General features: G+C 37.9%; 7 protein-coding genes and 1 non-coding gene across 18 annotated transcripts; 5 read left to right on the top strand and 3 right to left on the bottom strand.

Annotated features, from left to right (window-relative positions):
* Window positions 1-8,851: 8,851 nt before the first annotated feature.
* Window positions 8,852-25,108, top strand: c19h18orf21 (chromosome 19 C18orf21 homolog). Its single transcript, XM_058754330.1, has 5 exons — window positions 8,852-9,122; window positions 12,520-12,539; window positions 12,904-13,103; window positions 24,045-24,226; window positions 24,325-25,108. Exons 1-5 carry the CDS (start codon window positions 9,049-9,051, stop codon window positions 24,470-24,472), a joined length of 624 nt encoding a protein of 207 aa, XP_058610313.1. The 5' UTR covers window positions 8,852-9,048; the 3' UTR covers window positions 24,473-25,108.
* An 822-nt stretch (window positions 25,109-25,930) lies between these two features.
* rp9 (RP9 pre-mRNA splicing factor) lies at window positions 25,931-32,875 on the top strand. Its single transcript, XM_058753583.1, has 6 exons — window positions 25,931-26,222; window positions 26,362-26,392; window positions 26,554-26,683; window positions 26,812-26,903; window positions 29,328-29,389; window positions 31,743-32,875. The coding sequence occupies exons 1-6, from the start codon at window positions 26,074-26,076 to the stop codon at window positions 31,936-31,938; spliced, it is 660 nt and encodes a 219-aa protein (XP_058609566.1). The 5' UTR covers window positions 25,931-26,073; the 3' UTR covers window positions 31,939-32,875.
* Window positions 32,876-36,415: 3,540 nt separating this feature from the next.
* Window positions 36,416-130,305, top strand: elmo1 (engulfment and cell motility 1 (ced-12 homolog, C. elegans)). Of its 6 annotated transcripts, none has more exons than XM_058753012.1 (23): window positions 36,416-36,548; window positions 74,862-74,993; window positions 75,643-75,683; window positions 79,811-79,883; window positions 79,981-80,031; window positions 81,616-81,785; window positions 85,575-85,610; window positions 88,331-88,430; window positions 89,209-89,360; window positions 89,769-89,847; window positions 91,184-91,225; window positions 91,391-91,441; window positions 91,752-91,874; window positions 92,384-92,512; window positions 95,145-95,249; window positions 96,429-96,537; window positions 108,458-108,594; window positions 119,324-119,487; window positions 120,400-120,512; window positions 125,581-125,688; window positions 125,797-125,879; window positions 128,936-129,013; window positions 129,126-130,305. In XM_058753012.1, the coding sequence occupies exons 2-23, from the start codon at window positions 74,916-74,918 to the stop codon at window positions 129,324-129,326; spliced, it is 2,223 nt and encodes a 740-aa protein (XP_058608995.1). In that variant the 5' UTR covers window positions 36,416-36,548; window positions 74,862-74,915; the 3' UTR covers window positions 129,327-130,305. The 6 variants fall into 6 exon arrangements, with proteins under 6 accessions (XP_058608995.1, XP_058608994.1, XP_058608997.1 ...); XM_058753011.1 differs by lacking the exon at window positions 36,416-36,548 and adding an exon at window positions 63,499-63,715; XM_058753014.1 differs by lacking the exons at window positions 36,416-36,548; window positions 85,575-85,610 and adding an exon at window positions 63,499-63,715.
* A 2,633-nt stretch (window positions 130,306-132,938) lies between these two features.
* Window positions 132,939-133,012, bottom strand: trnai-aau (transfer RNA isoleucine (anticodon AAU)). The gene has a single exon. It is a non-coding gene; the product is annotated as a tRNA-Ile (tRNA).
* A 2,834-nt stretch (window positions 133,013-135,846) lies between these two features.
* Window positions 135,847-152,506, bottom strand: pex1 (peroxisomal biogenesis factor 1). Its single transcript, XM_058754353.1, has 24 exons — window positions 152,016-152,506; window positions 151,750-151,890; window positions 151,402-151,485; window positions 147,060-147,174; window positions 146,289-146,968; window positions 145,437-145,556; window positions 145,227-145,350; window positions 145,045-145,145; window positions 144,874-144,965; window positions 144,605-144,737; window positions 144,003-144,099; window positions 143,727-143,897; window positions 143,479-143,633; window positions 140,933-141,119; window positions 140,698-140,858; window positions 140,394-140,528; window positions 140,216-140,280; window positions 139,986-140,128; window positions 138,871-138,974; window positions 138,604-138,780; window positions 138,013-138,243; window positions 137,656-137,850; window positions 136,360-136,490; window positions 135,847-136,224 (listed from the first exon to the last, which is right to left on the bottom strand). The coding sequence occupies exons 1-24, from the start codon at window positions 152,121-152,123 to the stop codon at window positions 136,140-136,142; spliced, it is 3,735 nt and encodes a 1,244-aa protein (XP_058610336.1). The 5' UTR covers window positions 152,124-152,506; the 3' UTR covers window positions 135,847-136,139.
* Window positions 152,507-152,884: 378 nt separating this feature from the next.
* otud6b (OTU deubiquitinase 6B) lies at window positions 152,885-155,479 on the top strand. The gene is made up of 7 exons (XM_058754354.1): window positions 152,885-153,108; window positions 153,231-153,373; window positions 153,483-153,587; window positions 153,662-153,974; window positions 154,461-154,522; window positions 154,871-154,977; window positions 155,066-155,479. Exons 1-7 carry the CDS (start codon window positions 153,039-153,041, stop codon window positions 155,148-155,150), a joined length of 885 nt encoding a protein of 294 aa, XP_058610337.1. The 5' UTR covers window positions 152,885-153,038; the 3' UTR covers window positions 155,151-155,479.
* A 736-nt stretch (window positions 155,480-156,215) lies between these two features.
* Window positions 156,216-163,122, top strand: lrrc69 (leucine rich repeat containing 69). 2 transcript variants are annotated; one of them, XM_058753861.1, is made up of 8 exons: window positions 156,216-156,434; window positions 156,634-156,760; window positions 156,842-156,914; window positions 156,988-157,183; window positions 157,261-157,332; window positions 158,066-158,167; window positions 159,998-160,177; window positions 160,574-163,122. In XM_058753861.1, the coding sequence occupies exons 1-8, from the start codon at window positions 156,240-156,242 to the stop codon at window positions 160,679-160,681; spliced, it is 1,053 nt and encodes a 350-aa protein (XP_058609844.1). In that variant the 5' UTR covers window positions 156,216-156,239; the 3' UTR covers window positions 160,682-163,122. The 2 variants fall into 2 exon arrangements, with proteins under 2 accessions (XP_058609844.1, XP_058609845.1); XM_058753862.1 differs by lacking the exons at window positions 159,998-160,177; window positions 160,574-163,122 and adding an exon at window positions 159,684-159,922.
* Window positions 163,123-182,924: 19,802 nt separating this feature from the next.
* runx1t1 (RUNX1 partner transcriptional co-repressor 1) lies at window positions 182,925-237,489 on the bottom strand. 5 transcript variants are annotated; one of them, XM_058753237.1, is made up of 11 exons: window positions 237,025-237,489; window positions 205,187-205,324; window positions 202,675-202,916; window positions 200,079-200,168; window positions 196,633-196,814; window positions 193,377-193,627; window positions 191,936-192,033; window positions 191,208-191,409; window positions 190,921-190,989; window positions 188,128-188,315; window positions 182,925-187,106 (listed from the first exon to the last, which is right to left on the bottom strand). In XM_058753237.1, exons 1-11 carry the CDS (start codon window positions 237,050-237,052, stop codon window positions 186,828-186,830), a joined length of 1,767 nt encoding a protein of 588 aa, XP_058609220.1. In that variant the 5' UTR covers window positions 237,053-237,489; the 3' UTR covers window positions 182,925-186,827. The 5 variants fall into 5 exon arrangements, with proteins under 5 accessions (XP_058609220.1, XP_058609219.1, XP_058609221.1 ...); XM_058753236.1 differs by having other exon boundaries at window positions 182,926-187,106; window positions 188,128-188,318; window positions 237,025-237,488; XM_058753238.1 differs by having other exon boundaries at window positions 182,926-187,106; window positions 188,128-188,318; window positions 191,945-192,033; window positions 237,025-237,488.
* Window positions 237,490-247,329: the final 9,840 nt, after the last annotated feature.

Raw genomic sequence — 247,329 nt, 5'->3', positions numbered from 1 at the left:
TTTGATAACACTAGAAAAAAATTATTTTTTTCTGTCAGTTTTTGCTCTTATATCATGTTAGACGCATTATTTGCTGTAATGCAATTTTGTCCTATTCCAGATAAAAGCACAGTCAGTCCTGTCATGCTGCATTCAGAATTCAGCCCATCACAATGCGCTTGACACAAAGAATTCTCTTTGAGCTACTGTCGGATTTAAATTCCAATCAAGCGACATTCCTGACAGAAAACTACTTCATTTCACAAGTTTAAATGGGCAGCACCGCTTGCCTTTCTTCAGATCTGGCAGGTCTCAGTTGGCAGAGCGGCAGCATGATCTGAATATTTACACATGGCAGCAAATACTGCATCTGAGGCTGTCTTTTCTTTCTCTGTGTGTGTTTCTATCTATATAAGTGTGTGAGGTAAAGCCAAACTTCTTCATCTGTGTTATTCATGCGTAACCTTGAGGAAGATAAAAGACCATTAATAAAGCACCAGACAGCCAGAGTGTGCATTTTACGCTTTTCTAAACTAAACACAGGAGCATCAGTGTTGACATAGTCTCACTCCGTCGCTCTGAAATGTTTGCATTTATAAAGGGGACAAAATTGCTAGTTCAGCTTGGGATAAATAAAAGTGTCTAAGATGATAAAAAGGAATTCGCTAGTTTAATACCTCATTAAAAAGTTAAAATATATTTGACATGGTTTTTCTAGTAATAGCTGCTGAAAACTCAGCTTTGCATCACAGGAATAAATTACAAATACATACATATATAAATGTTTATGTACTGTTATATTTGTAATTTATTCCTGTGATACAAAACTGAATTTTCAGCATCATTACTCCTGTCTTCAGTGTCACATGATCCTTCGGAAATCATCTTAATATGCTGATTTGCTGTTCAAGAAACATTTCTGATTATTATTATTATTATCAGTGTTGAAAACAGTTGTGCTGCTTAATATTTTTGGAAACCTTGGTAAACGTTTTCAGAGTTCTTTGACAAATAGAAGATATAACGAAGAAGAAAGTATTCATTTCTGCTATACTATATAAAAAAAGAATAAATAATTAAGAATTAAGAATAAATAAATAATACAAGAAACAAATTGAAAGTATTTTTCACTATATGAATGTTGGCCTCTTAATACAACCTTTTTAAGTTCCACATTGCAAATGAATATATCAAATCACAAAAAAATGAGTGTTAAATCACTTACCCTATTACAAGGAAGTACTTAGTGCTATTCTTTTGCACTTATCATATTCATTTTAAAAGCTATTATGTCTTTTATTCAAAAACTTACACACCATTATCAGCTCTGTGTTTTCCTTTCAGAAGAAGATGAGAAGAGCAATGATTTCACAGGCAGCCACTGTAAGATGTTGTAATGTCCCCCGAGCGTGATGCTTCCTTCCATCTCTGATGTGGACAGTGCAGCAGTTCCACTGGCTGCAACACAAGACACGAGCGGGAGTGAGAGGCAGCTCCCATGTCCTGTGTTGCAGCCCCCGGCCCAGCCACAGGTCACCTTCAGCTCTCCCGCTTCTGCTGCCTTGCTGCAAAAAAAAAGATAGAGAGGCACACGCTGAGTGTAAAGGAGAGAAAATGAGGGTGTGTATATGAGAAGGAGAGAAAGAGAGAAAGAATGCTCCCATGCCTCGAACACCACATCCATCACAAACACTGAAAATAGCCTTCCTGTTTTATCTGGTATCGGAATAGCCCTACCCCTCACGTGTGACCACGCCAGGGGAACGCAGCCACTCTGGCCCAAATTGCTTAAAGTGAGGTTAATGACATCGTAAGGCACCTTCCAGCAAAGACAGAGAATCTCTCGAGAGTCTTCCTCAGATATCGCACAAAGTCAGAGCAAAGCATTTCCATTTTTATCACAGGTATGTAAATCCCACAGGTATGAAACAGAAGGGCTGGTGACAAATTTGTAATTCAGAACATATAGATATTCAAAATGCTTTTTAAAAAGAAAAAGAAAAAAAGTACTATGTTGATGTTCTGTTTTTTAGATGTACCATAAAAGTCTCTTAAAGCACCATTTACGGTAAATGTCTTCAAATTAATAAAAACAAAAACAGTTTCTTAAATGAACAGTTCACCCACAAAATGGCATTTCTGTCATATATGTCTTACAGAAAACAGCTGGATGAACATTCTTTGATGAAAAAGAAAATGTTCAAATGAACAGCATTTGTCTGAAGCTGAAATCTTTTGTGAAATTATAAACGTCTTACTGACCCCAAACTTTTGAAAATAGTGTATAATACATAAAATAATATTTTTAAAATACATTATTACATATACAAAACATATGTAAAATATATATAACATATTATAGAATATTTAAAATATTACTGTTTTTTTTTTTCAAATTAATATAAATTAATTTGTCATATCTTTTATATAGAAAACAGCTGCATGAACATACTTATTTTCTTTTTGTGTGTGTGTGTGTGTGTGTGTGTGTTCTACTGAAAAAAAGAAAGAAATGAATATATCAAAAAATGATATATATAATGTTCTGTTTAATGACATCAGAATAAGTATAGTAACAGATCATTCGTTTTTGGGTGAACTATCCTTTTAATTCTCTCGCTTTTACATTACACATCCATAAAACTCCCTCCCATTAAGGTGAAAGACGGCAATCAGTGAAATCTCGCAGCTCCTAGTGTGAAAATGAGTCCAACCTACTTCTGAAACTGCAGGGAGATGCGCTACATGACGCTTTAGCAGTCAGTCCAAGGACGACCCAGCAAGGTGAACTGAAAGAAGAGCTGGCAGGAAAAACTTGCGTGCTGACAAAATGGTGAAATTCAGTCTGGACCCGATCAGATAATACGGATGTGTTCTGTGGAGCACGGTCTGTCACTGTAGAGGAAAAAGTCCTCTAAGATGAAAAACTAACACCCTGTCTAATGCAAAAAAAATGGTTCTTCAGTCGATCTAAGTGTGAATTATGGCACCCGGGGGAAAAGGAAATGTCAAAAAGTAGAGTTGAATTGAAATCATACTTTTGTCTCACAATAAAGCAGAGTTATTTTTAAGAAAAAAGTAGGCCATCTATTTAGGCATTTATTCCTTTGCTTACCTGAATTGCTTTTTATCAGTGCCTCAATGAAATGGATTTGAACGAGTCTTCACGGTTTGCTGAGGCAGCTGTGGGCGATTAATGAAAATTGTAATTAAAGAATTGATGTAAGTTAATGAGAACCACTTACACAGTAAAGACTGAAACATATACGTGTTCTGCCTTGTAAGTGCCTCCTTCGAAGATCACAATGGTGTACTGTACACACCAAAACAATAGCCAAATCCCACAGAGGAGGGTTTAGGACGATATCAATGTGAATGACTGTGCAGAGACGCGCTTTAAACACCCTTTCCTGTGTTATAAAGCTGACACAGAGCAGTGGGCAGTGACCTTGGGGTCAGTATGAGGGTCCATTGTGCTTGGTCCCACAACAAATGGTCCTATACAGTTCTTCCTGTGTGCACAACAATGGATGTCCAGTTTTCAATAAGCCCACTGCAATCCGCAGGCCAACAAACATCCTTCTTCTGTACCAGGCTCAGCCATCCTGCAATGTCAAGTGACAGGAACTGTACTTCAATCAGATCCATGAACAATTGGCCAGGGGAAGCGTAGAGCCGCCTGGTGAGAACTAATTCACAGGGCAGTCAAACTAGACACATTCTGTTTTAATCATAGTAAACAGGGCCTTATTAAATCAATTTGATCATGGAAACTCAATGAAACGCTGTCAAATACCACACTGCGATTTGTCTGAACTTGCTTGCTTGCTTGTATTATGAATAGTGATCAAAGTTTCACTTTAAAAAAAGTGTATTTGAAGAGAACTGAAGAGAACACTTGACTATCTCGGTAGAGGCAACCCTTAACATCTCTTTGAAAAAGAACAAACTAATTATGCTGGGCAACCTGCGACAAGACATCTCATGGTTCGAGACTGGTTGAAACCATTTTTGATGAGGTTCAATAGGTTTGCTAGATGTGGCATATACCGTACAATTAATTACCTTCCTCTGAAATGTTCTAGTGCTTTTAAAGAGTCTACTTGAGTAAGAGGAAAATAACATCAGTATCTCAGTATCATGAAACCTATTCTACCCCTCATAACACAGAGCTGCATGACTGTTACTCACTGCAGTTTTCTTTTCATTGTCACAGTAGCACTGTTGTCCCTTGAGATGCACACTAGACGTCTGAAGAAGAACTGCTATTCCTCTTTACAAACCATTTGGTTCCGAAGTCAGGGCAATAACAACATTTTGGTGAATAGTTGTGTGTGCACAATTCTTTTAAGGTGAAAACTTCTAATAGAGTTTATGTTGAGTTGATATTAAAAAAATTTAAATAAATAAAAAATGAATCGTCTCATCTCAAGATCTCAAGAAGAAGAGGTTAAAAAAATCAATGTAAACATGTTTGTTATGGTGAAAAAAAAAAAAGTTTGGCAACCCAAGTTTGAGTCCTGGTTCGTGGTCCTTTCTGATCTCACCTCACCTTTTCTCCCACTTCCTATCTGAAAAATGTTCATTACTTTAAGAGGATAAAATATTATGTTATTGTAAAAATTCATTCATTGCGTAAGTGTAGGTTACTTTACGATAAAGCATATATGTATATATATATATATATATATATATATATCAGATAGCTTGTAAGTTTACTGTAAAATTTAATATATTATTCAAAAGTATTTTTGTGTAAATTTGTAATAAAAACCCCTAAAAGAACATTACCATAAGTCACTGCTATGCATCATATTTGATTATATTAAATATTAATGCTTCTATTTTCCTATATGTTTTTGTTACACTGCATAATTTTCATGTCCTATTAAGTGTTTGTCTTGGTTTGTCTTTTTTTTGTCAGTACTGTAATCTATTTCTTCAGAAATTCATCTTGGAAGGCAACAACTAAATAAAAAGTCTATGCAATGAACGAAATGTTCTTACCACACATAGCTTTAATGCTGACTTCTATTCTTGTCCATGTTGACAGATCGCAGGATTGAATAGAGCAAGGGATTTCAATGCGGATGAAAAGTCAGGGTTTCGATAAAATGTTTACACTATATTTTCTTCATTGTCAAAAGCAAATGAGGAAGCAAAATCACCATGGAAAAATTCAACTACCTAGAGGCTTTTAAAATTATTTCTGCATGATATGACAAGTAAAACAGGGACGTATTACGGTGCCAATTCACTCCCTGCTCTCATATCCATCTGTCATTTTGCCAGAAAATGCGTGCACTTTACATCTACATTTGGGTGCAGTGACAGAACTATAAGAGGACCGCAAGTTTTAAGAGCGTGGCTCATACGGACCTCTGCACCTCCTAAGCCTTCATTCGCAGGTCTCAGCAGAATTAGAGTTGGTGTTGCATTACATATTCGTTGAGAGACTCACTCAGCTCTCTGCCTCCTACAAGCCGGTTTAGCGTTTCCAGTATGCTGACAGCACACTTCATCCCCCTCAAGATTTTGGACCTGCGAAAGGGGAAAGGCTTTATTCGCCGCTACAAGCGGGTTTCTTCACTTAAAAAGGCACGGTTGATCGAGCCAGAGCAACATTAGGGGGGCACAAACCCTCCTGCACAGAGTTTTGCAGTCGGTGACATGCAACGTTTTGAGCTCCAACAAGCAAAGTCAAGCAAGTCCCTGCCAAATGTCTGCATCATATGCAAATAACACATGTTCAAGGACAGCAGAGTAATCAAGAAATTCATAGGCTAAATAAATCCATTATGTACTATTGCAGTGATTTCTGCTTGAAAACACTGACTAATTTACAAATTGAGAAATTAAGCTAAAAAGGAACCGTTTTGCTGCAAATGAATGGAAAACAAACGTTTGCTGCAGGTTGCAGCCAAAATCTACATAAATAACAACCATGTCTACTTCCAACATGCATAAAGAATATTGAAAGAAATGGTGGTGGTGATAATAATAACAATCGGCTATTCACAAATGAAAAATAAACAGTTGTAGCAGCACAATTAAACGTTTAGTAACGCTAAGTGCGGTCTTCACCTACCTGCAGCTGGAGTTCAGTGACACGCGCTCTTCTGAAGTGAGCGCTCGCGGTCATCCACCGTCCTCCTCAAGAAGCCTCGCGTTCAACGAGGACTCGTTCTCCTCCCGGTCACGTTATATGAAGCCTCGTTCACAAGACTGTAGTCTCATATTATTTGTCAGTCAGTTGCAGAGCGCCTCTCTGCCCCCGCGCTGCTGAGAGTGAACGTGAACTGCTTTCTGCGCAGCCTTAAATATCCAATTTCATCGACGCAGCGCCGCGGGCCACCCGAGTCCGTGTGATGAAGAAGACGATGATGATGAAGATGATGATTTCCTCTCTGTAATCTGAGGGAAGCGACGCCGCAAACGGTCCAGGAGGAGTCCGTTCTCGTGTAATGTTAAATGGGTTATTTAAGTCCCTCGACAGTAAAACAATTCTCAGAAGCAATCAGTCTTGCTTCACTATTCCCAGATAGCTGAATCTTTCGCAGTTCTTTTTTTTTAAATTATTTTCTTTATTTTTGACAAATAATAATCATATTAATAATGACAATAATGACTATTACTTTATTATATTATATTATATTACAATAATTCGCCTAATTTACATTATTAGTATTAGTATTATTATACAATGATTATTATTGACATTATTAATAATAGTATTTGTCAGAATAAATGGGATCTTTAGTAAATGGTGACATTACTTGTTATAATAATTAATTATTATATAGCCTAGTTAATATAATATAATAATAATTATAATAATTAATTATTATAAGATAATATAATATATCTTGTAAGTATCTTTTGCATATTTATTGTATTGTTTGTTATTTGTTATTGATACATAAAAATAACAATAAATACAATAATATATCTAGATGTATTATATTATATTATATTATATTATAATAATTAGCCTAATTTACATTATTATTATTAGTATTATTATACAATCGTTATTATTGTCATTATTAATATTATTATTTGTCAAAATAAATGGGATCTTTAAGAAATGTTGAAATTAATTGTTATAATATAATAATTAATAATTATATAATTAACAATTATAATATAATAATTTATTATTATAAGCTAATATAATATATATTGTTACTACATAATATATCTTGTATATTTATTGTATTGTTTATTATTTGTTATTGATATATAAAAATAATAATAAATACAATATATTATATTTTCCTATATATATATATATATATATATATATATATATATTGGTAATTGTATTTTTATTATGATTTTGATGATATGGTTATGATTGTGATTATGATGACTATGATTATTATTAAAGATCTTGACCTTGATATGTTACTGTAATCTCTACGGATGGAGATTACTGTTTTTACTATCAACTGGTTTCGCAGCAAGTGTAGGCTATTTGCTCAAGCACTTAGACTACTCTAGCATTAAAGCAAAAGGCAGATAAATGAAACAAATGGCACAGCCTCTCACATGCTCACCTTGCAATAGCATAGTTATAATATATTTATGTTTAGTAGTAGCCTACATATATTTAATGATGGTCTGCACTGCATTGGAAAAATGGTGTAAAATTCTGTAGATTAACTGTCACTAAAATGATAATTACAGTATACAGAATACAGTGTAGCATTGGATAAAATAAACCTCCTCAGCAATAGTTATAGTGCAAATAAAGCACATTGTGTGCCGTTATTAGGGCTTTATTGGAGCAGTCAATCACTTATGATCACGCGTACAGTACGAGTCGTTAAAAAACTCGCACTCCCATGATTCCTCGCCAATTCCACCTTGGATACTAGCTCAACCTGAAATAGACATAAAATTACACGAGAACAGAAGGTTGTTAGTATAATTACATATGTAAATGAGTATATATAAAACTAATTTCTTCAAAATTAGTGGGGACTGCATTCTATGTTCCAGAGTTTAAGGTGAGGAAGGCTGGAAGGATAACAGATGGTCCATCAGTATATACAGCTGAGATGACAGCAATTCTAATGGCACTAGAGTGGGTTTATGAAGTTAGACCTGATAAAGTAATAATATGCTCTGATTCAATGGTAGTTCTTGGGAGTTTACAATCATTGGAAACAAATAGAACTGATATTTTAACAGAAATTGTGATCAGGATATACAGTTTACGACAGGTGGGAATAATAATTCGATTTATGTGGGTTCCAGCACACGTGGGAATTCAAGGTAATGAGGAAGCAGACAAAATAGCCAAAGAATCATTAAAAATGAAAGATCCAAATATAAACATGTCACTCAGTAGATCAGAAGGAAAACATTTTATTTTATAAGCGTGCAATAAGAAGTGGCAGACAGTTTGGGACTCATGTCATACAGGTCGGCACTAATACAAGGTCCAAAAAACTTTACTTAAGTAGAAGAAAACAAGTTATTTTCAGGACATTCAAATCTAAATGATACTTTACACATTATGGGGAAGCATAACACAGGCTTGTGTGATGTCTGTTTAATGGAGGAGGCTGTAGAACATGTTTTGAAGAAATGTAAGGCTTATAAAAAAGAAAGGAGGATTCTTAAGGAAGAATCACAAGCCGAAGGGTGCCTGGAATTCACTATAACAAGTTTATTAAATGATGGTCCAAATTCAGGAAAACAAATAAATGCAATCATGAGATTTATTAAGAATAGTGGGTTATATAATAGGATATAGAAGTATTCATTCTTTTCACACTCCATCACAGTAGGTGGCGGTATGCACGTTTGAAGTTGGTTCGCAGCCCGCCATAAAACCAAAAGAAGAAGAAGAAGAATTCCTCGCCCGCATTGATGCATTGTGGGTAATTGTATACTAAAGACAAGGGTGTTATTTCCTGTAGTCACGCTGGACCGAGAAAACGCACGTTTTTATATTCTTTCATTACTGACCGCAATTATCTGCTAAGGCCGCATTTGTTGTAACGTAGGTTTGAACGCTGGGCTTTTTATCGCAAAGGTTTGGCTGTTAAAGCAGACGCGATGACCCAGAGATTCTTATTTAACGCTTCTATACATTACAAAGACATCTGCCCTGAGCTGTCGCGCTTTCTCATGTAAGTACTTCTCAATTTTCCTCAACTGTACATATAATACTGCTCATGGTCAGTGTGGATTTTGAACATGCTTTCTGCTGTAATGCCATGAAGCTTCCAGTAGATGACAGGCTACTCTTTAACACTTATGCGCTTGGTGTTGCATTTGAAGACGTTTAGAGATATTAGTTTTATAACCATTACCCTTTATTTTTAGATTAGATAACTGATATGCAGAGCCATTTTTTATTTCTTCTTTTTGGCACAATACATTTAGGCTATTGGGCTACAACGATGGAAATGTAATATACCTGGTAAATATCTTGATGACAGTAATAACATAGCAATAAAAAATCTTGTTTTTACAAGTACTGTCTTGTTTTCATAATTATTTATAACAGCAACAAAAATAATAAAAATGGTTATTCTTATTAATGTAAATAAAGAATAATTATTTATTTGTTAATATTGTTACTATTATTGTTGTTAATATTTATGTAACATTGTTTTGCTATCTTAATGGTCATTGAAATGTATTTTAATATGTGTTTTGTGCTATATATAATTATTAAACCTAAAATTATGCACTTTTCTCACTTGAGAATAAAGTAAAAGAGCAATTTCTGCAAACAGTGTTTGAAAAAAAAATTGCAGTATCTGTGATCTATTATTTCCTGTTGAATAGTTGCATTAATGGCATTGTTGGGTGCTGTTCTTTAGAGAATAAACATGACTCCCTACAATGACTCCCTACTGAATATTGTAGTTGCTGTCTGTGTCATTTCTTTAGTAAATTTTCTTCAGTGAACTTTGCTGGTTATAGTGTAAAATATTTTAGTGATGTTTTCAAGTGCAGTGCAGTCATTTGGGGACATAATAGGATCATTCGCAGAAATGCACCATCAAGGTAATGAAATAAACACGCTGCACTCAAATCTCATCAGCTAAACAGTGTGTTGGTCATTTTTACAGTTACTGTGGTTAATCATCATTTAACACTTGTTCCTTTCATTTTGAAAGTGGATGGAAAATCTGTTTTAAAACCCATAGTGATTAACCACCACATGGCACCTGTTTTAAAATGCTTTTACCAGTGTTTTAGTGTAACAATCAAATCCAAATTAACAGGATTACAGCTTCAGTTAAAAAAGTTTTTAATAATTTATAATACTCATTATTAGTAGTATCTATATATTATCATAAGTGTCATCTGTTCATTCTTTTCAAGGGCAGCTAATTCAAATATATCGTCTGCTTCACACAGAATCTAGTAAAGTAATGGTGAAAAGGCAAATAAACATGAGTCTGGTAAAGATTTGCCAAAGTTTCTTGTTTTGTTTAATGTTTCTGAAGCTGCTATGAATCACATGATGTTTTGGATAGTACTAGCAGCAGATGAGTGAAGATGCATGATGCTTAGTTTTGGGCTGTGGCATGTTTTTCTTGGATTAAATGTTTCCTGACCCCATGGTCAGGGTCAGCAGCGCACTGCATGTTTTGAGCATTAGTTGGCTTCTTGTGATTGGCGAGTACAGAGTACATCTGCACTGACTCACAGCATACATGTAGCCTATGTAAGTTACTGGAAACTCTTGTCTGAAAGTATGCGTGCCATGAGTGTACAGTGTACAGAGGTTGCGTTCTTATTTATAAACCACTTGTGTTAAGCTCACTCTCAATATTTTCCACAGGTGTCATTGTAAGACACAGGCTTTTGCTGCCTGGCACATCGATTAGGGATAAGCTGTTGTTTCCGCTGGAGTATTCAGTGGAATGTAATGGGGACCTTATTCTCTTTCTTGATTTTTATCTCAAGTGATTTAGCAAGAGTTTAGTCTTTGTTGATACTATCGTGCTGAGGCAGCACATTATAAACTGAATTTAAAGGTTCTTTATCTTTGTTCTGAGAGCACTTAAAAGGAGCTGCATTATTAATAGGCAAATTATTTGAATTAGAGTGCCACAGGGAAGAAGTTATGTGGTGATATTACATGCCTTTATAGGCAGTGGCAGTGCTGCATGGTTGTTGTTTACTATCTATATATCTATAAGAAAGAAAATAGTAAAGTCAAACAAAATTCTGAAATTATAACAGTAATAAGTAAATAAATAAATAGAAGCTCTTTGTTTCTAAATAAACAAGCTTTATGCAGTTAAACAAAACAATTAAATAAAACAAAAAATAAATCAATTTCTCAGAAACAAAACAAAAAAATAAAATAAAATAAATTAAACAAAGAAATGGAGGAAATAATAAATAAGACTTTTAAACAAAAGAAAACAAAAATAAGGTGTTTTTTTTTTTTTCAAAAGGCAAATTACAACCTTTAATACAATTAAAATGAACCAATGAAATAAACAAATAAATACGTCCCGAAAATTTCAGAAAAGCTATAAATTAAACAAAATAATAAAAGCAGATCAATGAAATAAACAAATAAATAAAAGTAGTGCTGTGTGATTGTTTCCTATTCTGCACATGTGTAACTTTATCAAAAAAGCAAATAAATAAATAAAAATAAATAAAATTAAACAAAGCAATGAAACAAACCAAAAATCAAATCTTTAAGAATTCATTCAGTCAAAAAGAAAAAAAGAAAAATTAAAATGAATGAAGAAAAGAAGTCTGAACTCCATAGAGAATGTTTGTGGCACAGATGCATTTGTTTATTGTTTGGATGACATTTATCAGATTTTATAGCTGGCAGGGTTGGAATGATTTCATTCACACTTCATCACTGCCCAGATAATGGCTCCATGTCTTCTCATTGGGAACAAGGGGTCTGCCCTGTCTCTCTGGCATGCTGTGAAACATCCGCTGTGGCATCACAAACAGTTGCAGATGATGGGACAGTGGATGATTAGAAATTAAAAACCCTGCCCCCCTTAACATGCACGTGCCACACAATAACAACACACAGCTTTTAGCAATGTGAACTAATTTTAGACAGGATTATGAAGCTTAAAGGAAGTAGGCAAAACAGCATCATGTCCAAAAATAGGGTTCACACACACACAAAGTCTCAGGGGAAATGAAAGCCCCTGGGAAGTCATAGCCATGAGTTCAGGCCACTGACAGGCTGTGTACAACACTTTGACCTCAGTATTTTTGTATATTGTAATTCTTACTGAGGCTTCCTGAAAATATTTTTATTTTAGTATTTGACAGAATATTGAGCATATCAGCCAGCAGCATTGGGTAGTGAGAAAAATATCTTTTTATTCATAGTCTGCCGCAGAGTTTTCACCCTGCGTGTAGGAATCTATAAGATATAAACAAACCGCAGTGTTACTTCATCAGATTGGGTGCAAGACCTCTTTCAAGCTCATAAATGATTCATAAGCTGCGTTATTTGAGTCTAACTCCTATAAAGTCTGAGATTTAAAGACTAACTCTTTTACTGCTTTTTCATTGCAGGCAAAGGCATCAGAGCATTGGTAAGTTTCAGCTTTGTTATTTATATTAATAGACTCGTATGGGATTTTAAAGTGCTTATTTTAATATAGTCCCAAGTCTACATAAGTCCTTGTAGGCAACAGAACAGACAGATGGTTTTGAAAAGGAACAGTAAACCAAGTTAAACCCAATAAGTCCGACCACATTTCCTGATGTAAAACTAGAATCCATTTCTACGGCCTTCACAGACCACAAAGACGGCCCGACAGAGGGGTAGGATGACCACATATTGGAAAAGCTGTCCAAAATGCCAAACCATCCTCAGAATAGAGCATAGCATCACCTGTTTTATTTTAACCAGTTGCCATGCCAAAAACCTCCACTATGTTTCGCTCTCCATTCCAGCGTCTGCCCTGCCGGTGTCTATGATCTGCCCCTTCTGTTTCCAGTGGCGACAACTGGGCAATCATCACGTGCGTCTGCGGCCCAAGCGGAAGCCCACGGTGACGATTAGAAGACTTCTGAAGAAAGAGTCGGCAGGAAAGAGACTGAGTGCAGAACAGACTGTAGTCCTTCAAAAGTTTAAAAGGGCCTCCAATGCTCTGGTGAGGTCACGTCCACCTGTTTTATGTCCTCTTCAGTTTAAATGCCGTCTCTATATCGACCCAGTCTGTTCTGCCCATTCCTGAGTGACTTGAGATTAGCTTAGGTGGATGAATTCAAACCGGGAAGAACAAACACCATGTTGCCATATATGTACATACCGCTCAAAAGTTTGGGTTAGTCTCCACCGATTAAAATAATCAAAAGAGACAGTAAAGAATTTAGAAAAATTTCTTGGTTTCCAAAAAAATATTAAGCAGCACTATTGTTGTCAATATTTGATGATAATAAGAAATGTTTCTTGAGCACAAAATCTAAATATTAGAATGATTTCTGAAGGATCATGTGACACTGAAGACTGGAGTAATGATGCTGAAAAGTCAGATTTATCATCACAGGAATAAATTACAATTTAAAATATTCAAATAGAAAATAGCTATTTTTAAATTGTAATAATATTTCACAATGATATTGTTTTAAACTTTTTGATTAAATAAATGGAGCTTTCTTTCAAATACATAAAAAAAAAAAATCTTACTGACCCCAAACGTTTGAATAATAGTGTACAAATAATGGGCAAAATATTTAATCTATAATAACAGCACACAATTTTTTTGTACATTTTATTTTAATCTGAGCATAAAAGACATCTTTCAAAAATGAAAACTCCAAACATTTGAGCAGTAGTGTGTATATACAGTGGGGCAAAAAAGTATTTAGTCAGCCACCAATTGTGCAAATTCTCCCACTTAAAAAGATGAGAGAGGCCTGTAATTTTCATCATAGGTATACCTCAACTATGAGAGACAAAATGAGAAAAAAAAATCCAGAAAATCACATTGTAGGATTTTTAAAGAATTTATTTGTAAATTATGGTGGAAAATAACTATTTGGTCAATAACAAAATTTCATCTCAATACTTTGTTATATACCCTTTGTTGGCAATGACAGAGGTCAAACATTTTCTGTAAGTCTTCACACACTGTTGCTGGTATTTTGGCCCATTCCTCCATGCAGATCTCCTCTAGAGCAGTAATGTTTTGGGGCTGTCGCTGGGCAACAGCGGGTTGAGATCTGGAGACTGGCTAGGCCACTCCAGGATCTTGAAATGCTTCTTACGAAGCCACTCCTTCGTTGCCCAGGCGGTGTGTTTGGGATCGTTGTCATGCTGAAAGACCCAGCCACGTTTCATCTTCAATGCCCTTGCTGATGGAAGGAGGTTTTCACTCAAAATCTCACGATACATGGCCCCATTCATTCTTTCATTTACACGGATCAGTCGTCCTGGTCCCTTTGCAGAAAAACAGCCCCAAAGCATGATGTTTCCACCCCCATGCTTCACAGTAGGTATGGTGTTCTTTGGATGCAACTCAGCATTCTTTCTCCTCCAAACACGACAAGTTGAGTTTTTACCAAAAAGTTCTATTTTGGTTTCATCTGACCATATGACATTCTCCCAATCCTCTTCTGGATCATCCAAATGCTCTCTAGCAAACTTCAGACGGGCCCGGACATGTACTGGCTTAAGCAGGGGAACACGTCTGGCACTGCAGGATTTGAGTCCCTGGCGGCGCAGTGTGTTACTGATGGTAGCCTTTGTTACTTTGGTCCCAGCTCTCTGCAGGTCATTCACTAGGTCCCCCCCCGTGTGGTTCTGGGATTTTTGCTCATGATTTTGTGATCATTTTGACCCCACGGGGTGCGATCTTGCGTGGAGCCCCAGATCGAGGGAGATTATCAGTGGTCTTGTATGTCTTCCATTTTCTAATAATTGCTCCCACAGTTGATTTCTTCACACCAAGCTGTTTACCTATTGCAGATTCAGTCTTCCCAGCCTGGTGCAGGTCTACAATTTTGTTTCTGGTGTCCTTTGACAGCTCTTTGGTCTTGGCCATGGTGGAGTTTGGAGTTGGACTGTTTGAGGTTGTGGACAGGTGTCTTTTATACTGATAACGAGTTCAAACAGATGCCATTAATACAGGTAACGAGTGGAGGACAGAGGAGCCTCTTAAAGAAGAAGTTACAGGTCTGTGAGAGCCAGAAATGTTGCTTGGTTGTAGGTGACCAAATACTCATTTTACCGAGAAATTTACCAATTAATTCTTTAAAAATCCTACAATGTGATTTTCTGGATTTTTTTTTTTCTCATTTTGTCTCTCCTAGTCAGTGTTGGGCACGTTACTTTAAAAAAGTAATTAGTTATAGTTACTAGTTACTTCTCACAAATAGTAACTGAGTTAGTAACTGAGTTACATCATTATAAAAGTAACTAATTACCAGGGAAAGTAACTATTGCGTTACTTTAAAAAAAAAAAAAAAAAAAAAAAAGTTCAAATATGTCAAATAACTTGGGTGCCCCTGATATTAAATGAATGAAATGGACACTAAATAGAATAAATTATTATTATAAAACATTGTACACTAATCTATTTTATCAAATTCTATCAAATTCAATATATTATTGTAAATATTATCAAGCAATTATATATATAAAGCTTATGTTTGTAAAACGGTACAGTTTTTTTTTTTTTTTTTTTTTTAAATATCTGACACTTAGCATCAGTCAGTTAAGCATTATAATATGATATTATGATAATTTAGCATTATATGATGATAGAACTTTAGTAATTAGAATAAAATGATTACATAAAAGCGAGCCGTGCGCCTACTAGAGTTTACGGTAAGTGAAATACAGCTACACTGTGCGTCCATTCAGATAAACGGAAAAATTAAATGATGATAATATTATAATAAATTATAGTAACGCCGCATTTTATTGTCAGTAACGGTAACGGCGTTGTAACGGGGGAAACAGTAATTCGTTTGATTACTAGTTACTGAAAAAATAACGCCGTTAGTAACGCCGTTTATTTATAGCGCCGTTATTCCCATCACTGCTCATAGTTGAGGTATACCTATGATGAAAATTACAGGCCTCTCTCATCTTTTTAACTGGGAGAACTTGCACAATTGGTGGCTGACTAAATACTTTTTTGCCCCACTGTATAGTAATAAATACACAATAGTAGGCAAAAAAGTAGCACCAGAACATTTTAATTAAAAAAACAAAGCTTCACATTTTTGCTTTTTTTTATTTTATTTTATCCTTTCTTTAAAAATATCGGTAGCACTTTACTTGAAGCCTGCATTGTAAAATGAGTTTTAATGCATTAGTTATGCCTTGTAATGCACCTTATAATGCATTGTACAATCTCATGAATAATTGTAACCACAGTTAATATAACACTTATTCATTGTTAAATTCGTCATCTTCAGTTCATCTTATTCAATTCATTGTTAAACTATGCATTTTAAATATGATTATAATTATTTACAAGATATTATGTATTACAGTGCACTTTATGAATAATTATAATGCCTTATACCCTTTAATAACTCTTTATAATGCATTATACATAAAGGCTTTAAGTAAAGTGTTACCCTAGTGGCATAGAGACAGGAAATTATGGGTGAAAGAGGGGGAATGGGATCGGAACATGACCCAGGTCAGACTCCAAATTGGGGTCCTTGTGAAGCAGCAGCTCTTGCGTATCTTCTCTCTTTTTTTTTTTAAGGCCCTTAGCCATCTTGCTTGCTAAACTAAAGGGACAAGGTGAAACAATAGTCTGGTAATCGAACATTCGTTTGAAAATAAACCTGTATTTCTCTTTGTCTGCTGCTCTTTCAGTAGACACAGACAGGATCATTGATGTGGCCCTAAAAGCATTTCCCATTGACTGCACTTAGGTTGTTATATGGCCTATATATGAATGCACTGTCTGTAGTATTGATGCACTCTTAGAAGACTGTAGGGCACAATTAAACACTTAAAAGTGTTTGGATGTTTAGGCAGGAGTATGATTTCTATGTTTAGAGATATGGTTATAGACTTAATTATCATTCATCTGACAGAAAGACATTAATCGGACACAGAAACGCTCCTTTTATAGTGATTCGTTTAGCCTCAGATGACTTTGATCTGAAAGCCAGGAAGAAAGTTACCGTTTTCTGAGGCTCTTCTGAAGTAGGACTGGATCAGTTGCGTGATTGGGGGTGTTTAGTGAAATGTGGTTATTTGCAGAAGTATTTAACCCTCAAAAGCACCGTTACGGAGGTCTACGTGCTGGTGTACACAGATGCATAGCTGCATAGCTGCATGCTGCGTGAGACTCGTGGTTCTGGGGGTGGAGTGGTAGGCGTTAGACTGCAAGATTCTGTGCACATTGTTGGCGTCTGTTTCTCTGTGGGAGAGGAAGATTTAGGCAAGACCAATAATGAACTTGAAGAGTTCATATCTGTTAGCTGTCTTATTTTTCCATAATATGGTATCTAGGACAGTGTTAGCTGTGAGGGAAAGAGCATTTAGGGCACTTTCAAGGCAGTCATTCCTTTTGTGGAGGTCATGGAAGATCATTTTGCTCTGTTTCTCAGCTTTGAATAGATGGTTTGTCAGATTGAATTGAATATAAATAGCCTCATATCTATTTTAAGATGAAGAACAATTTGTCATTCTAGATTAATCAGATATTTTAAGCATTATAAAAAAAGTTGCCTTTTAAGACAGCATTTTAACAAATCACGAAACCTCAGTCGTTACTGATTTAGAAGCCTCTGTTTAGGCAACCATTAGTGAACTTGAGACCGTTTCCACAAAAATATTAAGCAACACAACTCTTTGCAACATTAATAATAATTATAGATGTTTCTTGAGAGCCAAATCAGCATATTAGATTGATTTCTGAAGAATCATGTGACACTAAAGACTGGAGTAAATTCAGCTTTGCCATTACAGTAATAAATAACATTTAAAAATATATTCAAATAGAAAAGAGTTGTAATAAAGTTAAATTAAAATTGCAATAGTATATCACAATATTACTAATATAAATTTAGACTTAATGAGCATTAAATTTATAATAACACTATTTTTTTAGTACATTTGTAATGCATTATTTATTTTAACCTGTATTTATAAGTTCTCATCCAACATCTCTAAATGGTGATTGTCCGTCATGTCTTGTATTTGGCAGCAAATTAATACATGAATAGTAAATTTATCTTATTATTATTATTATTATTATTATTATTATATAATTTAACATTTGCTTCCTAAACATTTCTTTAATCATGCTTGCATAGTGGTATAATATTTCAGTTTTCATTAAAAAGGTTTACTGTACAAATCTAACTGCTTACATCCCAATTAATATCGGCTGCTTTCTAGCTTCACACGGATGGAGAAAATTCTGCAAAATAAAACGTCTGAAGCATCAAGGTTAATAAGTTCATTGTTTTAAAATGCTAATTGTTGTGAATCATTGTGGTGGGTGTAAATGAGTTGATTCCAGGTGATGGAGCCTGTTGAATTGTGGTATTTTTCGTTGAGTGGAAGCTCTTGGCCTTGAACTTTGAAATCAATCAGAGCCACACAGTCTCTAACAGTGAAATGCTTGACACACTGTGGCTTGTGACAGCTCTGCCAGGTCTTTATCAAGTTATTTTAAGTATCCTTTTATATACTTGTTGGCCTGAGTTGGATTAATGCCTGTTTCATCTTCCCAAACACATGTAGTATATGGATTTGGGTAAAACTCGAGTTCACCAGGGTATTTTAGAGGTTTGTTTTTAGCATGGACGGCAAGGTGATTCCACTCTTTTGAAATGCTTGATGTATACCGAATATAACCGTGTATCTGAGCATTAAAGATGGTGTGGAGTTCAAGTGCTCCCAATAGACTGTTCTGGGCTGATTCTCAATTTGCTTACTTATGCACAGATATATACTGTGTGTGCTTTGCTACCGATAGGTGAGTACATGCAAGTAGAAATATTGTCAGATACTACATTATGAAACTGTATGCATCTAGCTGAATTCATCACCTTACAATTCATTATTTCTAAACCATCGCCTAAAAATGAAAATTCTGTTGTCATATACTCTCATGTCAATCCAAACCCATAAGACTGTGGTTGATCTTCGAAAAATCACAAATTAAGACATTGTTAATGAAATCTGAGGGATTTCTGACCTTCCATTAAGAGTCAAGGAAACTAAAACTTAGATTAACCAAAGTCTTATGGGTTTGGAATGACATGAGGGTGAGTAAACTTTCATTTTTGGGTGAACTTTCACTTTGTTTACACATTTTTAAAATAGTTTTCTCTGCTTTTGTTTGGAACAGAATGTTCTCAAACTCCTTTTCTGATGCAAAAGGACTTTTGAGTCATATATGCATGGGTACCTACTTTAAAAATCCAATGGAAATGGACCACCATCTGAGCATCTTTGCCAAGAGTTTGTTAGGCATGGTATTTTCAACAGACCATGCTTTGTGGCGCACTAATCACATTTCATATCCTATTTAGGATAGATGGTATGCAGATTTCGTGCAGTGCTGCCTCTGCTGCTGCAGTTCCTTTGTTATCGTCACCTTTGGATTGGAAAGGTTCCATACCTCCAACAGAAAGCTCAAATGTTGCATGTGGCATGTGCATCTTTCAACATTTTGGGAAGCATCTGTGCTAGCAGCCTTGGCTTTTTCCAGCATGCGTTTGATGCAGGTTATGCTTGATGTGTGTGACATCCTGTTTTCCCCTCAGGGAGAGAATCAGTGATGCAGCTTTTCCATGTTTGGTCAAGGGGGATGGGCGTATCACAGATCGATCGGCCCTGGAAAGCAGATGGGTCTCCACATATCAATAGCTGAACACACACACACATTACTTGGTCAGGCTTGCATATCAAGGGCAGCTGTGGCATCTAGAATCTCAGCAGCAAGGTCAGAGACGACAGTCTTGTGGCTGCTGGGTTGAGGGTATTTCAGAATCCTGGACTATTAATAGAACACAAAAAGCCCATCTGCTGAACTGATATGTGTGTGAGAGAAAGGCAAAGTGTCAGTAAATTTTTAGAAATTGGTGCAAAGCTCATTTAAACTTCTTGTCTATGGCATTTGCAAAAGTCAACATGTAGATGTGCAGAAAAGGCTTATGTCATATATCCATACAAGTTTTATATCATGAAAATATTCACTATCTGTTATAGATAATGTATAGCTTCTATAACTCAAAGGTCTGAGGCCACAGTGAAATGCTCGAATTTTTAAAATTGAATTTAAACCTGGAAATAAACAGATATGTAAAGTAATGTTCTAAAAAATAAATAGGCTTTAGTATTTAAAGCAAAGAAGTAATTATGTTAAATGAATGAGAACTGTTTGCATTATTGTAATATTATTTCAGAAAATTAATTCTGAATTAATTCTAGGTCAGTGATTCTCAGAACTACTTGAAGGCCCCTCATATATATATATATAATCTATAATATTTCCTCCACTTGTGTTGCTTGTTTTCAGACTTTTTTATTAACAGAAACTGGAAGTGTCAGTATATTAATTTAATTCACCACAATTATTTTTGTTATTCCAAACAATACTTTTTGAAAATAAAATAAATATCTAATATAAATCTAACGATATATATGTTTTTAAAATAAATATGGTTACCTTGATTTGTGTGCGTGTTTGTGTTTAAAGCATTTTAATTAAGTTTATTTTAATGAGACTTATTTGCGTCATCCTGGAGCCCCCTAGTAGGCCCCAGCTCCCTGATTAAGAACCACTGTTCTATGTCACTAATCAAATAAGTAAATTATGTGGCATTGATCATGTGACTCATTGTAAAGACATTATAACAAATCATGTTGGAGAACATGATCATTGGCATTTTCACAAATTGTGAGAGATTGAGAGAGACCAACCCAATAATAAGACATTATGAAATTCATATACACTGTTAAATTAGAAAGCTTTAGGGCCCCACTGTACATGTGCATTCATTTTGGCATGTTGGAAGGGTAAGAAGAAACCTCTGGCAGTATTGTTATTCCATTCATGACCCTTCACCCTGCATTGGATTAATCTATATACAATCATTCCAGCTTCGTTTTGCTTTCCCTACTTGTTTCCGTTCTCTTGACAGCTGCTGTGAACTGATTGCATGAATCTCTCAAAAGGGAGCCATGGGGTTTTCGCCAGCATAAACATGCCTGATAAAGGCTTGTGAATTCTCACTGCCTTACATGTATTGATAGAACTCTTGTTTACTAACATTCTTAAAAATGTCTATTTTAGTGTTCCACAGAAGAAAGGAAGTCATTGACACTATTTATAGACTATGAGGCATTATGCGATGTCTTTCCTCATAGAACTCCAACACAAATGTCATTTTCACAAACAAGCCGATAACTTTCTTTTGTGGAACACCTAAAAAAGACATTTTTAAGAATGCTGGTAACTACAAGTTCTATTTCTGGTTGATTTTTATTAGCTGAGGTATGAATCAAAATGATTTCCTTGGTAATTTATGTCGCCTCTATTGGAAATATCACACATGTTGTGTGTTAATTGCTTCTTAACTAGCTTAACCAGCATGAATTTCTTAATGAACAGGCTTCACAAGAAAGAGCATATGGGCTGACCAGCTTGTTTTGCTGAAGAACGATACCACTGTGCTGATCCACCAACATAAACCCATATGGACCAGCAGGGAAATTCAGTTGAATTGGCCTAAGCTGACCATTTCAGTAGGGCCATTTAACCCAGAACTTTCCTTACAGGAACAAAGGGATAGAAACTGGTCTCTATCATCTCTCTCAACTCCATCCTTATCTTTCACAGTGTTTATCCCAAGGATTCGTTTTCAGCCCAGATATGTCGGACATCTCTGTTTTGAGAATTGTTTATGACCCTGTTTAATAGGCAGATTTTGATCATAGGGAATGATCTATTTTGGGATTGAGCTCTGGGTTGGAGATTAAAGGATATGACAGAGTCGGAGTCTTTATGGACAGTCGCTCAACTTTTTAAAGCAGTGGTTAGCTAGTATATGCTGTTTTCTATTTTAGCTTAATCTTGATATCATGTTCTCCTAAAGCTCTTTGGTTAGTGTGGTCAGCGTTGTAATTAGATGCCAAAGCTTTGATATATTTATTTAGCCAAACAAGATGAAAATAGATGACTTTGGGGTATATTTGATTTGTATTCATGGTAAATATTCACACCAGATCAGCAGTGATTTTCACTGAAGAATTTTTTTTCTTGTATGAGGGGAAAAAAATGGTAACACTTTAATATAGGGACCAATTCTCACTATTAACTAGTTGCTTATTAGCATGCCTATTACTAACATATTGGCTGTTTATTAGTATTTATAAAGCGCATATTCTGTATGACCATATTCTACATCCCTAATCCTACCCAATACCTAAACTTAACAACTACCTTACTAACTATTAATAAGCAGCAAATTAGGAGTTTGAGGCGAAAGTCATAGTTAATGGTTTGTTAATAGCGAGAATTGGACCTTAAAATAAAATGTGACCAAAAAATGTAATTTATTTTCGTCCAAACTATCTTTACGTAGTCCATAGTTCACATTTATCATGTGCGGTATAAAACATACCATAGTATTAAACGAGAATAATTATGTTTGCTTTATTGTTTGGTATCTTTTTAAAGACTTGGTTTAAGCTTCTGAGGAATTCCGTAAAGGATTGTTCGGATGTTACAGAGCATTCCTTCAGTCAAGAGTCAGTCAGACAGACTCCACCCCCCCACTGCAGCTGATTGGCTGTTGCTGCTCTTTATATCTCCAGACATGAAGGGTGCTGTAGTAAACATAGCTGCTCTCACATACATGACTGGATCATTTTAAATCATCTACATTTCAGCTTAGCCACCTGTTACCTCAACAAACAATGGCTGCCTTTGTGTCGGTGAGTTCAATTCCACACAGAAGGGTGTAGATTAAGTAGTTTTATCGTTTGTGCGGTTACCTATGATTAACTAATTCATATTAATTAGGTTTACATTGTTGCATTACTCTATGTTTAGGATTTTAAAATGAGCCACTGAAAGGTTTTTCTTGTTGTGTACAAGTACTACTCAAAAAAGTTTGGGGTCAATCAGATTTTAATGTTTTTAAAAGTCTCTTTCGCTCACCAAAGCTGTGTTTATTTGATCAGAAATACAACTTTTCTATTTGAAAGTACTGCTTTTATTTGAAATAGAAATTTTTGATCAATTTGATGCATTCTTGCTGAATAAAAGTATTCATTTCTTGAAGCTAAAATTGATGATTAGTGTATAGAAGAGTATAAAGAAGAGGATTCTAGTGTATATAAAGCATAAGAGTACATAGGCATGTGTCCGAGTGGAAGTTTGGAAGTGCCAGTGGTTGGTCAGCTTAGTTTAGTGCTAGTCTCTGCCAGTTTCTGGCTGTGTAGATGGCATGTGTTCAGTGAACTTATGACCTGTACCTTGCAGTATATATAGAGCTCACGTTCATATACAATGTGTGAAATACTTGAGATAAGTGTTCCTAAGTGTCAGCAACACCTGGCTATCATGATGTACAACTTGTTAGCATAACAGTATAACAACACAAAAAGCAAGACGATTGTTTAATATGTTTGTTTACTTGTTAAACAATGAATTTTTTGGTAATGCATTTGATTTTTGCAATTTTGTAAACTGGGAGACTGAAATGTGTGGCTGTCAACACTATTAATTTCCAGAGACTGTTCATAACAGTATTATTTGCGTTTCACTTTTAAGATCCATCTACATGTACAGAGTACGTCTAATGTCAGACAAGCTTTATCTCTTCAGATTTGGCTTTGATTGTTACTTTATTTTTGTATTCAGATATTCAGTTATACATCTTTTTTTATGTAGGGCATTAGGTTTTGTCATCAGGAAAAACTGCAAATATAGGCCTATCACTATTATAAAATTAATTGTCTTGGGAAAATATATATATTTATTATTATTTATTTGTAAGTCTCAGCAGGAGAGTAATGGGAATGCACTGGCATGATGACTTGGGCAAAAACATGTTTTATTATTTTACCACCATTTAACCATGATGCTTTCTTCTCTTAGATGGCAACGTGTCACACCTGTAATAAGATGTCCAGACAACCTGGAATGAATCGGGAGCTTTTGACTACGTTGTCAAAGAACCGAAGTACCCCAGGAAGTGCAGGCAAACACAGAACTCCACAGTCAGCCAACAGGTCTACTCCAAAATCTGTAGTAGACAGAACGCCAAGTGGCACACCAAGGTAAGCTACTTTTAGCGAGCGTATATGTTACAGGTCCACATAGAACTAGCCTTTAACTCGGCTATTAAAACCATTTATGCAATTCTTTCTTTCCGCAGGTCAGTATCTTCAAACACCAGCTCGTCGTCATCAAAGCCTGGCAGTGCAAAGTCGTCGCCTTTCGCCCGCCTCAAAAAGATCCTTATGCTGGAAACCAAACAGCAGAGTAAGAAAGGTGGTCTGAAGGACTTCCTTTCATCTCTCTGAAGACCTCAGGGCCATTAAATTGAAAGACTCTGGCCCACTTTGAGTGGAGCTGCTGAAATTCAGAGCAGGACGATCACTCCTCCTTGTGTATTACAATGCCACCTAGCGGAGGAGTCATTAGGCTGGATTGTATTGAAGGACAGTTTAATATTGAACAGAACATCTACTTTTCTTCTATCGAGAGTCTGTTTCTGAATCTTTGTGGACAAGTGGGAAAAAAGTCCTTTTGTAGGGGAGTGTAACTTCTGCTACAGCACCATGCTGTGACTTTTTTTATTTGCCATTTAATTTCATGATCCCACATATTGTTCATTTTTGTATAAGAAAGATAACTTTTATATGTTGTGTGTTTAATGTTAATTTTTGTACACTTTGGTTTGGATCACTGATATTAAAAGAAGGATTGTATTTGCATTTGGCTTACACACTGATTTGTTTTTTTTGTTTTTTTTTAAATACAACATTTGTGCTGGGTTGTTTACATTTGATGGCTTATTTGCCATCAAACTACGTAGCAAAGACCAAAAATATTTCATACGGATTATTTTTCTTCTCAATACATTTAAAAAGAAAGGTGATGTTTTTGTCTTGTTTGATCTTTGACAGATCATTTTCAATAAAAATTTAAATAATGAAGTTTGTCTGGGTATTTAGTCGCTTTAAAAGACATTGAAAACTTTTCTTCTGGCTTCATTTTGTATTATAATAGATCTTTAAAAAGGAATATTGATGTAGAGATACAATGTGTTAATACATGTACAAAACTGGAAATACAAAATAAATCATAGTCCTTAATACATAGACACTCCAAGTTTCTGTTAATATAAATGTTCAGGAACCAGCATTTTTATCATAATTACAGCATAAGCACCAGAAAAAATATATTTTTGCCTATATGGGGGTGCTTTGACATATTGGATAATAGTTCAAAACCACTGATTGAGCACTTCAGGCTTTTAAACATTGTTTTTAGATATAATATGTGTAATGAAGTGATAGCTTGTTTTATTATGACTGAGTAACATTAACATTATACATGCACTTTCATTCAAACACAAATGCTGAACATTATACAATTATGCATAGAAAAAAAGGGGGAAAAAACCTACAGAAAAAGAGTATAAAATAAAAATGGGATAATAGCATAAATACACAAAGATATAAATAAATACTTTATTATTCAAAGACTCTCTAATACAGCCTAACTTCAAGCAACTAAATGTTTTTGTCAAAAATATAAGTACATTAATTCAGTAAAGGCACATTTCATCCTCTTTAGAATATTCAGTAAGGCCAAAAAGTACATTTTCCCATAAAAGTTAAAAAGAAACAAACAAACACACAAATAAATAAAAAAGTATTGATAGACGTCTGTATATATCGCACGCACGCCACAACATAACTCTCGTTTTGATATCTTTGCACGCTTCTCGCATGCAGACTTTTATTTTGACATCTCGGACTAATCCACTGATCTCGCTCTTTCACCCGGAAGTGGTCAAACGCTCATATGTGCCTTTACAATCATTATTACCTTAAAATCTTAACTTTTTGGACGTAATATGTGGTTAAATATTTAGAAGAAATTTAACGAATGTACAATGTCAGGTCGCAAACGAAGCCGAGAGCACCACGAGGACAGACATGAACGAAAGAAACACAAGGAGTCAAAACAAGATGAAGACAAATACCAAAACCAAACCAGAAAACTGATTCATGAGGTGCAGAAACTCAAGCATGTGGAGACGTTGTGAGTATTTGCTGCATTGGTGATGCTTTTGAAGAGCGTGTTCATAATCTGAACTTGTTCTGGTTTTAAAAAAGTTGCTCGTATGTTCTGTATATAACTTAACGTTATTTTATGACTTTCTTTTCATTTTTCCTTTCAGCTATGAAAATCCTCCCCCTGGGTACATAAAGGTTTGGCCATAGTTTGAAGTGCAATCATTAAATGCTTCAGATTCATCATAAACTAGTTGTTATGACCCTCTTTTACAATACGTGATCAGAAATTGCGTGAATGCATTAGAAATAAGCTTTCGAGTGAGCATTTTGCAATACATGCAGAACTGCTTTTGCAGGAAGAGGATGACAGACCAGAGGACTGTATTCCTGATACCCCTGGTAATGAGGACGCCAGGAGCTTTTTGGCTCAAGCTCCCACCAAAGGACTGTGGATGCCTCTTGGGAAGGAGGTGAAGGTCATGCAGTGTAAGCAAGCATTCAGATGCCTTCACTTCACTCTTAAAAAAAAAAAAAAAAGAGTTATGCCAGAAATGGTATTTTAGTGTCGATGAAGGTCATTGAGAAACCTTAAGTGCACAAACTTGTGTGTGTAGGCTGGAGATGTAAGAGGTACGGCCACAGAACAGGAGACAGAGAATGTCCTTTCTTTATCAAAGGCAACCAGAAACTGGAGCAGTTCAGAGTGGTGAGTAACATAAACGGCCTACTTTTACACTGCTGCAGTCAAGAAGTTATTTATTTAAAAGCATGTATAGTACCCTAATTCTTACATACAGCATTTAGAGGTTTTGAGTTTGAGATTAAGCCATGAAGTATCAGGTTGCTGATGTACAGTTTTTCTGATATCTAATCAAATCTGGAATGAATTGTGTCATAATTTTTTCTGAGGTTACTCTGAACAAAATTATAAACGCACCACTTTTGTTTTTGCCCCCATTTTTCATGAGCTGAACTCAAAGATCTAAGACTTTTCTATGTACACAAAAGGCCTATTTCTCTCAAATATTGTTCACAAATCTGTCTAAATCTGTGTTAGTGAGCACTTCTCCTTTGCCGAGATACTCCATCCACCTCACAGGTGCGGCATATCAAGATGCTGATTAGACAGCATGATTATTGCACAGGTGTGCCTTAGGCTGGCCACAATAAAATGCCACTCTAAAATGTGCAGTTTTATCACACAGCACAATGCCACAGATGTCGTAAGTTTTGAGGGAGCGTGCAGTTGGCATGCTGACTGCAGGAATGTCCACCAGAGCTGTTGCCAGTGAATTGAATGTTCATTTCTCTACCATAAGACGTCTCCAAAGGCGTTTCAGAGAATTTGGCAGTTCATCCAACCGGCCTCACAACCGCAGACCACATGTAACCACACCAGCCCAGGACCTCCACATCCAGCATCTTCACCTCCAAGATCATCTGAGACCAGCCACCCGGACAGCTGCTGCAACAATCGGTTTGCATAACCAAAGAATTTCTGCACAAACGGTCAGAAACCGTCTCAGGGAATCTCATCTGCATACTCGTCGTCCTCATCGGTGTCTCGACCTGACTGCAGTTCGTCGTCGTAACCGACTTGAGTGGGAAAATGCTCACATTCGATGGCGTCTGGCACTTTGGAGAGGTGTTCTCTTCACGGATGAATCCCAGTTTTCACTGTACAGGGCAGATGGCAGATACAGCGTGTATGGCGTCGTGTGGTTGAGTGGTTTGCTGATGTCAATGTTGTGGATCGAGTGGCCCATGGTGGCGGTGGGATTATGGTATGGGCAGGCGTATGTTATGGACAACGAACACAGGTGCATCTTATTGATGGCATTTTGAATGCACAGAGATACCGTGACGAGATCCTGAGGCCCATTGTTGTGCCATTCATCCACGACCATCATCTCATGTTGCAGCATGATAATGCACGGCCCCATGTTGCAAGGATCTGTACACAATTCCTGGAAGCTGAAAACATCCCAGTTCTTGCATGGCCAGCATACTCCCCGGGCATGTCACCCATTGAGCATGTTTGGGATGCTCTGGATCGGCGTATATGACAGCGTGTTCCAGTTCCTGCCAATATCCAGCAACTTCGCACAGCCATTGAAGAGGAGTGGACCAACATTCCACAGGCCACAATCAACAACCTGATCAACTCTATGCGAAGGAGATGTGTTGCACTGCGTGAGGCAAATGGTGGTCACACCAGATATTGACTGGTTTCCGGACCCCCCAGTACAGTAAAACTGCACATTTTAGAGTGGCCTTTTATTGTGGCCAGCCTAAGGCACACCTGTGCAATAATCATGCTGTCTAATCAGCATCTTGATATGCCGCACCTGTGAGGTGGATGGAGTATCTCGGCAAAGGAGAAGTGCTCACTAACACAGATTTAGACAGATTTGTGAACAATATCTGAGAGAAATAGGCCTTTTGTGAACATAGAAAAAGTCTTAGATCTTTGAGTTCAGCTCATAAAAAATGGGGGCAAAAACAAAAGTGTTGCATTTATAATTTTGTTCAGTGTAGTTTTTCATGACCATTTTTTTATCCTGACCATTAAAATTAAAATGTTTATTTTTTTGGTTCTACGCCTTTCCTGTGCTTATTCACGTGCTGTGGTTTTGCTTGCTTTCTTTGTACATTTTAGTTCTTTGCCTCTTTGCAAAGCCAGGTGCAGAGGTGCACTCAGTATTATTTTCCTCTTTTAAAAAGAAATGAATAATACTTAAAAAAAAAAAAAAAATTGACTCCAGTCATATCAGTGGCCTAAAAAGTTGGTTTATTTACTTTAGAGCAGGTCAACTCATGGGGTCTGACATGTAGAGGTCACATGATCAGCCCAAAACTGCTCACTTTATCTTGGTGTCCCTTCTATTATCAGACTCTTTTATTCACACACAACTGAATTTTTTTTCTTTTTGTGTGATATTGAATCCAAGCCATTAGGTGGCAGGATAATTCCAAGAGTACTGCCATATCGACAGCTCAACATAAAATATACAACTGTAACTTTAAAACTATAAAATATTTTACTTCCATTGCAAGTTTGTTTGAATTGTAATATGTTGAACCTGAATTGCATGTGAATGTTTTTACAATCTTTGTGAATCTTTCCTAGGCACATGAGGATCCAATGTACGATATCATCCGTGAAAACAAACGCAATGAAAAAGAGACTAGGTACGTTGAGCTTTCACTGATGAATGTGACCCTGGACGACAAAACCAGTCTTAAGTGTCAATTTTTTGAAATTGAGATTTATACATATATTTCAATTGATGTATGGTTTGTTAGGATCGGACAATATTTGGCCGAGATACAACTATTTGAAAATCTGGAATCTGAGGGTGCAAAAAAAATCAAAATATTGAGAAAATCTCCTTTAAAGTTGTCCAAATGAAGTTCTTAGCAATGCATATTACTAATCAAAAATTAAGTTTTGATACATTTACGGTAAGAAATTTACTAAATATCTTCATGGAACATGATCTTTACTTAATATTCTAATGATTTTTGGCATTAAAGAAAAATCAATAATTTTGACCCATACAATGTATTTTTGGCTATTGCTACAAATACACCCCAGCGACTTAAGACTGGTTTTGTGGTCCAGGGTCACAAATGTCATTAACGTTTTAAAGTACAGGGACTGTGTCATGTGTTTTAATCACTTAAATTAAATATTTTTGTCAGTCCATGTTGCATTGAAATAATTACATTCATAATCAATAAGGGTGGACCTGTTCAAAAGTTTGTAATCAATACGATTTTTTCGTGTCTTTGAAAGAAGTTTCTTATGCTTACCAAGGCTGCATTTATTTGATCAAAAATACAGTAAAACTGATCTGATTTGCTGCTCAAGAAACATTTCTTATTATCAATGTTGAAAACAGTTAATATTTGTGTGGAAACCCTGGTACATTTTTTCAGGATTCTTTGATGAAAATTTAAAAGTAATATTATAAATTTATTTACTATTACTTTTGATCAATTTAATGTGCCTTTGTTGAATAAAAGCATGAATTTCTTTAAAAAAAATTGAGTATATGAGATGAATATGAGATGAAGAGCTTTTAATAATGCTCAGCCTCTACTAGATCTGCTTATTAATAAAAATTTGGCGAGTTGAGGTCTCTCAGAGGCCAGTGTTGATGAATTGTCAGTTCAACAAAAGAAGCCTGTTGCAGACGATTACGTAACTCTTTACTCCACTGTGATTATCTTCTGCAGTGGGGTGACGAGCTCTTGCTACATGGGAGTAATTAGAAAGCGTTATGTGGGATGTAAACCCATTTTGGGCTGTTTTGACAGGTTATTTTGTTCGTACATTGCTGAGCTCCACATTTATGCCACAGAACTGTTAATAAACATTCCCCCGGGGGTTTGGCAGTTTAAATTTTTCAGCAGGATGTTGGAAAACAAGGAGTAGCTTGTTAAAAAAAACTTGAAAGTCAGAAGTCAGCCGCTTTAACATTGATGCAGTCTTCACAGCATGTAGTGAATGAAAGCAAATCTAAAACGGGGTTGTGCGGTTCCCAAGGATACAAGCCTCTGTTAGAGGATGTGAACCCCCTGAACAGCAGTGATCTGATGAATTGTTAATATTTTCAGGTCAGTGTGACAAAAGCTGTCAGAACGTGCTTGTGTTTTCTGCTTCCTCTTCAAATCGATAGCAATTCAAAGATAATAAAGTTCTGAACAAATCCAATTGCTCAAATGGGAAGTGTGTAATTTCTGTGCTACTAGCACCACCAAAAGGAATTTCAAAGATAATGACTGAAATGTATTTAATTAGCAGTAAGTGTTATAGTGTGTATATACGAAGAGTTCAGACGCAAATGCCTCTAAATCTGAAATTTTCTTCTAAAATTAGCATTTTTATTAGGCTGCTATGTTTAGGTTCAGTAATTTTTCTCTAATAGCAATGTATAGGTCCTTTTCTACGCAATTAAAGTGAAATAACTGAACATAAATATAGGAGCCTGATTAAAAAATGCTCATTTTAGAAGAAAATTTCAGATGGCATCAAGAGGCTTTTGCATCTGAACTCTTCATTTTATTTGAAGATACTTTATTTGAAGATGCAATTTATTTGATACTTACTTTGTGTGTGTGTGTGTGTGTGTGTGTATGTATGTATATATATATATATATATATATATATATATATATGTAATATAATATACACACACTTTTTTAAATTACTAATAATTTATTTCATTTATAATTATTAATCTGGACTCTGGAGTAGGACTATTTTAAAGGAAATGTGTTTATTTTAGGACATTAAAATGGTCATATTGTATTTACATTTTATAGTATTTAAGATATTAATATAAAATGTTAGTTGTTAACCATAACAAATAATACACAATATGTTTTGTATAAATGCTTGTATCTTTATAAATGTTATTAATATATAAAATATATTAGCAATGGTGAAGACAAAATAAATATTTATTGTTTTATTTTGTCTTTCTTGTAAAGATATTACAATATTAATATTATTTTATGTCTTTTCACCTCACTGTAGGATCCAGCAGTTGAAACAGCTGCTTCAAGACACCACCTCCGACTCGGACTCCACCTCATCTTCCTCTGCCTCCTCCGATCACACTCGGAAGAAGAAGAAGAAGAAAAAAGAGAAGAGGAACAAAGAAAAGAAGAAACACAAGAAGAAAAAGAAGAAGCACAAGGCCAAGGCTAGCGATGACTCAGATACAGATTGAAACAAGGCGATTGGTCTGGGCGTCTCAGTGCTCATCAAAGAAGCTCATAAGGTCTGCAGTGGTGCGTCAGCCCTATCAAATATACACAGGAGACTTCCCATCAGTTCCCCAGGCCATCTTCAGATCTGCTTAATAATGCATGGATGCATTTAATCCCCTCTGTCGCATTGGAATGCTTAGGATATGTGCATCTCTATCAGATTTCCTATAGCTGGTCCTTATCAGACTGTTAACTTGTTTGTAGAGAACGCTTTCTGAATGTATGTCGATTTACATTTTGCGAATGTGTCATTGTGAAAATAAGCTTATAAAACATGCCATCTGCTGTCGTGAACAGTGACGTTCATAAGTGTCATGTAAATAAATCAATGACTATGGCTTTTTAGCCTTTGCAACTACTTTTTATGGTAATCTGATATTTTTTTTTAAAGGGATGTGGGCATTTATAGGTTCTTCTCACTCAAATTACATGTGTGAATTCATATCCTCTATTTCCATGGAAGTGTTTGTGGCTTCTGCATCTGGCTGTGGTACGTAAGCGCAGCCAATTAGCACCTCTTGAATGGCTGACAATGGTTTGCACATCATTCACATCACGAGAGAGGCAGATCGAGACGGGAGAAGATGCTTTTGCTTTGATCTCGTCACTCATCGCTGAAATCCGGAGTCCCGCGGTTGCCGTTGGAGTGCATGTACCATTTTGTATCAAGATAAATAGTGCATCACATCATCAAAGGAGCTCTTTACAATGCTGCTTCAATTAGGGACTATTTAAATGTATGCTCTTTCAAAAGACAAGAAAACAATATTGAATTATTCGCAAATGTTCATTTCAATAATACAGATATTAAATAAACTTAATGCAGTCTATGACTGTCTATGAAGTCGTTAGCTTGCTCTCATCTTCAGAATGTGTTTGTACAGGTAATAAAAACTGGATTCTCATGTTTCCTTTTTAGTTCCTCTCTTTTCATTGTACCTCTCTTTGTTCTGATCTGGCCAGGGTCATTAGAAACGTGCGTGTATGTGACATGTTCCCTTTTTATCTGACAAGCCGTGAATCTCACAAATGACTTCCCCACTGTTCAGCTCTATGCTTTGTTAAATCACTATTTTAATGGTCTAATTTTGATTAGCTAAAGAAGTTTAATCAGAAGTGTAATTTGAAGCTTAACTGTGACAGAAAATTCCAGCACAGCAGTTTTGCCTGCAAAAATAAATTACAAAACAATATGTATATATATATATATATATATATATACACACACACACACATAGAGCTGGGTAGATTACTTGGGAATTGTAATCCACTACAGATTCCAAATTTTAGGTAATGTAATCAGACTACTTTTAGATAACTTTTTATGTAAGTTGTTTATCACATTGATTTAAATAGGATGATCTCTACCAAACTGATTCAAAAAATACAAAGTTAATACCCAGCTCTACAGAGGCCATGAACCCGATGCAACACCACACACACGTGTTGCATCAAGATCATGACCAGAAATAGTATTCAGTGCATTTTTTGTGATGCAGAGCATGGTGTTGGTTTTCAGCAGTTTCATTTCCTAAAGAACTAGAGTTCATCATTTCACACAGTTTGAAGAAAAATCTGAAGCATGTCACAGCATTCCCGAGAACAGCTGAAGCAGAGACTGACCCATGATGTGTATTTGCATAATGGTTTTTATATAGAGAAACTAAAGGTAACATCACCTCTGCCGCTGAAGCGCAGTGACATTGCATGTAGACTGGATTTTGGTTTACATAATATTTCATATCGTGCTTCACTTAGCTAAATGCTAGACATTTGCTTCATAGAAATGCGTCCTCTCTAATCATCAAAATGGAGTAAGCAACTGATGTCAGCATGGGATGGTTAATACATCTCCTTGTGTGGGGCAGATAATCTATTGCTGTGTGTGGGTGGACACTGCCAGGATGTTGAGGTCTGATGGACAGTGATTTACAAAATGCCAAATATGCCCTGAAGACTAATGGCCAGGCAATGATTTTCTAGTTTAATCCTATTTTCTTTTTCTTCTGTAGACAAAGACTTGCTGGCGTTAATCCAAGTCTTTGAAAAATGCTTAATTAAATATATAAATATTTTATATACTCCTGTAACAACATAAATGATTCATTCATTCTCAGTAGATGATAAACCCTGCATAAAATATGAAACTTAATTTATTTATGATTAAATTAAGAGTGAAAGACACATAGAAAGCAACAAGAATTTAATAATTCCTTTGAAATATGTCAGTCATGTTGGATGATTGATTCACAGTGACAGAAAATCATGAATTATTTACAATATTTACAGGAATTTACCAGAAATTCTTATCCAAAGTTACCTACAAAAAGCAAAAAAAAAAAAGTTACATTTTATTCAATGAAAATTACATACAGTATATGTTACGGAGTGAACAGAGGAAACGTGCGGATCCATATGCAAGGCTTTTATTCCCAGACGTGGTCAAAACAGGCATGGGTCAGACAAAAGCACAGGTATAGCACAGGCAAGACAAAAGAGTAATCCAGAGACAGGCGTGGGTCAAACGACAGCGAACATAATCCAGAGGGTGAAGCAAATGGGTAATCCAACAGACAGGCTATAAATCCAAGGCAGGAAGAGAACACACAGACACAAGATACACAGGCTAGGATAAAAACATGAATGACTAAGGCAATAAACAGGATTAAACTAGTCTTTGACTCAGAAAACTCGTAGCTATCACTTGGAGAGCAATAAACACTAAACACTACTTGGCAATCAGAAAGAGGAAGTCCATGGCTTATAAAGTGTGTTTGATTGGTTGCAGCTGTGTGTGTAATCAGTTCAATGAATGATGGGAAATGTAGTCCGGGGTGACATGCAACAGTTTGTGTAGTGTGAGAGTCAAAGTAACTGGAAGGCAACATCTGGTGGCGAGTAGACGGAAAACCACGGAAAGGATTCATGACAATATATATATATATATATATATATATATATAGTGAGTTATATTTTAGGTTCAGGGGGTATTTAAAACTTTTAAAAAAATTAATCAATTTTAATAAAAAAATAATTTATTATTATTTTTTAAATTTATCCAAATTAAATTGTATTAATTCAAATCTATTTTCTACTTTTCTGATGATCTGTTAAAACCTAAAATGTGACCCTGGACCACAAAACCAGTCATAAGTAGCACAGATATATTTATAGCAATAGCCAAAAATACATTGTATTGATTGAGTTAAAATGATTGATTTATTGATAGGTAAAGATCATGTTCCGTGATGATATTTTGTAAATTTCCAACAGCAAATATATCAAAACTTAATTTTTGATAAGTAATATTCATTGCTAATGACTTAATTTGGACAACTTTAAAGGTGATTTTTTTTGTGCACCCTCAGATTCCAGATTTTCAAATTTGTATCTCGGCCAAATATTGTCCTATCCTAACAAACAATACATCAATGAAAAGCTCATTTATTCAGCTTTCAGATGATGTATAAATCTCCATTTTAAAAAATTGACTCTTATGACTGGTTTTGTGGTCCATGGTCGCAAATGTAGTAATGTTAATTAATGTTCTTTATGAAATATATAATGAAGTGTTACAGATAAATTTTAACGTTGGAAGTCCCTATATGGGGACTTCCACGGGGAAGTCGTGGCCTAATGGTTAGAGAGTCGGACTCGTAATCCAAAGGTTGCGAGTTTGAGTCTCGGGCCGGCAGGAATTGTAGGTGGGGGGAGTGAATGTTCAGCGCTCTCTCCATCCTCAATACCACGACTGAGGTGCTCTTGAGCAAGGCACCGAACCCCCCAACTGCTCCCTGGGCGCCGCAGCATAAATGGCTGCCCACTGCTCCGGGTGTGTGTTCACAGTGTGTGTGTGTTCACTGCTGTGTGTGTGCACGTTGGATGGGTTAAATGCAGAGCACAAATTCCGAGTATGGGTCACCATACTTGGCCGTATGTCACTTCACTTTCACTTTTTTTTTCACTTTCATGTCTTCTTTACTATATATTTAAAAATTGCAGACAAATATTTTATATCAAGAAGCAAAACTTGAAAAAATTGTAGCGCTCCGAACAGGAAAAAATAAGTCTTTGTACTGCAGGTGCAATGGGATACTTGAAAATGAACAAGAGGGTGGCTAACCGCACACTGATCCACTCAAGACTGGAAAAGTCTACAAAAACATATTTTTTTATTTTATAAACTGCATCGTGCAAAAAGTGCATAGTGCATAAAAAAGACGTTTTGTAGACTTTTCCAGTCTTGAGTGGATCAATGTGCGGTTAGCCACCCTCTTGTTCATATCAAGAAGCGAAAACATCACATTTAAGATAACAACTAGACTAGACTGAGAAAACACCCTGATGCGCTTTTGTCTGTCTATTGAATGATCAGGATTTACTGTGCTGTGATTGGCGGATTCCTGAAGCGGCGTAGCCAATCATGAGCCAGGAGGAGGAGGAAAGAGGAAGTGAAAACAACATCAGCACTATCTATCTAGTGCGCTAGAGAAAGGGAGGGAGCGCGCGACTGCAACAAACTCCCAAACATCAATCCCTGGAAGGAGGAAAAGTCGCCACGCCGCTTCAGGTTCGTACGATTTATTTCGCCTTGACGATTCGCCTGATGTTGATCTGCTGTCGGTGCGATCCCACGCCAGTTCGCGCTGTTTCATCCTCGCTGGGTGAAGTTTAAGCGCTGTAGTGTGCAGTTGTAAGACAGTCATGAATAGCCCCTCTATTGAGCGCGGACAGACAGATTGCAGCGGGTGGAGGAGAGTTTGACAGAGCTCAGTGCATGACTGACTGTGCTTCACTTCATGCGTGTTTTATTCCACAGACGCACTCAAACTTGCAAGAAGACTGTGAGGTCAAAACAGTGTCACAAACATCAGTGGTTTCATATTACGATTGAGGATGGTGAATTAGAGAGTTCTGCACAATGACTTCTGTATTGTCTTTGTAGGAAAGACAGTGAAATAGAAAGCAATGTAGGCTACTTTGAAACCTATTTAGCTCATAATACGATTTTTTTATTTAATCGAAGATCCTCGTGGACTTGAGAATAAGACTTTCATTTGGCTGTGAGTGAATGTGTGCGTGAAATAAAGGTCCCGTTTCTTTAAACGGTTCACTCTAATTCTATCATCGTTTGCTCTTATGGCGTTATTATGTATATTACTCGCACTCATGTTGTTCCAAACACGAATGAATTACTTTCTTCAGTTGAACACAAAAGGAGATGTGATACAGAATGATATTCTCAGTCACCATTTACTTTCATTGTAGGCAAAAAAGATGCAATGCAAGTGAATGGTGACTGAATCTGAATTTTTTATTTTTTTTGCCTAACATCGCCTTTTGTGTTCCACGGATGTGAGTAAACGATGACAGATTTGTCATTTTTGGATGAACTGTGAGTAAACGATGACAGATGTTATATTTTTAGGTGAAATATCCCTTTAAATACTGAGATTAGTGCTGATAATCGATGGTCGATTCGATTAATGGAATAAAGAAGGCTACTGTTTTTTTCCAGTTGAATGAAACTTCAATTATCTTAATTAAGATGTAAAATCTAAATGTTTGAGAGAAAGTTATGTATGGCCTTTGTATTATTAAAATGACTCATACAAAAATAGGCAGTTATACAAAGAAAACACATCAAACAAAAACACTGTATGATGGCAATAAACAAACATGGAATAAAACAATATATTTAAAATATTAGCATTTAGTAACTGTTTATGTATTTGACAGTTTTTTTTTTATGCATTTTTGATACATTGTGCTCTACACTGAAAAAAAAAATGGTGTAGGATTTATTTTGAAACAATTTTAACTCTGACATTGCTAGTAAATTGCTAGAAAAAACGTCAAGTAACATGTCGAATTAAATATGAAATTTTAAAGTAGAAAAATTGTAAAATATACAGTCCAGTACTCTTTATTTTATGTACAACTTTGAAAAGTCTTTTTTAAATCTTTTTTTTATCCAGCTTTAGTGGAATACCACATTTTGCTTACTGTAAGGAATTTTTTGTCAATTTTATTTTTTTTGCCAATTTTTGCTATGTGTCAAACCTTTATATAAAATTCCCGTTTATTTTATTCAAATGAAAGTACTTAATTTTAGGAGGATGGTGCTCATGCACTATAGGTTCACTTTTGTAGAATTTATTTGACTGATGTTATTTCGGTTAAATTGTATTTATTGATGTCACTGACATGCCCAAACTATTTCTGACATTTGTTCTGACAAACTATTTTTTTTATCATCAATTATACCAATTAGTTGTTGCAGCCTTATTTGAGACTGTTGAAATATCAGCAGAATTCTTGATACACCAATATATTGTATGTATATATTGTGGTTTATTCAAAATAGCTCTGAAAGTGTGTCAAAATTGAGGAAGAAATAACATCTGTAAGTAGTAGAAACTTCCATGCCCTCTGGGAAGGAAATAGTTTGTTCCTTTTCGTTCGAAAAACTATCAGAAGCTCAAAGTCTTCATCTTTTTCATGCATATATTTCCCTGACTTTGTCTTGTGGAGTCCAGATGAGAATGTGTTTTGTTGCAGTGGTAGTCCGTTTCTCTTATCCTCATGTCGTTGAGTCACTTTTGTGTCTGGAGGCAAGTGTGAGCTCAGCGTCTTGCCCAATTGGTCCTTAAGATCGCATGCATGCGCTGTTGGTCTTGAGATGTAAGCATGTCCAGTGCATTTTAGCGGCATGTAGAATGTTTTCTGGGTCAGAAATAATTGAGTCACATCACAACATTAATGTCAAATGCACGTTTTGCTGTCTTTTGGGTGCCGCTGTGTTTTTTTATGTTATATAGAAAGTGAGAAATTGGACAGGATTGACAGAGAGTAGAGCATGGAAGGAAAATAGTAAGTGTTGCAAGCCGGACTTGAACCCACAAAGCCCAAATGAGCACTGTGACACAATGTATCAGAGCCTATACTGCTAGACCACAGTGGTTTGATGAATGTGTGCACTACTTTCAGTTTCTTTTCCTCTCTTTAAAGTTTTTGCATCATGGTAAACTCATGAGGGAGGCATTTTTAGTCAAGTAAGAAATGCTTCTGCTTTTCATTGTCTTCAGTTCTGAGTTGATGTCAGGGGGTTTATCATTGTCTGTGTGTGCGGTGGAGGCAGTAACTGAGATCAGATGAGTTTTCTAAGAGAGTCAGAAGTTTAAGAAGTCGCTGTGTGAACGGCTCATTGAAATTCTGCACATGTGCGGCATGTATATATAAATTACTTTCTGCAGTTTCTCAGTCTCTCACCTCTGAGTGCAACCTTGCCAATTTATGATGAGTTCTTGACTGCAAGTGATTCTCTCTCTCTCTCTCTCTCTCTCTCTCTCTCTCTCTCTCTCTATGTGTGTGTGTGCGCGTTTCACGTTCCTCCCTTCTTCCTCACTTTATATCTTTCTCAGCACCACCCAGCCCCCTTATCTCACATCTAAACTCACTTACTCCAGGGGGATTCTCAACCGTTCCTTGTCTGATGTGTTCATCGCTGTCTTCTCTTATCTTTTTTGCCACCAAAATAAGAGTGAGGATCTTTGGCTTTGTCTTCTTTCAGTGCAGCTCCAGTGTGGTCACACAGAGAAACTATTGCACTTTTTAGTCGATTTCTGTAAGCTTTATTTGCTAGTGTAAATGTTGGCAGTCTATTTTTAGCAGGTATAAACTATATTCAAATGTTTGGTGATTACAGTGTTTAATAGTTTTTGAAAGAAGTCTCTTGAGCTCTCCAAGCCTGCATTTATTTGATCTAAAATAAATTGATAAGACAGTAATATTGTAAAATATTATTACAATTGTTTTGTATTTCAATATATTTTAAAATGTAATGTATTTCTGTGATGGCAAAATTGAATTGTCAGCATCAGCATTCAGAAATCCTCCAGAAGTTATTGTAATTTGCTGATTTGGTGCTTAGGTATTTCTTATTATAAGCATTGAAATATTCTTTGATGAATAGAAACTTCAAAATAACCATTTATTTATTTAATCCATGCATTAATTAATCTCTTAAAGGAAAATTACTGACCCCAAACGTGTGTGCACATTTAAAATTCACTCATAATTGAGCATTTCTCTTTCTGTAAAAATATTGATCTTGCACTTAAATATGTACAATATACAAATTTTATCCAAGAAAATGCTTTCCAGCATGACAATATCTCTTCCACTGCATAAAACCAGATTGCTATTGTTTCTTATGGCTCCAGATATCATCTGATGGGCATCCCTCCAAAGCCTGGCAAGATCAATTTCCTGGTTTAGTGGATAATGTTGCAGCGCATGTAATTACTGCTTCTGGCAATACATTAATTACAGATGCAGACAGGTTTAAATGAAGGTGTTAACTTCGCTTAATAAGTGTCAGTGGAAGCGTAAAGAGGATCTGATGCTGTCGTAGTTTTATTGGGTTGAAACCATTCTATTACTTCCCTGCTTTGGATGATGAATATCAATGTGAGTCTAAAATCAGGTCAGAAAGATTTGTTTTTGTTCAGATGGGTCCAGTGTCTTGTGTTTGTTTTTACTTTTGTCTAAACGTCCTCTGTAACTGGGTTGGGCGTCATTTCTGGCCTGTGCCAGCGACGCTAGGCGGGATTTGAAGCTTTTCCTCGCACCTGTGCTCTCGGGAAGCCAGTGATCCTGCGGCGTTGCTTGTATGTACCAACATTTGGTTGAACTGGTCCTGCTGGTACTGATTTGGCACAGTCCGCCGTCTCTGAGCGGGCACAGATAGTCTTTGTGAGCCTCAGGTCACTGCAGCTGCACGCTTATGATCGTCCCAGCTGTGTGCTCCAGCTGTGCGCTCGCAGTAAAAACTTTCTCTCTTGGAAGGCCGTCACATGTGGCGGCTCACTCGCTCTCTATCCCTCTGGCGAGCGTGTCAGACTGCATCCTGATGCTGTTATCATGCCATCTCGTCACTTAGCCAAGACTTAGGCCGTTAAAAGAGCAAGAGGTCTGGGATGGTCATATTAACAGTGTTGGAGCATGTGTAGGGATCAACACAAATCCAGCTTTGATCCTCTCCACGTGGATCCTGCAGTTTTAAAGTTGGGCCCTAATAGCCCACATCTTGATCCACATTCTAGGACTTCATCTTGGGTTCAGATTAGTCTCGTTCCTGTTGTGAGCTGTGGATTGGCTGTGTTTGCTGGAGTGCTGATTCACTGGCTCTCTGTAAACACATACAGACCTGCAGCATCATCTGTGGTGTTTTGCTTCAGGTCAGACCGTGAGCTCAATGTGAGTCAGAGAGAATAGAAGAAGAGAGACGCAGGTCAAGTGCAAAACGTCATGTTTTTAAAATGGGTTAGTTAGCTGAGTAACTGTTTTTGAGAGAAATTGGTTAATAACATGATCTTTTTTTATTTATTCATTTTTTGCCATTCAAAAATACAATGACTTAAACCTCTTCTATGCTGATACATGTTTGAAAATTATTTTAGGTTAAACCCCTAAAACCCCTGTGCTGTTAAACTGTAAAAATATAAAATATGCATGAATACTAAATGAAATATTGACATGAAATGTTATATAATACATATAAATCTATAATATATAATACATATAAATCTATTTTGGATAAATTAAATATTAACATTAAATGTAATATAATAAATACATTCATATAAAATATTAATACATAAATTAAATATTGACATGAAATTTTAAAATATAATAAATATAAATCTGTAAATATACTTTAAATATTTACATCAAATGTAATATAAATAATAAATATATTCATATGAATATAAAATATTAATAAATACGTTAAATGAGGTGAAATGTGTTAAAATGCAATACATCTATAAATCCACATTAAATATTAACATTGTTATATATATATATTTATATATATATGAAATATTATTATTATTATTAATAAATACATATTGAGATGAAATATTAATATATAATAAATATATTAATTTTAAAATATATTTGCAAATAATGATTAAGATCTGTACACTGACATTCAAAATGCTAAGAATGTACTTAATTTTTTATTTAATTGAAATGAATTAAAAAAATAAATTAAATTAAATGTGAATAAATATTTCTATTAATAAATTTAAAACAAATAATTATTTTTAATACCACAAGTATATTTTGCTTGGATATGATTGATTAACAGTATTAATTCAATTAACTTTTAAGGTTTTACAGTTAAGAGTTATTCAATTAAAACAATTCTGTAAAAGCTATCAAAACCAAAAGAAACCAACATAAAAACATAGAGTACATTTCTATGTTTCATTGACTATGTATATATCGGATGAATATATGATGGATGATTGGATGAATCGGAAAATTCATGCATGTAAATGTAGGACATAAGGATGAGAGGAAGAGGAAGTGAAAGTCTGGACAGGATGCTAGGAGCACTGCTGTCATGAAAGCTCTAGGTTTCTTTGTCTTTGTGTCTGTCTCTTGTTCTCTCTCAGGTTCAGTGAGGTCTAACAGCGTCGCATGCCTTTCCAAGAATGTTTGTTTGCATAAAGCGGAAAACACTGCACCCCCGTTTTGGCTTTCTTCCTGTTGATGAGCATCATTACGACTAATTACATCAAGCCTCAGTAGAGATGTTTGTGCTGGGTGTGTCAGACATGTTCTATATGAAACTAGCGGATAGACTGTACGTTGCTCTTTTATGCTTCACAAGGTTTCATTTAAAGACGGATGATTCATCAAAAAGATTTGTCTTTCACCAGAACCAAATGCAGCCTGATACTGTCACAAAAGACACAGGCTTGTGCCTTTTGTGACAGCATCAGGCTGTATTTGGTTGCAATTTGAGGAGGGTAGACGCATACAGTGGGACTGAATTTGTTATCGATGTCTGGTTTTGACTTTAAAAGCTTTTGTAGATAAAGATCTAGGAGACTGTAATGTGCTAGCAAGGAATTTTATTCACTGTTGGAGTGCATATCAGAGTTGATGAGCCCCTTTTACAGTGTGATGGTGAATGTGCAGCAGTAAACAAAATTTGTCTCTGTGTAAACAAATGAAGTAGAATCACTACAGAAAGTGATGAGTGCACACTACAGTATAAATACAGTTACATTTGCTGAGTGTTTTACAGATGGAAGAACTTTTTTTTGAGAAATTTGGATTTTCATTAGCTTTGGGAGATGATTTCTGTGGTAATATTTTAAATCACTATTCCAGTGTGGTCTGTAATTCAATGAAACAAAAAAACCTTTTATATATCTAAACAATTATGCAATCTATGCATCTGTTGAACAGGAACATGTTAGGCTCATTTCCCAATTAACTTAACTTAACTCAACTTAAAAGTTAATAAAAAAAATTTTATATAAAAAAAATAAAAATCAATTAATATAATATTTATTATTATTTTTTAATATTTAATTCAGTATTTGTTTTTAAATATTGAATAATAATGATAATAATAGGGCCCAATTAAATCCATTTATTTTCCCCAAAAAATAAATGAAGACCTTAAAGTTTCTGTTTGTATATGATATGATGATAGTTTTTCTCAAAATAAATGGTAAATCTAAAGATAATATTCAAATAATCTAAAGATTATGGTCATGTATTTATGTCCTCGTTTAGTGCTGAAAACATTGCGAGCATCATGCGCCCTTCAGTATGTGTGTAGTTAACTAAACCGCGCATCTGGGCCATTCATTCACAGAGAAACAGAACATGAAGGATTAATATTCACAGATACTAGAACATATCCCCTTTTGATTTAAGTGTATTGACTTACTTTTAATTTGTTCATTCAAAATTTGCTAAATTCCATGACCAAAAATCTACCTGAAGTCATCTAAAAGTTGATTCACATAGTGTGTTTTTCCTTCTCTTGAAATGGTCCAGAATTATTTGGTTAACCTGCATGCATCTGTGAACCTGCTGGTGGGTGTCTAGTGTCACCTGTATGTGAGGATAAAGGTGGTATCTGTAACAAACTACTCCCTTTAGTGCTTCATAACATGTCTAGAGTTTCAGCTCAGCGATAACATAACTTGTCTAAATGCACTATAGCTGTGAGGTTGTGTCTCTTGAAATTATAGTCATACTGAGCAAAATCTGGGGCTTGTGCAGAAGATATGCACATTTGCAGAAGTTGGCCATATTTACCCCTCTGCAGGGCCTAAAGCTACAGACACAAATGACTGCTGGGAGAAGCTTGTTTTTTTGAGGTGCTGGAATGTCTTTTCTGAAAACATGGTTGACCTGTGCTACTGTTCTGCTAGGAATGTACTGCAGGTGGTTTTCTTCACTACAGTTCTGCTGTTTCTTTTTTCTTCTCTCTCTTCTGTGTCTATCCATTTGTTTCAGTCTCTGTCAGGCTGCTATGAACTCTGGCAGACGGTGCATATGTCTGCTGACCACCTGCTGTAGACATTGTCACAGTGTCTGACCCCTGACAGGCCTGTTTCTGCAAGGTGTGTGTGTTAGTGAGCACTGTTGCAGAAATCTTATTCTGTCCAGCAACACAACACACAACACACACACAACACACAACACACAACACACAACACAACACAACACGAAATAAAATAATAAACACAAAATAAAATAATAAACAAACATGAAAAATTAGGTTTTGATTTATTAATGTATTATTAAATCTATCAATACAGGCCAAGTTTTATTTCAACAGTCACCTGAGGCTTTTTATTGTTGCAGTTTTTTGTTTACATGATTGAACTGGAGTCACGTTAGAGCCACTGTTTCTGAAAAAACTGAAACAAAAGAAACTGCACATCCGTCCTCAGCGGAGAGGAAATCTGAGTAGAGAGTCAGGTGAGCTGCTTCCTGTGCCGCCTACAGCGCACGCTCATCTATTTCCTGCTATAACGGACGTGTAGAATGTATTTCCAGAGATGAGTATTATGTTCTTTCCTGTTTGATGTTTGATCGCATTGTAATGACATTCAAGAGGGTTATTACTCTGTCCATGGCCAGAACAGGACTCTGTGAATGCCTTTTATCGCTGATGTAATGGATTTAATATGAACATTTGTGTAATAAGAGAATCTTCAACATTTTGAGAACAGTGGCAGACAGAGTAAGGTCATTTTATGATGCATTTTTGAATCGTTCTGGTTCACCTAAAAATAAAATGTGAGCCACACTTCACCAGCTGGATCAGTGTCAATTACATGATGCCCCTCCTTGTCTGGATTGTAAATTTGTTCTAAAATACATTAAAAATGTAATTCACACTTATAATGATTTGAATACACCTCTTCTATGATGAGCATGTATTTATTTTCTACATTAAAATTCATTTTTATTTATTTATTTTTCTGGGGTTTTAAGTAAAAAAATATCAGGGTGATAAAATCAATGTTAATTTATCATTTATATAATATATAGAATTTATTGTTTTTTGAATTAGCTTTTGTTTTTATGTTTTTGTTTTTATTTTTAATTAATTTTAATTCTGTGCTTTTGTAATTTTATTAGTTTTTTTGTTAAATCATTTAAAAAAATCATTAATTTATCTGGTTTTCAGTTTTTTAGTATTTTTAATCTTTAAAATTTAAAATCTTTTGTCAGTTGCTAAGACATTTCTAATTTTCATTTAGGTTTTCAAGTTTAAGTCTTTCATATTTCTATTTAATTTTAGCTTTATTTAAATTTCCAGAAACAATTGTCACAACTGTCCTGATAGCATGAAGAAAAAAAAGTCTCATTAAAAGAATACGATTCTTAGAAGAACCTTGCATAGTTTTTTGTTACTTCTCAAAATATTTGAACAAAACTGCTTCTCTACATATTAATATTAAAAAAACTTTACGTCATGTGGTGCAACTAACTAGCAGAAACATGCTGAAAAAGAAATACGAAACAGGAAATTATATCATAGATAGACCTTTATTATTGTTTGTGAAGTCACTTCAGATGTTAGATAAATTTTGACAAGTGAGGGTTAGATCATGTAGTAAAATGTCATGTGGTACGACTGACCAAAAGCAATTGATATTTATCAAGTAGTTTATAATATTTGTGGAAAAAAAATACCTTGAAAAATACATTTAAATAGGTTTATAAAAATATGAAAAGGTGTAAAGAAAAGGTGTATATGTACTTTTTTCTCGATCGTTACACCACATTGTTTCCTTGACAGTTTTAACTTGAAGCATGTTTTAAACTATATTTCATGGACCGTCTTATTTGTCATTGTCCCAAAATCAAACAACAAGAAAAAAGGTAGCCATGCCCATGCCTATAATAGATCTACATCAATTGAAGGACGTCCTGAGAGATGTAAATGGTACCACCATGAAGAATAATAGCCCAAAGCAAACCCCAATGAATGGGTAGAGTAGGGCTGAGGCCCAAAGATGAAAGCGTGTGTGGGCACACACACATAATGAAGGCTGGCATTGCGATGGGCGTTTCCAGTGAAGGCGGTTTTACTGAGGAGAAGATCCTGAAAATGGACAGTGGAAAGGGCTGTGTTTGGTCTCGGCCCATGATGATGGGGGGATGGTTGGTGAAAGACCAGATACAGCTGGGGGTTTGGGAGGAGCAAGGGACAGCTGGCTTTGTGTGTGTGTGTTAAGCACAGTGTCTCTTTGTTCCCCTCCCCTCCGCCTGGCACCGACCGGATCATTTAAGACTACAGCCGTTCATTGGCACCTCAGGTTCAGGAACAGCCTGGCGACTCTACAGAACGGCTGCACTCTACAGGGAAGATGCTTTGAAGGTTAGAAGGCCCAGCAGACAATAATCTATGCCAGCACTCCCACAGTGCGCAGTGTTTCCATAGCACGCTATTATTGCCCAAATTACAGTGCTTGGGATAATTATGTATATATGTATTATAATTCTTGGTATGGAAGCTTAAACTTTACTGCCGCTGAATGATAGTTCAAGACTGAGATCTTCAGAAAATCCAGTCAGTCAAGGCTCAGTGCAGGTTAAAGCATTGCTTTTGACCCTGAAACACTTTGTTTGTGCAACTCGGAGAGTTTATTTTCATTGCTCTCAAGAATATTTTACACTAATGGCGGGATAGTAGTGGAAAATATCTGTCAAATTGTCGGGTTTAGCCTTGTAGTTTTACTCGTTTCTTGAAGACTTTTTCTGTACTTAAATGGACCGTGTATTTGAACCAGTTCCTTGAAGTGGGACGTGTAAAAATAGCATCAAATCAATCACAGAATGTTCCAGACTCGTGCAGGTCTCGATTCAGGATAAATGAACCCATCAGGGATTGCACTGACATGTTGCTCTATATTTTCAGTGCTCAAGATCTAGAATTGCTGGCTTAAAATGGATAGTAACGTAACCCCTTACAGTGAGTTTATAGTATGTAATTTGCTTTGTCATAGTGACCTTGTTGGGTTTGCAGACTTATCCCTGCTAGATCTGCATGCGTGTTATTAGTGGTGCTTGCTAAGGCAAGAATCACTGTTATAGATTTACTGAGGGTTGAGGGTTTTGAACAAACATATGATTGTATTAGCTTTGTAACTGTCAACTTGTCTTGCGATGTTTGTGCCACATGCATGAATAATACCTAAAATGTGTAGCTTGTGGAGAAAAGGTGTGATCGTGATGTTTATTTTGATATGATTGGACAGTTGAAAGAGAGAACCAGTATAGGGACAAGAAGAGAGTAGAGAATTGAAATTTAAAACCGGGCCAGTGAATAACCACCTAGCAACCACCTACAACACCTTAGAAACACAGCAACTTGCTACTATAAAAACCTTAGCAACTATACTTCAAAACACTAAAATCAAAGCAGGACGGTCTTAGAAATTGATTTAATTTTGGGTGGTTGCTACACTATTATAATTTATTAAAATTGATTTAACATTTATTTTTATATTTTTCATTTTAATTTTCATTTTAGTCTTAGTGATTTGTTTTGTGCTTTTGTCATTTTTATTGGCTTTTATTATTATTTCAGGTTTAGTTTGATTTAATTTGAGTACTTAACGGGTTAGTTCACCCAAAAATGAAATTCTGTCATTAATTACGCACCCTCCTGTTGTTTCAAACCTAAGACCTTCAAGACGTAAAACATTTGTTCATATTTAGCACACAAATTAAGATATTTTTTATGAAATCTGAGAGCTTTGTCACCTTGCATAGACAGCAATGCAACTGACACGTTCAAGACCCAGAAAGATATAGGATGTCATTAAGATAATCCGTGTGACATTCGTGATTCAACGTTAATTTTATAAAGCTACAAAAATACTTTTTGCGTGCAAAGAAAACGAAATAACGATGATGCATGCGTGTGCTGCTGCTGACGTAGAACATGCATGCGCTGTTGCATGCGCACCTAATAATGTGCTAGTTAGCCAGTTTCGCAGCTAAAGTAAACAGTACTGCTCGTCACTCCATGGAAGAGAGGGGCGGGGTCAGCAGAGCTCATTAGCATTTAAAGTAACATGGACTAAAAAATGGCTTGCTGAAAACGGAGGTGATTTTGACAGGGGGAAAAAAGGTGTTTTTTACATTACCATTGAGAAATTTTAACCAAAGTATGTTGTAGACGTTTCATTAAGACCATAAAGAATCATACCAACTTGTGGAAAATGGGCATCCGATGAAAATATGAAAACACATATGAAACTTTCGGACTTAGTGTGCAATGACCTTAAATGATGTGTTTAAAAATCACTCTGAACACCTTAGCAATGTCAAAGCAAAACCCTGACATACTGGCTGCTAGGGCTAGGTATCAAGTTTTTTAGGCACCGACCGAATTGCCTCGATACCATCGAGTATTGAAAAATGTCTTGTCGTTCGGTACCAAACTTCGATACCTAAGGGGTTAATCTCATCAACGTCAGTGAGCCAATAAGCCTGCAGCACTAGGTATGTACGACTAGAAGTGGCGCCGCGCAGATCAATTGGTGTTTGATATCCGCGAAAGCGTATACGCGTTATATCTTGCGGTACAGCGCAGCCGTCCGTACGACACGACCGAAAGTGCGCGTTACGTGACCATTCATGCACACTGTAGCACCATGCTACATAAGACAATAAATAAGATTTATATTCTGCTTTTACTCAAAACTCATCGAGTGCTTGCAATAACTTCCGTCTAATGTGTGTTTTGGCCATGTAATGTTGCTGAAATATGTTATGTCCTCTGAGTCAGAACAGCGATTGCGGCAGAGAGAAGGCATATAACGTTATACATACCGGCAGACAGCGCTGGAAGGTGCTAATGTTTATCAGTAAATTAGTGGAAAATGAATAGAAATTATGATTCTGTCTGAGCTATGCGTTTTAAAATGAACATGCACTAGTTTTTGAAGCCAGCATAGATGTGCTCTTTGCTTGACATCCCACAATCCTGTGTATTCACTTCTGTGACAGTTGAGCTAAAAATAAAAATGGCATCTGAGAGTTGCGGTTGGTGGTCAGTTTGTGTGAAAATGTAGGTTTTTGACCAACTTCTTTAACTTTGGTGTCATTTCTAGCAAGAAATTAGTTTTACAGTAATTTACTGTAATTACATTTTCACTTAGTTATCATCAAAGCTCTCTCAGATTTGCTGTCATAAAGTCCTTGTTTGAATGGAGGAGCTCTCCATGAGTGATGCCTCAGATGTTATTTATAATGTTTTAATTGATTCAATAGCTGCAGGAACATGTTTCCATTACCTAAGCTGGAGATGACTAGTGTTGCGTGAATAGAAAACAAAACACTGACAGCTGAATGTAATTTGGCTTGAATCTGAGCTCAAAGCTCAGGACAGAACTGTACTGGCCCTACAAAGACTAAAAACTAAACTGGATCTTCAGGTTTTTAGTTGTCAGAAGACTGTAGAATCACAATAGGAAAGTGGCCTCATTCATACTCACTCACGGTATGTTCAGCCTACAGATGTCAAGTATGCATGCTTACAGACCCCTCCAGCTGAGAGCCTGGGAACCCCCACATCAGCATTAGTAAACTGACGGATGCCATTAATCTTTACGTTGCATGACTGATTATTCATGGTATGATCCCGTGTGAAATGGAGCTGGTCCGACTGCTGTTTATTTTCATGTTGTCTGTGACTCCTGCTGTTATCCGTGTCCTGAAATCACCTCTCGTCTGGCTGTACGTTACACTGGCTGCTTGAAGCAGAATTCTCATCATCTTCTGAGCAGAGCAATCTGGAGTCGTTTAGAGATGCTTCTCAGGTGTGTATCACTGCATCCCTCCTCTGACACATCTGAGCTCAGTGAAACCTCCGACTAGTGATAAAATGGGAGTAATGATGTTGACGACATGTTTTTTTTTTTTTTCTTTTTGAATCTGTACAAACTTTCTTGTGTGCCAGCTTAATATGCAAAGACAGCTGTAGATGATCCAGACTGAGTTAAAGGGATAGTTCATTGAAAATTGTCATTAATTACTCACCCTCATGTCGTTCCAAACCCATAAGACAAACATTTTGAACAAAAAAATGAACAAACATTTTGGAACACAAATTAAGACATTTTTGATGAAATCCAAGAGCTTTCTGACCCTGCATAGACAGCAATGCAACTGAAATGTTATAAGGCCCAGAAAGGTTGTGACGTCATCATTAAAATAGTCCATGTGACATCAGTGGTTCAACCATAATGTTATGAAGCTACGAGAATACTTTTTGTGCGCAAAGAATACAAAAATAACTTTTTTTGTCAGTCTTCAACGCACATTTACTGGAAACATGAGGACAAGTCATTGGAACTCCGTTTCGGTTTGTAGAAGACTGGATTAGTCTGGTTTCTGGTGGTGTGGGTGAGGAAAGGTGCATCGCTCTAGCACTGTGTTTGCTCAGACCTTTTCCTAGACCCAGTTCCACACTAGTTTGCTGTATAGTTGTAGTTCCAGTGTGAATGAATGAAGTTCATGCTGAAACCTGTCCTGTTATTATCTTGTCTCCAGTCTATGGATTGGGTTTGTCCTCAACCTTCACTCTCATTGTGCTCGTATGAACTCAAGATGATCAAACTATTTGTAATGTTTCATTCATTCCAAGAGAGCAGAACGGCTGTGTTTATCTACTGCTGGCCTGATGCATCATTTTCAGGTCGTGTTTCTGACAATTGTATAAGTGGGAATTCGGAAAAGGGAATTTATGATTTCAAGCAGACAAGAATAGAGAGGGTTGTCATGACCCACCTCGACAGACATGAATAGAACCTTGACATATGGTGGATCCATCCCCCCAATTATTTATATGCCAGGGGAAACAAGTTCTTCCACTTCCTTTTTCTTTTGTAAGTTAACAAAAAACGGACTTGGAAAGAAGTCTTTTGTTTTACTTCCACTATTGTTTAATCTCAGATATTGTGTTTTGGATGCCTGTTCTGGGAACTGTCCAAATGCATTGCATATGATTAAAAAAATATGCCTCTCCTGTGATTCCTAATGACTGTTGAATCTTCTTGCTAAATTATTAATATATTAGTTACATTTTCTACAGAAAGCATAACTATTACCGTTACTAATTCTGTCGCTATTTGAAAAACTCTGAACCCTGAGGAATAAACTTTGTTGTGTAATTATCCCACACTGTTTGTGCTGTAGACATTAATGATCCCTCACTTGCATCCTCATAGACATTTGTGGGTGAGCTCTTTTGAATAGACCCAGTAAGAAAACACTTAAAATGTTGAATATTTCATTGTTTATGACACTTTTAATGGTAATTTTATATTAGTATAATATAATTATAAATGTAATATGATTTTCTAATGTAGTATAATTAAATATACACTATTGTTTAAAAGTTTGGTGTCAATAATTTTTTTTAAAAATGTTTTTAAAGCATATTTTATGCTACATTTATTTGATTAAAACTAGAGTAAAAAACAGTAATATTGCGAAATATCATGAAAACTTAAAATAACCTTCATATTTTCATATGTAATTTATTCGTGTGATGGCAAAGCTGAATTTTCAGTGTTACATGATCCTTGAGAATTCATTCTAATATGCTGATTGAGTTCAAGAAATATTTATAATTATGACCAAGGCTGAAAACGGTTGAGCTGCTTAATATGTTTTTGTGAAAACAGTAATAATTCTTTTCAGGATTTTTTGAATGGAAAGAACAGCATTTATTTGAAATAAAAATATTTTGTAAAATTATAAATCTCATTATAACAATATTTAATGCATCCTTGCTGAATACAGAATAAAACCTTTGAACTTTAAAATAATATATTTTAAAATATTACCACCCTAAACTTTTGAAATATGTAATATAATATAATATAATATAATGGTTGTTGTAATATGGTACATGCTGCTGTTTAGTTTATTGTTAGTGAAAGAGATGCATTGTTGAACAAGCTCTTCTTCCCTTTGATTATCTAATGCTTGTTTTTCATTGAAGAGCATGTTTCATAACCCACGTGTTTGTGTAATTCGGTACTTTATATAGCGCTCACTATTTCTGAAAGAACAGTTTATGAACAATGCTGCCCACTCCATCCCACTCTATGGTAAGTGCTCCTGAGGGCAGCGCATCACATCGCCTGCGTTTAACATTCATCAGCGGTTGTAACAGTTTGCTTGTGCCACCGCCTGCTAAATAAAGGTTTTGTGCTTATCCCTGGAGAGACCCACACCTCTTCCATCTCCTCGGCCTGAGGCCATCTTCATCTGAGAGACTATACAAATCAACACGGTTCCCATGGTTTCCCAAACAGGGTCTGTCCGTCAGGGCTGGTGTCAAACGGTCAGAAGCTACCATTGTGTGATGCCTACAACAGCCAGAGGTCAGCAGCACATTTTCAGCATGGATTCGCTCAGGGGCTGTACCTCTTTCTGAGAACAGAACTCATTCATGAGACGTGTTCATTGATTGTACTCCATTAGCTCTTCCCCATTAAGTGATCGGTTGAAAGTTTTGTTTAGTTTCCTTGTACTAATGGATCAAAGATTATAAAAGCTAAGATGGCTTGCATTGCTTTTTGGTTACATGTTCAGAGTTTCATACATAGATTAAAAATGGTTTATATTTGAAAGAATTTGATTATAGTTATAGTATTGTTATCTAAAAATTACTATTGCAAATTGTAAGAGATTGACCGTGAGTATATGATGGGATCATGAGAGTAAAATTTAGTGGTTCTAACATTTATAGAAGACCTGAATTTTAAATGCTTCTTTAGAAGAAAGTGCCCCAAAATATGGATAAATTGATTAATTTTTTTTTTTTTAATATTTAGACATCAGTATAGGCATCTGTGTATAATAAATAAATGCTAATTAATTCTATATATAAATTTAGTATAATTGAGTAGAAATATTAAAATGGTGCATAATAATTACTAAAAATTATAATATTATTATTATTAACAACCACGTGTGTGTGTATAATGAATAAATACTAATATGAATATATATAATAATAATAATAATAATAATAATAATTATTATTATTATTATTATTTTGTTTTAGTATAATTAAGTATAAATATTTAAATGGTGCAAAATTACTCAAATTATTATTATTAACAAATAATATGTGTATATAATAAATTAAATGCTAATATTACTTGTATTCTGTATATAAATGGTCTTATAATTAAGTTAAAGTGCATAATTATTCAAGTGACAGGATATTATTATTATTATTAATAATCATAGCAATAACTATATTATTATTATTATTGATAATACTTAATAGTTATTAATTTAAAATAATATGTGTATATAGTGATTAAATACTAATGATTTATTCTATGAATTTAGTATAATTAAGTATAAATGTTAAAGTGCAAAATAATAAAAAAAATGTATATTAATATTATTATCAATAGCAATAATGTGTGTGTATATAATACTGTAAATACTCATTGTGTATTCTAGGTGAGTGTGTATGTATGTGTATATAAATATTAGGGGTGTCAACGTTAACGCATGCGATTAATCAAAAACATTTAACGCGTTAATATTTTTTTTTAATGCAAATTAATCGTTTGATAAGGTTTGACCCCAGCTTCTTCCCATCATGGCAGCGCGGAAGGTTATCTATCATTGTGTGATGAGGGTACAGCGAACCAGTGTTGCCAGGGCAGCGGCACAAGTGGGCTATTTTGAAAATACAGTCGCGGGAAAAAATTACAAAGCCGTGGTTTGCGGTTTTTTGGGCTACTTTTATAATGTACCGCAGCCGCCCAAAGTGTATATAGACAAATAAAAATTAAAATAGATTCTTTTACTAATGTGTATTATACTTGGAATGTATACCTGGCAACTTAAGAACTGAGAGGCGGTAACATCACAAACAACGTGAGTTTCTGCCAGAGCACGTTAAGGCTTTTACACAGCAGAAATAATCATGACAACAGCCACTGTAGATTATATAAGATAATAAACACACGATTACGATAGGATATGGTCTGTATGTGATTTTCTTGAGGAGAATGTGTACATCTGAAATGCTAATTTGTGCAGCGATATAAAAGTCTATAAATACTAGCATATCTTAACAACAGTAAACGGCCAAATTCCACATGTGATCGTAAAAAGAAAGTTATTACAAACACTCGATGGTGGTTTGAAGTGAGTTCTGAGTAAAAGTGCACTATTAATCTCATAAATTGTCTTATGAAGCATGATGCTAATGTTAGCTCTAATGCACTTGCAGAACAGGTCCAATTCTTCTTCATAATGCATTTTGTCATAATACTTCACGTAAGGTCGCAAGAAATGTTTTGTTGTATTTATTTAGAAATGCTTTTGATAATAGTAAATGTATACTGGGATTGAAGCGATGTGGCTTGGTAAATGTTTTATTGCCAGTATAATGGCTGAATAAAAACAAAAGAATAATGATAAAAGAATAATAAGGATTATGTCTCATACCTGGTGGAAGTGTGAAGGGTTCTGTTTCCTTAAACTAGTTTGCCATGCATTTCTTTTTCAACACATTTACAGGTAAATCCTAGTATTTTAAATTTGCGATTAATCACAGTCCATGACTGTGATTAACGCGATTAAATTTTTTAATCGATTGACAGCACTAATAAATATATATATAAAATTGTCATTTAATTAAGTACAAATGTTAAAAGTGCATAATAATTATTCAAAAGTGACAGGATATAATAATAATAATAATAATAATAATTATTATTATTATTATTGCACGATATTGCTGTCATTTTGCTCCCGTTTTCCCTGTGCAAACCAATTTAATTTTGTTTGTTGGCACTAGGGGCAGCGGTATCTGGCTCTGGTGTTTGCGCACTTTGCTTCACTTGCAGTGAAATTTACAGTCATTGCTATGAGATCCAGTGGTGTTGGATGCTGAATTAGTAGCTGATGTTGCGAGCTGCTTCTCGGTCATCTCTGACTGCTGGATGCCTCTACATCCTCTCTCCTAATCTCTCTGCTATGCTTGTCTAACAGATCCAAGAGCTGCACTGGCCAGGAACTTGTGGCGATGTTTGAGGAAATTGCTTGAATTTCTTTCATCCCATCCCATCATTACTAATTAGTTTTAATTTAGCCAGAGAAACCAGTGTAATGAGGTGAGGGTTGATTTAAGAGTACTTAAATGTTCCAGTTCGCTTTGTGGGATGTGGTGTGGGGGGTGGGAGCTGGTCAACATGGTGATTTTTAGTGTTTGTGTGCATTGGCATGTGTGCGCAAAGCGACTTACCAGAAGTGGTTCATCTTAATGCTCTAAAGCTATTCTTGAGGAAACTATAATTCACAACTTTCTACGGTTTATTTAAATAATAATTATAGATTGTCTAGTTACTCGTGGACTTTTTTTCTTGTGCTGATGCGCAGCGGCATTGACAAGGCTATTTGCGCCGACACAATTTTTACTTTTCGGTTCAGTTTGAATTTGCTATTTTCATTCAGTATGGTTCAAAAGTCTGGGATCAGTAAGAAATGAATAATTTTATTCAGCAATTTATTCCATTAAATTAAAGACGCTATAGACACGTATAATGGACATTTAAAAATGTTTCTATTTCAAATAAATGCTTTCTATTATTTCAATTAAAGTATCCTGAAAAAAGAAAATGCACAGTTTCCACAAAAATATGAAGCAGCAGCACAGCTGTTTTTGATATTGATAATAATAAGAAATGTTTCTTGAGCAAAAAATCTGCATATTAGAATGATTTCTGAAGGATCATCTGGAGTAATGTTTTCCATCATGGGAATAAATTACATTTAATAAAATATTATTAAGAAACAGCTGTTGGTGAGCACAAGATATTTATTTCAAAAAGATTTTAAAATCTTACCGGCCCCAATTTTTTTGAATGGTATTGTCTATTTTAAAATCTATCAGTTGATTATTGGAATTCTACTTTATGATCAGTTTCTACAGAATACATAATTGGTTGCCCTATTTGTTAGTCATATTCATACATGCAGTGCAAGTGGATTGTAAGAAAGTTGTTTGAGTTTGCAGGTAGATTTCTGGGTGTTTTCCCTTCTCTCAGTGAGGGAATGTGGTAACGGCGTCTCATGTCTGAAGGCTGTCATGGGTCTGGCCTGGTTAGAGCGTTTCCTACTGGGTTGGGGAGCCTGTGAGCAGAAGGTCACACAGCCAGTGACTGAATCGTGCTCTCCCCACCTCCATCTCTTGTCTTGCATCCGCAAACGCTTTTGTAACAGTAAAGACACTTTTAGATAGAAGACACTCTTAGACCTGAAAACAAACCACTTCACCTGCCAAATACATGTCACTGTGACCAGACTCTCGGCTTGCGCTGCATTAAATTGAGACATTAGTCATTATCTCAGTGATCAGGTTAGTTATAATTAATCTTTCTTGGAATATTACAGCTGAGAAATAGCATTTCATCCTATTTACAGAATACCGTTTTGGTGAGCTATTTGATATCACTGTGTTAATATAACCCTGGAATGGAAATACAAAGAAGTTATTTTTAAAAGAAAAACTACAGATTGATTTTCCTGGTTTTAATAAGGGAAAAACACATAGATCTTATATAATCTTGCAGCAGTGTACATCTATTTTTAATAATAGCTCCATTTTCACGTACTGTATATTAAAGATGGTTACAAAAAGTAATCATTTTAAGCGATTTTTTTTTTTTTTTTTTTTTTTTTTTTTTAATGTGAATCGGGCTTATATCAAAACAGATTTGAATGGTTCATTGAGTTAATTGAAAAGACTCAGAAATACATGCATTAGATAACTACAGCTGTGACTATAGTAACAGTAACTGTAACAGTTTTGATATGTGATTGTGTGCAAAAATTATTTCAAATACATTTTTTACAAAACAAAATGATTTAAAAGCTGTTTGGAAGCAGTGAATTAGATTAATCCAGACCAAGGTTTCCATGCGCAAAGGTGCTTGGCAGCTCTGCTTACAAGTACCACCAGCCCGTGTCTGCTTTTGGTAAACTAACTCCCAGGGCTGGATTGGGTGACTTAATCAGGTTTGTCAGAGGCAGTACAGCGTGTAGGGGGTCTCTTTGCTCCTGGGGAGGGGTTTAGGTACTAAAAACAAGAAAGGGCTAATTGGAACACGGCACATCACACATGCATCTCCAAGGAGACAGCTGGCTCCTCGACCATCAAGGCGGGAACATCGCTTCTAGGTCAGCTGTGTTTGTTTCTCTAGTCAGGAGACTTTTGATTTGAGGTGAGATGAGAAGCTTGTGTGCACAGTGAAATATGAGCCCTATTTGGATGGTACTGGTTTTCTAAACTCTGAGCAGAGAAATCTAGACAGTAATTTTACCTGATGGCTAGTCTTTGGAGTTTCCACTATTTGGTTCTCCTCAATTTCAGTACACTTTTTCATTGGATGCTCTCTGTATTAGGGATGCAACAGTACAGTCCACAGTTCAATAAATACCATGTTTTTTTTAACAGTGTTTGTTTGGTTCGGTTTGGTTCTGATGGCTTGGCACATCTACACGATTAATCCAATGCGATTTGTCATGTGCATCTTGTCAGTAAAGCCAGTTCTGTGATTAGTAGTAAATCTCCATTACGTGCTTTCAGGTGGAACAGCATTTACTAGGGATGCAACGATACCATTTTTTCAGAACTGATCCGATACCGAAAATTCTGAGTATCTACCGGTACCAGCGCAGTTTTTACATTTTTGTTTTTTTTATCAATGTAGAATTTCTTTACTACTTTGTGTTGACCTGATCGTCACTCTTTTGTGTGTTAAACACAATCTACTACATAAAGACTAGGTTATAAACTAGGTTAGTGGATAATTCAGCTGCAAAAGATACTCTAGAAAAATCACGGGTGCACAATTATAAAATCTAGTGAAACATTTTTATTTACAAATAAAAGTGAATAAGTGTAGGACTAAATCTGGTAAAATGTTACACATTGCTCTTTGTATTGTTGTAAAATACATTCATGAAAAACAAGTAAATACATTTACTGTATATATAAATATATACTATAAAATACATTTCTTTTAAATGTATAGCACAGTAATGAAGGCAGCAACATATGATAGATAGGACGGAACAAGAAACTGAGTGTGTGTGTGTGTATATAGATAGATGGATAGATGGATAGATAGATAGATGGATAGCATCAATAGATAGATAGATAGATAGATAGATAGAAACACTCACTGAAGCATCAATCAATCACATCTGCAACACACATATGTGTTTAAATTACATGACAGTTTTAGAGATGTTTACGTGAGCACGACTACAATCACAGCATGCACATAAAACTAACTTATGAACATCTGACAGCTTGCTCGATATATATCATGCAATCTTATAAATAAGAAAGGCTCCAATACAGAGCGGCACAAAGTGCATTATGCGCATCCCTTTTGCAGAATGATGTGCTTAAAGCAATACGGAGTCACCGCATGCAGGCTGTGCAGCCCTCCGAGTCCGCATAGAAAAGTTCAAAATACAAAGGGAAGAGATATTGATGCATAGTGTATTAAATCTGTGCGATAGTTTATCGGGCCTTTTCTTTTAACAGTTTTAAACCTCAGTTACTGTGCACTCTTGAAGAGAGTTTCATCTTTTTGACTGTAGTAACCGAATGCAACGCACAGTTTGAGTGCTGAATGGAGGATATCAGACAGCCGCAGCAGAAAGAAGAGTTTATGTGAACTTGAATTTAATGACTTATATATTCATCTGTACCTCACATTGAACTATGGAACAGCTTCAGAACACTTGAAATATAGTGCACGAAAACTTTATGGCGCTTTATAATGTTTTTGTGCCTTTCGTGGGGCTCAACAATAACACAGAATAGTATACGCACAATATCGGATTTGGATCGGTCTCGTCTGACTGATACCTGATCCGGCAGAAAATGCCAGTATCAGAGCCGATACCGATACTGAGTATCGGATCGATGCATCCCTAGCATTTACTACACACAGCCGTAGTTCAAGTTGACAAGCTAAGCAAAAAAAAAAAAAAAAGCAGACGATATAATCGTGTGATTTATGAAATCGAAGAAATCGTTCAAGATAATGAAAGCTGTTTGTGTAGCTTCTCAGTGAACTACGGCTCTGTGTAGTAAATGCTGCTCCATCTGAAAGCACGTGAAAATACCACATTTAATAAAACAGTATCATTGGAGTGGACATTATCGAGCTCTGTAAACACATGTAATGTCTGTTCTCATTGCTAGAGGGCACCCTCGTGCAGAAACTCCAAATATGCATCACAGAAGTAATAGAACTGATGATGTCACGTTCCAGGAAATCCCTAATATGGAGAAAGGTATGAATAGCCAAAAATACATTTTATGGGTCAAAATTATTGATTTTTCTTTTATGCCAAAAATCATTAGGACATTAAGTAAAGATCATGTTCCACGAAGATATTTTGTAAATTTCCTACTGTAAATATATCAAAACTTGTTTTTTGATTAGTTATATGCATTGCTAAGAACTTCATTTGAACAACTTTAAAGGCGATTTTCTCAATATTTAGATTTTTTTGCACCCTCAGATTCCAGATTTTCAAATGGTTGTATCTCAGCCAAATATTGTCCTATCCTAACCAAACCATACATCAATGAAAGCGCATTTATTCAGCTTTCAGAGGATGTATAAATCTCAATTTTGAAAAATTGACACTTATGACTGGTTTTGTGGTCCAGGGTCACAAATTTCATACATGATAAGAGATGCATAAGAAATATGCAGAGCGGGGCGGGGGGGGCACGAGGACTGGAATTGGGAAACGCTAGTATACTGTATAGTTTATCTGTGTTCTTTAAGCCATCTAGGCTATTTTCAAGGGTTCACCCAAAAATGAAAATTCTGTCATTAATTACTCACACTCATGTCGTTCCAAACATGTAAGACCTTTGTTCATCTTTGTAACAGAAATTCCAAAAGCTTCATAAAATTACGGTTCGACCACTGATGTCACATGGACTATTTTAACAATGTCCTCTCTACGTTTTTGGGCCTTGAACATTTCAGTTGCTTTGTTGTCTATGCAGGGTCAGAAAGCTCTCAGATGTTCTTGAACAGCGCTGATTGGCCATTCAACAGCGTTCAAATGTTAGTGGGAAATGGACATTTTTAAAATTTCAGTACTGACTGGTATAGTGGTCGGTACTTTTGACAACACTAGTCCAGTCTTTTTTTTTATGGTGTTTTTATTTCATTTTTGACAGCAGTGGGTTGTTATTTGCATGTTGAAAAAGTGCAGCATAAGAATTCTGCAAAACCTCTCCTTTTATGTTCCACAGATGAAAGTATGTCATACGGGTTTAAAACAGTACGAGGCTAAGTAAATGAATTATATTTTTTGTTTAACGTGAACTATTCTTTGAATAGAGAACATCTGAACATGTTGCACTTTGTATTGTTGAAAGTGGTGCTGCCATTCATTTATGACACTAAAGGCCCCAAAAGAAGGTCACTGTTTAATTTTAGATGTGCTCATTTTCTGGAAAAATGTTTTTTTTTTTTTTTCTCCTCATTTGTCTCTTTTTCTCTCAAGCTGGTCTCAAAGACCTTGACCAATTTTACCAGTCAGTCTAAACAGCGCTGGTTTGTTGTACCCGACCACGCATGAATCTAGGCCAGACCCAACATTTTTCATTGACCAGCTCTCCACTGATCTCTATTCATAGCTCGAGGGAACCCAGAGCCACCTCAACAGCTGTGAGAGCAGGGCCGGCCGGCCCCTAGGAGCCCACAATGGGTGGAACCAACATATGCTCCTTCTCATTCACTGACATGAGCCAATTTAGCCATCATCCCCCTGAACCTTTAATGGGTAACGAGATGTTAGCAGCTCTTGAGTTTGCCACCCAGCTGCTGCTGTTGCATCATAAACGTCCAAGCCTGCTCTTCAAAACTGTGAGAGGTTGAGCAGATATGGGAAATGAGAGTGGCCGACCCATGCTGTAATCAGCAGCTCTTGTGCTCGTTTCCTTTTTTCATCCTTTAAAATGTGCCCTTGTGACAATTAGCACACTGATCATTAGTGCTATTTGTGTGTTGCACCCGGCATCAGTTTCCGGGAATGTCATTCTGCCCAGCTAGTCATAAACTGAGCATGTTATTTTTCCGCTTCATGGGTTGTTTTTTAATTTTGTTACCATGGCACTGTGAGTCAGTGTCAGTCTAGTGTCAACTTTGTTTATGTGGGCCGCACATGTTTTGCAGCGGAAGTGTGACTTCTGAGAAATCAAAGGAATTATTTAATAGATAAATTTTTTTTTACCCTGAAGTGGAGTGCATTCATGTTTATTTGTACTAATCAAGACAGAGGAGTGTTCATGAAAGGCCCAGCTGAGTGTGAAATGGAGCCCATTTTTGTTTTATATGGGTATGAATTAGGGCTGCACGATATATCGTTTCAGCATCGATATCGCGATATGCACATCCGCGATAGTCACATCGCAGGATGTGCGATTTTTAGTATACTACTGACCGTTATATTTATACTGATCGTTTTCGCGACAGCTATCGCATCACGCCACCCGCGACGCACTGTCTTCACTGGACGCGGCGACCGTTGCAAATCCTTTGAACTTTGTGTCAGTCGTCATAAAAGAATGAGGATTTCCTCGCAAGGATTTGCCGTGTCGCGCCGCATCCAGTGTAGACGGCATCACTGATTATAATGGGTTCTATTGTATTTTGTCAGCGCCCTTTGTAGACACGGTGAGAGCCACTCAGATATATGTGAACACTGAATTCCATTCAGTTCCGTGTCTATTTGTGCCTGAAATGACACATACGCGAAACTGTCAAAATGCATGTCTCTGCAAGTATCCTTGTAAACACAGTTGCTTATGGCTTAGGTGAAGGTAAAAAATTGATAAAGAAAATGGATAGTATAGGCTCACAGCAGTTTAATGTTCCTAAGGCTTTCAGTGTCATGAATGTTAATCAAACAGCAAAACACAGAGAAAAATCACTTTTGTAGCTTTAACAGATTTATTAGATTTAATTTATACAGTGTTATTTTACATTTGATTATTCAACCAGTATACCTGAATACTGTTAGACTTACTGGAAAAAATATAAAGCACTGATTATTTATTTTATATCTTTGTTCTATTATATTTATCTATGTTTGTAATTTGTTCATTTTTCTATGCTGATTTACTCATCTACAATATTTTTTTTCCAAATAGAGCTTTTCAAGTCATCTGGAGTTTTTTTTTTTTTTTTTTTCATATCGCAATATATATCGCAGAAATACAAAATATCGCAATGTGAGTTTTTTCCAATATCGTGCAGCCCTAGTATGAATAAAGATCACCTTATCTGTAAGACAGACTTGCAGGACCCTCTGGATGATCTGTACAGTTTATTTTATTTTATTTTATTTTATTGTTTTAATTTAATTTAATTTTTATTTTATTTAATTAAAAAAATGAAAAAAAACATTACAAATGTTTTAATTTGTTTGGTGACATCTTAAAGTTACTGAAACCTTTCTTTAGGATTAGTTTTAAGATGAATCTCATGATTTCACAGTCGCATTTAATTTCTATTTTATATTTTAATTTTTTTTTTTTTTTTTTTTTGCATCTAAAAATAAAACCTGTTTTTAGAACTATTTTCTTTTTTTTTAGGACCAGATCTTTGTTTACTACTGTAATGGAAAAATTTTTTTGTTAGCATTAGTAGATACAGTATTTATAAATTATGGTTTGGTGTACTGAGTTGAAAATTAATATTGGAAATTTGTTAGTTACTGTAAAAAAAAGGTAATAATCATAAAATAGGTTTCATTAACTTTACGTAACAACTTTACAAATTTATTTTTCTTGTACAGACATGCGTATGTCTTGAAAACTACTTCCTGTGACCTAATCACCACACAGACTTATTTTTACAATTTGTCTTCTAAATACATGCACCAAATCATCGCATTATCTCAAGCGATCAGTGCGTCTCCATATTTCCTGTTATTGTTCAACACGCTCAGATAAGCCGAGCAAGGAGCCTATGGGTCTGTTTCCTCCTCCATGTCTTCTGTTGTGTTGCGTCTTTGAAATTTGCCGCCTTTTCGTTTAACTGTGGCCCAGCAGTTTCCTCTTCTCGTGATGAACGCCTACTTCCTCCACCTCTTTCACCTCTCTTTCTTTATCTCTCTGTCTTTCTCGCTGATTAAGACAAGGTTCATGAGAAGTTGTGTGATAAATACGGGTATAGTCTTGATTTTGAAATCTTTTGTTGGTGATGATTCTCAGTGGAGAAGCAACACACTGCACTGCTGAGGCTTAAAGAGCAGGAACATCAGCTTGTTTGAGCAGCTGCTAGTTGCGGAGGTTTCCGGGTAAGTCTCTTTATGCTTGTGGATGAGTCCGGGCCGCTCAGGGTGTGGCTTTGGCCCCTGGGGTCAACTCTGCGACCTCTAAAATATCACTAAAGAGCTATCTGTGAACCAGGCTGCATTTTTCTTTTCGTAAACCTAAATACATTGCTGAAAGTTTTCGTTCAGTCTGTTTGTTTCTTTGAGGTGTCTCGGTTGAGCAGGCAAGATAATCTGTATTGACCTAGACACTTGAATGTGCTTTGAAATGATATGGAATTTAGATTTGATCTGCAATGTTTTTGACTGTGCACCTGTTGAGTGACATTTCCACAATGTGCTGTGCTGGGCGGTGTTTACTGAATAGATGCATATTTTATCCAGTTTTTTTTGTGGGTGGTTGCTTGTTTTAACATTGTAACTTTAATCAGTATTCTTTTAATAGGGTATTTTTTACTAGAAGGTGCAGTTTCGTTGTTCGGTACTAGTGAGGTGCAAAAGTGAGGAGCTGGAAATGTGGAAACTGCTGCTTAACTGTGTGAGTAATTTGACAGGATATCCTGGTTACTGTATGAGAAGAAATAGAGGGCTTGTTTTTGACACTAGGCGTCCGCTGCAGCGCCTGAAAGAATGAGCACATAATCTCTTGACTGTCTACACTGAAATGTTTATAGTTCACAAAAACTAACAAAGGAAATTAATGTCTTTTTTTTTAAACAGCTTGCTGTTAGTGGTAAGGAGAGGAGAGTTTGTTTGATTGTACAACAGACATTTTAACTTACATTCTTTGCTGATGTTTAGCTCTCACTGTTTCCCAAACAGAGATTACACTAAAAAACAAGGTAATGTCATGTTGTTTTAGACATCTTTTGTACACTTGATTTTGGAATCGGAATATTGTAATCATTCGGTATCCATGGAATATGTCAAAGTACAGAAAATTACTACATGATACCTTCACTCTACAGCAGTACTGCAGTACATTTTGTAATGGTAGTGTAAAAAATATGTCTAAAAACTTCACATTGTACTATTCTTACATTTTTACAGATCCCTCTCTAAACCATTTAGACAGACAGACAGTAGTCTCAGCCTCAGACGTCACGCCCACGGACTGTTGGGAAAACGTCTGATGCATATGGCACACTTAGTTGGAAACACTTCAGGAGTTTCGAAGTCGTCACCGGATTGGTTCGATTATACAGGACTTCCGGGAGACGTGTGTGTCGCGTTTTTTAATGTTCCACCTGGAAACAAAAATGCCATGACGCCAAACTCCCTCACGAAAGAAGAAAGCCGTCGTGTTTACAACTGATGACGAGCGCTTGTCATGATCAACTAAATGCTGAATTTTCAAAAGCATGTGAAAATTTTAAAGTTCGCAGCATAGAATCTTTAAAATATGCCCGAGAGTTTAACAGTCGGTCTGTTATTGTGGCTACATTTCCACACCCCTTAACATGACGTGGAACAAATCGAAACGTAATTGGTTGCTTTACCTGTCAGTCTTGGGCGGGCCTTAGCCATTCAAAGCGGCCAAAGTTCCCAGACCTTCAGAAATGTTTCTAATATTTATTTATTTGTAACAACAACACTACTACTACTACTTATTATTATTATTATTATTATTATTATTATTATTATTATTATTATTAATAATTTATTATTAATTGATTGTTCTTAGTTATTAATATTTATTATCATTAAAATAAAGCATTTAAACTAATTTTAAAAATATTTTTATAATTTTAAATTGTTGTTTATTATTATTATTATTATTATTATTATTAATGTCTAAAATATTTTGATATGATCCTTGTGTAACATACAAAGTGAGCAGTATTTGTTATTAATGATTTATTCTGTGTTTAGTTATTAATATTTATTATCAATATAATAAGCTAATGATAATAATAATTACTATTGTTAGTAGTTTATTATCATTATTGATGTAACTAAAATATTTAAAAACTTATTTTATATTGTTATTTTTATAATTACATTAATGCTATAATTAACACAAATATTTTATTATTAATTGATTATTCTTAGTTATTAATATTTATTATCATTAAAATAAAGCATTATTTAAACTAATTTTAAAATATTTTAATAATTTTAAATTCTTATTTATTATTATTATTATTATTATTATTATTATTATTATTATTATTATTATTAAAATGTCTAAAATAATATTTTGATATGATCCTTGTGTAACATGCAATGTGAGCAGTATTGTCTGAAGCCGTGTCTGAATGCACTCATTTTCACTCACACTTTCCTCATGTGAATGGTGTGACATTCACTATGAATAGTGAGTGAGTCAGCGGTTTTGCACAATACATGCATGAATGTGTAGAATGCCTGTTGCGTTGTTCGTCATGCTCTCGTGAGTTCAGCACCGAGGCGAGATGTCATGGTAGACGTGAGCACAGTCCCAATCTCCAATTTCACCGCCTCTCCTTCCACACCGACAGCTACACTCAGTTTTCATATGAAAATGTCTCTTGGCATCATTCTGACGTATACATCATTACTATAGCAACTGATGGAAATCCACCAGATATTGACTATGTATGCGTGTCTTAAAACGGGACCCGTGGTTCTGTCTCTCTAGAAGGGTTTGTAGGAACAAGGCACAGGTCAGACCTGCAGGGTAGAAATGAGAGCCGACCGGCATCGGACAGACAAAGAAAGTGAGTCGCAATAACTCAGTAGCTGTCTCGCGTGTCTTTGTTTCACAGCACAGATAAAGCTCGCTGCTCCTTTGTAGCCCCTGCCGGTGCGGGCCCTCTGTGCTCTGGGGCCCTTTGTAGAGGTGTCAGATGAATCGCTGGAGGGCTCTTTTGAAATCTATACAGGACGTGGGCAATCCAGTGAAGCCAAACCTGGTGAGAGTGTGAACTTCTGAGCATTCTTTCACTTTCTTCTCACAACTGACGTACTGCAGCTGTTCGGCTTGGTGGTGTTGTGCTCTCTGCGGGAGTGAAGTCTTAACATTTAAACCGCACTGGGACTGTCACTCTGACAACCACATGCTGTACTGTCCATGATGTTCAGCATCGAATAAAGGTAGTCTCTGTTTGACTGCAAGGATGAACAGGCTTTTAGTTTGATCATGTACCTGTGTAGGTTTTCTTGTGGGTCATATGTTACATTACGGATCATATTACAGTACAGTTTACATCATTTCTGAGTAATACTAATGAAACGTGTTGGCTGATTGGTTTGTAGTTATGTTTCCGAGTGACCTGCAATTATTGCAGTTATTGTTATTGCTATAATTTGTCTCTTATTAAAAAGTACTGTGACTGTCTCATGGTACGTTGATCGTATCTAATGTTGATACCATAGCATTGTGATACTGTTGTACTATAATGCTAAATGATTATAATATTCATCAATTATTCAATATTGATAAAATTCATTCATATAATATTCAATATGCATCATATTGTTTGCCAGTACTTAAAACATGGTATTGCAATTGTACATAACCTAAAACATAACAATAACATGGTAAATGTTCAGAAACATGGTTATTGTCATGGTATGTGTGTGCCCAAAAACATGGTATTGCCATTAGTATTAGGCATGTGCATCTCTTGACTGATACGATATGCATCTCGATGCATAGCCAACGATACGATACATTAAAGATACATATGAAGCAGCTACCGATGTGATGCGGTACGATTCACCCCTATTACGATGCAGTGCGATCCGATTTCGATTCGATTCAACACAATGCGATTTGATGCAATACGATGCAGTGCAGAAAATATAATGCCTTCGAGGCCTGTTTCATAAAATGTATGTGTGTGTGTGTGTGTATGTGTGTGTATATAATATGTGTATGTATATATATGTATGTGTATATATAATTTTTAAAAAGTTTTATACAGTTTCTAGCCATGCAGCCTTTCTCTCTGGTTTTATGACAGCTGTACAGAACAGTTTGCAGAACAGATAGCTGAACATTAGAGCATTACAATCTAAAATTGCTCTTTAAAGCATTAAAATAACTAAATTAAAATCACTGAATTAAAGATGAAAATAAATAATAAAGAAAATGACTGTATTTTAACTGCTATAAGAAACACGCATCAACTCATTTGAGCTTAGTAATTAGGACTGTACTAGCTTGCATTTGATTTACCCATTACAATAGTCCCTTTATAGTTACTGCTATCATAAAAATACACTTATGTAGGTTTAAAATTCTACAAAAGACACATTTAATTAGTGAGATTGTGTGAAATTAATTTGACGTTTATGCAACCGCTTTAGCCCCGATTGATTTGTTAGGTTTTGGACTTTAATCCCCGCTTTTCCTCAGGTTTCCATCAGGTCAGTGTTGTGATTTGTCATATTCACGCAGCGCCAGTGGTGATGATAGAACGCACAGGAGAAATCAATCTACATATAAAATATTGGTCACTTTCTAAATAATGAAAGTATAGCGCATTCACTAGTAATTATTTATAAATAAATTGTTTTTTATCGATGCAAATATGTTAGAAACGATGCATCGCGATATAAATGCCAACTTGTAGCTGATGCACACTTGTATCATTAACTTTTTATGCCGATGCACCGAGTGAATCTGTGAATCTTCCCAGCCCTAATGTATACATTCAGTTACATGGTATAGCCATAGCAGTACAAACCGTAAAACATGGTTGTACCATAGTACATATTAGGGGTGTAATGGTACAAACATTCATACTAGTGTTGTCATACTAGTGAAAATCCACGGTTTTCGGTACCAATTTCGGTACCACATGCTAATTAAAAACACACTATTTTAATAATAAAGTCAAACAAAAAGAAAATTTACAAAAATCTATGCCATTCTTTATACTTATTTAAATTGTGTTTCAAGTTTTTCCGCAAGTAATAAAAGTATGAAAAACAGTAAGCAGTAAAGTTTCACCCAAATTTAATTTGTCTTTTAATTAATGAAATTTAAACACATTTTATTTTTTGGGTAAATAAAGGGGATTTACTATTCAAATTAAAATATGGAAGAAATATTGTGTGATTATTTCTTTAAAAATAAATATTTTTTTTCAACAGTAGTAATAGTATCACATACATTCTACTAAATAATAGTAATGTATTTTTGGCACAATGTCTTTAAGATAAACTTTTATTTACCTTTAAATTATGTGTGTAGCTATATGATATGACGCTGGTTTTACTCAAATGGAACGGTAGAATACTCTTGAAGTGACTCTCAGAGCAGTTCTGTAGATGTTGTTTATGTATTTATGTCTTCATTGAGACTGCAGATGATGAAATCACCGCGTCACGCGCGCTTCAGTGTGTGTAGTTAAAAAATAAAATAAAAATGTGTGTCTCTGCCTTTCATTCATTCATTCATTCATTCATTCATTCACACAGAGACTCGCAGAACATGCGGGATTCATATTTGAATTGACTTTTGCGGCTTAATATTTACAGATACTAGTCCATGTCGCGATTTGATTTAAGTGTATGACCTACTTTTGATTAATTCATCCAAACTTTGACAAATTCCGTGACATTCCGTGCTAAACTGTAAACTCCGTTTTTATAACTGAATCTATAAATAAATAGTAATTGAATTTAACTTTGGGCTCTGTTGTTAATTGTAACCTTATAATAATGTAAAAGGGCTCCCTTTAGAGCAAAGCTGAGGTAGATTTTTATCCCTCAGAAAATGTTTATTATAATTGAATTTTATTTAAAGAGACAGCAATTTGTTCAGTAAGCCATCGTTTTAAAAAAGAAAAAAGAATTGTTTAGTTTTTTTTCCTCCTGCTGTACCGAAACCATGACATTGACATTGGCATAGTAGTACAAACCCTAAAATTACCATAGTTCATGTTTATAAACATGGTACTGCCAATGGTATATGTCCTCAAAACATAGTAGGCTATTGCAATTGTACATAAATTGCAATTTTCCTAAAATGTGACAATGCCATGGCACTAAAACATGGTATGTCTATGGTACATGTCCAAAAACATGGTATTGCCATAGTACTTGTCCTCAAAACATGGTATTACCATGGTACGTGTCCTAAAACATCGTATTGCAATGGTATGTATCCTAAAACATGGTATTACCATGGTACATGTCCTAAAAACATAATACCATGGAACATGTCTTAAAAAAGTGATAATACCATGGTACATGTCCTAAAAACACAGTGTCCAATGGCAAATGTCCTAAAACATGATATTGTAATGATAGGCTATGTGTCCAAAATCATGGTATTGCCATAGTACATGTCCTAAAACTTGATAATACCATGGTATAAGTCTTATATACAATGGCAATACCATGTTTTGTCTAGGAAACTCTGTTATACTAATGGCTCGTTTCTACTGAACGGTACGGTTCAGTACAGTGCGATTCGGTACAGGTAACCCTGATCAGGCTTGCGTTTCCACTGCCAATAGTACCCTTACTTGGTAGGCGTGGTGTATGCCGGAAAGTAGCGATCGACGATAAAGCGTGACAATAAGCACAACTCTGCCTCTTTTTGTTAAATGTCTAAATTGTTTTAATGAACAATAATAGCCATTATAAAAGTATAAGTACGAAGTATAAGAGGCTTATATAAGAAGAAATAAAACCAAAAGTAAACAATTCAGTCAAACGTATGCTACAGGTCAGCGCTGTTCTACGGTAAAGTTCAAAATAAATTATATAAAGTTAAACATAACTTTGTGCTCAGCCAAAACTATATGACCAGGAACAAATAATAGATTCCTGAGACCACGAATGCCTGTTAAATATAGCTTACCCAAAACGAATTGTATCTCATGTTTAATCACTACAGAGACATCAGAGTCAGCGGCAAATGTCGGAAGGACTAGCCGAACGTAAGGCTGCTCGAGGCGGATACATGAGCACTGAGCGCCCGGTGATCGCATGGAGCTCCGAAATCGGCATAGCAAATTTTCAAATAGGCGCTATCTTTATAAATAAACTGCAGATTTGAGTTTTAAACAATTACATTCTCGCCTGAAAAACTCTTAAAACTACATTTCATGACACAATAACAGTATATTTAGAAAATTGCCCGGGTATTTGGGCAATGACGTTTCACAAGTCCACAAGATCAGACAAGAACGCATATTGAGAAATGTGAAAATATAAAATTCTAAAATACACTGTTATATTTTTTTTGTATTTGCGCACTCTGATGTAAATAAGCCCAACACTCACAGACAGCAGAGCGGAACGAGTGAAAGAGAAGCTTTATCCCCTTGTATCACGCAAAAGTGATGATTCTAGTCAACCAATCAACGTTCTGCAGTGAGTTTAGCTCCACCCTTTTGGTACCCTTTGCTGTGCTAGGTACCCCAACGGAAGGGTACCAAAAAAGTGGAACGGTTTGCTATTTTGGTACCATTTACAACTTCTGACAGTGCAAATGGAAATAATTGCGTACCGAACCGTACCGCTCAGTGGAAACGAGCCATAATGTGCAGTATGGTAATGAGACTGTAGTTGTATAGTTCCTCAGCTTTATTTTTTCTCACAGTGAAGGCTGAATGTTTTGAGGAAACTGGTGGTGGACAAGGCCACAGGCCAGAGTGATTGATTAATTCAGTGGGTTTTACAGAAGGGATTGAATGGAAAAGCAGGCAATGCTGTGTGTGTCCCTGCCCCCATCAGAGAGACAGAGACATCTCTAGGCCTGTCTGTTTAAATGACTGGACTATTAAGCCCTCTGAAGAAATCAGACCTTGTCTGTCAGTTTGTTTTCTTCTCTTTTCCTTTCAGCAGCATTATTGTGTAGGTTTAAGAAACCATGTCTATCAAAAATGCAAATTTGTTTCACTTTTAATTTGCCTTTTGTTTTGTGGAACTTTTTGATGGACAAGACATGAATGCTTTAGTGGAAAAAAATACTTTAATAGACTTGGTTTGGTGAAAGCACCTTACATGGTTGTTGCTTGTGTCCCACTGGCTTTGTGGTTGTATCCACATATCCAGCATTTCATGCTCTAGTGTTATGTCAACATGCAGTGTAGAATAAAACCACTTGAATGTTGTAATCGCTTTGTGCATGAGTTTTATTCTCTTGTAGTGCAGCCAAACCTGTGAAACCTAGACAAAAAAAGTAGAATGCATGGATATTAAAATAAAAAAATTAAATGGAGAGATCCTCAGTCTTAAAGCACTTTCATGACCATATCTTTAAGTAAATGCTCCACACACAGCCACATTAAAGCCAAAAGCATGAAAAATTTGTTCTCCTTGATTTAAAAAATAAATAAAATGTTTGACCTAATGTTTATGCACCATGCGAATGAGTGATAGACCGAAATGTTTTGGTATCAGCCTAAATAGTTTTGTAGGGCCGAAATCATTGACTGAAATAGTGACATTTAATTAATTTAATTAACTTTTTGTGGATACAACATGGATAAACTACCACAGGTAAACATGTCAGCTGTGTGGATGCTAGTATTTTTATTAATACTGATATGGCTTCTTGAATGTCAAAATCAACCTTTGATGCATGAACCTGCCATTCAATAATCACAATAAGCTTTGTGCTTTGTTACTTTTAATATGAAACAAAGTCCCAGCTTTCAAATGCAGTTAATTTATCATGAAATACAAACAATACATGTGATTTTGGCACTCTTTGATGTGGCTGTAGGCTGTAGCCACCTCAGTTCAAGCGGCATGTGAACCGATCATCTCTTCCTCTTTACTAATTACAGTAAGAATTAAACATGAATAAACATGTTTTAAAGAAACTGTTTACCAATATGTATCATTTCTCATGTAATAGATCATTCAGTGTTTCAACTCTGGAAAGATGTCAATAAAACAGCTTGTAAGCAATGTCATGTAATGTTACATTTACCTCAGGAAAGCCATTCAGGGTCCATAAACTTGATGGCAAGCTGGTAAAAATAACTCAAGAGAGGAGCATTTTGCTAAATATATGCACTATATTAGATATTCATCATATTTATACTTAACCTGTTGTGTTACTATGATTAAATAAATCGGTCAAGTTTGTATTCAGCTTGTAGCAGGTTTTTATTCATGTGTTTTATCATGTTCTGAAAATAAAGAGAAGTTTAAAACCACAGTTTAGCATCTGGTTTCCACAACTTTCAGGTCATGTACCAATATTATTATTATTGCTATTACTATTAAATGTGAAGGTCAAATTAGTGTTCATCAGGTGATACAGTCTCAGCTGCCAGTGAGCAATAGGGAACAAAAGGGTATTTTGTGCTCCTGTGTAATAAAAAAATAAATAGTTGGCCTTTAAATTAAATGTAAAATGAACTCCTCTTTCTCTTAATATATGTTTACAGTATCTCAAATCATATAAGAGCAAAGGATAAAAAATACAACTATGTGCAGCTTTTCTGTCCATTTGAACGACAGCTGAGAGCTTTACATAAATCCTGGTACTGAGATTTATTGACTTCTGTCAGCTTGAAATCATGCCATCTGTAATGGGGAAACTTCTTACGAGGAATGAAACATTTCCAAGAGAACCACCCTCGAAAGTTGCAACCTCTGATGGAGCAGATGCCATAGCAACAGAGCCTGGGTAGTGTCTGTGGAGATTATTATGGGATGAGTCATGGCAGAGTGACATGGCAGCTTGTTTGAATGGGTTGAATGAATGCTTGTTTCACAGGCTGTGTGTGTTCTTGTTTTCTCTCCAAGAATCATCCCCATGCATTATGGAATGGGGGATTAAATATGTAACAGGGTTTATCCACAAGGACCAAAGATGATCCGCAGTTTCCCGAGTGACACGAGTGTTAAATAATTTACACAGGGATTTAACGGATGTCACTTTCTCTTTATCGGCTCACCTAACCTTTTCTTGGAGAGGATTTTCTGTTTTATTGTATTGTACATTTTATGAGACTTAAGGGTATTCATCTTTAAAATGTAACTCTAATAATAACAATTTTAAAAGTATTATTCTTATTATTAATAATAATAATTATAATTTAGTAAATATTGCAAGCCAGATACTTAAAAGAAAATTGTGTTGGAATTAACTTCTGTTAGTTTGACTTCAGCCTATCTTTATAGTACAAATGATTTCATTTGTTCATTTGCTCTGCTGTTTTTTTATTGCTGTTTGAAATGGGCTAAAAGAAAATAGTCAATTTAATTTCAACCAATCGAAAAGAACATTTCCCTTGCTCTTTTGAAATGAAGAGTTCAGTGCACTGAATTGTGTCACAATACAAAGCTGCAGTCAGCAATCCACCAAGACTATTTATATACACTAAACAGCAAAAATGAGTCAGTTGTCAACATGTCAATTTGTCATCATTATGACATACAACCATGAGCACATTAATATATGACAACCTGTGTTTGCATATCCCAAGACTGCTCAGTACTCAGCAACTTGGCACACACTGTGATTTATATAGAACAACACTTGATTTTGAAGAAACTTGTAACCTTGACAAAGCAAACTTTAGTTGTAGCTAGTAGATTTTGGCAAATAATTTTAGTGTTAAAAGCACATTGAGCTGAATAGGTGCTATATATATTCTATCTGATGGCAGTTGATCTCAGTAGTTTTAGTTTGAAAGCAAAGTTCAGACATGAATAAAGATGTGTTTAAAAGTATGTAGATCTTACTGCAGTAATTAAAACGTCCCAGTATCAGATGCCACAAAGGAGGAATGTTCTTGTTCAGAGTGAATCTCTCACAGTGACACTGCACCAGTCAAAGCTTTGCATTCCTGAAATGCATTTTTAAGGTTTTCCAGAAGAATTCCTCAGTGTCAGCTCTTGCACATTAGCAGCAAACTATCTAGTGACAGAAAGAGCTCTCTGTTCTGACCTCAAGGTCAAACATGCTTTTGAACCAAATATTTGATGTTTGCTCAGTTGTTGTTACAGATAACAAGGAGGTGGATAGCAAGATAGATACCCATAGAGCATATAGATCAACAGCAGCACTCTGGTATCTAATCCAACTCTGTAATACCGGTATTTTGAAATACTGGAATTGTGACAGTCTAGCATTGACTTATTACCAAAGTACTGGTATTTTTGACATCCCTGCTTATACTACTCATTTATTTGATAAAAGAGACGCGTTTAATAAACTAGTATGCATAGTATAACCATAGCTTTCTCCCTCTATCTCCCTCTACAGGCTTGGATGAGAGCCAGGCAACAGTGAGCGGCCACATCCTCCATCAGTGCAGCCATGCCGCCCCCAGCAGACATTGTGAAGGTGGCCATCGAGTGGCCGGGGGCCTTTCCCAAACTTATGGAGATTGACCAGGTCAGTGCCTATGGCTGATTTTATCTTCTGTATATGCATCTACATGCGTGTATATGTATCTTACAGTAGTGCATATTTGCTTTTTCTCCCGAAATGTACATTGTCATTATTTACTAAGCTTCATGTTGTTTAAAACCTTTTCTTGACATAAAAGGACATTTCATGAGCACAGCTGTTGATATCTGAAAATGCAACACCAAAAAGAGACCCCTCAGTCCTTTAATAACTATGCGCTTCACAGAAGAATAAGTAATGTGGGTTTGGAAAAACATGGTGAATAAATAATGACTTGATTTTCCTCTTTGGCTGAACTATTCCTTTAAAATTTGAGAGAGAAGGCCCTGCAGTGAGTGTCTGACTGATGAAGAAGATGTGCTATTAAAACTATTGAGACAAACCTCGCATAAATCACACTGAAGTTCTTTATTCATCATTTGTTCTTAATCTGAAATTCTTTATTCATTCTTTGTTGTTATTTACTTGACTCAACCAAACGTTTGATTGTACAACAAAAGTTGTACAAACTAATGTCAATGCAGCAGTACTGTTTGGTATGAAGAGTGTTTATTAATGGTAAAGAAATAAGATATATGAGTTCCAAGACTAGAAGAAAAACTTTTTTAAAAATGTTTTGTTTTGTTTTCCACAGAAAAAGCCTCTCTCAGCCATCATTAAAGAAGTCTGTGAGGGGTAAGTAACAAACATTTACATGCATTCACATGCATTGTATGCATTCACACCTGCAAACTCATCACCCTTCAGCGAAATTTGCCTTTCTGATATTAAAATCCGTGGGGTTTGTATGTATGTATGTATGTATGTATGTATGTATGTATGTATGTATGTATGTATGTATATGTATGTATGTATGTATGTATGTATATGTATGTATGTATATATGTATGTATGTATGTATGTATGTATGTATGTATGTATGTATGTATGTATGTATGTATGTATGTATGTATGTATGTATGTATGTATGTATGTATATGTATGTATGTATGTATGTATATATGTATGTATGTATGTATGTATGTATATATATGTATGTATGTATGTATATATATGTATGTATATGTATATATATATATGTATATATATGTATGTATGTATGTAATGTATGTATGTATATGTATGTATGTATATATATATGTATATATGTATGTATATGTATGTATGTAATGTATGTATGTAATGAAACTTGACTTGTTTAAGTGGCATTTTCTTTTCATTTTACCTAGAGGTGGGTGATATGACCAAAATCTTATATCACGATATGAGTAATTTTATTTCACGGTAATGATATATGTGACCCTGGACCACAAAACCAGTCTTAAGTCGCTGGGGTATATTTGTAGCAATAGCCAAAAATACATTGTATGGGTCAAAATTATAAATTTTTCTTTTATGCCAAAAATCATTAGGATATTAAGTAAAGATCATGTTCCATGAAGATATTTTGTAAATTTCTTACCGTAAATGTATAAAAACTTCATTTTTGATTGGTAATATGCATTGCTAAGAACTTCATTTGGACAACTTTAAAGGTGATTTTCTCAGTATTTAGATTTTTTTGCACCCTCAGATTCCAGATTTTCAAATAGATGTATCTCGGCCAAATATTGTCCGATCCTAACAAACCATACATCAATGGAAAGCTTATTTATTCAGCTTTTAGATGATTTATAAATCTCAATTTCGAAAAATTGACACTTAACACTGGTTTTGTGGTCCAGGGTCACATATATCACAATATAGGTATTTTTGATTAAATAAGGTCTTCATAATATCAACATTTTTGATATCATAGAAATTTCATCATTCTTGTCACCAGTGTCGACATCATTCTTGTCACCCCCCACTAATACTAGCCTAAATAATAAAAAAAAACTCATGGAAGACAAGTATAAAATCAGCAATTAAATAAGAATAAGAAATTGCAAGCAATAGGACAAAAAAACTAAAGTGTTACAAATAAATAAGAAATACACTGTATAAAGTAATCAAATGTATAAAAACACTGCATATTTTTCATTGTGTAAATTAAATATATATTTCTTCTTATTAAAGGGGTCATATGATGCTATTTTAAAGATTATTATTTTGTGTATTTGGTATAACAAAATGTTAACATGCTTTAATGTTCAAAAAGCACATTATTTTTCAAATACTGTACATTATTGTAGGTCCTCTATACCCCGCTTCTCTCAGATGCGTCGTTTTCAACAAAGCCCCTCCTTCCGACAAGCACAGTCTGCTCTGACTGGCCAGCTGACACAGTGCATTGTGATTGGCCGAACACCACAAATGCGCATTGGAAATGTAATCCTTACCATAATCGCGAGCTTCAGCTTTTAAAGTAAATATCAAGACGGTTAATAATGTCGTTAGTTTTACCATCAGTTCAAGCCCGAGAGGGGAACAGATTCGCGTGATAGACACAGTGATGATGCAGTACACAAGCCGTGGTTAAGACCGCTGATGTGCTATGATTTCTGACAGGCTGTTCACTCCGTTGTGATGTGACCCTGTTCCACACACACACACACACACAATGCATTACTCTACGCTGCCCAAAACGCCGCATTTGAACAGTCATTAGCAAATACTTAAACTAATAACAAAACATACTTACAGCAGGGTTCCCACAGGTCCTTGAAATCCTTGAAAGTTTGTGAATCTGATTAAAAATTTTCAAGGCCCTGGAAAGTTTTTGAAAATAAACAAACATGGATACAGGTCCTTGAAAATTCCATATTATTCCCTCCGGTCCGCTAATGTATTATTTCGCCAACACTTTGTGCATACTAGCTTGCTTGATTTACGTTGCACATTTATGCGTTACGTTAAGTGTTTCGCACATGAGGTACTTTGTGTTGTTCGTTGCCATGACGTTCACACGCACACGAAACTACTAAGATGGTACCTCAACTTTTCACAGACACACCGTGAAACATTGCAAAAATAGGCTGAAACCGCTGAAACGTGATGACTGGAAAATGCAAGTTTCAAGATATTTGGCTCACCAAAGAAGATTACAAAGAATGGATTGCCAGAAATCCAGAAGATGTAATGTTGAATTGCTTTGCTTGTTAAGATAATGTAAAACCATGAGGCAAGAAAAACTTAAAAGCATATTCATATATCTTAAAACTTCTGGTTACATGAGCCTAAGCTCTTTTCAATAAAATCCATGCAAAAGTTAATATCAGATCATTTTAGAATACAGTATAGTATGTACCAAATATTATTCAATTTTATGCAAAACAGAAATACGACAAATATCAGATTTCTGTCATATGGCCAAAATTAAATGCAAAAAAAAAACAAAAACACATGAAGCAGGTTATCTCACACATGAAAACTGTAACAATGTATCTTACAAGGTGACGTGATGTAACCTTTGCTCTCACTTGAAATGTGTCCCCACATTAAGTCCTTGAATTTGAGGATATTGGACCTGGAAAGTCCTTGAAAGGTCCTTGAATTTGAAGTTAACCAAGGTGTGGGAACTCTGTTACAGTCGCTGATTCAGAAGCGCCAGATTGTCATAGCAAAGTCAGAATTGACCCTTTTTTTTTTTTTTTTTTGAAATAGCCTTTTGTTCACAGCCAGCCTTGTACTCTCCTAGGTTCACAAAACTGTCGTCCATAAAATGCGTTGCACAAATTCGAACATTTGGGTTGTGCTGTTCTGTTGTAAACAAATCTTAACAATGATTCCTAATTGCATCTACTTCCATAAGGACAAATAAATTGCTTTTGCTTTCGCATAGAAACACAGTGTCTCCCTGACATGGCTGCATTAACACTACTGTGGTTACTGAAACCACACCTTCTTTCTTTGTGTGCACATTTGGGCGGCATTACGCAAATATTTCCACATCGTGACGTGGACATGTGGGGGCGTGTTTTAATGAGGCGTTTTAGCCCGGTCTGGATCAGCCTTCTCTTTTATATAGAATAAATACTTTTGTGGGAGACTTTGCGCTTTGTAACTCTGCAGATCTTATACATGCACAAACAGCTACATAACACACTAAAGAAAAGGAAAACAAGAAATCGCATCATATGACCCCTTTAAAGTTACAAAAGTGGTTGTCAAGATCAGTGAGAGATTTTCTCTTTTGATGTTTGATTACAGACAGCAGGAATATTAGACTGCTGTCACTTTAAGAGCTGCCCAGATCCAATATACTGTTACACATGTGCTTTCTTTCTCAGCTGTTTGTTTTCACTTAAGACAAAAATGACTGTTTATGAGGATACTTGCAAAGATGGGCATTTTGACACATACAAGTGTGTTTTTAATCATTCAAGGCCTATAGAGCGGCAAACATAACTCTGTTCAATACTCCCACGCTCTATGAGCACCGTCTTCACGTGCGTACGCCTCTCTGACAGCACTCAGAAGCTCAAACAGAGCGCGAATATAGCGAAATTAGTTATCTTTCACTGCTGATTGTTTCAACGACTTAAAATCACTTGTTTTTAAACCTCATTGCTTAACGCATGTAAACGATAAGTTTTCGTGACCATGTAGCACAGCAACTTCATTTGAGCGTGTAACTGCGATATAGACGATAGTCCAAAATCTCTACCATTGACAAATTTCTACTGGTTAATTTTGTCTACTGGTATATCGCCCACCCCTAATTTTACCTCCGTGTATTGTCTAATAATTAAGTAGTGTTTAAAAGTGCAGTACTGTTTACCATGAGCATCGTTGTTGTTTCAAAAAAACCTTGCTACCATTAACAACATGTAGATTGTAACACTGCATCTCTGATGATTATCTGAATTTTCTCTCGTTAGGTGGAACTTGCCAAACCCTGAAACCTTTGCCCTGCAGAATGCTGACTCAACCAACTTCTACATCACTGAAAAGGTTAAATGCCAAATTTAAAAAAGAAGCTGTATTGCTAAGCTCAATAATTAAAAAAAATGCCTCATACCAGTGCATAATGCCTCTTACCCCCCCCCAGAATCGCAACAACATCAAAAACGGCTCCATTCTGCGGCTTACTACGTCAGCTGTGAGTAGCACATTTGAGTTTATATATGTTTTTTTGGCATTTCTAAAGGCTTTATCAGCAGAAGGGACCTGCCTTTTATCCTCTGAAGCTCTGCCCCGTCCAGCTGGGGCCTGTAATCCTTCAGATGTGAGGGGTGATAGGTTACATTACCAAAGCTTCCTAAAGTGTCAGCAGCTGAGAAACATTCTTGTGTGACCTGTGAAGGCGTAAATGTGCCCAGCTGTCATTATTTTCTCTCTGCCGGTTACGGATTGGCTCTTTGTTATAAAAATGTATTGTTGTTTTGAAGCCGCATTATATTAGAATGAATATTTCATTCAGAAACTGCTGTTCATATGACCCGTCTGAATTTGCGGCTTGGGAATGATGATATTTAAAGCTGATGTCTGTGACATTTGAAACCGTCCCCTCTAGCATAATGACAACAATGACTGTTTCTCTTCCTGTGATGTTCTGCACCAGCCGCCACTGATATTTAACAGTCATCAGTGCTCGGTACAGTTTCAATAGGTTTCACAGAAGAAAGCAATTCTGTAGTGTTTATGATGAAGCATATATTTATAATGCTGTGTTCGGTTACATTAGTGCAGTAAAGGTGCTTTTTTTTAAGGTGATCAAAGCAAGTTTAGTTTGAAGAGAAGAGAGATGGAAATCAGATTACAGTTAATACAAAAAGTATTTGGAATTTTAAGTCACTCCATTAATTTATGTAATTGGTTTGATATTTTGCATATAATGCAGTTGTCATCTGTAAACAAATTGCGTTTTTTTTTTAAATGTTAGTCATTTAAATCAGATCATTTAAAATAATATAAGTCTTGTCGATTATGGTCAGAAAAGGATCACCGATCACTGAAAACTCATGTTAATGCCACTTCTGCATTGTCCATAGTTATTGCAGTTAAATAAAACCACAACCATTAAAAAAAAAGAAGTTTTATTTCAGTTAAAGTGTTTTATTTATTGTTTATTATTATTATTATTATTATTTTTTTTTTGGTAGTTGCCAATGCAACGCTAAACAATGTAAGTTTAGCTTGATGTACTAAAATAATTTAAATAAAAAGTAATAAAAACCATATATAGTTTTCATATTTTTATTCGTTTTTATTATGCTATGTAGACATTTAAAAAAAAAAAACACACAACAAAATAAAAAATGAAGATATTAACTATAATAGTGTCACAATGATGCTAAAATAATAATGAATACTGCTAAAAATGTATCTTTGATTGTCATATAAGTGTGTCTTAAGTATCCAAATACTTTTTGGGGCCACTGCAAATGCAGAAATTTATAATACATAAACTAAATTTTCATTTATTTGAATATAACTTGGAGAATAGTTTATATTTAGTCATCTGTATTGAAATGATAAATGCAGTATGTAAAAACCATTAACTGACACACTGGCATGATTAATACTCTCTAATGAGGGAATGATTGTGGATTCAGCGAGGCAGTAATTTAGAGAAGTGCAGTCTCACCTTCTTCTTTGAGTTGTCTGACTAAAAGGCCTGACCTCCAACATGACGATCTGTCACACTCTCATTAACACGCCTCTTATGTGGCCATGGTAACAGGCCCAGATGGCCCAGCAGCTGCACGAGCGCATCCAGTCGTCCAGCATGGACATGAAGCTGGACGCTCTGAAGGATCTGGCCAACTCTTCACGAGACATCACCTTTGCTCAAGAGTTCATCAACCTCGACGGCATCTCGCTGCTCACACAGATGGTGGAGAGTGGCACAGAGTAAGTAACTGTTTGTTGCTCTGGCTACTTTTCCTTCTATCTCTCTGTTACCATTACAGTGCTCATGATATTCACTCATTTATGTGTCCTCTTAGCAGGGCTTAAGCTATTCAAACCTGAATAAAAACACAGCTAGTGACTTGCACTGTTCTTTGTGATGAAGCCTATTCAGATTTCTCTGAAGGGAGACTTCAAATCCCAATAAACTAAACTTGTAGATAGACACAATCTACCATTAGGTCAGTAAGATTTATTTATTTTTCAAGAAACTGATACTTTTATTTAGCACATAACACCTTTATAAGGTTACAAAATATTTCTATGTAAATAAATGCTGTTCTTTGGAACTTTTCATTCATCAAGAATTTTTTTAAATTATAGTTTCTGACAACTGTTTTCAACATTGGTAATAAGAAATATAAGAAATGTAAGAAATGATTTCTGAAGGATCATGTGACACTGAAGACTGGAGTAACTTCTTAACGGTAGTATAGTTTTCTCAGAGAACAACAACAACAATTTGGCATCGATAATACATAATAGCCTTTAAATGCTACCCAGTGACACACCTTCCAAAAAATAATAAAATAAATAAAAATATGACATGCCCTAAAACACAAAACAACACAATGTCTCCTTAATCACAACCCAACGTTGTGGCTTCAAACCAAAATCAACAAAGTGTGATCAAACACAATAGCACATGCTGTCAGACACACAACATAACACTGGCCTCAAAACAACAACACAACAAAGTGCCCTCAAGTGTTGTTTCTGTGAGCATGTTGTGTTTAAGGACATTAAAGCACATCTAAGTGTTTAAGGACAGTTGTGTTTTGATGTGATTAAAAGCATGTTTTGTATTTGAGGGCACGTTGTTATTTGTGTTGTGATTGAGGACCTTGCACTTTGTTGTGTTTGGTTTGAAGCCACAACGTTGGGTTGTGATTAAGGACACAGAGCCACAGTGTTGTGTTGTGATTTAAAACGTGATTGAGAGCACATGTTGTGATTGAGGACGCTTTGTAGTGTTTTTTGATGCTGCAATCACAGCACAAACAATGCACCTTCCAACTCAATCACATAAGAGATGCACCATCCAAATAAACTGCAGATATTTTATATCAGACACGGGTCTATTAATAATAAATGAAGTGTATACAATTCACTCCCTCCTCCAGTCTCCTCTGTGATATAAAGCAGCCGTGTGGCTTGACCATCTCAGTTGAAGGTTAAAGCGGAGATAGACTGTCTGCTGAGCTGGCGCTTTTTCAACTCCTATACGGACGGTCCCATGAGGAAGCCGAGCTCTGCCAGCAGACACAAACCGCCTTAGTAGTGAGACAGAGTACAGAAACATGGAGGGAGAAAACTGGGACTGGAAAAACACATTTGGAGGCTGAGTCAAGGAATAATAATGCGTTAAAGAAACACAAAGGAGGCTAGGAGAAAACAGTATAGGGAAGCTGTAGGGAAGAAATTGTTTGAGGAAAGACAAGGTTGTCTATCAAACTGAATGTTTCCTCTCCAACTGGTGAACTTCAGACTCATGCCTTTGTTTTCCGTTACATGCTAACCTAATTATGCCTGTCCTTTCTTCATTTGTCAAGGTCGTATGACTCCGGTGGCTCTTTTCACACTTCACGTAGTTGTGGAAGAATATTTATCTGAATTGCCTACTACATTAATTTTCTTGCATGAGCAGAAGTAATTTCCCTCTGGTGCTTCGCCGGTTGAGTGAAATTAGGCTGCCGTTGGGATGTTGGTTTTACTTCACTGAATCAATAGCTGCGTTTTTACTTATCGGAGCTCTGTGCCGCCAGCTGAGGTGTTTCAACATTTCGGTACACTGGAGAGCTGACCATGGAAATATGTTTTATATAAAGCAGCTCTGTGTCAACAGCTCCTGACCTCAAAGAGCCTATGTGTGGGTTTCTATGCAGTCCTTTCATACCGTTAAGAATCCAAGTGGACACGCACATGCACACAAATACACACTGTCTCACATTCTTGCCGTGAATTCCTGTTAGCCACTGACCAGGCAATGATTATTCAAAAGACTTAAGCATGACAGCACTCTTGAGGGTATGGAGCAAGTACTCTGACATCATGGGGCATGAATGTTGCTGGCTGGTAGTGGTGTAGTAGCTCCCTCTACTGGTCATGTGCTGCTGTAGCACTCTGTGGAAAAAAAGTGTAGCACAAGTTTTTAAATTGTGATTGAATTTTGGTCATAATTGTAACCAGCATAGGGAAACTACTTAATCGAAATTTGCACAGTTGATCGATAAGATCCAAATGGAACTTGAAAACGCTAAAGTTTGTTGCTTCACATTAAGTGAAGCAAAGTCAATGCATTAAATCGTAGTGTATTGTTAAAAGTGTTAAAAAGCAATGAATGGTATTATTTATTACATGTTAGGTATCCATGGTTAATCGTTTATTTTTCCCGGATTGGTGCATATATTGTTTTATTCATTGCATTTATTAATGGTGTATTCATGGTTTGCTTTATATGTTCAATAGGAGTCTTCAATTCCCAATAAACTACACTTGTAGATAGACATAAACTACTGTTCGAATTTAAGGTCAGTAAGATTTTTTTTTCACAAAAAAATAATACTTTTAATCAGCAAGGACATCTATAAGGTTACAAAATATTTTAAAATTTCTGTTAATCAGGAATCCTGAAAACAATATATACCACAGTTTCCACAAAAAAATACTAAGATGCATAACTGATTTCAACATTGATAATAATAAGAAATGCTTCTTGAACAGCAATTTAGCATTTTAGAATGATTTCTGAATACACCATGAATAAATGCATTAAATAACGCAATACGTTTCTTTGTTTTTACGATACTGTCTTATTCTTTACTTAATATAACAGCACTTTTATAATCAGTTATGTGTTCAGAAATGAGGCTTTGTTGTTTTTTCCACAGTTGTACCACTTACATACGTACAAGTGTGCAAGCATGTAAAACAAATAGACTCTGTAAACAATACACGTCAAATGTGATAATTGTATCAGTCTTCTACATCAAAAAAAAAAAAAAGGTACAAAAGCTGTCACTGGGGTGGTATATTTTCAAAAGCTACACCTTTGTACATTTACCTCTAAAGGATGCATATTAGTACCTAAATGGTACATATTTGTAGTTTTTGAAAATGAACCGGCCCATTTTGTACCTTTTTTTTTTATTATTTTTTTTTTTTTTTCTGAGAGTGTATGGTCCCAAATTTAACCTATATGAAACTAAATGGGTTTTAAAAGTACAGTGCAAGTCATTGGTTCAGAAATGTGTCTCAGCTTTAATGACCAAACAGGATGAGCCATATTATAGCCCTGCTGACAGGACCATGAGAGGAAACAAGAGCCACGTTTGAGTCGTAAATGAATGCAATATAATACATGATGATTTGTGATGGATACTTTTGGTAATCCTTCACACTTGCTCATAACACCACAGGGAGTTAAGCACATGTCATGCATTAAATGCATGTAAAGGCAGTGTGTGTGTGTGTTGGCAGTCTTCTTCTCCCAGTGTTCTGCTTTGCATGCTTTTTGTCTCTCAGAAAGGGTTTTTAATGTTCAGCTATGTGTTTCTCTCAGCTCATGCCTCACTGGATTTTTAAGATGTTCTGTATTGTGCTTTAAACCTTAACAATGGGTTTTCCACAGATTTTCCTAATGTAATTGTCATAATGGGTTCAGAAAGGAATATTTGGACCCTGACTGTGTGTTTCTGTCTCCCTGACGTCAAAGTTTTTAAATCTTTTCAGACGGTATCAGAAACTGCAGAAGATTATGAAGCCCTGGTAAGCCCCTCCCCTCGAGCTGGATAACCCCCCTGTCACTTACCCTCTAATCTCCAGGCCGAGTCTCTGCATGATCGGGCTCTGGCCTCAGTGCTCAAAACCAATCAAAGCGATGGAAAGACTTTGGCAACTGCTGCAGTCACTACCATTTTTCTGATGATTTTATGGTTTTGTTTGGATGTTATTTCCATGTAACCAAATCATCTTTCTTTCTTTTGCATGTGGTATTGGGCAACATTGGTGCTTTAGGGGGGAACTTTGCACTAACCTTTGGGAAACTTTTTTTTTTCTTCCATTTATCGACAAGATTATGTGCTCACATTTCCATGATTGTAACACACACCATTCCTCTTAAAGTTAATCAAAACACTGCTTGATGCTTAAAGTCCTGTTGCCCAGGATCCCTCTAAAATGATTGGTTGTCATAAACAACCAGTGACCTCAGCTAAACTCATGTCACATTTCATGTACATTACATTTACTCCACATTAAATATCCCTTTGTGAGATTTCATCATCTCTCAATGTCACCATGGTAATTATTTGTAGGGTTTTGCCCAATTCCAGCTGCAAATACTTCCTGCTCCCAGTGGTACATTTATGAGTTGCTGTTCAAACTAATGTCTTTTATTATGAGGTCTAACTTATGCTGTATTAACTCCCTGCTGCCCTCAAATACTCAACACTAAGCTCAATGCAGGCAACTTTATTAAGTCTTTTCTGTTTCATATGTAGGACTCTGCCTTTTATGTTCTTTAGAAATTGTTATTATTTGTATTTATGTTTTTGTAAGTTGAGATGTCTTGGCCTGAAGTGTTTTTATTTTTTGGGGGGGGGGGTCAAAAGCTGTATTTTTTGTTATGTTGTAAGTTTTACCGTTACCACCTGTATTTTTATGATGAGAAATAACGAGAAGGCATGAACTGAGGTATTTGTGATGATAGGAGGCAGTGTTATTCATTTTAAATCCAAAAATTTTAACCTAGAAAGCTGTCGCACATACTGGGGATTTGTAAATTAGATTTTATAGACACTATCTGATTTAATTAAGGTCTGATTTACTCAAAACTCTGGAGTAATTAAGTCTTATTACTTAAAGGAATATTTGAGGTTTAACACAAATTACCCTATTATCGACAGCATCAGTAACATGCTTGTATGATAGTAGCTTTGCCCAATAGATTTACTTTTTTTCCTCAAATTGAGGTACAAAATAATTTTCTGTGCAATCACAGCTTGCTGTTTATTGAAGTTAATCCAAATACGAAAATTAAATTCTGTCATCATTTACTTACTCCCACGTTGTTCCAAAATTGAATGACCTTTTTGTGGAACATAAAAAGAGATATTTTACAGAATTGTGTGCTCCACCAATGTTCTTATTGTTGGCTAAAACTGAATTGAAAGAATTGAAAATTGAAAGCTGAAATAAAATTTAAGCATTAGAAAAACTTAATTAATAACAGAAATGTTTCTTTGGAAATAATCTGAATTAAAATCAGTTGAAGTTGAAGTACTAAAATTACTATAAATTAAAAATCTGAAATTAAAGCTGTATAGTAGGCTAATATTTAAAACAACCAAAACCCCCCAAAGAAGCACAAAAATAAAACAAAATATAAAAAGCTATCTATTAATAAAATGTATTAATACAATCTAATGTAATAATAAAATATAAAAAGTTATTTAAAGTAAATAAATAACGCTATAATAGCACTTCTGCATTTCTGTACCATGGCACTGTGTAAATCAAAAGTACATGTTTACAGTATATGTACAGTATTTATGTAAAGTATATTTAGAGTTAGATTTCTTTTAAGTAGGTTAGCTATGTGTAGGTTTATATGCGTTTAAATATGTAGCACCATGGTCTTTAGGCACGACATTTCATTCCTTTTATATGTCTCCAGCCACATATAGTGGAATAACAATAAAACTTGCTTGACTTGATTTGAACACTGTTCCACAAAAGAAAGAGAGTCATACAGGTTTGGAGCAGAATGAGAGTTTAAATGATCACAATGGTCGTTTTTGGGTGAACTATCCCTTTAAAGGGATAGTTCACCCAAAAATGAAAATTCTGTCATTTACTCACCCTCAAATAGTTCCAAACCTGTATGAATGTCTTTGTTTTGCTGAACACAAAGGAAGATATTCTGAAGAATGTGGGAAACATAGCAGTTCTGGGGCACCATTGACTTCCATAGTATTTTTTTTCCTACTATGGATGAAAGTCAATGGTGCCCCAAAACAGCCTGCTTACAAACTTTCTTTAAAATATTTTCCTTTGTGTTCGGCAGAACGAAGAAATTCATACAGGTTTGGACCTACTTGAGGGTGAGTAAATGATGACAGAATTTTCATTTTTGGGTGAACTATCCCTTTAAGTTGTATTCAACCTAAATATTCCTAGAATAATTTGTTGTATGTTCAGCCATCATAACTGTAATGTCCCAAAAACAAACTGCTGCATGATACCACTGATCATTTCTGCCAGTGTAATTCCACTGCTGCTCCTGCTGCCAAACTCTCTGGCATTCACTGCTCTTCTGAAGGACAGGAACATCAGCTGGACTGACTCCATGTCCTCCTGTTCTTCGGCTGCACCAGTACTTGATTCTTCTCGCTTGCTATCGCTCTGTAAAGCTGAGGCTTCGCTGTTCTTTCAGTGCAGGTGAGCGGTAGAGACGTGGCTAGTGGCTGTTGTCTTGTCTTTTTTAGCTTTGGTGACCTGCTCTCCTTTACACTGACGGCCTTCGTGGAGCTCATGGACCATGGCATTGTCTCCTGGGACACCTTCTCCGTGGCCTTTATCAAGAAGGTGCGTCCACATGGGTATCAGTGGAAGTCTTTTCAGAAGTTGCTGGCACTTTCCATGAAGTGCAGGGATGTCTGCATCACACTGGTCCCTTTTAGAATATAAATTCTGTGACCAACATTTTTTTTCATCATGATAATCTTCAAAAATTAACACAGCCTTGGGTTTTGAAGCCTAAAAACAAAAGCTAGACTTAAGCTGTAAAAGACCAACACCAGGGGCACAAGACTATAATGTCACTACCATTGTGTTCTGACATCTCTTAGTCTTTGTTCAAAAACATTTCCCCTGAAAGTTTGATGAAGGAGTGTGATTATGAACACCGCAATGCTGTAAAAGTGACTAGAGTAGATTAATTTACTAGTTCAGTTGTGACGGACAGCTTCTGGAGTCCCATTTAGCCACTTCTTCAAGACGAGTAAAATCTTTAAATGTATTACTGATATATCTTATGTTGTAGAATAAAGCGTGAAAGTATCTTGACCTTGTGTTAACCACAGACCTTATTTCAGAGCTAAACCATGAGCTAAAATGCTCATTTCTGGTTTTTACATTATCCCTGCAGCACTCATTTATTTAAAAAAATGTATTTATTTTTATGGTATGCACAAAGAGGACAATGTTTGATAGTTTTAAAAATGGGAATTTATAAATCTCAATACACGGAACTGCACCATGTTCATACTCTGTTTTGATGGCACTCTAGCTTTTAAACACTCCAGTGTTCAGATTTCTGTGCATCTTTTTTAACCAATCAAAGCCCCTCTCACTTCATCCTCAGATTGCCAGTTATGTGTGTAAATCTGCCATGGACACTGCTGTACTCCAGAGGTCTCTAGCCATCCTGGAATCAATGGTGCTCAACAGTCAAGATCTCTACCAGAAGGTGGCTCAAGAAATCACCATTGGCCAGCTCATCCCCCATCTGCAAGGGTACGGACAATTGATAGCTCTTTGCAAATGTAGTTATCAAATTGAGATTATTTAAAGAAAAAGTTGAGCCAAAAATGAAAAAATGTCAGTTATTTATCCATTTTAAACTTCTATTGCTTTTTATTTTTTGTGGAACGCAAGTTTAATAAATTTTGAAGAATGTTCATGCTGCTTTTCTCAGGATAGTGAAAGCATAGTGACTGCCAGAATCCAAAAATTACAAAAATCCACCACTTTGTTGGACCATATAGCCCATGCAAGTCTGAATATGTACTTCTGGGCATCAAGCTTTTGGTGCTTAACAAACCTTAGTAGCTATATGCTTTTGTTGTAAACAATGACAAATTTTGGTGAGCTTTACCTTTAATTGCCACTCTTAGTTTTTGTTTTTTTTCTCTCTGGGAACAGGACGGATCAGGACATTCAGACTTACACCATCGCAGTGATTAATGCGTTGTTCCTCAAAGCCCCTGAGGAGAAGAGACAGGTACAGCACACACACAAACCCATTTTCTTTTCTTTTTTTTCTCCAGTTGTTTGTTGTTGTCTGGACTAAATAATGACACTGTGTCTTCATCAGGCAAGACGTGAGAAAATGTCAAGTGAATCACTTCCATGTTTGTCTAAATTTTTGTTCTAACAAGCTGTGACTGTCAATAGCATCACCCTACATTTTAGTCATTCAGGCAATTCTGTCCATTCATGCAGCATTTTAGTATTAGTGGGGACATAAAAATGACTTGATGCTGGAAACATAGGAACTTAGAATGCAGATCAAGACGTTCGCTTTGTGAAAAGTTATGCAAATGTCGCTTAATTTGGCATAATTTTGTATTTTGTACCTGTATGAGTGTCTATTTGTGTCTTTGTAAGCGTGCAATATGTGTGTTTTTCTGCTCAGATCATTTCCTTTCAGCCTCCACCCATATTTAATGCCTGTTATTTTTGATAGCCAATTGAGTGGGACAACAAGCTTTAAATGTGTGTTCACATTCACCATTATTCTGCAAATTTTAATGGGCAAAATCCAGTAATTTTAGTAGGAATCCATGCAATTACGACTATCACATAAGATTAGAATGCGGATTTCTTAACAGGTTTACGTTCGCACAAATTTTCTGTGTTGTCCAAGAGAGAGCTTCCATGGGAACTGTGTTTTATACATTGCTGACTTTTTTTTTTCTCTGAAATGTTACTAATATGACCACACCTTAATAGTCCACCTTTCGTTTTTGTACAGTACTTACATTGATGTAGTTTTGGTAAACTTAAGTAAACCATTATAAAACTAACTAGTATCATGAAGCTGTTGTAAGCTAAATTAGCCATATTGCTAACTCCCCTTAGACTTAGCCACTGAATTATATCACCCCTCACTCATTCCCGCTCTCCAAAGATATTTCAGAAAACTCGACGCCAGCAAAACCTGAACATGTGAAATGAATGACAGACAGTGAGTCGGACAGAGACTTTTTTCCGATTGGCTAACACATGCTAGCTCTTTACAGAGCCCAGGGCTGTGTGGTTTCTCAGGGCACCTAGTTTTGTGATATCTGTCAGGTAGTCGGACATTTTATTGTGTGGTATTAAAAAATTGCTTACAGCAGCTTTAAGTAAGAGAGAGTGACTTAAGAGTCACAGCGGGCTCGTGTAACTGCCTCATACCCTAAATGTGGATTTACAGTTTCTTCAGGTCTGTTTTGCTGACCTCTCATTTCTGTGCTACTAACAAAATGCCTCTGCTTTCTCTCGCTTCTTTTCTCTTCTCTTTTTCTTTCTCGTTCTCTCATTATTTCTTCCCCTCGCTGTGCTCGTAATGGTAGTTTGATGAGGACAATGTGAACATCCTTGATTGTCCTCTTACAGTAAGTGCTCTCTAGTTGAGGTAAAGCCTCTGTAGGTGATTTAACTGCTGTTTGACTGAGATGTTTCATATGTTTGTAGAGCTACACCTTTTGAAGAGGTTATTGAATTTGTGTGTGTATGAGTCTGTGAGAACTAAGGTGACTCAATGTTTTGTTGGATTGTAGGAGATGGCTCACATTCTAGCACAGAAGCAGCTGCGCTCAATCATCCTCAGCGTAAGTGCACAGTATACATATTATCAAAATAGTATGTGTAGTATGGCAGCTTGCCAGTCTGGACATAAACATCTCTCTCTGATATTGCTCTCATGTAATTGATGCAGAAAATTTCATTTTCTTCAAGGCCTGGGAAAGTAGTAGGTAGTAGTAGTTGTAGTGTTATTATTTGTGTAGCTTCTTTTATACATAAAATGCAGATCAAAGTGATGAATATAAAACAAAAGTGATGTTTTAGAAAAGGAAAGTAATATCTGCACAGCAGTGCAATGTTCTCCATCTGTCTAAAATTCTCTTTCTTGTTTTTCAGAATGTGATCAGGAGTAACAGACCCATAAATGATGAAATGGCCCACCAGTTATATGTGCTACAAGTTCTGACCTTTAATCTTTTAGAGGACCGCATGATGACAAAGATGGATCCTCAAGACCAGGTGAACCTCTGTCTACAGCTGTAATAACTGTTCAACTGTTCGGTCCTATTTATTATACAGCTGCTTGGCCAATAAATGAATGGACGTTAAATATTAATTTCAGTTTAATTATTTTATTGGTCACACTTTATTTTAAGGTCCAATTTTCACTATTAACAAACCATTAACTATGATTTTTTTTTCCCTCCATAAACTCCTAATTTGCTGCTTATTAATAGTTAGTAAGTTAGTCGTCAAGTTTAGGTATTGGGGTAGGATTAGGGATGTAGAATATGGTCATGCTGAATATGTGCTTTATAAGTACTAATAAACAGCCAATATGTTAATCATAGGCATGCTAATAAGACTAAGACTAGTTAATAGTGAGAATTGGTCCCTATACTGAAGTGTTACCATTTTATTACTTTGAGATAGAAAGAGTGATATGAGAAACATGTAACTATTGTTGTGATTAGAGAGATCACAATCAAGCTGTGTAATAATAAGGTTTTGTACCTGTGTTTGTATAGGCTCAGAGGGACATCATCTTCGAGCTACGCAGAATCGCTTTTGACGTTGAGTGTGAGTCTAACAACAGTGGCAGCATTGAGAAGCGCAAGTCCATGTACACCAGAGACTACAAAAAGCTGGGCTTCATCGTAAGTTTTCATACAAGACATTGCAGTACACTCACACTCACACACACACACACGCACACACACACACACACGCACACGCATATATATATATATATATATATATATATATATATATATATATATATATATATATATATATATATATATATATATCAACTCAGAATCAGTGGTGGAGATTGCCATTTCACTATGTGGGTGCAATTGAGAATGTCTCTGTCTCATTTAGGTTCAAACACCAAAAATTTAATAAGGCCTCAATCAAATAGCTGCAAGAGAAAATTCATGAACAGTGAGCCAAAATTGTTTATGACATATTTATTTATTTAGCTAAAGCTGTTTGTCCCTAAATAATATCACTATAATTGCATAGTTCAAAGCATTGTCTGAGTCCATTGAAGCTCGGCTAAGCTCAGAACATTCAGAGCTCTTTTATCAAATTTGTTTGACATATTTCACTTTAACAGAATATCCGGCACTCTCTCCTTTGCACATCAAAACAGGTCACCTCATCAGACATGCCCAGATGGCAGAGATGCCACCAGTCAATCTGTCATATTTTGACACTATATTTTTTCTAATGTGAATTTGTCAGCCAGGTTTCAAGTAGGGTTTCCAGGGCTGGGCAATATGAATGAAATATGTTGCTTCATTTTTATTTTGTTTGCAAGAAATTTTAAATGATTTTTTTATTATTACTATTAGTAGTATTAGTATTTAGTTTTTTGCTAGTTTTCTGTTTAACTTTTCACTCAAACTGTAATGCTGACAATATAATTTGAAATGAAAAAAATATTCCAAAACAGATATAAAAAAAAAAAAAAAAAAATAGAAGCATTTTTACTGGTCTTTAGCACCGCGCTGAATATCAAATATTAGCAAAAGGCTGAATTTTTTTTTTTTTTTAAATGTTACGATTTATTAAATATATTTTAAATAAATTTTTATAAACACAAATTTTATATAATAAATAAATTCATTTGTAGATGAGTCTGCTATACAATTTACCTGGTATCAGAGAATATGAAGGCAGCAGGAAAGAAGACGGAGAAGCCGAGGCAGGTGTGAAGAAGAGTAGAGGCAGGAAAGGCCTGTGTGCAGGAGCATGTCGTGGTCAGTTGCCTAAAGGGGACAAGACTGAAGTTGTCATGTGCTCCTAAGCCCCTGTGAGCTTCTGAGGTTCACTAAGACCCCTTTCACAGTGCCGTGTGCTGTCTGAAGATAAGGCCTTCCCTAAATTCCTCCTGCGGTGTTAACACCTCCTCAGATTGCACACACACACACACACACACTCATTTTCCCATGCCACCAATGTCAAATGACAGGTAGCTCTGAGGGTCTAGACACCATTTTCACAGCGTTTTAGGAGAAGTTTTGTTTGTTTGTTTCTCCCTGTGATTTGCTGTTAGGGAGCTGTGCAGAATGTGTTAAGACAGCAGTGTTGCTAATGAGGGCTGTGTTCCAACTCTCTCAGGGCATTGTCACATTGATGGATGGGAAATTGGTCTCCAGTGCCCTCGCCACAGACGTGTCTTTAAGTACTGTGCTCTGCCAGTGGACTCTGGCGGTGTTAAGAATGGAATATTAGTGTTTTGCATACTCTGTATGCAGTATATGAATAGTTCATTTGCAAAAACAGATAACTCCGTTTTTAACAATTCTCAGAATCATGTTTTTTCATTGTGCATTCCAATTAATCTCAATCAAACTGCAGTTTGGTTATTTTGACTTGGTTAAAAATAACTAAAAAACAGGCTAACTAACAGTAAAACACAATAAAAACATGATAACATAATAAAAAAACATTATTTTATATAATATACTGTACATACACTATCCCTCAAAAAGACTGGAGTAAATGAGATAATGCTACTAAAGATTTCTAAATTCTGTTCTGTTGAATTTGTATTCCACAAAAATATTAAGCACAACTGTTTTTAACATTAATATTAATAAGTTTTCAGCGTTCTGAGTTCGAGTCCCGACTCGCAGACCTTTCCTGATACCGTTTCCCTCTCTCTGTCCCAATTTATTTCCTGTTCATTTACCGTCCTACCGAAATAAAGGCATAAAACACCCAAAAAAAGGGTATGTATCCAAAACTGCAAATACACAAAGTTAGTATGCCCTTCCAAACATGCCCTCTAGCTCTGTTTCTCTCTCTTTGTTTCTTTGTCTCGTAATAAACCATGTTTTTACTCTGTGTGGTTCCTCTATTCAGCGCCCCAGACTCACCAGGGTCCATCCAAAGACAAGAAGTTTCAAACACAGCGTAATTGGCAACTCTAAATCCAGTCAGACAGCCACAGAGCCCTCATCCTCAAAGGCAACCATCCCACATTTTCTGAAAAGCATAGATTAGTTTGAAGTAGATGGTCAAGTAGAGGGAGCTGATATCGCAGTCCTAGCATTTGCAGAAAGCTTGCTGGGCCTTTGTCATGCACCGGGGACATGCAGGCCTGTTTCTGAATCACAGACTCTTTCGGCAGTTTGTGCAGTGGAACCAATTTGACACTTGTCTTATCTCAACTTGGCCGCTCTGAATGCAATACGAGACTCTTGGCGTGATTACGATGCGAGTCATGGAGTCACGGCTGGAATGTGTGTTTACTCGATCATGCTTGTGTTTGTGTAGAATCACGTGAATCCTGCGGTGGACTTCACTCAGATTCCTCCTGGGATGCTGGCTCTGGACAACATGCTCTATTTTGCCAGACACCATCAGGATGCTTATATCAGGGTAAGACATGCTCACATTACGTAGGTGTGGAAATAAAATGATTTTTTATTTCTAACCCGTTTTATTTATAGTCTGACTAGTGCTCAATTAACACCTTTAAAGCCAAGTGTTACCTCACCGATGAAGACCTGAGTCATGCTTTTACACTAAAGGGATAGTTCACCCAAAAATCAAAATTCTGTCATTAATTACTCACGCTTATGTTGTTCCAAACCCATAAGACCTTCTTTTTCTTATGAACACAAATTAAGATATTTTTGATGAAATCCAATAGCTTTCTGACCCTCCATAGACAGCAATGCAACTGACATGTTCAAGGCCCAGAAAAGCAGTAAGGACATTGTTAAAATAGTCCATGTGACATCAGTGGTTCAACCGTAATTTTAAGAAGCTAAGAGAATACTTTTTGTGCGCAAAGTAAACAAAAATAATGACTTTATTCAACAATTTCTTCTCTTCCCTGTCATAAAATTAAGGTCGAATCAATGATGTGAAATGGACTATTTTAACAATGTCCTTGCTACCTTTCTGGGCCTTGAACATGGTTGTTGCGTTGCTGTCTATGAAGGGTAAGAAAGCTCTCGGATTTCAACAAAAATATCTTAATTTTGGAATGACGTGAGGGTGAGTTATTAATGACAATATTTTCCAAAATGCGTCATCTACCTCTCTATTCATACTCATAGACTGAGTAAGGAAAGTGGAGTGGTGTTGAATGAGGACAATTCTTGTCTTCTTGCATAACTCTTTAACTGTGCTATTCCACTTCACTGCCCTCCACAGCTGCATTCTGTGACTCTTCAGCCCATCGTTGCTCACTGCGATACCCTGATAAACACTAAAATACACTCAGTGCTCAGTATACACTCCAGCACCCTTACATTTAGCAGTGTAAAGACACATTTTTTGGGTCTCCTCAAGTTCCAGGATAACAACCCGTCCTAACCTGAAATACAGCTTATACAGTTTATTTCTTTGGTAGCACAGCTATAAAAAAATATTGAATGCTTTTTTATTATTGAAATATGGAAAAATATGTAGTAACCGGGTTACATACAAACATTAAAAGTAGTTAATGTAAAGTGTTTTTTTTTTTCTACAAAGCATTATGCTTTAATAAATTTAATACTATTAAATGTACACATTTAGTTACCATTTAATTCTGTCTGTGTATTACAGATTGTACTGGAGAACAGCAGTCGTGAGGATAAACATGAATGTCCATTCGGGCGCAGTAGTATCGAACTGACGAAGATGCTGTGTGAAATTCTCAAAGTTGGAGAACTTCGTAAGTGTTATCATTTTAAAACTTATTAAAAAAATGTTTTTCTTTTATTTACCATTGACTTGTGCCAGATGTCTCCATTGAGTTTCACTATTGAACGAATCTTTTTGGTCTGTCTCGCTTTTTGTCTTTGTCTTTCTTCCACACATGTTGAGAGTGAACCGTTGCCAGCAGTGAAGATAAAAGGCAACATTAGACTTTATAATTGTAGAGGAGTTCATAAATTAATGAAGTAAAGAGCCTAATGTTTGCCCTCTTCCACCTCTGCGGTGTCTGAGCTTTTATGTCTTGCTTTTATGTCTCAAGTTGGGGAGACTGCAACAACCAGTGTTGTCTGACGTGAGCTAATACATAAGGATTGAGAACAGTCTAACTCAAATTCAAAGCAGGATGCTTGGTTAGGTTGTTTTGACCTTGCACATAAGGGAAAGAGTAATGGAAAGTGGCAGAGAGAGACAGATGATATATGGAGGTGAGCAGGACAGAGAGGTGTGGGATAGATCTCAACGGGCGGCACTGTGAGGTGTTATATGTGTGACTGTGAAAGCACAATGACTCATGGATGACCAATGATTTACAGTAGAAACATTTATAACTAGATTTCTTTATGAAGAAAGAGTAAGTGGTGTTGCCTGTGCAGAACTTTGTTGTAGGTGATTTCCATAGATATACAGTCATGGCCAAAAATATCGGCACCCTTGGTAAATATGATCAAAGAAGGCTGTGAAAATTAATCTGCATTGTTAATTCTTTTGATCTTTTATTTTAAAAAATTGCAAAAATCTAACCTTTCATTGGATAATAAGAATTTAAAATGGGGGGAAATATCATTATGAAATAAATGTTTTTCTCAAATACACATTGGACACAATTATTGGCACCCCTAGAAATTCTTATTAGTAAAATATCTGAAGTATATTCACAATTTTGAGAACTCCAGGGTGATTATGAACATGAAATTATCCAGCCACGGCTTCCTGTTTCACAGAAATGCAAATAGGAGGGAAAACAAAGCCCAAATTCCCTTAATCATCCATCACAATGAGAAAAAACAAAGAATATATTTCTGATGTGCAGCAAAGGATAATTGAGCTTCACAAATTAGTGAAGTGGCTTTAAGAAAAGAGCTAGAGCAGTGAAAATTCCCATTTCCACCATCAGGGCAATAATTAAGAATTTCCAATCAACATAAAATGTTACGAAACTGCCTGGAAGAGAACTTGTGTCTATATCGTCCTAATGCATGGTGAGAAGGAGAGTTTGAGTGGCTAAAGACTCTCCAAGGACCGCAGCTGGAGAATTGTATAAAATAATTGTGTCTCGGGGTCAGAAAACCTTAAAAAAAAAATTGTCAAACAGCACCTACATCACCACATGTTGTTTCGGAGGGTTTCTGAAAAATTCTCCTCGCTCATCCAAAAACAATTTCCAGCATATTCCGTTATCAGACACGACTGGAACTTCAAATGGGACTGGCTTCTATGGTCAGATGAAACTAAAAAATTAGCTTTTTAGCAGCAAACACTCGAGATGGGTTTGGTGAACACAGGGATTAAAAGTACCCCATGTGTACAATGAAATATACTGCTGTATTTTTGATGTTGTGGGCCTATATTTCTGCTGGAGGTCCTGGACATCTTGTTTGGACACATGGCATCAGTGATTCTATCAAATGCCAAAACTAACCCTGTTAGAAATCTTATAATGGGCCATGTTTGGATCTTCCAACCGTACAATAATCCAAACACAAACCTCAAAAACAACACAAAAATGGGTCACTGAGAACAAAACCAAGCTTCTGCTGGCCATTCCAGTCCTGTGACCTGAACCCGATAGAAAATGAGTGATGAACTGAAGAGAAGAAGCACCAACATGGAGCTGGGAATCTAAAGGGTCTGGAGTGATTCTGGATGAAGGAATGATCTCTGATCTCTTGTCAGGTGTTCTCTAACCTCATCAGGCATTATAGGAGAACATTTAGAGCTGTTAAACTGGCAAATGGAGGTTTCAAAAAGTATTGAATAAAAGGGTGCCGTTAATTGTGGCCAATGTGTATTAGAGAAAAACATTTATTTCATAATGATATTTCCCCCCATTTTAAATTCTTATTATCCAATGAAAGGTTAGATTTTTGTGAATTTTTTAAAATAAAAGATCAAAAGGATTAACAATGCAGATTAATTTTCACAGCCTTCTTTGATCATATTTACCAAGGGTGCCGATATTTTTGGCCATGATTGTATGTACGTAGATGCCACATTCGATTACTCCAGTCACGTTAACGTGTCCGCCATCTTGGATCTGTCAACAAGTTATCACACACAGTATAAATCAATGAGTTTTCCAAGATACCACAACATTGTGCATCCTCTGGTTCATTATTTTTGTTTTTTTTGCGCACAAAGTGTTCTCGTAGCTTCATAACATTATGGTTGAACCACTGATGTCACATGAACTTATTTATCGATGTCCTTACTACCTTTCTGGGTCTTGAATGTGGTAGTTACGTCACTCTCTATGGAAGGTCAGAAAGCTCTCGGATTTCATAAAAAAATGTTAATTTGTGTTCCAAAGACGAACAAAGGCCTTGCAAGTTTAGAACAACATGAGGGTGAGCAATTAATGACAGAATTTTCATTTTTGGGTGAACTATCCCTTTAAGACCCAGTATTGACATAGTGGCTATGTTCATGCAATTGGCCCTGGTTCTTAGATAGGTCCATAAATATAAGTCTGGTGTTTTTTTGTTTTTTTTTATTGTTCAAGCTACATGATTTATGATATTGTTCATGTCCAGTGCATTACCAGTCTGCTAACTATAAAGAAATTAATCTTCTAGTCATATACTATTAAATAAGAGTTTTTGTGCCCACATCCGAAATTTCTATGAGATTCTCCTATCCTACTCTGGAGTTCTGAGGAATCACAAAGAACTATAAATCCATTGCTATATTCAGTCACACACCATTTAATGTGGCACAGTTGGAGTGATTCATCACATTTATTAAGCACAATATCGGGAGAGTAATGAGCAGCCAGCAAAGCATTTTATTGTTAAAAACTCCATTTGGTATTCTGATTCAAGTTAGCAGAGGAGAGGTTATTAGCACAACCTCACTGACAGCTTTTGGGGCGTTATTGAACGGCAAGTATATTCTCAGTGGAGATTGCTCCACCATCCTGTCATCGGAAACTTAATTAAACGAACTTGCTGAGAAAGCTTAATGTAATTCCTCATTTAAAAGTAACGTGTGCGTTTTAAAGCCAGGGCTGAGGTAGGACACTCCTTTTTTTTTTAACTAGGAGAAGAACACTTTTTGCCATTTGTCAGATATTTCCATTCAAAGTGATTAGTGAGGGTAGACTCTAGATTTGAGATTAAGTGGATGCGAAGGATGTAGAATGGCTTGTTTTGATGTTTGCGACCCTTTAAAGTGGGGACCTCTTCTCATTTGGTATCTTCTACAAATAGGCAGACATGGCCTAGAGATCTCTCAGACTGCCAGCTTGTGCGCTCACCAATCCAGGAGGAGACCTGTCACACCTGTGAAATCTCCGGAGACCGCAGCAGTGTTGCAGATGATTGCTTATTTTATGTTAATTAGAGTTTCCCAACACTTGTTTTAGCTTTTAGGCTATCATTTCTCTTCAATTATGCTGATACAGAACCCTGTTGCAGGCAAACAATTCTAGCTGAACCATCTCTCAATAGCCAGTCAATTTGCCCTTACCGGTGAGAGATTTTTAATGGCAAATCCCAAGTCACATTTAAATGTGTTTTATCTAGCTGTGGCACAATATTTGGCAGAAGTTTCTGTTCGACTGCTACTTCCGTCAGCAGTCATGAATTATTTATGAGGAATCCAGGTGTCCCTGCTTCACCTCCTCTCAGAGAAGCGCTGAAAGTTTTATAGCCATCCATGTTTTTCCTGCAAAAGCTTTAATGGAATCTGCGGTGGTCAGGCGCCATGCAATGGCTTCCTATTTCAGTCTTTAAAAAGGCGTATCTAATATTTATGAGGAGAATCAAAATGGCTACAGGAAGAAATGTCCTTGCTTATGGATTTATGGTGTTATTGCACTTTTACAGGGGGAGCAGAGTGGTGCGTTTCCACCTTATGACTGAACTTGCATATTAATGATGGCTCAGAACTGTGTATTTTTGGGCCAGCTACAGAGTTGAAATGATTGTGGTAAGCACATATGCATACAGAGGTGTCTGTGAAAAAAAAGAGCATTTCATCTGGAAACCAGTGCATTCGTTGTCTTTGTGAATACACATCTTGCAAAGATCCAATTTACATGCCATCAAAATCATAAATGTTCTTGTAATACTGTTTATGAGAGTGAAAGTTTTAATAAAGTAATGCTGTTAAACAAATGCCCTAAGAACTAGTTTTGGCCTTTTATCAAAAGCCGTTGTGAGCTATGTTTGCAATGCAAAACAATAGGACAAGCTCCAAAACCTAAGTATAAGAGCAATAATAATAATAATAATGATTTTTAATTATATTATTTATTTACACTACAGTTTAAAAGTTGTTTAAGGTAGGTTGGTAACATTTTTGTGCTTACCGAGGTTGCATTTATTTGAGAAAAATTACAGTAGAAACCACAATATTCTGAAATCTTAAAATTTGAAATAACTCTATTTTAATATATTTTAAAATGTAATTTATTTCTCTGATGCAAAGCTGAATTTTCAGCATCATTACTCCAGTATTCAGTGTCACATGATCCTTCAGAAATCATTCTAATATGCTAATTTGCTGCTCAAGAAAGATTTTTTATTATTATCAATGCTAAAAACAGTTGTGGCGCTTAATATTTTTGTGGAAACGGTGATACTTTTTTCAGGATTCTATGATGAATAGAAAGTTCAAAACAACACATTTATTTGAAAACTACACCTTTTTTTAATTAACTTTTGAACGCTAGTGTGTTAAATTTTAGAGATCTTCAGTAAACAATTGTGTAAAAAAAAAAATTAAATAATAATAATAATAATAATTTAAACAATCCAGGGATGAATTGACTGCCAATTCTGGCCTTGTTTTGTATTATAATTTGTAAAACTATCACAGTGAGCATGTCACAGTCACATCACTTCGACGTCCATGGAGTTTGATTTCATTAATAAACCCATGAGCTTCAGTGATCTTCAGCTCCGCACAGATGATGCTGTGGGTTAACCGCATCCAGGAATAGGCTTGTCTGTAACTGTCCGCATTATCTCACACCTCTCGGATGATGTTTTTGACGTCCCTGCTGCTCCATCATGAGCTCCCTACTGAGATATGGCACACTTTTAAGATGGGCACATGGCGCCATGCCTGGGCAAGCCTGTGTAATGCCTGAGGGATCAACTTTGAGTCTGTGGATGAAACCAGAATACTCTTCTGTTTGCTCTAGTTGCTACCGAAATGCAGTGGGAAAAAAAATACAACGAGTAAAAAGTGTTCCTTTCTGCGTATTGACACAGAGCTCCCACATGTCTTGTTAACCACTGAAGTGTATTTGTTTAGTGGGAAATGTTCTCCTAGGAACATCTTCTGCTTCAGTACTCGCTGAGGCTCTTTTTCTCCTCCGTACAGAAGTTAGTGGATCTGGATGTTGGTATTGACAGGCTGTACTATTGAAGTACCTCAGTTTCGCTTCAGCTCTGCTTGGTAATAAGACTACTCATGGCACAATGCACATGCTGACAAAAATACACACTGTGCGGGCAATTACATGGAGAGGACGATGGACGCTAGAGAGCCAAGTTGAGTTAAATGGAAATTTACACTGGCTTTGAAGTGATCCCTGCGGCTGATTCAGATTATAAGGTCCCATTAGCAGCTCAAAGAGGTTCAAAAGAACCACTAACATGTAGTATTTTGTCTAGTTAAAGTCGAGAATAGTTGAAGTTGAAAATAGCAGGTTAAAAAAGGGGTCTTGAACCATTTTGAGGCTGAGATGGGGCACAGAAGCCCTGTTATATTGAGTACTGCATTTTAAGTCTGGTCTATAATACACATTATTATAAGCCAGGCATAAAATTCGTATCAGTACCATATCTTCAAATTTACCTACTGTGTTTTGATGTTTACATTGCAAAGCCATTAAAATATCATTAGAATGTACATTTGACATTAAGGCTACGTTTACGCTACTACGTTTTCTTTTTAAAAAGCATAACTTTTGCTGCAGTTACACCTGTCGTTTACACTACTCCAACATTTTCGACCCTTGAAAACTCTGGGTTTGCGTTTCGGTGTAAACGGACCAAAGCAGAGAATTTTGGTCCGTTTACATGATGGCGCGGCTGCACACATTCGCTCTGTGTATCCTTGACGACTGTGTAAACAATAACATCATGCTCATTGTTGTATCTGCACGAATGGTCATGTGACATTCGTCGGTTGTGTAGTGTAGACAGAGATCGTTTCTGAAACGCAGTGAGAATGCCAGTGTAGACGAGGATCATTTTCATTTTAAAATGCTGTTTTAAAACAAAAACGCACTAGTGTAAACAGGGCCTAATTTTAATACATTTTAATATGGATGAGACAATGAAACTTTTCTTTAGCTTCTTAACTTTGATTAAAGTTAACTTAAAGATATAAGCATGTCCAAAAATGAATTTATATCAACTTTTTTTTTTTTTTTTTTTATCACCATTGCGTTGTTCCAAACTAGTTGTCCATACAATGAAAGTTAATGGGGTTCAAAACAACATTGGGCCCTATTTATTTTATTTGTATGGACAAAAACAAAACCGATATATCTTCAAAAGATCTTCTTTTGTTTTCCACAGAAGAAATAAAGTCTGTACGAGTTAACTCGTCCATGTAGAAGTTAAGCTTAAATTTGTCCCATTTTGGCGGTGACAATTGAAGTTAATTTCTGAACATTGTATGAAATGTCTGGAAGGTCTTTTCAGGACAGAATGAATGGATAAAAAAAAAATGGATAAAAAAGATGAGACAGCTGTGCCATTGGTGTGGTCAAGTTTTCTCATGCAAAATTGATGAGTGAACAGATGCAGCTGCTGTCAGCATCTCACTCACATTCAAACACACACTGACAAACACAGAGGTTCAGGCCCAGTAGAACATCTGCTGTGCTTATATTACACAGCAAGATAGATTGTGTGTTGTGTGATTAAATGGATACTAGTCCAGTGTTATCTACAAAGGAAATTAATAGTCTGTATATTTAAGGGCGGGTATGATATTTTGTAGATTGACATGCATTTATGGGAGTTAGTGGACTGACATGTGTATTATAGTTGACCTCTGTATTATAGTTGGTGGATGTTTATGATAGCTTGTGGATTGACGTTTGAGTATGAGACAAATGAACATTGACAGCTGTCTCATCTGCCATGCATCAGTTGCTTACATCATGTTGGCAGACCTACCTCAAGTAATATTTCTCCATGATCTCTCTCAATTCTCCAGCTCAGTCTGAGATTGTTGAACATTTGCTTGAAGATGATTTAAATTATTCACTAAAAATGAAAACCCTTACAATGTAACGTACTTTAGAAGTACTTTAAAATATCTTAAAATACAATTCCAAGTCTTCAGAAAAGTCATATGTTTCTTTTTTTGGATGCACTACTCCTTTAAGACCAGTTTTAATATGGCTTTCCATATTTTTGGGACTTGATTTCCCTCTAGAAATGTCACACGGTGTACTTTGTGTAATGGCAATGATTATTTCATTCTCCTTGTCTTGACGGGTGTTCCCTCTGCATTGAAGAGCCAGGGTGGCATCCATCACTGTAAATTCATCATTTCATCACAGTTCTTGCCTCGAAGATGACCTCTCGCAGCTGTCATCTCGCCTTGACGTCTCATTGTTCTCTGTGTGATGTTTGAATATCATCCTTGGGGCTTTCAGGCTTGTACTCGCTTGTTTGGTTTGTTGTTTTCCTCCCCTAAGATGCATCTGTTTGTCTTCTTGTCTTCCGTAATTATCTGTGCCAGGAAGTGACATGATCATGTCAGCTATGGAGAGACGCAGGGGTGGCCAATGCATCTGTCAGTGTTACAGTCCTATGACCTTCCCACAGATGCACTAGGATGTGGACATGTGTGTAAAATTCCTGGGCGGATTCATAGTATGTGAGAAGATCACAAGTCTTTGCAAAGCCTGTACTCTGGAGGATAAGTTGTGAGATCCAGATTCTCAAAGATGAACCATTGTTCAATCATCAAGCTGCTCAGAGTTCAGTCTACCTCATGCAACTTGTATGAAGTGGCTGCATGTGTCTTCCACAGTAGACAGTTTAGACCAGATGGTTTGTCGTCTTTGCTGGCCTGTTGTAGATGATTCACTTCTGCACTTTGTGGCTCGTCATTTGCCTTGAGGGATCAGCAGATGGCCACTCCATTACATCATTTCTCTATAAACAATACATGAGTGAATGACGTCGAATCAATATCATGAAGAGTTTGTCGCAGTTAGACTTCCACGTGTTGGTCCTCATTTCACATCCTGTGTGGATTGCTGTGATACTAAAGCTACTTTTGTAAAGTCAATTGTAAAATCAATTGATTGGCAGGCCTATTATGCACTGAAAACAAGTGTTAAATGATGTGGATTTTTTTATAGAATTTCATGAAAAAGGTTATGTGAGGAATCATAACTCGTCCTGCATTGAATGCTGGTATGATGCTGATTCACGGCAAGTTCGTAGAGGGAATATGGGAGGTCAGACATGACTGTGCTGACGGATTTAAGGTCATGCACTGCCTGATCTCGTCTGTTGCGTAAAAATTGCAACAGGTTTTTAAATGCGTATCTGACATCCTTCTGCTTGCCCAACTAACCAGTTGACATGTTGAATTGTAAGCTATTTACACTGCCGCTTTACACTGTGCTATAGTTGTCAGCCAGAGGGCATAAAGCCCATGTTAATACTCCCACCATGCACATAATATCACTGCCTCCTCAGTTATGTGTCAGTCATGGGAAACTGACTAAAATGATGTGATGATGTTATATGATGCAATCGTACTTGTGAATGTGGACATAATGGATAGAAGCTGCACAAATACTCCCATGCATCTCAAGGGCTGTTGCTCTGCAGGTGCAGCATCCATGGAAACATGCCACTGAATTCTGCCATTTTTGTTTGTGAACTTTTTGAGCTAATCGCCTGAATTGCAAATGACTAATACATTTTGAAGCTGCAGAAAGTAAAAAATAAAATAAAATAAATGTTGTATTAAAATCATTTTTATTACTCAAAGTGCTGTATCCTTTCCCCCCTTCTGGGTTCATTATAGTTCAAACATATACTGTACTAGTAGTGGTTAATGGCCTCCTTGGGTGTATATTTGCAGAAAGTCCCTTGACTTCTAGACAAATAGGGAAGGATTGTGCACAGCTTTGAAGATAAAAGGTCAGGAAGATCTTTGAGGATCCTTTAGTTACAATACGAGAGAACATTCTGGTTTAATGAGATTCTGCATTCAGCATGACTGCCAGCTAGAGTTGTGGAGTTGCATCAGACTGTTAATACTGTCCAAACCTGTGAGCTCAGGGCTTAGGTGAGAGCCAAAGTGACTCTGACATTTCATTCCTCAGCATGCGGGAGCTGATAGTGCTGCCCTCCCCTTCAGCACACCCTTGAACTCCTCTGACTTCTGAAGGAGAAGGAAACTATTACAATGAATCAGTTGGAGCCATCCCAAAGGACCAGGCCCTGTGACTAGGGCGGTCTGGTGGATTGAGTCTAAGATTGACCGTGTGACCACGTGACATCACACTCAATGAAAGCCCCATTGCCCCTTCAGGCATCATTCATTATACTGTGAAGTTTCAATTTCTACCTAGCCAATGCAATTACTGGCCAACTGCAGGGGCTTTGACGGTACTCTGAAGCTTCAATTCTCCTAAATGAGAACCTCAAAGAGTGACTCTCATTCAAAGCAACCATTCCACTCGAGTAGTGTTTGTATTAAAGCAGCATAGCTGACACACACATATAGGTGCTTGCTGCCGCAGGGCCTCAGGGTGAAAGCCTGAGTTTCATTTTCACCTTGACTGCTGCTGTTTATGAACACAATAACGGCACCTTCCGTTTTTATAGCGCTCTCCCAGACTTTAATTTCCCACGCAGCCATTCTGATTTGATTCAAGCTTTTTTATAAAGCACTAATCTCGCATAGATCATCACAGAGCTCTCATTCCATAATCCTGCTTTGGTAATATCCCGGGGGGGAATCTTTGAGGATCATTTATGAAGTGGAGAGATGAAGAGAGAGTCTCTCTCTTATCATTCGTATGAGGGTAATCAGCGAACATCTCATCCATCTATATGCCATCTCTATGTACGTAGCATTTTATGTGCTCGTAAGCCTGGTAAGAGGCTAATGGGTGTCAAGACCAGACCCTCCAAGAACCAGGCCACTATCATACCTGCTTCATTTTAATGAACTGAAAAAGTGAAATGCTGAATATATTGACTGAATAAAAGCATCTTCTAAATGAATACATGTAAATGGATCTGGGTCTCACTTTACAAAGCGACTTAGACATGAGGGATACAACAAAGCAATTTCCTTGTGGGGAAAAAGGGAGATGAGAAGTTTCAGAACTGCTCAGAAAAGTAAAAATATGGGACACCATGAGACAAAAGAAAGAGAATAAAGCGAGTTTCTCTACAAGTAAGAAAGTTTCAAGAGTAACAGTTATAAGTCAAATGTTCACAGAAGAATCATTTTTGGAGAAAGACTTGGGATTCAGCTGTTCTGTTGGGAAGATCCAGACCTGAGACCGTAAAGGCCTAGACAGGAAGCTGACATTAAAGAACTAGCAGCCAACTATGGTATCGCCTGCACGTGGGCCTCTTGAACACACCTCAAAGACCACAGCCAATGGCCAACTAGCATGTATGTTCTACACATGCATGAAAGACAAAAGAAGTCTCCAGACCAGCAGATGGCAGTAGTCTGGATTCATTGGTTAAAAAAGAGAAACCAGAAGAGCTAGGACTGCAGATATAAAAAAGTAAACAGTGTCATTGCTGACCACTTTCACATCTATCTTGATCCTGATAGATGGGTTTGTAATATAGTTTCAAGCTGCCAATGGCATTGGCATTGTCAGCCCTTGGTCTTGATACTTGATACTGAACAGCTGAACATGCTCCATTATCCAAACATGTTCAATTATCCAAAGACGCCTCAAAAACTAGGCCGACAGATGCTCAGTGACAGCCCATTATAAAACCCAGACCAGACTGAGACGAATGAAAATGTAATGAAAACCCGAAAAAGGGCCACCTTTATTTGATCTTAGGAGGTCTCCAGACCAAGACCACATGAAACACAAACTAGTACAGTATAATGATGTTCATTTTTGGTGGGGAACAGAGAGAATCTCTTAAGGCTCATTTCAAGTTTCAAGTTTTTTTTTTATTTTTTTGTTTTTTTTATTTCTGAATTAAGACCAGTGACTGGCTGGAAGGGGAATGCAGTGACAGAATACGCAGCTATAAAAAGCCATTTTTAACCAACTGTTCACATTCACTTCAAATGTGTAGGTGTCCTGAGAGCCAAGCGCGTGCTTCTCTTGCTTGAGAATAATCGTCTGCTCTGCCAAGAGGCTCTCTGCAGAGAGATGCATCGTGAGGTAGCGCCATTCGTTCCCAGCCATATCTGATGTGTCAGTGCATGAGAAGCCCACGTGAGGGCTGGAGCTGGCAAAGAAAGCAGACATGTGAGCCTCCTTAAAAGTTCATGCTCAAAGTCCCTGTTGGAGAGTCAGAAGTTCCCTTGAGACTCACACACTGATCAACATTAATAAAGGGTGTAGTTTAGTCATGAGATCCAGATATTGCTGCTTTACCTGATAAATGAAGGTGGATTGGTGTGCGGCATTTGACAATGTAAACACTCACTTTATCTCGTTTGTTTGTTCACAGCCAGCGAAAACTGCCATGACTTCCACCCGATGTTTTTCACCCACGACCGCTCGTTTGAGGAGTTCTTTTGCATCTGTATCCAACTACTCAACAAAACCTGGAAAGAGATGAGAGCCACTTCTGAAGACTTCAATAAGGTAAGAGCAACCCTTTTGATTGAGACCCCGCACCTGTGTCTAACAGTTGTCTGTGTTATTCTCTCATCTTCCTCTCACATCTTCCTGGTCAACCAATATAGGTTTTTGATTTGCCGATGCTAGGGTTTCATGATACCAAAATCTTAGCAGTCAATACCAGTATCCTTAACATTTGGAACCAGTTTTGGAACCATAGCAATATGTATTATGCTAGTGAACACATCCCTAAAATTTGACATTACTCAGACATTTACTTAAAGCTGAAAATAAAAAATGTTCTAATGCAGTGGCTGGTCTGTCAAAAGATTTTGAAATAGTTTATCAGCCAATCAAGCTTAGTTATTAGACAATAATAATTACCACTTCTACTTGGAAAGGCAGGGCTCACTGAAGTTAGTCATTTGTTGGTGAAAATGATAGTTCCAGGCTCTTGGAAGAGGCAAACCTTTTTCTGGTAAAAGAGGTGGATGAGATTTGCAAGGCTGTTGTTTGTGTAATTATGATAATCACACGGCAAACTTGTCCCCAAGTTGTAGCATAGGATAAAAGACCATCTCGTGTAAAGCTGTATATTTGAGCTTAATTAAGATTCATGAACATGAAAACTCATTTTTAAAATATCTCCCTGGAGCATGTCTCTCTGGACACTGTGATTAAATTCATCATCCTTTGTTTTCTTTTATGAGCAGCACATCTGAGAAAACCTGCTCGTTTTTTGCCCCTCGTCTATATTCCTGCCTCATTATAAATAGGCTTGCTGAAAATAGAGATAAAACTGCTGTTTAATCTGGTGATCAGAACTCCCAATTCTTTCTTTCTGACAGTTGTCTGACAGTGTGCACACTTGGAAGTAGTCTTTGTCTTAAACTTTACTAGAGGGATGAGAAGTTGCTGTCAGTAGATTGATTTGTTTCAGGTTCTTTTGATGGTAGCAAGAAGGTTGAGATGGTGAGCTGCACAAATCAAAACTTTAGTCCTATCAAGCTCTTGTTTCATATAATGATTTGTGTATTAGTGATTCATGCCTCTGCTTTGTATTTTTACCAAAATTTGTATTTTGTTCCAAGACAATAGTGGATCTCTAAATAACAATCCACATAACCATCAATTCTGACATGCATGGAGTAATAAGACCATCACTATCTTATCAATGGAACATCATCAGCAGAACGACTATGTAATTTCTTGGTGTAACACCTAAATCTCTACATCCATTGTATTTACTTGTCGTGTGTGGACACAATCCTGAATGAAGAAGATTAGACCCACCTCTCCACCCACCTTTGTGTGGGAGCTTAATACAGACTTAGAGTAATAACTCTGTTTCATTGCTCAGATGTCACCTTCTCAAGCTGATTTAACTTTAGCTTTGTATAGTATCTTAAAATTTTAAGAGACAGTTTTTAATTACATGTTGGTCTTGTATCCTTCTAAAATAAATAAATAACTCTTTAAGCCTTTAATGCCATAGAATACTCACTTCTAGTAAAGAAGGATAAACTTTATAATACCTCATCGCTCCAGTTTCTATAAGAATATATAATAATTCCAGCCAGTTTTCTCAGAGGAGGCAAGCCCAGCAGTGCTTTCCCCTAAAAAATTGTAGGAGGCAGCATCTTTTTTGCCTCCTTTGAGCTCATTCTTGTTGAGCTCTTAAAGCATGGCTTGAAGCTAGTTCAACATTTGCTTTTATTTTATTATATTGTTTTTAAAAAAAAATTATATATGTGTATATATAGAAGTAATGTGAGAAATAATGTACAGAGAAAACTAAACAATTATTATTTTTTTATTAAACAGTGGTTTACTGAACAAATTGCTCTCTCTTTAAATAAATTCAATTGCAATTAAAAATAAAAATCTACCTCAGCTTATGCTAGGGAGCCCTTTTACATTATTACAATTATTACAATTAACAACAGAGCCCAAACTTAAATTTAATCACTATTTATTTTTAAATATAATAATCAACATTCATCTTAAAAAAATTGTATGCAGTCAGTGCAAATAGCCTTGCCGACATACAGCACCATTGCAATTCGGCGTCCTGAGTTCGAGTCCCGGCTCGCGGACCATTCCCAATCCCATCCCCCCTCTCTCTCTCTCTCTCTCTCTCTCTCCCACTTCACTTCCTGTCTAAATTACTGTCCTGTCCTAATAAAAGGCAATAAACGCCAAAAAATATATCTTTAAAAAAATTGTATGCAAACATGTAAATTGCACATAATGCAGTTTTTTAATTTAAATTCTAAATGATAAAATTTCTATTTGTTATTGAAATATATTCATTTACACAGTGGCTGTCCTAACTTGTTTCATAGCAGATTTATTTAAACATACATTAAATAATTAAGACATCACTAACAGGTAAAGTAAAATATAAATACTATGTCATATATTTCCCGAAATGCTCTTCTCTTCACTTCATTTCTCTAGTGAACTAACGAGCTGTGGACACTGATGATTTGCCTGAAGTAAATGAAATGCTACATGTTTGAAACACTGATTAAGCAATTACATGAGGCATGAGATGTTCATTCGTGTTTATTTCGCGTTAAAACTAGCAGTAAAGAGAAAGGGATGATCGCGCTCACTTGCGCTCCACGATGCAGTATGAAACGAGCCGTTTATACAGTGATCTGTCATGCCACATCAAAGAGTGTCAAAACGCCATTTATTGTTTGAATTTTCTGAAAAAATGGGCATAATATGAAAAATAAGACTTTGTTTCTTATCAAAAGTAACAATATATACAACTGGCAGTTCCCATAAATTTCCACTTGTGCACTGGTTAAAACAATGCTGTATTTGTACAATACACATGCGTACCGATCCGGAAGACCCGTGCCGAACATTTTTGGTAAGAATGTGTACCGTTACATCCCTAATATACATACACACACATGTTCGTTTTTGTGAAAAGTGGGGACATCCCATAGGCGTAATGGTTTTTATACTGTACAAACTGTATGTGCTATTGCCCTACACCAACCCTACACCTAACCCTACCCCTTACAGGAAACTTTGTGCTATTTCAGATTTTCAATACACTCCATTCTGTGTGATTTATAAGCGTTTTGAAAAGTGAGGACATGGGTAATTTCCTGAAAAGTCACCTCCTTGTAATACATATGTCATACCCTTGTCATTATACAAATCTATGTCCTGATTTGTCACAAAAACGCACACACACGTAACTGACTGTGAGTTCTGGCACCCCTGTTCTGTAGATGTTATTGTGTCTTTCAGCAGTGTCTGACATGTGAGTTGTTGTCTTTTGTCAAGTCCTCCATTTTGTGCTTTTGTCTTGGTGGGTCCAGTCAGACACGCGTCAAAATGATTATGAAGCATTACTGTCATCATACAGCGTTGATGGACCTCCACTGTTTTCAGACGACTGCACCTCAGCATCCTCTGCCTCTTCTCACACATACTCGCATCTAATTTTTTTTATGCACCTGCTATTTTTTTCTCCTCCCTCGCTGTCTCTCTCTCTTCGTGCCTGTCACATCCTGTAAATATTGTCTGTCCATCTGTGTGTGTGTGTGTGTGAGGTGTGGAGATGAGAAGAGGGAGGCAGGTCTACTCTCGACGATGCTCCTGGGGCAAAAAAAAAATCTGACGGGCAGTAGTTTGCCTGTTTCCATAGCAACCACATTCTAATTACTCCTGCTCCCGCTTCGCCACGACAGCATAGAACAGCTATTGTGTGCGTGTGTTTTGGTTCATAAACAGCTGTCTTCTCCACCCAATCAGCTCTGACGAAGGCAGCTACGACACCTGACTTAAAATGGCCACTTCGGTGCATCCAAGCGCAGTAGTAGTGATGTAGTGACTCTGTTTAAGCTAGCACAACCCTCACCCCTCCCCCTTCCAATCTTTCCCTCTTCAGACGCCCTCCCTTGTATACAAACCACGTGATCCGTATTGCTGGAACGCCATTGGCTGAAGCAACCGTGGCGTCTGGCCAATCAGGCTTAAGCGCTGAAATGGACATAAACTGAGCTGCTTGGAGATGCTTTCAGACTTTAGAGTGCTGATGGGCATGAACGGCCAGACGAAAGCGACCCTTGGCTAAAGCTTGGTCTGTTTTCATCTGCACACACACACACACACACACACACACACAAAGCAACCAAGGAACCATCTGCCACCACTGTTTATCATCCTTCTGGCCATCCGATTGTCCCTGCACTTGGTCAGGGTTCCTCTCTGCTACACTGGGTTGGACCAACGTGGAGCCGCGCTCCCAAACATGGAGGTGACAATGGCATGTGAGTATTGCTGAAGAGACCGTGTCGGATGCATGGAGGAATGAAAATGATGAAGGGGCGTTTGCAAATTTGCCTGGATGTTGTCAGGAAACGAGAGATGAACAAGCGCACAGATGGGGCAGGCTTTGTGTGAAACTGCTTGTAGTAATCAGGTTAGAGGCAGATTTCAGCTAGCGATTTAAAGAGGAAGCGATCCAGAGCGAGCGCTCCAACTTGCGCTCTCCTCCGTAGCCCAGCCCCTCCTTGGGTACTTATTATGAATGAGCGCTTTAATGTGTCGTTTCTCCATCAGTCCTTCTCCGTTGCACATTGACCTCCAGTCACTCTCATTGATGTGTGGCTGTTCGTTAAGTTAGCATTATTTGTGCATGCATCCCACGTGTAGGAAGATCAACACTGTGTGTTTGGCTTTTTTTATGTTACTGTTTTTACAGGGAAAGCTCGTATTGAGGTTAATCTCTTTTGTATACGGCCTTGCTCTTTGTGCTTGCTTTGTTGGTTCAGTGTTCACAGGATTGACCTTTTGTAGATCATCAAAAAGGCAATAAATATCTCCCCGCACTTTTGAATTCTGCGATGGGCTGTCAGCTAGCGCCTAACGTTGATTGATTACGGTAATATCACAGGCAGCTTTTTTTCAAAGCATAAATCTGGAAGATCTCATAAAGTGAATGATGTCTTGAGGTTTTGGTTGGTCGTGCTCAGCATCCGCACCCATGCCTCCGGTCCACAATTCCCTACTTCCCCTTGCAAAGCAAGATTTTTAAAATAGAATTTTCTTTCATTTCTTCATTCTTTCCTTTTTTCCTCTTCTTCCTTTATTCTCTTCTTCTTTACATATTTCCTTCCCTTCCTCTTTTCTTCCTATACTTCTTTATTCCCTCTTTCCCTTCTTTTTTCCTTCCCTTTTTCGTCCTTCTTCATTGCTTCCTTCACTTCTTTTCTTATCCCCCCCTTCCTTTCCTTAATTTCCTTTCCTCCTTGTTTTCCCTTCCATGCTTACATTTATTCTTCCTATCCTTCTTTATTCCTTTCCTTTTGTCCTTGTCTTCTGTTGCCTTCTTACTGTGCATTCATCCTTCCTTCTTTTCCTCGAGTCTGTCCTTCAGTTCTTTTTCTCTTTCTGTTTTTCTTTCTCACACACAAAACCAGCGTTACTCTACGCTATGAGCTGAGTCTCCTGAGACCTTAAGTGGCCTTAATGCATTGCACGCTTTCAGCATGCTTCATGCTGGCCCTTGGTGAAAGAGTTACTCCTGTCTGCTTCTGTCAACGGTGTGGATGTGTGGCTGGATCCCAAGAGAACTGAGTGCCACCTGCTGTAGAGTACTCCAGGACCTGGGAAATTTTTGGGATGCTTTTCAAGGACCTGTTATGAAATGTTTCCTTGTCAGAGATCATTTGCGTGTCTAGACTTTGCACAATTGGCTTTCTCTGCATCTGTGTGGTCACTATTGGAGGCTACCCACTTATGATGGAACCTAAAACACAGAGCATTCTATGAGAATGTACTACTATTTTAAAAAAGGCACCATGAGAAGATCAAGTTCAGGCAGAGGAAGGGAGAAACAAAGCACTCAAACCTGACAGATGTCGTCACATTACAGGTGACTGCAGGTTGTATGGTCAAGCAGAGATGCTTAATATCCTGTTACACCAGTAGGTGCCAGGCCATGCCTCCCAACACCTCAGCAAGCATCCAGCAACCTGCTCCACAACCCAATGTATCCCTAGCCAGGTCAGAAAGAATGGAAGAGATTCGATGGACCTACCTGCCTTTGGTTTCACATTAAATTTGCTCCATCTTTTTAATTTTCATCATCCTTTCATTTTTGAGTAGAGTCTAACCAGAGCATCCTATTGCATGTAAGACTGTAGCTCTCTGTCTTGGCATGCATAAGCATACACAGGTGTTTTATCCTTGTCTACTCCACTTGTTATTCATAGGCTTACCCCCTGCATTTATGAAAAAAAAAAAAGACTCCCGACTGTACTGCATCTAAATTCATCACATGGTCTTTGCGGTCAGTGTTTCCAGCAAATGATTTTTCCGTTAATGATATCTATTTGTTTTCTTTGAAGTAATGCCCATTTCTTTGATGTGAATCATTATTAACTGTTATGAAAATCGTTAAGGGGGAGGAAATGGCATAATTAGCATGTCAATTGTGGAATGGATAAATGTCCCTTTTCCTTTTTGCGCCTGATTGCCCCATTGGGTCCACAGACCTTAACAAGCAAAGTGAATGTGAAAGAAGGATGACCGAGACATGTGCAATATATGCTTTCCAGCCTCTGTTGTAAATTTGTTTTCTGTTCCTTTCCATTTGAGATTTGAAGTTTATCATCTAAACACTATTTGGGTGATTGACAAGATGTAAATGATGATTATCAACTCTTGCGTGTGTAGTAAAGATTTGAGTGTTGATGTGACTTCCTAGGCTAATTAAGCAGCTTTGACTTTGAAGAACTGTGCCAATAGGAAGGTTTTGAGTTTGATCCTAACACCATGTCCTAACCAGACATGACACTGCGACACACGATAAAAGGTATCTTTTCCATGTTAATCAGAGTTTTTGTCATAACCAGGCACAATTGAGATACTCAACAAGCAATGGAATTCTGTTTTAGACACTTTCTATTTCTGCAATGTCATGGCTGGAACAACAACTTACACACTTTGGCAATGTTAATAGGTACTTACTATGTAAATTATTTGTTTTAAATGGGTCCAATGTTTGAATATCATGTTGTGTGACCTTTTTAGCCATTCTGAATGTGACTGTGAATAATTGAATTTAAAATAAACATGAATGTTAAAACTAAACTCAGTGTGAACAGACAAGTGTATTCCATGATAAAGATTGCATTAGAGACACAATATGGACATACTGGAATCTTACCACATTGCGTCAGGTTAGGATTGGTTTAGTGTAAAGTTGGATCGCAGGATTTGGTAAGTCTGCTGAGATAATGCTGTCGCTGTTGCCACTGTTCGCTTTAGCAACTCATGCAGAATGTTTAATTTAAGGCAGTTCCTGTGTATATTATGCATCAAATTGCATACAAAATGTCAGAATCATAAATAAAGATCATCCTTTTCTAGGCTTTGTTTACAGCAAAGCTGCTCATAAATTTATATGTGATTCATCTTCCTAAATCAATAAAAAACTCTTCCGATGCTACTGAATAACGGCCTTTGCATAATTACAGGTAGGAAATGAATATGACTATTAATTATGTGCTGGTGTGAAAAACAGAAAGGCATACATGTGAATTTATGATGGATAGCTGTGCGAAGTTATAATTAAAATAAGACAGGAGTGATAAATCTCGCTGCCCTGATTGGAAGCAGAGTTTTGATTGGCTGTCTGGAAGAGGAGGTGAGAAAACTGCTGTAGCTGCAAAAAGTTGCTGGTAAACCAGCTAGTGGATCACTACATGCTGCTATGTAATGTTTTTTATTTTTGGGAGTGTGTCTGTGTGCACACTTAGGCCAGATAGACATCTTTGAGCATTACATACTTTTTATGTCTTGATGCATAAGTATTGCAATTCATAAGCATTGTGTTTAGATGCAAGGTAAGGTTAAAAATAGTTCACCTTCAACAAAACACATGACTTTTTATGTTGGATTAGTTCCTTTTGTCTCTGTCTGTTGATGGTTGTTTTTTCACATTTGGATGTGCATTGGTTTCAATGCACTGCTTATGATCTGACTGTAAAAATAAAAAAGACAGGAAAACCTAATGCTCATGTATCACTATTCGTCTTACTGACTCAAGTGACAGTCTAATTTACAGTTGGTTTGTTTGTCTGTTTCCTGTCAACGTTTGGCTTGTGTACCACAGCCGTTTACTTGGAATTGGTTGGACCCCAAAGGTCAAATTTGTTTGAAGCTTTAATCAGCCGGAAAATCCTTTTGTTATCTTTTTTTCAGCTGTGCGGCAGCCAGTTTATCGGATATAAAATTATAAAGGGATATAAATATCTTTTACAGCACTTGTCTGTAAGGGCCCTAAAATCTGTATTTGTTTACTTCTGTTTTCTTAGTATAATCCAAGATGGCAGTATACAAAAACCGTGCCATGTTTTCTGCCATTTTATATTATATATATTATATTGCTTGGTGTCATAGCACAACTCTGTTCATGGCCTTTAATGGTACTGGCACGATCCCACAAGCCCACTCACTTTCCAAAGATATTTCAGAAACACTTTAATATTAAGATTAATCCCTCATTTGTTGTGCTTGAGGGAAGCAACAGATTTGTCCAATTGCGCTGTAGCTTTGACGTCCAAAAGCATTAAATTAATACAGGTGCCTTTAAGAGTATAATAACAGCGCTGATGTATCAATATAAATCAAAATATATAGTCTAATTCAGAATAAAAGCCTTAGCCTTAGTCTTAAGAGCGCTTCCAATTGAGCGCACAAACATGTACAAATACACACACATTCATTCTTCCCCACTGTATGTCACTCTGTATTATCCGCAGCTGACACACAGTGGGCGAGTGTGTTCTGTGCATTTAGATGCTCGGAAGAGGAGAGGCGAGAGAAAGACAATAAGGATGGCAGGGCAGTCGAAGACTCGCACACTTCTTAGTGAGGCTGACACCCTTAGTGCATTTGTCTAAAAAAAGGTCCATTTCCGCTTTATATCACAAATATTATTCACAAATATCACCGCCCACCACATCAGCAGCTGAAATTCCACAGTTCCCCCATATCACCTCATCCTCACGAATAAAAGGTCTGCTTCTATTTCAGCCATCACGACTTGATTTAAAGAGGCTGATAAAAGGAAGTGAGAGGGTGCCTTGGATTAATTAATTCTGAACCGTGAAAAATCGGCAAATGTGCTCAGAAAATTGCTTCCCCCGCCATAAGGGATTGTTTCAAGTAGAGACGCTCGCTTCTTCGTCCCCCACCTGCAGCTGTCAAAACCCCCTCCCCTTTAAACGCTACTGTGCAGTTTGAATGGAGCTGTCTCGGTTTATTCCTCCAGCAATCACTCCTCTCATTCTTCAAGCACAGACATATCAGCCTAGTGATTTGGGAGGGGGCCCTGACCTTGGCCCAGTCTTATCACTAATTAAACCTCATCTAATCCTGCTGCGGGAGCCAGCGGCACCTGCTTTTCTGGATGACTGAGATGCGTGAATAGCAACTAGACTCAGTTCCAGCTTCCCAACTCATCCGTCACTGTGCTCCCCAGCTAATCACAGCATATGATCTGTAGCCCAAGGCTTGGTGCGTACACCAACCCTCTGTTTGTGATTTCGAGCTGTGCGTTATTCAGGCATCACCGGGAAAGCTGTGGCTCTATGGCAGCTGGGCGTTTCTGTATCCGAGGATGAAGGAAAGCTGTCTGCTTTTGCGGCATATGGGTGAATTTTTGTGTCATAGTCCATTGCTGGCTGTCACTTCAGTTTGTTTGCATTTGGTTCTTCGTCAAACAGCAATCCCCAAGATGGCTGTCGTGACTCTGCTTGGCTAGCCTCGTATCTCCACATGAAGAGCTTCTTCACCACTTGTGTGTGCTTTTTAGTAGTGGAACCAATGTCTATGAAACAAACAAAGCTTCAAGACTTGCCTACTTTTGACATTTTTATAATGTTTTTTACATTAAAAACATGTTAATGTTAACGTGTTAACTGTATGTACCCTGTAGCCACTGGATCAGCCCCAAGTGGTGCACTTGATGTGGAATTGTGTTCGAGCACATCCGTAATATCCCACGTCCTGTTAGTTATTTTATAAATCCAAAGTGTTTGGTTGAACTGTGCTGAGATTCAGGGAAAACTGAGCCTGAAAACTGATTTTCATTTTTTGAAAAGCAATTTTGCTCGGTTACATTGTTGGCAATTAATGTTTTGCATGTTGTAGGACCGTAATTAAAAAAGCATTAGGGAGTCTCATTTAAGATGCATGTACAGTAGTGTCTTGGGTAGGTGTTAACTGATCTTTGTTCAAGGATGTATTGTATCGACAGTTTTAGAAGCTTCTCATTTGGAGTTTAATGAGCGTGTGAATGACTGTCCAGGTGCTTGACAGTAATGTGATTTATCCACAATATATTATAAATGATTTGGTACAAAAGAGATTGCTAACCACATTAATGCATTGAAATATCTTCCCCGTGTACGTGTGTGTGCATTTTGGTGGCAATGCTCATTAATTGTACACCCAAGCCTCTTCTTTTATACATTGTGATTTTTCTTTTCATGCAGCATTCACTCTTTTCCTTGTCCAACTTTTGACGTTTTTCTCTGTGAATGTAGCCTGTACATTACCAGTCAAAATGTCTACAAGACTAAGTGTAAGGTTTTTAAAATCATGATCATAAGAAAAGTTTGTGCTTTTATGTCAATTATACTCACCGTGTGCTGTCATAATGGCGAACTGTTTCAGTCAAAGGTCTGATGGACTCTATGTGTATGTGCTACAGGTGATGCAGGTGGTGAAGGAACAGATCACTCGTGCTCTCACGATCAAGCCTAACTCTCTGGATCAGTTTAAAAGTCGTCTGCAAAATCTGAGCTACACTGAGATCCTCAAATTGCGCCAATCTGAGAGGATGAACCAGGAGGATTTCCAATCCCGGCCCATCCTGTGAGTCACTGGAAACTCTTCAATTATTTCCCACATTCAGGCTCACTCAGTTTTGGTCCATGTGCACTGCACCTGTGTCCCACTCATGATTGAAAACAAGCCTTTAAATGCAATTTCCTCTGAAATTGCAATGGCAATAATGGCAATGAAGATGGCATTAGTTCATAACTCGTTAAACTAAGAGAAGACTCCATTAAATAAATTACCCATTGCATTACAGTAGCGTCATTTGAGCTGGAATGTACAATCTCACAGAACATTCTGTAACATCCACATGTTATATAACAGTTGAATGGAAGTGTCCGTGTTGAACTTCCAGAGTTTGTGAACTGAGATGTTAAAAACATCACTCATGATTTCATGTTCTATCTATTGTTCAGTCTATTCACTGTAACAAGAATATCAATATTTCAGCTTGGTTTTTGACGGTATACACAAGGTTTCCACACTTTTTCACTAATGATTTTTCCATTAGTTTAGTATTATTCACAGGCATGTTTTAAAATAATGTTGGATACACAAAGATCAGTTTTTGTAATCCCTGGCAAAATTAAATGTAAAAAATATAAAAACCAGATAAGCCAATCTGTTTTCACAGAATGTGAACAAACATTTTCTCATGAATTACTTAATAACTAAACAACATTAGAGAGGCCTTTAAATGCTAATTAATATTCCAAAACTCTGTTTTAAATTTAAAGCAGCATGGTAAATTTGACAGTAGCTTTAGCAAAACAACAAGATTAAAGGAAGTTTGCCTGGCCCTTACTGACTTGTAGAACAAAGAAATGTCTAAAGACCAATTCTGTATGTGATTTTATGAATTATGTTTTTGAGTCTTTCTTTGTGTAAACTGCCAGTAAACTGGGGTACTTTAAACTGCATTTGTGTGATCCTCTGATGTTTCTCCAGGGAGCTTAGGGAGAAAATCCAACCAGAGATCATGGAGTTGATCAAACAGCAACGCCTCAATCGTTTGTGTGAGGGCACCTGCTTCAGGAAAATCAGCAGCCGAAGGAGACAGGGTAAGAAACATACACACACTTGAACATAAGAGTGAGAAAGTTATTTTTGTTCTTTTTAAAACCAGTTTTATATTTTTGGCACCAAAGATTCAAAGCTGCCTCTTTCTTGTTAATCCAAGTTTCAGTCCTAACCAGCAGCTATGAACAACACTACATTTTGTCTATTGCTAGATTTTTGTTTCTGCCTGTCGATAGCCCCGGACACACAAAAAATGCATTGAGATACAATCCCACACCTGCATACCATTAAACTTTGTCAAGCCTGAGAGAGATTGTTTGTGGTGGTAGAAAAACTGAATATTGCATGACAAATCCCTCAAGGATCCCTAGAGAGAATCATAAAAAGGATGCTGTTTGTGAACCAGCATAGAAATGAATGAAAATACAAGCATGCAAACAATATAAATTTGTGCTCATTGTTCTGAACACGTTTCTGTGGTGTAACAGCATTGTCACCTTCAGTTTCCTCTTAAAATTTACTTGTCGGTGGAATTTTGTCTGGTTAGTACACAGTAAAAGCATAGCTTTCTTGTGCTCATCTTAAGTTTGTGAACTGATTAACTTAATGGGGTTATTCAATTGTGGCTTTTATTGGTGACCTCTACTGCACTCTTAAAAATAAAGGTTCTTTTATTGGCATCAGTGGTTCCACAAAGAACCTTTACCATCCGTGGAACCTTCTCATTCCACAAAAGGTTCTTTAGATTATTAAAATTTTCTTTGCACTAAGAAAAAATGGTTCTTTTAAGAACTGTTCACTCAAAGGTTCTTCAGGGAACCAAAACTGGTTCTTCTATGGCATCCCTTTTGGAACCTTTAGTTTTAAGAGTGTGGGCTACTTCTCATTTACAGAATTTTGATTGGAGATCTTTATCGGTCAATTTTTTTTCATATGCATTTCAGTAATCTTTTAGTATAGTAACATAATAATAAAATGTCTCACATGATAGCTTTTATCCTACTATCTTACTTAAACACATTCTGAAATTTATATGCCCTATGAATATTTTTATGAGTGCTATTATTAAACTGACAGCATGATTTAGCAAGTGTGAAAAATAGCCTTGTCTGTTGCTGATAGAGCGGAAGTATGGAGCCAATTTCAAACAAGCGCTGAGTGGTGGGAGTTATAAAGCTTACGCCGCAGATTGGAGAGTTGAAAGATCGTCAAATGTAATATCGCTTTTTACGCGGGCTGGCTGAAGAGGAGGGCTGTCTGCTGAGCTCAGAGGGAGGCTTTATCAGTTAGCCTGGATAATTTAACACTCTTCACACTTCTACAGGATTAGATGATTCTGAGACTAGACGCCTTGTCTGTCTTTTGCTATCCATCTGCCTGCCTCTTTCTTTCTTCATTTCGCTCTCTTAGGGTCCCCAATTTCTCACTGAATCTCTTATTCTTACTTTTTCTCTTTTTTTTATTCATTTGAGATTTTTCACACTTTGCCTGTTTCATTGCCATCATTTTCTTTTATTATGAACCTCGTTGGTGTGAATGAAAATGTTTTGCTCACAATCAACTATTCTATTATCTTCCAAAGGCTAAGTGGCACTAAACATGACTCGCATGGCACCCTCTCATAATTTAAATGACTTAACACAGGTGATAAGTCATTATTTTACAGTGGTTTCTGTGGCTCATGTTGCCTCAGTGCAAAAAGATTAAGCGGAGTTCAGCTTTGTGCAGCAAAATGAAGCTGAGTGCAGACAGGGAAGCTCTTGTAAACAGAGTTGCAGTTAGATCAAATCAGGGTTGGGAGTGTTCGGACGTTGAAATTTTCTGCTTCCAAACTCAAAGTATTCCAGTTATGCTGCATTCTAGGAAACTCAAAATTCCATTTCGTTACTTTCACTTCCACTGAAAATAACCAAATGGAATGGCGCTTGACCTCAAGCATCATAACGGTGGTTATTTTCAAGTAGAAAGTGAAAAATTCCAAGTTGTCTAGAATGTAGGATTGGATAATTATGGTGGCTTCATGTGGTTGGTGATTCCTGTGGGGAACCTTATTCAACAATCAATGAAATGTAGAACCTATATCTTAACCTGTATCTCCTGTAAGAAGGAATGCCTACCAATAGTTCAGTGACTCATTCTTGTCATATGTCCCATATGAAATGGCATTGAATATTTACCTTTGTCCATGTCCACATTTGTGGTATCATCTTTTTCGTAGCAGAGATACAGGTTCTGTATTTCATAAATTGTTATAATAACTAGGGTTGGGAATCGAAAATCAATTCCAGTTCCAGAATCGGATACTTCTTGTTAAATTCCACCTATCAATTCCTGTGCTTTTTTTTTTTTTTTTTTTAGTTGGTGAAAATGGGCTGTTAAAAATGTATTTGTCTTTGAATCATTCATTTAAGAGAGCCGTTCAAAAACACTGATTCATCCAGTAATGAAACAAGTAAATCTTAAGTGAGTCATTGAATCATTTCATTCATAAATCATCCATGAGATTTTGTTTAGTTGTCTAATGTTTTTTCTTCAGAATTATGAGAGAACTACAACCTCCATTAAAAAAGCCTCAATTTATCCAGAATCATGCATTTGCACACTATTTTGCACACAAACAGCTTTTAAACAAATATATAGTTCAGTCATGAAACTCTAGATGGGGCAGGCTGACGGGTTGTTAACGTAACTGAAGATATCAGAGAGTTAAACGACTTGGCACAAGCTGATTGGTTCATGCTGCATATGCAGCCAATGAGTTTACTGCCTTACATTTATATGGCTAGCTAGCATTCACTTGAGATTCTTGCAGCGCACTTTCAGAGTTTCTCTGAAACCCTCCACCTTCCCCAGCTCCACTTGTGTAGATCTGCTATGTTATTTTATATGCTATTTGTGCAGCACCAGTATGTCTTAAATACTCACGGCACCGTATCACCATATGCATTGGCAGTAGCAAGTTCCTGTACTTGCTTGCAGCAGCAGCAATAATCTACAACTACTACAGCAATAACCAACAGCAGCAATTCAGCAGCAGCAGCGTAGCAGATCTATTCCGCCAAGACTAAATACACTGCAAAAAATGCTTTTCTTACTTAGATTTTTTGTCTTGTTTACAGCCAAAATATCTAAAAATCCTTAAATCAAGAAGGATTTTCTAGACAAGTAAAAATTAACATTGACAATAACATTAACATTGTCATATCCATCATGAGTTGTCACGATTGAAATCCAGTTTTTATGTAGCCTGCTGATTTTAGTTCATGGTATTCAGCAGCAAAATGTTTTACAAAAAGATACACAGAATAAATGTTTGATATCTAAATGTTTGACTTCATTTTTTAACTACATTGGAATCAAAACTGGAAATCGATAAGAAGAATCGGAATCGGAATTAATCAAATTCAAACAATACCCAACCCTAATACACTGTTAAAAAAAAAAAGTTGAGCTAACTTAAAATTAAGGCAACCAGCTTCAGCAGATTTTTGAGTTTTCTCAACTTGTCGTTTTAAGTTTATACAACAAAAATTTGAGAATCTCCCACAAAAATAAGTTGAGCAAACTCAAAAATCTGCTGAAGCTGGTAAAAAAATTAAGTTCGCTCAATTTTTTTTTTTTACAGTGTAGTAACCTTTGTGATAAAGTCATTTACTTGTCAGTCAAGTCTGAATCACATTTCAGGCTTGCTTCATGACATTCAGGTATGTTCTGCTTCCTAATACAATCTTTACAATGAGGTTCCCCACAGACAGCACCAACCACACGAAGCCACCACAATTCAAGTATCATTAATCCCAAGATAACCCAATGTTATAAGATTTTCTTTTGTCCGTGCACAACTAACCTTTTCAGCAAGCTTTTAAGGACTGCTCTCAGGCGACTGAAAGAAGCGCACCTGTGGCTGTTCACTGTGACAGGTGCTACATTGACATTTGTATTCCCTATTGTTCCCCCATAGCAGAGCGCTCTCCTCATGATGTACAAACTGAGTTGTCCAGTTCCTACCTTGAATCTTAAGTATTGCAGAGGTTGCCTGAGGCTGAGCTTTCCGAATAATGTTAAAATTTAATCCTCCTTTGCAGTTAATTCTCTAAAACATTTTAGACTTTTGTTCTCTTTTTTTAGACACGAACAATCCTGCTTCTGGAAGACCACCTACCTTCAGAATCTAGCTTCAACCCTGGTTCAAAACACCTGAACTAGCTAATCAAGGTCTTCAGAATTACAGGTTTAGATTTGGAGCAGACTGGAGCTAAACTCTGAGAGATTTAGTTGAACAGTTTTTATCCTTGCTCATGACCCTGATTCCATACCGTGTCCATCTTAAGGTTATTGAGATTTTAAGTTCTTAGTCCTAGATTCAGGTTTAAGTGCATGTATGAAAGAGCGCTGGAGCACTAGTGTTCATCATGCATCTCTTAAATAAAAATGACTTATTTCCTCATCTACATCGTTCCCTCTGTCTCTTGACTTGTGTATATCATCAATTAAAATAGAAAGTCGGCAAAGCCATTTACAAAGGAAGCCCCTTTTTCATCATGCACGTGGCACAGCATGCATATTAAACCATTCTGCACATATCTGTTCTGACATCTCAGAATGGGCTCACAGATGGCTGTTGGCTGCAGTATCTGCTGGTTGATCATCGCACATTTGTATTGGTGGATAAACAGCCTATTGAGATGGTTTGTTAATAAGCTGAAGGTATAGAAAGTGTGCAGTGATCAAGCTGTTTACTGCACACTCCTTATCTCTTTGGGTTTGTGTATATGCAGCCTGTGAAGTTCCACCCTGCAGGACACTCTTTCATCCCACAATGTTTTTTATTCTGCCAAACTGCTATTCCCAGTAATTAGGATTTGGATTCAGGCACCAGGGTCGAGTGCCAGCCATGGCCTTCTAGGCTATATGTGAGCAGTCCTGGCAGTGTCTACTTTCGGCGTGGCACAGGAAGTGTCAGGAAGGGATTGGGAGACAATTTGCCAGTCACGGCTTTGCCCAGTCTGCAAGAAAAAACCAAAGAATATTAAGCATTGAACTAGAACAAAAGGCAACTTGTTAGCGTTACATTGCAGAAGGCTGACCCACTGTTATGCTTCTTTACAGACAAGTTCTGGTACTGTCGACTGTCGCCCAATCATAAAGTTCTCCACTATGGGGATCTGGAGGAGAGCCCTCAGGGAGAGGTACCACATGATTCCCTACAGGACAAACGTGAGTACAGTCTGAATTCTGACCACGGTGTAGTGGCATCACTTTATAAAGATGGGATTGAGACAGCCACACCCTGTCTTATTAATTTTTCTTTGCTCTCTGTGACAGTTCCTGTAGCTGATATCAAAGCTGTTGTCACTGGTAAAGACTGTCCACACATGAAGGAAAAGGGAGCTCTGAAGCAGAACAAGGTGAGTCCTTTTGTGTGAGCTTGATGACAGAGAGCAAAAAATGCTCTTGAATATCAAAAGATCAAATTTTTCTTTTGATGCACTGGTGTGTGGCTTGGTGACAAAGGATGCATTAGTTATGCCTTGTAGCTCTGTGAGTAACGATACATCAGTTCACTTCAGTTTCAAAGTCACCCTTTCTTCTTCCCACAGAACAAAGCAGGCAATGTCAAATTTATGCCACAACTGTAAAATATGACTCCCTGTTGACGAAATTGATAGGATATGAAGTAAAACTGGAACCTTCTGGCATAGCCAAAAGGTTGTTGGATCCCCCTAGTCCTGATGACACTGACTCTAAAAATAATAATGTGCATCAACATTGTTTTTTTGTCTTTTCTTCAAGCAAGAATTATCTTAGCCTTAGAAAATTAGCCTGTTTTACTCACCCTGGAGGCATCCTAGGTGAATATGACTTTCTTCTTTCAGACGAATCCAATCGGGAGTTATATTAAAAATTACCCTGGCTATTCAAAGCGTTATCATTGCAGTGGGTGGGTGTTTCTGTTCAACAGTCCAAAACACGTTAAATAAAGCGCACGCATCCATAATAAAACTTGCCTCACACGGCTCCGGGGCATGAATAAAGGCCTCCTGTAGCGAATCCATCCGTTTTTGTAAGAAAAATGTCCATATTTCAAACGTAATAAACACTTTTCTATCACTTCTGCTGACTGTCTTACACGGAAGATGTTCCGGCGAATGACGTAGGACGTATGCGTCACCTCTAAGATATGCTAGTCTCACGGGTTTGTTTACAGAAGCAAAGTTTCCTTACTTTAGCAAAGGAAAACCAGTCTTCTCTTGACATTTTTCCTCCAACATTTTTCTTTACAAATTCTTGGTTTTTACTTCTAATTCGTGACTGGTGTTTTGTTTTGTTTTGTTCTCTCCGCATTCGTCACTAGGGTACTTTTAAGGGTACCGACCGAATTGCAGTACCGAGCTACCGAGTACCGATTCACATTAAATCATTCGGTACCTGAGAACGCATTTGGGCGCATACAAGAGAGAAAGAGAGAGAGACCGAGAGAGAGAGACCCTGTGACATGATGTCACCCCTGCAACCCAGTCCATTCATAAAAACGGTGATTTTCGGCCTCTGGATCTCACTACATGACGACATGAACTGAAGGCTGAGAGTCACTTCATGAGAATTTTACCGTTTCATTTGAGAAAACTAGCATCATATCATGCTGTATACACACACAAACTTAATGGCAACCTGTCAAAATAAAAGTGCGGTTTAACATGTAACAAATATATTACTCTTGTATTACTTTTGTACTGTATAATGTACGTCTTTATATATTCCATTTACTGTCAAATTTAAATAAAACAATTAAATGATAAAAAATAATTACTACAACCACATTAACCACTTAATTGTAGAAAAAATACAATTATTAAAAATTTTAAAGGAATATTCACACAATTGTTCTACCATGTATTAATATTAACAGTAAACCTCTGTTTGTATGCCAAAAAATAAAAGGGTTTCATTTTCATTTGATTAAAAATAAATAAATGTTTCATGCCTTCATTTGATTATCAGGAAAAATAAAACGCGCACAAGAATTTCTGGAAAAAAAAAAAAAAAAAGGAAAAAATTGTAGGGCCCTATTGTTCAAAATGTTGAAATTGTGAGTTTTGGACTTAATTTTTCACTGAAATAAATGTTTTTGTTATTACACAGAGAGTAAAGTACCGAAACAAGGTACCGTTGGGTACCGGTACCAATACCAGTACCGTACCGGTTAAAATGTGAACGGTACCCAACCCTACTAATCACACAACGCATCTGCCTGGACTGCTTCCACGTACCACAGTTAGATGAAGTGAGAGAAAAGTGTTTATTACATTTGAAATGTGGATATTTGTCTTACAAAAACGCATGGATTCGCTACAGGAGGCCTTTATTCACCCCCCAGAGCTGTGTGAGGCACATTTTATTTTGGATGCGCACAGTTTATTTTACGTGTTTTGGACTGTGTAACAGAAACACCCGCTGACTGCTATGATAGAGCTTAGAAGTGCCTGGACAATTTTTTTTATATAACTCCAATTGGATTCGTCTGAAAGAAGAAAGTCATATACACCTAGGATGGCTTGAGGGTGAGTAAATAACAGGCTAATTTTCATTTTTGGGTGAACTAACCCTTTAATAGGAAATTGACTTGCAAAATCACTTCCCTCATCAACTGCAGAAGAAGAGACTGTTCTGTTTCTATTGTGTCGATTGTCTCTAATCTCATCTCTGCACGGAATAGTGGGAAGATGCTGTGGGCAGAATGTGAGGGGTCAGAAATGTTTGTCTGCTCTCATTTTGGATGTGATGATGTAGCTCTCATCCAATGATCCTTTAAGCCATTTGGATGATCCAATTTCATCCTGATTTTTTAGGTTAGTTGACCCAAATAAGACAATTAGAGATGATGTGAGGGCAGATTCTGTAAAGGCTGAGAAGCACTGCACCAGTAATGCCTGTGGTAAACTAAATTTTTGTCACAAAATACATCCTTTTCTGTGCTTTATCTTATTTACCATCCTAAACAGGTCTATAGACAGGCCAGGTGGTCTGAAAAGTGTTCTGGGTTTTAGACATTTCAAATGTGCCACAGAGAGAATTAGTTTGTTGGCCAATTGAATTGAATTTACTTGAATTGGTGACTTTTTGCTTGCATGTCCATAATTTTGAAAGGGTTGTTACCAGATGCAGTTGCACTGGATACTTTGCCTGACAGCTACCCCATGTATTTTCAATGTTGTTGTCAATGAAATTGAAGTATTTTGTTACTTCAAGCATCGATGCACTTCCTGTGCTGATCATCCTACTGCTGTCTCTTGGTGCCCGGCAGGAGAGGCCCGTATACATACACACACACACACCAGATTGGACCATCTGCTGTTGTAATATGTTCGGAGAAGATCTGCAAAAGTCACGCAATAGGAGGCACACAAACACAGCAGCCCCATTAGCATTTGACAGACGGTGTCAATTCTCTTTCCTTCTTTAGGAGGTGCTGGAGCTGGCTTTCTCTGTCCTCTACGAATCTGATGAGTATCTAAACTTCATTGCCCCTGATAAGCATGAGGTGAGCAAATGCCAACCGCAAGCTGCAAAGTTGTAGTTGTTGTCCCTCTTTGGTGTGATTCGGACTTTGTGCATGCTGTGGTTTAATGTCATGTTTTCTGGCCAATTTTCAGTACTGCGTGTGGACAGATGGGCTGAATGCACTGCTGGGGAAGGAGATGACCAGTGAGTTCACTCGCTCAGACATGGACACTCTTCTCAACATGGAGATGAAGCTCCGCCTCCTGGACCTGGAGAACATCCAAATCCCTGAAGTTCCTCCCCCGATCCCCAAAGAGCCGAGCAATTATGACTTTGTTTATGACTGCAACTAATCTCCTTTCACTGGACTGACTGATTTTTCCTAAATGCATACTGGAAGAAGGACTTTTACAAAAAGTTACAGAAAAGAAAAAACAGACATCTCTTTCCTGCTAAAACTTGGCTCTATAGTGCGCCTCATCACAATGGATTTGCTGAACTTAATGGACTTGGCTTGCAAGGCCTATGAACCATCTGGTGTGGTTGAAGAACCACCACCACAAACTGGTCCTCAGGTCCTAAACCACTCTAGTCCTGTCGCAGTCATTTTCTGACATCTCTTTGAATGGTTACATTCCTCACACAGCCCACCTGCTCTTGCTTAAAAATGGTTATGTGTCAAGAATTTTTGTCCCATCATAATTTATGGCTGTTCGGAGTGGGATGCTCCCTGTAGAGTGTGCAAAAAGTGTAAGGGGATTGTGGCATGTAGCACTCACTGTAGTATGTTTCTCACTCCAACAAGCGGCAGCTATATTGCTAGCAAAGTCCAAGTTTGTTCTTAATGATTTCTCCAAGTATCCCATTCATGCCTCTTCTACTGTAGACTGTTAAATTAAATAGGCAGCTTCATGCAAGAGGTTGCCTCTTTTGTCTTAAACCATACCTGCTTTGCGCATACATTGTTATCATTGTCTGACTATAACGCAGGCGTGTAAGATATAGCTCTTTCCTTCACTTGACATCAACCAGACTCATGGCAGACTGCTGTAACATTCCAAAGCAATATTGAGCTTCTGTTTTTGTAAGCTGGTATAAACTTTTGTGATATTCGTGATTGCTGCCAAGTAGTCAGTATTATACATTTTGTGTATGTTTATTAAGGAATTTTATTTTCAGGGCCGTCAAATTTCATTAGAACTTTCATGATTAATTTAATTTAAGATTGTGGGTATTATGATTTATGATTTTTTTTTTTTTCACCCCTCTTGTTTGTTATAGGTTTAAGAACGCAACATCCTGCTGTTTACATTAAAGATTGACTCCAGTTCAGTTTTTTGTTTAATCATTTCTTTATTATGTGGTCTTTGTTACCTAATAATCTTTTGGTATCCAATCCTGCTCCAAAACACTTTACACTTTTCCTGAAGACCTTGATTAGCTGGTTTAAGTATGTTCAGAGCTAAACTCTGCTGGAAGGTGGCCCTCCAGTACCAGGACTGGACACTCCTTATTTATATATACTATGTATTGTATATTTTGCTTAAAATATTCTTTATGATCTTGTGGGAACCACCGTCAATGAGTAGTGGTATCCAGAAGACATGTATACCCTTTTCCCTCTCCTATTATAAAGCGGATTGCTACCCACAAACAAAAACACTGGCCATTGCAGCCTTCTAGCTCAAATGATTGACTCTGAGCTGACCCAGGGCGTCCCAGAGTGTTCTTTACAGCTCTGTGTGGTAATAACAGGGCCAGGGTGGCAATAATCTGCAGTCTGCTGGTGTGTAACTCCAGCATTTATAGTGCCTTCCTCCTCACTGCCATCACTACCTCCTGAAACACCTGATGGCAGTTTCAACCTCAACAATTCACCTACAGGTATGTGTTAAAGGGATACTCCACCCCAAAATGAAAATTTTGTCATTAATCACTTACCCCCATGTCGTTCCAACCCCTTAAAAGCTCCGTTCGTCCTCGGAACACAATTTAAGATATTTTGGATGAAAACCGGGAGGTTTGTGACTGTCCCATTGACTGCCAAGTAAATTACACTTTCAAGGCACGTACGTAAATAAACGTACAATACGTATCCATGCGTTACTGTTGACAGAGAACAGCGTGCGCACTTTGCGTCCATCGGATGCTCTTCAAAATGGCGCTATGCTGACACAGAGACAAAGAGGAATTGTTGAATAAATGTCGTTATTTTTATTTTCTTTGTGTACAAAAAGTATTCTCGTCGCTTATTAAAATTCAGATTGAACCACTGATGGCAGATGGACTATTTTGGCGATGTTTTTTTATACTTTTCTGTGCCTTGACAGTGTAATTTACTTGGCAGTCAATGGGACAGTCACAAACCTCCCGGTTTTCATCCAAAATATCTTAAATTGTGTTCCGAGGACGAACGAAGAGATTAAGGGGTTGGAACGACATGGGGTTAAGTGATTCATGACAAAATTTTCATTTTGGGGTGGAGTATCCCTTTAACATGCAATTTAGGTTACAAGCACATGTTGTCTTTAAACATCTAGAAAGGTTACATTCTTGAATCTGATCAGTTTTTTGAATCTTAGCAATTCATCTGAAGATTCAGTTGCTAAGAATTCAATTGAATCTTACCCCTTAGCAATTGCATTTTAAAGTAGGCATCTCTTATTAAAGCTAGAGCATAAAACCTTTGTACTTAACATCCTTCAAACATAGACAATAATCTTTTCTCTCTTACAGAGGGTGCATGCTTGACAAAGCACAGCAAATAAATTTGCTCTAGCTGTTGCAGGTCATTGAGTAGAAATGATGCCGCAAGATGATCCCACATTATATGCGGAAATTATCCCACGTGAATTTATTTTGAATCCTACATTCCTAAGAGTGCTGAAAAGAATAAGTTTGTTTCACTGAACATTTGAACAATGCTGTCTCTCTGAAGACAGTGTTAACAACAGTATCTTTTTCTTTCAAAAACAAAGTAGCATTTCACTCAAAACATCATTTTAATGCTACTTCACAAAATGTTCAATTAAAAAAAAAAAAAAAAAACTGTTTATTCACACTTTTACACTTGCATATCGTTTGTTCAATTTTGGTTTTAAAAAATGGCAACAATTAGGCCTAAATGATTCTCAATTGTTCTACTCTCTGCTGAGAGATGAAGACTGTTCCATGAATGTGTGCATTACTTCCATGGATTTAACCAGGACAGAGGGAGAAGTGGAAGGCTTGGACGAACACCTGTGCAAGTGGACAACTAAATTTTGTTGTCTTCTTAAAAGGCCCTCAATTGGCAGCTTTATTGGAAAGTCTGTGTCATGCAGCAGGTTCTGCAACACTAAAGATAAGTCTCAGGAATACTGGTGTTGTAGACAGATTTTTTTTTTTTTTATAAAGCTACTAACATTGACAAAGAAAGGATGGATGGATGATTTAGATGGAAATGTCTTAAATCCCAGGTTTGTGAGAATGGGGTTGAAAGTTAAAATGTCTGCTTGTGTATTTAACTTGATAGACTAATTTACAATAAAAAAAAAAAAAAAAATGAATGCCAGGACTGTCAATGGGCAGTGAACTATCATGGCAATTTAGGGGAAGCCTTCTTTCACAGACAAATAGGACATGGTATCATGAGAATATACACTAGTCAACATTTGAAGTGAATCAAAACCTTTCATCAAAGTTGTCCTAAAACCTAAAACCAAAATGCGTTCTTGTCTTAGTACAACTTTGATTAACTTTTTTTGATCCACTTAAAATGTTGACTACTGTATTTCATGAGCTACTGACTATCACTATTACTTATCACTTTTTAACTTTCTCTGGTCTCAATGGCTTTCAAATTTCTTCAAAAATCCTGTTCCAATTTGAGACACAGACAAAAAATATAGAGGGTAACATTAAGATTTGAACTTTGAACGTTGTTCTTGTAAATGTATTTACACATAAATCGTCAAAAAGCAGTGTGGCCCGTACGGGGATCGAACCCGCGACCTTGGCGTTATTAGCACCACGCTCTAACCAACTGAGCTAACCGGCCTGACGAGCCGCGCCTCAGACTACACAGGTAACATACTATAGTATATAGTATGTATAGTAGATGAACTTATGTAACTTCACACGGCGGCTCATATAGAGAACAAGGAACGACTGCAGTTTAAGTGACTAAGGGCTGATACAGTTCACAGTGACTTTACAATTGCCTCTAAATGAATGGCTCTATGATTTTCTAAATAAAAATTTGCATCCAAAAATGAAAATTACTTACCGTTATTTACTGGCGTTGTCCCAAAGCCAATCTGACTTTGTCTTTGATGGATAAAGATTAATAATAATATATTTTAAAATGTCATTTTCATACTATTTCAACAAGTGGTGACTGAAGCCTCAGAAAGAAAAATCACCAATAAAAGCAATATTAAAGTTGTAAATGTCCACATGACTCGTGAACTTAGGGTTGCCACCCGTCCCTTAAAATACGGAATCGTCCCGTATTTAAAGGTAAAATGATGCGTCCGTATCATACAAAGGCCAACAAGCTGAATCAACAAATAAGTATTTTGCACCGTTTATAATGCTAATAGAAATTATAATGAAATCAATTTCATAAGAAGAGAAGCTCATCTTGGCGTCTTTGTTTCCATGGCGATGACGGAGTCGCCGGACGTCCGCCCTTTGAACACAAGACTCTCAAGAAGATGTAGAGCTGAACGGGGAAGTTATCAGTGCGTCTGTCCTGTAACTAATGATGAACGCGCAGTTTGCAGAGAACCATTCGCCGTGGACTGTCTGACTTAAAGGGATAGTTCAACCAGAATGAAAATTTTGTTATCGTTTACACTCCCACAAGCTGTTCCAAACCTGTAATAATTACTTTCTTTTGTTGAACATAAAAGAAAATACTTTGAAGTATGTGGGTAACCAAACAGTTTCTGGTCCCCAATGACTCTGATAGTATTTTTTGAAGTTACTGAGGACCAGCAGCTGTTTAGTTACCCACATTCTTCAAAGTATCTTCTTTTGTGTTCTTCAGAAGAAAGAACTTGCAGGTTTTGAACAACCTGGGTAAATTATGACAGAATTTTCATTTTTGGGTGAACCATACCCTTAAAGTGACAGACATATCTGTGCTTCTAAAGACATAACCCTATTGTTTTATTAAAATTTGGATAGTCTGTTAGAGCTCGATAGACATAATTATTATATTTTTAGACATCATTAGACAGAAGAATTAATAGATTATAATTAATGTTAGACCCTATTTATTAATTTATCATTTATATTAATCATAAATATATACATAATAAATAAGCATATATGCCATACAATTTGCATTTTAAAAAGTTAAAAAAATGCAAAACTATTTAGATTTAATGTAGTCCTAATTTAGTATCATTTTGACCCATACAATGTTTTGTTGTTGGCTACTGCTACAAATATACCTGTGCTACTTAAGACTGATTTTGTGGTGCAGGGTCACATTTATGAACGAACGGCTCATTAGAGTCATGTTTTTTCACTGAGTCAGTTCCGAAACCATAACCGGAGGAATAAATTAGTCTAATCCGGTCCTGGAGTTCAATTTACTATCAATAAAAGCTAACAGCTCACTCGATACTGACATAAAGCTAATGCACTACTACTAATTTTGCAACACTTTTGAGGATTAACGTCAATACTTCAATAATTCACTGTCATCTAAAAGACATTCTCAGACATGCTTGGGTTTGAAACGACATGAGGGTAAGTAAATGATGACAGAATTTACAATTATTGGTGAACCAGTCGTTTAATATCGTTTCCCAGAGGGCCTTATTTTATAAATCTAAGACGTACTTCTGAAAATGAATCTCTTCGCACTCTTGTTTTGCACAAGATCTCCCTTAAGACTGTACTGGGCATTTGTTTCAAAGCCTGTGTTAAAATTCAGAGGTCAGGGAACTGCTGAGGGTAGAAAAATAGGCCCACAACCCTCCTGCCACAAAAGGCAAATTTTGCTTCTCTCCTTTTAGTCCACAGCTCTCTTACGGTGCCAGTACTGAGACTTATTCTATTCTAGTCTCATGATGTCACTTGTTTTCTTTCTGTTTTGGCTGAGATTTGGTTGAATGGGTCTTCCGTGCTCCCGTGGTCCTTAGCGCAAGCCCATACAATACTAACAGCAGGGGCCAGAACAAAGGCTGCTATATTTAACTCAGCAGAAAGTGCTGCATCAGGCCGTATATGTGTAGGCCGTGGTGTGTCTTATGGCAACTCTGAATTCAGCTCAGTGATGTGCGAGAAGGAAATTCAGCTCACATGAGGACAAAACTGAGAATGTGCTGGAAAAGTTAATGGTAATCAAAGGTGCAGAGACAGCTGTAGCTCCAGGGCATGTGCTAAGGGGAACTGAAGACTATGAAAAAAATTGAAAAAACAATTTGGGAGAACTCAGATTCTGGGGGTCTACAGATGTCAGTTATCCACAGAATAAGCCGGAGGCCGTTATGGCTGATGAAATAGAAGATTCTTCTCTTCTACAAAGAGAAGGACACAGAGGTCTTTGAATACAGATTGAGAAGTATCCATAGAGGACTTTGCAACACACCAAATTGGCTTTTGGATAGTAGGAATATACTGCCACCTGCAGGTTATGGTAAGTATCACTTCATGAGGATGCTAGACAAACAGCAACAACAGTAGATAAACATAAATAAAAAAAATTAAAAATGCAAATCTATTGGTATTTACTTTCAGATACCATTTTCAGTTATACTGTGTCATGTTTTTGTGCAATGTATCAGAGGCACTGGAGAAATGAAACAGGCATCATAATTCACAGAAGAATTGTCATTTATTAAAAAGTTAATTACATATTTAATGTATACACATCTGTTTTTTTTTTTTTTTTTTTTTACATTATATTGTTTACAGCCGCTAAGCAAATTTAGCAAACACGTCACTTGATTAACTTTATAATTATATTTAAATAAGTTGTTCAGTGTGACTGAATTCAAATCAAATCTTGATACATTCCTCTACTTAAGTATGCATTTGCAAGAGAAGTGGAAAAACCAAGAATATGTGATACAAACCTTTGTTGATCGTATCACACACAAGAATCTCAGCAAAAAAAATATTTCACCTTCTTAATGCCCTGAGCTGTATTAATTTATGCAAGGCTCTCATTAAGCCAATGTCACCCGCTGACCTGCTTTAAACGAAGCAGTGCTCTGAGACTTGCCTTCCTTTGAGGCTCCGTAAGACTCATATCTGCATAAAAGAAGGAGAAAACCAACACAAATATGTGATTCAGCAATGCAGTGGTGTGACTGTGGTTACACTATATTTCAGGTGATTTATGTGAATAAATGAACAGAAGTGTGAATAGGGAAATGTGTAACTCACAGTTCAGTGTATCTCCTCCAGTCTTCTCTGCTGACAGATGCTCGAGTGTTAGCCAAAGCGGAGATCAGGTGAGTTTGGCATATGACAGAGCCAGGCTTACTGGGGCCAGTCTGCACGAGAGATGATTCCTCCTATAAACACAGAAGAACAGCAGATCTCATCTACTGAGTAGCAACAGTCACTATACATTGCTACACGCTCTAACACAGTCCTCTGGTGGATGGATGGAAAAACTATAGGGATACTATACTAGCAATGTGTGGATGGATATATGCATGTATTGATGGGAAAACTAGAGAGATGTAGCAATCGATGGATGAATGCAAGGTAAATTTAGAGGCACATATACATGGATGGATGGATGGGTGTATGCATGTAATAGCTAGATGGATGGATGGATAGGTGTATGGGTGTATGCATGGATGGATGGATGGATAGGTGTATGCATGGATGGATAGGTGTATGGGTATATGCATGGATGGATGGATGGATGGATGGGTGTATGCATGGATGGATGGATGGATGGGTGTATGCATGGATGGATGGATGGATGGATGGTGTATGCATGGATGGATGGATAGTGTATGCATGGATGGATGGATGGTGTATGCATGGATGGATGGATAGGTGTATGCATGGATGGATGGATGGATGGATAGGTGTATGCATGGATGGATGGATGGATAGGTGTATGCATGGATGGATGGGTGTATGCATGGATGGATGGATGGATAGGTGTATGCATGGATGGATGGATAGGTGTATGCATGGATGGATGGATGGATAGGTGTATGCATGGATGGATAGGTGTATGGGTGTATGCATGGATGGATGGATAGGTATATGCATGATGGATGGATGGATGGATAGGTGTATGGGTGTATGCATGGATGGATGGATAGGTATATCCATGGATGGATGGATGGATGGATAGATAGGTGTATGGGTGTATCCATGCATGGATGGATGGATAGGTATATGCATGGATGGATGGATAGGTGTATGCATGTATGGATGGGCGGATGAGAAAACTAGAGGGATACATCAATGGATGGATGGACTAGATGCATGTATGGATGGAAAAATTAGAAGAACAATGAATGACAAAACTGGATTGATTGATTGATGAATGGAATATAGCAATGAGAAAACTGGATATAACAGCAGGTGGATGGAAAAACTTGATGTATATACTGTAACAGCAGATGGATGAAAAGACTAGATAGATGTAACAATGGATACATAGGAAATTTGATATATAAAAAAATGGATGGATGGATGAGAAAGGTAACTGACCGGGTTTCTGCGGTAACTGTTCTTAACCGTGTTGACTTCTGCTCTGAGGCGTTCTGAATGCTCATGTGTCAGTTCCTGAAAGCCGTCCTGCAGACAGGACATAAAAACTGGGGCATGACATGAGTTTGGATCCCTCACTGATGCCCCTGTCAGGTCGGGGGCCGTTGAATTGGGTCCAGACAGGCACTGGGAATTCTGGGAGCAGAGCAAACAGAACATGACGGTCTCATAAGCAGCTCAAAAAGTGTTAAATCATATAATCAATTACATTAAGAAGACATTTGAAATATTGTAACACTTATACATAATTGTAAATAATAATCCATTAGAAGTCCATTTGGAAATTTAGTGTCCCACCAGTTCAGACAGAGACTGGTTGTCCAGTTCAGACTCAAAGGAGCTTCCGAAGTAAAGGCGCCAGATGTTGTGGCGTGGGTCCTCAGGTGGGAGTTCACTGGGGTCCAGCAGAACCATAGAGTGCTCCAGCCCTGCGTCTCCCTCCCCAGCTGAGTCATCTGACCCGCTGCTATGGTTCAGGAAGATCAGGGAGGAGAGGCTGACATCACTGTCTGACCCCGAGCCCAGATCCTATAAAACACAGAGAGAGTCTGCTTCACATGCAAGCTAAAAATGTACCACTGATGTACTAAGCTGAAAATTCAGCTTTGCCATCATAGAAATGAATTACATTTTAAAATATATTCAAATAGAAAACAGTTATTTTGAATGGCAATATTTCAAAATATTACTGTTTTTATTGTATTTTTTTCGAATACATTTGTGAAATACCCAACCCAATCTTTTGAACTGTAGTGTATATTTTGACCATTGGCTGCTGATCTTTAGATATGGGCATCAGCCACTGAAAAATCCATATAGGTTAGCTACTAATCTTGGGGTTAGGGTTTTATCGGAATGTGTGCATGTTTGAGTTTGTGTGTAACACACATGCAGAAGGTTGGGCCCCAGGCTGCTGTGGATCGCCTCTAGCTGAGCGTTATAGAGAAGGGCCTTTAGGTCAGCTCCAGTGAACAGCTCTGTTGCCACAGCAATCTGCTCCAAGTCCACATCTGCAGCCAGTGGCACAGAATGAGACAAAGCCTTCATGATCTCCAGCCGGGCCTCCTGAAGGACAGATGTATATTATTAAATTGATACTGTATGTGTTACAGGTATAAAGAGGTTAAGCTGATAAATGCCAGACACCATGCTGACCCGATCAGGAGGAGGGCAGTAGAGAGACTTGTCCAGTCGCCCGGGTCTCAAAAGAGCAGGATCAATCAGGTCAGGACGACTGGTGGCAGCCAACACATACACCCCTAAAAATAAGAAACTATGTAGTGATTTCAGATATCTCACAAATACAATGCAATCTTTTAAAGATCAAAAAATGCACTCCAGATAACTGGCTTTGCTCTAGGTCTCAGTCTGATGTTTTTAAGGAAATGCTTGGCAAAAGAATTGTTGTTTTTTTTAAATTTAGAATTAGATGTATTAATTTAGCAATATAAATGATCAACTTTAGGTTAATCTTTCTTACTGATACAGATAGTGATGTTGCTATAAGCAATTGCCACATCTATATTAAAAGCAACAAACTATGTATGAAACTTCTCAAAATTGTTGCCGAATGAACACTACACAACAGAGTGGTGAGACATGCTTTATATATATTTTTTGCCTAACTGTAACATAATTATACAGGTTTTATATTACTACATTTTATTACTACCTTATCATACATACGCTACCGTTCAAAAAGTTTGGGGTCAGTTAATTTAAAAAATATATATATTAAAACTTTTATTCTGCAAAGAAGCATTAAATTGTTTAAGTGACAGATTTTTTTTGTAACATTGCAAAAAAAGTTTTACTATTTCAAATAAATGGTGTTCTTTTGAATTCTTTTGATTATTCATCAAAAAGGTTTCATAATTTACACAAAAATATTAAGTAGCAAAATATGTGACACTGAAGACTGGATTAATGGCTGCTGAAAAAAAAAAAATCAGCTTCGTCATCACAGAAATAAATTACATTTTAACATATAAAACAGTTATTTTAAATGTAATAATATTTAACAAATCTAACTGTTTTTACTGTATTTTTTATCAAATAAATGTAGCTTTGGTGAGCATACGAGACTAACATTACATAAACCTTAACTTAAAATCTGCTGTTGATAGGGAAAAAAAAGTCCATGGACGTGTTATATGTCAACCACCCACTTGCACACAGATCAACAAACTGAGACCATGAAGCAGGTCAAAACAGAAGAACCTCTAGCTGTTGCTGTAAAACTCAGGTATATGTGTGAGCATTTGATGTACCTGTCAGTCCTTCCACTCCATCCAGCTGAGTAAGCAGCTGATTAACCACACGGTCAGTGACCCCTGTGTTGTCATGACCCCTTCGAGGGGCCAGAGAGTCAAACTCATCAAAGAACAGTATGCAAGGTTTAGCTTGTTGAGCCCTGCAGCAACACAGACAAACATTCAATGACGACTCTAGTGAACTGCTACTATATATCACACAAAACAGACTGTGCCTTTGGACAGACCTCTGAAACACATCTCTAACTGCCTGCTCACTGGCACCAATATACTTGCTGAGGAGTTCAGGACCCTGGAGAAACACATATGGCATCACAATACATAAATATAAATAACTATAAATTATATATTTATACATTATTTTGATTTCAGTACACACACACATTCTCTATATGTTCTCTATACCTTGATGCTGATGAAGTTCATGCCGCTCTCTTTGGCTACAGCTCCAGCCAGTAGCGTCTTGCCTGTGCCAGGAGCTCCATAGAGCAGCACCCCAGAGCACTGACGCATGGGCAGACTAGAGAAGAGCAGCGGGTACTGGACAAAACAGATCGTTACTTCCAACACACAGTTTTTGACTAATGAATTTCCTTGACTTTCCCAGTTGTTATGATAACTGTTCTTGCACATATATTGGATTTTTTTTTAGTTTGGGAAAGCTAGTCTTCCACTAAAATGGACATATTGTGCACAGGGGCAGCTGTACCTTAGCTGGAAGCAGTATGATGTCCATCAGGAGCTGACGTGCCTGATGAAGTCCCCCGATACGCTCCATGCCGGCCCCGCTGGGAGTCTGCAGCTGAGCCCCCCAAAGGGAGGGTGGGGTGAAGCCCTGAAGGGCCTGTCTGAAGTCCTTATAGTTCAGATCTGTGAAAGCAGAAAGCTTAGATTTCAGCAAAACAGCTGAATCCTAGAAAGATATAACTAGATTAAACACTCGCCTTCAGAGCTGCCATTGTTCCTGCTGTGTAGAGTGTTGGCATGGATGGCCCTTTCGAGCAGCAGGTTCAGGTCTTGTGGCATGAATCCTTCTGTTTCTCTGGCAACACTGTCTAGGTCAAGAGTAGTTTGACAGTCCTGGAAGTTCTTTTTGGCTATTAAAGACCTTAAAATCTCAACCCTCTGAGCCTATAAAGAGAAACCATAATATTACAGTCGCTATTTTCTGTGGGGAAATAAAACACCAAGCAAGAATACAACCCAAATTCCGGAAATGTTCAGATGTTTTTTTAAATTTGAATAAAATGAAAACTAAAAGAATTTCAAATCACATGAGCCAATATTTTATTCTCAGTAGAACATAGATAATGAGAAAAAGAGAAATTTTACAATTTTAGGCACAAAATGAGCTCATTTCAAATTTGATGCCTGCTACAGGTCTCAAAATAGTTGGGATGGGGGCATGTTTACCATGGTATAGCATCTCCTCTTCTTTTCAAAACAGTTTGAAGATGTCTGAGCATCGAGGTTATGAGTTTCTGGAGTTTTGGTGTTGGAATTTGGTCCCATTCTTGCCTGATATAAGTTTCCAGCTGCTGAAGAGTTCGTGGTCGTCTTTGACATGTTTTTCATTTAATGATGCACCAAATGTTCTCTATAGGTGAAAGATCTGGACTGCAGGCAGGCCAATTCAGCACCCGGACTCTTCTACTATGAAGCCATGCTGTCGTAATAGCTGCAGTATGTGGTTTTGCATTGTCCTGCTGAAATACACAAGGCATTCCCTGAAATAGACGTCGTCTGGAGGGGAGCATATGTTGCTCTAAAACCTTTATATACCTTTCAGCATTCATTGTGCCTTCCAAAACATGCAAGCTGCCCATACCGTATGCACTTATGCACCCCCATACCATCAGAAATGCAGACTTTTGAACTGAACGCTGATAACATGCTGGAAGGTGTCCCTCCTCTTTAGCCTGGAGGACACAGCGTCCGTGATTTCCAACAAGAATGTCAAATTTAGAACATTTTTCCACTTTGAAACACTTGGCCTTGGCCCACAGGACACAACGGCGCTTCTGGACCATGTTCACATATGGCTTCCTTTTTGCATCTTTAGTTTGCATCTGCAGATGGCACGGCAGATTGTGTTTACCAACAGTGGTTTCTGAAAGTATTCCTGGGCCCATTTAGTAATGTCAATGACAGAATCATGCCGATAAGTGATGCAGTGTCGTCTGAGGGCCCAAAGACCACGGGTATCCAACAAAGGTCTTCAGCCTTGTCCCTTACACACAGAGATTTCTCCAGTTTCTCTGAATCTTTTGATGATGTTATACACTGTAGATGATGAGATTTGCAAAGCTTTTGCAATTTGACGTTGAGGAATGTTGTTTTTAAAGTATTGCACAATCTTTTTCTGCACTCTTTCACAGATTGGAGAGCCTCTGTCCATCTTTACTGCTGAGAGACTCTGCCTCTCTAAGACATCCCTTTTATAGCTAATCATGTTATAGACCTGATGTCAATTAACTTAATTAGTTGCTAGATGTTCTCCCAGCTGAATCTTTTCAAAATGTCTTGCTTTTTCAACCCTTTGTTGTCCCAGTGCCAACTTTTTGGAGACCTGTAGCAGGCATCAAATTTGAAATGAGCTCATTTAGTGGATAAAAGTGTAAAATTTCTCCGTTAAAACATTTGTTATGTTTTCTATGTTCTATTGTGAATAAAATATTGGCTCATGTGATTTGAAAGTCTTTTAGTTTTCATTTTATTCAAATTTAAAAAAACATCCCAACATTTCCGGAATTCGGGTTGTAAAACTAGTCTTGTGGAGTCAGACTTTTGACTATAGGCATAAAGTCTGGTCAACAATGCAACTTATCCTGGCAAGAATTTAATAACAGAAACATCACAAACAAAACAAATCCACTAGCAAAATCAGTAACTTCCTATTTTAAAAAAGTGATCATTGTACCTGGGAACAACGAGTGTTGTGCAAATGTTCAAATGTTTGTGCCCAGGTGCACCTTGGCACCTCAGATCCAAAATGAGCCGTTTTAGGAGCTTAATTAAATAAATGCTTTGTTTATAATGAGGAGCTATGAAACTTGCAGGATGTTTTAATGGTACAAAGACCTCTTATATGTCAAAAGATCAAGGCAAATTTGATTACAAATTTGATTATGTCACGACCCCTTTAAAGTTTAAAATGATTGCTTTTATTATTGTTGTTGTTATTATATATTTTTTCTTAAATCCTTTTTATTTTACAGTGAAATATTACAATAGTCATATTTCTTGTTTTCATTTAAAAATAATCATAATAATGATTATTATTGTTATTATAATATTACTGACATTATTATTGAAGTTTAAAGTCATATTGATATATAATCCCAAAATTATAAACCCATTTAAAAAATATCCCAAACACATCAAACCAAGAGCTTTTCTGTACTTAAATAAAAAAAACTATCAAAAAAACACACACAACATTGAATTTTTTACCCAAACCATGCCCTAGATCGCAGTTCCATAAACCCACCTGATCTGGTGTTTGGATCTTGCAGAAACTCTGGAAGAAGTGTGAACCCTGCACCGCAGTCAGAGTCTGATGAAGAGCATGTTCACTCTGTGCTGTGACCATCAGAGCTACGAGACTGGATCGCACCACCATCTCATCCACCAAATCCCTCAGACCTGAGGAGAACATGCAGAGCGAAGTTGTCAATCAGATGGTTCCTCACAGAGATACCTGATGAAGAGTCAGGCATGTCTGTTATGATGACTTACTCTGTGCGATGTGTTGCCGCAGTACTGCCTCTGGCCCATGCTCGTGCTCAGGTGAGGTTGCGGCACCGGTCACGTGATCAAGGTCATCCAGCAGTACCATCGAGGGCTGTCTCCAGACTGCCTGCTCAAAAACCTCTTCCAGCCTCTGTCTGATTGTGTCTGCTCTCTTACCTAGGAATTTCATTCATAAGAAATTTGATGTAAATAAAAGACAAAAATCTTGCATGTTAAATTGGAATGCACAGCAAAACAGGTCAATCTCATTTTCTTGCGTACCTTTCAGTGTCTTGCAGTCCACAACTTGAACATGGGCATCCAGCTGCTCACTGGCCTTTCTACACAGTGCTCTGGAGAGAGAAGATTTTCCACTGCCCTGTGGAGAAATGCAGGAAATTTATCACAGATACCTTGTACTATCTATTTATTCATTCTTTACTTTCATAATATTTGATTGTTATCTTATTGTCCAAATAAATTTACAATGTAAAGTTATCAAGTGCTTGGGAGCTATTGCTACATTCCATTCAACTCCAAGTCCAACTTTCAGTCTTCCGACTTAAAACAGCACTTGAAGTCAAACAAAAAACTAAATATTTTAAATATTAAACTGTGTGGACACACAGTTATTCAATATTTGCTGATTGACTTTTAAAATAGTTAAATACATAAATGAGTCCAATTCCCTACATTATGTGATAATAAAACCTGTTTATAAAATATTTGAAGAGACAGATCTGTGATGTATGATTTTGAATAAATATCTTTGTTGATAATTGAACACCTGCAAAACAATTACTTTTATCAAGAGATATCAAGTAGAACTATCTCACATCTTACTTTGAAAGGACTGTGCTGTGACATACATGTCTGAAGTTTACCTTTGCACCTGTGATGAGCAGAGCTCCGCCCCTCAGTCCCCGTCCTGTGGAGACCAGTTCACGCGAGAGAGGACGTCCCATTAGAGCGTGAGAGATGTGCTCGAAAGCCGAGCTGCTGATGTCCTCTACCCCACTGAGCAAACAGATTCAACAATCGCAAACAACAAAGAAAGGCCACACCAACTCATCAGAAAGTGAATCTTGTTTGCTGCTAAGGATATTAAAAAATATATTGATATTTCCAGTTTTTGAAAAGAATGCAAGCATACCCAAGAGAGCTGAGGGAGGGAAAGCCAAGATGTGGATCTTCATTATCATTATCAGAGCCGCTGTGGTCAGAATCATGTGGCTCTCTGACAATCTAAACAAAGATTGAGTTGGTTTGTTGAGAAGGCAGGAGAAGGAAAAATAATCTCTAAAAATGATATGTGACTTTATACCTGCACATTTGTTTTCTTTAGTAAACTGGTTGATAGAAAGAACATTTCATCCTCTTGCTGTTGCTCTGGTTTTAGCACAGTCAAGACAAACTCTTCTTTTCCTGAGGAGAGAGAAACCCAGGTTAGTCTGCAATAACAGTAATGTGATTGAAAACATACATTTTGATGGTTCTTCCTCACACCTTCAGCACAGGGTAAGAGAATGACGTTAGTGCGGCCTGTCAGACAGGTCAAAGGCTGATGGCTCTGAGCATGTAACCAGTTGAGGAATGCAGTGTGAATATCTTCTTCTTTTTCACTCTCTGCCTGCAAACAGAAAGGAAATAAGTTTACAATACAATAATATCATTATCTGACAACATAAAGCATTAAGTCTGAAAGGCAAAACATACCAACGGTTTTAACGGTTGCACCATGACAGCTTCTGCAACTCTTGGCATTGATTTCAAAGGCTGAATCCTCACAGCCGATCGAGGGTCTATCCTCAAACGCCTCTGCAGCACCTTTGGGATCTGCACCAACGACAAAAAATGTTACTAGATTTTTACCATACACAAAATCAATACCAAATTAGCCTATATTAGATTTTTTTTATATACATACACACACAACACACACACACACACACACACACACACACACACTGTATATTCAACTGGTACAAATAAATGGAAAAAATATATAATATAGGCTGATATTATATTGGTATTGATTTTGTGTATCTCTGTTCATAGATTTGCTAAAGATTACATATAAGAGTGTCATTAAATTAATAAGGTAAGAACGGTAATCAAAATCTAATGTAAAAATGATCAGACTACTGATATTGGAGAGTTTCTAAATTATTTTTTTTTAGGATTTATTTTTGCCATTTTATGCCTTTATTTAGACAGGACAGTATAGGTCGACAGGAAGTGAAGTGGGTGAGGGAGAGGGGGTGGGATCGGGAAAGGTCTGTGAACTGGGACTCAAACTCAGAACGGCAAGTCAGCGCACTCCCCACAAGGCCATCGGCGCAGACCCATTTCTAAATATTTAATATTTTGAAATAATAACAGAAATATATTAAAAATAATTTTAAAATAATAATAATTTTTAACAGGGCATTGCCAGATGGTTGCTAAGGTGTTTTTATTACATTGTTATACAATGACTATGGTGAAAAGGTCCCCTCCCTAGAAATTACGGTGATAAGGAATATTTTAAATGAAACATTATAACAGAACTTGAATGGAATAACTTACCCAAACTCTCCCAGAGTAAATTTCTTCACATTTATTGAATTTCTGGTCCTCCTGCAGCCTTTTTATATTGTGACAAAGCATTCTGACCACAACAACGTTCTCCTTATTTTCCTCTGTGTTGTTCCATTTGTGAGGTCCGTCTCTGATCTTCTTCTTCTCCATGGCCTGCTTGACCTTCTCCCGGAGTTCTTTAGGAGAAAGGATCTTTGAAAGCCTGCCGTATGTTAGTGCAGACTGCCCTGGATTCCGGTTCTCTTGCAGGTTCCATGGCAGTATATGGACATCTCCGTGACATGAGCTTAGATGGCTGACAGACCTAGGCGGGGTTCCACAGGTCCGGAGGATGCAGTCTTTCAGGATGGTGGGAATTGTGGGAACTGCGACATTCTCTTTTGCAGGCTCAAATCCTCCTGTAAACAGGTATCTAACAAGGCTTTTCAGATCAGCTATTCCTCCCCAATGGCCTTCATTGTGACTCTCCAGATGATCACTGAGGGGATCCTGATGGACGACTGAGCTGGAGGAAGACGTGACATCAATGTTCTGGTGTTGTAGATATTGGCCTGGCTCTTCTGATCGAGTTTGAAGCAGTTGTTCACCTCCTGGATGTAGTTTTGGGGTGACAACAAGCTCGGTGAACTGCTCCAATCGGCCAAAGGGAACAGATGGAGAGAGGGATGCTAAAAAACATAGGATCATTAGTGTAAAAAGATCAGTTCATACCCAACAACAACTCCTTTATGACATGCCTTTAAAATAGGGCTGACTGACCTATCCTGATATAGATAACAGTGTGCTGGTCCACCCACACAGGAAAAACACCCTCACTGAAGACCACTCGGATTTGATCCAGGAGTCGCTGCTCCAGAGCCATGCTGTGCAGCTCCTGGAACAAAGTTCAAACAGATATTAGACCAAAAAGACATTCACAACCCATTTTACTTCTGTGATCTTACAGTCATGGCCAAAAATATCGGCACTCTTGGTAAATATGGTCAAAGAAGGCTGTGAAAATTAATCTGCATTGTTAATCCTTTTGATCTTTTATTAAAAAAATTCAAAAAAATCTAACCTTTCATTGGATAATAAGAATTTAAAATGGGGGATGTTTTTGTTTTTGTAAATGTTTTTCTCTAATACAAATTGGCTACATTAATGGCACCCTTTTATTCATTACTTTTTGAAACCTCCATTTGCCAGTTTAACAGCTCTAAATGTTCTCCTATAATGCCCGATGAGGTTAGAAAACACCTGACAAGAGATCAGAGACCATTCCTTCATCCAGAATCACTCCAGACCCTTTAGATTCCCAGCTCCATGTTGGTGCTTCTTCTCTTCGGTTCACTACTCATTTTCTATCGGGTTCAGGTCAGAGGACTGGAATGGCCAGCAGAAGCTTGGTTTTGTGCTCAGTGACCCATTTTTGTGTTGTTCTTGAGGTTTGTGTTTGGATTATTGTACGGTTGGAAGATCCAAACACGGCCCATTATAAGATTTCTAACAGAGTCAGTCACTTGTTGATTTTTTTATCTGTTGCTATTTGATAGAATTCATGATGCCATGCGTCTAAACAAGATGTCCAGGACCTCCAGCAGAAATATAGGCCCACAACATCACAAATACGGCAGTATATTTCATTGTACACATGGGGTACTTTTAATTCCTGTGTTCACCAAACCCATCTTGAGTGTTTGCTGCTTAAAAGCTCATTTTTTAGTTTCATCTGACCATAGAAGCGAGTCCCATTTGAAGTTCCAGTCATGTCTGATAACTGAATATGCTGGAAATTGTTTTTGGATGAGCTAGGAGAATTTTTCTTGAAACCCTCCCAAACAACATGTGGTGATGTAGGTGCTGTTTAACAATTTGTTTTAAGGTTTTCTGACCCTGAGACTCAACTATTTTCCGCAATTCTCCAGCTGTGGTCCTTGGAGAGTCTTTAGCCACTCAAACTCTCCTTCTCACCATGCATTAGGACGATATAGACACACGTCCTCTTCCAGGCAGTTTCGTAACATTTTATGTTGATTGGAAATTCTTAATTATTGCCCTGATGGTGGAAATTGGAATTTTCACTGCTCTAGCTCTTTTCTTAAAGCCACTTCACTAATTTGTGAAGCTCAATTATCTTTTGCTGCACATCAGAAATATATTCTTTGGTTTTCTCATTGTGATGGATGATTAAGGAATTTGGGCTTTGTTTTCCTCCTATTTATATTTCTGTGAAACAGGAAGCCATGGCTGGATAATTTCATGTTCATAATCACCCTGGAGTGCTCAAAATTGTGAATATGAATGGGAATATACTTCAGAGATATTTTACTCATAAGAATTTCTAGGGGTGCCAGTAATTGTGTCCAACGTGTATTTGAGAAAAAACATTTATTTCATAATGATATTTCCCACCATTTTAAATTCTTATTATCCAATTAAAGGTTAGATTTTTGTGAATCTTTTTAATAAAAGATCAAAAGGATTAACAATGCAGATTAATTTTCACAGCCTTATTTGATCACATTTACCAAGGGTGCCAATATTTTTGGCCATGACTGTATGTATTCTCAAATAAAACAGGATCAGTGAGGAAAAAATGTAGGAAGGGACTTTGTATCCAGGTTTGAATTGATCGGATCACAAAGAGTGGGTGTTACATATCAGAATGGAGCCAGACATGAATGCAAGGTGGCAGTGAATTTTTAGTTATATGCATTTTGATGCAAGTAGAACATGGAGAGATCCAGGCAGACGAAGTCTTTCAGTAAAATTGTAATATATTGAAGATAAAATCATAAATCATAAATGATAACAGATAATTACAGATGATAATAATGAAAATTAAAATTAAAGGAAAAGATTCAAAATTAATACAAAATCCAAACTGAGTACATTCTGCTAAAATTTTAAGAGAGTAATCTAAAATCTAAGTATAATAATTTTCAGAAGTTAAAAGACAAAGGCCTTTGGAGTATGTAATAAGAGCAAGATAAAAGAAGCTTTTTGAAAAGCCAATTGGACTAAAATATACAGGTGCTGGTCATATAATTAGAATATCATCAAAAAGTTTATTTATTTCACTGATTCCATTCAAAAAGTGAAACTTGTATATTATATTCATTCATTACACGCAGACCGATATATTTCAAATGTTTATTTCTTTTAATTTTGATGATTAGAGCAGAAGACGAACATTGACACCCTCCACAATGAGGGTAAGTCACAGAGGGTCATTACTGAAAGGTGTGGCTGTTTACAGAGTGCTGTATCAAAGCATATTAAATGCAAAGTTGACTGGAAGGAAGAATTTGGGTAGGAAAAGGTGCACAAGCAACAGGGATGACAGCAAGCTTGAGAATACAGTCAAGCAAAGCCGATTCAAACACTTGTGAGAGCTTCACAAGGAGAGAACTGAAGCTGGAGTCAGTGCATCAAGAGTCACCACGCTCAGACGTCTTCAGGAAAAGGTCTACCAAGCCACTTCTGAACCAGAGACAACGTCAGAAGCATCTTACCTGGGCTGTGGAGAAAAAGAACTGGACTGTTGCTCAGTGGTCCAAAGTCCTCTTTTCAGATGAAAGTAAATTTTACATTTCATTTGGAAATCAAGGTCCCAGAGTCTGAAGGAAGAGTGGAGGCACAGAATCCATGTTGCTTGAAGTCCAGTGTGAAGTTTGCACAGTCAGTGATGATTTGGGCTGCCATGTCATCTGCTGGTGTTGGTCCACTGTGTTTTCTGAAGTCCACAGTCAACGCAGCCATCTACCAGGAAATTGTAGAGCACTTCATGCTTCCTTCTGTTGACAAGCTTTATGGAGATGCTGATTTCATTTTCCAGCAAGACTTGGCACCTGCCCACACTGCCAAAGGTACCAAAAGCTGGTTCAATGACCATAGTGTTACTGTGCTTGATTGGCCAGCAAACTCGCCTGACCTGAACCCCATAGAGAATCTATGGGGTATTGTCTAGAGGAAGATGAGAGACACCAGACCCAACAATGCAGATGAGCTGAAGGCCACTATCAGAGCAACCTGGGCTCTCATAACACCTGAGCAGTGCCACAGACTGATCGACTCCATGCCACGCCGCATTGCTGCAGTAATTCAGGCAAAAGGAGCCCCAACTAAGTATTGAGTGCTGTACATGCTCATACTTTTCATTTTCATACTTTTCAGTTGGCCAAGATTTCTAAAAATCCTTTCTTTGTATTGGTCTTAAGTAATATTCTAATATTTTGAGATACTGATTTTTGACTTTCATGAGCTGTAAGCTCTAATCATCAAAATTAAAAGAAATAAACATTTGAAATATATCAGTCTGTGTGTAATGAATGAATATAATATACAAGTTTCACTTTTTGAATGGAATTAGTGAAATAAATCAACTTTTTGATGATATTCTAATTATATGACCAGCACCTGTATACTAGAGACTTACATCCTCTTACAACATCACAAGATGTTTATGTCCAATCGATAAACGTCAGATGCTCCATCTATGAATATTTTCCATCACTTAAATTAGCTTGAAGTCAAGGCTTGGTCATAACAATGAAATGCAATAGATAAGATCAGATAAAAATAAAGATTTGACTGTGGTTTTACACCTTTTAAAACAGCAGATCTTAGCAATCTTTAAATATCACTTTGCACATACTAGCTCTTGGAAAAGAACACTTAGTCCCCAGAAAAACTGAGAAGACAAATGTAGCAAAACATCCGTGCAATTTGTTTTTTTTTTTTTGCTGAAAATAAGTTTCCATCATCCTATAAACAATTTATAATCATAAGATGTACCTTTACATGTTGATTCTAAAATAAAATACTATGTCAATGGAATATGAGTATAAATGGAATCAATACCAATAAAAGAGAATAAATGTATAATACTTGAGTATATAAAAGTAACATAAAACAGTGATATGAATATAATGTGGAGTAATAATAAAATAATCATAAAGAATAACTCATAATAATTATACTGTATAAATGAATATGAAAAATATAACAACATTGGAAATTTGCATACACCAATTTTAATGGACATATATCACAATATATCAGCTTAACATCTCCTAGAGACTGAAGACTGAGGTAAATGATGCCATCGTGAACTCACCAGGATCTCCCAGTCATCTGGAGACAGAGGCTCTACGAACACCTGCTGCACTGACTGCACCTGATGACAAGGCCGGAGATACCCCTACAACACATTACATGCATCTGCTTCAATGGTTCTCCTCCTTTTGCCACACTTTTAAAATGAGCCTTCTTCATAAATCCAGTTTTTGCAAGACAAAAACTAAATTAAAACAAGTTAACATCTTCATGTTTAGTTAATATGTTCATTTTAATGAATGTTTTGTCTTGTTGTAAATCTTTTTGTCATTTTGAGAAGAAAGAAGATATTCTGAAGAAACAAAACAGTTTTGGATTCCATTGATTTCAATTGATTACAGTGACAAACCTGTTCTCCCTCCTTGAGCCCAAGTTTCTCTCCCAGTTGTCTGCTGATCTCAACTCTGTCCTCTGGACCCGAAGACCTGGACCTGATCCAGCTGAGGAACACGGGTGCAGAAACACCCCATGACAGCTCCAGGATCTGGTTCTGATATCACATAAGTGTTGCATGATTCAAAACTTTCAGCACTTTGCATTTGATGGAAGAGAATCACACAGTACTGTGGTAGACTAGTAACTGGCATGCTCTAAAGCAGCTAGCTGTATACAAACCTCATGAAGACAGAGATGAGTGGCGAAGTTTGATGACAGCTGAAGAAAGCAGTTCTTGGAGTTATTGAAGACTAGCGTGACAGGTTGAATCCCTTGGCTTCCCAACATTTCCTGCGAGGCTGCAGAAACCTCGCTTCTACTACAAATGATCCCTTATCTCAATGAATCTGTGGTATTAAAGCCAGTATGCTAAAACTGTCAATCTGAATTGCACGTCAGACATTGTAATCACATTGAGTGTGTCGATCAGTCGCTGTTAGTACGAACATTTTCGATTAGCTCCGTCTCACCGTGTTGCCAGATTTCACTTGGAAAACAAGCCCCAGGCGACCACTCAGCAAAATGTGCAACATGTTATTTATAGTTTTTTACGCATCGTTGGACCTAAAGGATGAGCTTGTACAGACTTAAAAATGACTAATGATATTACATCGAGTTCAGCTCGATACAGCTGGTGGAGATAACTGCTAACGTTACTAGTTGTTCATTTTGTTGTGCTAGGGGACCAACACTAACAAGCTCAAAATACGATTGTATCCTGTAATTGAGGCCACAAAAACCGCGGCCTACGACTACCTTTTTTAATTTATTTTTTTTATTTAAGAATAAAGAAGCTCCAGTTTCCTGTATTAAGCGGTCATGGCAACATTCTTGTGACTTGATAGCGGTTTAAAAATAATTCGGGCCAAAAATAAGACACTGCTTTTAAGGGACTGCGTAAGTTACTGGTTTAAATTAGTGTAATTTACTGTTTATTTATTATGTCACTTCATACTATTCCATTAAAATACCCAAAGAAAAACAGTCTAAATATCTAAGACTTCTATTTTGAAATGTTGCATTCCCGGATGTGTTCAGTTTCTGTTTTCCCATTGAATCCATGCGCTTGACTTGCAGAATAGATCAATTGATTTCTAATGAGCTGAAACCGTAATTCAAACGGATGGAAATGAATAATATATTTATCATTTAGGTCCATGTTAGCAAACATTTTATTGCTCTGAATATTTGGTTCATTTTGACATGGAGGAAGTGGAGACAGCAGAGGAGCTGTTAGTCAAACAGCATCGCAAGGAAAAGAAAGACCTGCAAGGTAAGACAACATGTCACTATCTTTAAATTAAAATAAATCTATAAATATGTATTAAGCTAGGATTATATAAACGAAACAAAAATGTGTATAGTGCATACTAAATGTAGATGTCTGTGTCATAGCAAAAATACAAAGTATGAAAAATGCTGTCGCCAAAAATGACAAGAAGAGGAGGAAACAGCTGACTGAAGACATCGCCAAACTAGAGGCTGAACTCACTCAAAAACATGAAAATGAGCTCAAACAATTTCAGAACTCTTCCTCAGTAAGTCAAATAATGATGTTGTTAGATGTTAAAACACCCTATCTAGAAACTGCCAAGTAGATACACATGAGTACTGCTCTCTTATACTCATATCATGGATTGTTCCAAGGTGGAGGAGGTTTCAGATGCAATGGATTCCGTCAGTTTGGCAAATGATGAGGAAAAAACAGATTCAAGCATGCAAGCTCGGACATCTAAAGCCCAGAAGAGACGGGTAAGTTATTTTCCTTCTTGGTGGTTTAGTTTAAAGTCTCTTTCAAGGATGCTGAGAATTCTTGGTGTTTTTAGGACAAAAAGGCTGCTCTTGAGAAGGAACGGGAGAACCGGATTGCTGAGGCAGAGGTGGAGAATCTCGCAGGCTCCCGTCATCAAGAGGGTCTGAAGCTGAGACAGAAGCTGATGGAGAGGCACCTGCAGATCAAAGAGATCTCCTCTGACGGTCACTGCATGTACCGCGCCGTGGAGGATCAGCTGACGGAGCGAGGCGCCCCTCTCAGCCTTAAAGAGCTTCGGACTCAAACAGCTCAGTACATGAGGAGCCATGCAGACGACTTCCTGCCGTTCCTCACTGACCCCAATTCAGGAGACATGTACACTGCAGGTGAATGCCATACACTTCAGAATATGATCGAAATACAGTAAAAATGATATATCATTACAATTTCAGATAACTGGTAAGATGTAGTTTATTCCTGTGAAGGTAATTACTCCAGTTTCAGTGTCACATGATTGTTCAGAAATCATTTTAATATGCTGATTTGCTATTTAAGAAATATTTTTTATTATTGAAATATCGAAAACAGTTGTGAAGATTAATATTATCGTTGAAACTGTGAAATTATTTTTCTCAGGATTCTTTGATGAATAGAAAGTTCAAAAGAACAGTGTTATCATTTTGTATCATTATAAATGTCTTCACTGTCACTTTTGTTTAAATTCATGTATCCTTGCTAAATAAAAGTATTAATTTGTTTTGACCCCGAAGTTTTGAATGGATACGCGCAGAAGTATTTAATTAAGCTGAATGCTTGTTGTTTCATGATATGAATGGATTTTATTGTTAACTCTGGATTCGTTTTTACTTTAGATGAGTTTGAGAAATACTGCAATGATGTTGCAGACACAGCTGCTTGGGGCGGACAGTTAGAGGTAAGTATCAGATTTGCCCCCGGTTTCACAGACAAGGTTTAAGCCTCGTCCTAGACTAAAATGTAAGTCAGCTGTTTCAACTGAAATAAACTTGCACTGACTGATCTTAAAATATATCAGTGCCTTTGTTTTGTCTCAAGATGCACCCCAGTAATGTTTTTTTTCTAAGCATGTTTATAAAAATTACTTAAATGTCCTAATTGAAGTATGGCCTAATCCTGGCTTAGTCTAAGCCCTGTCTCTGAAACCGGGCCAATATGTCATTATAAATTGCTCATTAAAAGTCATAATCCATCATTTGCCTATTCTTTTTTAATATCAATACTTTTCATATTTTCTCCATGACAGTTAAAAGCCCTTTCACAGGTCCTCCAGCTACCGATAGAAGTCATTCAGGCAGAATCCCCCTCTGTTATTATTGGTGAAGAATATGGCAAGCCACCAATCACACTCGTGTAAATAACTGAAGATGTTTATTTATTTAAAAATAAGATTTGGTACAAAAAGTTTCTGTACTAAAACACGTTTCACTCTCTCTTTCAGTTATATGCGGCATGCGTATGGACTTGGTGAACACTACAATTCTGTGGAGCCTCTGAAAGATTTGGCAAATGAGGAAGAGGGCTGACCCATCACTGACACACATTAATATATGCATCGGTGCATAATTAGCCTATAGAAGTGGACCTTCTGGATTTTGATTCCGTTTTGCTAGGATCAGCGGATTCGGTCAGGATGCTCAAAGAGGATGATGAAATAACACATGCTGGTGACTTCAATTGCAGTGGACAAGCTTCATGTAACAGTCCATGCTTGCCAGTTTTATTTATGAATACACTGCTATGTGCTTTGTGTTGTTTTTGGAAAACTGCAAATCTGCAAGCAATTTGCTCTAAGAGGTGCTGGATCATGGTCATGCTTACACCATTAAATAAAGATAACTTTATATCAATGAAACGCTTCTGTGTTAAATAACATCATATTATGTAGTTATCCACTTTAAAAAGCAGAAAAAACACATCAGAGGTTAGACTAAGCAACAATTAAAATCATATCACTTCATAATTTTGACACAGTCTATTCAATGGATATTCAATTCATTGTTGTATAAGGGCAAATATTAATTTTAAATGCCCAAAAATGTAATGTTTAGCTGTATTTCTACAAACCTGTTACTACATGATTTTCCCCATTACAAAATAATGTAAACTTCCTTGAAAATTGTATGCAGAAGAAATAAATAGAATAGAAATAGAAATAAATAGAAGAAGTGAATAGTCTCATTCTATTTTATTTATTTAAGGTTTTTGCTAAAAAAAAAAAAAAAAAATCACAAATCAAGAGGATCTAATAGTCTTCAGACATTTAGGTTGCACAAATGGCAAAGGTCATAGAAAATAAAAATCATGCAATATTTAGTTTGAATTGGCCATCAATATTTTCTAAAGTTTAACAACCATTCACTGAGCAATTGTTGAACAGAGAAAATACTTTTTAATAACGTTTCGGGTCCTATTTTGTACATTAATCGAGGAAAGTGTCTGAGTGACATCTTGTTGATTTTCTTGTCTTTGATCTTTGTAGTCAGTATTAAGGCTACAATGATGCATGTTATTGTCATGTTAGTCCGCCAGGCGGCGCCAGCGGCAGCACTGCGCGAGCACGAGAGAATTCGCGTTGCATCTCCATAGAAACATGGGAAAGCTTCAAGTTGACGATGCAAGTGAAGCGTCAAATGGAAAACGATTCAATTATCAAAGCATTAAAAACGAAATCAAAGTCACTTAATTTGAGCTCTAGGAAAATTACACATATTCCAGAAGTTTTTGGGAGGCTGACATGGATTGTTGTATTAAAGTTGAATAATAATTATCTGTCGAGTCTGCCGTCTGAACTGATGTGTTTGCAGAAGGTGAGTTCGTTTTATCGGTTTTAGCATAGCTTTGTTTTATACTTTTCAATACTAAAATCGTTATTCTATGATATAGCTCAAAACAAAATAGTCTATGAACCATACTAAACAGAAGACAAGTTTGACCAACAATAAAATACTGGAAGCAAGAAACCGCACGACAAATACTTTAAAAGTAATTTTCATTTTATATTTATAGTTGACAGAGCTCAATCTGGGAAATAACGTTCTTGAGGAGATCCCACCTGTGTTAAAACACTTCAGTTGTCTAAATAAACTTTATTTATATGCAAACAAAATCAGCCATTTGCCACCAGAGGTGCTGGGTAAGATCAAACTCTTTCTTATTCAGGTTTATTTTATTGAACTGGGTCAGTATTATTGATTGTATAATATTGTATTTACAGAGGGTCTACCAAACCTTGAACTTCTCAATTTGAACCACAATAGAATCAAGGTCATTCCTGCAGAAATAAAGAGGTGAGATGACTCAAGTCGATGCTGTTTGACTATCATGTTATCAGATTTTTGAAATGTTTTAATTGATTTGCAGGCTGTGTAGTCTAAAAAGCATCAGTGTCACAGACAATCATTTGCAGCAGATTCCAGCTGAACTGGGATTGATGAAGAGTTTGACTGAGATTAACTTCACTAATAATAAACTGACTCAAATACCACAGCAGTTATACAATTTACCACAGCTGAGGAAACTGTACTTGGCCCGAAACAACCTGACAGATCTGCCAGAGGCAAGACAGACGACTATCATCATACTTTACTCAATTTTTATGCATATTAGTTTATTAAGAGTTTGTTCTTTGCTTAGGGCACTCTTGGATGGAAAACTTTGAAGATCTTGGATGTTGCTGGAAACTGTTTATCTGTTTTTCCAGTTGGTGTAAGTTAGTTGGACAAATTTGCCAGCCATTTCAGCCGTTTATTTAAATATTTTAGTTATTTACTAATAATTTTGTCAATGTGTATGTATTCATTTATTTATTAAATAAGATGATTATACTGAAATATAGCTAGTTCTAGATTTTTCTAAATGTTAATTAGTGGGACTTCAGCCCCTTTAAAAACCTGTGATTAGTTGTAATCCTGTGAAGACTGACATAGGACAATAGGCAATAGGCCTAATGAAAACAAAAAGAAATCAACTTTTTTTTTTTTTTAATTTGAGTATCATATTTGATACATTTGGCTTTTATGGGATTGTTTAACAGTATAGCAGACTACGCTCATAAAATACATTGAAATATCAGTTGTCACTCTATATTTCCCAGTCTTAGTAAGATGATATTAAAATGCTTAGTTTTATGATCAAAGATCTGTACTTTTAATTATATGTGCGAAGTAAAGTAAAAAGTAAATATAATCAAGTAAAAAAATAAGGTTTCTTCAGCCAAGTGTTCACCTTGAAATAGCACTAACAATATAAAATATGCTAAAAAGAATAAACTTATCAAAGCAAAGCAAAGTTTTGATCATTTATAAGCCTTCAAAATTTGCGTATCAAAAGGCTTTATAGGATTAATGCTAAAATTTGTTCACTAACTCTTACACTATAAAATATTTGTTATAATATTAATATTTTATAAATGCTTTTCCCCTCTCTCTTTAATTTTTAGTTTCAGTTTCTTACATTGGAGGAACTGTTCTTTGAAGGAAACAGTTTAGTTCCATTCACACTGATGGAGTCCATTCAAGTGAAAGAAGTCTTCTCATTAAAGGTAACTTTTTACATATATACTGTACATATTACATTATATATATATACAGTGAGGAAAATAAGTATTTGAACACCCTGCTATTTTGCAAGTTCTCCCACTTAGAAATCATGGAGGGGTCTGAAATTGTCATCGTAGGTGCATGTCCACTGTGAGAGACATAATCTAAAAAAAAAATCCAGAAATCACAATGTATGATTTTTTAACTATTTATTTGTATGATACAGCTGCAAATAAGTATTTGAACACCTGTCTATCAGCTAGAATTCTGACCCTCAAAGACCTGTTAGTCTGCCTTTAAAATGTCCACCTCCACTCCTAAATTAGATGCACCTGTTTGAGGTCGTTAGCTGCATAAAGACACCTGTCCACCCCATACAATCAGTAAGAATCCAACTACTAACATGGCCAAGACCAAAGAGCTGTCCAAAGACACTGGAGACAAAATTGTACACCTCCACAAGGCTGGAAAGGGCTACGGGGAAATTGCCAAGCAGCTTGGTGAAAAAAGGTCCACTGTTGGAGCAATCATTAGAAAATGGAAGAAGCTAAACATGACTGTCAATCTCCCTCGGACTGGGGCTCCATGCAAGATCTCACCTCGTGGGGTCTCAATGATCCTAAGAAAGGTGAGAAATCAGCCCAGAACTACACGGGAGGAGCTGGTCAATGACCTGAAAAGAGCTGGGACCACCGTTTCCAAGGTTACTGTTGGTAATACACTAAGGCGTCATGGTTTGAAATCATGCATGGCACGGAAGGTTCCCCTGCTTAAACCAGCACATGTCCAGGCCCGACTTAAGTTTGCCAATGACCATTTGGATGATCCAGAGGAGTCATGGGAGAAAGTCATGTGGTCAGATGAGACCAAAATAGAACTTTTGGTCATAATTCCACTAAACGTGTTTGGAGGAAGAAGAATGATGAGTACCATCCAAGAACACCATCCCTACTGTGAAGCATGGGGTGGTAGCATCATCTTTGGGGTGTTTTTCTGCACATGGGACAGGCGACTGCACTGTATTAAGGAGAGGATGACCGGGGCCATGTATTGCGAGATTTTGGGGAACAACCTCCTTCCCTCAGTTAGAGCATTGAAGATGGGTCGAGGCTGGGTCTTCCAACATGACAATGACCCGAAGCACACAGCCAGGATAACCAAGGAGTGGCTCTGTAAGAAGCATATCAAGGTTCTGGCGTGGCCCAGCCAGTCTCAGACCTAAACCCAATAGAGAATCTTTGGAGGAGCTCAAACTCCGTGTTTCTCAGCGACAGGCCAGAAACCTGACTGATCTAGAGAAGATCTGTGTGGAGGTGGGCCAAAATCCCTCCTGCAGTGTGTGCAAACCTGGTGAAAAACTACAGGAAACGTTTGACCTCTGTAATTGCAAACAAAGGCTACTGTACCAAATATTAACATTGATTTTCTCAGGTGTTCAAATACTTATTTGCAGGTGTATCATACAAATAAATAGTTAAAAAAATCATACATTGTGATTTCTGGATTTTCTTTTTTTAGATTGTCTCTCACAGTGGACATGCACCTACGATGACAATTTCAGACCCCTCCATGATTTCTAAGTGGGAGAACTTGCAAAATAGCAGGGTGTTCAAATACTTATTTTCCTCACTATATATATATATATATATGATTCATTTATTACAATTAATTATTTTTGCAAATACTTGCACAAATCTGATTGTTATCTTGCTAGTATTCCACTAGAAGGTGTTAGTAGTGAGAAAACAATTTGAAGTAATTAGAATCCTGAAATGGTTAGTTTTAACTGTAACTTTTCTATGGTGCTGCTGACTGAGTTTTAATGTGTTCAGGAGCTCTCAGCCAGGCTGATCCTCCAGCAGAGCACTAATAAGTTGTCAGTGGTGTCCAGAGCTCTGCCAGTGTTCCCAGAGCTGCAGGACATGCTGTCTCACTGGGGCCAGTGTGCTTTGTGCTCACAGCCCTTCCTCACCACCTGGCTGGAGTGTGTGCAGTTCATCAACACCAGGAAGGTACCAGCTCATCCTGCATAACACCAGTGTTCAGCATTCAGTGCCTGTGGCAGTCGATGCACACAAGTAGTGTTGAAGTTGAAAATTGGCAGGACGCGCTTTGCTCAGGATCTCTGATGAAAGTTTAATGGTTTGACAACCTGCTGAATTACGCTTGCATAATAGGTGTTTAATATGCCTCAGGCACACAGACAACATTTGTTATTTGAATCAACAAAGATTAACAGGGTCACAGTTTAACTTAATGCCCCTGATTAGTAAATATTAGCCAAAACAACAATGCCAATATGTTCCTCCTTTTTTTTCTGTATGATCCACATTGCATGTCAGTAAACGTACAAGAGAATATTAGACTCTCCTTTAGTAATCAGAGTCTGTTCTTTTGTCTTTGAACAGCACATGGGAATGAAAAGCTCTCAGTCTGTTCCAGTCAGAGTTCTGCTGTGTTCCTACGACTGCTTCAACAGAGATGACCATCAGTACTATGGGCTTGTACGATTATAAATTAAAAATGCATCTTATTACCCCCTGACTGATCATGATAATTTTTTAAATCTCTGTTTATCATAAAGAATGAATAGTTGATGTTTTTTTTGCGATACACCAGCAGATGGCAACATTTGATCACTGACGATATTTGATCTGGCTGTCAGATTGATATCTGCAGAAGAGAATCTATTTTTTTTTTTTTTTTTTGCATGAATCTAAGAATAATGCAGTATATATTAGACTCAAATGTCACGCACATCTCAATCATTAATACTTTACCTTTGAAAAAATTAAAACTGATTTTTATATTACAGTGAAATAAAATGATTTATTTTAATCATTTTTAAGTGCACAATATGACTTTACTATTATATGTTGTCATTATACATTTCCTCCTGAGTTGATTTTAAAAGTGATTTTTAAGTAATCTGAAGCACTTTTGATATTTTTTCCATTCACATTTCCCCCCTTTCTATAGTCTGGCTTTACGCTTGCCATTATAATTCCCTACAATGAAAGCACTCCATACCGACCCTCTGTTTGGGCCAATGGCATCTGTTCTAACCTGAGAGGAAACTTCATCTCTCCAAATTAATTTCTCATGCAAGCCTCCTGAGCTCTGAGCAGAGTCTACCGAGTTGGGCCTGATGAATAATGCAGCAGGTTTAATTGCAAAGCCAGAAACTAATGACTTTGGACTGGTTAACAGCAGGGGAACCATACATCTCTGCAAACTGAATGAAAAATCAGTTCAGAAAAAAGAAGGGGGGGTAGAAAACGCTAATTGATGAATAATTAAAGCTTGAGCTACAGGGCATAATTGTGACATTTTGTTTCAATCAATTTAGAAGTGCGGGGAAAAGTGCACTTAGGAAACTAATGGCGACTGTGTGGATGTCCACTGAAAAGTGCCACGAGACTCAGTCATTTATTATACAGCCCTCAGTCAAGCTCAGCCATTATTCTAGAGCAGTTGCCTCAATTTCCAAGTGATTGTGCACTTGGCGGGCGTTAATGCGCCTCACAAATGGTATATGGACTCCCTGTGAAAGGAGGAGAGGAGATAGTGTAAACAAGTCTGTTTCGGTCTGATGTTACTAAATTACTTTCTTTGAGGCAAATGCACCAACAAGCAGTAAGCTGTCAGAAGAGCCGCCCGCTCGGCCATGATAAGACTGTATTATATTCAAACGTCAGCAAAATCAATCAACCAGAAGATAAGGCTATCAGTACAGCATTTCCCGAACCATCCCCCTGTATTACGATCACAACCGTCTTTGTAAATCATCGGGAGTACATAAGGATCTTTTGTTTATGCTTTGGCACATTGATGAGCAATCAGTCCAGCATGCAGCTTTGTTGAGTCATGATGCTCAAACATGTGAACAACTTCTGAAATGTGAATCTACATTTGCTAGACCAGCAATTCTTCCCCAAAACATTGACCCAACTCAATAGAGTTGTTTGTACAATTTGTATTTTTTTTCCGGCTGATTTCAGGTTCCCAACGTTTGAATGCATTAAGCTGTTACCACTAAAAGATTATTGTTTGGCTGTCGCTTTTTCATGCTGATTAAGCAGTGGCACAAGAGTGATGTTTTCCAAATGCATAGTCATGGCACAAGGCCATAGGTAATCACAGCTGTGCTGCTATTCAAAACAGTAATTGAATGTGATATTGATTTTAAACAACAGTTCAATGAACAAGTTAATTTTGAGTAAAGGTGGTCACATCACATTTACCTTTGTTAAGTGAATTGTCGCAGAGGAAATCCAATCATTTCAATAGAAATCCACGTGTGAGGGCGCAAAATTTCAGCCTGATTTCGCAATGGGGTCAAGCTGGTCACGTTGACCTGTAGAACCCTATTTGGTCTGAAAGTGACTTATGTGTGAATGGTACTTCATACATCGCTATACTATTGACACAATAAACAACTGACCTTTGCCCGCAAAATTTACCTCATGTAACCGCTGTTCCTATCATATAGCAGTGTTTACTAATGCAAACTATTACAGGAAGTATTGTTGCATAATAAACAAATAATAAAATTATCCACTCCTAACCTATAGTAAAGTATTAACAAATTCTGATGCAATAAATAAGGTCTAATTTAACAATGTCCATCTCCCCCAAAACAAAGACATCTTTCACAAACATACATGTCTGTCTCTTTTAAAGTTTATATAGTGTACATAATGAGTTGCATTTGTAGGTGTTATTATAGCACAATTCATAACACCCCACCCTGGACCTCACTACTTTTCAAACCCTTGTTATGGCCATATATTGTATGTATATATTGTATCTTATTTTATTAATTACTTAGCACCTTATTTGCTACATTTTCTTGTTATTTGTCATTGTAAAATTGAATTTTTTCCTTGTCATTTGTAATTTTGTGTATAATGCTGTGTTTATGTAGTGCTGTCAAACGATTAATCGCGATTAATCACATCCGAAATAAAAGTTTTTATTTACATAATATATGTGTGTGTGCTGTGTATATTTATTGTGTATATGTAAATACACACACATACAGTATATATTTTGAAAATATTTACATGTATATATTTATATTCATATAATTTATATTATATAAACATATTTTTAATATATAAACATAACATATTTTTCTGAAATATATGCATGCATGTGTGTATTTATGTATACATAATAAATATACACAGTACACACACATATATTATGTAAACAGAAACCTTTATTTTGGATGCGATTAATCGTTTGACAGCACTATATAAGGGAATATTCTATGTACAAATTCATACAAATAAACTGACAAAGACTGACAAAATCTGAGTAAAAAAGTTTCAGTACTGTTGGACTATATCAGAATTCACTGAACTCAGCAAATTAAATGCAAGGAACGGAACTGACTCTTTGTATAATATTTGTTGTGTATTCTACATAATGATATTCAGCAATTATTAAGGCAACTGTTAAGAGAACTCACAAATCTCAATCTCCATTTACAGTGCATAGTGTAAGCTTAAAATACATACAAGCTACAGGGCTTTTTGTTAATTAGTTTGTGTACATTTACATTTGTGCATTAGGAAGCACACCAGCCCGAGTATTTCTTTGTGTGTCTAGTCTGAAACAGCCTGCCTTTGTGGCAGAGCCCAGTGGCAGCCATTACTCAGTGCACTGGAAACAAATGGCGCACCAGTCTCCTCCCTCTCTGTAGCTGGATTTTGAGTGCCCGAGGACAGCTTTGAGGCTACCAGAGCAGAGTTTACCGCATGATCTGTGGCCTCTGCATTACAGGCAGATCACCGCTCCATTTTAGAGAGAGAGGGAGCATCTGAAATGAAACATGCATTATTCCAGAGAGCAGATGTTGGGGTCCTGGAGCAGCAGGACCGCCTCGGGCCCTGTCTGGTGTCAGCGTGTGTGTGTGTTTGCGGATGTGTCTATGTGCGTGAGCAGCTCTCCTCTGTCAGACCACTTTGTTAAAACAGAGCCCAGCCTTTCCCCTTGTTTTGCTAACCTCGTTTCACACAAACACTCCACTGTTGTTTTCATACATCAACGATGCGGGAATGTCACGGCACGTCTGGTGTGCCCGAGCCCCTGTTTGTAGGCATTTGTGCCGCCTGAATAGAGAGAATGTGTTTGATTGACATTAATAGCAATGCAGAATATCTGTCAGCGGAGAAAATATCACACAGTGGGAGACGCAGTGGAGAACTGAGAGCATTATTCCTGTACACTCTGAACATGCATGCCATATGTTAATTAGGAAGTCTACACTGATATAATTACTGAAAGGGAATATTGCCTATGGTGAGAATATCTCCTCGCCACCTCATGGGGAACGTAAAGGAAGATAAAGTAGGTGTGCATAAATTTTAATTTACTAGCCTTGAAACGGGAAGAGTAATGTTGGCAAATTCACTCAGGATGATCTATTGGAAAGCCGGAGCTTTATTACATTTCTTCTTTGTCAGACTATTTAAGCTCCTATCAAGCCCTCACACACAAACATGCACACATTAAGAACGCTTCAGTAGCTACGTTAAAGATTAGATCTCTTTAATTGGGTTTCGTTTGACCCGTTTCAGAGATTTCACCGTAATGCATGATGGCATCACTTATAATGGAAAACAGAATTTTCCTATGCACCTAAATATTAGCAGCAATAGGTTGCACAGTGTGTTCACCTTATTTACCTGCAGCCTGTTACTTCACTATCTATCATATACGCAACATGAATTGTTTATAAGATAGCACTGACAGGGCTTTATTGTCACCGTGGACTTCGACAGATCAGCCAAACAAGGTTTCATCGCACCATATTGCTGTCATAATCTCTAACACGCATGTAACCGGAATGAGATTGCTTTGATTGTGCTTTGCCCGAGGCGTCCCTGCTCATCTCTCCTAGCTGTGCCCAGTCTCTCGGGTCCATCTTTATACCCCTGAATGTCCTTGAGTGCTGGTAACAGAATTTGACCCTTTTTAATTATAAGAGTATGCACCGAAAGAGTGAAAACATTATTTATCTTTTTCCCTTTTTTATGTCCAATTTGTGTAAGCACATTGCATCTCGCCTCATAGAAAAGTGGAAGAAGAAAAAAAAAAGGTTTCTGATTACATTCTGACCACATCATTACTTTTATACATCAGTACTTGTCTTTATACATCAATGCTTGTCTTTCATTTCTCGGATATGTCAGATCTCTAGGGAGAACAGACCAGGTCTACCCCTCTGAATATGAGTGGTGTGGGTCGATTTTTAGTCCTGCAACCAGACCTGTTATCTTCTGAGTTCAAGTATTAAAATTAGCATCATTGATTGGTGTATTGGCCTGTTTCTGAGAAGGGGAAAAACAGCTACTCAATACCATGCAGTGAACCACTGTCAAGCTAAGAAGAGCACTCTCCAATCAGGGAAATCTATTGTCTGGCATCTTATGCTGAATGAGAGTTCTCCTATTGAGCTGCTGGCATGGCACCAAGGCGTTGTCAACATGATGGTTGCACAATCAATCTGTCACACTTCTTCTAAGCACCACTAGGGGGCAATGTGTCTCTCTGGTAAACGTCCCGACAGCAAGCGGGATTGAAAAGCATTGAGGCAGAGCCTGTGAAAGCATCTAAAACGATGAGAATACCATACACTAAACAAAATGGCTGAGGAGGACTGGAGATGTGCCAAAATGTAACCAGAAAAATATGATTAACCAGGAACACTGGGAAAAAAATAAATAAAAAATCAGGCAGCGCTTTAGCCCAAAAAGCCTTCAGTTGAAGGTTTTGACTAAGCATCAAGCTTTGCAGATTGTCATATTTTATTTTATATATACTTGTGCCCAAAATCAAAGCCAGAGCTCAGAAAATGTGGTGTTCATTTGGTATATTGATCTATTTTTTCTATTAAAAAAAAGAGAAAGCAACAGGCACATTCAGAACGAAGCATCCCAGCCTTGTAAGGCTTTGTTTTTCAGAGTGATTAAGTGTTAAGACAGAGTGAAGCGCGGAGGCTTTGAGGTGAAGATGAGGCTATATCATCATCATTGGACCTCCCCTCATTAGCTGGAGCACCACAGAAAGGCCCTTTCACTGTGGCAGTTTTGGGTCATTCACCCCTTTTTCCAAGTGTAAAAATACCTTATGTTGTTAAGAGCAAGAAAACACAGAAGAAGCAAAAAACTTCAAAGAGCAAATAAGCTTTAATCTTGTTTCGTGCTCTTTGAGAGTTTCAGTAGTCACAATAATGACTGTAGACTATCCATAGGGAATTATAAACCTGGGTCTCTTTCATACTTTTGAGAGGCTTTGTTTTTCTCGGAAAGTTGGTTTTCAAGTTTTGTAATTTGAAACAAACTACAGCAGATGCACTGAACCAAACAATCCTTTGATGCGCCTTGGTTGAAAGAAAAGAAATGGGAAAAAAGGTCAGCGAATTCTGTGGAAAGACACTGGGGATGATATGAGCATTGAGTTACTAGCGTGAAGATTCTCTTCTAGAAGTCCATAATGCTGCTATTTAAAGCAGACATGAAATCAAAACTGAATTGTTGTAAACATGATGTATAATTTATCTGTTTATCAGTGCTTCACTCTGAAATGACCTTTCTTTTTGGTTATATCACCTATCACTCTTAAAAATAAAACCCTTTATTTTTAAGATTGTAAACCCAACACATAATGTTTAACCAGCAGCACCATACTTTATTATTTTATTTTTCTTCACCACTGTTTGACAATAGTAATGTAATGCTTATTCATTTTAATGTAATAAAATTTACAGTGGTAACAGAAAATAACCGCTTTACCACTGGGAACGCCATGATGTTCTTGAGGGTGAACTTGACCTCCTCAAAGGTGGATGTCAGTGGTGTTTCAGGATGAAGTCCCCAAAGTCCTATTTTTTTCTCTCTCCTTGAATATCCTGTTTCACCCAGAAATATGTCACATTAAAGTCAAAGCCAACAAAAGTTCCACAGCAATATGTATGTAATTATTGGGTACATTTATCCACTCTACAAATCAGATTGAATTAAAAAAAAAAAGGCATGAGTCTTGAAGTCTAAGAATCACTGACAGGAAAGTTTTACTGAACAATAATTTCAAATAATAAACATAAAATTATAAAAGAAAAAAGTAAACAAAATACACAACAAAAAGGTGAATATGCAAACACAAGAAAAGGAAGCAAACGAAACAATTTGCTTGTCAACATGTTTATTTTATATAACTCTTCATATAAAGAATCATTGTCAGTGGACCTTCAAGCCTCACAAAAAATTAAATAAAATGGGTAGCAAATGCTGTGTACTTTTACACTTATATAAATGAAATAGTTTTTCCCCCCTCCAAATTCCTTTAAACAGGTTTGGGTGAAAAATCGCTCTACATTAGCCATAAGTATTTCCTTTGCTTGTGGAAATCAAGTGTTGTATGTCATTTTTGCCAGTCAGCATAATGTCTTGACCATCCCAGTGTAGGTGCCTGTGTCTACTGTCTGGATCTCAGTAATATGGGTCTGTTTTTTCCATCATTCCCTGATGGCTCACATGGCCCGAGGATCGTGCTCAATGTGAGAGGCAGCTGACACCAGCACAACCCAGGTAGAGGCATCTGTACGCTGGATTTTTCTGGAACATGCCGCGCCTGTGGCATTCTACCTCCATCGGCTCAACATCTGTTTCATATGGAGGGACAGGAGCAACGTCCTTGAGGAATATGTCCGCTGTATTCATTAATCTCTCTCTCCTGCTCTCTATTTCAGTAACGCTCCACCACAGCATCAGTCATTGCCCCGTCATATGTTACATTTACCCTATCACATTGCCATATGTCTGGCTCATATGTGCACACATGATTAGACTTAAGATGAAAACAGGATTTTGACATTACGCGCAGCCCAGAATCATAACGGATCTATTAAAGGAGATATTATTCTCTCACTGTACAGTATAGGTTACGCAAGGTCACAGATTTTCAACCACAACTGTTATGTTTTTGTTTTCAGTAAATCTGAATATGGAATCTAGTGCAGCATATGGGAGGCTGAGTTTGCTCCAGCAGGTGTGTTTGTGGAAGGGAAAGCGCTCCGATCGCTGGTGACGGGCGGCACTGCAGCCGTATGTGCTGGAACACAGCCAGCCTAATTGGAGCACCTGGCTTAAGTCAACCCCCTCAACCCACCCATTAATGCTACTGCTCTGGTAATGCAAGGAACATTTCCAAAATGAGACGATGAAGACTGTGACCCATTGAGACTGATATTCAGACTATTCAGACTAGTTAGGAACTAGCGAATAGAAACTCCTGTGAGATGAGCTGGCATGGTTGAACATTTTGATTTAGCTGATTATTTTTGAGGCCATAATATTCAAGATGGCTGATGAGTCCACATTTTTCATGATTATACCATACCACATTAGAATAGACTAAGACGGGAACTTTTTTTTCAATACTTTTTGGTCATTTTGTCACTTAAATTTATTATTTATAAACAGATGACAGAACAAGCTATGTCAAACTTACGTCACCCACATGAGCTCCACGACTTCATGGTTCTGACAAGACAAACTTCTTGTACTCCAGTGCAATGTGATATTTATTGTACTTAAGTACGAAATGTTTTTTTTTTTTTTTTTAAATCTTAAACATGCTTAAGTATTGAAAGTAAAAGTAAAAGTAAATGCAAAATGGAAAAGAAGCAAATAAATATATATAAAAAATGTTCATACAGCTTGAGTAGCAAGATTGTGTTCAGTTTTAACTCTTTCTTTCATTTTGTATTTTTGGGTATGAATAAGAAGCACTTCATCCGGTACTTAGTGTCTTTCATTTCAACATAAGAAAAAATTTCTGGAATCTGCATTTAAAATAGCATTTAGATGTATTCACACAGTTTATAGCTAGGCTATATCTATGCATTTAAACTGCAGTTATGCATAAATAGTCCTAATGTTTTGTTTTTAACATAAATGTTGAATACTGATATTTGAAATAATTTAAAACATGAAAAAAAATTGTCGAAATGTGAGATTAAAACCGCCAGTAAGTGACAGCAAGTGACTGTTAATGAGTGAGTCATTGCGATTCAACCGATTCATTCAAACGACGGATTCATTCAGAAACAAAGCATTTGACTGTGTTGATGAGTCAATCACTGAATCGTTTATTCAACCAATTCGTTCAAAAAGCTGATTCATTCAACAAGTAAACACCGCTCAGAGACGCAAAACAGTGTTGTGATCTTTGTTTGGAACTATTTTCGTTGGCAAATTCGAGCAAAAACAAGCATATTATGTCTAAAATGTAAGTCACTTTACTGAACTTGTATAAAATGATTAATAAATGTGTTCATGCTGATATCTGCAGAAAAACGGTACTCTTTGTGAGATATAGATTAAGTTAACTGTATTAAACAGTTATAACAGTTTAACAGTTTTATATATAAATATAAAAACCATACAGAAGCATTTTTGCCATCTACAATTTAGAATGTTTGTAATTTTGAGTTTTAATAGACTAATAAATCAACATACGTGCACTCTGTGTGTGATTTGGTGATTTAGCCTACTTGATAATATCAGATCGCATATCATTACAACAACACTTACCATATTATCGCATACCGACGACGACGATATACTGTATATTGCACACCCTAGACTGGGCTTGAGTGGAAAATGAATCATCCGCAGTTGTGCGCACACTTGTTTGCACATGAGCAAAGGTGTTTTTAGGAGTCTAATTTGCCAATGCCAGACCAATGACTTCTGATTTTGTAGTAAGTAACATATGCTTCCGGGAAATGTATCGAAGTAAAAGTATACATTTTAATTAGGAAATGTAGTGGAGTAAAAGTAAAAATTGGCTGAAATATAAAAACTCAAGTAAAGTACAGATACTCCCAAAATATACTTAAGTACTGTAATGAAGTATTATAACTTCGTTACATTACACCAGTGGATTTTTGCTAAATTTGTACAAATGACCTAGGCTACACCTAACCCCGCCCCTAAACCTACCCGTCACTGGGGTTTAGACAAATAATTCGTACGAATTAGCCACCTCGTAAAATATGTACGAATTGGTCGAGAGATAGCGTTGGAAATTTCATACAGTTGATTGATGACAGTTATGAGGCAGGGCAACAGCTCACTGCGTGATGGAGCCTATAGAACGTAGTTAATGTCCCTAAAATTGAAGATGGGGGCAAAAATGCCCCGTTTGAGTTTTTGTCTCATATTTACATCATACAGTTAAGCAATATCACACGAGCAATAGGCTAAGTGCAATATCACACGATTGCAAATGTGATACTATCTTATAGTTCAGTAAGTAAGAAGTTAATATTGTGTTATTTTTTGCTCAGTTTTGCCAACGAAAATATAAAGACAAAGCAGATCTGTTCATCTCTGAGCAACACACAGCGGCATTTCATTTCTTAATGCATGTTTTGAACAAATTGGGTGAATTGGCGCGTTGGATTTGAAGCGATGCTGCACAGATCGATCTGTTTGGGGTCGGCAACCCACGGCTCCGAGCCACATGCGGCACTTTCATCCCTCTGCGGTGGCTCCCTGTAGCGTGGGTGTACAATACGCGGAGGAGGTGTCCCCCCGACTTTTAATACAACCTAAACTCTTCCCCTGTACTTTTTCTCGGTCAAGTGTGTTAAAGTAGAGGTTTTCAAGGGCCAATGTGAATAAATCTAGATTTAAATTAAAAGAGAAAAGATAGTCACGTCGTTTTTGGATACGTTTTATTCGTAACCAAAACGATGTGAACACGGAGCGCTGAACACTCTCATGAATGTTTCATTCATACTCGAAGCCAGAGGGCGCTCTCGCGCAGAAAGTCCAAAATGGACTCATATGAGAAGTAATAATAACTTTTGACAGGCATCTCGCAATCGCTGTAGCTAAACTGAATAACAAGCAGAGGCGGACAAAGTACACAACTTCCTTACTTGAGTGAAAGTACAGATACTACTGGTCAAATACTACTCCACTACAAGTGAAAGTTGTAAAGACAGATTTTTACTTAAGTGAAAGTACGGAAGTACATGTTTTTAAAAGTACTTAAGTATCAAAAGTAAAAAGTAAATGCATTGTTTTATTGTCGTATTGTTGTATATTTACAATACCATATGCCACTAATGCAACCTACTGAATACACTGATTAGCTTGTATTATCTTTGGAATTAAGAGCTTTTATGTTACAAAACATATTAAAAGGGAACAACTGAATGAAGATAATCATCTTTATTTTTATCTAACACTCCTACAGCTACATTGAACTCATTTTAATACTTGTTTAAAAGTTACAAATTTCTTTTTCAAAGAGATATTGAAGTCTATGATATGGTTCATTTTAGGCAAACAAAGCAAACATTGAAAAGAAAACATAGTGAGATAATAGTAAATTTGTGGATACTGTAATTTTACTGCAAATACCATAGTTATGGTTACTATAGTAAAAACATGGTTAATTTTCAAAAGGGCTTTAATGAGTTAACACATGCCTTTTTAGAGCGCTTTTAGCTGTGCAGTAGCGCGGACGTTTACATTAGTTTAGCGGGGAAGATCCCGAGGTTGCCAGATTTGCGTAAAAAATATCGTCAAAATGTCCATTCTAAACTAGGCGGAAAACTGCAGGCTTAGAAATACTGTAAGACTTGGCAACACAGGAAGGTCCTGGCAGATCGCAGGCCGGATTTTCGCAGAAAAAAGGGTTCAGTGAATCTGAAAATGCACTCATTGTAAAAACGACTACATATAACGACTTTCTACTTGGGGACCTTGAAATGTAGTTGAGTAAAAAGTACGATATTTGTCTTTCAAATGTAGTGAAGTTAAAGTCGCAAGTTTCCAGAAAAAATAATACTCGAGTAAAGTACAGATACTCAAAAAGTGTACTTAAGTACAATACTCAAGTAAATTTACTTCGTGACTGTCCACCTCTGATAACAAGCATAAAACTTAACTGATGAAACGTGAAGAGGATATGGTTTGTGTGTTTTACAAGTCTTCTCCAGGTAATAAATATGAATGATACAGTGGTAATTGACAGCATTAATTACAGTAGCCTACAGAAGCTGTAAAATATATTTTCTGCCTTATTCTTTGATAAAAATGGAAAAAGTGTTTGTAGTGTATAGGCCTACTGATTGTACAATCATAACCATAAAATTGTCATTAGTAAAATATTTATCAAAAATATTATAGAAGACAAATTATTGGTTATTATCCAGCAGTGTATTTTATTCAAAAAGCGATTCAAAAGCATAAGGAGTGGTCTGCTCTCTATAGGCTTGTTTGAGATGCGCCTCGCCTCACCTGAAATGTAGGCGAGAGTAGGCAGCTGCAGTGAGGGGAGGAGTGAAATAAGCAGATTTTGCTCATCTCAAACAAGCCTTATAGCTCTCGTGGTACTTTGATGTCACACACCGATCGGTCTGATGGTGATGATCCGCTTCAAGTCGAACAAGCCTAATGATTCAATGGACCATTCATAAAGAACTATTAGGCTTGTTTGAGATGAGCAAAATCTGCGCAGAACCGATCACCGGTGATTAAATAGCAAGCACTTTGAGTGTCTTGTTCATCATATTTATATTCATATAAAAGCAACAGAACTGAAACGATATCATGTTTATCAGCAGCACAGCATATGAGTGAGAATAATGCGATATCTGCCTTTGATCTCGTTGGTATCTGTTCCACTTCGAGAGGTCAGAACTGTCCGTCTTGACTGCTCTTATTTCACTCCTCCCCTCACTGCAGCCGCCTACTCTCGCTTACATTTCAGGCGAGGCGAGGCGCATCTCAAACAAGCCTATTTACTTCACTCCTGAATGAATCAGCCATTTGAACGAATCAAATGAATAAATGACTCGATGACTTAATCATTAAGATATTTACCACCACCTATTGGCAGTTTTAGTTTATTATTTAGAGTATCATTTCATTAAATAAATAATTTCATATATAAAATAAATTATTAAAGGTATAGTTCACCCACCCAAAAATGACAATTGTGTCAACATTTACTCACCCTCATGGTCCAAAAGCATATAGGCTATGTAATAAATTTGATCAAACAAAATATTGCTGAAGCTACTTTTTGTAATGTCTGTTTGATGCTTTACACAACAATGACTTTAAATTATCTTTTGGGAGTAATTTTTCAGCCAAATTTGATGTGCGATTAATTAGCGATTAATTAGATTAATTAATCGCCACATCATGTAATTAATTACATTAAAAATTTTAATCGCTTACCAGCCCTAGTTATAAAACTTTGTTTAATAAACAAAATTAAAAAAAGATCAGAAATATTTATTTATTTATTATTATTGTTTTTTCTTCACAGTTTTTGTACAAACTACTCAACATAAAGTTGGACTGGTGATAATCAGTGGGGTATTTCCTAAAACTCGTGCTAATAGTGTTAATTGTATTAATATTTAGATAAGTATTTTAAGTTTTTTATATTTTCAGTTTTCTTTTTTAAATTTTAGATAAAGTTTTAGTAATGTAACTGTGTAACTGTGTAATAGTAATTTTGATTAATTCTTGTTTACATATGTACATATATATATATATATATATATATATATATATATGTATGTGTGTGTGTGTGTGTGTGTGTGTGTGTGTGTGTGTGTGTATTAGAATAATAATTGTTATTCTAATCATCTTCATATGTGTCCATTTGTTCACTGGAACACCTTGAACTAATCTTTCTTCTTCCCGTATTCACAGGTTTCTCTTAACAGACTGGCTTGGTATGACAGCTCTATATGCAGCTGTCTTGAAGTGCCAGCTTGATGTGTGTCACACAAATGATCAGCAGAAAGGAAAAATCAGTGCGAGAAGATTCCAGCATGTTCCATCCTTGATGCACTCAAGCCAGTCAAAGAGGCAGAAACCTCCTCGGCACATCTGAATAAATCACTCTCACTGAGACAGACAAAAGACCATCTGTAAATATTTATCTGGAATCTATATAATTAAACGGGCAAATGCGTTATGTCAAACGTGTCAGGTCCTTCGCACCGCTGAATAATACAGTGGAACAGCTTGGTCAAACATTTGTTTTAGATCTGGGTGGCATCAGTCATTGTAGATGGATGGCTGGGACAGAGGGTGAGGAAATCACACTGCTGAGCCCAGCGACTCACTGCTGGAGGGAAGCGCAGGCTATGAAAAACAAAGATGTATAATACGGAAGAAATTATAGAGGGTAGTAAATCTCTGCATGATTAAGGCAAGCATGACATTGAATGTGAGGGTGCAGCTACGAGCCGCCCGAGGGAAGAGAACAGAACATGGTTTAGTTGGCACGTAGAGGCTCATTTACATGGGCTACTGTCACACATTTATCTTGTATCCGCAGGGCAAACGCTGAATACAGCTGCAGACCTGCACTGCCTACAGGTTCTGTGTGCTAAGTATGTCACAGTATGTTGTTCTGTATCCCTTTGTGAATCTGCATCCCTTCTTCACGAACTGGCATGCAGCTTTTGATCTGGTACAATATTTCAAACAGGCCGTTGAGAAATTATTACATTTTTACAATTGCTGACTTTAAAGTTGCAACGGGCATCCTGAGTTCAAATCCACCTTAGCATCTGCATAGCAATGCCATGGAAACCACTTTAGAATTGTTCCAGTTAGTTCTGCACCAGTACAGCTCGCATTTCCATTAGAAAATATAAAAATCCAGTATTTTTTTCCCCTGTGAGGGTTTGGAGGATGAGATCATCCATTAATGCATGTGAAGGTGAAGATGAAAGAGCCGTGGCATGCGAGACAGGATCTGTGTCACGAGGGGTTAGAGGTGTCATCTCTGCCACTGGATTGATCAGAACGAGTGCGAATAGGGCGACACTGTGCCAATCCTGACAAGTCTTGCTCATATGCGCTTTATGATTTTGCAGCTGGAATTAATTTTTTTTTTTTCTCTTTTTCTTTTTTCTTTTCAGAGAGCCCAGAGCTCAGATGCATATTTCAGTGTGATTTCAAATCATCTGAGGGTCTTGGGTGGGATTCCCATGTGAAGATAAGGTGCCTTTTAAGTCTCAAAGCTATAAAAAATTTAATTTACTGAAAAATCAATTCCACATTTTGAGGAACCGTCCATCCATACAGATTCCCATTCCAACAGGGGCCACTTTTATCACATCTCATCAAAGTGTGACCGAGGGAGGCGGTTTATTCGCTTCCCGGAGACTCTATAGGAATCTGAGCTATGACTCTTGTCAGCGTGAAATATGATTTGGTGGCCTGATAAGCAGACTTTGAGAGCTTGCTAATTTTAAATGCGGCAGATGCGTGATTGCTGCATTTCGCGTTGAGACCCGAGATCAGTTTACCTGCAATGGTATTTGGTTTTATGTGTTTTGGATTCTTTCTCTCCATCCCTAACTCCACGGAGCACCTGCTGGGTGCTCACGCTCCCTCACCCCTCCCTCTGTGGCCTGTGAGAGATGGATGGCTCGTCTCTCTCCCGGGCCCTCGTCCAGGTGTGGAACAGCTGGGGAAGACCGTGGTGGGGGGACGGCAGAGATGAGGATGGGGGAGAGCGCGGCAGGAGCTATAAATTGCGCAGGAACTCTGGGTACTTAACACCAGCGTGTCTCTCTAGCACTATTAATCATGCACAGGAGCTCAGGTGTGTCCTGTCACTCCTCTGGCCGTCAGCTGCACTTATTCACCTCCAATCCTTCTCTTGCTTTTTCTCCCTTCTGCGTTAGCTCTCTTATGCTCTATATTTCTCGTTCGCTTCCCTCCTCGTGCCATAACTCTGTGCATTCAGGATGGGGGTGGGGAGGCCAGACGGAGCCCCACTGATTTATGACCTCTCTCTGGTTGTTTATTTGGTGGAATGAAAGGCACATCACCAGCTTTGCCACACTGAATTTCTCACATCCTCCATTCCCTAAGTGACCAGTGCAGTTGTGTGTGTGAGAGGAAACTTGAGTAAAGATCCAGTGAGGATAAAAGTCCAATTCACGTTCTGTTTGAAGTCCTGTGGTTGACTTGCTCTCAAATTCAACCCAACAATATCCACCTTATTTTTAGGAGTGTTTCAAGGTTTCAAGTCAGCTGCTTCTGGTTATTTTAGCTGTACAAAAACAGTCTGTTATGCAGCTTGATGTTGCAAACTGGTATTTATCATATTATTTAAATCATTTACTGCACATAGTTATTTACCTATAGTTTCTAATAAACTGGAAGTCTCAAATAGCTTATTTCACATTGAAAATAAGGATAAAGATGCTTTCCTTTGTTTTGTTTTTTTGTATTCTTAATCAACACAACTAACATCATGATTGCAAGTGTGATATTGCGTTTAATCAATAAAAGTTCAGTTAACAAAAATGTTAATATTGTGCAAATGATCTTGAGTAACTTATATTTCAGTTACTTCGTCTATTTTTGCTCCACCATTGCAAATAGTTCTAAACAAAGCCACAGCAACCTTTGCATGTCTCTGAGCTACACACAACAGTGGTGCTCTGTCACTGAATAAATCTGTATTTTTGAACAAATAGGTTGAATGAATCATTCAATGACTCACTAATAAAGAACTGTTTCCTTCCTGAATTAATCAGTTTTTGAAGGAATTATTTGACGAATGATAAAAGACTCACGCATAAAGACTTGTTTTCTTCCTGAATTATTCACTAGCCCCTTTTGCAAATGCAGTCTTTACTGGTAAATTACTGTTAAGAAATCATGTGTCATTTTTCTGAAAACAAAAGAATAATTTTTACACAAACTGTAAAATTTTGTAAAAACGCTACTGAAAAAAAACTGTTAATATATTAACAGTGAGTTCCTGTACTATATACGGGGAAAAACTGTAAAAGGTCTAACCAGACATTTAATGTAATTTTACAATAAAATGCTGTTAATTATACAGTTTTTAGAAGTAAAAATAACAAATCAATGTATAATTTACAGTCAAAACTGTAAATTGATATTTCCAGAATTCCTTGCGTGACACTCCACATTTGAAAGCATTTTGTTTAAATAATCATGTTTTTTTTAATAGTTTTTGTTATCAGTTATGTACATTTGGGCTTTATTTTACATCTTCTGTTGTTTAATGAAAGTTTATTGCATTATTTAAGTATCATGTGTGTTACCATGATGGTGTTTTGTGTTTGCATGAATGACTCTGTGCACCTTCTATACATTAGTATATACCTCTGCTTGTGGTGAAGCTACCTGTGATGAGCTTTGATTTTTCATGTGGCTTTCTCTTTTACCACCTGCATTATTATGGTGGTTGTCAATATGTTAAAGGTACAAAACAGATTTTAATAGCAGTGTGTGTTGTTGAATTTAGTGGTTTACATTCAAATTTCCCTGTTTTACAGTTTTGTTCTGTAAATGTGTTTACAGTTTTTCTGTATTTTTACAAAATTATTCTGGCAACCACAGCTGCCAGAATTATTTTGTAAAAACTATGGATTTTTTTTTTTTACAGTGCACCTAACAGCATAATAGGTCTATAATGCAGTTTTTCAATTCATGAGTAAAATAAGGCCTGTGTTTAATGTGAATTGAAGATACTCTGACCTTTTTGCTCTACAACATGAACACACATCCATATAGAAAACAAAAAATATAAAGCAGTTATTGAGAAACGCCATTATAAAACATCATAGGAAAACCTCAAGCGAATCAGCAGAGAATTTGTCTTCCGGGTTTTGACGCCTCGTTCTTGGTGTGAACGGGTCTTAAAGATGTATAAAGCACTGTTGGAATACAGCATAACTAACTGTTTTATAATAACTATGCATGTAATGATTGTATAAAAATATCAAAAGTGTAATTATAATTAATAAGAGCAATAATGAATGTTTACTGTATACACAATAAAGACATTTGTCTCCGAAAGAGGAGAACACATATGTTGGGCAGCACCTGACCCAGCTGCTCCACTGCATCGCCTCTTGCTGGCAAACTGAAAGTCACATTTATTTGCAACCATTTATCAACATAATAAGCACTTGGAAAAACACAGTGTATGGCTCTGTTTACTCAGAAACTTGCCCGCTGAGATCTCTTTAGCAGTATTTCTCAAAACAGTTTACAAAACAGATTACAAAAAATGTATCAGCTGGCTGCAATATTCCGACGATGGCAGCCTGGATCGTTTTGGTGTGATATCTCACATGAGAAATCCTCTGTGGAAGACTATATTAGCAGAATGATGGATAGCACACAGTTCCACTCCATGAATTCAGACATTTCTGGTGCCAAAACCCTGGTGAGTTCACAGAAAATTTCCGGAACTATGATTCAACGGACCCAACGTTGATTGAACCATTACTACAGAGGCCTTGCGTATTTCTCCATAGAACATTGCACCTAGATCATAAGACGAGCCACGTGCCTGTTTTACAGCTGCATCAGATTCAAGCCTAGCCAACTGACAGTATGCAGAGCACATCCAGTGAGGTCTAAAAGTTGTGGGTTCCATATGCCTCCTAAAGTTTTATTGTGCACTAGGCTGGCTCTCGTAAACACAAAGTTTGTATTTAAGTCAGCAAGTGCTGCCCTGTGTGTTTAGAGCAAGCTGTTCCTGTGAAGAGGGGGCTCGGGAGCCATGAAAAGCATCAATCACGCTTTAAACGCACAGTGGGTAGCAGTCGGCCTGGTCCTCACTCTGCTCTCATTAGCCATCAGTCATCTCAGCTGGGTAAGACCCACAGCTCTGGGCTCCTGGCGATGTGCACGTCGGCACTTTTCTCGCAATCCAGCTCCAGTTCAGTTTCAGGGGGCCTGCAGGTGATTCTTCGCTAGAGGGGCATTTCTAGAGGTGTGTTTCCACCCCTGACCTGTCCTCATTAATGCACTTCTCAACTCCAGTCCTTGGGACAAATCTCCCAGAGTGTTTTAGATGTCTCACTAATTAAAACACCCAATTCAACTCATCAGCTTGTTGTAACACCACCTAGACTGATTTACTGTTACTTTTTTATTACATAGAAAATCTCTCAATATATAGTACACACAGTAAATCTAAATCACCATTAAATAAAAATAAATAAATAAATAATGTAATCAAACATTTGTGATGCCCATTTTGCAAACAAAAAGTGTTTTTTTTAAACAGATTATTTTTAGTGATTTTTTTAACCGATTTTAACAAAGAGTTCATTTAGAGTCGACGGCGAGATTTTTGGGAGGAGAAAACAAACATTTGAAACACTCTAGTGTAATAACAAGTATGAACCACTGTATATTTCTAAATATTAATATTTATATGACTAAATATTTATTTCACTAAAACATCTAAAATGCATCATGGTGTCTCAATCCAGTGAAACATTTGTTTTTAAACGACTAAATTGCAGTGTCAAATTGTGTTGACAAAACTGATACACTTCAACCAATGGTCCGATTCAAGAGTCATTTGTTTTGAATCTCATCAAATGACTCTTATGAGCAGTACAGAATCAATCAGGCTCATGAACTCATGCTGTGTCCAAATATGCCTACTTACAATATAATATATGCGAAAAACAGTAGTATGTCCAAATTTATAGCATTTCTAACTATATTTTATTAAAAAGATTTATATTCACATATTATATATACAGTATGAACCTTTGACTGGTCAAAATAAGACATTGTTTGAGTTCACTGTACTGAGTTGTATACATACCTTCCTACAGCCTAGATTTATAATGTAGATTTACAATTGATCAACCCAACCTAGATCCTAGATTTACACATTTTTGAAACCAGAGATTTTATGTCCACCAAGAGCTATAATGGATTACACATTTTCTCACTGTAGCAGATTTTAAGACAGTGTGAGAAAGAGCAGCGTTGTTTTATTTTTCACTGGATAAATATAGGCTTGAGCTCTTCAGCCCCTGGAGATAAACGGTAGATATATTTCTACTCTTTTTTTTCTCCCTTTCTCGCCCTGTTCATCGGCAGGGTGCCGTGGAACCATTAGCTGACATTTAAGCAGTGCTTTTGTCACTGCCAGGCAGCCTTTCTCTCCAACTCGGCCCACATCCCCTGTCTAGGATGATGGAGGGTCGGCTACATGCATCATTCAGGCCTGGGTGGAGATGCAGTACTCCACTTCCTTAATAATGTCATTTTGCTTGAATGGTATTAACAGATCATCCAGGCCTGGGGCAGTGAGGCATGTGCTGGGGAAAGATAACCTTGTGTTCTGTAATTTAATCAAAAATGTTTTCTCCATAGAGTCACTTTGCCCCCACCATAACAGGCCTAATATGCTATAGTACCCCCTAGTTGTATTCCTCTGTGGTTGCGGAGCAAAAAAAAAACCCTATTACAAGAGAGTTTTGCGAAGCTTCTTCAACGAGGTGTTTCGAATCACTCAGAGCCTCATCCGTGGACATGGGACTATAAACAGGCTTAGATGAAATCAGATTTAAAACCTCAAATTTAGCTGGGCTGCATATCAAAGAGACACTCTCGCTCGACTCTCAAAGGCAGAGCGTTATTTTCTCCTCCGTCACTGTAGGCCTACAGTAATATTCCTCGCCGCATATCGGGTTCAAAAAAGCACGGTGAAATTCTGCGACACAGTTTGATTTAGAGGCAAAAAATGTAAACCATTTAGAGGCGAACTCTTTATGGAGTTTAATCCTGCGTTCCATCCCTGGAAGCCGAATTTATATCCCGCATTAGCTATCGTCTCGTCGGAGTATTGCTCTTCTCCTCGCGCGAGCGTTTCGGGGGCAGACGGCGGCCCTATCGCTCACGAGCACATGCACACACGGGCATTATGGGCTTATCTCATCTCGCGCAGCCCGCGCTAGGCCGCGGCTCGGTCCTCCGGGCTACTTTACTAATAACCTTTTTCTTATCAGGCACTCTGCACCTCTGCCTGTGATCAAAGACCCAATTAATGGAGCGGGGAAAGGTGAAGCATTCAAATAATAGAGACAGCTGTTTTTCCTCTGTTTGAAAGAATCCATTTGTATTGTTATCGGCGGAGAACAGTTCTCCAGACCTCGCTTAATTGAGGGTCTGTCAATTCTCGCCACTTGATAAAAAACGAGAGTTGAAACGCGAAAGGTGGTAAGTGGCAGGAATATCACAGTGTTTCAACTCATCCTCGGCTTTATGATCTCTTAAACGGTAATAAACGCAGATAAGAGGCGTGAGAGCTTCACAAAAGCATAGACCTCTCGAAAGATTCGTGAGATTCTCTGAAGGTTTGTCACGGCTGAGCGATCGACGAATCCCGGGGTTCATTTTGGTGTGAGGGGCGGCCGCATTTACAAAGGCTTTTGGCCGGGACGGAGGTAATTGCTGGACTAAATGTGTTGCCTAGTCAATGTTGCTGTCACATTTCTGGACAAAGTGGGCTGAATATTGGACGTATTAACATTTCTACATTAGGTAAAATGTAAAATGGGGGACATGGGAATTAAGTGACACTTTAAATACAGACCTTCCACGCTAATAGCTTCCCTTCAGAGAGCATTTACTCTTCAATTCCCAAGGCCACTTACGTTGGGTGTAACCGGCATTTCAAAGGGCTTTTCAAAGCCCTATTTCACCTCAAGCTTTTCTCCATTCATGTATACATATATACTGAAGTACAATTTACTCAATCTTTAATAGTGTGTCTCTTGCTTGAAGTAAAGTTTTAGGTTTGGACACATTTGTAAAAAGGCCATTTGAATTGAGCTTAGAAATGCTTCAGAGTATATAATTCCCACATATTCTGACCAGTTCTATGACATTTCTAGTCCTTGAGGTTTCTATAGAGATCACACAAGAAACAATTATGCTTGGTAAATCATAATCATGTGATATTAAGTCATAATTATGACACAAGTCAAAATTATATTGACAAAGTTGACAAGCAATTATAGGAGTGGACATAAAAAAAATCAAATAAATTGAGGTAAGTCCAAATTATTACATAAAAAGTCAAAACTGTAAGATGAAAAGTCATAATTATGACAAAAAGTTGAAATTATGACAAAGTCAATTCTGACTTGGCAAAACTCCAAATTCTGGGATAAAAGGTCAAACTTGTGTTCTTATTATGTATACTTTATATGTGACCCTGGACCACAAAACCAGTCTTAAGTCGCTGGGGTATATTTGTAGCAATAGCCAACAATACATTGTATGGGTCAAAATGATAAATTTTTCTTTTATGCCAAAAATCATTAGGATATTAAGTAAAGATCATGTTCCATGAAGATATTTTGTAAATTTCTTACCGTAAATGTATAAAAATTTCATTTTTGATTAGTAGTATGCATTGCTAAGAACTTCATTTGGACAAATTTAAAGGCGATTTTCTCAGTATTTCGATTTTTTTGCACCTTCAGATTCCAGATATTCAAATAGTTGTATCTCGGCCAAATATTGTCCGATCCTAACAAACCTTACATCAATGGAAAGCTTATTTATTCAGCTTTCAGATGTATAAATCTCAATTTCGAAAAATTGACACTTAAGACTGTTTTTGTGATCCATATATGGATCACATATGTCCTAACTATGATTTAAACCAAAGTGCAAATAGGCTTCCATAATGGTGAAATTTGTAGCCTGTGGCATATCTAATACATCTGATTATTCAATAATCTGAAAATAAGCAGAAAATGTCATATTAAAATTACCATGAGGTTTTAAAACACTTTTAAGATTTGTCCTGGAAATAACAATGATAAAATGAATATTTCCTACATATTTCCCTGCTTTACATAACCATAGGAACCCTGTAAACAATTAAAAACATACTTTTACTGGTGCTTACCTTCTTACTGTACCATTTCAAACAATCCTGAAACTTTGTATTACAACACTTCTCATATTATTGCCGCTTTAGAACAAATCTGTTGTACTTCTAATTTGTAAGTTGCTAAATGAATGAATGCAAATGATGCATCCGAACAGAATGTATGCATGTAGAGTATCTAAAACAAAGACAAAAGAAATCCAGTCTCCAATGCAGGTATGAACATATTTATTACACAGTAAAGAGTACAACAATACCAGAATCATACTGCAAAGATTCACAGACTGACAGACCATTTACTACAGCCCCCAAAAACGAGAGAATAAAATAAAGAAAACAGATTAAACAAGAAACCACAGTTCTGACATAGTAGACTCAAAAACCCTAGAGTATTTGGAAATGGTGTGACAGAGTCCACACCCTCCAAGCCCACCTGTAAGCTGTGGTTCATGTTTACGTTAAGTATTGCACAACGACTTTCATGAGTTTTTTTCACAATAAAGATTTTCGAAGAATCCTACGACTGCCCGTCCTGAACCCACCCGACCAATTAATTTCACTTAATGTTTCAACTGTCCCTTTATTATCCCAAAGTTTAATTCACTTTACAAACTGGAGAAAATAAAAACTTAACACCTGGCAAACAAGGCATGCGCAAATTCACCAGCCGTTACTTTTCGCTCACGTTTGGTGCGAATCCCTCATAAACACGAACCTAAACGACACTGACGAGCGGCCAAGCGTGTCTCACAACAGAAGACAGAAATGGGGGAAAGGGGGGTGCAGGAGAAGAGGAGGGCAATAGGAATATATCACATTTCTCATCTTTGACCATGGATTGAATTATAGTGTATATCAAATGGAGTCAACACTCTGAAATCCTTTTTTTTTCTTTTTCTTTTTTTTTTTTTGACTCAAAGCGATTTGTACATGTGACAAACTTAAAATGAACATATTTTTTTTTTTTTTTTTTGTTACGTATTCTATTCATTATTTTTTTTCTCATGAGGTCTGCATTGTTACCAAGTAGTGATATGGTTTGCAGCTATATGAGCTTTTAACTTTGGGTTTAAGTCCTGTTATCATGTGCCCATTTGGTTTGACTAGACCAGTGTCCGCTCAGCGACTGGTGCTCCTAACGTGCTGTCAGAGGTAGAGTGAGACTTTTTGCCACCGAGGAAAAAAGGTTGTAGCAAAACAGACGTACTAGATTGGGAAGGAGAAGGAGGAGTTAACTTAATGCTTCGTCCGTGCTTATTTTATTCAGGTCACCCTGATCGAACTCGCTACACTAACTATGTATTTTTCAAAAATAGTGTTTCAAGACAGCTTAGCTGGCAGGTTCTCTGGCGATGCGGACAGGTGTCTTACACCTATGTTTTTTGGATTATTTAACCGTAGCATGCCGGAGGAGGCCGGGAGTGCGTCCAGAGCCAGCCGCTCCTCCTAAGAGGTCAAATGCACAGTGTTTAGCACCATGGTTTGGGGGACGTGAGCCGTCAAGAGTGCAGTTAAGTGCCTGTTTAGACCCCTCTTCCTCTTAAGCCATTGACGAGGTTGTTTAGTTTTAGATTCTCAGATGGCTTTTAATCATGAGCTGAAACACTTGAAGGTTTGGTTATGCGCCGTTCATGAACGAGAAGAGCTTCGGTTCGGTTGGGCTGGTTGCCTTTTGGAGCGGCGTTCTTATGACGAATCCATTTCGAGGAATGATACGGAAAGAAAAACGACGACAATGAAACTCGCCCTGCAGGATCCGCCTTCTCGATTATTGCTCAATCATTCAGACCGCCTCATCCACATGTGAAACCCTCTTTTCTTAGGAACTGCTACATGGTTTTGAGTGGCTCCTCCTCCCTATGAGCTGAATAGGGCTGGTCTTGGCTCTGGACAGGGGAGAGTTAAAGGTTTTCGAATGGAAACATTGCTCAGTGTGGCTTCCCCTGATAAACACGTGGAGAAAACAAGAATGCATTGGAGTGAGTCTCTTTTGTCATGTTTAAATCTTGGATAAAATCAGGTTTTGGTCCTTCATGTCTGTCTTTGGCTGTCTTCCATGTTAATTCTTTTGTAATACTGTGTATCCTGGTGCTCTGCAGTGTTAAAGCTGTCTGTTTTTCACCTCTGCATTTGGAAAGTTAGTGTCTTTTTTGTACATTTTTTTCTTTTTTTTGTAGAAAACAAAAACAACATATACCATAGCGTTCAGTATGCATATGCATGCACTGTCCTTAACTATTCAAAGCAAAATGTTTAGAAAAAAATGTTAACAAAAGCAGATTGTGATACTTCTGTCTTCTTTTTTCTATTTTCTTTTTTTCCCCTTTTTTTTCATAGTTTTTTTTCTCCATTTTTTAACAAGAAAAGAAAATCACAGATATGTAACGAAGCACTCCAAAGATAACCTATGAAGTGAAACTCCCTATGGAAAAAAAAAAACTGCCAAAAGAAGCATGCCGAGAGAAACCGTGACAGTGCAAATACATTTATGTACGTCCCATGTACAAAAACATTTATGTTAGCATTCCATGTAACATGCTAGTTCTCAGAAAAAACATCTGAATGAGACTGAAGTAGCAGCTCTGAGAGATAGCGTTTGTCTTTCGAGGACAATGGGAAAAGTGTTTTTTCTTCTTAGAGAACTACAAGGGGACTAGCACAAACACATACGTATAGAAAAGCAGCTTGCGAGAGAGAGAGAGAGAGAGAGAGAGAGAGAAAAAGAGAAAATATGTTCTTCCTTTTTGCACCTAGAAAGACTAAAAAGTTGTGACCGTGGTTTAAACTATTAATGCGTCGTCACAATTGTCCAGCACATGTACAATAAATAACCATTGGAGACGGCACAGGACACAAGTGTTTAACACAATGAGATCTAGAAGGGCAAAAAGAAGCAGAACGAGGACGGATGGTGGGGTTAGAGATAGGCAGGACAGGAGAGAGCTCCAACAGCCAGTGATTTATGGGTAATTTCTCAGCCCTTTGTTTCCCAGCGGCTGTCACAGTGAGGTTCTGACAGTCCTGCTCTGGTGGGCCGATGACTTCACTTCCTGTTTTGGGAGCTGATGGAGTGCATTTGGGATCAGGGCTCAGAGTGCATCCTTCATTACGCCGTGCGGTACTCAACATCCAGCACGGGCCCTCCTTGCCCCTACATTCCTCAGTGAAACAGCTTTTTATTTCTCAGACCATTGACCTGGATATTATCTTGCAGAAGAGGGACGAACATCTGCGTTCCTTCACAATCTGCTGCACATCTGCAGAGTTCAGCGCGCGAGCCAGAAACGCCGTCCGCCGTCTACTCCACCACGTCCGACGCAGATGCCCTTCACGGCGTGTTTTTTTCTCAATGTTGTGTTGACTTCTTTACAAGGAACGCTGTCTTTTTGTCTTAATAATATTCAGAGTCTTTGCTTACATCAGTATTTCCTTGGTTTTTGTCATTTAAAGTGTCTTTTAATGAGGTCAAATAGTTTCATATCCCAGCTACTGGATAAAGAGCTTTGAGAACGGAACGAAGGAGGAAAAAAACGACAAACAAACGGAACAAAGGGGAGGTCAGATATACTCATCGAGAGGTCCCGGCTGTCTACTCCATTTGTCTTCGTATTTACAAGAATGTAAGAGAGCCACAACAACAATAAACGACATTATCAACAGTAATTGATAATGGCTGTAGTAACAATAAAGAACAATGAGAATTTCAAGCAAAGAATATCTTTGCGTTCTCTATCATGGCAAGTCAATATGACCCGAAATGGACCTCCTGTGGGGTGATCGCCCTAAGTACAGTCTCTTCTTTGTTAGTGCGCTAGATTTAGCATTTTGGAGCAAGTGAGGCAGGTGAGTCAGTCCCCGGTCAGCTGAGGCATCAGGAACGGCCCGCTCAGGGCTCTAGCGTGGCGTGGTCTCTATGGCGGAAGGCGTGCCAGGCGTGGCCGAGCGAGGGGTAGCGGCGGACGGTGTGTCCGCCGGACTGCCAGCGCCGCTGCTGGGGGTGGCCGAGGAGCTGACGGTGGCAGGGGTCTCGCCCTGCTGCTGAGCCTGCAGAGTCTGGCCACATACGTGGTGGTGCTTTTCCCAGTCCTTGTGCTGACAGAAGGAACCGCAGTAACGCGCCGTGTTGCAGCCGCTGCAGGTCTCGCTCGCCTTGCGCCCGCAATTCCAGCAGCTCTGCACGAGAGAGAGGGGGAAGGGAGGTTTAAGCTGTGATATATTCAAAACAAAAACGTGCATTTCTTTCCATGGTATTATCCCAATTAGGAAATAATGGATGCACAGACCTTTGAGAAAAACGAGTGAAAGTCTCGGCTCATTAGCAGCAAACATTTCCCATTTGACTTTAAGTCTAAATAGAGAATTCTGCTTTATTTTTCTTTGGATCTCCTTGCTTTGAAAACACGGAAATAATGAGCTAGCTAGGGAAAAACGCAGTCATTTTACCCAGTTCCACATGGCGCTACGTGAGGACACATTTGTAACAGGTTAACTACAAAACGCTCAAAGATCACACAGAAACTCAGGTTACCACTGTGGCCTCTTTGTGTTTGTCTCCGGGCCAAATAAGAGCAATTATCACAAAGTCTCCAATGTGTCCCAGAGACAAGAAGCCAGAGTTATAAACGGCTACCGACGCAATCCTCCAGGGGGATGTGCATAAACATGGCTCGTGCAATTAAACTCAGATGCGTGCCGCCTTTCTCTGCTAACTGATTAAACGAGCCGTACCCCCGCTGTGTGCAGACACTTGGCGCTCCCTTCCCAATTTCCCTCATCCAAATCAGTACCACCTTAACTGTCCACATGTTTCATTTAGAGGAGGAAAAGTGCGGCTCTGCCTGAGGTGATAAATGCAATGTTATATTCCTCGGCTCGGCATGAAACCGGGCTGCATGAGGAATTATCTGGGACACTTTCTCTTTCCCCTGTGCTTTTCATATGATATCCATGTTTTCCTAAAGATTTCCATACTAAGGAGATCAAATGTAAGCCATGGAACTAAAACAGCCCAGGCAAGTAAATCAGGCATGTACACATTACATAAAATAAAATATAATCCCCAAGATGAAAAATAATGCAAAATATAATCAATTATGGAATATATTACCATCCCAATGAATCATTGTGCAGTACGTGAATGCTGCAGCTGTTCACTAATACGATAACAATGTGTGGAAGGCGTACAAGCTGTTACCTCACTAGAGTCCTCCTGCTGGTTGATGACTGACAGCGCGTCCTCTGCCGCTTGTCTCTTGGCTTCGGCCACAGTGCGCTCCATCTTGGCTCGCTCGGTGCTGATCATCTCGTGGGCCTTGCGCTCGGCCTCTGACACGGCTTTCTGCAACTCAGACATGGCCTGCCTCTTCACCTCATTCACAGCCTCTTCTGAAAGAAAGAGCACAGTGCTTTTAAGTGTCCAGGGCACAGCAACAGAAACCCAGCAAATAGTTCAGAGAGAATAACTGATGTTAACGTAACATAATCTGTCTGCTGTACATTGTAAATCAGATTTTTCCATCTACACTACAACATTTAAATTAACTGGTTTACTACACTAATACACTAACGTTCAATAAATTGAAAGTGCTTATGCTAAAAACCTTTAAGAACCTCTCTATACACACACACACACACCAACACACACACAATCACCTAACAATAGTATCTGACATTTTAATTCATTCAAAGTAACTCAAACAGCTAATTATTGTGCATTTTGAAAACTATTTTTATGTTGTTTAATTGATCCTATTGGCTTGTTTTGTTCAAAAGCAGTTGAGAGATTAATCTGGGGATTAATTAGAAACATCAATTTTTATTTGAATGGGCTCAGATGGCTTTCTGTGTTTGCTGAATACAAATAAACAAGAAAAAGTGCTTTTGTTTTGCCTCAAACCAAAGACTTGACTGTAGTGCACAAGACAGATTACAGGTAATCCTTGATATTTTTCCCTCTGAAGTATAAATGTATTTCCTTGAACTCGTACTTTATCTGTACTTTTACATTGTTATCCCATTAACCGTAAATACTTCTGGCAGGAAAACTCATCTCAAGAGCAGACTAGGTTTTTTTTTTTGTGTTTGTTTGTTTTCATTGTTCAAGGCTGCAGCCTGACTAATTGCATATGCAAATCGGGCAATTTATATTTAAATTATGCATTTCAATTGCGCCCCCAAAGGCCCACGCAGATCAGGATATGGCACTGTGCGAGAAAGGGCTTGAATATTCATCACCTACTGTACACAATCTTTCTATAAAAAAAGGACATTCACCCCTTATTACACTGTGGCAACTTGTGAAGACCGCTTTGAGGCAGTTGTGACTCTTAAACACTTTTAGCTTGGGTTGTGTAACCATCACTAGAGGCGTACAATGGTTTTGAAAAAGGCATGCTGTTCTTGAGGAGTTTTAATAGACTAAACTGTCATGGTAGTCTCTTGTTCTGCAGAAATGAATGGCTGTGGTTGCGCAGACCCTCCTCCCCAGTCTTAAAGATGAAGGATTATAGAGCCAGGGACATTTTCATCAAGACTGGACTGAATTGTGAAACCATGGTGGTTTGGTGCACAAAGTCGTACTCTTGATGGGCTGAGGTCACGGAAAATGCACCACATTCCCTGATACATTTTACTGCATTAATATATGACTATTCAGATGGAATTTCAATCTGTGGTGATTTGTTTAGGGTGTTACTTCTGCCGTTGTGATGCAAAAGCAACGTATTAGCTAGAACGAGCAGTCTTAGACTGTCTTTTGTAACTTCACTTTCATGGAAAGGCTTGTTTGCTTTTATAAAGCCTTTGGTAAGACCACACAGCAAAGACAAACTGCTTTAGCAGATGCCTCTATCGTGTACGAGGCCAAGATAAACAATCTGCTATTACAGAATCCATCACTTGTCATATTTCACACAGATCAACTGCTCTTTAAACAAAGCCTTTTAATATCTTTATCCGTCTTTTAACCAGCTCCTCTGCTGTGATAAAACAGAGTGCCGTGGAGAGCTGAGAGCCTGTTGCACGGCTAATGGCAGGAGTGCTGAAGTGCTGTAAAGGCTGGGAGCACTTATGTGTCCTGTTCAGCCAGAGCAATAAAAGAGCTTTATGATCTGACATCACTGTTGGAATGTGTAGAGGTGCTTCCAGTGAAGCCAATCACTGAACTGCCCAACACACGACTCATTACAGGAGTCGAACAAAATGCCACAAAAACAGACAGACATTTCAAAACCCACTAAACCTTCCGAGTGTTTTATCAGCTTCTAAACATTTTTCATAATGCTGGCTTCAAATAATGTTTTAAATAAAACTCATGATGACTAAACCTTCCAAGTGCTATATCTGCATCTCAAGATTTCTGTTAATGTTGGTTTTAAATGAAATGCATGATGATTAAATCTTATTTTTATCTTTAAAAGAGATCTCATATTTCAACAAAACATTTTTTTTTTTTTTTATCTATATTGTCGTTTATTGCAAATATGCACAAAAAGAAAATTCTAGTAGCTTAAAAAGCATTACAGGAATTTAATCTGTGAAATATATATTTTATGTGAATGTATGAATGTATATTTTATTTATTTATAATTATGCATTTATTTATTGTTCTTTTGTTTTACTAAGAAACTAATATTTGTACTTTTATGCTTTTTTGCCTAGTGTTCCAACGTTATTATATATGCATCATTTCTTGAGTAGTTCATTTAAATTTTTCCCCCTGATTTTTCACAAGAACAACCGTGATCTCAAGGAAAACAACTGTTATCTCGAGATCACACCAGAGTTTGGTGTGACATCGACCAGGTTCCCACCTGACTCTGCAGTTCTGCATACAAATAACTGACTGACTGACTGATTGAATTTCAGAGAGCTTTTAAATCACAGATAGGCTTTGAAAGAGCTGTCTGAATAATTTAGCTTTGATTTTCCACCTGTGCATGTTTAAAAAAAAACAAAAAAAAAACTGGAAAAAAGATGGCATGCTAACCGGCTTTCTTCCAGATTTCTTCAGGTACGTATCCAGACACTGGCCTGTGAAGGAGCTCCCTATGGGCATCTGGAAGAGAGAAGAAAGGCCACTTAATATACAAAGAACTCAATACATGGTACAACCATGATAGATCATTACATTATCATCAGAACAACTGACTGTAAATCTGTTCTTTTTAATATCACACATATTATTTAAATAAACAAATAGATGCACGAAATAGAACAAACTTTTCCGGCGATAAAGACATCCCTGACAAACGTCTTGTGCTGAATAAGCGTTACCTAAAGCATTGCTTTCTTGGCTGGCAGGGCTCTGCTGTCTGGACTGACTGCTGCTGGAGCTGCTGGTCTTTTTAAGATCTTCAGCATCACTGTAACGACGGATCCAGTAGTTGAGCTCCTCCCGGTCGGCCTCCTGGCACCTCCTCAACACCGTCAGTGAGCGACGTGTCTTCTCCACCATATCCATAATGCAATTCAGGAGCTGCGGGGGAGAAGCAGGCAGAATGTTACCAACACAACATCTGCTCTAAATAGAAATGACAAATTTAGATATAAAAACACGATGTTAAAGGCTGGCATTGAATGATGACTCACACCTCTATATGTTTACAGTCACTAAAGCACTAATGCCAACCCCTGACAAAAAGTTAACGCTCTGAAGTTGCTCTTTTATAGCTCAGGAGAGCTGAAAAAAACTTATTAGACAAAACTGTACACAAATTAATATAGATATTTTGGAAAACTTTGAAAGAAATGTTAGCATTCAAGTTAACATCTTTGATTTTGGTATCTTTCACAAAAAACAGGAGACTTAAAGCTAAAATCTCTAGTTGAGATCAATATAATCTCATTGTTGTCTAGTAGAAGATTGCAAAAAACAAAACAAAAAAACATGCAAACACAGAAACGTACCAGCAAGCACACTTCTTGTGTCGTATTCTCTTTCTCTCTCTCTCACACACACACACACACACACATACTTTGGATAGTAATAAAAATGTTATTACTTTTCTTACATGGTCAAGGTGCTTCCACTCTTCTGCCCATTCTCTGTCTGTGAGTCTGTGATCTATGACTTCCTCCTGGCGCGTGCTGCCGTGCATCCCTGACACAGAACGAGAGAAAAAGAGAGAGCAAGTGTTAAACGTGTTACTATTTGGGCCTCAGTTTTCCATTTCTCTTGCTTGCCCTCAGCGGCATGTCGTGGCCGTCTGTTTCACAGCCATAGCTCACCCGCTTCCTGACATCCTCCATCGCTCACACACTCTTCATTCCTCACATGCTCTCATCCCTCACTCCTTTCTCCCATGCAGCCTGCGGGCACGCTCTCTCGCTCTCTCCACACAGCACCAGAGCTGCCAGGCTTATGCATATCTCGTGCATATATCACTGGCTAACGTGCTTGAGTATTTTTAGCACATTTAAACCCGATATGGAGAGTTGGTTTTATGTAAACCTCGAATCATTTTTAAAGGAGTTTATGTTCCTGATCCAACTAAGCCTCGCCTGATTTAACTTCTAAGAGTCTGTGTGGCATGCATTGGACTTTTGAGGATTTGAGGCATTGGCAAAGTCAGCCTCGGAGAATGGGGCTTCTTTGCTTTTATTTTTTCAAAATAATCTGAGAAATGTATTTTAAATTTTACACACACACCCACACACACACGCATGTCTGGTTTGCTATCCTTGTGGGGACTCTCCATAGGCGTAATGCTTTTTCTACTGTACAGACCGTATATTCTATTGCCCTACACCAACCCTACACCTAAACCTACCCCTTACAGGAAACCTTCTGCATTTTTAGATTTTCAAAAACCTTAATTCTGTGTGATTTATTAGCTTGTTTACCCGTGGGGACCTCAATTTAGGTCCCCACCGTGACACGAGTCCCCATGAGTCTGTGTGTATTCAGGTTTAAGTCCCCACCTGAATAGAAAAACAGGTACACACACACACATATATATTGTTTGTTTGTTATTATCATTACTTGTAATTATTATTCATTTACATTTTATTACTGTTTATTATTTATTTAAGTACCCTTTCCTTTAAATTTTTTTACTGTGACTTTATATATGTCTGGTGTATTTTAAATATCATTAATTTAATTTACATTTTATTACTACTTATTTATTTAATTAAGTAAGCACCTTTTCCTTTAAATAATTTTTTTACTGTGACTTTCTAAATTTCTGGTGTCTATTAAAGGCTATGAACTGAATTTGAGCCTCATTTTATTTGAAACTTGTTTTTACCCTCAAAATTTATAGGGGTCTTGCATCAAAATGGAATATGTTATTCACAAAGTTTGAGGATTGGAGGCATTGGTGACCGCAGCCATGGAGAAGGAGGTTATATTGCACGTCTCAGACTCTTAACAATCTTTCACAGCACAGTAACGCTCTTATTAATGACTGTCCCCAGATGCTGCTGTAATCTCTCTCTTACCCAGAGGCCGAGGGCGGTCACGGAGCTCGCGGTGGTTGGGGTGGCGGTAGGAATCTCTGTAGTGGTGTGCGATGGCCATGTCGTCCAGACGGTAGTGCTGTGGAGGGGGCGGGGTGGGGTGTGGCAGGCCGTTGGGCTGGTAGGAGAGCCCGTTGGAGGGGCTGAAGCGCTGGCCAGGGCTGATAGTGCAGGGCCTCTTGTTGGGGTGCTCGGTATGGAGCGGCTCCCGCTCAAAGCCGTTTTCTTTGGTTCTGGAAGGAGACCGAAGAATCCAGAGTGAGGAACAGGAACAAAGGAGCAGAAGTGTTAGAACACTAGACTGATGTAAACGTTATGATAGAACGGAAGAATGATAGATAGATAAGATGATAGATAGAACGATAGATAGATAGAACGATCGATAGATAGATAGATTCTTCTACACAACTGGTTGTCTTTTCAGACATGTCAGGGAAAACATTGACTCACTAGTGTCTTTTATTTCTGTGTTTTACCACTCTAACAAGACAGACACTGTCTGACATTGAGATGTCTTCTGAGGACAATGTGTTCATTGATGTAACATACTTTCCTCCGCTGTGGGTCGAGGGAGAATGTGAAACTGCACCTAAGGCAGTTAGAGTCTGTCATCTAATGTGCTAAGTAGAAAAGCAGCTTCTATGCCTCCGTCGAGCACTTTGTTGTCAGTAAAAGGAGGTCTTGACAGAGCACATGAGGACTGTAAGGGATGTGCACTTACAGGACTCATTCTGCGCACCTAAACCCTAGGGCTTTCACATTGCTCTGCCCTTCACTTTCATGTGTCATGGGTCCAGGTGTTTGCAGATGCTGGTACTCATGTGAATCGCTGTGTGTGTGTTGTGAGGCGGTCGTCCCTCAGTTACCTCTGAAAAAGACTGAACTTCCTAATGAGCTGCTTTTATGAGCTCCTAATGTGCATCCATCACTGTCCATATGCTCCTCAAAGCCACCTCTCTCCTCCACCCACACCTCTAAAACACAGCTGCCTTTATTTTACCCCAGTCTCATACATTTTAATATCAATTCTAATTCTATCTATTCTTCATGAACTTGTGTCTCTGATTCAGGTACGGTATGTGATTTCCATGTGCTCATGTCTCCCATATCTTTTTTCCATCCACAAAACGTCTTTTTTGATCTGTTAATTTATTTACTTTGCAATTTATTTATTGTATTTCATTACACAGGTCTGAAATTCCCAATATTACTTAGCAAAATTCATTTTTATACTTGTTTATATTTTTATTTGCATAAAATATTGTCTTTAATTCAAATGTATTTAAAATTGTGTACTGTGTTTTCATGCACTTGCACTTGCTAAACAAACAAACAAACAAACAAACATGAAAATACTTAATTACAATACAAAGAAAATATAAATAAATACAAATATTTACAATATAAAGAAATTTATATTTTTATTCAGCAAGGATGTATTAAATTAATCAAAAGAGACAGTAAATGCATTTATAATATTACAAAAGGTTCCTATTTTAAATAAATGCTGTTCTTTTGACCTTTCTGTTTATCAAAGGATCTTGAAAAAAGCATCACGTTTCCACAAAAATATCAAGCAACACAACTGTTTTCAACATTGATAGTAATAAGAAATGTATATACTGTAAATATATATTAAAGAGAAAGCAGTTGTTTTAAATTAAAATAATATTGTACAGTATTACTGTTTTACTGTTGATCAAACAAATGGAGCCTTGATGAGCATAAGAGACTTCTTTCAAATATATTAAAAATTTTACAGAGGCCAAATTTTTTACTCGATACAACTAAGATCTCATTGACAGACCTTGTGTGTAAGCATTTTAAAATCTCAGGTAATGTCTTAAATTACCTTAGTTTACAAGACTGTGGGGATCATTGAAAGCTGTGAACTAAATCTGAACCTCATTTTGAATTCACTTTTTTTTTTTTTCTGGATTTTCAAATATATAGGGGTTGTGCAGCACAATGGAATATTTTATTCAAATAAGCCTCAGCACACATTTCTCTTCTAAATGAGGAGAGTCATACTAAGAATGCATTGTGGGGTGCGCTTCTCTCCGTAGCCGTAGTTTCCCGATTCCTTTGATATTAATCAGACTGAAGTGACCGTACATTGTGCTCCATGATTAAGGACAGCATTGCTCCCTTTCAAATTCCAATATTGCTTTCTCTTTATTTTGCACCTCCTCATTCTGAGCGCAGAGAGTCGAGTCGAGCTGAGCCGAGCTAAGCAGAAACAGAAGCGCTTAGCCAGCCGTATCTGAGCTGAGTCTCATCTGTATGTGTTATCAGCCATGTCCCCAGGCTCACCTAGCCATACATTAGAGCTCACGCAAAAATGCAGGTATTTCATTAAAAAAAAAGACAGATATAAAGAAAGAGAAAAATAGAGAGCTGTATATTCTTCTCTAATAACCACGGGGACCTGAGCTGATATGTATTCATATAAGATAGCATATTAAAAATTATATTTCCTCACTGAAAAGAAGAAATAATTCTGAGCTCCTGGGAGTGAACTGATATATAAAAGCTTTTATATCTTTTCTCTCAGGCCGCAACAGACATGTAGCCTTGCTCTAGTTTTATAGTGCAAATTCTCACTCATGTTCATCTCAACAGGAAGCCTCTACAGAATCTACCTGCATTCTCCAGATGTGTCTGGTTCCTCCTGGTTCTGCTCCATTAAAGGATGAGAATCCAAATGATGCATGACAATATAGACACTCATAACCTGCTGAAACATTTCTACAGCCCTCCAGCTGTTTTACAAGCATGTATTCCTAATGTATATTTGTGTGTGGGTGCCTAAAGTCCACTTGCTAACAAATGAATGCTCAAATTAACATTTATCGACAACTCCTCCAAAAATTTATTATTATGAGCTTTTGTAAGAGATTTTTCGTTGTCATTACAACTCACTTTCATTGATTATGCATTTTTATACCTTGCAAACATTTGGTTTTGTGGTTCTGTGATAAATTGAACATTGTTGTTTTGAATTTAAACAGTCAGAATGACTTGTAATAGTCTTCTTGTAAATTTGCTCTTTTTGTAAAGAAAAATAGAAATGTATTTATTTGTATACTTATAAATTACAGAAAAAATAAATTATTTGTATATTGTCTCAAAGTAAATGAAATGCTTTTTTTGGCAAGTGAAAATATAGTGTGACTCTTTGAATACCAACAAAACTACATGACTGATTGATAATGATGTTCATTCACAGTTCGCTCACCTGTCAGGCGTTCTTCTCTTGCCGTTCTCGTTGACATCCATCAAGAGCTCAGACGAGTCGACAGGTGATGTGGTGCTTGTGTCCAGCAGGAGTTGCTCATGTTGGGCGAGATACTGAGCCGGGTTCTGCTTGGCCAGCCGTGCACAGTGCACCAGCTCCCTCTGCAGTAGCGGCAGGTTGGCCTGTAGGGGGAGATAACGGTCAGGATGTGCTGAGCAGATGTAGCACGATGAAGCTGTCCACAGACAGAGGCTCTAAACACCGTTTTTTGTTTACTCATTATTATCATTACAGGTACATTCTTCCAAAATAAAGACACTCTCGCGCTGTTTCGAGCAGCACTCTATTGTGACCTGAAACATGCATTAGTGCCCTGGGCCCTTGATATGAGCAATCATGGTCAACATAGAAAGTGACATCTTCAAAGCAGATGGTTTGGAGGAGGGGGGGCAACGTTCGCTTTCTTTCTGTCTCATTTCCTCTGCATCTCCGTCGTGATTACTAGCTGGCTTGGCTTTCTCCGAAAGCACTTGGAGGCCTCGCCACTTCAAAGACACACTGAGGAGCATTTTCACGGCAGATGAAAGGTTTTTGTGAATCCCCAACCAGCAACAGTCGGACTATTGCAGCATCTAAACAGCACAAGGTGTTAGTTGGAGGATGATGTCTATTTTCTCTCTTTCTGTGCTTTCTTCATCTCTGTTTTCTTTCTTTTCTTTCTCTATGGCCTGTGACTCTGATCTAAGACTATAATCAAACATCTTTTCAGCTCTGGAATATTCTTCAGTGTACTCCCACTGAGCGCCTTTTCAGTGATGTAATGGCTAAAATTAGGAGCGGTGCGTTGATTGAATATTGAACGAAGCACAATGAAAGCACAGAATTTAAAGAGAGTGTGGCCAAAATTTAGCTGCTGGTCATGATGCAGATTAAATGGCAAAAATCAAAAAAGTAAAACATAAAAATGTAAATAAATAAAAGTTATTCTGATATATTTTAATGATGGTGATTGTTTATAAAGGACTGCCTGGTCGCCAGCTGTATGAGGTAATAGTCTGTTAGTAGTTTATGACGATAATTACCAGAGGCTAGTGAAATTGCTTTGACCCTCAGTGACCTCAGACTTTCATTAAATGGAGGTCCTCATACTTAGTGACAGTTCACATACACCATGTACACTGCAAAAATGATTTTCTTAATCAGTTTTTTTGTCTTGCTTCCCAGTCTTATATCAAGAAACATTTACTCAAGAAGCAAAACGACTTAAGAATTTTCTAAAAAATGTATCAAAATTAAGTGAATTTATAAATAAGAAATACAATATCTGTCAATGGGATAAGAAAAATAAAACTTGTTTTGTTTTTACTCTATTGGCAGATATTTTTCTTGTTTAAACACCTAATTTTGACACATTTTATAGAAAACAAGACTTGATATCGCAAGTAATTTTGCATTTAATCTTAATTCATCTCATTTTAAGAATGTTTAGATATTTTACTGGAAAACAAGATGAAACAATGAGGAAGAAAGTAATTATTACAGTGTATTTCAAAATAATGAATGAGAAAAGCTTATTCATGCATAAAAGTTAGAACAGTCTAATTTGCAATTTTATTGTTTATCATTATCGTTTTTTTTAATTCAATCCAGTAAGATTATAAACATGCAAAGATTTGACATTTGCTTCGATTATGTCTGAGTGTGTTCTCCAGCTCCTGTGTGGTCCATTAGCACACAGCTAGTTGGAAACCAGCATATCAAACACAAGCCGCAAAGCAGTTTGCCACGTATATGTAATCCTCACTTCCTCTGCACCGCTAGCATGTGGTGAAGCGCCGACTGTGTCACGCTGAGTACGTCTCTGAGCAATGAGGCACAGAGCCGCAGAGGAACACATGTGCTTACAGGCTTTATGGAGCCTGCTAAACGAAACGGCGGCTAAATATTACAAATTTATCAGACGAGGAATCCATTTCGAGAAATCATAAACAAAAGCCATCAGCACAAAGGCCGTCAGCTGGCGTCGAATTTGGATTACATCATTAGCGTGATGCACGCTGCCCTTCCTGTAAACACTTCCCCGCAAAACCCAACTCTGACGGGAGGGTCGCTAGACAACATTAGCCTAATGAAAAAACGCTGCTAATGCACATTGTTGCAGCTGCGCTTCTGCACACTTATAAAAGCCCCTGTTCCCACAGCCATATGGTATTTGTCATTAAAGGCTCCTTTGAGGAAAACCACTAAAATTAGACGAGAGGGAGAGAGGGAGCGAGAAAAAAAAAATAACACAAGTTGCATCTTTGATACCACCCCTCCTGACTGGATGATACAGTAACCATATGGCGTGGAGCTGCACGAGAGCGAGCGAGTCAGGGAAGTGTCCCTGTATGCTTCTCTGCATCCGTCAGCGACCGGCGCAACCTCTAATGGGACCAATTTCTGTGCGACAGAATTTCCAGGACAAGCAGTGGACAAGATGAAATGCCTCCAAACGGCGTGCCGCGAAAACAGACAGACTCCTTTCCATCATCGCCTAATGGAGTAAACAACACAGATTCGATCCATCTCCACTGGTCGCTCATTTCATTATTATGGAAAGGAAGACGGAAGAAAGCAAAGCGCGAGAGAAAGATAGGAAAACGGGGAGGTGGGGGGGTGAAGGTTAGACAAAGAGGGAGGGAACGGGTAGGTTGGAGCGCCGTGCGTAATAGCTGTCACTTACAAGCAGATGAAAACGAATGGCTAACGATTGAGGGTGGATGGATACAGCAGTCACCATATGCTCATGAGAATTTAATCTCTATCAAGCGCTGATGTCTATTTGCTACATATGTCATAAATTAACAAATTATACATTCGCTCTGCAGGCTACAATCAGTTTAATCTCGAACACGATAATGTGATATAAAAGTATGGCATGTGTAACTCAAATACTTCCCATGGTCGAAAGAATAATATGCAGAGTGTTTATTTGAATGGTTCGTGTTAAGTGCTCCAACATAAACAGGCCCTGAGACACATTTAACTGTAATGAAATAAGCGCCGCAGTGACAAATGGGCGGCAGAGAGGGCAAAGGTTGATATTCTCCCAGACAACGGATCGTCTTACTGTGGTAATGGTTTCAGATGTGCCCTGCCCTCCGAAATTTGGTGTGTGAGAAAAGCGACGGCCGAACAAGGGTGTCCGTCGGCACATATGAATAAATAGAGACACTGTGTAGTGGGATGGGCCCGTATGGTGCTGTTACACTGATTAATGTAGGTTCACATCATGAGAAATTAAAAAATAGGTCCCAGTGATCAAGAAACCCGATGCCTCTTTTCAAACCGCATATCCATTTAGGCCATTTAAAAGCGAGGGATGAAAAAAATGGAAAGCTGGGAGAAATATGTACATCTGTGCCTCAGTTGTTTAAATGTTTTCCAGATTGCTTGTGCAATACCTTCAAAAAGGGGATGACAAAAGGTCGGAGTGGGAAGTTGGTCGCTTCTTGCAGTTTGGAGTGGAATTCCTCAATGGTTAGAGTGGAGTTCTGCAGGGAGAGAGGGAAAAAAGACGGTGCACGCATGAATACATGTGGAAAACATTATGTGATAATATTACTTATTGGAGGCAAAACTATATCCTGCTGAAGATTGAATGATTTGAAGACTGTAATGGGAGGCATATGGATGACTGTGGTGAAAGGCCTCGTAAGGGGAAGTTTGATCTGGAGGCATGCGCCGACCGCATCATCATTGCGTCAACAAGCACACGCACAAACATGTATGCAAACAAAACTACAGATGCAGTATCACACTGCGCAGCTTGCTCTGCGAGATAAAACATGGCATAAATATCATAATGCACGCAGAAGATATGCGGCTTTAAAAAAACGTGTCTTATTCCCTACCGAACTGAAATATATCTCACCCCTGTTAAACTCGGCAGTGTAAAAAAAGAGAAATTACTAATTTCAATCTTTCCTGCTCTCTGCTCTATCATCTTTTAACAGACTGATAGGACTGATAGGACACTATTTTCAATTTTCTACATGTTATTTCCAAGAGAGCTAGCGGAAGGAAAGATGGGAAAGAGAGCGGGGAATCGTACATTTGAGAAAAATACACAGGCTTTTTTTCTCCCCTCATTTCCCAGACCTGAATTTTGTTACATTAGGCTTACATCTGTTCGGCCAGATTGCAGCGGCCTGTTTTGACAGCCAGAAAGCCTCCTGAGCTTTTCTCCAGCATCAGCGGCGCTAATTAAGTGTGTCACTCTTTTCAATAAGGCAGAGTGGGGAGCGAATTAAAAAGAGCCACGGAAGCCAAGGGGACACAAGGAAGCCTCTGCGTGTAGACACAGCAAAAAATAAACAAATGCCCGCTGAAAAAGAGCTTTCCTTTGGAATGGCTAATTAAAGCAGCCCTCCTCTAGTACAGGCTGCTATTTCACCATTGTTTATTCCATAACTACATATTAATGAAAATAACGCTGTGGTACAGCTTATGGTGCACATCTTGTCAAGTGGATTTTTTTTTCTTTCTTCAGTTATGTTGCTATACTTAGCTACAGATGTGTTCTATTTGATTTATTGTTGTTGGACAAACCTTGATTTTCTATGATGGAAGCCAAACACGATTTGGTGGCAAGAAAGCAAAACAAATCAATTTCTACTGTCGGTAAACTTTTCAGGAGACACAATAATTACTAGTATCCTGTCAGAGACAACAGTTTTTTCTTAAAGACTATGAGTCAGACTATACACTTTACGCTATGTTAGAAAATCCTTTCCCATTAAAGTCGTGAAGAAATGGAAGTAGTGACAGATGTTTTCTTCCACATTGTGACATACATCCAATTGATTATCAAAAAAGAATAAAATGTACTGTAGGGTGGGGACTTGGTTCAATTCATTGGTTGATTGGAATTTAAGATTTCAGAGTAGGGCTGGGCGATATGACCAAAAACAATGATCACAATAAATTTTTTTCATATCAGTCGATATCGATAATTATCTCGATAAATTTCAAATCTTTATTTATTTCAAGTTTAAAAGCAGATTTTTGCTTTTAAGTGAAAGTTGTTGAATCCAGACCGTTAATTGTGGTTTTAAACTACTCTTTACGATCAGAACATGACAAACGCTTCACATTTTAAAATCTTTACCAGGCATGTTTCCTTTTATATGGTTAAAAGTGTAATTATTATGACTGTTTGAGTTTCATTAAAATCAACCAGTGGTCTTCCATAGTAGCTTAGATTTAGATCATGATGACCGCAGTTAAAACCACACATATAGCACACCTCAATACCATGGTAAAAATTTAACTATATAGTTTCTAGGTAATTGTATGAAAAACAGTAGTAAATACATTTAGTATAAATGCACAAACATTATAGCTTAATCACAAAAAATACTATATTCTAGTACTCCTTTAATACATTATAATATACTCAAATTCGATATAAATATCCTGCCACAATACCATGGTGCATTTAGTTTTACAAGAGTAAATCCATTGTAAATGATGGTAATTTGTAGATTGAAATACCTTCTAACTGTATCGTTGCACACAGTGTTTCTCCTGTTTGTCAGCACTGTTTAAAGTTTAAATCACAGTCATTTGTGTTCTTTGCTGAATTCAAGTGCTTCACACTTGATCTAACAGCGCTGTTTAGTGCTCACGTGACCGAAACTCATCAGCGAATAAACGCATCTGCTCTAGTGAGCTCATACTGCGCTGCCGTTTGAACTCTGTGCCGATAAACAGTCCGTGTGGCGCGGTTCAAATGAATAGCGCTGTTTCGTTCCACTTTTGCTGCATAAACATTATATCGAACATTTATCGAATTTGCACTAATTATCGTTTTATCGCCCAGCCCTATTTCAGAGACAGGTGAACGCAAGCTTGCAAGGGTGGGGTTTAAGTTGTCTAAATGATTAGAGAAGTCCTGCATATGTCACCGGAAAGAAGCCTATTATTTTACACAAAGATTAAGTTTTAACAAAAAATAAAAAAAAATAAGTGCCACAGAGTTTGTGACTACAGACTTACCACCAGCCCCAACACCAGGGTACGCACTCGTTCTCCTATCTCAGGTGAGATGTCATTGCCGAACTGCTGTAGTGTCGTGAGAAAGCGTTTGAGCTTGCTGAGCTGTCTTGCGCCACAGGCCGGCGGCAGCTGTTGATTGGCCAGCGAGGACGAAGATGATGATGAAGGCCCATTGCTGAAACCATTGGGTGGAGATGGAGCTCCATTTAGTGCAGTGGGAGAGTGACTGGTGCCATTCGTTACTGGAAAACAGAAAGTTAATTATTTCTACATGCCACAAAGAGAGCTTTGGCATTTATTTTTAACCCAAGCATTCTGGAATGATCTAAACCCAAAAGATTCACATTAAACATTGCCAGGAACATTCCTGAAAAAGAAGCAGGAAGCAATCCTTTGTCAAAAATGACACTGGCGTATGAATGCCTGTGACTGACGGTGCTTGAACGAGGCAATTGTGACAGTGGAACATTTGTTTTGAATCAGCCACGGCAGCTTTGAGAAGGAAGCCGTGTGTTCTTGCTTCCATACATCAGACATATTAAGTCCAGAGGAGGAGAATACATGTGGTCGAGTGCCCCCGGTGCCACCATGAGAAACATACGCGGCGGAGGGATGCAGCTTGGAATCAACGTCTCTCTAATGAGATTAGGCTGCGTGATAGCCTCGTTTGCCTGGCCTCCCTCCAACAGAACAGAAACGAGATACTTGAGCTGCATCTGGTAACAATTACATGGAGGGGAAATCAAAGCGCTTGCTTTGTTAAACCTTCAGAATGTATAATTAGAGTCTGCCTTTAAAAAGGCACCGGATTGCTTCAGACCCGGCTTGCTTTTTGTCTCTTTTTTCATAAATGCTAATTGCAGAGTCCAACTGATCTGTTTTTAGGGATGTAACATCAGAGAGAGGAATGTGTTACTGCTGTTGACAGCACACCACTGCTCAATTACACTGACATGGTGCTGGGAGGCTGTGGCACGGACGGCTTTGATAGTGAGCCGCTCTAGCGCTCCCCGGAGCTGGCATGTGTGATGCTCTTTGTGGCATCAGCCAGCGGGCAGAAGGAAAAATCTGCAGGTCAGAAGACAAGGCGAAATCCTGTTGACTGTAATGAGGGGAGTGCAAAACTACATATTCTTTAAAATCATCAAAGTTGACTGATTATCTGAATGACTAGTCAACCAGTTGGCCTTAAGTACTTGTATAATTTTGCCAGATTTGTATAATAGATTTTTTTGATTGTTCTGCTTTGATTTCTTTTGTTTCTGTATTTATTTTGCAATGTAATTTTCTGATCTGTTCTGTCATTCTTTGTCTTTGTAAAGTAACTTTGAGCATTAGAAAGGAGCTATTATTATTAGTAGTAGTAATAATTAGGATTATTTATGACGCCTTTCCTCTATCTTTGACATTTAAGTATGACTGTCGTATTTCACCCCCCTAAAGTTATGAAGCAACTGTTACCCTGCACCTATTCACCATGGTAAAATGAGAAAATAATGAAAGTATGAGTAAAGAAAACAAAACAAAAAGCAAAATATAGTATGTTTTCTACGGCTAATCAAAAGAAAAAAAGTACAAAATAACAATTTTGGACATAATTATTAATAATCACCCATTTAAAAGAACTAGTATTTAAAGAATAACATTTTACATACAATACATCACATCCAGTTTAGCAGTCGTTTAGCCATGAAAATTATTTTAATGAAATAATATTTTAATGTTGACCGCAGGGAGTTTCATTGACAGGCAATCATAACGCCATTTTTGTCCGACAAATAGGACCAGATAGGACAGTAGATTAATGTCAGTGGACTTGAACTTGAAAAATGGTGTATTGACATCTTTGCGCATTCAAAAGATACCCGTTTGAACTGAGGTGCTACAGCGATCTGTCACAACGCATTAAAGAGCCATAAAATTTCTTACAAAATGACTAAATTTGAAAGCTGAGACTTTGCTTTATACCAAAAGTAACCTGCTCTGTTTTGTCTGTCAAACGAAGCTCAAATTGGATCCGAAAATTCGACTGGAACTCCACACAGCTTCCGTACAACTCTCTATTGGATGCAGACACAACTGATTTAATATTTGAAACACATTTCCTTTAAACCAACTAACTAGTCAACAATATTGACACATCAAGAACTGTAAAAGCTGGAAGATGGATTGGAATTCCAAATTTCGGCATGAAAGTCCAAATTTTCAGCATGACACAAATACGTAGCACAATTTTTAAATGAAACAATGCATTTCAATAAACTCCCTTTTTAATGAACCAAATGTAAAAATCTTTACTGCAATGATCTGGCTAGGCTGACTTGGTTAAAATAGTTTAATTTATTCAGATATCCGCACTTTTCAAGGAACAACAAAAACAGAACTGGACTCATTTTAAGAAGGGAATTTAAGGTATTTTAGGACTATTTTATACTTTCATGTCATTCATATGTATTGGTCTTCTGTTGAGGTGTCCATGTATAAGCTGAGTACAGTGTGTGCTAGTACTCACATGCAGTGGGGGTGAAGGAGCTGGTCCTGGGAGCTCCCTGTGTGGTGGGGGGGGGAGGCATGGTGGGCGGAGTTAACCTGGACTGTGTTTTCACATCAGCAGGTGAGTCGGGCATGGTGGAGCGCTTCTCAGTGCGATCTACAGAAGAAAAAGTGGAACAGTTCTTGTGAGACCTCAGTGATATCCCAACAGCTGCCTCTCCACAGCACCTGAGCTGCTGTAAGATATACACACACAGCTACATACACGGTACACGCCTTTAGAGAGTTCATAGATAGTAACACCAGTCAAATTCCAGCTGTCATCCCCATTTCCCTAATGATCAAAGACACCGGCAATACTCTCATTAAAATGTTTCAGAAATCTGGAGGAGCCCCACAGAGGTCTTCAGCATCTACAACAGACATGCAATGTCTAAAGTACCCCGTTTCTCCAGACTAAAAAATCAGTCGACCCATTTTACACTTGATTATGGTTAAGAATAATAGAAATAAGTTGATTTTTAATGTACATTTTATTGAATGTGCAAAACTTGCTATCACAGTGATTGTGTGTTACCATGTGTTGATATGTGTTTAGGGTTTGTGAGTGATTTCTAGAGCATTGCTTGCTGGTTGGTCTATGACAATCTGGTCTCTAGATATGAAAAAAAAATCGGATTACTAAGGAATATAATAGCATACCTCAATAAACTGCATGATTTGTGGTGTCATTCATGTCCTTAGTTAGGATGAAACCTATAGTTCTGAGCATGCTCATAACCCCACAGAAATTTCTATTTACTACAGGTTTTTAAAAAGCATAATATTCCACAAATAGAAAGCTGACTGTGGGCAATATCTAACACAAGACCAATCAGCATCTCTATTTGGACAAAGTGGCCCTTGGTAGAGATGGAGAGGTCTGTAAGAGATAACTCATCTGTAAGTGAAGAGTTTATTTGCAAAAACAGATAACTCCGTTTTTAACAATTTTCAAAAATCATGTTTTTTCATTGTGCATTCAATTAATCTCAATCAAACTGCAGTTGGGTTATTTTGATTAGGTTAAAAAATAACTAAAAAATACAGCTAACTAACACAATAAAACACAATAAAAACATGATAACATAATAAAAAAACATGATTTTTGAAAATTAAAAACAAAAAGTTATCTGTTTTTACAAATAAATTCTTCAAGTCTTTCTTCAAATTTGGTCCAGCACAGTGTTCTGGCCACTTCTCTCTAATTGTTTAAAGGGTTAGAGCCAGTGTTGTTATTGTTAACTCAAACTAAAGCTATTAAAAAACTGCATTTGTTAATAAAGCTGAATTAAAAAAATATATATAAATATTAAATTGAAAAACTTAAATGCAATTAGAAATGTTACCTTGGTAACTAAATGACATAAAATTAGTAAAAGTTTAAGTGCAAAAATTTATAAAACCCACACTGAAATAAAAATAAATTGGAGCTACATAGAAATGTTAAAAAAGTCAAAACATAATAAAAATGACAGAAGTGCTTGACAAAATAACTAAAACGTAAACTGAAATTAAAAATGAAAGCTGAATATTTAAAAATTAAAGTTACTTAAAAATAAATAGTACACAAATAATACAAAAATAACACTGGTCAGAGTTGCTTTGGAGAAGGTCCAAAGCACTAAATCATGAAACTTCTGTTGTTGTTGTTTTTGGCCAAGCACCAACAGTGACAGTTTTTAGTGCATGTGCATCCTTACTTTAAAACCCTAGACAGCACACAAAATGACATCTTGATGCTGTTTACTCCAGAAGGTCATGACTAACGCTGTTTTAGTGGTTTTACAATATCAGCATCTGTATTGACCAATCAGCACCCTTGTTCTCTCTATTTCTTACATATACACAGACATGTATGCGTTGTATCAGCTGTGGGAACACTGTGTGTCAGGGCAAGCAGCAACCCTGCGTCTGCGGCATATAGTCTGACTTTCCCAATTACAACTGTCCTGGGTGTCCCCCTTGACTCTGATAACAGCAGCGAGGTCCTGTCTTATCCTTCTTTTTCACTCAACGTTCTCTTTTCAGTATGTTATACTCCACAAAAGAATATTAAATACAAACAGTTGATAATAGCTTTGTACCTCCTTTCAAAGATGTTTCACAGCTAAAGATACCAGCTATTGTTTTGCTTGCCATGTACACATTATAGTATGATCTGAAAAGAAAGGCAGGTGCTTTTAGACAAGCACAGTCTGACTAGGAAAGCACAAGAGATAAAAAAGGTGGGAATTTCAGCTCCGTATGGCTCCCATTCTCTAAGTACCTCTGTGGCTGTATGTGTGCACCAGATCCTAAACATATGTGTCTGTGTAGGCTTAATCTGCTCCATACTTGCTCCCCATGCACTTTCAATCCTTTCCCCAATTGAGAACAGAGTCGTCCACACTAAAACAAAGCTTAAGCTTTATATATTACACATGCACGGATCCATCTATCCTCGCCGAAGCTAACTGTTTATTTGCTCTGATAAAGAAATGACAGAATAATCAGCAGGGGTCTTTGTCTCACACCTACACATGTGCTGATTAACCATTTTTTATCTGTTTTGTCAAAAAAAAAAGAAAAAAAGAATGAAGATATGATGGACAGGCTACTGTGAAAAATCACTGCTGGTAATGTCAAAGTGACATATAATTATTTCTAATAAGGCAACTCTGCATTTGGTCCATGACATTCATTCAAAAACACAATGATAGAAATGAAAGATTCTTGAGTCAGTGAAAGGGATGAGGCAAAGGAAAGTGGCTTGATTCAACCTTAAAATCTCAGTATGGGGCCAGTTATTACATTGTATGTAAATGTTAACAACGTGACAAGTCCAGGCACTATAATTCACAAGAGCCATAGCACAAGTCTGAAATGAATAAAATAGCCCAAGCACTAGTGTGAAAGCTATTCTAAACCAATATGCCTGTCAGATCGCTATAATTGGAAAACATCACATGAAATTGTGAAAAATTATATTAATTGTCCAAGACAGATAAGGTCTACGGGAAATACTTTTATTCAGCTATGGTCTCAGAAGGAGCCCAGGGTGACATAAAAAGCAGCTTGTGGATCTACATGTGTAATTGAGGATTAACATCTGGGTCAAAGTTGGGATTGGATTGGGAATCGGGAAAAGAGAAACAACCCCGAGGCGTCTAAACCTCATCCTCTCTCCTTACCTGTCGGACAGAAATGGATGATAGGAGGTAAAAAATAGGTTGTAATCTGCAAGCACACGTACATGTGTGTGTTCACAGGTTTGCACAACATACACACTGAGATTCTGACCCTTGAAGACACAGGAAGTTATGAAAAAGTGGTGTAAATGTGGAACGTCCTCCATTCAGATCTGTCAGCACAACATATCCATTATGCTTCATATTTCCTTCACTGTTTCTTCTGAAATATTACCAATCAGACAACTTAAAAGCATTGCACTTTCATAGTGTGCGTCATCCCATGTTCGAGTGAAATAATAATCACCATAATACATCTCACTTTTATACTGGTAAAATGGTTGAATTCTGCACAAAGAACAATCAATGACTGTAAAAACCCATCTGAAGAAAATAAAAAATGTTCAGGTAAAAGCATTCTCTACTTTTTATATTACAATCTCACTATTTCCATTAGACCAAGAGTGGCTGGAAAAACTAGGTATTACATACATGGTATGGAGTGCAGGGTACATATGCACAATTTTTATATATTTTATCCCCTGTTAGTCAAAGTAAAAGTGACTGCCAATAAAACTGCATTGTAGAGCAGCATTAAACCCACCTAAAAGAGGTAGACTGCACAAATATGTTGTGGAAAAAAAGAGATGCATAACTCAATTCAAATGAGTTCCCACTTGGAGTGGAAAAGAAGCAATTTTGCATTTTAAACAAGCTCAAAAACATACCAGAGTGCACATCCATCCTGCCCTGATTTCATAAAGTTAATCTGCGCAGAGTTAACGCACAGAGTGCATTTGTTTGGCAGTTACCTTGCCTTTCAAAACGGGAAATTGGCGGACGAGCGGCACAGATGAATATTAGGCGGGCCACCACGGATATTGATGCAGCAAGAGATTTAATGTGGCTCCCAGGAAGGACGATGAAGTGCTTTCCATTTTCCTGTTCGGCAAGGTCTTTTATTGCTTTTCAAAAGAGCTCTCGAGTAATATGGATCGCCATTAAACGGCACGCCAAACTGAGCATTAGAAAGCACCGACTCGCTCATCTTCCCTCCACGCCTGGTCATTTTTCATGACCCGACAGTGGCAGTGAACATCTTGCTATGACGTGACTGGCTCTTCTAGATGTTCCTTGTGCTTATATCCCTAATATGCATGCAAAAACACACACAGAAGTCAAAAAGGAATAAAAAACTTTCACACTATTTTATGAGACCATTACTAAAGACCAGCATGATTTGGTGCAGACCTGAGTCACATCCTTCAGGGTCAGCTGTGCTTGCTATTTCTACAGTCTTCCATGAAGTTGAATAAAAAATTTAAATTGTATTTATATTGAATAATAACATCCACCATCCATAAAACAGAGACACCACATATGTGTCTCAGTCTCTTCTGTAAACACAGAATTATGTTTCACATTTTTTGTTTTTATCTGATTAAAAAACTATTTTGTCTCATGGAGACAATTAGACTAAATAGTACATCATCTAAAATGGTAAAACAGACATCTGTATACACATGCAGTATATGAGGAAAAAGAGGGTCATGAATAATCTCATTAATTTTCTTCTTGTGTATTAAAAACCCTCCCCATGTACAAACATGTTATAAATTTAAGAATCACGCCAATGCATCTCTACTTTTGTGTCATTGTGAAAAACGGTAAAGCTGCAGCTACATTCATCCTCCCACACACCAGCTAAAGTTGCTTATTCACTTAGCGAGTTAGTATAGAAGCTTTGTGAAACCTAATCAGCTGTGATGATTCAGCTTTGTATTTCTGTAGTGCCCGCAGCAATGCAGAAATCCTCACAGTTATGTGTTATGTGCAGAAAGTTCAGGGATGGTTTCTCCCCATAGGAACATTGTTTTCGCTCCTCGGAGAAAAGCTGTGCCCACTAACGTGAAGCAAGACGTGCCAAAGCCACAGGAAGCCAATCAGCTGCATACTAATGCCGACAAGATGGCGGCTTATAGTGGACTCACGCTCATCAGATCAGGGTCACGAGGTGCGGGAGGCAAAGACAGAGAACACCTTTCAGAGGAGACGTCTCGTGGGACCGATAGCGCTGTAAAAGTAGATGACGAAGGTGGCGATACAACCAGCTGCTGCGCTTCAGAGCTGCCGTGCATTAAAGATGAAGAAGTCAGTAATGTGGTGAGAACGAGAGAGAGAGAGAGAGAGAGAGAGAACATCGACTCTTCGGATAATTGGAATTCAGATGCTGTCTCAGGTATCCGAGGCCGAGGGTGAACTGGGAGAGCGTGTTGCGTTGGTATGAATACATTATGAACTTGTGCACGCCGATGCACCATGCAATCATCTCCGCCAGATGGAACGGCGCACGGAGCGTGGCCCATCAAACCCTGCCGGCTTGTCAGGGAAGATGTATGGATGCCCCCACCCTCCTGGAACTCATTCCCAACACTTATTCCGCTCATTCTCCCTGCAACAAAGCCTGTCCCTTTGGATCTCCATCTTCCTCTCCGTCTCGTTCCCTCTCTCCCCGAGCCCTCACTTTTCAAGGCTTCTCCCCAGGCGCAATTGTTTTCCCGAGCCCCACTTGGCCGGCGCCAGGTGGTGTGCCAACGTTCCATTCCATCCCATCAAATGACGCGCGCGCTGAAGGGACCTGCATCAGTCTGTGCTCACTCAAGAGTTACCAACCCACCCAACCACCAACCGCAGCGCACAGCAACCTGTGCACTCCGATATTTAAAGAGATTGCACTCTTCCGTCAGGCTCTTTCCGCAGCACGCCCAACCGAGATGTTATTTCTGGATTACAACAGACGTATGAATCATTCCGCCTCTTAAACGCACCGTAAATGCCATCATCGGTTACCGATGGCAGTAACCTTTAAAAGAAAGTGATTTCACACTATAGCTACCCACTTTGATGCCAGTCGTGCCGACTTAAGTGGACACTGACGAGTGGGCACTGTTAGTTTTACAGTGTGGCTATAATGTGAGATAATGCGTTCCTGGAGCATTTCTGCAGTAAATAGAAAAGGCCGGGAACCATCTGCTGATCCATTTCAAAATATGGTCTTGCGTCAAAGGAAAAAAAAGACTGACCAATAAAACAGATGCAGCGTTTATAGTGGAAGTCACTCTTTTTTCCTTCGTCCTCTTCTTCAAAATGGATTTATCTTAACGTCTGTTTTAACCATCTGTTGAAATAAGGCCCCGTTGGCATGAAGCGCAGAGGAAGAAAACAAGTGTAGAGGAACAATAAAAGTGATTCACGGTTGCCGTTACGCATCCGTTGAAATTGCAGAGATTTGTGCAGTATCTTGTTGCCAGAGTTTTAAAAAAAAAGAGGAAAAGGATAAATCCTTAAAGGCTGTGAGAGTGCAAGACCTCACAGGGGAACTCACATAGAAAGCACTTGTAATCTTCTCTCGTGCCTCATCTACAAACAGACAATCATAATTGAAATGGAAACAATGAAGGTTCTGCAATTACACTACGAGCACAACTGCAATTTCCAACATCTTTTGAACAAACAGTAAATAATTATTTACTGACTTCTTATCTAGAGAGGCAGAATTAGAGCATTTTTCAATAAAAGGCCTTTCATACTGAGATTAGTGCTCTCAAACGCTAGTATGAAGCTCGTCCAACTCTCAAGTCAATGACTCACTCAGCTTCCTGGCATGAGCAGATGCCAGCTGAAAAGTGGGGAGAAAGAGAGATAGAAACAGAGAAAGACGGCACATGCAATATGGCTCAGCACCTAGACACATGGCTTTAACTGGCTATCCACCAACACTGCTGTGTTTTTCAGTGTGTCCCTCATTAGCAGCGTGTAGGTTAAAGTCACACACGTCCTCATGGGATTTGTGCTTGGTCCACAAGCAACACTCTGTCATTGAAAAAAGTTTGTTTGGTGAAAACAACATCACATAAACAGAACATCACATGGTCAGGAAAAGTAGACATTCCCAACTCGTGATAGACTGATAGATATTGAGCAATATTGGGCCATTTTGAGATTACAACTGTGCCCGCTTGGCAGATTAATACAGTGGTACTTTCCCCTTGTGTCCGTTCCAGCATCTACAATCAGACTTATCAACATTTCTTTGTTTTTGAATGTTTCTATGCAGTTAATTTAGCTTTTAACTGCTCGTGAGACTTCATGGAGTCAACTTTGTCCCATTAAAAGATTTAACATAAAATTAGATATGAAAATAGTCAAATATGAGATCTCTTGAATATCTTTTTTTTTTCTCTCCTAGACAGCAATGTGATGACGGAAAGAAAATAACTTTCTAGGTCTCATCCATACACTTTTTTTATTCTGAGATAAATCCTTATCTAGAACTTCAGATCTCAACAAAGTCTTAAACTATGCTCAGATTTGCCAAGATACCAAAGACTGATGAAAAAAGGAGAAATATTAATATGACCTCAAATATTTCCCGTTAGATTCACCCAAGACTAATTACATCAGATTTCTCTTCAGTCTTTGGCAAATCACAGTTTGAGGTATTCTTGAGATCTCTTCTGAATCTCTAAAGGATTGTTCGAGTTAAAATTGTCTTAGAGTTATTCTGAGGATAATGAGACACACAAAAGTCTTCTGCTCTTCATTTAAACTCATCTGCTGTCTTTGGTAAACACTCCTCCAATCAAACATTTGGATACATCTACTCATTCATTATTATCACTCATTTCTACACTTTAAAATAAGTTAGCAAAACTTAAAAATATTTGTCTATTTACATTTATATTAATATTTGTCAAATATTTAAGCATAAGCTTTTGTATAAAACATTATTTTTTTTTCATTAAAGAAAAAATATCATCCCGCGGGATGGGAAACAAAATCGCTACGAATCACGTGATTGGGACGGGACAGGAAAAAATGTCAGCGGGAGTGGGCAGGACCGGGAATAGTAATGATACCCAACTTTATACACAAATATACCTTTTATATAAATAAACTATAAACTGTATATTTTAATTCTGAACTCAATTCTAGTTGCCCTGTCTCTTTATGCTCTTCTCCTGTTTGCTTTGGTGTGGCTGGTTAAGTGAATGACGCAGTCTGTGATGGACAGATTGTTAACGGCTGGTCTATGTGGTAATACACTTGGGAAGGACATCCAAATGCTCACCTATCATTCATCGATCTCAAATGTGGCTTTTCATCTGAAAGATGTATGTAGTAGCAACTTTACATGGCCGCTCAATATGATGTTAACCTAGAGAAATGTGCGCTATTGAAGTGTATGTGTGGAGTGTGGAGCTGAACAGCAGCACTCGCTGCAGGACAGGCGCCGGTGTGCTCACTTGCTCTTAATACATATGCTCTCATACAGATAGAAGTAGCCTAATACATCTTTCGAATCTGTAAAGACTCTACGTTTATTTGTGTGCACTCAGAATAACAACGAAAGGTTGCGCTTCTGTAAAGTAATTAAAGCAAACAGGATGCGCTTTCTGCCGTCTAGGTCTCTGTGAACTTGAGCGAGAAACTTTGAAACTCCGTCTATGAAAAATGTATCTATAGAGAGTGAAATGTCTACTTTCAAATGAAAAAAATTCAAATAGAAAACGTTAACATGGATGATTTACATGGAATTTAATGTGTGTGCAATGCACACTGCATTGTTAAAGCTGGCTTTCAGTTCAATATAATAACAAAAAACGACATTTTGGATTTTAATTCAACTAAGGTGGGCATGCTGTGATCTGTACTGTATTTTTACTGTACAAAAAAAAACAAAAAAACACCCGGGAGTGGGAGGGAATGGGAGTCATTCTTCCGGGATTGGAACGGGACGGGATTTTCCCCCAGTTTTTTCACGGGATTGGGACGGGATGAGATTTTATTTTGTGGGAGTGAGACGGGAGATGTTTGAAAATCCACTCCCGTGTCACCCTCTGGTCTAGACTGAAAGAAGCCAGAGAAGTTCATGAGGTTCCCACAGAGAGCCCTGGAGGTTCTCAGAACGCTAAAAGAACACACGTCAGATGTTTCATCCATATCCATATACAGCTCTTGTCCTCTCCTGCAGCTCAAGCAGTCTGCAATTACCTCTGCACTCTGCTCATTGCCCTCAGCACCACTCAAACCTGCAAATTGCAGGCCTTTATCCACTTATTCACTTTATTCATTTCAGCCACTTATTCTCACTGGCTGTGGCAGCTACGAACGGACGTCTCTCCACGCTTGGCAACAAAAGCGTGGCAAAGTCTCTGATGCTAGGACGAGTCGAGCCCACGGCGGTGGATGCCAAATCAATTTTCGACAGATAATAAAGAGGCTCATGTTTTACATTAACAAAACGCTATTTTACTACACTCAAAAATGTGAGCTAATAATATATTGGTCTTACTAACTGAAAACACAGCTACATGATAAAAGAATAACTGACAGGCATAGAGGAGGCGGGGGGGAAGGCGATTGCGAGAAAAAAGAAAGACCCTGGCGGCAGAATGACGGTTTATTTCTGCTGGGACCTCTGTCTGCAAGTGTTTTGAAAATATCACATGACAGAAGCCATGTGTTCAAAATTAGAGTGAGTTAAGTCCGCTGCGCAGAAAAATATGTCGACAATTTATGAAACGCAGTCCTGGATGGAGATTTACTAAGTAGAACCAGATTCAGAAAACAACTAACCCCCCCTGCCCAATTACTGTGTGCGCACACACAAACTGTCTCTTTCTCTGTCTCTCTCTTTCCCTCCTCCTCTTCCCCTCCACGAGACCTTAAAAATGGTTCGAGTCACATCTGGCAGGCAGGAGACGCAGGAGATGGTGGAGTATGACCTAACGTCAGGGCACTTCCACCCTGAGCGCTTTTCTGTGTGTGTGTGTGTGTGTGCGTGCATGATTGTGGCACTGGCCACAGTTTGCTAATGGCTTTCAGTACAAGGAACTGAGGCGTAGCTCCAGGCAATGACTGCCCCTCAACCGACTGGCTGCCATCACTGAGTGGCTTCTTAATGACTAAATACACTCTAGAGAGGCTGTCTTTAACGCTTAAACTTGGGTCAAAAGCCTTGTTGCCATACTAGGCAAAAAAAAAAAAAAGAAATTACATAGGAAACATTGTATACAAGAGTTACAAGGTAGATATTCTTGTCTTCATATTACCCAAGAGAACAACCTTTATCTCATTACAGCAGCAGAAAACGCAAGTAAAATATTGCAAACTGACAAAGTGCATCAAAAAATGTACAAAAATGCAAAAAAAAAAAAAAAAACCTACAAAACTAAAGGAGGAGAGCCTGATTCCATATTACCCAAGAGAACGACCAGTTTTTTTGTTATAGTATCGCAATGCACCATCAATATATTGAGAACTGAGAAAGTGTGATACAAATGTATTGGAAAAAACCCTCTGGCTAACAAATATCAAGCAGAAAATACAAGCACTTAGTGTGGCTTTGTACAAAAAGAATGACTTTTCAGCACAACAGAAAAATCCATACACAAAATAATGCAAATAAAGTATGTTTAAAATCTATCGCACAAAAACATGTTTGCTTACAAAAAATGTTTCAAAACCCAAACTTATTTTAGAGCAGCATTAACTGCAAGTGAAATATTTTGAACTAAGAGAGTATGTTTAAGAAAAAATCATACAAAAACATTTTTGTTTAGCAAGAAAACATACAAAACACTGGTGATAGCCTCGTGGGGTGCGTGCCAATATATAGCACAATTGTGCTTTGGGAGTCCCGAGTTCGAATCACGCCTCGCAGAACTCTCTCTCTCTCATTCGCTTCCTGTCAGATTTCCATTGTCCTATCAAGAACAATGCAACCCCCCCCCAAAAAAAACCATACAAAACTACAAACACCTAAGCCTTGTGTCTATACTACCCAAGAAAACAAAATTTTTTGTTATATTTGTGAGTGAAATATCACAATCTAAGAAAATGCATTGAAAACACATTATACGAAAATTGCTGACTTTCAATTCGTAGCATAACTTGCAACCGAATATTGCAAACTAAGAGACTGTTAAACACTGTATGAAAACACTTTTGCTAACAAAAATGCTACAAAACTACAGGAGCTTCGTCATGTTTCCATATTACCAAAAAGAACGACCTTTATCTCACTACAGTAGCATATTATTGCAAACTGAGAACATGCGTTAAAAACACGCTGTACGAAAACACTCTTGCTAACAAAAAAAGCTATAAAACTACAGGCGGAGAGGAAGGAGCCAAGCTCTGCTCAGCACTGAGAGCTTCAGTCCCTGCCACAGATGGACGGCACTGTGTTTGGCACTCTGCCAGCGAGTGAACAGATTGTCCGTGGCGGCGGCCTGGAGGAACGGTAGCTCCAGTGCAGATGGGTGTCCGAAATAACCCAGTGTCAGTTCTGCTCAAGTGTCCCTGACCTGGCACACGCGCCTGCTTACAGCTGCTTCCTCCAGAGCTTCCCAGAACAATTCTACACATGCACACACAATTCATAAACACACGCTTCACACAAAGGCCAATGTTAACAAACACGTTTTAAGTGGCCGTTTGAAAAGAACAAATCGAAAACAGATCTGCAACATTCAGTAAGAAATAGACACTTTAAAGAAGAGAATAAAGACCTTGCTTCAGATACTGTTCCTAAAAAAGCACAAATGTAGAAATGCAACGATCTATAACTCATGAAAGATTTGAATACGATATTAACTCAACCACAGAATTATTTCATCATTCAAACTCCAGTTTGAAAAGCCATCACTGTCACACTGAGCCAAATACACAGCCAACAATGTTACACTTGCAAGTTTAGAAAGAGAAACAAACAGAAAGAGAAGTCGAGGGTGGGTAGATGGAGAGGGGGAGTCGGAGAGGTGGGCACCAGACGGGTTGGCTGGCAGAGAGGTAGTGGCCATGGCACACAGGAGAGCAGCAGTGCCAACAGAGCTTGTCTCACAACACCATCTGTGAAGAGCAGCACTGAGATCTCCCTGCAGCCTGCACACACACAGCACGCCAGCTGCCCTCTGCAACTCTCCTCTCTCATTTTCTTTCTCTCAGGCTGCTTTCTTTACTTTCATGCTCCTGTACAGTGATTTTACTCTTTCTAGAACAGATCTCTGATCTTCCTGAACAGGGCTCAACAATGCGGATGTGAGAGAGATCTGATGGACCATCAGGCCATTGCTGCATTGTTTCTACATTTCTTGGTCTTGTATTTGAACTGTTACGTATTGTGAACATAATGTTTGGTTTTCTGTGATAAATGAAATGTTGTCAATTGTGCCTAAGTGACTTCTGAAGGCAAAGTTAAAAGGCTAATGAATTTGTGATAGTCTAGGAAGGCTTACTGAAAAGGGTTTGCTATGTTTTATGATCATTCATCATCATTTTCCAGCAATACTGTGTGCATGGATTTAGCTATCATGAAGTTACATTATAGCTGCAGTATTGATGGCTATTATTGCAAATGAAAAACATTTTGCATCAAAAAATTAACATTTAATGTAAAATAATAAAATAATAAAAAAAATGTGACCAGGCCCCCACACACACCGTATTATTGAGCTCTGTATTATTCTATTTAAAAAAAAATCTAGTTTACCAGCATTCCCTTGCACAGGTAGAAATACCAATCATCTCTGCTTATCAGAAAAAGACATTAGTATATTAAAAAGTATCAGTTGAGATCACACATAATAAATACATTAATATATATATATATATATATATATATTTATTATTTGAATAAGGTTTATGCACTTTTTTACTTCCAAAAGCAGTCAATAAAGGCAAAAAAGCAGTACAAATTGTCTTATGTAGTCCACTTCTGTATTTTAAGATATTTACATTCAAAAACCACACGCACAATTTCCCACCGACAAAGTCACACACAGTGAAAGCTTCCCAATCTCACCTGGCATCATGGATGATGGAGACAAACTGGATATGAAAGAATCCAGGGTATTTTCTCTATTTCTGCCAGCTTTCCTGTAATCTTAATCTCTTTGCGTCTTTCTGCGCTCTGCGAGGGGCAGGGGGGTGGCACAGGACCCTGAGGCCGGTACACCAGGTCTGAGCGAGAGAGTCGAGCAGACTGTCCTCCTGCTTTCAGAGCCTGAGAGGGACAGATGGAGACCTGCCTCTCGTTCTGCTCTGCTTCCAGGGATGCCCTGCACTAACGAGGGCACGTGTGGCCGCTGGGGCCTCGCGTTATCCTGCACACGCTTGCTCCCTGAGCCTGCCGACTGAGACAATGACAGCTAGAGCGCACGCAAATGCGCGCGCACACGCACGCTCTCCGCCTCCTCCACTGACCCCTCCCAGCTGATGCGCGGCAGCCACACAAAACACAGCACGCGTAAGAGAGGGTGAGAGAGAGAGAGAGAGACGATAGATAGATATTTGTGCTGTTTGCTGTGAATCTGTCCTCTCATATGCTCTGAATTAAGAGCACTCTTGCAAAAACAACCTTCTTCTGGTCAACCAGCCAATCTGAGTTCAGTCACATCTGCTTCTGCTTAACCAGATTCACTTCATACTGCACTACTACATTCATATCGGATGAAAAAATATAAATGTGAGGTGAACAGCATGTTTGTTCATGTTTGTTATGTCCAGATTATCAGATTAAGTTATCAACCTCCTGATTCACAAGTCTAAAAATTCACTGTGTGGATGACTGAATGCTTCAGATCCATCCAAAATAGCGGCATACGGCCGTCCTGTCTGCATCAATAAGCCCCCCTCCACCATTTTTTGCAAGCAGCGGCAGGAACAACCTCATTAAAACCAAGAAAAATCAATTTGGAGAGTCCAAACAAAGGCATGCATCTGCCTCTACTGCTGTGTTTTAAGTCTCTAGAGTGGCGCTCTTCCCCCCCCCACCCCCCGCGTTCATTCTTTTTCTGCTCTCTTTCTCAGATTTGCTGTTTCTCTCTCTCCCCTCCTAGACTGCCATCACTGCATGTGATTAACATATGTCTGGGCTTTCAGCCCCTGTCAGCTTGAAGGCATTTCTCCCAGCCGCCTTAAACAGCAGATGAGCTCCATGTGGAGGAAACACTCAGGAGAGAGAGCGAGAGGAAAGGATGGAGAGGCGAGGGGTGGAGAGACGGATCTTTCCTTCTCGCACATTTAGTGGCGCATTTCTCTCTCTTCATCAGCCTCAAACCTGTCTCTCCACACTGGGGGTTGAACAGAGTGTGACTTTGAGATAAACAGCACTGGCAAAGACACATTTCGATGGCAGAGGCAGTTCCTGAGATTCACTATCCCAGCCGTTTCACAGAGATGGGTAATAATACAATACTCAGGATAACTGTACCTTAAATGTTCAATCACTGGAAAAAAAAGAGAATGACTTTTCTGGAAGTTTCTACTGGCACTGCGTCAAACAAAGTTGATTTGTTTTAATTGGCAGTGGATGCATTCACTTGTAAATTACGAGCATTACCAACACTCCAACAATGCTAGATTTCCTCATTTGCTTTTTCCTGCAGCTTTAAATACTGAGGTAAAATGCAGTGTAGCTATCACAGTCATAAAAGGCAAAGTGTGCTACAAGGTAAAAGAAAAAGAAAAACTGCTACTGAGAGAAACGCTTTCAAACACCTCGTCACTGACACCTGAAAATGTAAACATAACTGAACAATTCTAGGATGATCACTTACCATGAAGTAAAAAAACAAACCATTGCTGCATTTATATCCTGCAAATGAAGTGTGTGAGAAAACGTCCTTTCAACTTCCATTCGTCAGCGTTTACACACCTTCACGTCCACTCAGCACAAAGCCAAATCCGTAAATTCCCCTCTAAACTAGTAAATTTCTCAAAAGCCACTACATCCAGAATTTTATTGAGGGGCAACATAGCAAACTAAATATTCAGGCTTTTCTGTGGCTCCCTTCTGTCCCCTCCCTCCCCTTAAACCAATCTGACAACCCTTTCAGAGCCGGTGGGAAGAGAATATATTTCCAGGCTGGCTTGATAAAGGCCTGCTTTAAGAGTTGGCTGCATTAACAGACTGAAAGAGTGGGAACGAGACAATGCGAGTTGAGGAAACTGTGAGCTGAAGGGATTCCACTTCTTTCGTGTTCCAAGGACTAATAGCGCCAGATTTTTCGTGACGGGCTTAAAAGCTTCATGAAAAGCCAGCGAGCATACAGATACCTCTTCTGCAGGGTCTTTTTCTGCAAGGTGAAGGTCCCAACTTGAAAAGCGGGACAGAGTTGCACACATGCAGTGTCCCCACATGCTCTGCCCCTTGACCTGTGCAGCACATTGACACCAGGGGAATGGTGTCTTTTGTTGTCTGTTGGTGCTGAAAAGGGCCTAAATTAGTTCAGTTTTTCTTGTGCATTGTCTGCTTCTCGACCCAACCCAAAGGGCTTGATTTTCCACACAGCTGGAAGCCATTAGAGCTCTCTGATGATCTGCTTGTACGATGGCTTAGCTGCAGAGGCTGCAATGAGACAGAAAAAGAGAAGCAGAGGAGGAACTGTGGAAGTAGAGACGGTCATTAGAACAGCCAGTATGATGCTGTCTCTCAGAAGAAATCCCAAAGGGCAAGAGTGTCCAATAAGAGGGTATGAATCACAGTGTAAATATTTCTCAGACAGCAGAAACCATGTGAAGATGCTACTTGCAGGAGTAAAACACTGGAAACAAGCTGCAAACACAGAAGTGCTTATGCGACATCTTATGTAGAATCGCTACAAATATGAACAAGTGGGCATCAATGAGAACTGAAACAGGCTGGAAATGCCTCTGTTGATCTTTTTTGCTGTAATAAAGCCATAGTGAAACAGTCTGTATAATGCTGGACATATAAATATGAATGGGAATGCCCTGTGACATATGCCCTGTGGCTGAAATACCGAGATGCAACATGAAGAGTTCAATTACCCTAATTTAATTAGCAAAACTTGAAAACACTTTAAAATGAAAACACGAAAACTTACCAAGTTTTGGTGTTTCTATTAAAATTTTGTTTTGATGCATCACTGCTCATATGTAACTTGTGTTAATTTAGGCACAAAAGCTTTCTTAGCCACCTTAGTGTTGTGGGTTTGCATTAAAAAAAAGAAGAGAAAAAGCAGAAGTAAGTGTGTGTGTGTGTGTGTCCAGTCCTGAGCCATCTGTCCGTTCTGCTGTCCCCGAGTCCCAGAGCAAGCTGTGGCTGAGGGCCGGGCCAGATCTGTGTTCCGCAGCTATTCATGACTTTCCCACTCCACCTTTTCAGCATGACTGTGGCACACAGTGCACGCCAATCAAGCTAAACAACGGTCGCCAGGTCCAAAGAGACCCCCCAACCCCGCCCCTCCTCGCCTCCCGTGACGGCAGAATGATCCCGCTCTCCAGTCTGTATGTGTGGCTCACACTAGAAAGTGACACAGGCAGTTGTGCTGATTCATGAAAAGCATGTCGTCAGTAAAAAATCAGCCCCCTCATTTGGACCCGAGCCAGACTCTGCTCTCAGCCCGGTCCAGCCACCGTCTGACAGCTGAGCCTCTCTTCCTTGCTGCGGAAAACAGAGCGGTGGAGTTTGACGTTATTCTGAAGTCTGTTTAATCTCATAACATGGAAAGAGGTAGAGATGCCTTCGTGGCTCATCCCTTTAGTGTTTGCACACTAGGTGGTGCTAGTAATACACACTTCAGATATTAAATCTTCACACATACACGCACACACCAACACGTACAGAGTGACAGATTCATTGTGTCTGCTTCTGCATTTAGGTAACGAACAAAAACACCTACGTTTCATTTCTAAATCCTGATCATGAGCCGTTCGGTTTTCAGAGGCGAGTCCAGATGCGCACTGACAGATTCACCAGCAAATGCTGAAGAGAGAGAGAAAAAAAGATGTTCCTGCTTTAGAACGTTTTTGTCAACTTTTTAGAAAGTGAGGATGCCAGCTGTCCCAGCTTATGTTTAGATTATGTAATGCAAACATATTGTGGAAAGAGGACAGAAACTGCACAATGCAGGCTCTCCTCAGTCCTGTTATTACTTTCGGTATCCTCATGAGTGACTAACACAAAAAGAGAGAGAGCAAAACAAAACAGGAGGAATCTGTCAGTGGGACCGGAGCTGGCTGAGCGAGAGATTGAGTCCAACAGGAACCAGTCATTCCTGGCCCAGCCCTTCTCCACACAATGGCCTTTAGAATGGAAGGAACCACGGGCCCGGCAGAGATAGCCCACTGTCAGGAACCAGGACGGACAGGGCCCGGCCTCCCCGGGCAGGATGTCGCTGCTGCGGGACTGCGCGGCCCCGATATCCCACGTTCACACACTCTTCCCCCACTGGCAAGCCGGGATGTTTTGCTCCTCAGGTAATTAAAGTCGGAAGCCCAGAGGGCGGGCGAGCTCACAGACTGACCTCCACTGTCCTGGTCGAGAGGTTGGTCCCGCTATCAGGCTTCCGCAAGCCACGACTGGGGCATCAACAAGCTGCAGTTATCCGCCCCACTCTTGCCCTTCTTGAGGAACACCCAGCAGGCAAATTAATGGCAGAAAGTTCCACAGATTTCCACAGAAATCAAATGCCTGTCATTCATAAATTCACAAATGCTCGTGCCCCTTGTATGATCATAAGGGATAGTTCACCCAAAAATCATCATTATTACACCCTCATGTTGTTCCAAACCTGAATAGCACAAAAGAAGATATTTAGAAGAATATTTCAGCTGTTTCTTCCCATACAATGAAAGTCAATGGAGACTTTCATTTTTATTCCTTTAAATATTTTGGCTTATTTGGAAATGCTTTCAGTTACCAATAGTAGTGTATTACTCCATTTTACCACAGAAAATGTGGCACACATCTCTATTCACAGGCGTGAGGATACAGGAAATCCACTAAACAATACACAGTCCTTCGAGGAGAAGCTGAGGCATGGATTTCACAAATGTCCACACTCTATACTCACGGATCAGTATAAAACACTTCCAGCATCCTCATGAAATATTCACTAGCCCCAACGAGGTGAGGACGGACTGTGGCACGCTGACCCCGGGTGTCCCGGGCAGACCCCGACCATCCCTCTGGTCAGCACTGCTCTACTTCAGCACACCTCCGACCACAGAGTACCTCCAGCAGCCCGCTGCAGTTTCCATGACAACGGGCACTGCAGATATGTTGTGAGGTGAGCAGCCTGTCAACCTGCAGAGGCGCTTTTGTGTGTGTACTACATGCTAAATAAAGTTACCACCACTACTAGAAAGAGAGAAAAAAAGAGAGAAACAGATACAGAGGAAATAAAAAAGAAAAACTCATTGCTGTTAATAAAATATATGGTGACCAGCGCAGCAGTGGATGAGTTATGCTCGGTCTCGAATCAAAACAGTCTCATGTCAGAGCCATAAAACTAAAACAGTCCTCTGACATATGTGTGCTATTAACATCACTTGTCCATTGCTCAGAAAGCCTCTTAGCCACTAAATCAAACCCACAGATGGCACGAAGACTGAGGTGGGAGAGGAGAGGGGACTACACAACCGTTGCGCTCAATTCAGAGTTTACATTCGTCCATTAGCTGAGGAAAGCCAGGGACACACACAACAACTATAACACTAATTACTATAACTAAAACTATTAAAGGTAATAGCCTCAAGCATTGCCATTCCAAGCTTCAGGCTGTGATTAAATGGTGATAAAACATAAAAATTATACATTTTTATTAATTAAATTATTTTTTATTTTTAATTACATTTACATTTAGTCATTTAGCAGATGCTTTTATCAAAAGCGACTTACAAATGAGGACAATAGACGCAATCAAAAGAGCGATAATATGTAAGTGCTGTAACAAGTCTCGTTTAGCCTAATGCAGTACACTTAGAGAAGATTTTAAAGTTAGTGTTGGAGGGTCTTTTTTTCTTTTTAAAGAAAACAATTAGAATAGAAATAGAATGGAGAGTGCAAGTGTAAGAGGGTAAAGTGTGTTTTTAATAAAAAAAGAAGATAAAATAGAATTAAAATAGAGAGAGGTAGAGTTATAGGGTCAAACTACGATGGAAGAGATGCGTTTTTATATTTATTTATAGCTTATGTAATTATTATTTATAGTTAAATGTAATTAACAAAAATAAAAGTCAACTGGCAAAGTATTTCATGACTCCAAGTCATTTTTGAGCCCAGCACAGTCAAAAATCCATAACAGTAGAGCAGTAAACACAGACACGTGCTGTGGGCAGCGAATACGATTCCACATCAACACAACACTATGTGCTATTAAAAGTGTTTCAGAAAAAAAACAACCCAAACAATCCCTTTGCACACACTGCTGAAACTCAAGAGAACAAGATGCAGAAAGCAGATCAATGGCACTGTCAGGCTCTCCAAAGTCAGAGTCTGAAATGAATGGCATGAACAAAGGCAGACGTCTTTGAACGAGTGAGATCTGCGAGAATGAGGACAGCGGGAGTTAATTGAACCCTCTATAGCCTACAGCTACACGATTCTACTATAAATGCAACACTTCTACCACAAATGTTCAGTTCTACTGAAATACTTTGAGTTGGTTTGCACCACTACCCTAATAAAAAAGACATGAAACTGCAAAGTTATGTTGCCCTGTACAACGTATAACATAACAGCCTGCATTATCCATAAATGAGGCAATCTGATTATAACATTATTCCAGAGCCCATCATAAATAAAACTAGTGATTATGGGCGAACAAGCACAGCTTGCAAGAGTGATTCAAATCCGCACATTAAAACATGATACTATATGATGCTTCTGAATGTGCCGCTGTTCAGACCATCTCCTTCTGTTTCATTCCTCCCTCACTTCTTCCTGCTTCTATATTTTGTGGCATCTGGCACAGCGACTATACGTCTGTTCAATCGCTCAACGCTCCACTCTCAATCTTCCTTCTCTCTCTCTCTCTCGTCTTCTCTAACAGGGTTGCCTGATCTTCTCCTCCCTCTGGTTTCCTCTGACTAGTTCTGCTCGGTGCTGATACAGTCCTGGCCTGCAGCCCTGTCCATCAATCTCCAGCCTGTGGCATCGGTGAACACAGGAAGGCCCCACCCTGACAAATGCCTGTGAAAACTTTATTCCATCCAGTCCTTCTCTCTTTATTTTTGTCGTTCCTTGTGTCCTATGAACATCTCACCCTGAGGTCAGTTGTGGCCATGTCTTTTCCATCCGTTTTTGTAAGATCAATGCCTCAGGTAGACGGCAGGCATGAGCCGAGGTATATCCAATAATCACGCTGATCTGGAATTCTAGTCCGCTCTCATTCCATTTCACTGTCCGCTCGTCATCGACCCCTCTGCGTTACCCATAATCCACTCTTTGGCTTAACTCCATTTTCATCTCATCATGTCTGATAGCAAATTCCCAGAGGCCCTCTGGTTGTGTTAGAGGGGGGAAAAAAATCACTTTTCTTTTCATGGTTCTGGATAACCCGCCACCCTCCCTCCGCGATCGACACCCACCTCCGCCACCCCCTTCCCCCCTCCCAGAATGTGGATAAATAATTGAAAACAAGTGCAGGGATTTGCCAGACTGTAAGCTTCCTTTCATATGTTAATTACTCACAAACAGTTGTTTTGAATAAAGGCATTCTCTTCTCTCTCCTCCTCTTCGGGCTCCAAATCCTGCGTGGAGAAAAACGTGGTGCCAATCGCCGATAAATCCAACTCTCTGTTTATAGCATTAATCCATCTTGTGCACACACACACACACACACATACAGGCGCCTCCAGCGCTCAGCTGATGCAAGGGACCTTTTAAGAGAGTCGTGTTTGGCGCGGAGTGACAGGGAGCACCAGACGGGAGCCAAAAGTGAGATCTGAATAAGCATGCTGTGCGCGCACGCTCTCTAATCAGCCGCCGACTTTTCCGTTTACGCTGTCATTAAAAGCAATAGCCTGAGGCCGTGCATGACAAATCATCTCTTTGGCAATAAGTGCTCGGGGAGGCTGCGTCCAGAAGGACCCCCTTGTCAGTGACGAGTGCTGTCTTCCATGCTGCGCGAGATGATCGTGGCAAATCACCCCAGGATCTCTCTGGACGTCGTATTAAAAATAGGATGAATCACAATGGTTGATTAGTTGTCTAGATGACTAGTCGAATCTTGATGTCTATCTTTTTCTATTTGTTGTTTTAGCAGTAGTACTTTCATTATAAGTATGCTGTGCCTAGCTGTTAAGATAGCTTGATCGGGTCAGGTGAAGCTGAAACTAGTCTAACTGTACAGGGCTTCTTTAAAGGAATAGTTCACACAAAAGTGAAAATTCTGTCATATTTACTTACACTGTTGTCCTTTGAAACCTGTATGATTTTTTCTTCTTCTTCTTCTTTTTTTTTTTTTTTGAAGAATGTTTCTACTTTTTTAACCATGAAAATCATTGAATGGGGTTCAAAGCATCACTGGACCACTTGTTATTAATAACAATTAAATAAGTCCTATTTTAATGTCCTAATACTAAAACTATATATAATATATATATAAATTCAAAAATAAAAAGGCATATGAAATTAATAAAACTTAAACTAAAAATAAAATAATATAAAAAATGTAATATAAAAATAAAAGCTAATTCAGAATATGAACAAACGCTATAATATATGCTATATAATATATATAACATGCTATAATAATGGACCTTTTTCACATTTCCGGGTTTCTCAACAGCGGAAGTCATCATAGTTGGGTTAATATATTATTTTTTGCATTCCCATTTGCTCAAATAGCAAAAGAAAAACTCCACGATAGTGTTTTCATGACTTTCAATAAAAAGAAAAAAACTGAGAGAGACTGATAACGGCAGTTAGCAGAGAGAACAATGTCAAATATACCGTCCCTCCCATAGACGCTGCATTAGAAACACTATATTGCATTAGCATGAATTAGCTTTTTTGTAATTTGATGCAAATGTAATATAATACAAAGAATAGTGTTATCAATGTACATATATAAAAAAAAAAAAAAATACAAATATGAAAAACTTTCTAGGATTTACGATGCTGTTAAACGCGTCATCACAGACTTGTAAAAAGGGTTCATAGTTTATAATATTAAAATAACATAATAGGGTTCCATTAACTTTTAGTTTTAATATCTTTTGCATCTTTTATTTGTAAAAAAAGAAGATGAGTGAGTAAATGATGACTGAATTTTTATTTTTGTGCGGACTGCCCCTTATAAACTGATTACTCAACTATTCATTCAGACAGCTCCCTGACTAGTCAATTTAAAAATATACAGGTTTGCACATCGCAACAAAAAATACCGCAGGGGTAGCTTTAGGTAGCTATAAAAGGGTGAGCATTCAGACCGTGACCTAGCCAACGCAAATTTTAGATGCGATTAGGTCTCCGGAGGACGGAAATGTTTGGAATTAAGTGTCTCAGGGTGAATGAAACCATGACAAGCTCCTAATCCCTCTATTGAGAGCACACGCTACACCGCTCGCAACTGCAACACAATCTAACCATCAAGGTGGCTTCAGCTGCACATGACTCTGCGCCACATCCAAAGCACAAACCCCCTTCATTTGACTGTAGCAGCATCTCCCATATGGTGCCGGGAGGAGGCGGGGCTGGAGGGAGACGGTGAGACAGAAAGAGAGAACAGTTAAAATTCGCAAACATAAAATTGCAGCTGCACCATTATATTTGATCCCAGCGCAGCTGTGAATTATTATGTGGACAATTTAATACTGCCAAAGAGGAAATAGCAGATTAAGATCATATCTTTGCATCGCTGCCAAAGTGTGCGCACGTTCCTGAGCCCAGAGCCTCAGAGCAGGGGATGGGTTCGTTACGGACGCATCTCCTTTCATGCGCCAAACGAGACGGCTGGAAGACGTCTTTCTCGCTTTCTGTGCTGGTAAGGTACGCGGGGAGGTGCAGACAGGGTTGTGCTTAGAGGGATGAGCCATTCACGTTTCACTCATGCAGCCCCGAACGTCCTGCGAGCCAGTAATTTGTCCAGTCACCGGGGGAACATTAAAACCAGACCAAAATAATTCTTTACAGTTATGGAAAAAGTGAAGAGAAGAAGAAAAACAGGCGCATGCACACATCTTTCCCCTAAAAAGTTATTACATTTTGTGAATGGTATGGAGTAATGGCAAGCATATGTGGTGCTGCACTCGGAGCAGTAGTCAAGGCTAGGCTAATCGTGCTAGCAGGACTGGGAACCCTTGACACATAACGGATACTTGTTACTGAAGTATAGCTTACAAAACCAGATGTTGATAAAGACACATTAAGACAGATGGGAGAACAATTACTGGCACACACAACTGTCCTGAAACAACTTAAAACATTTCTGACCTTATAAGGCAAGATGGATTTATACGCGCTGCCATTTTATTGCTCCACGAGACCCCTTCCCATTTGGAGAGGGGTCTCAATTTTGCCATAGCTGCGCCGCTCGCCGCAACGTGCAGCTATTTAAAACACTGGCGCTGAAGTGTATTTTGAAAGGAATAAATCAGAGAGAGACCACAGTGCAGTGAAATACCACATAATGTCATTCCAATCCATACGTAGCCCTATATATGCTTGGATACATTGTTCAGGAACTTTTCTGCCAAACTGAAAATCGCCAAAGATCACCACTTCTGTGGGACTCATGCAAACTCATGCAATTATGAGTCTTAAAGTCAACATAAAATGACATATGCGGCATAAAATTTCCAACCAAAACCTGCAAAAACAAATTTGGGTGGGACTCAAACAATGCCTAAATTGCTCCTACTGGTTAAAGTCATCCAATAGCCAAGACGGCAGTGGCGATGTCAGCAGAAAATGTGCACGGATGAGACACATTAAAATCAAGAATATCCAGAAATCAAATAAAAATCTGTAAAACCAAATGCACCATATTAATAGTCAATTTCACTGTCCACTCAAATGCAATGCATGATATATCGGTACCATATCAGCTAACGGCTGATATTAGACTTTTTTTTTTTTATCCGCATCAGTCAGTAACACTCAAAGTTCATTTTTAAAACAGTAATAATTTAACAAGACTGTTAAATGTAATCTTAAGTAAGTCCTAAAAAGAGTATTAATTTCTTGTACTAAACATTATAATGTTGTGATGCAGTGTTTAAAATGACTGATTTTAGTTTTTAGTGCATTTCTTTAAATTTCTTTAGATATAATATTACTGAATTCTAATATCAGCCATAACATGAAAATAATTTTTCATATTGGAGCATCCTTAATACAAACATCTCCAAATTGTTTTTGCAAGCAGAATCTCAAGTCCTTAGAGGCTGCGCCACTCACATAAAGGTTAATTATACCCGAATACTCTGCACAAATTAAAGTGTTACGGATCACTGCCCTCCTCTCCCGACCCCCTCAACTCAGACCCTATTGATCCATAAAGATCCACTCCACAATACCGCACACAAGTCACGTAATAACCATGAGCGCTACATCACTTGCTGGACTTGATCTGCTTTGTTGATCTTCTTCAGTATCTTCTTTCGGGGGGGGTCTGAAACATGACTGGGGTGTTGGAGGTCTGTGGCAGCCGAGGCCAGTGCCCATCTGTGGGTTCATTCTGTGGTCATGTGCGTGCGCTGGAGCCATGCTGCTAATGGCGGAAGTCCTGAGTGACCAGGAATGGCTCCTGGCAGGGTGAATTCCTTCCCAGCTGTTTAAAAAAAACATGCTCACATCCATACGGCCATAAACAGGATCTGAGACAAGGTTCATTCCCATTTCACAGCTTCTATGAAGTCTGCACACGAGAGTCTTATCAGAGGAACCTCGTTTGTCAGGAAAAGTTCAGCGGTACTATCTTAGCTGCCGTAATTCAGAGCAGAATGTTAAAATAAGCGATTGAGTAATCAATGCATTATCGTCTTGGTCTATGGTGTTTCATATATTGGTATATTTTGACTTTTGTGTTAAAACAGCTCCTTTAGTCTTTCCAATAGCGATGATGGTAACATGGGGAGATAATGTCAAGTAATTCAGCGCAATTCTCCATTCGTTCTGCAGCTACAAACACTTTTAATGTGCCAGGGGTGCCCCCTCCATTCATGGCTAACAAAAGCTTAGATGCAACGGACGTTTAACAAAATGACTCTTTTATGCGAAGCCGCATTGAAAACGAAGAGGTTCATCCACCCGGGTGTATGGCTCCTCTTTACCTGCTCCCCCACGCTCTGTCTTCCTCTACTTCCACACTTCAGCCCCGTCTTATGAATCACCTCTTCTAGAAATAATTGACACGGAGCGTTTATCTCGAAGGCACCTGCTGATCATTCAACTACAACACAATCTTCTAGTGTGCTACACCACAGAGCTATTGTCCCACCACAGTGTCTGTGACACTAACTGGCAACAACAGGAAGCCCAAACTATAGCCTCAATACAATTTGGACTAATCCAGAGACAAGAAAACACACACACAAATTATTTTTTTCGAAAAAGTCTGTATACTCAGTTTATGAAGAAGCTATTGAATACCAGGTGTTATTTTCTCTAGCAGTGTAAGAATCTATAGACGTTATAATGAATGCACACCATATGGCATTGTGTGCTTTGGAAAATCACAGCGTTACACAATTGCATACTACCTTATTTTTCATTTATTCAGACTGTACGAGCGGTAAGTACAATTCTACCGATCCATCTTGTTCTCGCCGTCTTTCTGCTCGCTTGCTCTCTGCCTTTCTCGGGAGCTCTAATTGACTGAGCGTGTCAATATGTGTAGTGAACACACAGGGGTCTACTGTCTCTGCCTATTGATCCATAGCTCTTGAAGGAGTCGAGCCTCTAGGCTCAAAACAAATCTTAATTACACTCCTCTTTACTGGGCCACAGAGGCTGCACTCGAGTGGGTGCCCTTTTCATAAATACATATCAGAATCCATAAATCAAAATTAATGGGCGTGAGCTGCCCATGAATCAAACATTAGTGACTGAACAGATACGGCTGACAGATTCCCACTCTGATGCCATAAATTACAGAAAAAGGTAGTCCTTAATGCATCTGTGCTCCATGTAAACTGAGAACACTGTAATAGCTGCAAGTAGTGCTGGTTATCGATACAGATTTCCCAATTCAATTAGATTTGATTTGATTCAAATTTGAATTTGATTCTGATTCATTCGGGTGTGTTTCAGGTATAATGCATTTTGCTTTATAACAGTCCAGAACGTGACCTCATCTGATTTATAACGCCAGTATTTCTGTTTTGAGTCCTTTGTTTATCTCAAGTGTCATGTAATGTGAGTCTATTTCTGCACTGATTCCAAGAATCATTCATTTTTCATGACAAAAAAGTTTTGGAGGGCCAAAATCATTGACCAAAACAGTTCTTTGATGACATATTTTGTCCGTATCTTTTTCGTGCACACAATGTGATTAAGCTACAATAGGTAAACATGTCAACACTGTGGACGCACTTCACCATGACCAAAAAAAAATGTGTTGTCTGAAATATTGAGACGGGTCCTTTCCAAAGAACCTTACTACAACTGGTTTAATTTATCACCTTAAAACATAAAGAATTCAATTACCCAAATGTAATTATTAAAACTTCATTTTCAGTTTAGATTTTTGGCCAAAAGAAAACTTGGTTTCTATGTTTCAGTAAGAAAATAATTTGGTGCATCACTATTATGAATCATATCTTTCAGTTTACATCAAGAAAAATAATCAAAGAAAAGTATCAAAGTTTTTTTTTTGGTGTGCACTTCGATTATTTTTTTGTTAAATGTCCAGCAAAATAACCCAACATGAAATGAACGAATATAAGATCTACTCACACTGCTCACCCATAAGCTACTGTAAAGGTAGCAAAAGGATAAACATCACTGAAAGCAGGTTTCTGATGTCTCTTTGGCAGTTTGTCACCATTTTTTATGGAGAAGCTTTATAGACTTCCTGCAAGAGCTGAGTCCATCCCTCAGCAATTGTTACCTCATAAAAAGAAGTAAACCCTAATGAAGCCATTACACAGTCCATATTCTCCATCAATCATGCCTTTACACTGATATGCCAAAGCGTAATGTTGGTCATGTGCCATTCTCACCTTCTCCTTGGCAAAAGCAGCCCCTGAATCCACAGACAAAACCCAATTACAGATAACAATGTGCTAATCTCTGTTCCCAGGGAGCAGAGAGTCGGTCTGGAGAGAGATAGCGATGCCGCGAGGCTGAAACGCAGGCCAGATACAGCCTGTATGACAGAGCCTGTGATTTTTTTTTTTTTTTGTCTCCTTCACTCCTTCCTGCTAAAGTCACGCTCCCTTGGACCACCCCATCCCCCCCTCAACACACACACATACACACTCATCCTGACACCTTCACCACCCTGAATCTTTTACCCTTTTACAGCTAATCTTTAAATGTAAATTCTGTGACGGGAAAATAGAGGAGGCGCAAGATAACAGGTTACATCTTCACTACTGCGCCGCTATCGTCTTCTGCATCGCTGAAAAGCACCTATTCAATAAGATTACCTTCTGGCAGAGTGCACGGCGACACACCGCGGCTTTGTATTCATTAAACACACATCCCCGGCTTATCTGAAATATAAAGGGGCTTGTCAGGATGGCACATTGTGTGTGTGTCTAAGGGGAAGGCAATGTGCATTAGGGCGATTACAATATCAGCCTGGTCCAGATGGAGGCAGGAAAATAAACAGAGGGGAGAGAGAGCGAACGAGCGAGAGACAGAGACAGAAGACAGAGAGGTAGTTTAGCGTGCGCGTGACTGTGTGTGTGTGAGTGAGTGAGTGCGGCTGATGGATGCGAGTGAATAAGACGACGTGTTGGAATAAGAGAGGAAGGGAGAGAAAGAGAAGTTAATTGGCAAGTGAATCTTGGATTAACAGAGAGAGAGACAGTGAAAGAGAAAGAGAGAAAGGAAGACGGATAGTGAGCAAGGCTGGGCGGCCTGGACACCTGTCAGCTGGAGCAGCGGTTTGTTTAGTTAACCCCAGTCTGGACCACAATGACGACTCAGGTTCAGATATACCCCATTTTTAAGTTCAAATCCTTCTGTTGTTTTAAGCCATCAGAAATGGAGTATTTAGTTTACTATATCAATATTCATGAATTTCAAGAATTAGTTATGACCTGATCAGAAATATCTGACTTTAAATTTTATTTATATTTATTTTATTTACTATTTTAAATTCTCCACTTGTTATTATTAAATTTAGTAAAATTAATATACAAAAATTAATGCCTAGGATGAATTTGTTTTGTAAAAACTGTATTGACTAAAAAAGCCCCATAGAAATTCTTACACATCCCTTTGACTTTATATTGCCTCATTATATTGTACTCTCCAGCCCTACAATACAATAAAAACCACTCATCCTCTTCTCTCACATTATACTTTCATGCTTTATGAAATCCAATAACCACACGCTAAATTCCCCTCGTTGAAAAATTTGTAGCCATTATGCCCCCTATCGATCCGAAGCACGGATTCTGGGAGATGACGGCCACCTCAATCATTCATGGCCTGCCCTCCGCGGAGACTCACGTCGAGTCAAATCTACAGCCCTCGCAAATAAGGGCCCTTTCTCCCCTCTGACAAAGCCCAACAACTCACATCGCTTATTTACAGCCCAAGATTGAGCGTGTCAGCAAGTCCAACAGTAGCCCTCAATGAATATAAAGAGCCTCATACATGATATAGCTCAATGGAAAGAGATGTGAGTGAAATAACACTAATGCATTTTGGGAATGTTTCCCTTAAGAGCTGAAACATTAAGAGCGCATATGATGCACTTGGCTGATGTCGCGTAACTGAACTCGCTCGTTTTTCTTCCCTTTTGTTATTACAATTTTTATTCATCCAGAGAAATTATATGGTCTGTCAGCTTAGACCTTTTTGCACACATACTGGTTGCTCGCTGCAAAATTTACAGCGTGTGTTTCTGTATCCTTATGCACAAAGAGCATGTTTTTGATTTAAACACGCATGAAAGAGAAATTGTGAAGCAACGAGACATGCTGCGTATTTGTGCGAGTGTCTGGTGAGAATGTCTGCCAGTTTATGTATGGGGTTAATGACATCACTAATGAAATGAGTTACTGCAATGATAACACGCTTGGCTTTCGGCCAGAACGTCTGCTGTTCGTCATTTAAAATACACAGTAAGCACTTAACTACAAATGTTTTTACGCTGCTCTGCGTTTAAGGTAAATGAGAAGCACATTTATCAGCAGTCGAACACGCAATGCTTGTCTTTCATGAATGTAACAAAAACAAAAAAAGATTCACACTGCGTGCTTAATTAATTTCTAGTGATGCATGGTGCATATTTATAGATCATCCTTACAGAAAATATGTATTAAATTTACATATAAGCTTAAACCAATATGAGTAAATATCTCCCAGACATACTCAAAAATAATGGATGAGTATTTCCATATCTTTCTCTCACACACAGCTGTGTGTGTGTTGGTGTGGGCAGTCGAGTCATCTCTTCATTATGCTGTGGCAGTGTCTGGTTTCATGCGTTTGACCCGCGTGAGGCCAGTGGGAGTGGAGGAGAGGGGAACAGGTGTGAGGCAGGCAGGCTGGTGGCTGTGCAGATGGCTTCAGCCAGAGGATGTTGCTGCCTGCTAATGCTGGCTCCAAACACACACACACACACACGTTGCTTATCGCTCACCGAACCTTCACCTCCGGCTACCATACACTATGTTTGCCTTTAATCAAGGTACGCTCACTACCTGCACTGTCCATTGGTCTCCAGTTCGAATCTCGTGTTGACAGGAGCAGTGAGCAAAGACCTTAATGAGGTGATGAGAGTGTCATAGTTACAGCAGTTATTGCTGGTCATTAGCATTTATTTTCTGAATCACACAAATATGAGGCAATAACAAATCTTTAAAAATAAAAAAGGAAAAATAAAATGTAAATCTACTTTAAGATGAGAATGCTCAAGATTACAAAACAACTCCGACTGATTGTTAAATACAAAAATAAAAAGCATAAATTTGACATGAGCAACACAAGCTGTGAAAACAAGCAAATTTCGTCAAGGGAACAGCAATTCTCCAAAATTCCTTTGGGTTTTTCCTGCCGTAAATACACATGGACTGCCACAGAGGGCAAGGAAAATAAAATTCAACTTTTACCCATCCAGCCTTTAAACTTTAAAGGCTCAACTCTTCAGTCAAGAGAGAACTTAAGCGCTGAGAGTGGACTATTCACATCATGATGGATTGAGAAGATGAGCTTAACAATTGTGACAGGAGCAGCTTTTTTAAGAAGCTGGCTCAGTCACAATTGATAAGCACATCCTCTCAATCCATTGTGAAGTCACAGTCGTCAATACAGCTTCTCAATCAACTGCGATATCACAATTGGCAGACTCATTTTGTCAATTCACTGTGACGTCACAGTTGTCAACGGATCAGTTCAACAAATTTGTATCACAATTGTTAAACACACCTTTGTGAAATCACACTTCTCAGATGCATCTTGATCCACAATTGTCATGGATCTGCTCGAAATATATATCAATGTTGTCAAAATCATCTTCACAATTGTGATGTCACAACTGTGACTGATTGTTTAATCACAATTAAACATAGCTTTTTAATCCGGTGTCATATCCCAGTTGTCAAACCCGTCCCTAAAACGTGATTTATCAACATTTTATAAAGCATCTTCAAAATGCATAATGCTGTCACAATTTTCTTCCTGTCTCACACCAGATGTTTACCTGTGCTTGCAATCAAACGTTTGATTTGATAAAATTTGCAACGCGTGAGAAGCTCGCAGACTGGCCAGCAACAATTCAAGCTTATTAGAGATGGTTAATGTGTTTATAGACGGAGGTGATATTACACTCGGCCAACAGATGACATGCTGATCGCCAGTTAATGTTTGACTGGTTTACTTCATTTATTATTATGAATGTTATGAAGAATTACTGTAGAAATAAGTTAAATGTCTGTTATATTATTCTTGTTATACATTTGAAAAAAATAAATTGACGAATTCTAAAGAAATCTAGAAGCTGCATTAAAATCCGTACATTAAGACCTAAGTTTTGTGTTGGATTTGCAAAACTATGGAATATAAGATAAAGAATTTACGGAGCACGTGAGATAAGAGACAGAACACATAGAAAAATATATATAGTAGTTATATAGTATTGCAATTTACAAACGACAATTACTGTCATAAATTCTCTTACACAATATTTTCCTTCAGTTGCGGGGAAAAACCAGATAAAATATATTTCAAAGCGATAAAGATCATATGAAATATGTCATAAAATCCAGATTACATTAATAAGCATAACATGAAAAAAAGCTTGTATGAGCGATGTTTTTCATTGTTTACAAATAGACGTAAATGCCTACCAACGTTAATTTTGTTAAGATCTACAGCAGCGAACCATTAGAAAAATATAAGTGGCCATTTAAAATAATATGGGTAAATATGACAACTCTATGCATTACTATGTATTGTAAGTGATATTCGCTTTACGTTGTAAATAATATTAGGCTACATTAAGCAATGTGGGCAAACCGAATATATAACAGACATATAACGTTAACAGTATTCTGCGACAGAAAAATAATATAAAGAGTTTGTCATTTACCCAATTGTAAAATAAAGCATCGTAATACATGTATTAAACGTGGCTAAAGTGTACAGACGGGTAAGTATTCATCTGAGATGACGGGAAATAGAGATAAAGCCAGTGACTGAGCGACTTACACTGAAAAGAGGTAGAAATTCCCACCATGCGTAACGGCGTTGTGAGAGAAAAAATAATTTCCTGTCCTCGACTCCGGTCGATATATTAGTGATGTTTCTCAGTCTTAAACGTGTACTTCCAAGATGAAGAAGAAAACGTGTCCGTCAAACTCCAGTGCACAGCTCTAGAGACGCTCCAGTGTGCAGAAGGGCAATGAGCTCGAGGCTCGGATGAAGCTCAACCTGACGAGAGGATGATGCTGTGTGTCTCGAGCTCAACTCATTTAATGCGCCGCTTTCCTTCAACTGTCCGAATACGTGAACACGAAACACACAAAAACGTTTGATCCTAGTGTGCGACAAGAGTTAGAAATATTTGGAGAACAGCGAAGTAGAGGAAAACGGTTTCTTCCGAAGAGCCTCTAACGCCTGCCCGGCTGCGTGGAGAATCTGTGGTCCTTTGCCTCTAGTCGGCGAGCTTCGGCGGGAAACCCAGGTGCAGAGTGGGCGGGGCTTTCTCTAGCGGTGGGCGGAGCCTGACACAACAGGCATCTGGACGTAAATGTGCACAGGTTTATGGGATAAACTACATATAGAGCGGAATGAATGAGAGAAACGAAGGGGATGATAACGATACGGTTTGTTGTGATACTCTCTCTCTCTCTCTGTCACACAGCTTGCTTTAACTTAAAGCAAACGCTGAGCCATTGGCCCCATTTACACCTTGTGTAAACATCTGTTTGGAGAGTGCTACATCTATTACGGAAGCTGTTTCCACCTCAAAGTAAAAAACTGAAAAAGGTAACTGTGAAAACATTTGAAAGAAGAAATAAAATCACACTGTGAGATTGGCCTATTAAGCTGCAAGTGTGAGATTTAAAGAAGAGTATAGAAATAAAATTGCAATTATTATTATTATTATTATTTTTACTCTGCGATGGAAATAGCTTCTGAAAACCAGATTTAAATGCAACCGTATGTAATACAGGTGCTGGTCATATAATTAGAATATCATCAAAAAGTTGATTTATTTCACTAATTCCATTCAAAAAGTGAAACTTGTATATTATATTCATTCATTACACACAGACTGATATATTTCAAATGTTTATTTCTTTTAATTTTGATGATTAGAGCTTACAGCTCATGAAAGTCAAAAATCAGTATCTCAAAATATTAGAATATTTACATTTGAGTTTGAATAAATGAACATCCCTACAGTATAAATTCTGGGTATCTCTTGTTCTTTGAAACCACAATAATGGGGAAGACTGCTGACTTGGCAATGATCCAGAAGACGAACATTGACACCCTCCACAAAGAGGGTAAGTCACAGAGGGTCATTACTGAAAGGTGTGGCTGTTTACAGAGTGCTGTATCAAAGCATATTAAATGCAAAGTTGACTGGAAGGAAGAATTTGGGTAGGAAAAGGTGCACAAGCAACAGGGATGACCGCAAGCTTAAGAATACAGTCAAGCAAAGCCGATTCAAACACTTGTGAGAGCTTCACAAGGAGAGAACTGAAGCTGGAGTCAGTGCATCAAGAGTCACCACGCTCAGACGTCTTCAGGAAAAGGTCTACCAAGCCACTTCTGAACCAGAGACAACGTCAGAAGCGTCTTACCTGGGCTGTGGAGAAAAAAGAACTGGACTGTTGCTCAGTGGTCCAAAGTCCTCTTTTCAGATGAAAGTAAATTTTACATTTCATTTGGAAATCAAGGTCCCAGAGTCTGAAGGAAGAATGGAGAGGCACAGAATCCATGTTGCTTGAAGTCCAGTGTGAAGTTTCCATAGTCAGTGATGATTTGGGCAGCCATGTCATCTGCTGGTGTTGGTCCACTGTGTTTTCTGATGTCCACAGTCAACGCAGCCATCTACCAGGAAATTTTAGAGCACTTCATGCTTCCTTCTGTTGACAAGCTTTATGGAGATGCTGATTTCATTTTCCAGCAGGACTTGGCACCTGCCCACACTGCCAAAGGTACCAAAAGCTGGTTCAATGACCATAGTGTTACTGTGCTTGATTGGCCAGCAAACTCGCCTGACCTGAACCCCATAGAGAATCTATGGGGTATTGTCTAGAGGAAGATGAGAGACACCAGACCCAACAATGCAGATGAGCTGAAGGCCACTATCAGAGCAACCTGGGCTCTCATAACACCTGAGCAGTGCCACAGACTGATCGACTCCATGCCACGCCGCATTGCTGCAGTAATTCAGGCAAAAGGAGCCCCAACTAAGTATTGAGTGCTGTACATGCTCATACTTTTCATTTTCATACTTTTCAGTTGGCCAAGATTTCTAAAAATCCTTTCTTTGTATTGGTTTTAAGTAATATTCTAATATTTTGAGATACTGATTTTTGACTTTCATGAGCTGTAAGCTCTAATCATCAAAATTAAAAGAAATAAACATTTGAAATATATCAGTCTGTGTGTAATGAATTAATATAATATACAAGTTTCACTTTTTGAATGGAATTAGTGAAATAAATCAACTTTTTGATGATATTCTAATTATATGACCAGCACCTGTATATTAAATTAAACAAAAGTATTCTTTGGTTTTTACGCATGTTACACGCAAGAGAAACATAACGCATAGGGTACGAGCAAAGTGTGCCGATGAAAATTGTCATCATCACTATAGCAGAAAGCCTGATTCTAACAGTGCATATTTTGTATGCTTAGCTCGCACATGTGCCTTGAACTTTAATTAGTAATTAGTCCTGGCTGTTGTTTTAAAGTAGAAAAAACAGAAGACAGTTGGCAAAAACAATAGATCCCCATGCTGAAAAGTGTATGAATTGGTTAAGTGATGCACGCAAATTTAGTTTAAATGAGTACAAAGACGTTTTTTTATTGCTCATAAATTTTGGAGAGAAATAGTGCAGACTTTAAACAAGGATGAAACTTTCTAGTGTGCATGTGTTGACTGCCTGTGTTTGTGTATGCTATCAAATATAGGCCATGTGTTTGATTACATACTTTGAAAAACTAAAGTATACTTCAGGCTTAAATAATAAATGTTCTTCAGGTAGTACAGGTACTCCTCCCCACAACAAACTGTAAATAAAGTGTACAAAGAAGACATGGAAACACATTAGTACCAAGTGTAAACGGCGATGTTTCTCAGCTGACCACTTGTGATCGGATCACCCAAGACCTTAATACCAGGTGTAAACTGGGCCATAGATATCCCCATCACCCCCAAGCCAAAAAAACAGATTTGTAGTCAATCAATATGAGTTTTTCAATGACCCCTTCTTCAACTTTTACATTTGGTCCCCCCCCCTCAATCTGGAATATTTGGTTACATCCTTGGGCAAACACTTCCCCGACCATCTGGACTTCATCTTGGCCCGCCGAGCCAGGAAAAGCAGAAGCGTCGTTTACAGCCCGATGATAACAGCCTCTTTCACACAGACGCCGTTCATGAAGTTAATGCGTTGCAGACTCCCTCTCCCAAATCTCGCTTTTAACCCCAACTCGACCCATACGTTGCATGCTTCAAGTGAGATATGTATAGAGGGGTTTCTTTTACAATAAGGGTCTGCAACAAGATTATGAAATCATTCTGGCAACTACCATTAACTTGGTCGGAGCTCAAAATATGATGTCTTGTGCTAATGTTAACAATGCTTTCCTCTTGTTACAGCTGCTCAAATGAGGATTTATTCATGCAATTCATGCAAAGACTGAGCTTAATTCTTGGCATTTATTTTCACATTTGACAAGTTATGTTTTCTCAGAGATCATAAAAAGTCTGGAACTCTGACAAAACTTCTCTCACTAGTACGTGATGTGCAGGTTTGACTCTTTGTTCCTCTCAGACAAAGACAACTCGGTGAGATGCCTCTCAATTTGGGAGCCTGCGAGCCGCCAGCTGAATGAAACACGCTCGTGTCAGATCTGCACAAACAGACCCTACCCTCTGTTATCACAAGGACTAAATCCGATCTCTTTTGTGCACTGCGTGCGTTAGAGAAAAGCTTCTTGTGGCAATCACAGGGCAACATCTTGACACCGGAGGCAAAAAGGATGGTGGTTTAGGAAGCCTGCAGGGGCACAAGCGGGTGTCGTGTCCACTGATAACAGCACAAGAGACCAGGAAACACACAGTGCTGTTTTTGCCGCTGGGGTTCCTGAAAGTTAGCCGCCCTGGGCGACGGGCCGCACACATACAGGATACCTCGCCTCTGCTGAGGGAAAAACATGCTGGGCCTGACACACACAAACGGCCACACAGACTTCCTGCATTTCCCCACCTACCGGTCAGCCACCTGTGGCATGCATGCAATCAAGCCACTGTCTGGGAGCTCGAAAACAACAGCAAAAGTCACTAATGTGACGCTGATTTATTAATTTAGCAGGCGCTTTTACCAAATGAGGAACAAAACAAAGCGATTTATCTTAAGAAGTAACTCATATAAAGTTATGGTTGCAATACACATTCATAAAGCACAGACTTTACAGCAAGATAATTAAGAGCCAAATATTAGATGTTTAGAAGTTTTGAATGATGGACAAAACAGTTGCTGGTCCCCTTTAAGTTCCATTGTGAAAAAAAAAGAAAACAAAACACCTAGAAGTTGATGGCTACAACTGTTCAGTTTCCCACATTCTTCAAAATATTTTCTTTTGTGTTCAGCATAAGAAAGAAATTTAACAAGTTTTTGGTTTAGAACAACTTGGGGGTGAGTGCGTGATGACAATTTTCACTTTTGGATAAAGTATTCCTTTAATAATTGAATTTCAGAGAAACTGCAATACCTGACATTTAAAATTATTTTCTCTATGTAGTATTTCTATTGTGAACCCTTGGAAAAAAAAAAAAATATATATATATATATATATATATGTATTTTTTTTAAATATAGACATCATCTTAGTCAATAAAGAGCACAAAACAAAATAACAGAGAATAAATGCAGAGTAAACTCAATTAAATATTGGATTTTTAAAACCTTTAAAACTCCAGAGTGCCTCATGCAGTTTAATCCTCCATCAGAGTTGCTATTATCCTTAATGGAAAATAACATCAATATCAACTGAAAGTGCACACTTTGCCGTTGTGTCCTGTTTTGCTCATTTTAAGTTCTGATTTGCGATGTCCAATCTTTTGCAAAGCAAATGAAATGGATTTATTATTGACAAGGATGCACAAGTTAACTCTATACGGCTACAAAATTGTTTCTGCAAAAGTCATGACTTACTGTATAAGAGATTTTTCTTTCCATTGCACGACTGTACGACAGGCTCAAGGTTCACTTGGCATATTATTGAATTCAAATTCCGTCTGGCAGCTCCCACTTCCTGAGAGTGAAGGGGAGAATCTAAGTGGGAAGAAATTGACAAGCGCTTCTACCTATGCGATAATGTAATTAGCAGGCCGTTCTCCAGAGCTTCACCTAATTCTCCAACCATGTTCTTGTCAGAAGGCCATATATTACTGGATGATTTTTCACACCTTCCCTTTTTTCCTTAAATTAACAAATAACACTTGCCTTTACATTTACTTCTTTTTTTTTTTAAATCCCTCTGACAATTCCTCAGATAAATCAACCAACAGACCTCTCTTTGTGTAAATGAAAATATGGAGGGAAGCAATACAGCACAGTCCTGCCCTTGGGTATCTCATAAGACACATCAGGCCAAAGTGGCAGATATATAAGTCTCTCAGTGCTAAAGTTTGGGGATCTGGGAGCATCCTCTGGGTGCTGGGACCTGTACAGTTCTTTTTGAAGTGCACACATGTGAAAAACACATCTCAGTGCCTTCAACCAGCCCAGCTCCCATCGGCAATAAAAGTTGACAGACAAGATATATGAAGTGTAACGTTGCCCTGCCTGTCAGTCACAGATGTATAAACACACATACACACTCACACACAGTCTTCTGAACCGCGCTCCTTGAAATATGTCCCCATCGCCATGCCATGAGAATGAAAGACAGTGTATTGATTTGCCCAGACCTGCCTTGTTTCAACAACTGGAAGTGCTCTCAGTCAAATGGATTTCCCACACATCAGGAGAAGCCTACTGTCTGTGAAGCAGACAAATTAAGAAGCCAGAAAGAGGAAGCATAAACACACTCTGGCATACAGTACATATGAGGACACCCACTACGCACACACAAACGCATTAGACAAATATGATTTAAGGTAGCCAAGGCCCACTGTTGGCACATAAGTGTTTGTTTGCACCAGGAGAAGACATCAACATAAATGAATCATCATAGTGGAAAGGGATATCACCAAATACGTTTTTTTAACAAGGGAGTATTTTCAGCTTGTGTTTACAGGCTTGGCCTACCTCAATTCACATAAACTAAATGAAGCAAAATGTTATGAGGTTCTCAACAGACACAAAACTTAACATTAAACAGTATTTTCAGCCATATTTTGATTCTATAAATCGATGTATTTGAGAATGAAATGAGATATTGAAGTTGAAAAATGCAGGACTTGATTTTATCCATCAATTCTTTGGAACAGGAAGAATTGGTGTTCAGGGATTGGAGTGGAGGGGTTTGAAAAGTAAGGGTGAAACAGCTGAAAAGTAGAGTCAAAATTAAGTTATTACATTTTGAGATTGTTGTAGTGAAGGTGTAAAGGTTTGTTTGCTGTCCAATGGCTAGCACTGTCCTGCTATTGGATAATGCATCATTATATGTTCAAAAAGCATCTTTCTCCTTTGACGGCCAATTAAAAGTAGGTGTTTATAATAATTGTCATAAACAATCGTTCAATTTATATGATCATTATATATGCTGCAAAAGTTTTATATCAAATATCACCATCTATTTTAAGGCTCTTTAAAGCATGAAATGGACCTTTGAAATGGACATTTATCCCAGTCTTATGTCATTGACACACCAGCCATACATGCTTAGTCACATGGCATTCACGCCTCAGTATTGATGGGTTTGCATCTGGTGAGGCCATAACCAAATATGGCAAAATTTGGCTTTGGTATGCAAGGTAATGCTAACAGCTTTTATAGACCTCCATGGTTTAAAGGCTTTGTGAGTCTGATTCTGAGTGCAGTACTTGTAAACTGCTTTGCTAAAAAAGTGTCTGCTAAGAACATAAATGGTAATTTAATACAAGTTTTTAGGCGGAACTAGACTTGGCTGACACTAACGTGATGGTGGCTACACAGTAGCCATTGGAACCAAATGAGCTTTGCAGACAACTCATGTGCAAAGCACATCTGATTCTCAAGCTGACTGCTCGAGTCTAGAGACTTCCCACACTCTACAATTAATGGAATAGTTCACCCAAAACTGAAAATAGTGTTATTATTTATTCACCCTTATGTCGTTCCAAAGCCATAGAACTTTCTTTTCTTCCATGGAACACGAGGTGAATTTTTGAAGAATAGCCACTCCTGGCCACTCAGTATAATGAAAGTAAATGAGGACTGGGACTGTCAGACTTCAAAAGGCACCATAAAAGTATCATTAAAGTATTATAAAAGTAGCCCAAATAAATTGTGAACTATATTCCAAGTTTTCTGAAGTCATACAATAGCTTTGTGTGAAGAACAGACTAAAAGTCATTATTCTCAGATAATTTTTTATTTTTTTTTACTTCAGTAGGCTGTTAACTGTTGCTTCTGAGCTATTGCTAGTGAGTGAACAAATCGTTCAGACAGATTTTGTGAACTGAATCAACCAATTATAATTTTTTGGTGTTTTTTTCCATTTCCATTGAATTGCTAAGAGTGGCCAGAATATTCATCAAAAATTGTTCCATGGAAGAAAGCTACTCAAGTCTGGGTCAACATGAGGGTGAGAAAATGATGACACAATCGTTTCAGGGTGAACCATACCTTTAAACTCACCATGGTACTTTTTTCCACGAGTAGACAGGAGAAACAGAAAAAGAGAAGCAAAGAAAACAGAGACTTTGTAAGGGAGGAGAGAGCTGTCTCTGGCTGAGGAAAAGAGAAGAGAAAAGACAGACAGCAGAGGAGCGACACTGCCAAAGGTAGGCCTGATTGGCAGCATCACTTCTCACCATTCATCACACGGGAACTCCAGACTTCCCAAATCCTTCAGCAGATGGAGCGGCCACTCGGTTTAAACACCTGATATGAAGCCATCCGTCATGCTGTAATGCGGCAGTTGGGTCTGCAGCTGGGCCCCCGATACGGTGCGGCACGGCTCTGGCGGGCTTGGAAAGTAGCCTGAGTGCACCCGTGATGGACTAGAGCCAGGCAGGCTGCACCGCACCACGTTCTCCCCTGATAGCATTCACAGCCCTCCACTGGACCATGGAACAGGTGGAAGCAGGAGAGAGAGAAAGACGGAGTGACTTCATGCGTAGTGGAGTGGGGGCAAGGTTGAAGCAGAGTGGAGGATAGAAAAATGCACACAGCTTCCTGTGTTGAATACCAATGATTTCAAAACCCCAAGAGCTGTACACCAACCCCACACAAATAAATAATCATTACTGTCCTTTTGACAAGCACAGAAAAGGTGCAGTTTATTCCAGCAAAATAAACCAGGCACAGATGCTCTCTTTGAAAACCTACTTAGCCGCCTACTGAGGCAGCATTTTAAGGCAACATATGTAAAAGCTGTTCCAAGAGGTAGGGAACTTAATTATGCTACCTACTAAGATACCTAGTTTTACCCAAATTCTAATGCAACATCATAAATTTTACACAACATCACAAACACTGTTCAAAAACTCAATGTAATCAAACACACATTTTAAAATGTAATTTTTACCTGGTATTGCAAAGCTGAATTTTCAGCATCATTACTCAATTCTTCCGTGTCACATGATCCTGGAGATCATTTTTCAGATAATTTTTTTTCAGGATTCTTTAATGAATAGAAAATTCAAAGGAATTGCAGTTCTTTAAATGGAAATCTTTTGTAAACTTTTGTCAACTCTAACTAAAAATGCAGCATTTTTATGTTTATTAGAGTACCGTGTGGTTAGCTTAGCAACACGCTAATAGCAAACTCTATTGAAATCCATTGTAAATTGAACTTACATACATCAAGACATTCCATCACAGTTAGGATGCTTCCTTACACTGTGTGTACACCGGAGACACAAGCGGCTCGGTGCTATGCGACAAAATACCTATTATAATCAGTGATGCTGTCTTCACTGGATGTGGCGTGGCGCTACACGACATGACAAATCCCAGATAATGGACTGTTGCCTCATTCTATTTATGACGTATACTGACACAAAGTTCAAATGATTTGCAAAGGCCGCTTTGTCCAAGCGACAACCATGTACAGTAGACAGTCTCATCAAGCTGTTGTGGCACAAAGTGACAACTGACGCATTTGGTGTAGACATGAGCTGCATCTGAAAACTGGAAAATACTGCCTGGACACATTTCAAGGTAGGAAGGCATCAAGGCACGTACGAATCCAATGTTTGCTTCACTTCCTGCCTCCTGAGATACCTTCATCTGGTCGATCTTTGCAGGCAGCATAGATGTATCCTTCACTGCCTTTGATATCCCACAAGTGCATTCCATTCTGTGATGGTTGAGCAAAAAAATAAAGATGGCGTCTCAAAGTTGTGTTTGTTGGTCAGTTGGTGTGTAAAAATAAATAGTTCAGTCATGAAACTCTAGATGGCGCAAGCTGAAGGGGTTGTTAACGTAACTGATGATATTCAGAGAGTTAAACGACTTGGCACAAGCTGATTGGTTCACGCTGGACATGCAGCCAATGAGCTTAATGCCTTGCAATTATATGGCTGGCTAGTATCCACTGAGATTCCTGCAGCGTGCTTTCAGAGTTCTCTGAAGCCCTCCACCTTCCCCAGCTCCACCTGTATAGATCTGCTATGGGTTATTTTACATGCTATTGTGCAGCAGCAGTATGTCTTAAATACTCACGGCACCGTATCGCCATATGCATCGGCAGTAGCAAGTTCCTGTACTTGCTTGCAGCAGCAATAATCTACAACTACAGCAATAACCAACAGCAGCAGCAATTCAGCAGCAGTGTAGCAGATCTATTCCGCCAAGACCAAATACATTAACATTGTCATATCCATCACCATGCTAAACTTTTCATGACTGAAGTATGTTTCTGAGCAACTTTTTGCATTTTTTTTGATATTATTTATAGCAAGAAATCAGTATTATAGTGATTAAATATTCGCTTAATTATCACTAAAGCTGATGAGGCTGTTATAGATCATTAAACCATTACACTGCCTCAGAAGCATGTCCAAAATCAGTTTCGTGAAGTGCCTTAGTGTGCGAACGCTGCCTGCAAAGTCATTGCCAGATAAGGCAGCGAGGCAACAAGTCAGCTGCCTAGGTTTTTGGATACAGCACT

The sequence above is a fragment of the Onychostoma macrolepis genome, chromosome 19 (genome assembly GCF_012432095.1).
Source record: "Onychostoma macrolepis isolate SWU-2019 chromosome 19, ASM1243209v1, whole genome shotgun sequence".
NCBI lineage: Eukaryota > Metazoa > Chordata > Actinopteri > Cypriniformes > Cyprinidae > Onychostoma > Onychostoma macrolepis.
Note: the sequence above shows the minus strand (reverse complement) of the source record. Positions and strands in the feature narration are given on the sequence as shown.

Excerpts from the sequence above, each read along its gene's own strand:
- c19h18orf21 (XM_058754330.1), top strand. The coding sequence starts at position 9,049 with ATGACCCAGAGATTCTTATTTAACGCTTCTATACATTACAAAGACATC. Across the intron at positions 9,123-12,519 it reads GAGCTGTCGCGCTTTCTCAT|GCAAAGGCATCAGAGCATTG; the intron begins GTAAGTACTTCT and ends TTTTCATTGCAG. Across the intron at positions 13,104-24,044 it reads AAAGGGCCTCCAATGCTCTG|ATGGCAACGTGTCACACCTG; the intron begins GTGAGGTCACGT and ends TTCTTCTCTTAG.
- elmo1 (XM_058753012.1), top strand. The coding sequence starts at position 74,916 with ATGCCGCCCCCAGCAGACATTGTGAAGGTGGCCATCGAGTGGCCGGGG. Across the intron at positions 88,431-89,208 it reads CCGTGGCCTTTATCAAGAAG|ATTGCCAGTTATGTGTGTAA; the intron begins GTGCGTCCACAT and ends CTTCATCCTCAG. Across the intron at positions 125,880-128,935 it reads GAGCTCTGAAGCAGAACAAG|GAGGTGCTGGAGCTGGCTTT; the intron begins GTGAGTCCTTTT and ends TTCCTTCTTTAG.
- rp9 (XM_058753583.1), top strand. The coding sequence starts at position 26,074 with ATGTCAGGTCGCAAACGAAGCCGAGAGCACCACGAGGACAGACATGAA. Across the intron at positions 26,223-26,361 it reads CTCAAGCATGTGGAGACGTT|CTATGAAAATCCTCCCCCTG; the intron begins GTGAGTATTTGC and ends TTTTCCTTTCAG. Across the intron at positions 26,684-26,811 it reads GGAGGTGAAGGTCATGCAGT|GCTGGAGATGTAAGAGGTAC; the intron begins GTAAGCAAGCAT and ends TTGTGTGTGTAG.
- lrrc69 (XM_058753861.1), top strand. The coding sequence starts at position 156,240 with ATGCAAGTGAAGCGTCAAATGGAAAACGATTCAATTATCAAAGCATTA. Across the intron at positions 156,435-156,633 it reads AACTGATGTGTTTGCAGAAG|TTGACAGAGCTCAATCTGGG; the intron begins GTGAGTTCGTTT and ends TTATATTTATAG. Across the intron at positions 156,761-156,841 it reads TTTGCCACCAGAGGTGCTGG|AGGGTCTACCAAACCTTGAA; the intron begins GTAAGATCAAAC and ends TTGTATTTACAG.
- runx1t1 (XM_058753236.1), bottom strand. The coding sequence starts at position 237,052 with ATGGTGGGAATTTCTACCTCTTTTCAGT. Across the intron at positions 200,169-202,674 it reads CCCTGGTGTTGGGGCTGGTG|AACTCCACTCTAACCATTGA; the intron begins GTAAGTCTGTAG and ends CTCTCCCTGCAG. Across the intron at positions 191,410-191,935 it reads ACCTTGACCATGTAAGAAAA|CTCCTGAATTGCATTATGGA; the intron begins GTAATAACATTT and ends TCTCCCCCGCAG.
- pex1 (XM_058754353.1), bottom strand. The coding sequence starts at position 152,123 with ATGTTGGGAAGCCAAGGGATTCAACCTGTCACGCTAGTCTTCAATAAC. Across the intron at positions 136,491-137,655 it reads ACAGTTACCGCAGAAACCCG|GAGGAATCATCTCTCGTGCA; the intron begins GTCAGTTACCTT and ends CTGTGTTTATAG. Across the intron at positions 136,225-136,359 it reads TGGAGGAGATACACTGAACT|ATATGAGTCTTACGGAGCCT; the intron begins GTGAGTTACACA and ends TCTTTTATGCAG.
- otud6b (XM_058754354.1), top strand. The coding sequence starts at position 153,039 with ATGGAGGAAGTGGAGACAGCAGAGGAGCTGTTAGTCAAACAGCATCGC. Across the intron at positions 154,523-154,870 it reads CTTGGGGCGGACAGTTAGAG|TTAAAAGCCCTTTCACAGGT; the intron begins GTAAGTATCAGA and ends TCTCCATGACAG. Across the intron at positions 154,978-155,065 it reads AAGCCACCAATCACACTCGT|TTATATGCGGCATGCGTATG; the intron begins GTAAATAACTGA and ends TCTCTCTTTCAG.